At 43.6% G+C, this 243,923-nt stretch overlaps 5 protein-coding genes and 1 long non-coding RNA gene across 14 annotated transcripts; 4 read left to right on the top strand and 2 right to left on the bottom strand.

Moving 5' to 3' along the window:
• The first annotated feature begins 384 nt into the window (after positions 1-384).
• On the top strand, positions 385-86,729 carry DENND4A (DENN domain containing 4A). The gene is made up of 32 exons (XM_044979302.1): positions 385-436; positions 8,287-8,366; positions 19,563-19,892; positions 20,835-21,084; positions 25,480-25,549; positions 27,422-27,591; positions 28,329-28,570; positions 31,709-31,775; positions 34,575-34,633; positions 38,784-38,928; positions 39,529-39,704; positions 42,718-42,818; positions 45,674-45,892; positions 46,277-46,422; positions 50,542-50,675; positions 51,589-51,724; positions 56,212-56,418; positions 56,503-56,631; positions 56,934-57,078; positions 61,775-61,891; positions 65,899-66,063; positions 69,021-70,105; positions 71,539-71,755; positions 74,330-74,424; positions 76,507-76,682; positions 76,781-76,927; positions 77,519-77,729; positions 78,011-78,265; positions 78,875-78,992; positions 79,721-79,883; positions 80,901-80,965; positions 81,589-86,729. The coding sequence occupies exons 3-32, from the start codon at positions 19,585-19,587 to the stop codon at positions 81,723-81,725; spliced, it is 5,655 nt and encodes a 1,884-aa protein (XP_044835237.1). The 5' UTR covers positions 385-436; positions 8,287-8,366; positions 19,563-19,584; the 3' UTR covers positions 81,726-86,729.
• Positions 86,730-86,880: 151 nt separating this feature from the next.
• SLC24A1 (solute carrier family 24 member 1) lies at positions 86,881-112,313 on the bottom strand. 4 transcript variants are annotated; one of them, XM_044979310.1, is made up of 12 exons: positions 112,180-112,313; positions 111,408-111,445; positions 108,323-108,384; positions 105,542-106,634; positions 103,249-103,311; positions 102,381-102,489; positions 98,400-98,486; positions 96,488-96,603; positions 95,394-95,594; positions 94,035-94,124; positions 92,520-92,686; positions 86,881-88,315 (listed from the first exon to the last, which is right to left on the bottom strand). In XM_044979310.1, the coding sequence occupies exons 4-12, from the start codon at positions 106,487-106,489 to the stop codon at positions 88,066-88,068; spliced, it is 2,031 nt and encodes a 676-aa protein (XP_044835245.1). In that variant the 5' UTR covers positions 106,490-106,634; positions 108,323-108,384; positions 111,408-111,445; positions 112,180-112,313; the 3' UTR covers positions 86,881-88,065. The 4 variants fall into 4 exon arrangements, with proteins under 4 accessions (XP_044835245.1, XP_044835244.1, XP_044835246.1 ...); XM_044979309.1 differs by having other exon boundaries at positions 112,151-112,306; XM_044979311.1 differs by lacking the exon at positions 112,180-112,313 and having other exon boundaries at positions 105,542-105,698; positions 106,077-106,634; positions 111,408-111,536.
• INTS14 (integrator complex subunit 14) lies at positions 101,759-129,951 on the top strand. 3 transcript variants are annotated; one of them, XM_044979313.1, is made up of 12 exons: positions 101,759-102,060; positions 114,413-114,672; positions 116,847-116,954; positions 119,015-119,170; positions 120,539-120,657; positions 121,266-121,408; positions 124,707-124,799; positions 126,562-126,706; positions 126,966-127,099; positions 127,197-127,315; positions 127,701-127,766; positions 128,930-129,951. In XM_044979313.1, exons 2-12 carry the CDS (start codon positions 114,451-114,453, stop codon positions 129,179-129,181), a joined length of 1,557 nt encoding a protein of 518 aa, XP_044835248.1. In that variant the 5' UTR covers positions 101,759-102,060; positions 114,413-114,450; the 3' UTR covers positions 129,182-129,951. The 3 variants fall into 3 exon arrangements, with proteins under 3 accessions (XP_044835248.1, XP_044835247.1, XP_044835249.1); XM_044979312.1 differs by lacking the exon at positions 101,759-102,060 and adding an exon at positions 112,181-112,333; XM_044979314.1 differs by lacking the exons at positions 101,759-102,060; positions 114,413-114,672 and adding an exon at positions 116,731-116,749.
• A 143-nt stretch (positions 129,952-130,094) lies between these two features.
• HACD3 (3-hydroxyacyl-CoA dehydratase 3) lies at positions 130,095-149,338 on the bottom strand. 2 transcript variants are annotated; one of them, XM_044979315.1, is made up of 11 exons: positions 149,185-149,338; positions 147,914-147,956; positions 146,542-146,615; positions 140,886-141,050; positions 138,625-138,679; positions 137,986-138,096; positions 136,938-137,065; positions 136,252-136,364; positions 135,417-135,523; positions 133,592-133,723; positions 130,095-132,607 (listed from the first exon to the last, which is right to left on the bottom strand). In XM_044979315.1, exons 1-11 carry the CDS (start codon positions 149,275-149,277, stop codon positions 132,531-132,533), a joined length of 1,098 nt encoding a protein of 365 aa, XP_044835250.1. In that variant the 5' UTR covers positions 149,278-149,338; the 3' UTR covers positions 130,095-132,530. The 2 variants fall into 2 exon arrangements, with proteins under 2 accessions (XP_044835250.1, XP_044835251.1); XM_044979316.1 differs by lacking the exon at positions 137,986-138,096.
• Positions 132,575-136,194, top strand: LOC123343855. Its single transcript, XR_006572385.1, has 3 exons — positions 132,575-132,744; positions 133,557-134,849; positions 135,379-136,194. It is a non-coding gene; the product is annotated as an uncharacterized LOC123343855 (long non-coding RNA).
• On the top strand, positions 143,947-197,851 carry DPP8 (dipeptidyl peptidase 8). Of its 3 annotated transcripts, none has more exons than XM_044979304.1 (21): positions 143,947-144,124; positions 160,109-160,158; positions 161,143-161,412; positions 164,649-164,761; positions 167,539-167,712; positions 168,611-168,779; positions 170,295-170,405; positions 172,049-172,177; positions 173,221-173,282; positions 173,581-173,681; positions 175,654-175,831; positions 177,565-177,724; positions 180,377-180,456; positions 183,433-183,585; positions 184,075-184,210; positions 186,056-186,201; positions 186,893-187,039; positions 187,975-188,127; positions 190,743-190,885; positions 191,602-191,713; positions 192,649-197,851. In XM_044979304.1, exons 1-21 carry the CDS (start codon positions 144,087-144,089, stop codon positions 192,769-192,771), a joined length of 2,748 nt encoding a protein of 915 aa, XP_044835239.1. In that variant the 5' UTR covers positions 143,947-144,086; the 3' UTR covers positions 192,772-197,851. The 3 variants fall into 3 exon arrangements, with proteins under 3 accessions (XP_044835239.1, XP_044835241.1, XP_044835240.1); XM_044979306.1 differs by having other exon boundaries at positions 143,962-144,124; positions 160,096-160,158; XM_044979305.1 differs by lacking the exon at positions 143,947-144,124 and adding an exon at positions 155,730-155,864 and having other exon boundaries at positions 160,096-160,158.
• The last annotated feature ends 46,072 nt before the right edge of the window (positions 197,852-243,923 follow it).

The following is a 243,923-nucleotide window of genomic DNA, read 5'->3' on the forward strand; positions in this document are numbered from 1 at the left end:
GGGAAGGGAAGCGGTGGGGGGCGCTGCTTGCCCCCCCCGACCCCGGCTCTCGCCCCGTGCGGGGGATTGGGAAGGGAAGCGGTTGGGGGGGGCGCTGCTTGCCCCCACCCGACCCCGGCTCTCGCCCCGTGCGGGGGAGGGCAGCCGAGGGCAGCCCCTACAGCGACATCCGGCGGGCCAAGGAGGCCGCCCCCCTCCAGCCAGGCAAGATGGCGGCGGCGGGAGGCGGTGCTGAGGGGAGGGGGGATCCCGCCTGAGACACCCACGCGGGCGGGGGAGGAGGCGGCGGCGGCGGCTCGGGCTCCCGTTAGGATGAGATAAGGGCGCCGGGACTGGCTCGCGACGCGCTCGCTCGCTCGCTCTCTCCATCGCGCAGGGCGGGAGGAGGAGGAGGATCCACCAGCCGCCCCCATGGGGAGCGCGGCCCCGGCCTGAGGTGAGCAGCGCCGGCGGGGGTAACGTGCGGAGCTGTCACCGCCGGGGGGGTTGGGGTGTCTCCGCCACCGTGGGGCGCTAGCCCAGGGCCGGGGCAGCGGGGGCCGTGTCGGTGAGGCGGGCAGGAACCCCTGAGGGAGCCGGCGTGGCGATGACGACGGGGGTGGGCACCCTGGAGTATGGGGGTGGGGGCGACATGACTCGGCTGCAGCCCTAGAGCAGGCGGCGCTACGCGAATGTATCCTGCCCCCCTCCCTGTCGACGGGGGAGGGGGCGATACCCTAGATCCCGCCGCCCCTGCGATCCGGGGGTTCCCGAGCGTGCATGGGGCGGGGGGGGGTATCCCGCGCCCGACCGAAGGGAAGCGGTGCCTGTCCGTTAGCTGCCGGGGATTTGGTGCACCAGCAATTCGTTCCTTCGCGAGTCCTGTCCTTCGGGCCGCGCCGGGCAAGATCGTGCGAACGCGGGGCGGGCGGCTCGGGCTGCTCCGCCCCGGGGAGCAGGGGGGTGTCTGGCTGCACGGCAGCGCTGTCTGATGGGGACAGACGTGTGACTTCCCTACGGGGCCTTAGAATGGCCCTGGTGTACCGCAGCTGTGCGGACGTGAGGGCCTCGCCGTGTGCAGGGGCAGTGATCGATCCCCTGCTGCCAGAGATCGCGGGTGCACGTTGAGTTTGAGAGCCTGCTGACCTGCCATGTTACACACGCAAGCAGGACCATGAGAGCTGGCGTGGGCAGCTGCAGGGGAAGAAACGGGTTGAGACTTCTGTTCACTGAATCTGTACATTCCCATTCACTTTACTAGATAACTAATGGGGATTACAAACACAGATCTATGATTCCCCCCTCCCCCTGTGATTTTCCCTTGGCTACATACAGGTTACAGCAGTTTTGCTGGATTAGTGTAACACTGCCAACATTGTGGTAAAAGAAGTAGTCTCTAGAGCTCTGAGATTTTTGTGCTGTCATAATGTCAGAATTTACTACAGACTCAGTGGGCCATATGCTAATGTTTAGTGGATTGTTAATTATTTTGATGGCTTTGAGCCACTGCTAATCTCAAATTCTATTTAAAGAATGCATTAGGTCTCAGCGCCCCATACATGTCTGTTTACAGTGAAAATAAGAGATGTAGACTTGGCAGTTAGATCTGATGGCTAATGTTTGAATTAAACTACTAGAAGAGTAATGTTTTGGACAGCTTTTTACTTCATTTCACAATTCCTCCTTGAACTGTTGCTCAGACAGTGGTTTTTTGTCAAAAAATAAAATGTACTATACATAATCTTTCACTTTCAGAAAGATTAAATATTTCTGTATTTAATCATTGCTATTAGGTATTCTGATTTAGGGAAACTATTTGAATCAGTCTAGCCAAGAAAGGGGTCAAGGAGTACATGGGTGAACTTTGGTTTGTGTTGGTTGTACAAGCTCAGCCTTGCAAAAATCTTTTAACCTATATATGTTCAGAATCATGCTGCTGAAAATGAATCAACTAGTAAGGATCTTGAGTATAGTCTTATTGTACAATGAATGTGAAAACTGAACTGTTTCTTTGACAGCTTAATCCCTCTAAACACATTCAGGTTTCATTGGGCTGTTCATGATTCCTGGCATTGACTTCCTATTTATTTATAGGAAATAGAGCCTTTAGGCTTTTGTTTTCAGTTCTTGCAATGAATCACATAGTCTGCAAAGAGATACAAAGGCCAAAAAAGGATAATCTGACCTACTGCCTTTGCATGTTTTCTGATTATTAGATTTTTACTATGCACATCTTTTAATCAGAATTGATTTTTAAATAATGTAGTCTGAAATTAAAGGGCCCACTGATGGGAGGAGTCTCCTGCAAAGGTGCTGAGGCGCTTCCACTCCCTTTGGAGCAAATTTTATATAAGAGTCTGATCAGGTCAAGACAGTATCCACTTACTGGAAACTAGTGTGAACAAGGTTTTCCGGCTTACTGTAGGACCAGAACTCTTTGTGGTTTTCTTGTTCAGTATTCATTCAAAAGTAACAATTATCTATTCTTTCTTTTTTTGGAGGGGATGGGGCCCCAGTTCATTCTTCTTGTTACTGTGGTGGATATATTAAAGGTACACCAGGGAAAGTTCTAAATGCTGCCACCCCACATCACTTTTCCACTGGGAACTGTGGCCACCACCATTTTGACACGAGCTGCCACAATTAAATACATTAAACAATTTATTTACCGTAAAATGAATGTGTGCTACAGGGTGAGATGAATAGTTTGTCTGACTGATTTATCTGTATGCACGTTTTCTAGTCTGAATGTTGTCATCTGGTTAATTTGAATAATTGTAATTGGATTAATAGGTTTCTAAAATTGAAATCTGAAGTTATGACAAATATTATACTTAAAATGTAGAAAATCTCTCCTCTTCCATTCTCTTTACATATATTTGTTGAGAATTGGAACTTCTTTTGCAAGTCAGAACAGGTTGTAGTACTTCATAAAACAGTAGCTACAGAAGCCAGTGTAATCGTGGAGAAAGTTAAATTGGTATGTTTCAGAAAGTAGAAAGATTCTGAAAGGACTTCTGCTAACTAGTGAAACTAATACAGAAAATCTTCTGTTTTGTTAGATGCCCATGTATTCACTCTGCTGTGAACATATAAGCACAGTGGCAGCATGCTTTTGAAAAGTTGGAGGTTAAAACAAGTTGCACAACTTAAATCAGGTCTAATAAAAAAGAAAAATATGATGTAATATGTGTTCAGAAACAATGGCTTAGCTCCCAGTAGCAAAATAGCAGTTTCCTAATGTCTTCCTGTTTGACACAGGAGGGAATTTAAGTAGCATAACTTCTACTGCCTTGTGAACAAAGTCTTAAAGGGGAAGCATGCCATTGCTCATACAGATCTAATAAACATGCTCTCTTCTGGTCATATCTACACTTCCACTTTCAGCACTAAAACTTTAGTCGTTCAGGGGTGTGAAACCCCTCCCCCCCTTTCCAAAAAGTGCCAGTTTAAACAGCGGGGTTTTTTTGTTTTTTGTTTTATTATTGCCAGGGAGAGCTCTCCTCCAGTGATAGTGTGTCTACACTGCCCGCTTCACAGCGCTGCTAAAAATAACCCAGCAGTAAGTGTAAGGCATGAAATTAGATTAATTTTTATGCAAATAAAAAAAAATCAGAGGGAAACCCCCTTTTGCTGAAACAAGCTTATACAAGTAAGCAGAAGATGACTGTTGGGTCAGATTCTGATCTTGGTCACGCTTCTGTAACTTCAGAATGAGTTCATTCCCTTCAGTGGGATTATTCTGAAAATACAGTTGTGTGACTGGGCCAGATTCTGAGCTGTCAATTTACAAAAGTAGGTAGCTTTGGCTGTATAATTTCATAAATTTAGTGAAAAAACCCCAACTCTTTTCAAATGCTGCAAGTGCAAAAGTAATTCGATCCCTACTACAGTCATGCTAACCAAACCTATATGTAGAAACAAAGTGTTCTGCTAAATTAGTGTGTAATCCTGTAGTCAGACTGCATGCTGAACTCTTACTCAGGCAGGGAAGGAAGCCTCTACAGAGAGACTATTTCCTTGTGACTTTTTCCACCAATTTCCTACCATTATCACTTTTAAAGAACACACTCAGAAGATCACTATTCTTTGCCAAACATGGAGAATGGTGAAAGGGTACTTAGTTAAATTTTAGGTAGTGTGTTCACATTCATTAGGTGTTTGGAGAGTGAGTTTCTGACTACAGCTTTGGCCGTGGACATTGCGTATTTTTTCCTTGCTGTACATGTTTACTTCTGCTTCTGGCTAGAAGGTGTTGGGTGAATTTAAGTTCTGGGCAATGTACATTTAAAAATACAGAAGATAAAAAACGTGCAACTTTTTGTACGTAACTGAGCTACTAAACTGAAAATAAGAGATGGGCCAAAACAGACGTTGTGTATTAAGCCTCACATTCACCTCTCGATAGAGCTGTGTAGAAAATCGCAGACATTTTCAGTCTTTTTGCAAAAAAAAAAAAGAAAAGTATGTTCTACAGGATTAGAACATTGAAAAAATTGAGAGCTCTTAGTTTTGAAAACTTGGGGCATGGGGGATTTCACCCTCTTCCTTGCTCGCACCTTCTTTTTCTCTTTTATCCATTTTTGCCCATCAAAAAGGGACTAAAAGGAAAACCAAAAAATACAGAGCTTTTCTTTCTTTCTTTCTTTTTTAAAACAAATTTTCATTTGAAAAATGTTAACCAGCTTTAACTTTGAACTTTGGTTTGGATTAAATAGAGCTTGGATCTGAACTCGCCTTCTGTGACATACAAGCATGCAGGCCACCTTTCACACATTCCCACAGCCTGGTCTGTTATGTACTCTGCTGAGGTGCAGAAGTGTCCTACAGAGCTTCACAAAACTTGACATGTAGGCTTGCCAATCTACTCACTGGCTCTTTGTATATTAATGTGTTTCTTAAAACTTCCCGCAGTTGTTCCACCTCCAGTTCAGCATTGGGGAGGAGGGAGCGTAGTCTAGGCTGGCCACCTGCTCAGAGGAAACCTATACAGTATAGTGGTTTTAAAAACAAACAGTGACCATCTGAGCTCTGTCTGTTTTGGTTCTTCTCCCTATTGTTACCACTTGTGGAGCTGCAGCAGTTTAGTCCAACTGTAGGAAATTTTAAGAAAAAAGCAAATGTAGACAGTGCATATTGAAAGGGTGTTAGCTTGTCCCTGAATTCCTTATGTACCTATCTGGTGCATAGGGGTGAAAATAAGGCATTGGGGTAGAGAAGGGTGGCAATGTGAATTCGTTATTAGCCTACCTGATAAGGTGAAAGCCACCTACTCAAGATAATTAAGTCCAAAACAGACTGCGAAGAGTTGTATGTATAACTTCCTCAGCGTTGGGCTTCAGCAGGCATATTTTGCTGTTTGCAACTAGCTGTCATGGGATAAGAGGGAAGGTCCTCTCATGGATCAGTAACTAGTTAAAAGATGGGAATAAATGATCTGTTCTCAGAATGGAGAAAGGTAAATAATGGTGTCCCCCAGGGGTCTGTACTGGCACCAGTACTATTCAACATATTCATAAATGATCTGGAAAAAGGGGTAAACAGTGAGGTGGCAAAATTTGTAGATGATACAAAACTACTCAAGATAGTTCTAAGTCCAAAGCAGATTGCGAAGAGTTACAAAAGGATCTTGCAAAACTGGGTGACTGGGCAACAAAATGGCAGATGAAATTAAGTGTTGATAAATGCAAAGTAATGCACATTGGAAAACCTAATCCCAACTATACATATAAAATGATGGGTTCTAAATTGTTCGTTACCCCTAAAGAAAGAGATTGTGGCGTCATTGTGGATAGTTCTCTGAAAACATCCAATCAATGTGCTGTGGCTGTCAAAAAAGGTAACAGAATGTTGGGCATCATTAAGAAAGGGATAGATAATAAGAGAAAATATCATATTGCCTCTATATAAATTTATGATATGCCCAGATCTTGAATACTGTGTTCAGATGTGGTTGCCCCATCTCAAAAAAGATATATTTTGGAATTGGAAAAGCTTAAGTAAAGGGCAACAAAAATGATTACGAATATGGAACAGCTTTTGTATGAGGAGAGATTGATTAAGACTGGGACTTTTCAGCAGGAAAAGAGATGACTAAGGGGGGGTATGATAGGTCTGTAAAATCATGACGGGTGTGGAGAAAGTAAATAAGGAAGTGTTATTTACTCCTTCTCATAACACAAGAACTAGGGGTCACCAAATGAAATTAATATGCAGCAGGTTTTAAACAAACAAAAGGAAGTATTTCTTCACACAACACAGTCAACCTGTGGAACTCCTTGCCAGAGGATGTTGTGAAGGCCAAGACTATAACAGAGTTCAAAAAAGAATTAGATAAATTCATGGAGGATAGGTCCATTAATGGCTGTTAGCCAGGATGGGCAGGGCTGGTGTCCCTAGTCTCTGTTTTGCCAAAAACTGGGAATGGGTGACGGGATGGATCACTTGATGATTACCTGTACAGTTACTCCCTCTGAAGCACCTGGCATTGGCCACTCTCTGAAGACAGGATACTGGGCTAAATGGACTTTTGGTCTGACCCAGTATGGCTGTTCTTATGTATAGGACACAGCAGCACGTCTTTCTGGTTTTGGTTGTTGTGATCATATTACCCTGGCTTCTCTACACTGCGGTCTCCTGCTGTTTTCAGAGCCTTCAATGGGAAGGTCGAAGGGTTTGAACCATCCAACATATCAAAGCTCCAGGACGCTGTTTGCACTCTGGCACCACACATTTCTAAAGGCTGCTGCCATTGCACCTAAGGTCTGCAGATGATAAAGCTTTTGGTTAATTATTCCCTAAAGTGTGGTTTCTCTCATCTTACTGGACACTTACATCACCACCCTTCCCATTTTTAATAGACATGTGGGGCATAATGGGGTCTGAGAATCTGGCTGTAACATGTATGCTTATTGTGATTGCACATGCAGTTGTGGAAACAGCACAAATGAGCAGTTAAACATATAGTTGGCCATTTGCATATGCAGTTACCAAAACTGCCTGTAGTTACATTTAGTGTGCATACATTCATTCTGAAAAATAGGACCTGTCACTTAAAATGCATCTTGATTACCATTGGCCCCTATGCAGTATTCCATCCACCGTTTTACAATTATGCCACGTTTGTTTATCTTTTAAATACCCAGCTGTTTAAATTGCATTTTAACTGTTCAGTACCTCACATGCCTCAGAATGGGGGACTTGATGCACATAATTGAGCTCTTATTGGCCCTCTGTTACTGGATGCAGAGGTGACCTGGATCAAGTGCACCTCAGTGCAGAATATTGTGACTGCTTTGCATGCTTCTCCTTCCCTCAGTCCTGCAAAGGAGGCTTTTGTAGATTACCCTGGGGTCAGTGCCCTACCAACCAAGATGGAGTGGGCATTACCTTACACTAGTTGTGTGTTAGTGTTAGTCATGAAAATTCCTTTGGGGTGTTGGGGGCAGTGCACTGAGCCTTGTTTGCCACAGGTGAAGTAGTGGTCTGGAAGCTTTGTGTAGTCACTGTTCTTTGCAAGTGTCCTGAAAACTTCATGTCTGGATGGCAGAACTCTTTACTCATTCCTTAGGCAGGGCAAACCTTACTTAATGGAAGGATTGAGTTGAAACGCACAAGAGTTTCTTCCTACAGTTTTCTGCTCTCACTAGACTTGTCTATGTTAGATTTGGGTTTCCTCAATTCTTCCACCTGTGCAGCTCCACCAGTGGCAGCAATGATAGAAATGTTAGTATAGATAAGATGCTGGTCAGTGCCATCTTTTTAACCACAGTGTTGTCTAGACCAATTCTGGTCAAGTACACAGTGGCTAAAATGCTGATAACCAGCTGGATCTTCTGCTGTTACCGCTGAAGGAACTGTACCCTTGATAGCAATAGTAAGATGAGCAGGGAAAATCTAGAGTAAATATAGCCAGTGGTCTTCGTTCATAGGAAGAGGTTGGCCCTCTGTATTATTTATTCTAATGACTGAGTAAAATTGTTGCTTATTTCATCCAGTGTAGAAATAGGAAAATGAAATAGTTGCCTTCTCTAGTAGTAAGATGTTGCAAAGTAATTGGAAGTAATTTCTGTAGTGAGTATTTGGAGAATATATTTAAAATCATAATTTGTTTACCTAGCACTGACAGGCATTACATTTAAACTACAGCTACTTATTTGTTCCTAGCAAGGACATGGTAATGCACATCTTTGAGATGAAGTCAACTGGAAATGAATTGCTAATTGAGGGAATATATTAAAAAATGTAATTACATGGTTTGAGGCGTCTGATTATTTTTTTTTCTAAAGCACTGAACTCTTTTCTTAGGAATGAACACTTAATTTGGAGAAATGGTAATGACAAAAACTGGGCTGAGGTCAGATGATAGACAACATGGAAAATTACTAGTAAGTAGAAGTCTAAATGGATTAGGGCCAAGTAGTTTACATTTCAAAAACTTATTCATATATATGCATTTTTTTTTTAAGTACAGTGAAATCTGTCATTAACTCTGCAAGTGACCCCCTCCAAATAAAATCAGTTTCCTGGCTCAGGCAGGTCTATCACTAGAAATGTCCCAAAAGCTTAGGGATACTTTAGAGTGATATTCTCAATCTTGGATCCATGGAGCATTTCTGTTTGTCCACAGAAAGAAACATTTTGAGAACTAAGCAGTGGAGGATGAAAGCCTCTGAATATGTCTCTTATGAAGTGGTCTTCAGAATAGCAATGCTGTAGAATTACTGCCTTAAGGTATTTACATATAACGGAGGGTTGCTGTAGGAGGTGGCCTTTCATGCATCTTTCATTGTAAAATAAAAGTTAACTCTTATTCAGTGAATGTGTCTAGTCAACTCAATCTTTAAATATATCAGAGGAGATCATTGAGAGGATAGTGAGATAAATAGTCTAGAATAGAAATATGCAGACCAGAAGAAGAGCTCTGTGAGGCTTGGAACCTTGTCTCTCTCACCAACTGAAGTTGGTCCAATAAAAGATATTACCTCACCCACCTTGTCTCTCTAGATTAGAAATAGACTGTTCCACATCTGAAGAACAACTAATCCCATCTGTTATAATAATAATGGCAAATGGGCAGGAAGCATCTAATTATAGTAGGAAAAGTACTAAACTAGGGACAGAGCTGGGGATAGAGAATATGTAGTGCTAACAGGATGGAGGGATGAGATGAATCTGCTGGAGTATCAAGATCTTAAAAGAGAAATGACATTGTAAAGTAAACCTCAAAAGAATATTAACCCAAGCCCAGAACACACTTTAATTTTAAAATAAATGCAAAGAAACACTTCAGAGAGGAAGATAGAAAATTTCTTAATAGGATGAAAGAGTATTTGAGATATCAGGAGATAGTGAAAGAAGTGAAATCAAATTGCGGTTATGTGTACACAGCAGAAGTTGTGCATGGGCTAGCCTGCTCAAGTGAGCTTGAATCCACCAAGCATGGATAACAACAGCAGTGAAGACAGCACAGTGTGTGAGAGCATTGCTAGAAAACAGAATAGGTAGCCAGATGGGAGAGGTTGATGCTGTTTCTTTCACATTGCTATTCTGGTTCCTGGATAACATTGGTCCCTGGGTAACACTGGCTAATAAGTTTGAAGCTCCACTTCTTCTTTGAGGAGAGTCTCTGATACTCGTTTTTTCCAAAAAGAATGAGGAGTACTTGTGGCACCTTAGAGACTAACAAATTTATTTGAGCATAAGCTTTTGTGGGCTAAAACCCACTTCATCGGATGCATGCAGTGGAAAATAAAGTAGGAAGATATATATACACAGAGGAAATGAAAAAATGGGTGTTGCCATACTAACTATAATAAGAGTAATGAATTATCAGCAGGAGAAAAAACCTTTTGTAGTGATAATCAGGATGGCCCATTTCCAACAGTTGACAAGAAGGCGTGAGAATCAGTAGGGGAGAGAGGGGAAAAAAATTAGCATGCGGAAATAGGTTTTTCTTTGTGTAATGACCAATCCACTCCCAGAATTTTATGGCTGCTGCTAAGGGATTACCAGTATGGGGCCTCTAGTACTCTACCTTTCACTCAGTGTCTGTCTTTTTGTGGCAGGAGAGTTGGGGTCCTTTGGAGTTCCTCATAGTTTGACCAAGCTGCAGTGCATAGTGACATGATTCATGAGTGTTACTTCCCACAAATAGTTCTGAATGGCCACAGTGAAACTGACCAGTTCTTGTTAATTTCACTCTCCTGCTGCTTGGCAAAGCTATGAGCAGCAGTAAAGGCCCTGAAGTATTCTGTTTACATGCTTAGGAAGAAAATACTGCATTTGGTTCCTGTTTGGAGGGCTCTAGACCTACTAGAAGCTTGCAGACATATTTCCAAAAGCAGCCACTGCCTGTTTATTTTTTCTCAATTTTTGGGTATCCAAATTGAAGATTTTTTTTTCTTTTTTAAGACTGCAGTATTAGTGAATATGCCTGAGAACTTTGGCCTTAAAATTGTTTGTGTGGTTTGTTTGTTTTTTTGCTAAATGAAAGTGTAAATTATACAGAAACTGATGATGTAGTCTTCCGTGTTTTCCAGAGAAAGTTTCCTACTTGCTAATGGAGATTTTTATTCCCTGTTCTTTGGTAGAGCATCACTCTATAGCTAGGCAAACAAAAAAAATCTCTTCTACTTCAGACATATTTAGCAGAGACAAATACCACTTGGACCCTAACAGGAAAATTAAGTTAATAACAAGCTGTTGAATATTCTCAAAGGAAAATGCAGGCAAGAAGGAGAACCAGGACAGGAAGATTAAAAGATGATCTTGCAAGATCAGTGGAATCACTTGAATTATTAAATATGTCTGTTACGGAAGATCGATTACTTGGTGAACATTTTTCTTAATTTCTTACTTGAGAATGTATATAAACTGGTTTGAGGGCAGCATGCTGTCTAGATACAAACAAAACAGTGAAATTAGTGGGTGATTTTTCTTTTCATTTTGTTTGAATGGAAGCCGCAAAAAGTTCTAAAAAACAACAGAAAACCACATCTTGCTTTATTGGAAGTGTAATGGTGAAACTAGTATGTGTGCAGTACATTGTAATCCCAGTGATATTTCACTTGTCTTAAAAGGGTCAGCTTTTTCTGTATGATAGGTATTGCAGTAGTGTTTTGTTATTTGCCGTTCTTTACTGCTAGCTTCTGAAAATACATGATTTTTTTAAAATTACTTTTTCCAGGTTAGTTAAGTTTCTGGTCATTAAAGCTGAAAAAGTATATGTATTATGCTGTCCTACACCTCTAATCATCTGTTTATAACCTCAGAATGTTTCACACCATACACATGGTAGACTGGTTTCTGTATTCAGCACTAAAATAAGATACATAAATTTAATGAGTCTTAAAATGTATTAATATTTTCAAGACTCTTCCTTTTGCATAATTGCCACCAGGTCCATAATAATATTGCTGGTTTTTGTTTGAGAAATAGTGTTTGCTTTTCAACTATAAAATAAAATTAATGTCTTTGTGTTTAATCTAAAATAGATTAAAAAGTAAAGCAGGGTATTTAGCGCTAGGGAATATCATCTTTTGTTCTCACCTGTCACTGTTAGTGTTTCCTTACCTTAAAAAGAAGCTATATTGGTACATTCTTAGGCATATGTGTAGAACCTCTGATAGGGCTCTATTCTTTCTTTTAAATTTTTTTTAAAAAAGGAAAATATCCCAAATCTTTAAAATTAAGGCCTGTTTTCAAGCTTTAGAGGCTACATGAATGGAGTGGGAACCCATAGTTACCTCCAGAGAGCTCTGTAACAGGTTACATTAAGACCATATGGCTTTCTTCATAAGAATTTTGTCTCAGCGTGCTCATATCCACAAGTGTTGTGCAGTGTGGTGTGCTGTACCTTTTTTTTTTTCTCCTCTCCGTGGGAGCTACTTGCAGAATGGTATTATATGCATGGGTGGCAAGTTTGTAGAAATTTTGGTGGTGCCCAGAACCCGCCCCCCAACTCCGCCCCCCCAAACTCCGCCCCCACCTGCCTAAGGCTCTGGGAGGGGGCTGGGGGGGGAGGTCTGGGGTGCCGATCCTGGGCTGGGGATTAGGGTGCAGGAGGGGTGCAGGGTGCAGGCTTTGGGACGGAGTTTGGGTGCAGGCTCTGGGCTGGGGGTGGGGGCAAAGGAAAGGGTGAGGGGTGCAGGCTCTGGGAGGGAGTTTGGGAGTGGGAAGGGGTGTGTGGGAAGGGGGAGGGGGTGTACGCTCTGGGAGGGAGTTTGGGGATAGGGAATGCAGGGGTGAGGGCTGTGGGGTTGAGGATGAGGGATTCATGATGCAGGAGGGGGCTCAGGGCTAGGGCAGAGAGTTGGGGTGTGGGGTGAGGGCTGTGGGGCTGAGGATGAGGGGTTTGTGCTGTGGGGGGCTCAGGGTTGGGGCTGAGGATCAGGGTGCAGGGGGATGAGGGCTCTGGCTGGGGCAGAGGGGTTTGGGGCATTGGAGAGGCTCAGGGCTAGGGCAGAAGGGCAGGGTAAGGGCAGCCTGCCTTGCCATTAGTGGAGCGTAGGCACTAGGACCCTGGGGCAGCAGACAGCTGTTCTGCCGGGAGCCACTCTACTGGCAGCACGAGCAGGCAGGGGAGAGGCGCGCGCTGCTTTTTGTCAGGCAGAGACACGGCGTGGCGGGGAGGGGACACGCAGAGGGAGGGGTGGCAGGCGGGGGCTGGGACCTGCTCCAGGCAGGAACACGGCGGTGGGGGAGGCCCGCAGGGGCCGGGGCCCGATCCAGGCAGGGCCGGGGGAGAGAACGAGCTCCAAATATTGCTGGAGCAGGGCACCCGGCTCTGAATATTCCTGGTGCTCGAGCACCACAAATGTATATAACCTGCCGCCTGTGATCATCTGTATATAGTTATGAAGTACTTTAGAGTCATTTGGCATGAAAGTTGCTCCAGAAATGTTCATTACTCTGTTAGCTATATTGTTATAGTTGTTCAGATTAATCTGTGTGTGTACCATGATATTTGCATAATGGCTATTTACTCTGGATTACCTGAGTATTACCCTTTTCTCTCCCCTTTTTGAGGACTGAAGTGTACAATTCATGTAATCTCATCACATCAAAAACTGCATTTGAATCCTTCTAACCAATCTATAAATATAAGAATCTGTGTGAATAATCAACCACTGAATTAACTTTTGACCTATTTTTTGTTTTATCATATATTCAGTAGCTGCAAGGCTTTGTATCAAGAAAAATAAAGATCTTACGGGGAGCTGTAGCATCACTTAAACTTATTTTTTTTTAAATTTTCCAGAAGTTGAAATTAAATGACAGAAGTAGCATATAAGAATCGAGACTTGTGCTGAGCTGGGGAAATAAATTCAGGCTATACTAGGCATACAGTATGTGTGGGGGGAGAGTTAAATAAGCCTTGACATGGAAAAGATTTATATAGAAAATGTGTATTATAAATGGGTAGCTGTTTGCCTCTGCCTTTTTAAATCTATCTGTCTGGGATTAAATGTATGCTACTAGTTTGGTTAGGGGATTCTTAGATTTTGGGCAGAGTATCAATAAAATAGAAAGATGTTTAGCTTCACAGATGTGTTAAGATGTAATTTATAATGAACCTAGTGTTCAGTGAGTAGGAACGCAATTAATTTTAATCACATATTTATGTGTAACCTCTCATTGCCAGCACATCTCCTTGGAGCTGATAGTTTTTTGAATATAGCATAGTGCTGAAATGGCTCTACAGAAGGATCTTAAGTGAAATAAATGTGATGCTTAGATGTTAGAAGGGGATATCCACAACACATTACCATCTGTACATGCGTATTCTGTGTATGTGTATGGTTTCTTATTTGTAGTTTTAACAATCATAGTGTGTATGTTGTTTGATATGATAAAGCAACATTTCAATACTTCCACTATAAATGAGCACTACAAATTGCTATTGAAGGTGACAGAAGGCCATAAAATAATGTAAATGTAAAATTTGCGGAACTCAGAAATCTAGCTCTCTAGCAACCATTACATTTCAGTTCAAAATCTAGTTTTATTCAGTCTCCTGAAGTACATTTTCAGCATTCCTTTCTGCTCACCCCAAAAATGGTTGTATGGTGCGGGGTCACTATCCTTCCCAACTTTGTAAAAACAAAATATGAATGAAAAATATCCCTAACATTTACAAAGATCCACAGTTTTCAATTTGGCCACTGGGTTCATTGGTAGCAGCTAAAGTCTCGAAGGTCTCATTTGTGCAGGGAAGTATCCCACCCAATTTAGGGGGCACCCCCACAGCCTTAATTTTCCAAAAGTTGCAGATAAATTACAGAAGTCTCAATGAGTCTTCTGTGCTACTTGTTCTGAATGGGGAAAATAAATTTACCCTATACTAGGTGTAGGTGAGGGGCGGGGAGATGAGCCTTGGCATAGAAAACTGTTGAGAGGAACCAGACAGAGACTCCAGCTGACATGGGCAGAAGAAGCCAAAGCAGGTACTGTTGGGCTAGAGGCAGAGGGGATAAAATGGGGCTCTGCCTGCGCCACCCCTCTGGACCCAGAACTTTGCAGCGGAGACTTTCTGAGTTTGCAGGCACTAGGACCCAGGTGGTGGCCTCCCAAAAATGCGGCTTTGTGGGGGAAAACTGTGGCGAGGAGCCAGGCAGAGACTTCAGCCAGTAGGAGGAGCAGCAGCAGGCAGAGAACACCTTTTGGTCTTAGATGTGGAGAACTTTCTTCAGTTTTGACTGGGCTTTCTCTGCCCTTTGCTGATTGGCTGTCTGCTCCAACACTTCCACTCCTCTCCTCTGAGTCTCTTCACCTCACCTTCACTCCAACCTCCCCTTCATCCTCTTCTCTCCTGCCTTGTTCCTCTCTCTCCCTTCCTTTCAATGTCCTCCCTCTCCCTTCACTTTTCTTTCCATTTAGCTGATCTCTTCTTATCTAACCTCACTTCCCCCCAAAAATTGTTGCACTAACATGCCATTTTCCATCACACATTGTTTACTCTACTTGTGTGTTATAGCCCTCCCCTCCCCCCCGCCACCCTATGTCTCTCTTATCTAGTTGGGTCTCTCTTACTCGGTACAGTGTCTAACAGAATGGGGACCCATTCTTGGTTGGCCTTTAGGCACTACCATAAGAAACATGATTAATAAAATATTCTCTTGGAACAACCTGCATCCCAAGTGACAGTGACCATTGCTGTGATCTTCACAGCATCCTCTTATGAGGCCCAACTTCCCTGACTTGAATCCTTGGTTTGACTCCTGCAAGTACCAACAGCACTCTAGGGGGATGCGCTGGTTGAGAATTTCAATGGCTGTAGAATGCTCAGAGAGCTGCTCTAGGCAAGAACCCCTGCATGCTAAATGGCAATATAAATATAGAGTCAAGCATAGACAGGAGAACATTGATAAATACATGTCTGCTTCTTAAATGTACATTTAAAAAAACAAACAAAAAACCCTTTATATAGGACAGGCTCAGATCCTCAGGTCAGTGCTTTGACCACGCTTATCACCACATTTTCATAAAATCCGTGGGAAATGCTACTTCAATTCTGTTTTGCATTGATAATAGCTTGAGTGACACTTCCCAGCCTATCCAAATGAAAGACCTTTCACAAACTTATATACTACTTTCAAGTAAAAATTGACCTCTTTTATTAAACTGATGATCATAGTAGAAAGTGTCCTCCATTTTTCTGCTTAACTGATTATTCAACACAACAGCTATGCTAATTTTATATTACGTTTAAGAGTTGATTGATCTTAAAGAATAACATTTATTTTTGTATTCTTTATTGAATTTTAAAAAATGCTTTATAATGTATGTTGCAGAAAAACAGTCATTTGTATTATGTAATGAGCATGTGTGAATGTGTGTGGCCTGGATAGCAGCCACTTCCTCCTTCTCTCCTCATGTGCTTTTGCCTGTTTGACAACTGCCTGTTCTCCCATCTTCACACAGCTATCCTGCAATTTTCCTTTCTGGATAGCCACGCTCCTGCACAGTGTAGGAGCCTTGCATCTGGGGAAGCAGCCTGCCAGAATTCTGTGCACACTGGAATATAAATTCAGGGAAATATTCTTTGCTACGTAACCTAAGTCTGTGTCACCTATAAGATGCGATGTAGCTTCATTCTAGTCTAGCCAGCAACACCAATTTACTAGGGCATGCTGATGAGATTTTATTATCTTATTAATAGCCTTGTGTAGCATACATATCATTTAGCACCTTAAATCTCAAAATGCATTACAAACGATTATAATATTACACACACACAAAAACCCCTTATGTTAAAAGGCTGTTAAGTTTGCAAAGTCAAGCACTCGAAAGGTAGAAAATGCCAGAATTAAGTGCTGTGCAACCTTTAATATGGCCCCTTTGTGCGTATGCATTAATTACATGATCACATTACTTACATTAATTCATGTTCACATACTATTTTTTCCACCCACAGGGCCCTTGCCTCATTCAGAGTAACCCCTTTGCTCTTCTTTATTCTTCAAGAAATCCTTTCTATTATTTACCTGGTGGACTGTCTTTGATCACTATTACTTTGTGATCTCCATTATGAAGCATGCATTTTCCTCTTGATACATTTCTCAGTGCACTCTAAAAAATGATTTGATATTTTTAGGCAACTGCAGAAGCTCTTCTGTATGTTTTTAAGCTGGTAAAAGCATGTTTGTGCACTGGATCTTAAAAAATGTTGCGATCATTCATTCATTCATTGGTTCAGAGTGGCTGCTGCTTGGTAAAAGGAGAGAGTTTTCATCTCGGTTAACATTTAATATACAGTAGGTAAGTTTTATAGAGGATGATAGTATCACAGTATATACAGTACTTTATTTGAATTTGCATAACTGCAAAATATTAGTGTTTGGAAATTAAATTAGGTTAGAGAGACTGTGTTAAATCGCCTTATCTCTCTAAGTACTGTAGCTAGCCTGTGCTGGTTTTATTGAGGGCATCAGATACAGCACATATTACATTATTGTTGAACTTGTAAGTCCTCAGATGTATTCCTTCAGCATCAGGTTCTGACTGAGTTTATAGAGTCATTACTTTCATATATATCTTGTTAGCAATACCTTCTCTCTTATTCCCCTGATTCTATTATTTATACTGGAAACTTGATTTATTTTGATCAAATTAGTCCTGAAGGTTGAACTAAAAAAAAAATGTTTATTCTCTGATATAGGTCAATACCTGTGTAGGTACTTTAAGGATTAGTTAGATGTAACTATTGCATTTTACTACAAAGTGCCGTATCTCAAGATTCTTTATTGCAGTTGTGGGCATTAGTTTCTCAGTAACCATACATGACTTTAAACTCTTTTACATCATTTAGTCAGTATGTAGAAAAAATTGCAAGTTACAGCCAACTTTGTTTCACAAAGTTTAAAGTTTTTTTTAAACTATGGAAATTACAACCAAAAGATTAGAGAGAGAGAAAGTGGGTGAAGTAGTATCTTTTGAGCTTATGCAGAGCTCTTCCAACATGGCTACAAGAACATTGCATACAAACAAAATATTCTCAGTTTACATGCAACTTTATAAATAGGTCAAGTCATTTACTCCACCTGAATACGGAAAAGATGAAAGGAGAAGGAAAAAAGAATTTGAATTTCTCTTCTGGTCAGGTGGATGGTGGGGGTGGTTTTCCTGTTATGGTTCTTTCCTCTAGTCATCTGAAGTCAGGTTGGAAAAGCTGGATCAAAGGTACGGTCTCCACTTTGGACAGTCGTCTCACTTCTCTCTCCTCTCTTCCTCTTTTCCAATGCTAGATGACCAAGCAAAACAAATTTAGGACTAGCTAAGGTTTGCGAGTAAGACCCAATAAATACTGTGGCTTGATACCCATAGCCTGGAGCAGAAAATAATGAAAAGCAAAAGAAAAGACAGCCACAAAGCAATCAAAACAAAACTGACAGAAATAAAATGAAGACCAATGCTGTTCCATGGACTACTGCTAGGTTCTTCACAGCAGTCCCTTACAGAGTCTTCCAGTGCCATTTCTGACACAGATAGCTCAAAACCAAGAGGACCTTGAAGCAGCAAAGAATCCTGTGGCACCTTATAGACTAACAGATGTTTTGCAGCATGAGCTTTCGTGGGTGAGTGCCACAGGATTCTTTGCTGCTTCTACAGAACCAGACTAACACAGCTACCCCTCTGATACTTGACACCATGAAAGAGGACCTTGAGTAATTTCAGAACATGCCTCCCCTCACGCCCCAGAACAAAGTGACAGAAGTCTAGTTCTTGAAACAAGCTTTGGCAAGTTTCAGCATGCATTTGGTGGTTTCTAGTGTGACTCTGATAAATGATTTTTAGGCAGTTTCCCAAAGGTTTATGATAATAGTCCATAATGACCCATCACATAGTATTAATATCTTTATTTTGCAGATAGAGACAATGAGATACAGAGAGGTTAGATGACTTGCCCAAGGTCACATAGGAATCTATGGCTTAAAGCTGGGAATAGAACCTAAATCTCCAGACCTCTAGTCCCCGAACTTAATTTCAAGGCTATCCTTTCATCTTGCAGGGATCACTTCATTCTGCACTAAAATTCACCCGCCCTAGGGTAGAAAATGACAGCTATTTAAACACTGCACAATAATACTACGCAAAACAAATTAGGACTGGATGTGAAGATTTCCATATTCAATTGATATAACGGGGTAGTTTAGGTAGATAGACTAATTTCCCAAACTGGGATCTGGCCAGAACAGCAGGATTAGCATCCCCCACTGTTATGAAAAATTCCATGTGATCTTGATTTAATTCTTCTGTCCTGACCATTTGATTGTTGAAGGGGCTAGATGTTCAGGTTCTTGGTTTTACACGTAATCCAAAGGCTCACCTCCCCAGCTGCACAGTAAACCTAGTTGTATTCTGGATACTCTGTGTGAATACAGATCCAAGGGAGCTGTATCGTTTGCTGAATTCGTACCAATTATTAGCACACCAAAATATTCCTTGCAGGTTTGGCCTTAATCCTGGTTATGTTGTAAGATCTGATGGGCTCATGGTACAAGGTGATGTGACTTGAAACATAATATAACCTATTATGTTTGGACGATGGAGGACATTTCATGCCCATGTATATATATATTTAAAACTTAAATTAATTGACGTAGATTATACAAAAATAAATCCACTTTTGTGATACATATTGAAATATGTGAGCACTGACATTTGGCTCCTCAGCAGGATTTAACTAATGAGCTATTCCCAAAACTGTGTACATTCTTGCTTTCGCTGATGATGGTGATACACTAGTATGTAAGTAACAAAAGGAGGCCATATAAGTTCTCCTTTCCTTAGAGAGAGAGAAATCTGTGTCAAATAGTATGAGCTAAAAATCAATACAGACAAAATGTGAGAATTCTTGTGTTGCAAACTGGTAATTAGAAATGAAAAATGTTACAGCAGTTAATTTTAGGTGTGTGTGTGTCTCTTTTTAGTATACTCCATATTGTGGCTTGTAGTTCATATTATGATGCAAACTTTTTGATTTTTTTTAACTATATAGTTATAGTGATGGTATTTATTGCTTAATGTGCTTTTCTTACATATTTGAGAATTTTCTATTTTCTATATTTATAACTTACCAGATACAACTTTCTGTGATGGAAGATGGAAGACAAAGGCGCTCGTGTTGCTGACTACTTTGTTGTAGCAGGATTGACAGATATTTCAAAACCACTAGAAGAAGAAATCCACTTCAATGATGCTTGCCATAAAATAGCTAAACCAAAAGAACCCATCACTGATGTGACAGTAATTATTAAATCTCTGGGGGAGGAAGTGCCTCAGGGATATAAATGCATCGATGTTACTCCATCAGGACTGTCAGCAGATCTCAATAATGGGAGTCTTGTGGGTCCACAGATATTCCTTTGCTACAGGAGAGGAAGGGACAAGCCTCCACTTACAGATCTGGGGTGAGTAATTTTTTTATTAGTGCTATAGATTCTAGTAATTTTAAGTGGTACCAATGATTAACAAACAAATAGTACAAGTTTTACAAAAATACATGCAATACTAAGAACTTGCTGTATTTGCACATGTAGGACCTGATCCAAAGCCATCAAAGGAAGGGGTCCTGTTGACTTCAGTTGGGTTTAGATCTGGCCTATATTGTAGAAAAACATCATACTTAGTAAATGTTGGATCCTAGGCCTTGTCTGTGTGATGAGTTAGTGTGCAGTAAGCTGAGGTGTGAAGCTACAGTGCACCAGCTTGCTCTGTACTAACTCGCTGTGTGACCCTGCTACTGTTCAGTAAAAGTCTGGCGCTGGTGTCAAAAAGCCCTTAGTTAATGACAGCAATAATCCTCTTCACAACACATTCTTTAGATAGGTAAACATCACATCTCATTTTCTACATGAATGAGGAACAAACTAAGTGATTTGCCCTGGATCATACAATAAAGCAGTAATAGAGTTGAAAATAGAACCAAAGAAGTCCTGACACCCGTGTGCAAAACACTGGACGATGGTTCCCTCCCATATGTCATGAATAGTGATCTATTGAATTATGAGCACAGATACAACAGTGAGAGCTCTAGCTACAGCTTAGGAGGCTTTTAGTGGTTGAAAACTGCATGTGAATACACATTAAAGAGTAATTATACACCAAGAAAATGGGAATCTAGCATCAGAATGGAAGTTTCCTGTTAGAACATGTTTTTATATATACTATGAACTGAAGTAGCTTTTCTTTTCAGTGAAAATATATTCTGATCAGAGGCACAACAGGATTTGTTCTTAAACATATAGTCTTAAATTATAGTTCTGGATCAGTCTTCAAAATTATAGTTCTGGATCAGTCTTCACTGTGTTTAAACAATTACTTTTGCCCTTTGATTTTTTTTTTTAATATAGGGTTTTATATGATGGGAAAGAGAGATTAATACAGGGCTGTGAAATCATTCAAGCCACTCCATCTGGTCGTCCTGCAAACATTAGTGGCAGTGCCTCATCACAAAGAGTATACATCACTTACCGAAGAGCCTCCGAAAATATGACCCAAAACACCTTGGCTGTCACAGATATATGTATAATTATACCGAGTAAGGGAGAAAGCCCTCCACATACATTCTGCAAGGTTGACAAGAATCTTAATAACAGCATGGTAAGATTACATGTCTGGATTTGTTCAGTTAACATTTAATGCTTTAATGTTTATGGAGGATTTATACCAAGAATCCTTGGGAGACGCTGGTGAATAATTGAACTGGTTTACTTCTAGCAAGTAATTAAAAGGTGTTTTTGAAAGGGGGTAATATTTCCTTTGTCCCTATGTGGGAATGTCTAAAAATGCTGAATTATATATGTTGATTTCAGTAGGCTTTAGGTCAGGCCTGTACAACTGTACAGCCATGTAATATATGGAGATATACCTATGTCATAGAACTGGAAGGGACCCTGAAAGGTTATTGAGTCCAGCCTCCTGCCTTCACTAGCAGGTACTGATTTTGCCCCAAATCCCTAAGTGGCCTTCTCAAGGATTGAACTCACAACCCTGGGTTTAGCAGGCCAATGCTCAAACCACTGAGCTATTGCCCCTGCCTCCCTGTACAGACATGGTGGTATGTAGTGAGATTCCCAACATAGTTACCTTCAATGTAGAATGGGATTTCTAACTCTTGAGAACTGTGTTTTAACCATATTACAAAACTATGCCATAGATTACATAAGGGATGGGTAGATAGTGGAGGTAGCCTCTCTAGCTGTTTCACTAGCACTATGCTCAGAAGAAAATCTTGTTCCCCATTGTTCCATGTTAGACTACTGCTAGCAATAACCAAGTTGGAAAATTATTAGCAGTTTTGATTCCCATTTGGGTAGAGGTTCTGTTTAATTACCTAAATAAGACAGGCTTCATTAATCAATTCAAGAACTGAACTGAATCTTTATTTCTGCCAGCTTACAAATATTTAAGGGAAAAAAATAAGTCACTAGCTGAATTAAAAAAGGAGATTATATATTCATGGTTCTAGTCATGGATGCCAGCCACCTTTCTCTGTAGGTACTAACTGGTGTCTAAGTCTGGCATAATGTTGATGAGCACACAATATTATGGTTATATTTTATTTCAATATTTAAACTGCAACTTGGCAAAATTAAAAAGGCAAAAATAAATTTTTGCTTTAGTTTTTCAGTAAATCTTATGTTCCTGAGATGAGTGGAAAATTTGACAGTGTCTGCATAAAAGAATGCCAAAGTTTGTGACTGTGTGGATAATGCAAGTGGTGAATGCGGAACGCTTGTAAAAGGATGAAAGCATCCTGCTTCTATATCTATTAATCTCTGTTACGCAACTAAACAGCTGCATACTTTTTTTTTTTAAACTTACAGACTGAATACTGTTTGGTATATGTTACTATTAAGTTCTTATTATTTCTTGTTAGTTTATTGTGCAGAAAGGTACTCAGATACCACAGTGATATGCATGGTGTAAAGATAGCTATTAGTATATTTATTTATAATTATTTTGATTTGGGGGGGGGATGTGGTGTATGTTTTTTCTCTTTACTACTATCCAGAACAATTTCAAAAAAGAAAAATAGGTCATTCTGAGCCTACCAACTTGACAGTGACGCTCTTAAATAAAAGATGAGCTCATTTATTGCTTAATGTTGCAGAGGTACGGTATATATTCTCTCCGAGCAGTGTTTTGATCCTTTTTGGGGCAGCTGCTTTAAAGAATGACACTCTCTTTTAATCCAGAAACTGAGTAACACTGCTGTTATGATAGTTGATAACTTAACACATTTGAAGCTTAAATTAATAATTGTCAGCAGACTGTTAACCTTCTGAGTCTACGTCATTATGCTGCTTTGTCTACTTTTCATGTTCTGGCTTGTGGTCAGGCAATTTTCCTTCTTTTTTTCCCACATGTGAGAACTTTCTAATGGCTTGTCTACATAGCACCAGGCATCTGATTTGTAGATTGTTGCTGTAGTGTGTTGCTCTCTAACTGCCCTGTGTAGACCTTGCTGGTGCCTTCTAAAAGATACCTAGTTCGTGTTCATGTAGTCCCATTTCAAACAGGACTATGTTAACAGAAACTAAGTAGCTTTAGAGCATGCCAGCAGGGTGTACACGAGGCAATTAGAGTGCAGTGCATTAGTGCATTTTACAAATCACAACCCTCTATCACACTTTGCTGTGCCATGTAGACAAGCCCTCAGACTTTATGTAGGTTGATGTTCAGGGCTTGATCCTGCTCCCATCAGTGGACATTTTGTCATTCACTTCAGGCCCTTAAATAGTAGCTAATGGTGCAGAAACAGCTCCTGCAGGTCTGTAAGAGCCAAACATTCGTTGTATGCTGTGTCCACTCTTTACTCTGAAGACAGAGTAAATGCTGTGATCAGATTTTCAAAAATGCAATGTAAAATTATGCCTCCAAATTTTGCATATGTGAAAATCCATGTTTGAGCATGCAGATTGGGTAGGCACATAAAGATGGGCTGAAAGGCTTTTTGTTATTTTTAAATATGACCTTTATTTCACATTGTGATCCTGCTGTTGCCCGGCATGATGTATGTTGGTATGACAGCAAAGAAATACTTAAAAGCAGTTGACTCTGAAAGAGCTGATGGTTACACATCTGTGTAAGACCGGATTTTCCACTCCTATTAGAGGAGGTGAGTTTTAGTTTCTTGATTGAGGAAATACTGGATACTAGTGCCCATACTACAGGTACAATATTAGTCTTAAACATGGACCAATGAATATGTAACAGGAAAGCTGACTGCTAAAATTTGAGTGTAATGTGGCTTTCTTTGTATTGTGAATAATCAGCATGTAGGGTCAAGTAACAGTGGTGGAAAACATGCATACTTGGTGTTAAAGGGACACTGTCAATTTGAAATCTTGTCAGTTTCGAGTTTAAAAGTAGTTTCTCTGAGCCCATTGCCAATTTTTGTGGGTTTACAACTACATTTCCTGTTTCGTTTTTTTTCTTTTTCCCCCCCAGTTTCTCTTCTCTACTGCTGTTTGGGGAAAAAACCCACACAAACATGCAAAAAATGTTGACTCTGTACACTGAATGCTATCATATGCAAAAAAAAAAAAAACCCTGAAAAATCAGACACTTTTTCTGATCTCTGTGCTGAAGTAATTATTGGTATTACTTTTAACAGTAACAGATTTTTAAAAACATTATTTCTGTTTTTTTAAATTGATTGTCCCTTTAATGCTCAATGTTGTCTTATCGACTGAAATTTATCAAAGAACAGATATTTAAAAATTGTTCATTTAGTTCTACCAAAGTCACTCTGTTGACTTTGCGTTGTTGACACTGAAATGTCCAGTGAGCTAACTTGCATGCTTCCTCCCTTTCCTCCCTGAAAGCTTTTCTATGTTTTCCATACATTTATTAGCAGACCTGGCTCTTCTATTTCTAATGCCTTCCCATTCTTCTTATTTTTCATGCCCATTTAGGAGTTAGGGCATGAAAACACTTTCCTTTAAGTGAAAAGTGATAATTATTGTGGCTTAAAAAATCACTACCAACAAGAGAACTAGTGTTGTTTGAAAATTGTAAAATATTATGACATTTGTGCTAAAAACCTGTAATTTCACACTCTGTGAAACATTAAGTGGAGCAAGCCCGTTAAAAGACTATGCATCAGCATGATTAGTGGAAAAGCTAGCAGAGACAAATCTATTACTTTATGGGTGAAATCATGCTATTATACTGACTCATGTGAGTAGTTCCCATTGGGTATGTCTACACTACCCGCCACGGGTAGTGATCGATCTATCGGGGATCGATGTATCGTGTCTTGTCTAGACGTGATACATCGGTCCCCGAACGTGCTCCACGTCGACTCCGGAACTCTACCAGGGTGAGAGGCAGAAGCGGAGTCGACGGGGGAGTGGCGGCCGTCGATCCCGCGCCGCAAGGATGCGAAGTAAGTCAATCTAAGTTGATCTAAGATACGTCGACTTCAGCTACGCTTTCTTGTAGCTTAAGTTGCGTATCTTAGATTGATTTCCCCTCCCCCCCCCAATGTGGACCAGGCCATTGAAATCAGTATGACTGTAAGTGTGAGTAAAGTAGCCTAATTGAAGCCAAGAGTTTAGCAAAAGGGATTAAACATGCATATGTGTAACAAGAATTTCTAGAGTTTTATAGTTAATGCTAAACAAAATTAGGAAGGGGTATTAAACATCATGCTTTGGATCTTAAGCCAATTTCTAACTATAAGAGCTAGGAGGAGACCTAATATGAGGGGCAAATTATCTCACATGTGCTCCTGTGTGGTTCTTACACCTTTCTCTAAATCGTCAACTGCTGGCTGCTGTCAGAATTGGAATACTGGATTAGAAGGACTTTGGGTCTGATCTAATATGGTAATTCCTGTGTTTCTAGGACATGACTCTGTAAAAGATAACGAGTTGTGAGGAATCCTTCCCTAAACTGGTTATTTTCACTGTATTTCATTTCTTTTCTTTTCTTTACACCTTGTCAAGTAAATCAATAAGAATGTGTTGACTTTTGTGTTTTTTACAGTGGGGCTCAGCAGTATACCTATGTTATAAAAAGTCTGTGGCAAAAACCAATACCATATCATATAAAGCTGGTGAGTAATTATTTTATAGCTTTGTTGCTCTCAAGTTACTGATATGTACACTCAGCCATACCTTCATCTTGACAGAGTTTTACATGCATTGTCTTTGGCACTGTAAAAAAATAAAATAAGCCTCTGACCCAAAGAGCTTTCTAATAAATAATAATAATAAAAAAATCCAGACTACTGTCTTGTACCATTATGTCTTTCATTTTTAAAAATCTGTATTAAATATAGGCTTAGTCATCTTGTTGTGTGTTTCTTTAATTCATTGTAGTGCTCTCAGATAGTTTTAATGCAGATTACCATTTCTGTTGCAGAATATGGCAAAGGTACTGTAATTACCTTTTGGGTTGAAAACCTGGCCTCATGGAGATCAGTGGCAAAACTCCCATTGAGTTCAGTGAGGTCAAGATTTCACCCGATGTTTTGTAATAGTCTTGTAATTTTATTTACTAAAACATAGTTGATTTTCCATTTTGTCATGAACCCCTCCTACTGTAATCCTGAGTGCATATACCAAGACTTCTTGACCATATCAGAATAAATGAACTCAGTTCTGAAATATTTCTTTCACATTCACACTGCCTGTGGCAGAAGTTGAAGGGAATAGAAGAGGCTTTCGTAGTGCCCTGAAGGTCAACTGGCTTGATCTGTTTAATTATACCGTATTTTGAATCTTCATTATTTTTCCTGTTTTGGGTAGGAAATATAATTCACTGAGGGACTGATGATGCATGGGGATAAGAATCCTTGATTCCCACTGAAGTCAGCATTAGATGGGAGTGATTTTCACAATGCAGAACTAAGTCTTAAATGCATTTGTGTTTTTACCAAGATGTGGTAAGAATATGCCCCACATATGTTAGTGTAGGTTAGGCCTCTGGCTAATAGGTACTTACTAATGTAAAAAAAAACATGCATTTTTGTGGCTCTAGTAATAAATTTACACAGAGTTTTGTATATACAAAACACAAATGCTTTACTGTTAAATTTGATTGAAGGAAAATATTCTTTGCTAACTTACAGTGCATTATACTTCCTGAGACTAGCCTTGTATCATAGGGTTTCATATTTCTCTGGAACACCAGTTCTCAATTGTTTCCATACTGTGACCCCCAGCGCTCCCAACTGTCGAGTAATAGGGAAAGGGTAGGTGGTTGCAGCTCCCTGACACCTGTTCAGAACCCCCAGGTTGAAAAACCTTTGCTCTAGAACTTGATGTATTTTGAAGTTGTAGCTAGAAATAAAAATGGTTAGTCTCATATATCTTAAAAACTTAGAGTGAGATCCTCAGCTAGTGTAGATCAGCATGACTTTATTGAAGTCAAGGGAGCTATGCCCATTTATATCCTCTGAAGAGCTCTCTGGCTTTTAATATCGTTTTTAAAATGTAATTACCATTAAAACATTTTCCCTATTTTTTTTTTAAACACATAGTTGAATCTTACTAGAAGACTAATTTTTATTCAAAGACTTATTACCTTGGTTCATCACATTCAGTTTTCTTTTTCTTTGTGGATCTGAAATTTAATTTGTTCATTGATATTTGTGATAAAAAATACTATACTATTTATAGATGAAAATGTACTTAAGGCTGTAGGTATGGAAAAAGAAAAATTAATAAGATTGTTTACTGTGTAGTACCTAGAAAATAAAGTAATTCATAATATTGTGCTTAGCCATGTGATTTCTGTTAGTTCTTTGGAATTGTGCTGTTAACCTGACAATCATACACTAGGCCGGACATTTTGAAACTTTTTCTAGACCTCCTGACATGAATTTGTACTTTTATATAATTTAATGTGTTTGTGTGACATCAGGACATACACTTCTAACATAGGATTTGTTCTGTAACTGCCTTTTTAACAATTGCTTTAATAGGTTTAATATGCAGATATCCTGAAGAAGACTATGAGTCATTCCCATTACCAGAATCAGTGCCTCTTTTTTGTCTACCCATGGGTGCAACTATTGAGTGTTGGCCATCTAATAGTAAATACCCCCTTCCAGTTTTTTCTACATTTGTACTAACTGGAGCTTCAGCTGAAAAGGTATTGAAAAAACTTAACAAATATTAAATTTTGTGGGTTTTTTGTTTTTTGTAACCTTGAATAGTAAATGTTCGGAAAAGTAACCAATTATAAGCACAAGAAAACTACATCAGTAACAGTAAAACATTTTGTAACACAATTTGACATTTGTTAGAGTGATAAGACATTCTATGGGTTCTAGATCAGCCCCTAAAACAAAATTCCCTTCCTCTCCCTTTTTCAGTTACATTAGAGTGTGAAAACAGAAATCTTAAAGAGAGTAAAGTAAATTTGCATGGATGCAGCCAGGATTTTCATATTGTAGGCATGGGAACAACCTTGTTCCTATGCATGTATGTGCCACGTACTATAAGATGGATTTCAGGAGGGCTTTGTTGAAGAGTTGTGTCTACTACTTTGAGTTGCTTATAGAGCAGCCCCAAAAGTAGCTTAAATGATAGTTACAGAGACAGCTGTACTCTGTATCATTATTTCCTTGTCTACCCTAAGGACAGTTGTTTTTAACTTTCCTTTTCACGTATGGCTTTATATTTGGGGTTTTTTTTAAATTCATTTAAAAGGGTCTGGTTTATATGTGATCATAAGAATATTTTTAAAGAAATTTCAGAAGATACATATGCCCAACTTATCACACTATAGAATACTCTTGATTTGCTTGCAACTTTAGGATGTGTTGGCTTGCTTTAAAGATTGAGGCAGATGTACGTAGCTGTAATCAACTGTATTATTGTTTGTAGGTATATGGTGCTGCTATTCAGTTCTATGAACCATATCCTGAGGAGAATCTCACAGAAAAACAGAAATCTCAGTTAGGGTTAGCAGCTACTGGAGATGGGAAGTCGGATAACTCGAAAACAGTTCAGACTAACAAATGCATTTGTCTGCTCTCTCACTGGCCTTTTTTTGATGCTTTCAAGAAGTTTCTTACCTTTCTTTATCGTTATTCCATCTCTGGTCCTCATGTCCTACCTATTGAGAAGTAAGTTATTTCACAGAAGAATTCTTGCTGATAATTCAAGTTGTTGTGAATGCTACTTCGATAATTGATTGACTTTTTGAGATATTAAAGTATTTTGTTTATTAATTTTCAATTCTGCTATTATGGTGAATCAAATGCTCATTTTTCCCATGGATAAACTTCTCTTTGATGTACCCTTTCTTTAAAAACCTCTTTTTGTTTTTAAAATGTATTTGATTTGATCTCTCTACGTACTACTTAAGCCATTCATTTCTTTTTAAGATTGTCTAAGTGGCTCCAGGATCTTTAAACATCTTGTTTAGGAGAACAAAGATTATAAACCCTTTGTGCTATTGTCAGATACAGTTGGTCAAAAAGATTAAATGCTTATTCACATGTGCGTGTTTAGGACAATAAAGGAGTTTTATAATATCTTTGTCCCTTTAGAACGAGTAATCTGTCACACTGAATTCTAACACGAGTCAGAATAATCCTTAGCTGTTTAAAGTGTGATATGACTCCCTATAGCTAAAGAGTAATATCTATAATCTGAATGAAGATTAAGCCTTAATCTACACTTAAGTTATGTTACCATAGCTGTGTTGGTAATTGGTGTGAAAAAACCACACCTGACTGACATAACGGTTCTGACAATCTCCAGTGTAGACATGGCTATGTTGATTGCTGGAGGGCTTCTTTTGATGTAGCTAATGCCTTTTGGGAAGGTGGTGTTCCTGCACCTACAGAAAAACTCCTTCTGTCGGTGCAGACAGCATCACAGTAGGGAGCTATGCCAGCATGGCTATGCTGACATAGCCATCATAGGCTAGCATGGGCTCTATAGTGTAGGCATATCTGAAGGAGACACTTTTAGGCTAAGTGAAGTTTACAGCATAACAGAAAATATCGAAGCCGATACTTGCTTTGTTCTGACTATGGCCCAGATTTTTAAATGCAGTGTAGTTGTAGCCACGTCAGTCCTAGGATATTGGAGAAACAAGGTGGGTGAGGTAATATCTTTTATTGGACCAGCTTTATAGGACCAAGCTTTCAAAAACTTGTCTCTCTCACCAAGAGAAGTGGGTCCAGTAAAAGATATTACCTTGCCTAACTTGTCTCTCAGATTTTTAAAGGTATTTAGACACTGTTCCTCTCAGCATTGCAACATCCAACTGACTTAGGTTCTGAAGTTCTATTTTCAAAAGTGACTTAGGCACTCAGAAGTCTCTTCAGCTCCTAACTGCTTAAGTTGGTTTTGAAAATAGAACTTATGAGCCCCTCAGTCAGTTGGATGTTGCAATGCAGAGCAGAGCAGTGCAAATACTTTTAAAATCTGTGCCTGTATATGCACCATTCTTTTTTTTCAATTAAACTTCAATGTAATTTTCTAAAATTCTTAATGTAACTATATTTCTTACAGTTTAGGGTAACTGCACCTGTATTCCCCCTCTGTGGCTCCTTGAGGGCACCCACTTGGGCGGTTTCTGTCTTGGGTGGAGACCTGTGTGTCTCTCCTTCCTGACTGAGGCTTTTAAGGATGCACAGCTCCATGCCTACACTGTGATATATCCCCAGCAAGCCAGTTTACCTATAGGCCAGTACCTGTGCTTTGCTTTCTCTGAGACAGCTATTAACAGTTTTGCCAACTCTTACAAGTTACCACACAGCTCTTTCTAAGCAAATACATTTATTCTAAAGTAAAATAATTACAGAGAAAACATAATAACAAACCGATTTAAATACACACTAAACCTAACAAGAGTCACCCATCAGTTTTTTGGGGCCCTAGTAGCTAAACTATTTCCAACTGTTCTGCAAAGGTCAGGGTCCCTCTTGGACAGAAGGTCCTGTCTGTTTGCTGGGTCAGAGAGAGAGCCCCGTGGCAGTTTAAATGTAGCCTTTTTATGCCAAAATCCATTTCTTTTTGTTAGCCTCTGAGAATAACACTGATGAAACTCTCGCAATGCTGCTAATAATAGGAAATCTCAGTACAATACATATTGCACGTGAAACTAAAGCATAGAGACGAATGAATCTGAAAATTCCAAGTATTTTTGTGAAATACATAAAACTCTTACAAGCTCTCTCAGAATTTTCTATTTCCATTTTGAACAATTTCCAGGATTGCAAAGTTTAAAAAAAAAATTACAGTTTTAGTTTACAGTTTTTAAAAAAATTAATGGATTTCTAGTCATGCATTTGACACGACAATGTGAATGAGCCCTAATGTTCTACTTTTTTTTTTCTTCCTGTCACTGATCTTGAGGTACAGTTTGTGTCTGAAAGCTTGAAAACAAGCAGAAGTTCATTAACCTCATGGTTTTACCTAATGTTACTGTGGAAGGATCATTTACATGTTAGCAAAGTAAACAGACTAAAACTATGACACTGAAATCTAGCTAGTCTCTAGGGTTGCCAGTTTTGGTTGGACGTATTCCTGGAGGTTTCATCACATGACATTTTTAATTAAAGATTAATCTTAATTCCTGGAGATTCCAGGACAGTCCTGGAAGGTTGGCAGCTCTATGGTAGTCTCTGAAAAATGACAGTATACGGTAAATTTCAAGATCAGATATTTTTAGTTTACAAATGGAAAGATTTTGTAACTGCCAGCTTGCAAACTCAACCCTGGAGTCTGAAAGATGCCCCGAGTTGCTGTCATCTTGCACACCAACATCAGCAATATAGGTTCTGAAGGCCAAATTACACCCTCTGTGATGCTTGTGTAATCCCATTGCCTTCAGTGGGCTTGCAAAAGTGTAAGAGAGTGGTTCTTTGGTTGGAATTTTATAACCAGGTGAGTTGATTCACAAGAAGGAATTAATACAAGAGTTTTCATTTCATAAAGGGGTTCAAATACCTCAATGATCAGGATATAATAAGAACCTAAATTGAATCTACTTCACTCTCTCTTGGCAGTTGGCTCTGTAGTACTAACAAGAGTAATAAATATCAACAATTTATGTTCGTCATTCAAATAAGCAAATATGAGTGAATATATTCAGGGAGCCAATGTACTGAGCAAGATTGTGCCATTTTTATATGGCCACTTTTCATGTTGCCCGCAATAAGCGCTTGAAGTGCTGTACAGCATTTCACAAACAGTTTTCAGATAGTGATTTCTATTATGTTTAAAGTCAGTATTTTCTTTTCCTTCAGACATATTTCGCATTTTATGCACAAAGTTCCTTTTCCATCTCCTCAGAGGCCAAGAATTTTAGTTCAGGTAAGTTTAAAATCTTTCTTACCTATCTACAGTATCGGTCATTTTATACGGCTGCTTGTATGTGAAAATATAGTACAGTTTTCTTAAAATATTAATATAAAAAAGAAAAAACATCCACAGCCAAATTCACAAATATTTCACACTTAGAAATAATTGATGTTGCATGTTTCCAGTTTAATTTAGGACTATAATAAAATATTTCCTTAGGCATTATATTTTCATGAGGCATATTTGATTTTGTACTTAAAAAAACAAAACCAAACCTATGTGCTAGTTAAGGGATAAATTGCAGAAAGCCAGGACAGCTGTGAGAGTCCCTCATAGTTCTTGAAGTATTTTCTTCTTTTTATTTTATTCAGCTTAAACAAAAGTGAGATCTGTAGGCTAGACCTCTGGAGTATGTTCTTCATGACTATTTTTTTCAAAAGGCCTAATTCAAAATGTGTGGCATAGGGGGTGGGCACCCCTATGCTTGTTCCCTGGGCTATTTCCTACTCTGGCTTTGGTTCCTCTGCTGGTGCCATTGGTTTACTGCTGAGTTCCCTCCAAGTGTCCTCTCTAGTCATGATCTGGAGGTATTCCTCTCTCAGTTGGGGTTCGTCATTGCCATCCTCCATGGTTGAAGGGCCTGTGGTGGCTTGGCAGTGGGGCCCGGTCCTGACCATGTGGGGCCCCAGCAGCTTCTCAGCAGGAGCCTACACCACACAACTGCTCTCCTTCTCGGTCTGCCTAGACTGAGCTGAGCTGCTCCCCTTTGAGCTCAGTCTCCATTGTGTTCATGCACAGCAGGGGCGGCTGCGTGTGGCTTTCTGGGCCCAGAGCTGCTCCTTAACCCTCCCTCACCAGAATGGGGCTTGTACACCCCATCACAGCAGCTCTGAATGATCTGGATCCAAGTGGAAGCGCTGATATCAAAGATCCTGGATTATGTGCTACTCCTGAAACAAGCAGGCTTGGCATTCAATTATCTCAAGATCCACCTTACAGCAATATCAACATGGTATGGACTCGTGTGTTCTCACTCAGTTTTTTCACACCCAGTGGTTATCAAAATTCCTTAAGGGCTGCCTCCATATTTTAATTTCCAGTCCAAGACTTGGCTCCCTCATGAGACCTTAATATTGTCCTTCTGAAACTGATAGAGCCTCCATTTCGGCTACTATCATATTGTTTCGTATACCACCTTACTATCAAGGTGGTCTTGTGGCCATCACCTTAGCTCAGTCAGTGAGCTCCAGACTTTCATGGCAGAACTGTCTTATACATCCTTCCATAGAGACAGTGGTGTTAAGACCGCACCCCAGTTTTGTCTCCAAAGTGGTCTTGGATTTTCACCTGAACCAGGTGACTTCCTTGCTAGCCTTCTTCTCACACTTGATGCCGGGAATGAAGAAACTGCATAACTTGCATGTATCCAGGTCTTCGATGTATTAGCTTAAATGGACCAAGCCTTTTCATTAGTCAAATGGATCACACAGTACATTTCCACCTGCAACCAGCTGGGTGGCAAGCTTCTCCCTTCGAATATCAAGATACATAGTACCACAGCACAATCTGTATCTACCACCTGCCTCAAAAACATTCAGATCTCTGAGATCTGCAGGGCTGCCATGTGGAGTAAACCACTGGCTTGTGTGAAACCCTGTGCCCTTGACATGGGATGCCAAGTTTGGGAGAGCAGTACTTCAATCATTGTTTGACTGATTCAGCTGATATTCCTCATTCCCATCATCTAGAGGGGATATTGCTTGCCTGTCACCTGCAGTGAGATCCACACTGACATACTCAAAAAAGGACGTAGTTACTTGCCCTACAGTAACTGTGGTTCTTTGATATGTAGTCAGTGTGGATCTTGTGACCTGCCCCTCCTTTCCACTTTAGGAGTCCTTAGATAGTTAGTCTTTGATTTGTGAAGGAACTGGGGCAGGGTTGCAGCCATTCTGCCCTTTATACCCTTGCATGAGAACGTGAGGAGGCATAGAGCACGTGCCTGGCTCCAATGGACTGTGCTACGCAAAACAAATTCTGATTTTGTTTGCATGTGCACCTACAGTGGGATCCACACTGACTACAACATCTCGAAGATCCACAGTTACTGTAGGTAAGTAATTGTTCTTTTCTGGCAGCATAGTTCCTGAGTTTGATTACTGAAAGATACACTTCATGATTTTATATATAGGGTAATGTAATAACAAAAATAATCTTCCTGTCTTCATGTTGAGTACATGTATGGCTTCTCTTGATGCCATTGTTGAAGTCTTTGAAAAGCGGATAAATGTATTAATAAATTCTTGGGCCAGATCCTCAGCTGGTGTAATCTGTCTTAGTTCCAATAAAATAAATGGAGTTGAACTGATTTACAGTAGCTGAGGATCTGGTTCTCTTTTCTTACAGAGAAGATGTTACTTTGAAAAAAAAATCTTGTGGTATCTGAGCTGTGGCTCCTCACTGATCCCAGAATATTAATTAATTGGAGTGTTAAACTTTCGTTGAGTTGTTATGCAATGTTTTAATTCCTTTTTTAAGATAGGTAATGTGATGGATCATCTTTCTGTTTAAGTGCAGGAGGAGCAGAAAAAGTGTCACCTATCACTTATCTATAAGTAAAATATAATGAATGATGATTTTGCATTTTATTGCTTCATTATTTTAAATATGCCTGAGCTACATAATGTTTAATGTAGACTTTTTTTTTTAATGTTCAAATTATAATTGACTGACTGTTGTGCAATTTCTGTTAAATATTTTTAAGGCCCAGAATAAAAAGTATATATGCTTTTTTTTTTTTTTTTTTTACAGCTATCGCCACATGATAACCTGATTCTTAGTCAGCCGGTGTCATCACCACTACCCCTGAGGCAAGTAGAACAACAGTTCTTTAATTGTGAAACATACCTTGAACCATTAGTGACATGAAGCTTTAAAGCTTTGAAATATGAAGTAATTTTAACAGTCTACTATATTTTGTAATTGTATCTGGCAGTGAATTGATTTTTCTTTTTTTTTTTAAACCAATTGGCTGTTTTATAAAGGCATTAATCTTAAATCTTTATATTTTATAACTATATCTGAAGTACTGTAAGTCACTCTTGTAACAATAACAAAAAGGTGTATATATATTTTGGTACTTCATATTTAATCCTTCTCTCAAAATAGTTTGCCTTATTTTTTTAAAATCTCACTTGCTACTGCAGTAACCTCATGAAAATTTTATATATATAAAATAAATAAATTATGGAAATCCTTGGTAGTGACTCCTTAGTCAGGATAAGTTCTTAAATGGGCTTAATATCAGGCATAAGTTCCTGGTTTAGTCAAAAAGTAGGTGGCCAATCAGTCTGAAAAGAATTCGGAAAGTAAACTTTTTTGCCCGTTGAATTTTCTGTGGCATTCTTGTTTGGTTTCTCTTTATAATATTTAATAGGGCCAAAATTCAAAAGTCTTCCTATCTGATGTGTCCATTGCAATCCTAGCATTTCTTTTTTGACCAATAATCTCTTTAAAAACATTTTGCCTACACAAAACTTGGTAGAGAGCTGGATTCTGAGTATTGTCTATGGGCTTTTGGTTTTATTTATTTATTTATTTAATGTTGTATTTAGGATCATTATTTAGCTATTCCCCATGTTGCTGTAACAGAAAGTTTATGTGCTGTGTACTCAAACCTGAATGGTAGGGAGCCATATAAACACAAGCCTGTTTGATAGGGAGTCAGACACACCCAGTACTTTTCTGGCAGATTTTATCCTAAAATGAAGGTTTTGTGCGCAGTTGATGACAAATAAAATATTCTCCATCCGCAGCTGCATTTTGCCTGCCCCCACCTCTTCCCCCCCCCCCCCCCCCACTCCAGCTTTGTATCAAATATCTCCAACTTCTAATGTGGGAGGAATAATCTGGTCAAATTATGTGTACAGAAGGAGCGAAATGAATTAGAGTTCAGGATGCAAAGAGAAATCTGTGTTATAGCTGCAGTAATGGTAAAGGTGTTTGCTTGTGTGTGGAGAAGTAGAGTGTATGTACTCTTTTTAGGTAGCTTAACTTTTCACTTCATTGTTTTTGTGGGTTTATGTCAAGTAAGTGTGTGTATGTGAACCCTAACTGCTTCACAACAAAGTTATATGTATTTACTAATTCATATATTTTATGTAAAATATCATTTTTGCTAAATATTCATTTAAACAAAAATAGTCCATACTTTCTATATGAAGAATAAAGATGTTGTTAATATTGAATGTTAACGCACATGAAGAATTCATTTTTGACTGGGGGAGATAAAGATGTATATTTTTGTATAATCCATGAAGATCAGTTAACAATGTGTTAACTTTCTTTCTAGTATAATAGCATTCATATAAATAGCTATGTGATTGCAGCACAAACCTGAGGAACTGAGCATTTCCCATTATATTGAAGGGAAAATCACTAGACCCTCTGGCATTTGTTAGAGAATTACAGAACTGTTTCATAAATGTCACTGTGTCTGTAATCTGAAGACATTGGTTAGATCTGAATTCAGTTAAATAAGTCTATCTTGTATGTAAAGCAGCTTTTATTGTTTCAGCTTTTTAGTGAAATAATTGTACATCCTTTGAATATGTGTCAGTGTGGATCCCACTGTAGGTGTGCCTGTACCTCATGTGCATGAGATAAGAATCTTTTGAATAGCCCTGTGTGTCAGGGCCCACATTTGCCCTGTGCTTCATCATGTGTCCATGTCTGGGCATAAAAGGCAGTGCAACCTTGACCCTCCCTTTGTTACCTGTTGCTGCCACTGGCAGAGATGGAACTTAGTGAATATTCAACCACTTGTCATTCTTTCTGGCTAAACTCTTCAGAAATCTTCCAAACTCTCATCTATTTGCTCTAGGAAACTATAACAAACAAACATGACCCATCAGGACTCATTCTTGGTAGTTAGACCACCTCTGCCCCATCTGTGTAGGGTAATGGTTCATCCACTTCAACCTCGTGATGAACTGTAAGTCCTCAGTCTTCAAGACCTATCCTTTCTGTGATGGACTAACCCTGTTAACAGATGTACATATCAGATGTCTCTACTGCTTGGGTGAGAGCCATATACCAGACAGATGCTTGGTATGCCAGTACTTTTCTTCTAAGATTCTCAAGTCATGCGAATCTCAACTGAAGTGCTGCTTGCTAGAGCATCTATGAGAGGGTCTTCGGACCTTGAGGAGTCAGGTACCAAATCCAACCATGTACTGGAGAAAATTACATCCACGAGTGCCCCCCTTCGGTAGACATGCAGTGCTCAAAGCCAGCACAGAAAAAACCCTGACACTGAAGCCAGCACCATTGGCACTGATGCCGATACTGCTGGTACTGAAGCTTACCACCGAGAGAAATCATGGCAGAGACTGTAGGCGAAGGTTGGTATCTTCCCGTAGGGAAAGGCCACATAAAGCCTCCCTGGAAAAAACTTGTGAAACCCCACACTGAGCCTAGGGCTAGTGACAAGCTATCACATAATTCACAAAACTCCACTGGTGATGGTATAACCATCAGCATTGCCCCCAGCAGCATTGTCACAGTCCCACCTCAAGTCCTGCAAAAGCTGAGATGGTGGCTAGATCCTGAGAAAGCATGAAAGGAGTTCCATTCTTGTCACCATCCCAAATTTCAGAATTCCACCTGAACCAGTTGATTGATCTGCTTATCTTATTCTGTGTCAGGTGTGGTTACAAGAAGGAACAGAAACTCTACACACTGCATTTCCCCAGGCTCTACTCTATTACACTGACAGGACCAAGCCTTTCAGGCGGTTTCCTCATCTCTTTGTGGCCATTTCCAGCCTTGTTAAGATCAAGTTATCTTGTCACAGAGAATCTCTACGTGGATCACATGATGTATTTTCACTTTCAGCTGGCAAATCCCTTCCTCCAAATGTCTAGGTGCATACCACTGGAACAGGCAGCAGGATCATCCTGCTTCAGGAATGTGCCAGTATCTGAGCCCTGGTCTACACTGGGAGGAGGGCGAGGGGAAATCAATCTAAGTTATGCAACTTCAGCTATGTGAATAACGTAGCTGAAGTCGACGTACTTAGATCGACTTACTGTGGTGTCTTCACCGCAGTGAGTCGACTGCTGCCGCTCCCCCGTTGATTCTGCCTGCGCCTCTCGCGGTGCCAGAGTACAGGAGTCGACGGGAGAGCGCTCAGGGGTCGATTTATCACGTCTAGACACAATAAATCGATCCCCACTGGGATCCGGCAGGTAGTGTAGACATACCCTGAGATCTGCAAGGCAGCAACAGGGAGTAACCCACTAACCTTAGTCAAACATTATGCCCTTGACTTAGCGGGTAGGGCAGATGCCAAGTTTGGGATAGTGGTGCTTCAATCATTATTAGATTCAGCTGAAACTCCTCATTGCCACCACCCAATGAGGATACTGCTTGCTAATCGCCTAGGTTGGGATGCACGCTGACACATTTAAAGAAAGGACAGTTACTAACCCAACAACTGTGATTTTTCAAGATGTTGTAGTCAGTGCAGATCCTCTGACCAGTCCTTCATCCCCACTTTGTGGAGTCCTCAGCAGCAACAGCTTTGAATCATGAGGGAACTGAGAGGGGCATTGTGGATGCCCCACCCTTTATGTGCTTCCATAGGAGCACAAGATGCATGTGTGGCCTTGACTGACACGAGTATTCAAAAGATTCCATTCTCATTTGTTTGAAGTGTATGTACCCTTACAGTGGGATCCACGCTATGACTACAACATCTCAACCACAATTACTGTAGGATAAGTAGGTGGTTTTTTTGTTTGTTTTTTTACTGGATAGTGAAACTAAATGAAATTTCCGAGTTTTTCTTATTAACAAGAATGCAAAAAATGGAATACTAAGTTTGCAATGTGTTTACAATACCCCAGCTTAAATTCAGTTATGAATTCTTTGTATTTGTTCATATTTTCAGTGCAGTTTATTATAATATTTTTCTGCCTAATAGTTTGATATTCACCAGTGTTTTATTTTTTGTAACAGTGGTGGCAAGTTTTCTACACTGCTTCAGAACCTAGGGCCTGAGAATGCAGTAACTCTACTTGTATTTGCTGTAACAGAACATAAAATTCTCATCCATTCCTTACGACCGTCTGTCCTTACTAGTGTGACAGAGGCATTAGTCTCGGTAAGTAGCATTATCTCTTCCTAATCCTATTTTTTTAGTGAAAAAGAACATTGTTCAAATAAACTGTAAAACAAATATATAGTACTACTTCTGGGTTTGAGAAAATAGGGACCAGATTTCCCCTCTGAGATACCACAGAAGTAATTGAGGTTAAATGCGTTGAGGGTAGAATTTAACCCTATCTTTGGCTTTTGCTTATTTGCAATAATGTGCCAGTCACTATCCTATGTAGGCACTAAATGCAGGAACTCTTTAATTTCCTAAATGGCCCCCCAGTAGGCCTATATTCTTTGTTTCTACCCTCAGAGGGCTTGTAGATGTATATTATTTTTATGTCCTCCTTCTCACAGACCAGTGTTAGTGCCTCTGCTGAGAAATGGCTAGTATGCAGAAGTTTTCTGTTTTTACAAATTAAGTAAACTAAAAATTAAGAAAAATTAAATTGCCTTTTTAATTGACAGCAGCTATTTAATATTAGAGTTTACAATTTCAATCATATGCTGTTACTTTTCATGTTAAATGTTTTTATAATGTGGAAAATAGTCTGACATTGTATCCTTCTATAAATGTTAGTTGAATATTATGTTTTGTTTTTTAAAGATGATATTTCCTTTCCACTGGCCATGCCCATACATTCCTCTTTGCCCCTTGGCACTGGCAGATGTGTTAAGCGCACCATGTCCATTCATAGTAGGAATTGATTCAAGATACTTTGATCTGTATGATCCCCCACCAGATGTTAGCTGTGTTGACCTAGATACCAACACCATTTCTCAGTAAGTATTTATTACTGATTTTCTTGTATGGTTGTGATATTTGTTTTATTTCCTATGGCAAAAACCTGAGAGATTCCAGTTGAAGTTTTGTTTTTTACCCATTATGTTTCAATTGTGTAGCAGCATCTTAACACTATTTCTTCTATGATGGATCTGCTTCTCTGGCCAGAAGGAACAGCTGATTGATATTTCTGTCCAATCCAGCAGAAAGGAGGCAGAGTCCTCATTTACCATCATCGCTAGGTGTTATCTGTCTGTCTGTCTATATATAGCATAAGTAGTTAAATTCAGAACTCTGCTACACCCTAAAAATTATGGACTGAACAGATGCTGGATTTATGGCTTATTACAGCAATCTGTAATGCACTAACCCCTTCTTTTTTCTTACAACTGCAAAGGTCTTAATGGACCAGTTTGCCTTGAATGGTCCCTTAGAATATATGCTAACTACATATGCTAAACAATTTGTTCCACCTTCTAAAAACATTAAACTGTATTACTGGCACGCGAAACCTTAAATTAGAATAAATGAAGACTTGGCATACCACTTCTGAAAGGTTGCCGACTCCTGTTCTAGACATTTGAAGGCTAAATGGGGCCCAGACAGGCTAGAGAGATAATTTGGATGTTGCTGAAACAAAAAATAGGTCTGTGTATCTTTTTGTGTATAAATCAAGCGTCCACATAGTGTCCACATATTATCCAGCAGTGAGAACTTTTACACTGAAAAAATTAAACTTGGTACACTGCTCTGGGATAACCCATAAAGATGAGACACTCTATTTGAGCAATATTATCCTAAGGATAGAATTTGAATAAAATGATTCAGAATTAGAATAATAGAATATCAGTGTTGGAAGGGATCTCAGGAGGTCATCTAGTCCAACCCCCTGCTCAAAGCAGGACCAATCCCCAACTAAATCATCATTAAAACAAACTAATACTAAAGTTATTCTAAAAAGACCTTTGGAACTATTGTGTACTTAATAAAATTTTATATAACTTTATATAATATAAAAGTTTTAAGGCAACAAAAATCAGAAGGAAGCAGTATTCGTCAAGATCAGTTAAATATATATGTAGCTAAAGGTAATAGGTAATAATTGGAGATATACCAATCTCCTAGAGCTGGAAGGGACCTTGAAAGGTTATTGAGTCCAGCCCCCTGCCTTCACTAGCAGGACCAATTTTTGCCCCAGATCCTTAAGTGGCCTCCTCAAGGATTGAACTCACAACCCTGGGTTTAGCAGGCCAGTGCTCAAACCACTGAGCTATCCCTCCCCCCGTATCACCCATACGTTTTAAGAATGGTCTTTCTTTTTTTAGACCAAAAGTCTGATTCAAGTTTATTTTAATGTTGTCCGACTGATAGCTTTTCTTGTCTGTATCATTCTCATTTTTTAATTAAAGAAGCTGGTGAGTTCATTAACCTTTCTTTGTTTTTAATTTATGATTAATAATTATGGAATGGTTATCTGTCTAATTTTGTCTAATTTTTGAGTGCACATTTATTGCCACAATTTAAAAAAAAAATCTTTGTGAATAAAGATTGTGTTAAGGCACCTATGCTGATCTCAGATATTTTGTACAACTCTCCTCTACTCTGCATTTTTGGCAGTCAATTGAGAATGGACTGTGATGATCTGTTTTTTGTTGTGGGTTTTTTTCTTTCCTTTTTTGGGGGGAAGGAAGGGTTCCATAGAAAGCAGCATTTCTTTACCACTGCTGTCTTTTTATGTTAATATTTTAAGTTTTCTTTATTTTCAGACTTGTTGATTCACCTTCTTATCTTCTGCTTCCCAGTATTGCTGTCTTCATGCTTCTCCTGGCAATTACTAGTTTCAGATGCATTTTTTTGAGCATGTGAAGTCTGTGGATATCATGTACATAAACTGTTTTTGCAAAAAGCTGATGGACGAATGGTTGAGATTTTTGTGGTTTTGTGTCTTTGATATGGTCTAAAAGACTTGCCACTGCCCTCAGTTGACAGTGAAACAGTGCAACTTTTATATCACCTCAACAGTATGTTATCTGCGGTCACATCTACCTCAACTCTCCAGTAAAGTGGCTTTCCCCTCATGTATTAATTTATCCAGGTCATTGCGTAATTCCAGTCATCGCATAATTCCAGTAATTTCCACCTTCCAAATCTAAGTCACCATAATTTAGAAAATACCATATATAGTTGCTATATTTCATAATATTTAAACCATTCCTGTTCTGTGCAGCAAAACCATTTTTAAACTTTATGAAATAGAAAGTTGATAAATACAGAGCACAATAAATAGTATGCAACCTTTTTACCTCTTTAAACTGCAAAGGTTGTGGCTACCAATGGGGCATGGCAATCAAGGATTTTTCATTCGTTTGTTTTTTTGCCGTGGTTTGTGGGCACAGTCCTTGAGCTAGATCTTTTGAAGTAAAATGTTTAAGCCCTACTGTGCATCATTGGCAGTCTGTACTACAATGACCCAGGAGTAAAATAACAAGAATATTGAGGTGCCCCAGTGGAAATTTCTTTGAAAATATATTTAATCTCTGCCCACACTTATGGTTGGCATTAGGTATTGTTACTAATACTCTGTTTTCATATGCTCTAAATGCATTACTATTTCTATCTTTTTAATTCATAATTTTTCTCATCACTCTTGGGTTTGGCTGCGTAGTCATGATCAGAACGTGTGGATAACCAGTTGGATGACTACGTGATAACATCTCCATACCATAAATTAAATGCTTACTTTTCCCTCCCTTGCTCAAAAGACCGTTCTTCATATAGTGAATTGTGAATGCACATCCATTTTTATTTATACATCTAGGATTATGTCCTTCTGGATATGACCCTGTGTAGAAATATATTTTCTGTTATTATCTTCATTTATTTATTTATTTTATTTATTTGTATTCCCGTAGCACCTAGTCATGGACCAGACCCTATTGAGCTAGTTGCTGTACAAACAGAGAACAAAAAGATGGTCTCTGAACATTAATACTTTTCTTCTTCCCTTTCTAGAACTGGAGATAAGAAAACTACTTCATGGAAGACCTTACCAAAGAAACCTTGCAAAAATCTAATGAACACTTTAAATAACTTATATCAACAACTGGCAGAATGTGAGTGGGGGAAGTATAAAACAAGATTTTCACTAACCGTGGTGCATTGTAGCTAATGTTAACAGATTGGTAGATTTTAGTTACAGTACAGTTTTCTGAAGGCATCCGTCATGATAAATATCACAAAATGTCTTACAAAAAGGAGAAGTTTTGCATAAACTTAAAGATTAGAAATAATCACAGTAAAACCTCAGACTTCCAGACCCCTCGGAATGGAGGTAACTATGAAATGTTCATAACTCTGAACAAAGCACAGTTCAGGCTCTGGATCCAGCAGCTGACGCTCCAAGCCAGGTTTCAGCAGTAGTTGAGCTCCCTATTCAGTGCCGACATGAGTTTGCAAGACTCTTCCCCGGGAAGGGGTGATGGGAGGGAGAGAGAGAGAGAGAGAGAGAGAAAACAGCATGTCCCCCTCCTGGGAGATTTGGGGGGAGGGCTTAAAAACAGCCCATCCCCTTCCTGGCGGGGGATGGGCGGAAGGGGTGAAAGCGGTGCAGACCAGTGCTGTTCCTACTCCTGGCTGGCTCCGGCTGCCTTGGGCTGGCAGTTCCAGCGTCTTGCTGTAAGTGGCTGCCCTGTGCGTGTAGGTGGGGTGGGGACAGGCAGCCCAGATGTGCCTACCTTTAAGATGCAATAGAGGCACAGTACAGTATTTGCTTTTGGGGTGGGGTCTCTGTTGCTATCAAGTTGCTTCCAGTTTCACAAGGTGTCCGGTTGACCATTCAGTCCATAACTCTGGTGTTCGTATCTTTGAGGTTCTACTGTAACTGGCTTTTGGGGTGGGGAAACGTCCATAGAGATGAAGCACTAGGGAAAGGACATCTCTTAAGTGAAGAGTCATGAGGAGCGGGGACAGACGAGCAAAAAGTAGGCCAAGACCTATAAAGCTCTTGACAGATTGCGCATTACAGACCACCCAATTGTCCTCATGCCTTTATCTGACAGTTGAGGTAGTTTGGGGCACACAAGCTCATAGTGCTTACCATCTTGATTCTCCATTGTGCCATTCCTGTGCATAGTTTTACTGCGACATTTAAATGTTTTTGTATTCCTGGGGTAGCTGTCCAGCCCCTGGTGTAGACAGGGCAGCCTGAGCGTTATGCTAGGGCTGCTGTTGTGAGGCTGGTGGTGGTGATGAAACTAGAATAGCTGAAATCCAGTGTACACTGTTGCCACTCTTCTCCCACGCAGCCAGTTCCAAGGGCCATGAGTGGGACTGCATAAAGCTTTGCTGCTGGGATCTGTGGTAGCTATGTTATGTTGATTGAAAACTACCATTTTTAGAGGACTGATGTGCCAAAGCAGGAGATGAGTTTAGAGCAATAATATGGATCAAATCCATAGTTTTGAAAATCAGGAAGGAAATTTTTTTATTGGGACTGTTAGGAAACCAGGTGATGTGATGGAGGTAATATGTCCCTGTTCCATGAAGTGAGAGGGAAATCTTAGCAGCATTTTGAAATTCCTGACAATTAAAACCAGATCCAAATCCCATTAAAGTCAATGGGAGTCTTTCAGTTGACTTTAATGGGCTTTGGATGAGGGCCTTAAAAAGCAGAAGTGGCTGAAAGTCATACAAGACTAAATTGCATTGGCAGAGATAGCAAGTGGTTAAGGCATGGATTAGAATAGGAAGGGGATGGAGTTGGTCCAAAGCGGGCATGTTTAATATGTTGTAGAAGTTAATATACCTTAGCCAAAATCTTTAAAAATGGGCATCTAAAGTTAGGGTGGGTGCTCAGCACTTCTGAAAATCAGGCCACTTACTTTCGGGCCTAAATATAATATTAAGTTCCTAATTTTAGGCACCCATTTTTAACAATCTTGACCATTGAGGATATCAGAAGTTGTTAATGTTTTCTATTGTTCAGAACATACTAAAAACAGCATGCTGCATAAATGGCAGTATGTATTAAACTATTGTGAAGATCATATAGTTTCCTAATAGCTACATATAAACTTACAGTCAGAAAAGGATTTTCTTAGCAATTTCTAAAATATGTATACAGTCTGTATAATATAGAATAAAATGGATTCCTTCTTGAATTGTCACCAAAGTCTAAATTCATATAAGCATGGTTTCTAATGGAGGCTATGGCTGCAACCATAATGTGTTGGAACAGTGGAACACAATAATGAAACCATATTTCTGTTCCAAAAGGACACCATTAGCATGTTACCATTCTGTGTGAGTGGGGGAGAGAAAAGCAGAGAAGCCTTGGGAATCAGGGTCCTAATGGCTTTGTATGGACACTAAAGACCTAAAAGCGCCTTTCATAAGAGTAGGGATTTGTGCTAGTTTCCTTTACCAAAGTGCCCCCATTTCTCCTTACCCTCATTGTGCACTGTACTGTGCTCCTGATGGTTGCCATGTGCATTTTAGTGGTTTTGTGTGTGTGTGTATATATAGTGTCAATAAACCTCTTGCTGGCACTTTGGGAAAGAAGGCATTCTAAAATATATATGCATCCCACATGTGTGATTAACATATTCTTAAAAATTCATTTATTTTGCCAACTAATTGTATACATTTCAACAGATTCCATAAACTACCCTTTTTATTAGCATGTCACTAAACAGTGTCCATACCAATTCTGTCTTTGTTGCCATAGTAACTGTACTGAAAAGGTAAATGTTTGTCTCTCTGCCTCTTGTAAAACCCACAGACTAGTGATTTGTGCGCTGTCATGCTGAATTAATCATCATACTTCACTATTCTATTTATATCCAGTATAGAATATTATAATATTGGATTCACTTATCACCCAATAAGATAAGAAGGAAATCATAACTTTGGTCAACACTGAGAATTTTTTTGATCTAGGGGAGTGTTTTAACACTATTGTTGTTCACAGTGCAGCAAAGACCAAGAGAAGATGCATTAATGGAATTAACAATGAATGACTATGATTTTAATTCGGGGAAGAAGTTGCATTTGTTAGATATGGAGATCCAGGAGGCATTTCTTTGTTTCATGGCTTCATTATTAAAAGGTTACAGGTCGTACCTAAGGCCAATAACACAGGCACCTTCTGAGACAGCAACAGATGCAAGTTCCCTCTTTGAACTACAAGGTAAAGGTTCATATTCTTGATTTTTAATCATAAGCTAATAAAATATGCAAAAACTATTTTTCACTGGAGTGATAACGAAGAAGAAGAAACCATTTTCATGTTACTGTGCTGAATGGAAAAAATGAAAAGACCATGTAATGGTAGTGGGCAAAAATGATATGATGCCACTGGCAAAACAATACTGCAAAGGTTTAAAAAAAAGTATTGAAAAGGTGTCTAGTTGATAGTATTTGTTAACACAATAATAGAGACATTTCATAACAATTGCTAGTTTTTAAAGATAATTTTTGTATAATTCTGTAACCATTATCCTATTCGTTAGTGAAATACGTGCTGTTTCCTTTGGTTCAAAGTGTTCTTACATGCATATACTTTGTTTTGTAGGGTTCTTAAAAAGTCGAGATCGATCACATCAAAAATTCTACACATCAATGACCAAAACGCAAATGTTTATTCGCTTCATTGAAGAATGTTCCTTTGTTAGTGATAAGGATGCAAGCCTTGCATTTTTTGATGATTGTGTAAATAAAGTAAGTGTGGTTTTAGTATGTTTGTAGTACTCGATTTATCTTTTTCCATTGCTCACTTCCACAGGTACTGTAGATAGAGTAATATGTTTGTATATAATTGTAATAAGCTTGATATAGCTTCATTATAAATTATTTCCATTTCTCCTTTTTCTTTTCTGTTCCACTTCTGTTTTCTGGTGCTCTACTGTAACTGTTACTCTAGGGTCACTTTCCACCGATGTTGAAGTGGAAATTCAGGTAAAGTGAATACCTAGGTAGCCCAAGTATTCAAAAGTGCATCTGCAATGCCCTGTGCATGCATGCAGGTTGTGATTTGTACATGCACATACATAGACATCTTGAAAGTTTTGGCCCATATTAAGAAATATGATATTCCTAATAATTTGAGGAGGAGTTGTTCTTCCTACAGTTCACCAGAATACCACATTCCTTAAATAGTAGTTTAGTTTTCATAGGATGTATGATATTTTATATAATTGTTTGGAACTGAATATGAGCACCATAAGAAACTGAATAGTATCAATTCATTACTTTTTATGTTTATACAGTAAACATAAGATCCACTTGATCTTTGCTAACATTGGGTTGATTTCTTTTCATCAATTCTACCTCAGCACTTGCAGCTTTTCTAATTTATTAATTTTTAAAAGTTGTTTTAGTACAGACCCTTTGATGTATAATGAGAAAACATTTATCTGTATCATTACTCTTTACACTCCTAGGCAGCAACAATTATATACGGGTCCCATAAATCATAAGCCTCCTTCCTGTTGTAGCTGTTTTACATCTAATTCTTTTATTAATATTCTACTTTTACCTGTGGATATTTCCTAATAGGCTTGCTATCAAATGTCTTTGGTATCTTGCATGGAATTCTTCAGCTAGCACAATACATGATTATACACTTGGAAAAATCTTTATCAAGTTTTCTTATGACATTTTTGTGGGTAGCATTAATTTAGCATCATGGCTTCAGGCTGCATTTAATGGAATACACTCTGCTGCTGTAGTTTCTTATTGCCAGGCTGTTCCCATATCTGTAACACACACAGAAGAGGAAAGATAATTCTGTCAAGGGCATGTGGGAGTTCTCCAGGATTGGGAGTGGTGTCTTTCAGCAGGTTACTGACTAGTAACTATTGACCATAATAGAGACATTTCATAACAATTGCTACATTTTAAAGATAATTTTTGTATAACTACTGTAACCATTATCCTATTTGTTAGTGAAATATGTTCTGTTTCCTTTGCTTTTCTAATTTCTTTTTTAATCCAAAACAACTCAAATTATTAATTTAAAGTGGATTAGTTAAACCGCATTAAGCCCCTACGTGAACATTCTTATTCAGAATTAAAGTAGCCTTAATTCAGTTTATCTTAATTCATTTCCAAAGTGAATTAAACTAAACTGAATTAAGGGCTACTTTACTTCTGAATAAGAGTGTCCACATAGATATTTAATGTGGTTTAACTAATCCACTTTAAATTCACACTTTTAGTTAATTTAGATACATTTTTCTGAGTTCCCCATGTAGACAAGCCCTAAGGTCAGGTTTTTGGAGAAGGTCTGAATGCTTTGCTGGATTCAGCTCATAGTGGCAGGTCGTTTTACAGCCATAATGCTGAGCTTCCCATGTCAAGGTAGGTTAAAGTTTACTGCATCATTTGCAGAAGTAAATTTGTTTAGCCTAAGTACCCCCCAGACTTTAAGCCCAATCTCTGTTTTAGTGCATACGGTTGATAGTGCCTAAAATCGTGCACATGTACTCAATTGCCATGTTATGGCTTTGGTACAGGCAAAACACTTATAAACCCACTTTTACTGATGAAGTTAGTTCCATGTCCAAAAGTGGGTACGCAAAATTGGCTTGATCCTGACTGAAAAGTCAACCTCTTATTTTCTGCATTATGCTAGAAGAGTGTGTATCTGTTTAGGAAAGATTAAATTGGAACCCACAATTTTTAATATTATTTGGCCTTAGTCTACTGTAACAAAAAGTTCCTGTTAATATTGTTGGAAATATAAGCCCTGCTTGTTGTCTTGCTAGGTACCTGGAACATTCTGTTCTGGGACATTGATGTATAAGCAATGCATGCTGTTGTCTAGGATTTCCTGTAAAGTAGGTCACCTGCTGTTTGTTCCACAGAATTAATGTTGAAGATTATTAAAATAGTTACTTGTTAGGGGGCAAAGCACAGGAAAGTCTGACTGAAGAATCCATACTTTGGGGGGGGGAAAAAACTGAACAGGTCTGACTTATTGTGTGGAAAAATTTGATTTTTATAAAGTGTTGTAATTTTGCATAATTCTCCTTATCTGCTTTTCCAGCTTTAGGTCAGTTTTCATAATTCTCCAAAAACAAATTAATAAAAGAAAGCATAATTGTACATGTTTATAGACCATGGATTGATTTAATTAAACATTTATGTTAAACATTCAAGATATCTTCACAATTTAACAGAAAAAATCTTTAACGGCTTCCTAGTGAAGCATGTGACCCATGTTAAACTTTTTAAGAAAGGAAAATTGCAGACAGACAAGAATGTACTCTAGTGACTAACGCTGCTGAGCAGCATTCAGATATAATTGCAGTGCAGACTAATTGTGTGTCTAATGTTAAACAGGGCTTTTATTCAAAATGAGATTATTATACAAATGCCAAGTTCACTCTGTTACATTTCATTTTATTTTATTGAATGGTTTCAGTGTGCATATAAATCAGTGTCTTAGCTAAAATTATTATTTGTTCTGGGAGTTCAAACAATACTCTGAAGGAGTAACTCTTATGTTGATGCTGCCACTGTACAATCTGCAAATAGTCTATGCAGGTCTTAAGACAAAGCAAGAGGTTCTACTTTTAGAAAAGAAATAAAAAAGCAGTGTGTTTGAGTATAAGGCTGAGAGCCTGGAACTCATTTATTCCTGACCTAGTTCTTTCTCTGCTTCATTCTGTGGACAACCTGTCTACAGTATGCCTGTTTCCAATCTCTAAAATTGGGATAATACTTACTGTCTCACCAGGATGTTGTGAGAATAAAAGTCTTACACAGAGCTTTCTAATCCTTGCATTGTGCTTTTTGTCCATGAATCTCCATGAACTTTACAAAAGCGGGCAGCTGACTGCAAACTATATGAATTTCAGAGGTGCTGCTGAGCATCTGTCGCTCCCATTGACTTTAATGGGAGTTGGGGGTGCTGAGCGCACCTGAAAATGAGGCCATAGTGACTTAATGAAGCTTTTGTCTCTCCTTGAAGTGGGTAGATTTACCATCCTCCTTGTGCAGTATTCATAGAGAAATGCATATTTAAAGGAAAAGAATATATCCTCCTACAGATCCAGTATGTGTAATAAGCTTATTAAAAGCAGCTGAAAGCTTACACAGTTGGAAGCTAAGTTTAGGTATGTGTTCAATAACTGTCTTTCAAGGAGAAAAGACTGAGGGTAAAAATCCAGTACATTGTCTTACAGCCAAGGGAGCCTGCCATATACTTGACATACATGATGAAGGTATATGGCATGACTTTAATTTTAATTCCAGTCCCCTTCTTGTTCTTATCGCAATAGTTTGTTTCACAGCCACACAGCCATTCAAGTAATTTAAACGTTGGTGTGGGGCTAATAAAATGTGTCCCAGGTGAGAAATAGTAATTGAGTAGCTTGTTTGGAGAAGCATCTGAAATTCTACAGTTTCCAACGCAACTGCTGCTGACGCACACAAATGATTCAAACTATAATGCTAAGATGATCTGTTGGTATGTGGTAGAAATTCTTTTTTTTATTCTTCTTCTCTTCTCTCCAATGGAACAACCACACTTCATTGTAAGAATGTTTCTGTGGCTCAAGGAATGGAAAAAAAAACTTTCAGTAATATTGCTAAGCAACCTCTGCTTCCTTTTGGTTCTTGAGGAAGACAGCGATGTTTGTTTTGCCTAATTGAATGTTACAACTGAGTCCAATTCTTCCTGTTTAACAAGGAGCAGAAAGTTTGAGCAACATCCATTACTTTGGATAGATCAGATGCCTTAAATTTGGCATCTCTTTAAATATGTGTACGCTAAGCAAACAGAAAGATTTGACAACTTTGACACACACTGTTCTTGTAATTAAATTTCTGCAGGTAGATATGGACAAGAGTGGTGAAACACGTCTTATAGAACTGGATGAGTCCTACAAGAGTGAACACACAGTTTTCATAACGCCACCTGAGATCCCTCACCTACCTAATGGCGAAGAGCACCCTTTGCAGTACAGGTACTCAAGGGAGCAGCATAAAATACTTGCAAACAACAACAAAGTGCCCTGTTGCCTTTCTACAGCCAATTTATAGAGCTGTGTTGTGATAGCTATTGAATACAACTTTTCCAATCCCACAATTTTTCATTTTGTAAAAAAGCTTACATGTGAAAAGCCTGCTGTGCCAGCTGAATTGAAGCTTTAATGACTTATTTGTGTGAACATCAAATTACTTCATTAAGTATTTTAATCTTAGTCATGCTGTCTGTTAATATTGATATCTAAATTTTAAAACAGAACATTCAGGGTCGCAGTCTGCAATTTACAGAAGACCTTTTGTAAAATAGTATCTGTCAGCTCCCACTGATTTCAGAACAAGCTAAGGATGCTTAGTTCTTTGCAGGAGACACTCTATCTCTCAGAATCAGGCCCTTGGGTGAAAACTGATGTTGTTAATTTAGTAATTACAAGTCAAATTACATTATTTCTACTGGGATCTTTGTTACATTGCTAGATTAAAATGGACTTTTAGTAATCTAATTTTATCTTTCAGATGGGTTTGTAGTGCATATATTGATTTTTATGGGCCTCTGTGTTCTGCTTTGTTCATTAGAGACTAAATCAGCACATACGTTTCTTCTACTAAGTACAGTCAATACTAATACATTTGACTTGTGCTAATTTATTGGAATACTAATAAAGAAAAACTGTTACTTAAGAATCAAAATTGGTTAAGTAAGTGGATGAAACAAGTTAAGAGCTTGTGTGTTTATGCAAGTTATCCAGAACTTTCAGTAAAAAAAAAAACTTTGTTCCTCTTACCTGAGGAAAGTATGACTGCTTTTATCCACTGACATTCTTAGACCTTATGTTCACTGCTGATTGAAACTGTGTTATAAAGGTTAGATTATGGCATATTTTTCTTTTATAGCTATAATGGATTTCCTGTGCTGAAACTAGATTTGTTTGACCAACCTGAGGGGTTCCTGACTACACCAAATAACAAACTGTCTTCAAAAGCCAGTAGTCCCAACAGCCCATCCCCAATGTTCAGGAGAACAAAACAGGTACTTTGAAATATTTAAATTACTAGAGAAGTTTTAAAAGCTTATAAGGACCTTCTGCTTCCAAGCTTAGTCATCAATACGCTTAGTTACCATGGTTGTGTAGATGCAACTAAAAATTATTTTCATCACCAAGAAACTTAACTTGGGCAACATTAATGATTCTTCCTCACGTGTTTGTACACACATATTCTGTTGTCGTGTGAATTTGGATTCTATTGGCCAGCCATGTCCACTGGGAGCCCTGAGTGTCTCTGTGCTCCCAGTTCAGGGCATAAATGGCGAGGTGATGCTAACTGTCTCTCAGGTCCTTCTCATCACCCATGGCTTCAGGTAGAAACTCTGCAGTCTCCAAACCTCTTTGCTCACTGTGTGGCCTTATCAACAGTAGTTAGTGATAAAATTAGTGTAGATTTACCATTTTCCCTCCCCTTTTTTGATTTATTCCATGATCTTGAGAATGTTTGTTTCCCCCAGAGATAGTCCAGTATGTGTTCACCAAAGTCTCCAGGATTCAAAATATGTCCCACCTGCAAGGTAGTAATGCCTCTTAATGATGGATACACCAGATGCCTTTTTGTGTCAGGTACTTAAATTGTTCTCAAAGACAACTTAAAAAGCTAGGAGGCACGCTTGAAAATATTTCCGATGGAGAAATTCATGTGTCCCTCCTCAAAGCCTGTGGTCACTAGGGCTGAAAATCTTCTCTGATGTGGATGTCGTCAGATAATAGCTCTCACAGCAGGGGAAGAAAAGAGCATTCTGATTTTAAATACTTTTTTTTTTAATCTTGCAATTAATTGTGATTATTTTTTTCATCATTTGACAGCCGTACCAGAAACTTTTCTGTTCAATGACATGTCCTCATGATTCTTGAAAGGATGAGTCCCACACTGAAAAGTAAAGAGGATTTCAGCCATCCTGGAGACATGGCACTAGTATAGGAATCCCATATTTCCTTTTTCCCCCATGGTATATACCCGTTGTAGCTCATAATTTCCTGTAGAGACCGCTAGACTTGGAGTTATCTCTAAACGATTCTCTTTTTCTACTTAAGGGCACAAGGACCTTTCTCACCTTCCTCTTTCATAGTTACTTAAGAAGGGGACATTTTTTCTGCCTTCTGTTTTGTGCCACCTGTATCATCAAATCAGATCACCAAGCAAACTTTTTAGGGCAATCTCCATTCTATTAGTATTCATTATTTAGATTGCTATAGCACCAACAGGTGGGTAGATGATTTCCAAGCACACAGAAAGATACAGTTCCTCTCCCAAAGAGTGTACAGTCTACAAATACACAAACTTCAATGAGAGGTTGAGGGAAAGAATTACAAGCAAGGTGATCAGGGTGGTAACAGGTACACGTTTTTTAATTACATGTGTGTGTTCAAACTCACTAAATTTCCCTCCCTTTTTCTCTCTGTGCTACTTATCTTCCCCTTATTGCAGTTCCAGTGATCTTACACACCCCTTTCTTCCATCTGTAAATCTCTTCACTCCACATAAAGGAGAAGTCCAGTGATAAGATAAATAACTGAGATAACTAGATGACTGTCAGCTAGTTTCTTGTAGGCCTGATTGCTATAGATGGCTCAACATTTCTTCTCTGGGCTTGTTCAGATACATCTGAAAAAGAAATGTCTAGGCCGTTTCAAATCGTAATACAAGTTTTTAAAAACAAATCTTGTCTAGTAGGTTTTACAGTTTGACAATATTGATAAATCACCTAATGTCACTTGTTTCTTGCTTTACAAATTGCTGATGAGCACTACATTGGAAGTACAGTGGCATGCACACATTGTGCTTAATTTAATTAATGAAAATTTCTTTTTGAGTATAAGATTACATGATCAATCAACTTTTGCTTAATGAGTCCGCACTTGCAATTGTTACTGCTACAGAGCTCCCTTGATCACTATTCAGTTCACTGTCTTGATTTTTATGATCTGACGTGCCCCTGACTTAAACAAGTATTTTAAGTAGCTTATTTTCTCCTCTAATGGACAAGTGCTGAGAATTACATTTCAGATGAATATTTACATTCTGTATATGTAGTAATGAAATGTCTTTTAAAATCATTAACATTTGGCAGTACAAATACATTACCCTTGGAAATGTAGAATTCTGACTCTACTGTATTTATCCAGTTTCTTTCCCACTTCTGGCTACAATATGCGGTTTCTTGAGGTATAAAACAGTGCCAGGCCCCTTGACTTTTTATTTCCATGTCTTTTTGCCTCTTTTTTGGGGGGGTCCTAAAAATGCCTTGACAGACCAGCCTCCTTCTTAGCTTTGCTATATAATACTGTCCATTTTCTTCTACCTATAGACAGGATCCAAAGATAACCTTGTGTTCCAAATTTTCAGTTTATAGCTGGTTGATGGATAGTCTCCTTTCACAGAGATCTAGTTGATATTATTGGTAACAAAAAACAGTTTGCTGTTTTCACCAATATCATAAGCTATGACATCTTGAAGAACGAAACCTCTGCAATGGTCTGGTCTTAAAATCACAGTAAGTGCTAGATCAGAGTGTAGTAGCATCCAGAGTGTAAAAAAGCTGAAAGTATCTGTGCTTTCACTGGCCTTCATAGTATTCTTCTACAAAGTTTGGTTGTCTTGTCAAATAAAAGGAATTACTGTTTTGTCTCCATGTTTCCTGATCTTAATCATTAAGAAAGTGAGAATTAATCAAACTGGAATATTCAAGAACATTGCTAATAAGAACTCACGTTGTATTAGGAATCTTTCGTTTTTGGAACCCATTTCTGATCTTTCACCTAATTTAGCATGTAGAGATTTTAAAATTATTCCAGGCTGGCTTTTATGAATTTGCCGAGAAACTGTAGGAAAACAGGGTTTCCTTCCCTCTTGTTCCTGGTGACGGAAACCTAAAGGACACAAGAAAATTAAAAAAAACAAAAAAAAAAACCCACCACCAACAAAAAAACATTATGATAAGGTTCTGTACTTCACAGTATCTTCCCTCTGAGTACTTCAAAGCACTTTACTGTGGGAGTATTAGTAATTAAATGTCACACTATACAGATCTCTGGTGCAGAGTATGCTGTTCTAACAATGTAAATAGTATGTGGCAATACTTCATAGTAGTTTGAAAGTAAGTAAAGAATACGGTATACAACTGTGGAAGTGCCTGGGGGTTGTAAGTAGGCAGAATATAATACCTGAGTTGTAATCTGGCAAGAAAGCACCCTAGGATCTATAATAACCACAAGTGGACAAAACTTAAGTTCTGTATTTCCTTTAAAAGAAGTCACCATTCGTTGTATGGTGCTCTTTGACCATGCTGGGTATTTGGCTCAGTGCTGATTCAGAAAAATATCTTATGTCAATTTGATAATGCTATTTCCTAGGATCCAGGTAAACCAGCGAAATGGTCTTTTGAGGCCTCCTTCCAAATTTAGACCTAGTCTAATTATGCTTAGTTTATGAAATCTGACAAGATCATAGCAAAATGCCGTGGCTGCCGGCCATACTCCATCCACCTAACCTTTGAATGTGCAAACATCCACAAAATATAATGGGTGCTTGAAACTTGTTTGGAAAGAAGCATAAGATTTAGGATCTTCTGTTTGGTTGGTTTTTGTTTTCTTTACTTCGAATGTTGTCACCATTTGTCAGTATTATGAATTAGTCTCATAAATGTATATTAATATTTGATTATAAATCAGATGCTTTTGATTAGAATCATGAGACTACCTTTCCATGACACTACACAAATGCTGAAGATAGTTTCTCTTTCCCTCCTCCTCATTTCTATCGTTGTATAGAGCAGTGGTCCCCAACCTTTTCATCTGGCGGGCACCAGGCGATGGCCCGTGGCGGCGTCACCTCTCGATGACGTCACTTGTCAGCAGCAAGCGGCGTCATTGAGAGGCGTCGCCGCCGAAATGCCACAGAAATTCGGCCGCATTTCGGCGGATGCTCCACCGCCGGCCAGGACGCGGGCACCACGTTGGGGATCCCTTGTATAGAGGAGGATATTTTTATTTATTTTGTCTGAATTGAAAACTGAGTTGACTTGGAGGCCTGTGCTGACAACTGAGTAATTTCCAAGACACACACACACCTACCTATCTAACCACCTTGAATCACATTCTCAGTTATTCTCATCGTGTGTGTGAGAGAGATGGAGGAGAGTCTATTTGTTTATGCAAGCAGAAGGCTTCAGTAATTTTAGTATAAAGTCTTTGAGAAGTAAGTAGCTTTTTTTGTGTGCAGCTATTAAGTCTACGAGAGCTGATTCTACAAGACACATCTCTGCTTATCTCAGATAAGAACTGAGCCCCTTGTGTGGTGCTACTTCTCCTGCCTGTCCATCGTCCAGCTTCTGGCTTAAATTTCAGTGTGTCTAGACTTCTGCCCATAAAGAGCACAAAGCACTCACACAAGGTCTCACTTTTATGATTCATTTCTTAAAAAATCAAATATGTATATTAAAGATACTAACTGAATACCTCTTTACAGGAAATAAAGTCAGCCCATAAGATAGCTAAGAGGTACTCCTCCATTCCTCAGATGTGGTCCAGGTGTTTGCTGCGTCACTGCTATGGCCTATGGTTTATCTGCCTTCCTGCGTATGTGAAAGTGTGCCATTCAAAAGTCAGGGCTCTGAGAACTGCATATGACGTGCTGCGAAAAATGCATACCAAAAAGATAGATCCCCCTGATGAGGTAAAAAAGTGAATCCTGGGGGTTTTGTTTTGAATTTTGTGTAAATTCTCTATAAAATGAAACACTAAAAATGTCTGTTTTCAGGTATGCTACCGGGTGCTTATGCAGCTATGTGGGCAGTATGGCCAGCCTGTGCTTGCAGTGAAAGTCCTTTTTGAAATGAAAAAAGCAGGTGTTGACCCTAATGCTATTACATATGGTTACTATAATAAGGTAAGAGTTTTGGGGGAGGACAGGAGGAAGGCTGATATATTCTTATCATTGTACATAATTAAATAGCAAACACAAATTACTGAAGGAATAATTTATATAGAAATAAGTTAGAAAATTGCTTTTTTTATTTTTATTTTTAACATTTGAGATTTACTTTATTAATGCAGTGTATTTCTTACCAGTTTGATTTAAGTCAATGAACCACTTTTTGAACATCCTTGCATTTGAATATCTTAAGCAAATCTGTAACAGAAAGCAAGGACTTCTTACAATCATTTAATCTGACTTTATTCATTGAATAGGCTGTTTTGGAAAGCACCTGGCCTTCAAGTAATAGAAGTGGCTATTTCCTATGGACGAAGATCAGAAATGTTGTATTAGGAATAGCGCAGTTTAAAAAAGCTTTAAAAAAACTACCTGCCAACACACCACAAGCAGCTCTTTCCGGTAGAGTATTCATACATTTTTATATTAGCTTACGTTGGTAAGCAAGTTGTATTTAAAAAAAAAAAAATCTGTCAAAGGATTGAATTACTTCTATATTATTAGTTCTTTAATAAAAATTACATTAGCATTAATATTTTTAAATAAAAAAATTGTTTTCTGTCTTACAATTTAAAATGCCAAATGCTTATCTGTCTACTTCATTCATGTTACTAGGACACTTCTCAATTCAGTATGTATTTTATTATGTGACCTACTTTTTTTTAGTCAAAGTATCACTGCTGATAATTGTGGTATAGATTTGTGTGTATAATAGATATTGTATATAAGGTTATGCTAATACATTCTTTCTTTGTACTTTATTTCATCTGACATGGTGTCTTATTAACTATTGGTTTGCTTTTAACTTTATACATTACCTATTAGAGGGGAATTACATGTTAAATCCAGTCTGAGTATTTGGATTATATAAACATAAAATATGTTATTTTAACTAAGTATTGAAGAGTCATTAAAGCAGTTATATTTTACAGTTCTGTACCTTAACTCTTCAGAATGCATGAATCATTAGTTACTGCCTATAACTCTAGGTAAAAAAGACAATAGCTCTGCAAGTAGCATGTTATGTTAGAAAACCATAGCACTTGGATAATGTTTCCAGGAATCTGTTTTTTTCTTATTAGTTACTGGTCCAGTACCATTGCTTTGAAAAGTCTGTCGCAGAGCTTCTGGCCCTAGAGGGTGATGTACTTGATTTGAGCCCTGATGGTCCGTGAGTCTCCTCATTTTAAACATGTCCTGGGCCCCGCTCTCTACCTTGGACCAGTATTTCAGGGTCTCTATGTTACTGAAACTGTCACATTCATTTCATTTGATGTATGACCTTGACATTTATGGGACTGATTATTGTAATGAAAGAACTGTGGATGAAGGCACACATTGAAATTAAGATTTATTTTTAATAACTAGATTTTCATTGTGTGTTGTTATATTTAGTATACGGCATCTCTTTCCATAAATAAGAGACATAAAATGGGTGCGGTAATATATTTTATTGGACCAACTACTGTTGGTGAAAGACAAGCTTTCTAGGAGTAGAAGAACTGTGTTGAAATGTTATCCCTTGTTTGTTTGTTTTTTTTAACTCATTCAGCCAAAGCTATACTAGTCATCCTCAGGTCAGTGATGCCTGTCAAGAATTGCCAAGTAACTCTGTGGGCTTTCACATGATTTTACTGGGTATTGCTGACTTTTCATGTAAAGAAAATCTCAGTTGATTCTGCATTATTTTAAAAGTGCAGTTTCTATTAAAAAAACAAAACCAGGAGACTTTTACATTTCATCTTTTTAAAAAAAACCTATTATTCCTTGAGTGCTTGCTCATGTCGATTCCATTGTAGGTGTGCGCTCCCACATGCGCAGTTGTCGGAGACTTTTGCCTTAGCGGTATCCGTAGGGATGGCTGTGGCACCCCCTGGAGTGCCGTGCTCATGGCGCGGTATATCAGGCGCCGCCGTCCCTGTGCCCTCTCAGTTCCTTCTTACCACCCGTGGTGATTAGTCAGAGTGCCTCTCTCCCTAACTACGCAAGTGGTTAGCGGATTTTCTTGCTTCGTTAAGAGCTCTTCAGCTTTAGGGTTGTAATTGTTTCTTGTAGTAAGATAGTTGTAGTTAGTTGATAGAGTCCCTAGTGGGACTCTGCCCCAGGAGGGGCATGTCCCGGTCCCTTAGGTTCAAACCTTGCATGGACTGTAGCAGGTCTATTCCTGTTAGTGATCCCCACGGCAGCTGTCTCAAGTGCTTGGGCGAATTGCACGTCAAGGAGAAGTGCCGTAGTTGTAAGCACTTTCAGCCATGAACTCAGAAAGAGCTGGATATTAGACTCTGAGCCCTTCTCGTGGAGTCGGCCCTTTGCCCGGTGTCCGAGCCCTGCCGCCAGGAGTCAGCGAGTACCTCGGCATCCATGCGTAGTGCACCCCAGCAACAGGCTCCAACCAGCACTGTTCGAATTCCCCGGTGCTTAAGAAGGCCCGGAAGCATGGCTCACCGGCACCAGGCAAAAAGGCCCAAGGGCCTTTGGACAAGGGACCTGGCTCGGCCCGCCCAGCCACCCCGGAGCCGCAAGGGCGTGCCTCTCCGGCAGAAATTCTGAGCCCCTCAAAAGATCCGTCACCGACTCAAGAGAGCGGTTTGGGACCCAAGCTCCCATCAGCTCCAGCGCCTGCCCAGGCCTCCCCGGCGCGAAGGGAGCAGAGACCTCCACCGGTCCCATCGGAGCAGCCGGGGTAACAGGAAGTGGCAAAGACTCCCCAGGAGGGCAAGCCAGCTGCTGCGGCCTCGGGAGGAGTAGCAGAGAGCGCCATCGATCCTACGAGGCGAAACAGCGCTCTGTTCCAGCAGTGCCGGTGACACAGGGGATACCAATGGCACCGGGCTCAGTGCGTGACGATCGCTTGGAGGCCGGGGTTGAGGAAGCAGTACCTACCCCGAAACCTTCCTCCCTTGGGTGGGGGGGGGGGAGAAGCCACGGACCTCCCTCCAGTAACCCGGGCATCCTCATCATCCCCAGACGAGGCAGCGATGGGCCCTTCCAGGATTAGCCAGCCCAATGATTTTAAGGAGCACTCAGGCTCTGCTCCGGAGAGTGGCAGACAATCTGGGCTTAGAGATGGAGGAGATGACCGAGCAGATGGACTCATTGTTCAGTGTCCTCTCCGCTTCCACCCCGGCTCGCCTGCCCTTGCCAGTCTTCAAAGGAGTCTGAAAGATTGCCAAGGCCCTATGGCAAACCCCCTTGTCTATCCCTCCCACTTCCAAAAGGGCAGAGAAAAAGTACTTTGTTCCAGCTAAAGGGTTCAAGTATTTATACACCCACCCATCCCCAGGCTTGTTGGTCGTCTCCACGGCCAACGAAAAGGACAAACAGCTCCATACCTCCTCCACTCCTAAGAATAAAGAAGCCAAAAGGCCGCATCTCTTTGGGAGATTTATTCGACTGCCAGCCTACAATTCCGGGTGGAACCACCAAGCTCTCCTGGGAAGTTACAACTTGAATTTGTGGGTTACCCTCCGCAAGTTCCAGGAGTCCCTCACACAGGGGGTTAGCCCAGGAATTCAGCACTCTGGTTGAGGAAGGCACGGCAGCAGCCAGGTGCTCCCTACAAATGGCCTAGGATGCAGCGAACTCTGCGGCTCGGGTAGTTGTGTGGGCAGTGGTGATGAGGCGTGTAGCTCGTGGCTATGAATGGCGGGCCTCGCAGGAGATGCAGACTTCAATCCAAGACCTCTCTTTTGACGGGGTTGGTCTCTTCTCCAGGCAGACGGATGCCAGGCTGTATGGGGTGAAGGATACGAAGGCCACCCTTGGTTGGCATACAAACACCACAACCTGCTCGGAAGCCCTTCCGGCCATCCCCACCACCAAGACCTTGGCAGCCCCGCCAAGGTTCTGTAAGAAGAAGGGACAGTAGCTTCAGTCAGCGTTGCCACTCTTTTTCCTGCTCACCTACACAGCCTGGGCCATCTAAACACCCAGGGGGCCAGAAGGAGGCCAGGCTGCATACCCTGGATGTCAGGTGGGCGCTGGCCTTCTACATTCATAGGACAAAGCCGCTCCGTAAGTCAGTGCAGTTGTTCGTGGCTGTTGCTGGCAGGATGAAAGATTGCGCGATGTCAGCCCAGAGACCCTCATCCTGGATCACGTCCTGCATCCTCTACTGCTACGAGCTGGCAAAGGTGCCCCCGCCAGTGGTTGTGCTGGCTCACTCAACTAAGGCACAAGTTTCCTCAGCAGCCTTCCTCGCTCAGGTGCTGATCCAGGAAATTTGTTGGGCTGTGACTTGGTTGTCTGTCCACACGTTCGCTTCATATTATGCGCTGACCCAGCAAGCTCGAAATAACGCTGGCTTTGGCAGAACAGTGCTCCAATCTGCAAAGCTGTGAACTCCGAACCCACCTCTGAGGATTCTGCTTGAGAGTCACCTACAATGCAATCGACATGAGCAAGCACTTAAAGAAAAAATGGTTACCTACCTTTCGTAACTGTTGTTCTTAGATGTGTTGCTCATGTCCATTCCATTACCCACCCTCCTACCCCACTGTTGGAGTTGTCGGCAAGAAGGAACTGAGAGGGCGCAGGGATGGCGGTGCCTGATATACCAGACCATGAGTACGGCACTCCAGGGGATGCCACGGCTGTCCCTACGGATACTGCTAAGGCAAAAGTCTCCAACGACTGCACACGTGGGCACCCGCACACCTACAATGGAATGGACATGAGCAACCCATCTCGAAGAACAACAGTTACAAAAGATAGGTAACGGTTTTTACTGTACAGTGGAATTTGGATTGGTTGAGCACAAAACAACCTAACACTTGGTCTTCTAAGCAAATGAACTGAAATAGAATGTTGATAAGTTTTTTGTTTAGCTTTTGGCTGGCTTATTTTGAACTTCATTGACATAATTTGAATTTTTATGTACATTTGGTGGCACCAGTGTTGTATTAAATTAATCTATACTTGTCCTGGCATTCTATGGCAATTTTTATGTGGTAAAGTGTTCAATACTTTTAGTTGGAATTTACCTAGCAAATGAAATTATTGTATTATGGATATTTCATTTGTTCTATTACACAGTATTTAATTGTTTGGAAATATAGAGTTAATTTTCTTTATCCTGTCAATTCTCCTGTTACAATAGGGGGACTTTCAGATCTTGGCAGTAACTCTTCTAAAGAAGAATTTAGGCAAGGGGAAACGTCTGTTCAAGATATAAAAAAACAAAAAGAGGACAAGAGAGAGAGTGATTCCAGTTCTTGTATGTATTTTATAAATATTGATGTCCAGTTCATTGTGTATAAATGATGATGCTTTGATATCCAGTAGGGGGATGCATTGTGGAGAGCCTCGTAGTCCCCTCTGTACTAAGTACAGTTTTGCTGTTCCTCTCCATCTGCATACTTTCATCAAACCTAAAGGAACTGGCCTACCATTTTATAAGCCTGGGTAGAACTTGAATGGCAATGTTCACGCAAATTGGGCAAAGGGTTTAGAGAGATGGGGGCCCAAAATACCAAGGTGATCTTACTTGCGTGTTTTCTAATTATTTAGTAATGTCATAACTCAGCTAGGCCTACAGACTCTGGACTTAGTTTAACATGTTGTCCCTACTGAGTACCTTTGACTAATTTTTATAGTGAATTATTATTTTATTAACAGCACTTTTAATGTATGTTCTGTACATCATGTCAGCTTGTACTTGTTTTGGACAATGCATCCTGGTCTGTTACATGCTTCTGTCAGTGCCCTGTGTTGTTTAGCTAGCTCATAAGTAAAGGCTGCATGATTCCTAAGCAGCAAATGTCAAGCCAGAAGTAAGGCCCACAGGATTCCTTGCAGAGCTTGCAAGAGGGCTTGTAAAGAACAGAAATTGCATTCTTTGCAGGAGTCCATGCATACTTCATAATCTCTGCAGGAGTACCTATCCAGTTTGCAAGTCTAGAGACACCTCCCCACCCCTGCTTATCCACACATACATATGAGAACATATTACTCCTTTTTTGTGTGTCCTCCAGACTCAGAGAGGATTCCAAGGAGGGGATTTCTGAAACCTTCCATCATAAGATGCTTTCTCATTGCCATCTTGTATCTCCTAGAAAGCGCTCAAGTGGTGAACTCCGGGACTCTCTTCTACTGATCATTCACAGGATCTAGGGAGGTGAAGGTCCAAATGAAGCAAGACTCTTGTTATAGAGCAATTCCTTGTTTTGTTTTTTTTTAATAATTTAATTTCAGCTTAAATGTTTTTTAAAGGAAAGCTCAGTTACTTAAAGAAAAAATTAAGAGTGTTGTATTTTTAAAAGCCAAAACATTAGACATTCAGGAAATTCTAAGTTAAGATTGAATTTCAGAAAAAACAAAACAGAAATGCCAGCTGTGAAAATGCACAATTAAGATGGGTCACCTGAAGTTCATCACTTACATTAGTTTTAGAAACATAATATCACCACTAGCTTTGCTGAAAATGTTTTGCACTTGTAAGTGCCACCTGTTGAAAATGATCAGTTGCTTACACGTGTACTTTAGCTCCTGGTTAGATGTACAGTTGCCTGCTCTGTGCGTTTAATTATGATACATCTTTTTGGAAAAATCAGTTCTAAAACAAATACAGATTCTGTGCTTGTAAGTACTGCAGCATTACATATTTGCTTAGGCTTTGTGTTCAGTGGAAATGCTGCATGGCACAGCTCTACTGCTTGTAGCACTTCAGTGTAGACACTCACTACAGTAATGAGAGAGGTTCTCATCTCTGTAGTTAGTCCACCTCCCTGAGAAGACATAACTAGGTTGACAGAAGAATTCTTCTGTCAACCTAGCAGTTTCTACACCAGGCAGTAGGTTGGCTTAACTCTATTGCTCAGGGTTGTGGATTTTTCACAAGCCTGCCTGAGTGATGTAGCTGGGTCAACCTAACTGTCTAGCGTAGATCGGGCATTAGTTACCTCTCAAGTGACATTGGGTGTAGCTGGACCTGCGTTGAGGCAGATCCAGCGGCGCAAAGATATGAAAGGGTAGCAGCCTGTATTCTGGCTCCTAAGCCTCTCTTTGGATTGAATGGATGAATTCCATTTTATCCTCCCCAATCACCATTTATTCCATCACACAAAACCTGGTTTCTCTGACTGTGTGTGTGGAGGGGTATGGAACAGAGAGACAACTGTTGTTTAACAGTGTTGTTTCTTTGTCAACCCTTTTTATTTTCACACTAACTGAGATGAAATGTTCAGTGGAGCAAATGTGCACTAGCACAGAAACATCAAAATCTTTTAGCTTCTTCAACTGGTTAATTTCCTAGTCTTTTGAATTTACATTATTTTAAAATCCTTTGTGGATTAATCAGTTTTATGTTATCTAACCCAAAAATGAATAAAAGTAAAACTTGCCATTTTGCTCGAGACTTAAATTGTCTGCACCTGGAAAATTTCCGAGGATTTGTAACTCAACTTTCAGAGCTAATTAAGTAACAAGACAGTTCATTTTTTTCTGATGAATATATCAGAGTAACTTTGTTTATCTTGAAAAGTGAAAATAAGAATACTGATACAGTCTAGCAATCAGAGTAAGTACCCCGGGTCCCAGGTGGGCTTGTATATTACTGGCTTGTCTGTGCTGAAGCCAGTGTCACTGCATTTTCACTACTGTTATTACCCTCATTAGCAAGACTATGCCCACCTACACCACAGTTTCATCTTAATTTGTGGTGTAGACATGCCGTTTTAGTGGTGATTAAACCTCTGTAGCTCCCTTTGACTTAAATTTGGGTTGTAGGTGCTCAGCAATTCTGAAAATAAGGCCCTAATGCTCTTACAACTAGCTATATTTTGGACAAATATATTGTTAACTACTGCTTTTAGTGGAAATGTTCATTGAATTATCAGATGCCTGAGGTTGGGGTCCCCAACGCGGTGCCCGCGGGTGCCATCTTAATGCGCCCATGTCCTGGCCCCCGAGAGAGCACCCGCCTAAATGCCGCCGAATTTCAGCGGGGATGCCTCTCGATGACGCTGCTTGCCGTTGACAAGTGATGTCATCGAGAGGCATCATCCCCGAATTTCGGTGGGGACGCCTCTTGATGATGCCACTTGTCGACAGCAAGCGGCGTCATTGAGAGGCGTCGCCGCCGAAATTCGGCGGCATTTCGGCGGGTGCCCCATCGCCACAGTGGTCCTTCATCTGGCACCTGCCAGACGAAAAGGTTGGGGATCACTGTCCTAGGTTAATAGGTGTTTTCCTGTTTTTGCAGAGTGAGGACGTATTGGAATCTCTTTTGTATTTGTTTTCATTGAAACAAAATACGAGTTAGTTTAAATTAAGCATTACTTAATAGTATATGTAATTTGGTTCCAAATGAGATGAAACATGTAATATTGCAGCATTAAAAAGTAAGTTGTAAGTTCACTAAACCTGACATTAACATTTTATTGCTGTTACGAGATCTAATGTTTGAAAAGTTGTTGTTTTTAAAAAACAGCAACACTCATTTAGAAAATTGTATAAAATTATATTTAGAAAGAGAGACTGTAGTTGGTCACTAGAAAGTCTCATTTCATATTCATAGATCTTAAGACCAAAAGGGACCATTCTGATCTTCTAGTCTGACCTCCTGCCTAACATAAGCCATAGAGTTTCTGCTAGTACCATTATAATGTCATTGCATTTTGGAATCTTGAAGATTACAAATCATATTTGGATGCTGTTTTCTCCACTGAGCTCTTCTAGAAGTGTATCATTTAACAGTTCAGTTAGCCATTCTTTGGTGCAGTAATCTTTGCTAATATTGCCATGGGGGATGTCTCAGACTAGAACATCTCAGCTTACTTTTGGTATACAGGGGTGGGGAGGTGTCTCTAGACTTGCAAACTGGATAGGTACTCCTGCAGAGATTATGAAGTATGCATGGACTCCTGCAAAGAATGCAATTTCTGTTCTTTACAAGCCCTCTTGCAAGCTCTGCAAGAAATCCTGTGGGCCTTACTTCTGGCTTGACATTTGCTGCTTAGGAATCATGCAGCCTTTACTTATGAGCTAGCTAAACAACACAGGGCACTGACAGAAGCATGTAACAGACCAGGATGCATTGTCCAAAACAAGTACAAGCTGACATGATGTACAGAACATACATTAAAAGTATCACCACATGCTGTCATTCAGTTTCTTAACTAATCTTGTAAAAAAAATTGCCTATAGATAATGGGAATTTGAAACTTGTTCTAAGAGTTACCTCAGTCCTAATGAAATTTTGCATATATTCTTTTATGTACACAGTGTCTGAAACAGAGAGTGCAAAAGGAAGTGGTGACTGTCTTCCCAACCTAAATTATCAAAATTCAAGTAGTACTTCAATTCAAGTAGCAAAAGCCACTTCTAACATAGTACGACTCAATGGTACCATTGATAATGCTGACAGTACAGCTGGGGAAGTCAGCACTGGTGAGTTAATAGTTATACTTCATCTTTATTTAACGGTAATCAGGGTTTTTTTTAATCAGAGCATAACTTGCATTATTTGTCATGGAGCTGTGTCTCTGCTAGGTTTCAGTTTTTACGTACACCAATACGGTGATAGGGAGAAAAGTATTGGAGCTTAAACAAATCTCTTTTCTCTGGGCCACTTTTTATGTATACGCTGGTTTTAGTTTTTGTTTCCTTTTCTTCCCCCTTAACCACCAGAGTTGCTGGCTGCTATTACAGCAGCTGACTTGTACATAATTGTATAATGCTCTCCAAGGTCATGATAATGCTGCTTTGGGCTTGGACCATGAGGGTCTTTGTTTCATCTACACATCACCTATGTTACTGTCATGACTCATGTATTCTTCATTAGTCTGAAAAGTAAAAGTACTGGGTTTCTACCTGAACTTTTGTCTTGAATCATGGTAGCAACTCTGCAGCCTCCACTACCTGTATTTAAAAAAAAAAAAATAGGGGCTTCTCCAATGGCAGATGACGTAAATGAAACCATTTTCAGTAATGTCACTATAAGTTAGATTGGGTCTGTTGTCTGTAAGTGCTTGGGCCAAGGGGACAACTTTGTGGCTGGATTTCCAGAATTTTTCTTCATGTTTCTGCATGTGCTCCCAAACACCCAAAACTCTACAAATGGCATTTTCTTCTGTCTCTCACATGTGACCTCCTGCAAGTATCAAATTCCTGCAGGTCAGAGTAGAGGTGTCTAACCAGTATAATTTAATGAAGCTTCCAACTGTTTTTACATGCCCTTTAGTAATGTGAAGTCTAATTATTCTAACACTGTCAGCTATGGTTGAAATAGTGTGATGTGTCATGCTTTCAGGTCTGTGGATTCTAATGTAGTGACACAACTAAGGAGTCTGCTCTGACAGTCAGACTTCTTTCTTTGGCTCTAGTTAATCAGATTAAAAATGTTTTTTTCCCTCAGAAACGGTTCTGTTTGTTGACCCCAGCTATCACACCTCTTCTTAGTGAATGACCATTTCTGTAAAATGGGAACCTAATTTTACGAGTCTGAAATTTCTTGCTGCTTTCAGAATACTCTTGGATGCTGTGACTTAGAGGCCCTCTGACAGATGCTGCTGTTTTTCTAAAAATCATTTTATGGGCATCTCTCTTTCAGTTCAGATTTCAGTCCCTTTTACGGTGTATTGACATCGAGGGGTTAGCGAGTATGAGGGAAGCTGTGTGCGTTCTTCTGGGGAGCATACCTCCTTCCCTTCCTCCTCCTCCTAAAATTAGAGGGAGAGCTCCCCTTTTCTCCCCTTCATAGATTCCAAGGCCAGAAGGGGGGACCATTGTAATCATCTGGTCCGACTTCCATTATAACACAGGCCATAGAATTTCCCCCAAAAAATTCCTAGAGCAATCTTTTAGAAAAACATCCAATCTTGATTTTAAAATTGTGAGTAATGGAGACTCCACCACAATCCTTAATAAATTGTTCCAATGGCTTAATTACTCTCACCCTTAAAAATTCATGCCTTTTTTTTTTCTAGTCTGCATTTGCCAAGTTTCAACTTTGAGCCATTGGATCGTGTTATACATTTTCTCTGCTAGATTGAAGAGCCTGTTTGTTTCCCGTGTAGATACTGTAAGCCCTTAACCTTCTCTTTGTGACGCTAAATAGATTGAGGTCTGTGAGTCTATCACTGAGACATATTTTCTAATCCTTTAATCATTCCCATGACTCTTCTCTGAGCCTTCTCCAATTTATCAACATTCTTCTTGAACTGTGGGCACCAGAACTGGACCCAGCATTCCTGCAGCATTCAGACCATTGCCAAATATAGATGTAAAATACCTCTCTACTTCCCCTCTTAATGCACCCCAGGATCACATTAGGTCTTCTGGGCAAAGGGTCACCCTGTGAGCTCATGTTCAGCTGAATATCCACCATGACCCCCAGATTTTTTTGGCAGTCACCGCTTGCCAGGATAGAGTCCCCCTTCCAGTAAGTACAGCCTACATTCTTTGTTCCCATATGTATCTACGTTTACATTTAGCTGTATTAAAAAGCATATTGTTTGCTTGCACAGTTTACCAAGCAGTCAAGATCACTCTGAATCAGTGACCTGTCTTCATTATTTACCATTTCCCCCAATTTTTGTCATCTGCAAAATTATCAGTGAAGATTTTTGTTTTCATCCAGGTCATTGGTAAAAAATGTTCAATAGTGTAGGGCCCCACTGGACAACACACCCGCTCAGTGACAATTCCCTGTTTACAATGACATTTTTGAGACCTGTCAGCTAGTTTTTAATCCATTTAATGTGTGCATGTCAATTTTATATTATTCTAGCTTTTTAATCAAAATTTTGTATTATACCAAGTGAAAAGCCTTAGAGAAGTCTAAATCGATTATATCAACACTACTACCTTTATCAACCAAAATGGTAATCTCATCCAAAAATATGAGTTTGTTTGACGGGATCTAGTTTCAATAAACCCATGTTGATTTTGCATTAATTACAGTACCCTCCTTTACTTCTTTAATAATCAAGTACCATATTAGCCACTCATGATTTTGCTTCCCTCCCCTCGTTCCCCAATATCCCCTAACTTAGAGGGGAAGGATTGCTGTTAGAAGGGAGGCAATGGCTGCACAACCTGAAGGAACCTTACTGCCAAGTGGGGGAAGCCCAGGCAGTGGCACGAAGAAGCTCACCACCACATGGGTGTACCCAGTGATATGCAGGATGTCCCTGAATATCTCTGGATGTCTGTGCATTTTAAGGGCTGTGCCTGTTCTCTCTGTGCAGTCAAGCCAACCCAGCCCTAGTATCCACAAGCTGATACTATTACCAGTTTGAAAGATTAAGCGGGTTTACATTCTAGTTTTTTGCTAATTTTGACTTTTTTTTTTTTTTATTTCTTGTTGTTTGACAAAAGTAAGGTAACTCATTTCTGTTTTTCAGGAAGCCCAGCAGGGCTGCTGTTCACATCCGGTTTTGAGGGTACCAATGAAGCAGGAGTTATTCAAAGTAAAACCTTAAGGAAGAGACACAAAAGTGCTGTGGAACCTGACCTAAAACAGATGGCATGGAGAAGCAGGAACCGTAATCTGAGTGGAGATGCCCTGATGGGGCTCATGATAAATAGAATTAACCAGAATGCGAGCCCTGAAGACATTGTGGAAAAATTAGGAGCTGATGCAAAAATACTATCTAATGTATTCCAGAAAAGCATAAGGCCGAATAGTCTTGACATCAGGAAGTCATCTTTAGGGTTTAAGAGAGAGAGTATGGAGAAGGAATCTAGTGATGAAGATGCACCTTTCTATGGCAGTTTTGCAGATAAAACAGAGTCTCCTGTTATCTTTGATTTAGAAGACTTAGATGCTGAACCTGACACAGCTAAAACAGTAAAGTTGTCTAATGAAAAGCCTAAGATGTTACAGCGTAATAGTAGCTTTCTAATAAAACCAGTTGAAAAAACAGATGTGGAAACTGGATTTGATCCCCTCTCACTGCTGGTTGCTGAGACAGAGCAACAGAAAGATGATGATGAAGACGATGATGACAAAAGTGTTTCAACGCCATCTGCAAGGCGGGATTTAGCTGAAGAAATAGTGATGTACATGAACAACATGAGCAGCCCTTTGACAAGCCGTGCACCAAGCATTGATTTGCAAAAAACATACGATGACAAAAATGTTAGTAAAAAGAGTCCAACAGTCACCCAGCCATGCAGAAGATCCAGCCTTCCCCCATATTCTCCCAGGCCAATGCGTCTTATCAAATCCAAAAGTTACCACATAAAAAATGAAGAAAGGCCAAGGGACAGGCTTTGGTCCTCTCCATCTTACAGTCCAGCAAGGGAACAGTCACAGGACATGGCTGGTGCATTAACTCTAGTGTCTCCACCTTCATTCAACTTAGATACACTATTAACACCTACATTTGATGTTCTGAAAAGCAGCATGTTTTCTGCTGGGAAAGGCGTTGCAGAGAAGGCTAGCAAGTGGTATTCAAAGTTTACTACGTATGCTGCATCCTCAAAGGTAAACTTTCACAATTACTTTGAGATTTTTCAAAAGATACATTTCTGTGAAGAAAGGACATAATTCTGTAGAGGCTGAAACACTGAACCTTGTGTGTGGAAAAGGCCTAGTTGGCTGACATACATCAAGGCAGAATATATGCACAACATCCATTAGTGATGAAATGGGATTTGCCAGAACCTGATTTACTGTACTGGATCACAGCATTCTTCAATTAAATGCAGTGATTGACATTTTCAAAGCAATTGAAGGTCCTAGAAAGTTTGACAAGAAAGTCAACGGCAACTACAGATTCAGTGTATATTCAAGTAGTTATAGTATTAGCAGTACTAGTTTCTCACTTCCTGCACCAGAATTTTCTGGGGATTCAATATAGACAGCATGTTGTGCCCTGAAGTGGGAGCAGATTGGATAACTCTTGTCAATTAGGAAGCTAACAGCATGGTGTCTTTAAGAGGGTTGCTTGGCATATGAGGGGGAATGTAATGTGAAGAAAAATAGGGGATTCTTTAGCATTTTAATTTAGGCACAAGCACAGAAAAATTTTTGGTGGCTATTGCTCCCAACAGATATTTTTCCGCTGTAGTGTAAATCTTTTTACTAATGATATTTGGGAACTAGATGTGTGTGTTTTCCAGTACTAGACTAGAATACATGCAGCTGTTATTTAACATATGTCTTTATGGAGGATAATGGTTACTCCGACTAGGAAAAGATTCTTTGGACTTTACTTTAGAGAAGTAAATGAAAGCTTGTCCATCATAAGCGAGAAATTCTCAGATAAATGCAACTTAACTTTGAAATGTATATTTCGTGTATGTATGGTATTACAGCTACTAGACCCTTTACTTTTTATATAAACTCTCTTAAAGACTGTGCACCTGGGAAAATGCTTTTTCAAATAGTCTGAATGATGCAGTATTTTTTATGTAGCAAATCTCTTTTTGTATATGTCCATTTAATAGATACTTCTGTGTCTTTAAATGAACAAAAACAATTTGAAGAAAAATTGTTCCAGCGATAATTTGAAAAATGGAAGTGCTTTTATATTCAGTGATTAGCTGATCTAAAGCTGTGTCTGCATCAGAATTGTTTTGTTTGAATTCCCACCAATGCTGCCACTGGTTCAACTTTTATCAATCATAGAAACAGTGGAAATGCTAGTGTAGACAGGCTCCCAGTGCATGTTGGGGATCTAACCCAAGGATTTTTTTAAAAGGAGCCCATAGAGATCTACTGAATAATGACTGACTTATTTTTTTTATACATATACAGATTCTCAATACAAATCTGAGGTGAACTATCTATCAGGGAGAAATACTTGGGTGTCCAACTTCTCAAAATAAAAATGTTATTTTTATCTTTCAGAAATGTTTCCATTTGCCTTTAATTTTCTGAGCATAGAAAATAACAATATCACTGTTTCTTTGTAGGATCAAAATTCAGACCGAGCAAGTGTTTCATCTCTTGGAATTCTGGATTCAGAATCTACCTCTCTAACTGATGAAGATGTCTGCAATGACTTTGAAGGTACTTCTTCTCCTCAAGAGAACAATGACACATCGGTAATTAAGGGAATTGGTCTAAGTAGGACAAGCCTAGAAAGTTCAGCTTCTCATGATGGCTCATCCAAGCAATTCTATCACTGTGGTAAGAGGTTTTTTTATAATTTCATTAAATTTGCAATCCCTTGCTCAAAACTATAGTGTTGAAAGCTGTGGCATCTCTTCATAATTTTAGTTCATAATTTGGGATCACAGTAGATACATTAGCCCTTTTTGTGAGGGGAAGCAAATGTATGCAAACTGCTACCTCACTGCATGCATGTCCCCACCCGTGTGTGTGTTCTTATTGCAGCTCCTTGGGAAAGGGACCATCTTTTTGTTCGATGTTTACACAGCCCCTAGTACAATGGGGTTCTGATCCATGACTAGGGAGTACAAATAGTAATAATAATCATGATATTCTCATGAACCTCTATATTCCACCTCATTGTTCCTGGAGTTGATCTTGTATGGCTCCAATATCTTCAATGGCTAATAGACAACTGCACTTTTCGGCTAAGAGAGGGTTATATAACCTGCAAATGTCTGTAACAAGGCTTGTTGTTTGGTAGCTCATTTTATTGTTCCTGGCTTTTTTGTTTTTCTTCTTAATAGTAATAATAAAAATCCTTAGGACAGTGGTTCCCAAACTTTAACAGCCTGTGAACCCCTTTCACTAAAATGTCAAGTCTCATGAACCCCCTCCTAAAAATGAATATTTCCAGGGATTTTCTCTTTTACCTGAGCATAAATTATAAAAGCAGCAATCTTGGAAATATAAAATTTGTTTTTATGACATGCTTATTACACACTATTTATTATTAAGTATTATTTATCATTACAGAATTTTTATTACATTATGAAAACAGCAACACTCTTCCAAGATCTCACTTTCGTAGCTTGTATATCTTTGAATAAGACAAGGCTCCTATGTTTCATCAAGGAGTATCAGATGTGAAACAGCAGGAAGGTATTTAAGAAGCCAACTCAAAGAGTTCCTCCTACACAAGCATTCAGGTCTTGAGCAGTCCAGGCAAACCACGCACATTACAACAAAGCTTAAATGTATTCTTCATAATAATTTTAAAACAACACTAGCTGCCTATTTAATTTTAAAAACAGCAAAAAAAATCCACCGCCCTTTCCATTTCTTATAAGAAGTCTTGAAGTTTGACTCTCCTCAGTGTGACAGATAGGCTTGCTTTGATCTGCTTAGCTCTTGGAAGTTCAGGGGCTGCGGGCTGCTGGCCCCATGCTGCCCAGGATCCCTAGGGACAGCTCTGTCCGCCATTAGGGAATTTTTACCCGAGAACCCCCTGTAACATTTTGCGAACCCCCAGGGGTTCACGAACCCCAGTTTGGGAACCACTGCCGTAGTAAAAGGAACATTGTGTTTCCATGTAGAGAACAAGACAGGCATTTTACTGAATTGTCTCTAATCTTTAGAGGAGATTAAATGGTTGTTTTTTTGTGTTACATACAGATTTCTGCATAAATGTCATGATAGAGTACCCCATTTTAACCACAGTCAAATTGAGAGGAAGCATGGTTTAGTGAGGAAAGTATGGGACTGGGAGTCAGAGCTAGGTTCTCTTTGGGGCCATGCCACAGACTGATTTTGAGCAAGTCATTTAGTATCACTTTTTTTTTTTCCCCCTGAAAAAAAAATTCCATCATTTAACCTCTTATGGTGAGAAATGTCTGTGTCTCTCTGGACAACAGACAGTAGGAGAACTTCAAATATCTTTCACAGAGCCCTGCTGCTGGTCTCACAGGAATGGACCCAGGGGACAGAATTTCATTTCTGCTGCTGGAGTGGGGAGTGTTTCTGGAGTGGTGGTGTGTGAATATGGGGCAAGTTAGGGGACTGGAGCATGGAAGGGAAATGGGTTTATAGGAAGAATTAATTTCTTGTTTGAGGTAAGGAGTTCAGCAGGTGGTATTATTATTATTATTTTATTATAACTGTTTGTTTGGAGTAGAGTCTGCATGGATGACAGGCATACCAAGGTTGGGGGAGGTGAAAGTTGCATGGCATACTCTGAGGGGTTATTTGGGTTCTATTAGGAGGGACTGTGCTGGGCTTTTTTTAGTAAGAATTGAAAGAAAATGCATTTGGACCAAAACAATTTTAACCTCTTCCCACTCTATCTTCCCTGTATGTGCATGTGAAGGCATGCACACGTACATTGTCATTAGTAATGGTCAAGTTATCCCTTACTGAATTATCAGTGTGTTTTCTGTTTGTTTGGTATGAGAGAGATTTTAATCACCTGTACTTCATTTTTCCCATCTGTAATGGTGGTTCTGTCTAGCTGATTCTGTAGCGGAATCTTTCATCCCTCCTTAGCTTTGATTCATGCAGGAACCATATGAATTGCTTCATCAGAACCTGTTCCTAGCTATTAGCATGTTCCTGTCACAGAATCTACATATACTGGTTTTCCGTGCTTGGCAGGTCACCGCTTTCTCTATTGTTGGCACCAGGCAGCAGCCTCAGGCCCTGTCTTAGCAACTCATTTTGTTCCAGGCCATCTCCAGCATAACTGACCTGCTGTAGCTCCCTAAATATACTTTACTATGTAAAGTCACTTGGTCAAAGACCAGTGTTGATTCTAATGTAAATTTATATTATGTAGTAACAAATACTTCCTTTTATTTGTTTATCATCAATTAATAGGTTCCCTTTCAAAGTTCCCCTTGCCTGACAAATCAGAGTTGATGTCTTCTTGCAGCACAAGTAGCACCAGTGTGTTTCAGAACTATGCTATGGAGGTATAGTATGATATGTCTTGCTATAGCATCTTAATTTGGATAGAAAAGAAACAACTTTTCTTTATGTATTTCTTAGACATATTCCAGATAAAGACAAAAGAACATATTCCAAGTAAAAATGAGATGCCACTTTAAACTCGGTTAAAACTCCAAGTTAAAGACTCAGTATAGTAGAAATCAGTAAATAGGTAAATGCTCCTGCTCTAAAAATGTCTTGATTATTCTTGCAATCCCTTAGTTTAGAATAAGGCTAGAATTTTCAAAGGATCCTGAGGAAATTATTTGCCATGGGAATTGGAAATCTAAAAGAAACAGTAACACATCTTAAACAACTCTGTCAATTTTAAAATTATACTTTTTTTTAATGGTAACTGTGATTAATTTTAGTTTCTTCCTTGGCTCTTTTTCCTCACAGAGCCTGCTGTGGGTGTGTATGCCCCATGCACATAAGCCTGGAACCTTTTAGCCAGCAGTGACTGTTGGGGCTGCACACGCATCCTTCACTCCCTCGCACCTCCTGTAGGGAAGGTATGAAGGCGAAGCAGCCCCAACAGTCAGTCATTCAGTTTTCTTGCTGCCCATGGTAATTTGTCGCCGCCCAAAGTGTCTAAGATTTCCTACTCATTCACACCTCCTCCCTCTTGAGTTAGGACACGCTTTACTGGGGCTCAGTTGACATCTGTAGCTTGCTTTAAGGGAAACCCTATTTCTCAGATCTGTGGGATGACTACTTGGAATTTAATTCATACATTTACCAAACACTGCTCCATTGTGGCAGCTTCTAGAACTATTTGGCAGGGATGTCATAAAGTTGTTATTTAGATAGGACTCCAGTCACCCACTTCTCTGAGAGGTAAGTGCTAATCAGTCACTTACCATGCAATCTTTGTGGACACATGCTCAAAGATGAGTATTTCCCTTACAGTAGCTGGAGTTCTTTGAGAGGCTTTTAGTCTATGCAGATCTCACAACCCACCCACCCTCCTTCCCCACTGATATGGGGCCTTTATTTGGATTCTGTATTAGTGAAGGAACTGAGTGGTAATTAAGGCTGATGCACCATTTATACCTTGGGGCACAAGGATGTGCAGAGAGCATGTGCAGCCCCCACATACACTGCTGGCTAAAATGTTCCAGGTTTGCACAGATGGGTGTACACACTTACAGTAGAATTCACGGGGCCCATAGTCCCTTCAGTAACTGGAGTTCTTTCAGATAAGTAACTTCTCTTTATTGATGTTGAAAGAATATTTAAGATGTGATTTATTTTTACCTCTAATGCTGTTTATGTGCTTTTTGCATTTTACTGAATTTGGACAATGAAAATAGACTTGTTACTTTCCTCTGTTCAATTAGATTTTAGTTCTCATGTACTAGCCATCATTACAGAAGAGTGCTTAAATTCAAGCAGTTATTTATTTTTTTTACTATTAGGGTGTTTGGGTTTCTGGTTTGGTTAACAAATCCTAGATTTTAGGCCTAAACAACTTACAATGTCCCTTTGGCAAACTGATAACAAAGCCCACATTATTATTCTAGATACATCAGTGTTTGTAAGGTTTGAGCTATCCTGGTAGACCGGTAAGAAGGGAAGCCAACCAATTCAGCTACAATGTATTTGTGTACTGCATGAGCAAATTAATTTAGTCCCTAATCTGTTTATATTAGCCCCTGATCTGTTTACATCACAATAGATCTGAGTCTTCACAAACTCATTCTTGCAGGTAATTAATTCCTCTGAGATATATCGTTCATTCCATCATTCACTTCTGTTTCACCCTAAGACACAAATGGATTCTTGGAAGCATCGACTGAACACTAATGTACTTTGGATTGAAGCTTACTATTGATGTATTGAAATACATAAATTCAGGCCAAAAAGTTCAATCATGAGTGCTTAAAGTTAGGCAATTTACTTTATTTTTAGGTGTCTAGATACAGATTTAGGTACTATGCTTTTTGGCACCTAAGCATGAAAATTTTGGCCTTAGTCTGTTCTCGTCTGTGCATTTTCTTTGTAACAAAGAGCAAAGAGGTTCTGAAGCCCCTATAGAACTCCTCTTAATTAAGTACTATATACAGGTACTCATCTCAAGCTGTTCGCGATGTCGAACTTGTGACTGTCTGGTTCATGATGAAGAAATTATGGCAGGATGGACTGCAGATGATTCAAATCTCAATACCACATGTCCCTTCTGTGGCAACCTATTCCTGCCCTTTTTGAATATTGAAATCCGAGATCTGCGGCGACCTGGGCGGTAATTTATTATATGATTTCTCGCTCAAGGTTTTATATGCTCAAATTTTAATTTTTTAAGACTTTCCTACATTACATTAATACTTCATTTCCTCATAGGTACTTTCTGAAGTCCAGTCCATCTACGGAGAATATGCAGCTTCCCTCACCTTTTTCAAATCAGACAGGAAAGTCCTGTATCTCTACTCCCACATCATGTCTTGCTACATCTGTAATGCCTGTTCAAGATGATTTTAATTCAAAATGGTAAATGTGCATTTTCTATTGACTGATACTTTTACCTGAAATAATTCGGGGGCATATGTAAATTCATAACTAATGGAAAGAAATTGTATTACAAAGAGATTAAAATGTGAAAAGATACAAGAAAAGTCTGTTTAACATGAGGACCTCCGTACTATTCCTCGCTGCCCCAGGTGAGCTGGACATTTGGCAGATTAGCTGGGTTAACTGTTTCCATTCCCTCCCTATAGCAGAAAGTCACTGACAACATCCATAATCCTGCATCATTGGCTGTAGTCCCTGACTGGGACCCCTGTCCATCATGGTTTTCTCATACCATGTTACTGTACAAAAAGCATATTTCTTCTTATGGTGTTTCTGTTCTTTGCAAGGAGAGAGTCGCTTCCCTGTGACATGGGCAGTGTGGTTGGCTGGGTGGAGTCTGAGGTGCCACTTTGGGTCTGGGGTTCTCAGTCATAATGAGGGTCAAGATCCAATGAGTAGTGGGCCACTTAAGTTTTTGTTTTACATCTTTGCCTATTTAACTCCCAGTATGTATGAACACTAAAAGAACAATGTGAAAACTGGTCTTGTTTGTAACCATATCTTTTCCAGCAAATCTAAGCAGCAAGACAACTCTTGTGCCAGAAGTATCCAAATCCCTTCGGGAAGAAGACAAAATATTGCTGGGTCAGAGTGTCCCAGTCACGCTGTAGCAAGAAGTGTCAGTACTTACGGCCCACTAGAAGAGGATGAGAAGGGAAGCCGGAAGCTCAGCCATATTGTTCCCACTGGCAGCCTGCCCACCACTTTGCAAGGAACAACAGTGTGTAGTGGTTTGTTTCTAATTTAAGCAACAGTGTTTTAAATATGCAGTGGACTTGAGCATGCAGAGGAGTAGTAGTGTCATCTGATATCACCTTCCCAAGTTAAAAGCAGAAATAGAGCTCATGATTTCAATTTGAACTAAAATTAATTTCAGCGTGTAGACTTTGGTATTCCTGGAATGGAATAGTTAACATTCACAAGATTTTTTATTTATTTTTTTTATGAAGAGAGCTACATTTCATATAATTTATTTTCTTCCTTTTTTTTTTTTTACAATAGGATTCTTTGGGACTAGAATGGCGTTTATGTAGTCCTGACCCCATCACTGTTCCTTACCTAAGTCCTCTAGTGGTATGGAAAGAGCTTGAAAGCTTGCTTGAAAATGAAGGGGATCGTGTGATAACAGTGGCAGATTTTGTAGACCATCATCCTATTGTGTTTTGGAATCTGGTGTGGTATTTCAGACGTCTGGACTTGCCCAGTAACTTACCAGGACTAATACTTTCTTCTGAGCACTGTAATAAAAACTCAAAGGTATGGAAAAAGATAGGGCAGTATTGAATGATGAAGACCTGAATGTTTGTCTTTCAGTGATTGATCTGATTCTACAGTCCTTTTGCGGAAATAGCTCTTGTGCAAGTGCTTACAACTAACTGGGGCCAATCCTCAGCTAGTGTAAATTGTTATAACTCCATTTACTTTAATTGGCCCAGTGTATTTCCATACCTTAACTCTTGAACTTAGACCAAGTGGTGCCTGTGCTGGGTGTAGTACGCTACTGGTGGCAGGCTCAGTGAAGTTTGGTGTGCTGTTCCAGCTACAAGGGACTTCACAACTCACATTTTTTACTTTATTATTTCCTGGCAAACAAACAAAAAAAGGAGCTGAATGGACTAGAGGGTGTAGGTGTTTGATTGTAGAAAGATGAGGAGGAGAAGATCCTTTAGGCCTTGTTTTCAGAGCCCTGGGCTTTCATCATTACCAGGATCCAGACTATAATGGGAAATAGTGGTTTTGTGGCTTAGGTTAAAGCTGTTATCCTCTAATCTACTGGTCTGATGTATATCAGTTAAACTGTGAGAGTCAGCTGTTATAACCGTCATAAACTACCTCTGTATTCAAAGGCTTAATCTTCCTATTCAGATTCCACGAAACTGTATGTCAGAGGACAGTAAATATGTTCTCATTCAGATGCTATGGGACAATATGAAGTTGCATCAGGATCCAGGACAGCCCCTATATATTCTGTGGAATGCACAGAGTAAGTTGTCTATTTAAAAACCAAAGTAGCTTTGATTTTCAGCAACTAAAAAACATATTTTGAAAAGAGATCTTTTTTCATTTTAGTTATCCTATATAGATATACAATTGCTTTTTTGATCAAACTACTTTCTTTGTCTTGCAGGTCAAAATCGTACTCTTTTGTTTGAGAGTGAGTGTTATGTTTGTTGCTATTGCTAACTTTTTTGTGATATTTATTTATTTGGTGTGTGTGTGTGTGTTTGTGTGTGTGTTTTACAAGTAGATTTTAGCTTCCAGCATACTGCTTCAACAAGTTTTGTTTTCCAGTATAAGTAGGCCACCATTTCTTGTCAGTGTTTTCTTTATGGGAGAGAGAGGAATAGAAGGATTGTGCTTGATGGTTCACAAAACTTATTCAGTAGTTTATACAAAACATTTCAATAAATCCATCCATTTAGCCTGTTTTCTTATTTTAGATTTTTTTTTTAAACTAAGTACTTGAATGCTACTAAAAGACCTGCAAAGGTCAGTAGGCCCATTTATTGCTGTTTATTTGTGCTTGTCTCATATATTCCTGTTCTTTCTTTACCCTGGTGCTGTTCTGACTTGATGCTTATTTATTTATTTTTTTTGGTAACGTATTGAGTGTATCCACATTTTTATAGCCTTCCATTGTTTTTGGTTTTCTCATACCATTCTGCTTACAAAAAGCACATTTCTTCTTACGGTGTTTCTGTTCTTTGGCAGCCCAAAAGTATCCAGTGGTCCATTTATTGCAAAAAGATGATGACTCCTTTAACCAGGAGCTCTTGAGAAGCATGGTGAAAAGTATTAAGATGAATGATGTCTATGGACCAATGAGTCAAATCTTAGAGCAATTGAACAAATGGCCACAGATTAAAAGACAGAGGTAGGAATACTCATGTATCAAATTGAAGCAAGCTTTTGCAATGAGCATGGTATCGCAGTATGAATAGTATGTTCAGAGGTTTACAACCTTTTCAAGGTGTTCAGCAATGTTCTCCCAAGAGTATCTTCTAAATATGGTCAATGTTTTTAAAAAAATGATTATTGCAAAAGCTTTATTTTAAAAACCCTTCGTTTTCTTAATTTCATTCCAAATTTTCCAGTAATTTGTTGGCTGGTTGGGTTATGGTTTGTTTGGTTGTTTTTTGTTTGGGGGTTGAGGGTGGTTTGTGGGGGGGGTTGACAAAATTCAAGAATTTTTGTTTTGCTTTGATTTTTATTTTCATTTTGAGGTGGGTTTTTCCTCACTTTCTTTTATTCCCCCTTTATTTAGTTGTTTGTTTGTTTGTTTACTTTCCATTTTTTGTATTCTTAAGGTGTAGAAAATGTTACTTAATTCAACCTTTTAAACTTTTTTCCTTCACTTTTCTAGTGGAAAAAGGGGAAAAAGGTTAAAAAAGTGAGAGAAGAGGAAGCGGGGGGGTAGAGAAATGAGATTTTGTTTTATTTAGAAAAAATGTTGACATTTCTAGAGAATCAAAATGTTTCCATGGAAAATCTTTAATTCTCTCAAAAAATCACTTTTCTTCAGAAAGAAGTTTGTGACAATTTTTTTTTTACCGTCTCCAATATCTTTTATCACTGGTATATTTTGTGTCTGTCCCATATGTGCATGTTCCAGTTAGAGCCTGATCCAGACTCCACTGACTTCATTGGGAGTTGGATCAGGCCCTGGACCTATAAACTCCTAGGTAAAGGGATATTGTCATTTTCCATGTTTGAGCACCAAACACAATATAGGGGCTCAACAAATGATTTTCAAGGTGGCATTTTTTTCAACCATGTGGTAAGATAAGTACTGTTTGTTTACTTATGTTTGGGCTTGATTTTTGAATTGTCTGCAGTATTGATTTCAAATTTCAGAATTAAAATTAATTACTCTTTTTTTTTACATTTTTAGAAGCCTCTATAGAGAAATATTATTTCTTTCACTTGTTGCTCTAGGCAGAGAGAACATTGATATAGGTAAGATATAAACTGTATTTAGGTAAATGTAGATTAATGGTTTATACAAACCATTATTTCAGCTTTCAAGGAGACAATATCTATTTTGGTATATCTGAATGTGTGCAATGTTAATATGCTGTGTGTGTGTGTGTGTACTGTTACAAGGACTCTTCAGCTGTTTCATGAAAATAGGCACAACTATACTATTGGCATAGGGTAGCCACCCGTCCAGGTTTTGGCTTCCGTGTCTGGGTGTGATTTAGGGTTGCAAGGTGCCTGGTTTTCTACCAGAAACTCCAGTCAAAAAGTGGACCTGGCAACGCTAAATAGTACCCAAACCAAAAGTCCGGTTACCACGGGGCATGGGGACGTGCTGGGTGATTAACCCATGCCAGCCCCTGCTCAGCTGGAGCCACCTCCTACCTGCAGGCAGGCTCCTTGAGAGGAAGCAGCAAGTGACAGGGAGTGAGGAGGAAAAGGAGAGAGCGATGGGGCAGGGAGGAGTGAGCGATGGAGCAAGGCCTTGGGGAAAGAGGTAGGGCCTAAGGGATCTGGTTACCAGCAACTAGAAAGGTGGTAACCTTATTTTAGCATCTGTATAAGTATGGTACAATACGTAGACTTTCTTTTTCTTTCTGCAGATGCTTTTGACAGAGAGTACAAAATGGCCTATGATCGTCTCACAGCTAATCAGGTCAAGAGCACTCACAACTGCGATAGACCTCCAAGTACTGGAGTGATGGAGTGCCGAAAGATTTTTGGAGAACCATATCTTTAAAATATATATATAGTAATGAATTGTATACATGTGTAAAGTCACAAAGAACATCTCGGTCTTCAGTGTTTGAAAACATATTTACAAATGTCCTGTGTCAGAAAACTGGAACAAATTGGGCCTATGTACAGTTACAGAAATGGACAATGAACAAAGAAGGGGCCAATACTACTTTCCTCTCCTTGCTTCTCTCTGCAAATCATTTTGTGGAGTCGGGGACCCTAAACGAAATGAGTTCTCTAACGAAGGACAACATTGTACAGTCCTTTATAGAAAACTTGGGAGAGGCAGACAAAAATGATGCACTGAAACTAGCAAGAGTGAAGTAAATTCTGCAAATCTGTTTACATAGACTATTCAAAATGTTACAAAGAGCATACAAAATTGTATTATACATATTTTAAATTGTTTATAGTAAGTTGATATTTTTTTTATTTTTTTTAATTACTCTAGTGAATTTTAATGAACTTATTGCATAAGCAATACAGTGCTCTTTTTTTTCTGCTATTTATAGTAACTGGTCCAATTAGGTTTTGAAAAAATAATTTGTTTTTGAAGTGGTCTATAATTTCAGCACTGTCCTAGGTAACATTCTGGGGCCAGTATTTTTCTTGCACACACAGAATTACGTACTACCACTGCAATCAGATGAAAAGTGTGGCAAACGTGTAAAAATATGGTTATTAACACTCTGACCCTATAGTATCTTTCTTTCTGTAGAAGTCCCCCACAAAATTCTGTAATACATTGACGGATCCCCCAGTTTACTTTAAGGCGATCCAATGCTTTTTAGCTGTTGGCATTCACTAATCTAATATATCTATGGATATATATTACAAGATGTATAGCAAATAGCTTACAAAAATAGTTCCACATAAAATGTATAGTGTACAGTCCTGTATATGGAGGTGTAGGTATGTTTGTAAATGCCCTAAACATGGCACTTAATTCATTGTGGTCCAAAGTTACTCTTTTAAAAAAAATAAAAAAAATAAGAAAATGGATGTGGCAGATATGCTACATGAAATATATAGGGAATTTAATCCATTGGGATATGCTATATGTAATAAGGTATATTTGGAATGGCTGATCTTATATTTCACAGGCAACACAGTAACTTCGGCTCTGTAAAGAAAATAGTGCTACATAACTCTCCACCTTGGAGTCGTGACTTCTGGCTCATGCTTTGAAGTTCTAGAAATTTCAGAAAATGTTACGCACTCATTCACAGCAGCTACACACCAGAAAGCAGGTTTTATGTATAAAGTATCAGAGGTTCTATGTGCAAGTTCTTTTTCCTACCACCCTGCAGTGTTGGAGGTGGAGAAGATACTCTCAATCTTTGAGAGACAGGTTTCGGTTTGCTTGCCTGCAGACTTCTCTCAATCTTTCTAATTTCCAAGAGCAATCCTACCGTGATATTTACCTAGATGGAAAAAGATAAATATACCTTTTTATGGGAGTTTTCTGCATAGCCCAGACACTCGCACCTGCCATCTTCTGAAAGTTAACGAGGGGCAGTGAGGACTCCATCCTCTTTCCACTGAAGTAAATTGAAAAATTCTATTGACATTATTATTATTGAATGGAAATGTGATTAGACCTTTAGAGGGTTATTTCAAAGCACCTACCAATCCCTCTTCAAAAGAGTAAGGGGATGCTGCCCTAAGCAGAATGTTTGTTTTAAAATGTCAAGAGCTGCAGTTTAGTCTTAATATTACATGCAAAATACATCTTGACCCATGTTTGGTCCTTCTGGATATAGCTTTCATTGAATAATACCTCTTTTCTAAGATGCTGCTAATTGTGTAACTATTTTTTTCTTTAGGTGGAGATAGTAACGTTACATTTACCACCAGTGTTCACATTCTTAATTATTTTAAAAATTGGTGAGGCTTTATTTTGTAGTGCCCACATTTTCTGAAAAGTATTCCTCCCTGATGATGTAAAACTACCATATTAATCATCAGTTACCATACGTGATAAATACGCTGCCAACATGCTCAACTCAGTTGTCAAAACCAGCGTGCGGAATACATGGTCATTACTTTTGAACTTACTCATTGTAAGTACCTAGTAACATGTATGGTCTGCATGCTCTGCTGTAGCTACATTGTATTTACCAAGTAAAAGTTACCTGCAATAGTTGCCATGTATGTAAATAACTACCTACATATTTGTGCTGTGTATAATAGTGTTATACCACTTTCTTTAAATCCTATTTCCTACTACAGTTACTACTACTTGATAATCACCATTCTATAGTACCTAATAGCCATGAAGGAGAACAAGCTGTTTCTTCAGAGCTGTCATTGGTGTTACAGAGGTACTTGGAAAGCTATGAGGCAGGCTTCATGTTCTAGATTGAGCAGTTAACCTGTACTGGCACAAGTATGAGAGTCTGGGCTCTAAACCAAGTCTCATTTGATGACATTACATTGCAACTATGCACTTGTGCTAGCACAGAATATCAACATCTTTAATACATAGCCCAATCCTGTAGCCCAGCTTGCTTATGAGTACTTTCTACCACCTTAACTGTAGAAGAGCAAACAAGTTTGCCAGCTTGTGCAGGTATGAAAAGTCCCTTCAGTATTATATTGAAAGCACATAATGTACCATTAAAATATTGTATATTTCTCTTTATTTCAGGCAAGCAATTTTGGTGTGCCCTTGCCCTCTTAAAGGTTGCTGATGTTTAGTTGTGCTTGCTTTACATGAATATATCATGTAGCTTTTATTTATCAAATGAAATCACTGTATACTTAACTTTTAAATACTCCTTTCGCAAAACCTGTTGCAAGTCAGTCAACTGTGGAAACATTATAATATAAGAAGGGGCATATTGGGTTAGACCAGTGATCCGTCTAGCCAAGCAGTGGCCAATGCCAGATGCTTCAAAAGCAATAAACAGAACGGGGCAATTATCAAGTGATCCATCCCCTGTCATCCAGTCCCAGTTTATGGCAGTCAAAGACTTAGGGACATCCAGTGTTTGGGGTTGTGTCCCTGACCACTTTGGCTAATAGGTCCATCAATGGCTATCTTCCATGAACTTACCTGATTCTTTTTTTTTTTTTAGCTCAGTTATAGTTTTAACTTTTGGCCATCACAATATACCATGGCAACATGTTCTACAGGTTGACTGTGTATTGTGTGAAGAAGTACTTCCTTTGGTTGTTTTCAACCTGCTGTCTATTAGTTTTATTAGATGACCTCGGGTTCTTGTGTTTTATGTGAAGGGGTAAATAACACTTCCTTTTTCATTTTCTCCACCCCATTCATGATTTTCTAGCCCTCTATCAGATCCCCCTTAGTCATCTCTTTTTTTCCCAACCTGAAGAGTCCCAGAGTTTTTCATCTCTCCTCCTATGGAAGCTGTTCCGTACGATTAATCATTTTGTTGCCTTTTTTTGTTTGTTTTTTTTCCCATTCCTAATGTATCTTTTTGAGCTGGGATGACCAGACCTGCAGGCAGTATTCAAGGTGTGGGCGTGCCATGGATTTATATAGCGGCATTATGATATTTTTATCTTATTATCTATCCCTTTCCTAATGGTTCCTAATGTTAGTTTTTTCAACTGCTTCTCATGTTGAGTAGATGTTTTTAGAGAATGATCCATAATGGCTCCAAGATCTCTTTCTTGAGTGGTTAACAGCTAATTTAGACCCCATCATTTTATATGTAGAGTTGGGATTATGTTTTCCAATGTGCATTACTTTGCATTTAGCAACATTGACTCTCATCTGCCATTTTGTTCCTAGTCACCCAGTTTTGTGAGATCCTTTTGTAGCTCTTCGCAGTCTGCTTTGGACTTAACTATCTTGAGTAATTTTGTATCCTCTACAAACCTTGCCACCTCATTATTTATCCCTTTTTCCAGATCATTTGTGAAATATAAAATATCTCCGAAACTGATCTATTTTTAGATGAATTAGAAATTCTCATTCCGATTGTTATGTGGTGGTCAGAATGCAGATCCTGAAGGTAGACAGTTTTTAAGCATCATACAATCCAATATTAAAATAATTTTCAGCCTTCACTGTCCTTTGTTTAAAAAGCATTTTGATTATGTTTTCCAGTACTGCTAGGATGAATGTTTTCTAGTACTTCTGGAATATATTTTCAATTTTAAACATTGTAAAATATTGTGTGTACTATATAGTGCTTCTTTCCATTAACTTTAAATAAGTGTTTTTACATTTCAGTGCAATATATACCATGCTTTTCTCTTGTTCCACCATAGCAGCAGAGGGGGAAAAAATACTGTTAGAGATGGAATAATGAGATGCTATTACAGTGGTTCTCAAACTTTTGTACTGGTGACCCCTTTAACATAACAAGGCTCTGAGTGCGACACCCTCCCCCCCATAAATCAAAAACACTTTTTAATATGTTTAATACCACTATAAATGCTGGAGGCAAAGTGATGTTTGGGGTGGAGGCTGACAGCTCATGACCCCCCCAAGTAATAACCTCGTGACCCCATGAGGGGTCCCGACCCCCAGTTTGAGAACCCCTGTGGTATTAGAAGTGGAAATTTTTCTCAGTGACTGTTAAATACTGCCCACTGCCATTAGGTTTGCTCTTGGTACAGTTATGATAAAATGATTTTCTTAAATTTCCACGGACAAATGAAATAATTTCTACCCCCAAAGAGAGACAGGAACAATTTCTGCATGCAAAATCTTTGAATAACAAATGGAAGGTACAAGTTTTAATTTCAGAGAAGGAGTATCTCTAGATATTATAATACTCTCATCTGGATTTTAAAATGGTACTTTGTTTGCAAACAGCACTTTTTAAATGAATGGTTGTAGATTTGTAAATATGTAATGTTTAAATTTTATTTACCAAAAAGAACATCGGTTTGTTGGATGTTTATTTTGTTTTGTAATTCATTTAAAATATATAGGTCACTGTTCACAATGATAAACTTTTTGTCTCATCCAAAAGAATAAAAGTTCAAAGTTTTACAAGTAAATAAAAAGCTAAAGTTCTCAGTATGGTTATGCTCATTTAAATTTTATTAAATGGTTTAAAAATGACAGAAGCATCTATAGTTTCTCATGATTTTGCTGGTTTAATTGAGGCATTGGTAACCTTAAACCATACAGGCTAATCGATAATGGTGGATGACAATTAGCATTTCTTCATGTGACACAATTATGCAAAACACATTAGTGCTAACAGGAGTTGAATACAGTCACTTTCAGGGGATGAAAAGCAATATAAGATCATTTCAGCTTCCTCTTTTTATAACAGTTTCACTTCCTGTTTTCTTTACCTTTTACTGATTTGCAGTGTGCTCTCCTAGGGCTGGTCTACACTGGGGGGGTGGTATCGATCTAAGATACACAACTTCAGCTACGTGAATAGCGTAGCTGAAGTTGAAGTATCTTAGATCGATTTACCTCGGGTTCTCACAGCGCGGGATCGACGTCCGTGGCTCCCCGGTGGAGTTCCGGAGTCGACGGGAGCGTGTTCGGGGATCGATATATCGCGTCTAGATACGGCGGGTAGTCTGGACGTACCCCTAGTCCCCGAATCCTGCAAAGCAAACTACCAATAGACTCTTAGGTCCACATGGAGTCCCTCTGGACTTCACCATGAGTTTAGGGATCACATTGCAGAATTAGATGCCTATTTATAATGGGGCAGAGTGGATATCCTTCAGGATTGCTGTGTAACTGGTAAATGCTTTTCCCACTGAGCACAGAAATCAGTTTATTGTTCTTTCTCCAGACTTTAGGGTGAAATTCCCCTCTGTTTAGAGGGACCAACTCAAGGCCTGTTCAACACGTACATCCCACTTAAGCCCTATTTTGGGGGTGTAAGAAAATCAACATTGGCTCTCCACAGGGCTGAATTTCACCATCAGGGTCTGATCCCACGCCCACTGACAAAGCTCCATTGACTTCAGTGGGTTTAGGATCAGGCCCTTTCATTAATAATTTAGACCCTGATTCTGCAAAAGACTAATAATACTCTTGACTCCTGCAAAAATTGCCTGGGATCTTTAATGACTACAAGTGGGCAGGGACTCGGTCTTTCATCTTATTACTTCAATAGGACTATTTGCAGTGCATAACATTTTAAACACCTGTGTGGGTCTTTGCAGGATTGGGGCCTAAATATATATTAATGCATATAAATATATGAATAGCAATCTTTATTTGAATAAGTTTCACTAAGCTTAGTTTTCACAATTTTCAGTAAGCTTACAATTGGTTTAAGTAAAACATAACTACCTCCAACCCATTTTCAAGTTCATTTACACATACTGTCTATGGCGATCACCACCTCATCGTGTGCTGCCCAAATGGTAGTTACACCCAAGCCTTATACAGATATTGGGCAGGATATGATTCTATCTTCTAGCATCACACTGATAATCAAAAATACAAAGTAAAGAGCAAACATGGTGAGCCCCAATAGTTTGTTCATTTTCCATTTAGACAGAGCAATTGAGATGATCACAAACAAGAGCATGAGAAAAAGCAGAACAATTGCACAAAACAAACCATTACTACTGACAGCAACTGGGCTGAGTCCATTGAAGACCGAATAAAGGAACCAAGGAACTGGCAAACTGTAAGTAAGGGAAAAGCAGTTTAAAGGAATGCTTAGAGAAGTTCATGCACAATTGAATTTTATACATAGATATAAAGCAATTGGTATCAAGATCCATGCAGAAAAACTTAATGTGCAATCTTCATTATGTTGTTTTATCTAAAACTGACTTATCTTGCTTTCTACCCTAGGAATTGAGTTTTGGGATAGTCCTCTGGACTGCTTTCATTCCTTTCATCCAAGAATCTCAAAGCACCCTACTAATATTCATGAATTAAACCTTTTTGTACCACAAAGTCAGGTACATAAGTCTTATCTCTGTTTTACAGATGGAGAAAACAGGCTTGGAGCTTGTCTTGAGTAAAGTCACACAGGAAGCCTGTGATAGATGGGAAAAAACTTGGGACTCCTACCTCCAAATCCTGAGATTTGGCCAAGAGATCTTTGTTTCTCTCCTGAAAAAGTGCTACTGGGTGATCCCAGTGTAGCCTAGGGAGGGGCATGCTCAAACTTTTTCAGAGCATGGGCTGCATCTTAATAACCTCTTTCACAGACCATGTTTCTTCCTATGAATTGGACCACTTTCCCTCCCATGTCTATCACAAAACATCCCCGCTGCACCACACCAGCTGCTAACATAAAACTGAAATGCAATACATGTGATCTGCCCTGCTGGGGCGGGGGTGAAACCTAATCCCACTATCTCCTCTTGCCACGCATCTCTGCTCTCTCTGCTGCCCATCTCTGACTCCTGCTCCCATACATGTGCTTCTCTAGTGCAGGGGTTCTCCAACTTCATTGCACCGCGACCCCCTTTGGACAATAAAAATTGTGACCCAAGTGGGGGAAGGGGGGCAAAGCTGAAGCCCCAAAGCCCAAGGACTTTAGCCCCAGGCTGGAGGCCTGTAACCTGAGTCCCGATGCCCAGGGCTCCTGGGCCCCAGCAAGTCTAAGCTAGCCCTGGCAACCCCATTAAAATGGGGTCGTGACCCACTTTGGGGTCCCCGACCCACAGTTTGAGAACTGCTGCTCTGGTGCTTAGGCTCAGGCTTCTCTTCCTCTCCATATTCTTTCCTGCTGACTTGTGCTCTTCTATCCTTGCATGTGCTGCCAGCCACCTAGTTTCCAATACGTCTGCTCTTAATGACAGGTCAGGGCCCACTGACAACTGGTGTTTCCTGTCCTGCTGCTGGCTTTGCTCCTGTTTCTGCAGCCCAGCAGCCCCCACATTTCTGCTACATATGGGCCGTTCCCTTCCTGTCAGCAGTTTCCGGAGGCAGTTCAAAGCTGTAGCACAGCCTGTGTTAGCTATGCTCCCTTATCTGGCCTGCTGCCAGTTCTTCTGTCTCCCGGGGCAGTCGGAGGTGGGCTCTGGGCTCCCGACCTTTTCTTTGCCTTTTGGGGGGTTTGTCTTCGGGCAGTAGGTAGCAGGCTGCTTTGTTCTCTCTTCCTCTTGGACCAGGTATTTAGCAGCATGTGGCTCAAGCGCCTCTGTCAGCTTTCAGGGATGGCAGAGCAGCCACGCAAGCTCCCGGCGAACCCCTAAGGGGCTCCATCTTGTGAGGCAGTTTTAAGGGGCTCTACAGAGGGCAAATTATGCCCTGCCTGTTGTCAGCCAGATGACCCTAGTGCTGCTAGGGCGCGGAGCTTGGGACCTGTATTCCCTGGGAAGCTGCGACTCCACCACAGAAAAGCATGACCAGGAGACATGGAACCAGAACAGGGAGCGGCTCTAAGGACTTCATTCAGCCAGCCTGGGGGACAGAGAGTCCTGGGGCAATTCAGGACCTTAAGGATAAGACTGAAGGACAAGGCTTCTGGCCCCACCCCACATCCTGGGGCTCACAATCAGCACCCCTTCCTCACAGCTTGAGGCAGGCAACTCTGGCAGTGAATCCCCATCCCCTGGCCTGCGGCAGTGTGAGCCTACAAGAGACGAATCAAAGGGAGAAATGTCTAGGGGCTGAAAGCAAGGCTAGCCACAAAAGGGCCTGTCATAGACGGTATCTGTCCTTTGACTCAGGCACCTCCTCCTCTGCTGCAGAAGGAGAGCTAGCAGACTGATTCTGAGCAGGACAGGGACAAAATGCAACACGGGTCTTTTCCCACTGAGAAGTTTGTAACCGCATTTATCTCCACTCTTGAGTTCCAGCCTGAGCAGGCCCTTGAGCACAAGCCTCAGAGCAAATACCTCACTGCCAAATCTTCCCTCGAGGCAGTGATTTCCCTGCACCCATCCTTTTCAGGAGGTACTCCGGGAGGTGTGTGAATCTCCTGAAAACGATAAAAGCGTTGAGAGGCATGTTCTCAGATTCTATGAACTGCAAGAGTCAAAGAATGCTCTCACAGATATGCCCCAATCAATGCTGCCATAGCATCTCTAGCAAGGATCAAATAGATAGGAAGGTGGAAGCTAACCTTTGATGAGCATCTCTAGCAGCCACATGCTCTGTTTGAGCCACAGTGTTGTGGCTGGAGGACCTTAAAGCCCTTAAGGGCGGAGACCAACCCGACTTTAAATCTATACTTAAGACAAATCTCTCTAGCAGCAGCATTCATGGCAGAAGCTCCAATAAATGCTATAAGGTTTTCTGCCAGAGCCATGGCATCTAGCTCAGTGGCCAGGAGACACATGGCTTCGCTCCTTGGACAGTAGATACTCCAAACAAGTCCCAGGTTAAATTTACAGGATTTCTCCTCTTTAGAAAGAAATTGGACAAGATAGTGGCTGAAAACACCGCCAAACCTAAACAGTCCCTCCCCTCTCTCCTTTCTGCTCTCAGAAGGAACTACAAACCCACTATCAGAGAGAGATCCTCCTTTCATTCATCTTCCTCACAGAGGTTCCAGAGGAAAGAGAACTGATATGTCAAGGGACCCAAGGACAGAGTAGAAAACCTTAAGGGGCTCCTGCAGCCTCGGACTCATTATGACAATAAGCAAATGTACTTCTGCCCAAACCTGAGCTCAGGACACAGGATTTCCCACTTTTCAGATGAATGGGTTGCTTCTACCACAGACGAATGTGAGAGAGAGCTTGAAGGAGTATCCCTGGTGCACTAAAGGCTTCATTCCATCCCTTCTTCTTCCAGTCTTCCATCACCAGCAAACCCACCAGGTGCAAGCTGGTCCAGAATGAGTTCTCCCATCTCCTGGATATAGGAATAATAGAAAGTGTTCCTCTAGAAGAACGCTTCTCAGCATTTTACTCCAGCATCGTCTTTGTTCAGAAGTGCCCTGGAGATATCAGTGTCATCTTCAAACTCAAAAGACTCAACAAATGGATGAAGAAAACAAAGTTCTGGATGGAGACCTTACTTTGATAGTGAAATACCTGTTTCAAGGGAGGAGGGTGCTGCAGGTGGTGGTCCAGTAACAACCTTGCCATCTGAGCAATCCTAAAGAGAAAAAAGGGGGAGTTGGGGAGGGGTTCCTTTTCCTTCTGTTTGTTCTCTTCTCTCCCTGCTCCTATCCACTGCCCGCTACTCCCCGTGAGTAGCAGAATTGTGGGAGAGGCTGGGCTGCAGAATGGAAATTTTCTTCCCCAATAATTTCCTTTCTGCTAGCAGCATCTCCCACAATTCTGCTACACTGAATGGCTCTGCAGCCGAGAGTCAACATTTCATTTGAACACCTACCATATAAGCAGGGACTTACTGTACAGTCTTACTTGCTTGGCGTTGGAATTAGTTACTCCTTATTCTCCCCAAGTTTCCACACAGCTTTGGAATGAATTGCCTGGCAGCAGGCCCGAGAAGGGCGCGTGGCTAGCACAGGCTATTCTATGGCCTTGAACTGCCTCCAGAAACTGCAGACGGGAGGGGAGTACGCTGCCCACCCGCAGCAGGACTGTGGGAGGAGATGCTAGCAGAAAGAAAATTACTGAGTTGGGAAATTTCCACTCCTTTACCACCTCTTCTTTTATCGATCTGAGATCTCGAACACAGCAATCTAGAGAGATGGCAGCTCTGTTCCGGCCACTCTGAGCAGACTCCAGGGATGAAGAGCCTGAGCACCCGTAGAAGCAGCCCCAGAGCAGGAGGCGGAAGCAGGATCAGGTAACTTGGCAGCAATCCAGGCCATCGGCAAGGGTTCTGTGCACCACAGTCTGGTCAGTCAGGAATTGCCCCACCACATGGTCAATGTCCAATTAGACTGGAATAGAAATGCAGCATTTTCTAGTTCAAACCAAACGTGACTCTTAACATGTGGCTAGTACTTACCCAATAGTAATGTCAAAGATGTTGCTGCCCACAGAGCTGGAGACAGCCATGTCACCCAGGCCTTTACGTGCAACAATAACACTTGTGATGAGATCAGGGATTGAAGTCCCTGCTGCCAGGATTGTTAAACCCATAATTTCTTCCGAAATCCCAATTGTTTCTCCAACCTAGTAAACAGCAACAATGGTCCTTAGTTTTGAAACAAAGAATTTAATTAACCCTTTTCGTTCCTGAAGGCTTGGTGCTGTAATTGGGTTATGATTTTATTTGAAATCCCCTTAAAGGCTGCAGCCTATTTCTGCTTTTCAAGATACAGGATGGCCTAATTCTATAGCTTGTTTTGATATGAAATCCTTTCTTTAATGGGAATCTATTTCCTTTATCCTCTTCTAACTGCAAAGTTGTGCCTCAGAGGCAAGACCAAGTGGGAGCGTGTTCAGTTGCAGCACAGCACACCTCTGTCTTGGAACATCTCCAGAAGATGTGGAGTTATCTCTACTCTCCAAATTTAAAACTGGCCCAAATCATGATAAATTCTTTCTCTGAGTGGTCTTCCTAGTTGGACACACAGTCCCACTTGCTGATTGATATCTGTACTGTGGTTCGGTGTCCACAATTTCTGTTGATTCGTGGTTTGATTAACTATAAGATAGATGTACAATATATCACCAAATACAAATGGTAAGCCCCAATCCTGCAAGGGGCTGAGTACCTTTCACCTCTCCTTGAATAGCAAATTGATATTAAGGCAAGGGGCATTAAGGGCACTCAGCACCACACTATATCAGACCCTATATTCTTAAAAATGTAATTAGATAAGCTTAAAACACTTATGTCCCCCACCGAAACATGCATTGATAAAAAGACGACGAAGATAATTGTCAACTTGACGACATTTCTTCCACTGATGCACAAACTCCCTTAGAAACTGGGGGTGGGGGCAAGAATTAATCTTTGTCAAATGAAAAAGGATGAAATTGAACATTCTCACTTGGGTTCTCCCAGAAGAAAAGGTCTAGTGTTAATTGGATGGTAGTATCTGTAAAGTCATTGAAAACAAAGGGTAATATCTATGCTACAACAGCAGATATGTGCTGTTGCCACTGTAGTATAGACGCTTCCTACATCAACAGAAAGAGTTCTTCCGTCAGTGTAACCCACCTCTCCAAGAGGTGGAGGGTAGGTCAGTGGAACAATTCTTAGGCTGACCTAATTATGTCACACGGGGTTAGGGTGACCAGATGTCCCAATTTTATAGGGACAGTCCCGATTTTGGAGTCTTTTTCTTATATAGGCTCCTATAACCCCCCACCCCTTGTCCTGATTTTTCACACTTGCTGTCTGGTCACCCTACACAGGGTGCAAAATGTTTCACAGCCCTGAGCCATGTAGCTAGGTCTATTTAATTTGTAGGTGTAGTCCAGGCCAAAGGTGTCTGCCACAGTGGGGCATTTTCCCCCCTCTACTTGTTTTTTGAACCACTCTTTGTTTCTAGATAGAAAAAGAACCTCTTACCTGATGTGCCCACCACACCATGAGGTAGGAGAATGCTGCAATCCAGACGATGGCTCCTAGAAATGTGATGGCAAAGAAGTTTCTAGACCTCTGTTCAAAGCAAGTTTGAAAAGAAAACGATTAGGGGTCTGATCTTCCCAACAGCCTGATCCACCCTCCATCACTTCACCTCAGGCAATTATTTGAACATGGCCCCATAGTCTCTGGTATCATTTTGTTTGATTTTTCACATCTTTACTAGGTGCCCAGTTTTTGCTGATACCTTGGGTGGTTGCTTAAAACAAGCTGCACCGTGCTTAGTTTTCAGTCCATGCTATTTTACTGCGTTTCATCCCACTGCCAGTATTTTTTGCAGAGGCTCTTGCATCCTGTCACGTGACTGTTCAGTGGGCAGACTTCACCCTCATTGCTAACAGCCTACAGCCATGTAGTAGAGCAGTGGTTCTCAAACTGGGGGTCGCCAAGGCTGGTGGCTCAGGTTACAGGCCTGGGGTTGAAGCCCTTGGGCTTCAGCTTTGCCCCCACCCTGCTAGGGGCGACGGGGCTTGGGTTTTGGCTTTGCGTCCCCCCACGCGGCGTGGTGGGGTTCGAGCGGGCTCCTGGGGTCGTGTGGTAATTTTTGTTGTCAGAAGGGGGTTGCGGTGCAGTGAAGTTTGAGAACCGCTGCAGTAGAGAAATGTCTGACGTAACCAATGCCACTAGGTGCTGTGACTCCACGCTGCTAGTGAAATGCCCTGGATCTAGACAGCAGTCGTGTGTAGTAATGCAGTCTCCTATCGCTTAATGTACTCTATGGCCAGTGCTACGCAGGCACAGACACAATTTTTGTTTTTCTTCTTTACATTTTTCAGTGTTTGCTTAAAAAAAAAAAAGGTGCTGATGTGGGGAGTGACATTTTCTGGCTCCGAACAGGTATAATGAACGCAGCGGCAGTGCAAAGCAGCCCACGCTTCCCTGCCACTCTGCCTCCCACGCAATATGGACCGACTCCTTGGTGAGGACAGAAGGTAGCTCAGGCTCTGGGCTCGTCCTGTTAGCCTCTCTTCTGCCTCTGCTACCCGAGAGTGCCAGCTGCAGCGGTGGTTTCTGGGACTGACACAGAGGAGTCTCTGCTACTCGGCATTAGCCATTGCCTGCTGGTTTGCCTTGTACCATTCAGGGGAAGAATACCTGCTTTCAGTTACTTCTCGCCTTTGAAAACAACCCCAGTCTCAGAACTGGGGCTCCAGCTCCCACCCCCATCAGTGGGAAATAGGTACATAGAGGCCCGAGCTATCGATGGGGAAAATAGGGACCCCGTGTCTCTGTTGCTAATAAAGCTTTATCCATCGCAGTGGCATAAAGAAAGTAAAATCTTACTGGGTTCCTAACATCGGGCACTGTGAGCCAGAGAGGGAACACAACGGGCAGGAGGAAAAGGTAAATAGCTTGTTTTCTCCGGGTCTCTGGCCATTTGAGGGATAACGGCTCATCATTTTCTTCCTCCTCATCTTCATCCTCACTCTCATCATCACAATCTTCCTCCTCCTCAGAGCTGCTGCCTTCTATATCCGGAGAGAGCTGTGAACCAGAAAAACAACCCACCCCACCCCCCAAACACATTTTGAAACAACTAGAAGTCTACATTGACAGCTCCACAGGTGTGTGCGCATTCTCACACACACACACACACAGCTGTGAATGATTCAGTGTGGTCCTGTCCCCCAGGGCACAGATCTAGTTTTTGATTATCCCATTTGCAAATATTTGCAGAACAGTCCATCCCCCAGGTCACCATTACGTGACCACATTGTGAACGATCCTATCTCAATGCAGGCGCCCAGAGAGGATGCAGTCAGATTCCTGAATATCTTTAGTATGTGTATTGCAGTAGTGTCTAGAGGCCCTGGTCATGGATCAGGACCCCATTGTGTTGGGCACTGGACGCACACAGACAATACATATTATCTGGCTTTAAAACCACCAGGTGGTCAACACAGCAAAATAGCCTCATCTCTTTAAAGGGGCCACTGTCCCTTCCCTGGGTTAGGACACATCATTAAAACAAAAAGAACTGCCATAGAGGACGACAGTCTTTGCTCTAACTAGTTTACACAGGTTGTGATAGCCTCATTTCCGCTGCGGAGTCACTCCTTGAGCAGTCTCACCGAAATCCATGGGACAGCTTGAGGAGAAGGGCAGTATACGACGTAAGGCTACCACAGTCCACTGCTGTAGTACCGCTGAGCCTGGATTTGACTAGAAGGAGCATTTTGGGGTCTTAGCTGACTGGGTCTAACTAGTTACTTGTGCTAGTGCTCTCTGTTGGCACTCAAGATAACTTGTTACTACAAGGACGGTCTATTTAGGGTGGCTATTGACTTGAGTTGGGTTGTGCCTTCTTTCACCGGACATGGCTCTGAGGTTTTGGCCTGGGCTGAGCTCTTGTTCCATGTGGCTCCAGTTCACAATACCTGCCCGCCAGGTGGTGTGTCCACACTGTGTTCATCCTCCTCCACGCTGAGGTTGGAGTCGCTGGCAGGCGTTACTTGAACAGTGGTTGCTAATTCTGCTTCCGCTTTGTTCTCTGCTTGAAAAGATAAGAGAGAGAGCTGGGCCCAGCAGTAAGAGATGACCTCCCCGCATCAGCAGGGAGTGCCAGCAAAAGCAGGGCACAATCAGGCTTGCTAACCGTAGACATAAGGTTGTTGCAGCAGCTTTGCCTCACGTCTTTGTGCCGGGGCATCACTTATGTAATACCCATGTGGCTAAAGGCAGATACAGCGAGGAGAGGGAGTGCTGATTGGCTGATCGCTAACGGACACAGAGTTTGAAAATTCTATTAAAGCCAGCCTCAGCAACCGGGCAGGATGCAGGGCTCTGCTTCCTTCTTTCCACCATGACAGGGGCATTCTCTAGGGGTTGGTGTTGTTCAAGGTTTCTCAGAAGCGACTGTTCTGGCGGCCAGGCTTTAATCTCTAATCACTGGGCACACGTCCAAAGAGAAAAGTGCTGACACCCGATAACACAAAGGAAAAAAATCCCCAGACTCCTCTGTGCTGGTCCCTCCAGGAATGTAATTAACCCATGTAACCGAAAGCAAGAGAAACCTAAAAACAGCCACTCAGAACAGTGCTGGAACATGGATATTGCATAGTGGTGGGAAGAGGGGCACTGAGAGAGAATGGGATCTTGACATGCTGCTGTAATGTGGCTTAGTGAATACGTTCTGGGCCCATCTATATAGCCAAATCTGCCAGGTCAGGGGATCATACCTAGACTAGTATTGTAGGATGGTTTGGCTTGAGCTGTGCGGGCTGAACCTAATTCCCTTATAATGGTCTTAGTGATCCTGTTTTTACAACCTTGTACAAATGTGAGGTCAGGTTTTCAGAAGCTGTCCTTGGCATGTGTCACTTGGGGGTTGCATAATGAGATGCACAGAAGTGGGACTTCAAAAACATCTGGCTTGAGGATATAGCACAGTTTGGTAACATGGACAGGATGTAGCCTAGGCCCATCTATACAGGGAAAGATCCTCTAGCGGGCAGATCCTCACCTGGGGTAAATAGTTGTGGCTCTACTGAATTCAGTGGAACTATGACAATTTGCTGAGGATATGCTCACAGATCTTTATTTAGGGCTTAACCACAGCTTGGTCCTCATCTACACAGGCAAAACCAAACTATGTGGTCAGGGCACTCCAGTGGTATAGCACTGTGCCTGCGGAGATGGGCACTTCAGTGTGAATTTTACCCATCCACTTTCAGATGGCTCCAGCCCCACGAATAGCACAGATCCATGTTGCAGCGCTGGACAGCTACCACCTCTATAAATACTAGCTCAAGCAGCCTATGAATTGCTACTGAAATAGATAAAGCCAACAACTATTCAGAAGACAATTGCACAGGACATTTCGTACTATGTGTCCCCTCAGAGTCACCCTGCCACGTTCCAGTTGAGGAGACAGACCCAGTTCCCAGGCTAAGCCTCTTTTGTTTGTTTTAAAGAACAAATCCCATTTGCAGCCCCCTGGTGTCTTAGTGATGCATCAGCATCCAGCTGCTGAGCGTAATGGCACAATCTTCCCTTCTGATTGAATAGCCCGGCTCATCCCAGTCATTTCCATTTGGATGCTTATTTAACTAACGCGCTCCCAGGGATGAACTTGACTGCCAGCTCTTGGTGCCAGTGTATCTATCCTGACCATTTGCGGCTGCTTTTGCATAGACAGCTGCATGTGATCAGTGTTCACGGAGTGGAAGTGTGTGCTGCACAGCTACATTTCATGGGCAGCCCTGGATCTGCAGCGCTGGTGGGGTGAGCAAGTACAGTGCAAAGCAAAAGGACTCTACAGGCAAATGGCGCAGGTTGCCTTGAGCTCACCTTCTGGTTTCACTCCTTGTCTGACCTGAGAGCCTAGTTTGCCCGTGGCCAAGTTGCTCATGATGTCAAGCTTGTCTTTAAACTTTGCTGGGAATGAAAAGAGGGACAGGCCTGTCATCAGGTGTAAGGAATTAACTCCCACTCAGTGAGCCTTGTGGTATGGGCTGCAGTCAACCGTCAGCCCCAAGGAGTTTTCAGCTCTAGTGTTGCTAGCTGACCAGGATTGTTATAGTCTCCAGGCAGTTAGCACTTCAATAATCATCCCTGAGCTCTTAAAGGGTGGTTTGCCTGAAATCTAAAATAACCATCTTTGAAAGAAAGTCTGGAGAAGATGTGTGGGGAGCGGGAGCACGGCGTTCCTTCCGGTGCATCAGCAGGGCCGATAGTCCATGCTGCAGAGCGAGCGGATGCGGAAGGAAGCCATTTTGAGGTAAGATGTTGCTGTTACCTGATTAGTGCTGACTTTGCTCAGTTTTTGATTACATGAAAACTAAAGCAGCCCCTCCTCTGTCACGTGACTGGAGAAGAGGTTTGGCCAGTGTGCCTGCAGCCTGGCCAACCCAGGGCCTGGGATGAGAAATGCTCTTTACATTTCATTGACCACGAAAACGACAAACTCCTCTGAGTCGCTGTTAGGCCCCTCTTCACTGCAGTGTTAACTCGTGTCATTGGCTTGTGGATTAGCCTGGCCCAGTTGTGAGCAGCCACACCACAAAGCCGCCTCCTTGAGTTACTATGTGCTCCTGGGCACTGCGCTCCCTCTTGTGTGGTGCTAGGACATCTGAGGAGTACAGCCCCTGGTTCTTCGCAGTAAGCTGAGCTGCGCTATAATTCTTTCCCCGTGAATTGTGGAAGAACCTGGCTGTCCTTGTGGGAAAGCATTGGAGTACTATCAGCATTTGAGTGGTTCACCGAAGTGGGGAGGTTACTAGCCCCAGTGAGAGCAGCACTTGGGAGATCCCAGGATGGGCCAGCTAGCCTGGGTTGAAAGCACCACTAAGTTGCGGTGAGAGGTTTTGAGGGTGGAGGGGATAGATTAACATTTCAGGTTGTTCTGCAGGGGATGGTGTGAGGACAGCTGCTCACGTGCTCGTCCGGTATTATCTCTAGCTACCAATCACAAATACAGAAGGGTTTCCTAAGTGTGAGTGTTGTGCACATCGGGGCTCCAGGCTGAACAGTAATTTTAATAATACTGGACCTGATCTTGGGACAAGAACCTATCTGAGTGTTAACTGGGAATTCTTAAGTAATCAGTATAATTAATACATAATCCATAAATCAGGCAACACTAGTGTCTCAGGCCACTATCTCCTAGCACCTGACAAAGGTAGCTTGGTGTCAGAGTTGGTGGGGGCATTTTTAGCCAAATGATATTTCAGTGAGAAATGGGATGGAGGGGGGGAGTTGGGAAAATTGAAGCCCTGTGTTTTTAGTTTTCCAGCCCACTCTAGCTCTCATCCCCCTGGTACAGATGGGAAAGGATGAGTCAGAGCTCAGAGCCAGACTCCCTGCGGCCTTACCCCTTGTATTGTCATTTAACCATGTGCAGAGTGGGTATGGAATGCACCAAGACTGAGCTCCCCCATTGCTGTGCACAGATGCAAACAGCTAGGTGCTGTGGCAAATGCCCAGTCTCGCTCTCTAACCACTAGACCTCCCTGTCTCCCTGATACTCTCCCGGCTGCTAGTGGGAGATAAAGCACTCGCATTGCAGAGGGGTTGGCTCAGGGCAGCCAGGCCCCAGCACCGAACGGGACTAAGCTGTTGGCTCCCTGCCCTTGCCTGAGCTAAGACTATGGAGTCCTCTAGGAGTGGAGTGTGAGGGCATCTCTCGATCAAGATAAACTCATTAGCTTCAGGCCTGCCTGGCCACTGGCCAGTTTGCATGCGATCAGCCTCAGTGATTTGAAAGTGGGACATTAATTCTCCTGACATGTGCTCTAAGGGGGGGCTGTCATTGGCCAAGGAGCCTGCATCTCCTGAAGGCTGGTGCAGGTAGAAAGGGTATTTGTAGGTTAAGTCCCTGTCAGTGCTCCGGCTTATTCAGCAGCCTCGCTCCACCATTGCCTTGCCCCCATTTATCCTAGCGGTGCTGTTTACGCTGCCCATGTTCAGGACTCCTCACGGAGTTAAGGCTTTGGCAGTATTTTGCGGGGGAGGGAGGAGAGGACGACACTAATCCAGGTGGGCTATCAAGATACCTCACTAGGCCCTGAATAATCCAAAGTAACTGAACAGTGGGGGCCGGTTAAATTCAGTAAGTCCTCCATAAACCCATGGTCCAATCCAGGAGCCATACTTGTGAGAAAAAGACTGTTGGAAAAATACTGTGATCTTCACCCATGTTATTAATCCTCCCCAGACTGACTCGTCTCTGCTGATGGCTAATGGTATGGTTTCCTATAGCAAAGCAATAAACAAACCCGCTGCAGAATGGTTTGTTTTCTCCATTCCAGGTGGCAGCTTCTTTCTTCCCTTCAGCACATGTGGCACTATTGTTTGCAAATTACCCATGAAGCTGAGCTTTATCTCTCAGGGAGAAGCTATCAGGTAACTTGTGTCAGCCTGCGCATTTCAGCAGCCTACCAGCTACTAGAAGATCAGTGTCAGATATCCTGCCCTCCTGGTTTGTTTGTTAATTTCTTGTATGTTCCTCTTTTGGAATTGGCTTCAAGCATTCCACGCCAGGAGATCAGCATGGCCTCCTGAAAAGAACTGGTAGCCCCGATTCTGTTGTTCTGCATCCTCCTCCTGCCTAGCTGTAATGCTCAGAGGGCTGAATGCAGCTGCAGTGTAACGAGGAAAAACCCCTAAAGTCACTGTTGATCTGTTTCTCTTCAATTGCTAGTTTAATCTGTTTAGATGCATTCTTTTTTCTATAGTGCCTGTGACTCTGACAGACCTGTTCAGGTCAGAGCAACAGGCCAGTTAACTTATGTGTGAATATCCAAGGAATGTTAAGTGTACTAATTCACTGGAGTGTTCATATGGGTCAAAGGAAATGCGAATGATATTGTCTGCACTTATCTATAACCTGTTGATTGCCATCAATGTACATGATGTATATCCCTGTACTTAATTAACCCTAGATCAAAAGTGGGTGTTAGTATCATTTCTGATACTGTTTCATCAAGTTCACACACCAAGTAAATTCTCATCTTAATACTTTGTTATACATGCCAGAGAGCTGCAATTATATATTAGCAGCAAAATTAGCTAGCGATTTAATTAACATTTTGAAACCATGCCTACAGCCACTGGAAATCCTGGGGCACTATGGTGCCACCTCCATAACATAAGGGGAGAGGCTGGCATCATATGGAAAACACCAGATGCTGCATGCTGGTTGGAAGCAAGTTGACCTCAGTAAGAACCAAAGGCCTCGGGTTAGGGTTGTAATTTTAGGAGAGTTGTGTGTTACCGAAGTAAGAGCGCTCAGCCTTCCCAAAGCACATCGATGTCAGATTTACCCTCAGCAATCTCTACATTGCTTATTTTATAGCCTGGTGAAAAGAAAACATCTGGCTAAAATTCACGGCGCCATTAAACATCAGCTTGGAAAGGTGCGCATTTTTATGTGACCAGTCATCCTTCATCTGCTGGGGAAACTGTTCAGCGCCACGGCAACAACAGATCTGCTGAATTTGTCCTTGCCCAGGTATGTTGAATGGGTCTGGGTGGTTTTTGTTGTAATAACAGCTCCCATAGCACATCAGAAATGGAGTGCCATTTCCTCCCTTGATCAGAGAGAGGCCTGAGCTTTGGAAAGGACTCCCATTCTGAAATAATTATATGCACACACTGCTGTGGATCAGCTCCTCCTCTGCTGCAAACTGGAATAGCCGAACCGATTTGAATGGAGCGAGGCTGATTTTCACCAGCCAAGGACCTGATCCTGTGTATATCGCGGTGAGCTTTGCCTGCATCCAGGCTACAGAACTGAGTGTCGAATCACACAGAGGTGGGGCGTTAGCTCACCTTCGGCCAGGGGGTCCAGGGTGTGGATCATGAGCTGGAAGATGGTGGTGCGCATGTGACTGTTGTGCAGAGAGGCGGAGCTGCCTCCTCGCTGTAGGGACGGCATGAGCTGTAGAACAGGGTGAATGTATAACACAGCCATTAATCCCAGGCCCCTTCATTATTTCCCCCCAGTCAGACTATTCCTGTCGTTCAGTACTGTCTTTTAGCGCTGGTGAAAGCGGGATTGACAGCCTGGGAGACTGATGTCCCCAAGCCAATCAGCAGGGCCAGGACAGGCAGCAGCAATGCAGGTTTCCCATCCCTGCCTCACTAATGTATCTCAGCCAGCTCGAGGGAAGAGAGAGGAGTCCAGTCTCCATAGCCTATCCACGGCCTCTCTGCAGAGACCACCAACAAGGAGGCTCCTAAGTTAGGCCCTGATCCAGCAAAGCATATGCTTCAAGTTGAGCACGTGCTTAAGCTGTTGGCTGGCTTGGGGCTTTAGTTATGCTGGTTTATCTATTGTGGGCTTTTGTCTGCTGGGAAGTGGACTGAGAATCATCAGCATAACTCTGACTAAGCCTCCCTCTCTGATCAAGCTCACAGTATCCCTGAGAGTAGCATCCGATTACAGCACTGGGTTATCCTGAGACAACAAGCCAGTTTCTGCCTCAGTTTCCATGGCTGCTCCTGTTCTCAAAGGCAGAATTTGGTCCATATTTCCTTACACCGAGAAGAGGACACATTCTGAAAGGAGTCTGTGTCCTTTCCTTTCCTGACCAACATAACGGTTTCTGCTTGGTGCATCTATTTAAATTCAGGGCTGGTTCCATTTGCAATACATCCAGATCCAAATAGTGTTACACAGACTATTATATCCACCTACCTCCAGTCTCTTGCTGTCATCTGAGTGCTTTGCTCCATCCCTTGCAACTGACCCATTGCCTTGCTACATGGAAACAAGAATATAAAATTGTGGGAATGCCATTAGTTCTTCATCAACCTGCACGGACGCTGCCCTTGCATGGAAGTGTCTTCAAATCTCTGCCTATGAGGTTTGCTCACAGAACTGGAGTCACACACTTGCCTCAGTGGGGAGGAGCTCGTGGCCACATAGAGGGGTAGGGTGAGTGGCCTGGAAACCCTATAGATCCCCAGGGTCTGTGAGCAAGACAAAACACAGTCGTATGGATCTTGTGCCAGACCCAGGATGGCCTCTCCTTCTGCTGTGCTTCCTGAGGAGCTGGATAAGAAGATGCCTTACCCATCTTCTGAGAGGGAGAGCAGGTGCAGAGGGGGTTAATCCTGCACTGTGCTATGTGCCTGCCACACATGGAGTCTGGGATCACATTTCTTGCTCATGGCTGGTTCCAGCACCTACACAGTCATCTGCTGTCTCACAGCTAGAATTCTCCCTTCGTTCAAAGTGCAGGGGCTTGTGCCTTAGGTGCAGAAGGCCCCATGTTTGATTCTTGCTGTTGACTATGATGTGTGTATCGATGTATGCACGCAGCTGAGGTTACATACGGGTTTCCTATGGGAAATCTGCCATGTTCAGAGGGGAGCATAATTCATGGACTGGCAGCTCCTGGGCCCCACACTGACCCACCCTCCAACCATGGATCTCCAGCCCAATCTTGCTGCCTTTGTTCAGCTTCTTTTAGGAGAGCAAGAGGGGGCTGGAAAATGTTCAAGAAAATGGCAAAACTCTTAGAAAAACAGTTTCCCATTAGATCAGGTTGTCTTGCAGTATTTGTGCATGTCTCCTGATTTACGTTGCGTGCTCTCTGCGTCTCTCATCCCTTTCGGTATCATTCTTTGGTCTCTGCTCCTTTTCAAATTCTGTACAGAAAAGGTGCGATGATACCACAATTACACATTGTTTTCATATACCACAGGAGTCAGTAGGCTAGACTGCTCAGCATCTGGTGCATCTATTTAAATTCAGGGCTGGTTCCATTTGCAATACATCCAGATCCAAATAGTGTTACACAGACTATTATATCCACCTACCTCCAGTCTCTTGCTGTCATCTGAGTGCTTTGCTCCATCCCTTGCAACTGATGGGGGATTGCCAGCCCTGTGGCACAGCAGGAGCTAAGGCAGGCTCCCTGCCTTCCCTGGCCCTGCGCCGCTCCCGGAAGTGGCTGGCACCACATTCCTGTGGCCCCTTGGGGAGGCAGAGGGCTCCAGGCACTGCCCTCGCCTGCAGGCACCACCCCACGCAGCTCCCATTGTCCGGGAACGGGGAACCATGGCCAATGGGAGCTTTGGGGGTAGTACCCGCAGGCAAGGGCAGCGCATGGCAAAGCCGCCTGCCCACCCCACCCCCAGGAGCCACTGACGGACATGCTGGACACTTCCGGGAGTGGCACAGGGCCAGGGCAGGCAGAAAGCCTGCCTTAGCTCCACTGCACGCCATTGCCACCCTGGAGCCAGTTGAGGTAAGCAGCACCAGGCTGGAGCCTGTGCCCCTCCTGCACCCCAACCCCTGCCCTGAGGCCCCTGCTGCACCCCACATCCCTTCTTCACCCCAACCCCCTGCTCTGAGGCCCCTCCCGCACCCCACACTCCCTCCCGCACCCCAACCCTCTGCCCCAGCCCTACATTAATGACCCTGCATACAATTTCCCCACCCAGATGTGGCCCACCCCTGATCTAGCCTGCTAGGTGAAAGGGAAGGGTTGTGATCCTTATATTGTTTAGATTCAAACAACCAAAGAAATGCTCCTGTTAGCTCCTAGAATGCACATTTCAAGCTAATGTGTCTTCTATGGTTCCCGACTGCTAATATAGGCCCTGAATCTCCACCACTGAATGGGACTGAATCATCTAGTTCCCACTAATGACAGCTGAGTGGAAAATCCCATACATCTCTCTGAAAATGCAGAGCTGCACCTAAGGGATACAGTCGGAGTTGTTCTACACTTGAGCCCCCTTTGAATGGATTATGGACTTTTCCTTGATTTCCCCCTCACTTCCTAATATTTAGATTACGTTCCCTCACCTTTTAACAATCATCAGTAAGTAAAGCAATTGTCTTAACCAACAATTGTAGTTCTGAAGGGACTGATTAGGTTGGTCCAATGCACCCTTTGTCAAGGAGACTCAACCTTTCCTTGTGCTTTAAGTGAGAACAAATACTCCCAACTAGGCAACAAAACAACGAGGACACTAACCTTCTTTGTGTCTTCAGAAGCGGCCGCCTTCACGGTATTTCTAGTCTTGTTCACCTGTTCCTTTACCCATTGTTCTAAGTGAACGTTCCATTTCATGGTGAGCACATAGAGGGCGTAGGAACTCAACAAAAGGATGCTTTCCCACCAAACAATGAAGCTGTCTAAGAAAAACAGGATGAGCATCAGTAAGTCTAGAATGTAGAACGAGACGTCTCTAAACAAGGGCCACCAGGTCAGGTGGAGTATCTCCCTCGAGAAAAGGGCACAGGTGCCAATGACAAAAAGAATATTAAACACCGCTGAGCCTACAATGGTGCCAATGCCCACGTTGCTGTGTGAGATAAAGACACCTATGAGAGAGGTGAAGAGTTCTGGTGCCGATCCGCCTGCTGCCATGAAGGTGGCCCCTGCCACATCATCGGAGATCTGCAACTTCTCCGTGATTACATCCAAGGCGGGGACAAAATATTCATCACACACTATGGCCAAGGCCACAAACACATACATCATGCCAAAGATGTGAAGTATGACCCACCCTTTCCTGCGCTGCTCCAAGCTAAAAAGGTCTTGAGGGTATTCTCCATGGGAGGGGGGTGTTGGGTAACTTCCCTCTTCATCCAGGTGGGTCAGATTGACACTTTCTAAGGGTGGGGTTGCATTCACGGATGATGTGATGGGCATGGTTGACGTAGGGTCCACATATACACAATGCCTTATCTTGGATGCTGTTGTTCCATTGCCCGATGCAGTGGCTTTGTTGCTGGAAAGGTCCCTGGTGGTCACTTTCACTTGGTCCTCAGGCTGAGATGCTGTCCAAGGTGCTGAATGAATTTTAGGGCCACAGAGAAGCTGATAGATGGAAAAAGCCAACACCATAGCCAGTAGAAAAAGAACCCAGTTCCTCTGAAGCCTTCTCCTCAGTGGTAAATGCATTTCCCGAAAGCTCATGAATCTGATCAATGTTCCTGGAGCCAATGGAGACTTCTCCTGGTCACCAAACTACATTTATACCTATCATTGAGAGTCTCTTGCTGCTCCTAGATGTGGGGATCTCAACAGGACCGGAACTACATGCTACAAAAAGTGTAGAATCCTACAAAAGAAGTAGTGTTAGTGTGAAACACGCAGTGCAAGGATCTACTGTCACCTACCTGAACTCAACGCATTATTAACTAGCATTATGTTTGCATTATACAAGATGGGCCCAAACTGGCAAATTCAGATCTGGATCCAGCTTTCAACCCCCTCGTTTCCCAAAGTTTGGGCTGTAAAGATCTGGCATTTTGGTTTGGCTCATAATGGAGATGAGCCAGCCACAACATTCAGCTCTGTATCTGGATTCTTCTCTCTCCCATCACTACGCCCCACAAAGCTCAGGGTTCTTCAGATCTGGGTTTTGATTTGGGTCCAACAGATAGTTCGTAGCACTCTGCTCAGTGCTTTATAAGCATATAAGTCAACATGGTCCCTGCCCCAAGGAGCTTGCTTACAGTCTAAATCACTATAGAAGATTAAGTACTAAGAACGACCCCATCGTGTTAAATCCACTCTTCACACAGGCCAGTTACTTACCTATATAAGCTTGACATGTTGCTGGAAATGTACCTGGCAATTGCTCTAATATCTCCCAGCTAGTGCCACTCTGCAGCTCCCCAACGTTTGTACTCTCACGAGATACAAACCAAGCAAAAGGAGATTTCTCTATTTGCTTCAGTTTGAGAAAAGCAGAAGGCAAGGCCTGGCTATAGTAAAAACAAAGATGCTGAGCATTGTTTGTTACTGTGGCTACACCTCTTAAACCTACTGTCCAAATTAGGACTGGCAAAATGGACTAGTTATCACACTGTCTGTCTGGGGATAATTAGCATATCTTCCATACTTACAGAGGGAGCCAAATTGTAAATACCAAAGCAACAGAGGCCTGGGCTCTGATTGGGGTGAAACATTGATGTGGGGGTGAATAGCATTCACCTTGCAGTTTGGAGTTGGTGTATTGTATCGTAAACTATTATTTTGAACACCGTTTTTTTCAGAATGGGATTATTACATTAAATGAGCAGAGGATGTAAATGGAACACAACTCTAAGCCATTCACTAAGTTGTTCTTCAAGCACATGTACTCACATATTTAAAATGCCATAAGCTAATCAATTTAGATTTCTAACTAGGGGAAAGGAAGAGACAGGTGCAGATGTTGCTATCTCTGTTTTAAATACTTGGGAGGTGCTCAGAGACTCCAGTGATGGGGGGCTATAGAAGTACCTACAGAGAGAGAGAACGATCATATAAATCCTACTCCTGCTGTCTAAAAAGTACCTGTGCATGTGCATACATTAACTATAAGCATGTAATAATACAGTCAGCTGTATTCTTCAATAACGTGTATAGAAGTAAAGGAAATTGTCACCCTTTATAACGCAACAAAAAAAGGAAAATAAAAGAGAAGAAAAATAGAGAACAGAAAAAGATACCTGAACTAACCCCTTATTTAAACACAACAATTTACTTCTCCTCTCCAAAACGAGCTACCTAAACAACTTTTGCATGTAAAAGGCAGATCATCGGCTGATGGAAATTGTTATAGCTCAATGACTTTAATAACTTCTGAGGATCTAGCCCTTGTTTTTCCAGTCTCATTGACTGAACACCATTTTAATATTATTTTGTAAGCAGAGTATTTTCTCTTACAAGTATGATTCAAATCCATTCCTTTCCCTTGTGATCAGACTGTCTTATCTAATAGAGATCTCTCGGGCAATCATATGAAGCTCCATAGCTTACCTTAAAAAACGATGTTCCATTGCTAACATTTAGTGCTGGAGGCTTCTTTGACATGTAGCACCCTGAAAGGAGATGAGTTATGGGTAGAAGCAGCAGAAAATTATCCCATTTTTGTTAGGTCTCTCCCAGCTGAATTCTGATAAGAGACAGGGTCAGGTGTGAAGGGCATATTGCTGGAGGAATAGACAATCCAGTTTAATACCTGCAGCCCGTAAGAAGATTAAATAGTATTTTATAGGTTTGGGACTATCTCTGAAGCAAATATCTTTGTCTTAGACTATGGGATGTTCTCAGTTTCAGAGCAGGAGATAATCCCTGCAATGAAACACACAATAACAGTAACAACCCTGAGACAGTAAGATGCTACAGATCTTCCCAGTGGCAGACTTCTGGAGACAGAGCCTTGGTTGCCATAAACTGTCATAGTTCCATTGGCTTCAAGGAAGCTATGATAATTTACACCAAATTGTGGATCTCCCCCTGAGGTACTTGCCACTAGCAGGTGGCTTTGTGCACAGTTTCATTTGAATGAAGCATCGCCCATTGCTAGCAATTATTTCCCAAATCAGAATTTCTGTCAGCAAAAACACTGCTAGAAGCTAAAGTTCAATAACTAGCAGAGGAAAATGGGCCAGACCCTCCACCCCTTCTTTGCTACAAATTAAATCTGCTTTGCACCTGAAATGGCTAGTTGAGAATTCTGTCTGCTGTAGTGGCTCCTACAGCCCCACCTCCAGCACGGGCGTCATGGACAGACAGAAGGGGGCATGAATGGACAGAATGGGGCAGGAATTGCTCTGGCAATTCCTGGCTGCTGGAACAACCCTTGGGTGGGGGGCAGCATAATGTATTTCACGTGGGGGTGTCACTGGCACAGAATGGCTCCAGGATCGACGGAGCATGAAAGCTCTGGTCAGATATTTCCTTGTTCTCCATTAGGGTGAAATGCTAAATGTATTGCAATCCATCAGCAGTGTTGCTAAATGGAAATAAGTAAAAGGTGATTGGGGGGGGCATAAACTGTTTTTGTTTAAGGGGTGCATTGTTCTGTGCTAAATCTCTTCTCTGTATCCCCTTTGTATGTGTGGGCAGAACCCAGGACATGCATGGAGCCCCAATGAGGCACCATGCAAGCAGGTCAGCTTGCATGAGTTGGGCCAAAGATTGTAAGATTTTTAGGGCAGATGCTGGTCTTCTTGCATGTCCGGATGGCACTTGGTACAATTTTGGCTGCTTTAGAAATAAGAATTGCTTTGCCATGGTCATCTCTCCTAGCACTAGGTCTTTACTGGTTGTTAAGTTCAGTTTTGGGATTTCTTACTTCATTCTCAAATCTGGATTTCTAAACTGTTGCCATAAATATGGCATGTTGCATTTTAACTGGGGTTTATATGGTGATGTGGCCTGCAGGGTGGCACTATGGGCATACTATACATCTCCATGTTTATTAGGGAAGTGAGAACTTCTTTCTGCCTTCCCAGATGAATTTTTAGGGGTAGGGTCATCTTCAGACCACATTCCTTCTCTTTGCCTATGCGTGAGTCCAGTTCTTTAGTTCACAGCTCCTTTTAGAAGATTTCTCCAACTGCCTGTCCATGGCACAATATCAGGAGGCTAAGGTAATCCCTTGAATATTAATTGCCAAGAACATGATTGAAATATATGAAGCGGATGCTGGGGGAAGTCACGGACTGCCTTGGGGAAGGAGAGACTGCCCAGTGCCGTTTTCTGTGGCTGCTGGAAAGGAGATGCTTATGTGATGATCACCATCTTGTCTGATACTGAGAACTGAACTGGGCCCTCCAGCCCTAAAAGCATAAATTGCTACAGCTTGAGCTATCCAGCTTGGTTTTATGATGGTGCTATAACAGACTCTCACTCTTTTCGGCTCCGGCACAATGAGGGATTCATAACATGCACTGACCAGTGGGTTACATTTACCCATCAGATAGTGTATAGTCCCCGTGATCTGTGACTCTTTGTGGTTCAGTAATAATAATACTCAGCTCTTATCTAGTGCTTTTCACTGGTAAATCTCCAAGCATTTTACAAAGGAGGTCATTAGCAATATACCTATTTTATAGATAGGGAAACTAAGGCACATGGAGAGTGAAGCCAAGACTAGAACTGTTTTTTTTTGAGGTCCAGTCCAGTCCTCCAGTGTTGGGTCCTTTTGTATGCACCAAACCCAAGAGTTTGATCCTAGCCTCCATTATCTGGGTGTAAATCATGATGTGGCTTGGCAAATCATGCATTGTACACGTATGTACAAGCCCTGTAACCTCCTGGCTTGATCTGCAAAAGTGTTAAGCACCTACACCGCCCATTGACTTCAGTGAGCTCTGTTTGTGTTCTGCAGATCTGAAAAATCATGGCATGTTTCCAAGATGTACAAAGTTGTTCAGTATTAAATTGTAGAGCAGAAGGCATGTTGAGCTCCCTCTGCTGTGCGACAAGAGTTCTGCGGGAGTGGCATAGTTAAGGATAATGAAGAATTCACATATTACATCAACCACCAGCACAATCCATACCAGACAGTAAAGCACACATCTAGGGTTCCCCTAAAGTCAAAATACACGTTTTGCCAGTGGCTTCAACCGGAGCAGAGTAGGAGCCAGACCATAATATAAGTATGTAATGTAGCCAACCTCATGTGTTCAAAATTTAAGTCAGGCTCCAAAAGATCATGAAATTTAAAAAACCTATAGACACAGTTGGGGGCTTTCTATTTGCCTTCTGATTTCTGAGCCAGCAGGATGCACTTGGGTCACATTTTCATGCTTTTCTCTGCTACCACGAGGGCTAGAAACTTGCTTTTTCAACTGAAAGCTGAGATTCTCATGTAATCACAAGACCCCAGGAGCTGGGTGTGATAGATTTGGCAATTTCCTGCAGTTTCTAAGGCCAACCGTACTGAATGAAGTGTAAAGACCTTTGGAGTTCATTGTATTAGAAATGCAAAGGTGTGAATATTATTGGGGGATTGTATGTAACATCTCTGGGGGGAGACATAACCATTGTGAAAACTGGGAAGTGTTATGAGCTTCAAAGGACTATTTGAAACAATGCACCCCCAGCAGCCTACCTGTTGTCAAGCTTTTTGTAGGCATCGTAGAAAGGACACTTTTAGGGAGGGAGTTGAAGGAGGATAATGAGTTAAGTTTTGCAGATGTTTACATGGAGCTTCTCCACACGTCACCCTCCACCTCTCCCCACTGAGCTACCCCCACAGCAACCTCACCTCTCCCCACAGAGCCCCCCCCAGCACCTCCCATCTCCCCCAACAGCAACCCCACCTCTCCCCACTGAGCTCCCCCCATAGCACCTCCCAGCTCCCCACTGAGTTCCCCTACACAGCACCTCCCAGCTCCCCCCACAGCAACCCCCCTCTTCCCAATGAGCTCCCCCCATAGCACCTCCCAGCTCCCCACTGAGCTCCCCTACACAGCACCTCCCAGCTCCCCCCACAGCAACCCCCCCACTGAACTCCACCACACAGCACCTCCCAGTCCCCCCACCTCTCCACAATGAGCTCCCCCCACAGCAAACCCCCTCTCCCCCCAGTAACCCCCCCTTCCCAATGAGCTCCCCCCATAGCACCTCCCAGCTCCTCCCACAGCAACCCCCCCACTGAACTCCACCACACAGCACCTCCCAGTCCCCCCACCTCTCCACAATGAGCTCCCCCCACAGCAAACCCCCTCTCCTCCCCCAGTAACTCCCCCTTCCCAATGAGCTCCCCCCATAGCACCTCCCAGCTCCTCACTGAGCTCCCCCACACAGCACCTCCCAGCACCTCTCCCCACTGAGCTCCCCCCCCCCCAGTACCTCCATGCCCCCCGCCCGCTCGCCCCTACCGGGCCCCTTCCCCGGGGCAGCAGGAGGCTGCGGCGGGACCGGGCCGCTCTGTGCCCGGCCCCTGAGTTCCGGCAGCCGCAGCGGGGGAAGGTTTCTGGGGCCGGACTCATGGAAGCGGCGGCGGGGCTGGGAGTGCAGAGGCCGCGGGCCGGGGTGAGCGGGCCGGGCTCGGCCGGGGGGAGGAGCGGGCGGCGGAACCCCGAACTGCAGCGGTGGGGCGGAGAGCCCCGGGACCCGGCCCCCCCCCAGCGCCCCGGCCCCTGGCGCGTGCGGGCCTCCGCCTGCCCCTACAGACCGGGCCCCGGGTCCTGCCCTCTGCTGCCCAGGGACTGGGGATCCTGCCCCCTCAGTGCCCCACCGCCCCGACCCCTTACCCCTGCGGGCCCCTGGGGCTCCCTGTCCCCTCCAGTCCTGCCCCCCCCCGTGCCACCTGCCCCTAATCCCGCCCTGCACCCGTACTGAGACCCCTAAACTTCCCACAGCACCTCCCACTAACCAAGACCCCCAAACCTGCCCCTCCCCCGTGCTCCCTGATTCCTGAACCTGCCCCTCAGTGACCCCTGCCACCAAACTCAGTTTCCCCCACCTACTGGAAGACCTTCTCCAAACCTGTGCCCCCTACCACCAAACTGCCACTGAACCCTGCTCTCCCACACCAGCTCCCTAGGACCCCGAACCTTGTTTTCCCCTGCCCCCAAACTGCTCCTCCCACCAGCTCCAGGATTCCCCCAAACCTGCCCCTTCAGCCACCAGCTCCTGTGAGCTCCCCGGGATGCAAAATCCTGCCCCCCACTAGCCCTGAGATTCTCCCAAACTTGCCCCATCACCATCTCTCAGCTCTCACAGCCCGTGGGACCCTCAGTCATTCCCCTCACAGCCCTGGGACACCTCCAGAATCTGCCTGTCTTAGTCCCTGATCCCCTGCTGCTTCAGGATTCCTGAATCTTGTCCTCCTGTCCTGGGCTACTGCTAAAATCTACCTTCCCTAGGTTCCCTCAAATCCTGACTCCTCACCAAACCTGTCCTCTTCAGCCCTCCTTGCTCCACCAACCCCCTGAATCCTGTTTTGCCTCAGCCATCTCTACTATCCCAGCTCTGGGACTCCTTGAATCCTACCCCACACCTCAGTCCCAGAACCCTGAAATTCTGCCCTTCCTGCTGTCTCTGTCCTGCCTTCCCAAAGCTGTATCTCCCTTTCTAGCTAACCACCTTCCTCCTTGCGCGCACACATTTATCTCCTTCAGAAAAGTCCAGATCCTTTCTTGCTATCCCAGTTCTAGGACCCTTTAAACACACAGCTCCAGGACATCACAAATCCTTACCCCACCAGCACCACCCATTATCCCATTCCTGTTCTCAGCCTCAGCCCTATGCAACCCCCTGCCCCTTGTCTACGCTGGAGTTATCTTGTCTGGAATAACTATTGCTAAATAACTCCGTGTGTGAACACTGTTATTCTGGAATAGGAGTATCTTGTTCCAGTTTAGCTAAATCCTGTTTGACGCATGCTGATTTTGGGGTATAGCTGGTTGTTTCCTTTGGAAGGAGAAATTGTTAATGTAGTCAGGTGCGTCTTTGATGCAATCCTGCTTACTTACAAGAATGTACACAATGTCCTGTTTCCCTGTACACAGAAGGACTCAAACAGCAGGAGACAGTTTCTTTGCTCACAGTTCCAAGCCTCTTACCAGCCATCGCTCTTCCCAAAAGCTCACAACAAGTGCATTTCTCTGGGATATCCTTGCTGCCTTCTCTGGGTGCTTCTGTGGTGTTTCTGCTGCTGCTTTGCCTCCTCCTCCTCTCTCAGCTCTATCCAACAGTACTCAGCAGCCTGCTTTTATAAACCCCTTGGACCACATAGCCCCAGTTTGAATTAAAGCTAAATTGGTGAAGGCACTCTCGTTCCAGAATAAGTGTGTCCACACATGGAGTTATTCACAAATAGCCAATGCACTTTAAATTCACACCTTTAATCCAAATTAATTTTAAAATATGGGCAAGCCCTTATTCCTGACCTCTAGCTACCCCTCTTATCCCAGTTCTAACCCTCTGCATCCCCTCATATCCCAGTCTTGGGGCACTTTACAGTTTTAAGCATGTAAAAGTCCTAAGGTGTTGTCAGTGCTACAGCGTGACATGGCCGCACATGGCCATTCTGTAGGATTGGTTAGGGCATGTTTCTCTTTCAGTGCTCTGGGATAATCACTCTGTAGAGCTTTTTCCCCTTTGCAGTGAATCCCTCCTCTTGGTAACATAGAGAAAGGATCATCATGCCGACTGTGGTGGTGATGGATGTGTCGCTCTCCATGACCCGGCCTGTTTCTGTGGAGGGCTCTGAAGAATATCAACGGAAACATCTGGCTGTCCATGGATTGACCATGTTGTTTGAGCACATGGCCACCAATTACAAACTTGAGTTTACAGCCTTGGTGGTCTTCTCATCGCTTTGGGAACTGATGGTTCCCTTTACAAGAGATTACAACACGCTTCAGGTACACCTTATAAAGAACATACTGGGCTCAGCAAGTCAATTCTTCAAAACATTCTGTGTGTTTCGTAGCTGTAGTGAAACCTTAGGCTTCCTATCCGAGGATCTCATATCACTTTATGCACTGTTAATTAAGCCTCACAACAACCCTATGAAGTGAGTGTTATCCCTATTTTACAAATATGGAAACTGAGACGGGAAAATTGTGTTTTATGATCAGACTAGTCAGTGATAGCGCTGCCTGTAATGCCGTCTGAGCATCCAAACGTGTGCTGGGTAGTTTACAAAAACAAGTAAAGAGACACTTCCTGTCCTGAAGAGCTTACAGTCTAAATTCAGATGTCACCCAACAAGGCAGGGCTAATGAAGGCAAAGGAGGGGATGAAGAGAAGTTGTTCGGAGGGTTCCAGTAATGAACTCAGTGGGATGCTTGAGGAGGCATGTCCATACACTGATGGTTTTGTGACTTCCCTGTTTTGTGTGAGTTTTGACGTGCTCTCCAGAGGTGACACAGCATAAGGGAGCTCCAGGAAGGGTTTTGAATAAAGTGAACAGGTTTAGAGAAGGCGTTTTGTGCGGAAGCAGGAAGAGAGTGGGAAAAGTGACTAAGGATGCTTCAGGCCTGACATGATTGGCAGAGTGGAGGGAGGTGGGGAAAATATGGAAAGGAGATAAGATCTGAGAAGCAGCTTGGGGCTGAATGGTATGTGATATTGAAAGCCTTTGACCCTAATTGGGAGTTGGTGGACTTATCTGAGGGTGGAATTTGGCTCCAAGTTTGAAAATTACAGAAGCTTCTCAGTGCTTTAAAAGAGACTGGACAAGGCACTCCAAGTTTCATGTTGTTTGATTATGCTACAGATGTGTTTTTTGGCACCTATTGGGAATCTGGGATTGCTCCCGCCTACATCGGAAGGCCCCTTCCCCCAACCTAAGGGGAGGAGCTATCAGACCCAGCTCTCATGTAAATACAGAGGACAACTAATGACAAACAGGGACAGGAGTGTGAGGGTCACAGGGTCATAAGCAGGGAGCCGGGAGTGCAGGGATGTTACATATATTGCTGAGAACAAATTCCCTTTGCTGTTTTCATTTTACCATATGAATTCTCCCACATTCTCATTGCTGCTGTTTATTTTTTGAGGGGTGGCCTTGGGGAAATCTATCCAGGCCAAATGTCCAACCAAGTTGCTCTAGCTTGTACTTCTGTCTGTGTTTTGGAGCATCAGATACTTTATGTGGTGCTTTTCTGATCGTGTATAAAATTTTCCTTTTAGGGAGGAAGGATAGTTTTATGTTAAAGACTGGATATGAATGTAAGAGTCTTGGATTCTGTTACTTCCCCTGCCACTGACTTCCAGTATCGCAGGCTCTTAGGCAAGTGCTCTGTGGCTCAGTTTCCACATCTATAAACTGGGTAGAAAATTACTGACCCACTTCACAGGCATATTATGAGGCTATATTACTTAAGGTCATATTGTGATACCAACAAATTGTACCTTTTAAAGCAGCAACCGTGTTCCCATTGACTTCACTGGGTGTATTTGTGTAATAAAGTACTACTCACTGTGAGTAAAGGAGCCTTTAATGGTTGTAAAGCATTTAGAGGTATTTTGATGGAAGGTGCTATAGAAAGGCAAATGATTATTATTTCACATGTATTCCAGGGCGGGGGGAGGGGGGTTGAAATATCAGAACAATGGGAGTAGATATTTTGTTTTACTTGAGGGAATAGCATAGTTTCAGGTTTTGACTGTACTGTTCTTAGTAGACCTGCAAAGGATTATTTTAAAAACAAGTTTGTACCCTTTGTGGACCAGAATTCCTTCCCTCTCAGCTTTTGCTTGCAGTTCGTGAGGTCAGAATTTCACTTGTTCCCCAGTCAATATGTGGTTTTTCAGGCTTTAATTTCTAATATAAAGGAAATCAGAAAAATACTTAACAAAACTAATCAAACCTAAGTTTTTTCAGGCCTGCTTTCTATATCCTACAAAAGGGCATAAGCCCAATTTTTAAAAATCTTTGCAGATCATCCTTTGGAATATAATACTTCCCTAATAAAGACACAGTGGGAAGGGAAGGTATTTATGAATTACTTCCTGTTTTTTAATAAGCTGCATGTGCTCCCTGATAACAATTGTCCACTCAGGCAGGATAATGTGTAATTTTTCTTTCCAGGAAGCCCTAAGTAACATGGATGATTATGACAAAACGTGCTTAGAATCGGCACTGGTTGGGGTTTGTAATGTTGTGCAACAGGAATGGGGTGCTGCGATTCCCTGCCAGGTAATGATTGGTTGCCGCCTTTAACTGTTCTCAGAATCCAGCTTGCAGTATTTGCAGATTATCAGTTGACCGTATTTGGTTGGCCACTATGGCAACAAAATGCTTCAACCCTTCCATAAAATAATCAGCAGCAACATTTGGGCTAATTTCTGCCATCTCTGGCCTAGCTGCAGTGTTGTGGTAGAGAGAAAAATGTTTGAGGACCCCTTTCAACACTGATCCCCTCCCCCTCCTGATGCACCTACATGTTACAGAATAGAACAGTTCCTTAGAACTCTTTGAGCACTTCTGGAAGGCTTGGTTTATGCTCCTGCCTGCATTCCCCAGTCCCAGGGAGCCATAGTCAGCAGGTAAGGGTCATGGCCAAACACAGAGCACCTTCCCCCACCATGCACCTGCCAGTGTCTGGGCTCAGCAGCATCCCTTACTCTGAAGCAGTAGTAAGGACTGCTCTGAATGTGTTCTGTCTTTGATCCCCAAGCCCTGCTGAGCCACTGTCGTGCTTAACTAGAAGGACTCAGAACTTCCACTGGGCTGTTACAGCTTTGGGTCTGGTTTCCCCTCCCGTGCAGTGCTCCTTCGTGGGGAAAAACCCCTACATTTGCCCTCATTGTTGGTTGGGGTACAATTTGCATTTGCTGATTTTGCAGCTAGTTAATTAATAATATATGGAGATATACCTATCTCCTAGAACTGGAAGGGACTCCAAAAGGTCACTGAGTCCAGCCCTCTGCTTTCACTAGCAGGATCAAGTACTGATTTTGCCTCAGATCCCTAAGGATTGAACTCTCAACCCTGAGTTTAGCAGGCCAGTGCTCAAACCACTGAGCATTGGATTGGGACCACCTGTCATAAAAGGAAAAACAGACATCAGAACCAAATAGTTAGAAACATGTAAAAATCAAGCATATATCAGATCTTCAGTAGGGTGATCTCTTATTTCCACCATAGGCCATTTGTGCTAGCACATCAGGTTACTGGAGGATGAAAGGCCATGGGAAATGTGCAAACTCTTGTTACAGTAAGGCAGGTTATTTTCAAGCATGAGAGCAAACACAAGCACTAATGAGACTATGAAAGTGACAGGTGTGTTAAGGAAAAGGGAGGAATAAAAAGTGCATTCTCTCACCTGTTAAAACCTGGATTTTAAATCTGGATGAAAAGAATAAATGCTTAATTTCAGCTGGATTTGGTGTTTCTCACTTGCTAGCCAAAACTGGTGTTTTTTGGTGCACAGCAACACCACACAGCTGCAATGTTCCATCCCAGAAATGGCTGCATTTCAGTGGAGGGCAAACATGCAATGATTTTATTTAACCTCAGAGTGCAGTTTTTTTGTAAATAACTTTTGGGATTCATTTGGATGAAAAATATCACATTAGTGCCTTAGTGCTGCTGCTGAAAAACCAGAAAGGGTTGAGACATGCTGTAGTAGTTAGCAAAGTACTGAGGGACTGACATTCCTGACCAGTATTTTCTGGTTTATGGCCCATATTGGCTTCAGTGGGAATTGGGTTGGCCCCTGAGTTCTGTAGAGTGATTATAATAACTTGCACTCTTCTAGTATCTTTCCTCTGAGGCTCTTGAGTTGCCCAGGCAGTTGAATGTCCTTGTGACAGCGTAGTTTCTACACTGAAAGGGTGTGTGGCTTTTTAAAACTGAAAAACGTACTTTTAATTGTTACTCTGTGTTCATTAGTAGTAGGGTCTGATTATAGCTTATAAAAATAAATCCTAGTCATTATTTTCTTCATTCAGTTTTAAAATATAGATATGTCTGTTTATTATGTAGCGCATCAAATTTGTAACGGTTAATTGCTTAAATATACAATTTGCATGCAAACTTTACATGAGTAATCCTTATGTAATTAATTCATTGCGAGTCAGGACTGCTCATGTGAGTAGGGATTTTCAGGACTAAGCCCGGTGGTCCCAGTGGGACTATTGACAGAAGTAAAGCTAAGCACAGTTGTAAGTGTTTGCAGGATTGGGGCAGATGAAGAAATGTGTTTAGGTGAAAATGCTAATGTATCCTTTTGTGTGTGTTTGTGTGTGCACTAGGTTGTTCTAGTAACTGACGGCTGTTTAGGGATTGGCAGAGGCTCTCTGCGGCACTCCTTAGCTACTTGCAACCAACGAAATGAAAGCAGCCGATTTCCACTGCCTTTCCCCTTCCCGTCCAAGTTATACATCATGTGCATGGCTAATCTAGACGAGGTGACTCCTTTAACAAATTCTTGCTGGTTTTGTTATACTGAGTGGTTATTGCATTTACAGAATCACATATTCTCCCCAAGATTTATTCTAACAATCTGGTGGTAAAGTGTTTGCTTTTAGTGATAATTGGGTCACATTCACCTGCAGTATGTGTAAGTTAATTGAGAGATGTAGACAAACTAACCTAAGCCCTGGTATAGCCCGGCTAGGTCAATGGAAGACTTCTACCATCGACCTCGCTGCCACCTTTGGAGGGGTGGCTTAACTACAGTGACAGGAAAACCCCTTTCATTGATGTAGCATGTGTCTATGCAATGTCACTAGAGCGGCACAGCTATGCTGCTGTAGTATCTGTAGTGTAGACATAGCCTAAGTTATCCTCTGAGGAAAGGCACTATAGAACTAGAAAGTATTATGTTATCAAAGGCACTCATGCACTCTTGAAGACTGAGAACCTGTGAATTTATTTAGTTTAACAAAGAAAAGGTAAAGGGGTGATTTGATCACAGTTTATAAGAACCACGGGGGGGGAAACAAATATTTGATAATGGGCTCTTAAATCTAGCAGACAAAGGTCTAACATGATCCAATGACTGGAAGTTGAGGCTAGACAAATTCAGACTGGAAATAAGGTGTACATTTTTAATAGCGTAATGAACCACTGGAACGATTTACCAAGGATTGTGGTGGATTTTCCATCAAGGGCAATTTTTACATCAAAATTTGATGTTTTTCTAAAAGATCTGCTCTAGAAATTATTTTGGAAAGTCCTATAGCTTGCTTTATACAGGAGGTCAGACTAGATGATCCCTTTTGGCTTTGGAATCTATTAATATAAGAGCTGAAAGCTAGGTCTGACTTGGTGAAACAATGTATTATGAACCCTAGTATGGGGACAAGCTTCTGGGCTAATAATAAATATTACATTAGGAGTAAACCTCTTTTGGGGAAGAAACATTGGCTTCCTTAAAAATTAGCAAGATAAGGTTGTCCTAATTTTTTTAAATTAACTTAGAGCTTGTCTACACTTGAACCACGACAGTGGTGCTGCTGCAGTGTAGACACTATCTGTGCTAATGGGAGAGGTTCTCCCATCAGCGTAGGTAATCCACCTCTCTTGAGAGGCAATAGTTAGGTTGACCAAACACTGCCTACATGGGGACTTAATTGATTTAATGCCGCTCAGGGATGTGGATTTTTCATACCCCTGACCAAGTAGTTAAACCAACCTAATTTTTTAGTGTAGGTCAGGCTTCAGACTTTTACTCTCATTTGCATATATTTCCTTAAAAATAATCTTCTGCGTCTTCTGTTCTTATGCTGTTTTTTTTCCCCAAAGGTATAATTTCTTTTTTTGTGTGTGTGCAGCTCCAGAGCTCAGATTCTTTAGATTGTCTGGAAAGACTTGTAGATTTAAATAACGGGGAAGGACAGATTTTTACCATCGATGGACCCCTTTGCTTGAAGAATGTACAGTCCATGTTTGGGTTAGTATTTTTGTAACTAACATGACTGTGAAATTAACGTATGTAAAGAAAACAAAGAAGCATAAAGCAAGAAATTTGATTTGTTTTGTTTTGATTCATAGGTTTCTTTTTCTTTCCTAGTCCAATATGTTAACTACTATTGATTAATCTTGGCCTTCATTGGTTAACGCTATTTGTTTTGTTCACACTTTATAGATATTGATGCTACTGTTTTTAATTAGATATTCTCCTTTTGTCAGTGATTGGGCAACTTGAAATGTTGATTAGGTCATAGGCTTTTCAGGAACTGCTATTAATTTGCCATAAATGTCATAATGTATCACATATGCAGTATGTTGTAGCCATGTTGGTCCCGGGATATTAGAGAGACAAGGTGGGGGAGGTACTATCTAATATCTAATAAAAGATATTACCTCCCCCACCGTGTCTCTGTAATGTATTGTAGCATTTCGTAATTTGACAACGCTAGAACTACTGAGTTAACTCAAGTTTTTTTTTTAAAAATCCATTTTGGGAGCTCAGTATAATGCACTTAAACAAGCTTGCAAAACTTATTTTCAACTGATTTTGTATTACTTTTTCCCTAATAATAAATGATCATGTTCTAGAAAACTAATAGACCTGGCTTATACACCATTCCATGCTGTTCTCAAATGTGGTCACTTAACATCTGATGTGCAAGTATTTCCCAGACCAGAACCTTTCATTATAGATGAGGAAATAGATCCCATCCCTAAAGCAATTAATACAGGTAACAAATGTTTGTTTGTTTTTTAAACCTGAGTTGTGTTAATTTTTTCTTTTTCTGTTGACATCCTCTACCCTGCATAGTGACTGTTCCCTCCTCTTTCTCTCTGGTGTGAAGAAAGTGGAATACCATCTCCAATAACATTGCAATGGCCAGCGACAGCTGCCATCAGCGGGTCAGAGTCTCACCCTGTTTTGGCCCCTGTACACCTGGCAGATGGGCCAGAGTGGCGTAGAAGGGTTTTAAAAACCCCAGCTGTGGCCAGCTGAGAATCTCCACAGTGCAGGAAGTGTGGAGGACAGCTGTGGGCTGTCTTCCACGGACTCCCTTGCAAGCCTGCTGTAGAGGGCAGGAGGGGCAGGTTGGGAGTAGGGCAGCAGTACATAATCCTGCTGAGATTCTGGCCCATATACAGCCTGATGTAATCTAGGCACCACTCAGAGCTATCTAAGTGTGGACTGGGAGGGTCCACAGGTGTCTTAAAGCCACCACAGCACCCTGGGCTGTGGGCTCTGGCTGTATCTCTTAGAGGTAGGCTGGCTGCTTCAGGATATGGAGACTTTCACTTCTAGGAGACTAATCTGAAATCAGTCCAGCTTGGAGGCGAGCAGAAGTCATTATCCTCTAATGCAGAGGTGGGCAAACTACGGCCCACGGGACTCTCCTGCCCGGCCCCTGAATTCCTACCCAGGGAGGCTAGTCCCCGGCTCCTCCCTTGCTGTTCCCCCTCCCCCGCAGCCTCAGCCCACCCCGCCGCTGGCACAGTGCTCTGGGTGGCGGGGCTGTGAGCTCTTGCCAGGCAGCACAGCTGCAAAGCTGCTGCCTGACCCGGTGGTCTGTGTTGCGTGGTGGCGTGGCTGGCTCCAGCTGGGCGGTGTGGTAAGGGGGCAGGGAGCGAGGGGGTTGGATAGAGGGCAGGGGAGTTCAGGGTGGTGGTCAAGGGGCAAGGGTGTGGATAGGGGTCAGGGTGGTCAGAGGGCGGGGAACGGGGGGATGAATGGGGGCAGAGGTCCCCAGGGGGCAGTCAGGAATGAGAGGAGAGGTTGGGTGGGGTGGCGGGGGGCAGTCAGGGGCAGGAGTTCCAGGGGCTGTCAGGGGTCAAGGAACAAAGGGGCTGGATGGGACAGGAGTCCCAGGGGGCTGTCAGGGAGCGAGAAGCAGGGGGTTCGGGTAGGGGGCTGGGGCCAGGCCACGCCTGACTGTTTGGGGAGGCACAGCCTCCCCTAACCGGCCCTCCATATAATTTCGGAAACCTGATGTGGCCTTCAGGCCGAAAAGTTTGCCCACCCCTGCTTTAATGGCTGCTCAGTGGCAAATGAGCTGGTGATGTCAGGGCAGTTCTTACTAGACTTGCCTGCATCACAAACCCTCCCGCCTCCATCTCAGTTGGAACCAATTGGCACCTTTGTTGGCAGCCTCAGCAGAGAAACCAAGGGTTGAATTCTGTAGAGTCTGAACTACCCTCCAAAGGCTGATATTGAGACATTGGAACATGGAGGAAGCTTGCATTGCCCTTACTTATGTCTTCATTTGCCAAGAGTTGTTAATTTGCCCCTCTCACCACCACTAAATTCATTGTAAAAACAATTGTGCAGAGTGCAACCTTCCTCATTCATCCCAGAGACCAAAGTTTCACCTGGGAAGAGGGGGTGCATTCTGTCGTGGAGGCATGCACACAATGCATAGAATACGCTCTGCAATATTTGTAAATATGACCTACCGAATGAAGGTTTACTTGTTATTAGTGCCTGATCTAAAGAATGTTGGAGTGCTATGCACTATGGAAATTGCAGGGCCCCCCACCTTCACTTAAATTTGCCCGACTGCCCCCCCCCATGACAGAATTGCAACCCCACATGCCAGCTTGCAATGCACTCACTTAAATCCAGTGGGCAGGGGCCCCCTGTGCAAGTGCACAGAGTGTACATTGATTAATCCAGGCCTGCTTATTATGCCAAAGTAAATTTCCCTCCTCAGCAGTGCACTTAGCCTTGTGTGCTTTTGTTTTTATGTTATTCTTTACAATTTGGCAATAGAGTGCTATGGTAGGTTACTCTGTGAGGTAACTTGCCTTCCCGAACCTGCTCTGTGACATGTCTTAAACAATATGGATTCTTCATCAAAAAGTGTGTGGTTCTTTCCAAAAACTGATGGGTGCACCATTAAGGTTAAATTGTTCTAATAAATGAAGTAGGAACTCTGAAATTAATGCCATTCAAGTTTCCTTGATTTTTCAGCGGCAAGAGAAATCCATCTGGAGTGGGGAACACAGTAATAACACTTTTTATTTGGATCTATACTGAATTTGGATTAGTATACATCAAATTTTTAATTGAGTTAACTGCCAGAAAACCGTGCAACTGAATGAAATCGGGGGCATGAAACTTATCCAAACAAGAGGACTTTTAACTGTATTTAACATATGTTGGTGGATCTCCGGTCATTTGAGATAAGGGCATTTGGTATAAATAAGATTCCATTCTACATCCATTAAAATACACCTTACAACATATTCAGTCAACCACTGAATGCCTTTGTGAGTTTAATTAAGCAGTATATTACTTAGCTATGGAAAACATCAATGTTATTAGCCTTTGGGACAGATTCTTTGCAACAGACCAGAGGGCTGTCAGGTTCTCTGGTTCTTGGCCTTAGCACAAGATAGAATAGCCTAAGAGCTCCTCTAACTTGTGCCAGCTGGATATGGTCTCTGAAGGACCATGTGCAAGCTGGGCATAATCAGAGAGCATCATGATTTGGCCACTCCCCTTCCTTGCCCTCTGCACAGGAGCTCTGCCAACAGAGGTGTAGAAGGTGGCCGTCCTGGCTTTATATCTGCTAGGGACTCTCCACACTGGGGCTATCCTGGGGTGGGGCATTTGTGCCACCTGAGCAGTGCAAAGGAGTGGATCAGGGCAGATACTCTGCCCTTTTGTTCTTAAAGATGACTGGTTATTTCTCTCCTATGGGCAAAGTGTTAGGTACCAATGAACAAAAGCATGTTGTGTAGCAGCATATTTCATAGATAACTTCCATTAGACACACCAGGTTCTGTCTGTTATAGCTGCTTTTCAACTGCCCATATTAAAGTTACTCAGAAATATTTACTATACTACGGTGGCATCTGGAGGTCCCAATCAAGATTGGGGCACCATTGTGTGAAGTGCTGCAGTTATATATGGTCCATGCTTCAAAAAGCTCACAGTCTAACGAAGAGTATTCCTATTTTGATGTTAAACTTAACATGAATGAATCCTCAGCTGTTTCCAGGGCTGACTTGCGACTGTTTGTTTCTTTGCAGATCTAGAAATAGTTGGTTTTATAGATATAGCTGATATTTCTAGCCCTCCTGTATTATCTAGACACTTGGTACTGCCCATTGCACTCAACAAAGGTGAGCCATTTTTGTTTCGAATAGTGAACATTGCACTGTTTGGCACTGACAAGGTTTTCCAAGGTTGCTGGTGGTAGATTAGAGCCAGACATGCCAAAGATCTCTTAAAGGACAAGTGCCATGCCACTTGGAGAACACTTTTTGATGAGCCCATTAAAATTAAAATCTTAAACACAAGCTCTGTGCCTTTTCTTAAAAAAAGGATTCTTAGAAGTGCATCAGTACATAAAACAGCACCGTTAATAAAAAGGACAGTGTCTCTTTAGTGACATCATAAATAGAACTTTCTGAACTTAGAGATAAAAATAATTCTAGCTCAGCAATCAAGCTGAATGTTTAATGCATCTTTTTATCTGCTTGTAATGATTGGGGGTTTTTTTTAATGGTCTTCAGAACAGAGCTTGTCTGCAGTGTAGTTGTAACCATGTTGGTCCCAGGATACTAGAGAGACAAGGTAGTGAGGTAATGTTTTATTGAACCAACTTCTGTTGGTGAGAGAGACAAGCTTGTGTCCAATAAAAGGTATTCCCTCACCCACCTTGTGGGTGGGGTAATACAGAGGTTGGTATTTGTGCTTTGATTTATCCATTGTTATTCAGGAACACTAGCTACTGCTCCTCTCTGTTAACATTTGTATCTGTGCCTAGGAGGCTGGTGTAAGTAGTAAGGAAGGTTGGGTAAATCTCAGGCTTTGCTTTGTCTGCACTTGCTGTGTGCTCGTGGTTGCATTCAGAAGGGCCTCTACTGCCCTTTCAGTGTGGTTCCTAGTTATGCTTCCTTAAGTGGAGCAAAGAGGAAATATGATGAGGTTTCTCTTGGGAAAATTTGAAAGGACCAAATATGCAGTTAGTGGGTTTTGGCTCTGTGTATTCGCACTCTTTTGTGCCAAACCTTTCTTCCCTGTGGGAACCTCATGCTGATGGCTAAAGCACAGCTGTTTTTCAGCTCCTAAAACTCAGTAAGTTGCTCATGACAAAAAAGAATCATATGAAGAGAGAGGTTAAGGGTTCCCTTAAAAGGGGTCACTAGCAACCAGCAGTGTTGGAACCTTGTATGTTAGTCTGGTTTCCCAAAGGTGAAGATTCACTTGAACTGAGGCCGGGGCAACACTTTGGAAACTGAGTTTCGTGAGTAGGGCAGACATGGGGGGGTTCTCAAACTGAGGGGGTCGCAAGGTGGTTACATGAGGGTCGCGAGCTATCAGCTCTGTGGGGCTGACAGCCCCAAACCCCTGTTAAATTAAAATAAAATGCCCGTTTTTAATGTATAAGGGGGAGGGTGGTCACACTCAGAGGCTCGCGGTGTGAAAGAGGTCACTGATACAAAAAGTTTGAAAACCACTGCAGTAGAACTATATGCCATGCTGTGCCTCGTTAGCCATACCACCCACACGCCCAGGCATCTCACATGGCAGCTGTTCGCGCCACTGCTATGCTGGAGACTTAATGCAAAGGATCAAGCTTGTCAGATAGGAGGCTGACATCCAGTAACCATAGCATTGAAATACCTCATGTTTTCAAAGTGCCAATGGCCTGGGAAGCTTTGGAGAATTGTAGCTTTCCTAAAGAGAGAAGGTGCTGCGTGTAAGGAAGGTTGCTCTGTTGAACTGCACTGTAGGGTGGTTTGCTTTGGGTTGACGAGGGGGCTGTTGCTGGGTGACTTGCCTGGTAGAGGTTGTAAGGTGTCAAGCATGATAGAAAACAAAGCAGCGCTAGTGAGTGTGAATCTCTCTCATTTTGTTTTGTTTTGTTTTTTTGCACAGAAGGTGATGAGGTGGGTCCGGGGATCACTGATGACACTGAGGATGAGAATTCAGCTAATCAGATTGCTGGCAAAATACCCAACTTCTGTGTACTGCTGCATGGGAGCCTGAAAGTGGAAGGCATGGTGGCCATTGTTCAGTTAGGGTATGGAGGTGCATTTCTCTTGGAAAAGTCCCTTTTCATGGTGATGCTTTGGGACCAGTCATCTATGAAATACTTCATGCCAAGCTGTGAGCCCCAGGTGGCTTGACAAGAATGTTTAGTGTTACTGTGATTCTGCACTGGCAGTGTAAATAATTTGCAGATAATGAAAGCCAGAGCCCCAAGGTAGCAAGGGTCGGAGGTGAATTTTAGAGGTGTGGAATGGATGGTTTTGACCTTAGGAGTCTGCTCTTTTCTGTAGGCCTGAATGGCATGGAATGTTGTACTCTCAAGCTGATAGTAAGAAGAAATCAAACCTCATGATGTCTCTCTTTGAACCTGGTCCTGAGCCCCTGCCTTGGCTAGGGAAAATGGCACAACTTGGGCCTATTTCAGGTAGTAACCAAGATTTTAAAGTCTCTCGTGCATTTGATGTTTTCTGTGTTAATGCCCTTGCCACATCTTATTCTTAAAAAGCTTTATTTTCTTTCAGATGCTAAAGAAAATCCTTATGGTGAAGATGACAATAAAAGTCCTTTCCCCTTACAGCCCAAAAACAAGCGCAGTTATGCGCAGAATGTCACTGTGTGGATCAAACCAAGCGGCCTCCAGGTAGCAACTCAGTACTTACTGAACTGTGCAAGAGCACCAAAGCTATCAGTGCTTTGAAAGGGTCGTCTTACTCGGGCAGTAGAACGGTCTCTATATCTGTCACTTCCATCTAGTGTAATTTTTTTTCTTTAATTCATATTAAAGCTTCCTGTTTGAAGTGTCATAATTAAAACACCTTGGCACATGCAATTTGTTTAATGAAAGCTTTGCCTGGTATCTGGTTTAGTGTAATAACCATTTGTATGTTAGTTTGTATGAGCTGCATAATCAGTGACTGATCACTGAGCCTGCGGGAATGATCAAGTGATTATTTATCAGTATACTTGGGGGTTCTTTCCTGCAACCTCCCCCAAAAGTTATGGGTTGTTTTTTTTATTTTCTCCAGACAGATGTACAGAAGATCTTGAGAAATGCAAGAAAACTCCCTGAAAAAACTCAGACATTCTACAAAGTGAGTAGCATGTTATGGGTTTGCATGTAACGTGTGACTGTACTGATACAAGTTTGATCTGTAGAGCGCGTTGACTGATGAGGTTAATAATTCTCTGCATGTTCTATCCAAAGAGCTTGTAGTGCTTTGCAAACGGTAATTCTCAACAGCCCTTGTGAGGGAGGTAGATACTTGACCGATTGTACAGATTGGTAAAGCTGTAACCTGGAATCCCCTGATCTAAGCTCCTCTGACAGGACAGCATATTGGGTTCAGTTGAGGGAGACCTAGGTCTGAGAGTGATCCCCTGTATCCCAGAGGTGATTGATTGTGATTCTACACTGGTGGTGCAAATAATGAAAGCCAGAGCCCCAAGGAAGCAAGGGTGGGAGGTGAATTTTAGTGGAGAGGAATGGGTGGTTTTGACCTTAGCATCTGCTACGGTCTTTGTGATCCCATGTATCCCAGAGGTGGTGTACACATCTCCATGGGGAAGGGCAGATTGCCAGCTGGACTCTTGAATGAATTGGACAGCGGCAGGTACTAGTACTGAGGGATCAAAGGGCATCACAGAAGGAAATGAGAGCTCAGGCAGAGAGCAGCCTATACTTGGGTAACAGTCAGCTATCAGTGTGTGTTCCACCCATGGTGCAGAGGACAAGAAATCCAATAAGCCAGATACAGTTAGCTACATGATACCACTGTAAAACCAGACTATAACCATAATTCTTCCCTCAAGCCTAGCAGTGACGCAACCCCCCAGAGACCCCAGCCAGGGTTCTGGTACGTGCTCCATAAACACATACAAGGCTATGGGCCCTGCCCTAAGAGTTTACAATCTAAGAAATCACATTCTATACATTCTGCTGGACAAATTGGCTGAAAGCGAGCGGATAACAAAGCGCACCCTTCTGCTAAGTGCAGGGCTGTCCACCAGAGCCCTGGAGCCAGGGGCGAGAGCTGCTGAGGCACGTGGGGAGGGTGTTGTGAGAAAGCTAACATGGTAGTGTGCTATATCTGCTGTCTCCAATCTGGCACCAGCGCTAGAATTCACTCTTATGCTGAGCACTTGGGAAGCTTGCCAGAACTGTGGCCTGAGGGCCCCTTCCCCCAAATTTGCAATGAATAAAATATCCTTTCAGAAGAATCAAGATTACTTTAAATGGGGCTTTTCTCCCTTCCAGGAACTCAACCGTTTACGCAAGGCAGCTTTGGCTTTTGGGTTTTTGGACCTTTTGAAAGGAGTGGCGGATATGCTGGAAAGGGAGTGTACGTTGCTGCCTGATACAGCTCATCCCGATGCAGCATTTCAGCTTACTCATGCTGCTCAGCAACTCAAAGCAGCAAGTAATGGGACCTCTGAATATGCCGCCTATGACCATAACATCACTCCACTGCAGACAGACTTCTCCAGTAGCAGCACTGAAAGAATATGAGATGCACTTTTTAGAACCTTCTCTACATTACTTTTAAGTCTCAAGTGGTCCAAATTTTCTTGTCATATTTGTTTTCTAGGACTGACTCAGATATTGTTTGAAGAACTTTATCAATGCAAACCGGTGCTCTAAAACAATCTAGTTTCTTAATCTGGGATTAATTCGTATAGCTCTTAGTGGATTTAGAGTTTTACCTGGAAATTGTATTTTTAAATGCCTCATGAAATCTCACAACAAGAATGGAGGTTATATAGTATGATTATTAAGGTGTGTGAGAGGAGAGAGGAAAATGCTGGCATATGCAATGGACTGGTGCCAGTGGCTTAGAACTGTCCCTCTCCCCCACTCCCGAGAACCAGTCATCAGGTAACCCCACACATAACCCGTAACTATTAGATTGGTGCACAAAAGCACTGTGTAAAACTTTTCTCAAGAGAAAGGCAGGTGTTATCTATTAGGGCCTGGCTTTCAAAAATGTCAGCTATGCAGCTGCATGCCCTTGACTTCCCTGTCAAAGACTGGGCGTATGAATACTGCATGTGGTTAGATGTATAGTTGGCAATTTTTGGATGCTGTCAGTAATTGCATTCCTGACTTTAAAGATTTAAGCCCTGCCTTTCAAAATGTAAATAAGTTACTGAATTTTCAGGTATCTCATTTGCCTCAAGACATTCATATTTGAGATAGTAACTTACATTCTAGCAAGAGAAAAGTTCATTTTTTAACAAAATTGTAAGCTATCACATTAACAAATAAAGAGTAACTTTTTATGGAAGCTTTCAGTGGTTTTGGTTCCAGTTTCAAAAGAACAGACATGCGTGTTTAGCATTACGGAGGCTTTCCATCATGAAGGTCAGGTAACAAATTGCTCTTGTTCACTTGCATAAGAGGCTGTACAAATAGCAAAATGAAAGACTTTGCTTGTAAATCTTTATTAATAGAAATACACATTCAGCTGCCTTCGAAAGGACAAGCAAACTCAGTAGTTGAAGATCCATGGCAAATCACACCAAATACGGGTTGCAGTGCCTGCCCCGTACCCTCACAACCATGTATTTCATAAATGTTTAAATGCCCTTTAAAGGAATTAAAAGAATGAATGCTGTGTTAAATTCTCAGTGTCGGCACCAAGATATTCAATCCCTTGATTCACTGTCAAATAGATGTGTATGGAGAAGTGACACAGTGTATAAATTATGGTGTAACTACCCTGAGGAAGCTGGCCATGCCCTTTTTTAGCTTTTCATACAGAAAGGCTCCTTTTAACACATTTAGGCCAGGTCTATGCTACAGACCTATACTGGTATAATCATGTCACTCAGGGGTGAAATCACACCCCTGAGTGACACGCAGTTATACTGACCTAACCCCATGTGTAGACAGAGCATCTCCCGTCAACACAGCTACCACCTCCTGGGGAGGTGGATTAACTAACTACACCAACAGGAGACACTCACCCGTTGGGGTAGGTATGTCTTCACTTAAGTGCTGCAGCTGCGCTGATGCAGTATTTTAAGAGTAGCCCTGCCCTTCGATAGTGGTGAAAGTTCCTTAGGATGGTGTCTTTTTGCAGAATGCCTTCAGTGGCGGTTGGACCATGTCTCTGCAAAAACCCCACCTAAATGTTCTAGTGTTAACCTCACAATAACAATCATTGGAGAAAAGGGGGAGGGATAGCTCAGTGGTTTGAGCATTGGCCTGCTAAACCCAGGGTTGTGAGTTCAATCCTTGAGGAGGCCACTTAGGGATCTGTGGCAAAAATTGGTCCTGCTAGTGAAGGCAGGGGGCTGGACTTAATGACCTTTCAAGGTCCTTTCCAGTTCTAGGAGATTGGTATATCTCCAATTATTACATTGAAAATATAGCAACCTTATTTTTTTTCTGGTGTTATGCTTTTTTAAAACAAAGCCATACAAACAGTGGAATGGAAATACATTGATCGCTCTGGAATTAACTTGCACAAGGGTTACAGTGGGTGCTGGGGGAAAGACTACTAGACTCAGCTGGGTCAACAGTGCAACTAACTGCTCTGTAGTCAAGGTTACAATTAATTTAAATCAGACTTTAGTTAATTTCAGGGAAAATGCAAAGGGTCAGAGGGGGCTAAATCCTGGCAGATCAGGTTGGGGGTGTAGGAGTCACTTTGTCATGGCACCCTTTATTCAAAACAGCTCATTTTTAAGCAATGGGGCTTTCTTTGTTTTCAACAAATAAAATTACTTTTACAATTCATCTAAGGCATAAACCTGAAACATCACTTGCCTCCCATTTGCTGAGATCTGGTACACAAAACAAAATGGTCCCTAACTTCTTAGACTCCCAACACTGCACCCCAAAAGCAAGTGGCCAGCCTGGCATGCAGACTCCTTAGCTGCAGTCTTCTGCATGGAGGGAATCGGAAAACAGGTGCTTCCTTCCTTCCTTCTCAACAGGGTTTGAACCAAGCACTTACACCACCATTCCCAAAGATCAGACAAGGGGCTGGCCTCCCTATGGTAGTAGGAAGGTTGTGGGATCACCTCAAGGGAGGCCTGCTTTACCTCTGCATTTTCTGGTGGAATTCTAATTTTTGTGGGCTACTGGGGGAAGAATAGCAGGGAATGGAACCTCACCCCTACACTGCCTGGTGACCACAAGGCTGTGTGAAGTAGCAGCTATGTCAGCTGGTGAGGAAAATTTGAAGGAGTAGGTAGCTCCCACTAATGACTGGCTAGGATGTATGTAGCCGGGCTGCTGGACACCACTATGTATTTCTATTCCATGGGGGAGCGAGATGAAGCCTTCCTATCATACATGTGTTAAGAACAAGCTGGTGGTGTCCAATGCTGACACTAGTTGCTCCCAGGTTTAAATGCATCAGCAAAAGCCTGCTGAAAAAAAGGAGACCTAGCACTGACCATTAATAAATACATTTCTCAGCTCCTCGGGCCACTCCTAGTCAGTTTCACATAGCATGGAGTGGATGGTATGAAATATTATACCCCAGCATCACAAGCCTTATCTGTATTCAATAGCTGAAAGAGAGCAAATATCCAATTAAAAATAACTCTTCTATTCCCAGTTAGAGCTGCTCAGTTTTTTGCGACTAGGATTTCTTTTTATAATATGGTAACTGATAGGAAACACGTTTAAATATTGCCATTGTTCAACATTAAGTGCTATGCGTATATGACTGAAGAGGAACTCAATACAATGTATGGGAATGCTATCTGAAGAGTCACTATGAAATCTAACATGATCATTTAGCTGTAGAAAATCCTTTCCATTATTATAATAGGTAAAATTGTAAGAATCAGAGGCTCCTGTCATTAAGATAAGTTAGGTCTAGGAAAGCATTGTAGTCCCTGTTTTACTTCATCTTTCTCTTTTTTGATCCAAGATGCTGCCTCCTTTGCTTGTAGAGGTGACGCAAGTTTATAAACAAACCTGAAAAGAGAAATAATTGTTTAGGAAGAACTGAAAAATCACTGCAGAGTACTTATGACAGATAACTGCACTGAGTTAATAATCATTTCGGATTTTCTTCTCACATATGGACATAAAACGATGAAAGCTAAAGACAAGTGAGTCCTTGCTGGGGTAGGGTTGAGACTGCAACAACCCACACTGTTTGTTATTGTAGGGTTGCTTAGGAGTTCTGGTTGTCACCCTTTAGGGGTAGCGTATTGAAGATGGAGGGAGGGAGAAATAATTCTAGAATCTTGTGATAACCTGCGAGAAAAAGTGTCACAAACCTAAACAGCCCACATCAGACTAAACAACAGAAACAGGGTTGGTGTCATTTAAGTCTTTTTTTTTAATCAGATGGAATGAAGTTTGGAGTTCAACATTTTCATTTTAAAATCATGGGCTAGATTCTGTATTCCTCTGACTTCAATGAGACTTTTGGATCCACAGAGCTGTAGGCTCAACCTGCACACAGAACACTTTTATCATTGCTCCAATAATTATAGAGAACAAACAATTGTAGCCGATCAGTTAAACACTAAACTACCATTAAAAAAACCCAAACCTCCTGTGAAGCTCTTCAGGGAACTGCTTCTTCATACTCCACTAGTATCAGTGTATTTTGGTTAACATCTGTGTAGTTTTGAACTACACAAAGAATCCAGCAAAATTCTGCAGAAGTCCCACTTTTACTCAACGATACTGATACAATAATTGTAATATTTTGGCCTCTGATGTATCTGCATGTGCTTCGAGGTGATCTGTTATTGAGGTCTCCTTTTGGGTTAACCTGTGCTATTCACTACAAGTATGACGACAGTTTAAGCTCAGTCAAATCGGTACAACAATGACCTATCAGATATGATAATTTAAAGTTGCAATCTATTACTCCTTTTTTGTACATAACTGACTTTTGGTATTTCAACAGGAGAGAAACACAATGAAACAACAACAAAAACTTACCTAAAAATAACAATATAAGGTAGATTTGAAGAAAGAATGAAAATTTGATTGTAACGCTCATCGGATACGGCAGTGTGAAACTAAACTTCCCTGTTTCACTGAAGATCGGAATGGCCTGAATCAGAGACACGGCTGAAAGCAGAAGGCCAAGAAGATTATAGGCAAAATACAAAGGACAAGGTAAACTTGAGAGCTGGTCAAAAAACGAAGCTTCTCAAAGTTGTTCCCTTTTAATGGTAAAATATTTTGATCCATTCTGACCAGCTCTTGTAATCTAGAGAGACTTCAGCACAAACTAGTTTTAAGTGGCATCTTTAAACACAGCTGCACCTAAGTCATGATATTTTCCTACTTTTGTTTGTTGGCGTTGGTGGGCGATGCTATGAGTGTCCCAAGATCCAGGGTCTTGGAGCCAAGATTACTCATGGGTCCCCTGTGCAATTCAAGAGCCAGGTCCGTGCCCTTTCTAAGGGGTGCGGCCATCACGTCCTCCACCCCCGGGGGACTGAGCCAGACTCCCTGAGTGACAAAGCACCCAGACACAGCTCTACTTCCCTGCGGCAGGAGGAGGGGATAGGGACCATACAGTGTTTTCACACACAAACAGTGAAAAACGGCTTCTCCCAAATCTCACTATGAAGAAAGTCAACCCAGAGAACCGAAGAAAAGCAACAACCCAAACCAGCCAAAAAAAGTACATAAATTGTGCATCTGTTTTCCTGTGCAACCATGTGTGGGGTGATTGCTTGTGCCAATGCCTCACGTCGTCTTCTCCTGCTCTTCCTGTTTATTAAGAGGCCTGTGCTTCCTACCTCACTTTAAATAGTCTCTCTCTTTTGGGAAGGGAGACAGCCTGATGGGACCATTCTCCTCTCTTCCCCCTTAGCCTAGAAGGATTATTTCAAGCGCAGACCACTAGCATCGACTCTTGCTCCAGCTGCTCCAATCACTTTGTAACTAGTTTTTGAGCAGCTCAGGCCATGTAACTTTTCCCAAAGCTTCTAGCAATGCCTTCATTTGTGCCTTCAGCTGGGAGGAGACCTGGCTCACGCCAGTGTAGCTCCAAGATGCACCAGCCTGGCAATCCAAACATTTCTTCTTGAGGTGTTACGGGAGGTGTTAGGGTGGCTGAAGAAAGTGACAGAGCTGGAGACTGAAGTCCTCTACGTATCCAAAGGGCGAAGTACAGAAAGGCCAGTGAAAGTGTAAGCTTCCCTGCTGCAGACGTGCCTCACTCCTGCACCTCTACAGGTCAGAGGTAAATTCAGTTTCTGCACCAATCCAACCTTAGGTCTCTCTGACACTCCCAGCAAGGCTGCCAATTATTGCGATGGCTTTTGTTATGCAAACACTGGGAACTGGGGCCCATTACCCTTAGCTTTCACCCTTCAGACGTGACCAAGGCACAGTACAGTGCATTTGACTTAACAAGAGCTGGGTGAACATTTTCAGTTGACTAACAAATTTGCCAAAAATGCAATTGTGAGGCAACCAAAACTATTAAAATTCAGGTCAAATTCAGCAAATGGTTTTGGCCAAATAACAAACAAGGGGGGAAAATGTAGAAGTCAAAACAAATCTATTCAGCATTTTATTTTGAAACTAACCATCAAAATGTTGCTTCAAAACTAGCAGTTTCGTTTTGAAACTTTGCGTTTGATCAGAATGAAATTATTTTGGTTTTGTCAAAAAAAATTAATTTTGGTTCAAAATAAACTAATTGTTTTCAGGTTTTTCAATTCCACCATTGAAACCAAAGTATGAATTACTCTCTCATCTCTATACAGAGCAGCATGATCTACAAGGCTGTGTTTTTGAAGCTTACCTTCTGCCAAGCCGCCTAGAGGATAGAGAGGAATCCAGATGGTATATCGGATCCAAGTTAGTAATTTCCATTCTATATCAATGCAGGAAAGCATGTAGAATGGATACCTAGAATAAAATTCAAAGTTTGAAAGCCAGACATTACTTAAAAGTTTAACTTTCCTCTTAAGTTACAATATTGGGCATAATCACTGTATGATGTCGTGAATGTCAAATATTCATGATAAACATGATAAATTCGTTTAACTATTATCTTCATTGTAAATAATGATTACGAATATTAAAAAGGGACTGTTTCATACGGAGCTGCGGCAGGTATGTTTTTCCTCTCACAACTTACAGTACTAGACCTGTTATCCTGGCAACCTGGATAGGGTTAACTACCTGCTTTCTTCAACAAATATTTCAATTTAGATCCCAAAAAATGAATAGAATACAATGTAGTTTTTCCTGACGAACACCAGAAATTCCAGAATCCATCAAATTCTTTAGCCAAAGGTCTGAATTTCTTGTGGAAAGTGACATGAAAATGAGATTTCCCTACCAAGGGCTGGAAATGGGTAGAGGAACATAACAGCAAGTTTTCCCAGACACGGAGCAACATAGGCTCTCGCATCTCACATTGGAATCAGTCCCAGACTCTGCCAGATACAGGAAGCTAGCAAGACAGTTATGCTGTGGCAAATCTGAGTCCAAGGAATGTTTTACCAGCAGGGGCTATAATGCAAATGCCACAGGGTGTTTCTTAATGGCAAAATCAAAATTATTTGAAAGCAATGGCTGTTTTTCAGTAGAGCCCTGGCATTCCATGCATGTCAAAGGAAAATCCTACAAACCTGAATAGCTCAATAATACTCCAGCAGTAAAATACAAAAAACACCACCGCTTTGCTTTGCATTTCCTCCACATTTCCAAGGACAATAAACAAGACAAAATTTCTTCCAAGTACCTGTTTAACAAAACCCCAACACATACATGTAAGTATACTGGACAGATACCAATGCGGCACAGTCAGAGGGCAACAGTGAGCCCCTACCACTCGAAATACACAGCACAGGCTCCTTTTGAGCCCTGGGCGCATGCAGTTCAGAGCCAGGGCATATTAGTGGTGCTGGAAGACCAGGGCACATGCCCCTGGAGCTGAGCTGTGGGCTGGGGAAGTGCTTCCTAAGCCTGTAGTCCTTGTACACACTGACCAGCTGTATTAGGGGCCAACCCAGACGCAGAGAGAGAAGGTGGCCACACCTTTCGCAGCACAGTGTGTTTGCTGTGGGAAGTTGAGCTGGTCCAAGTGCATGAGGATCCCTGCCCCAACTCCTTGTCTCATCACACAACCCAAGAAGGTAGCCTACCAACCCAGGCTAGGAAGCATGGATTCCTACCTACGGGGCAAAAGATATCCCAGGGGTAAGTCCAAATTGATGCCATTTCCTCCTCACCTCCCTCCCCCCCGCAGTCATGTCTAAGACTATCACAATATAAACTGTAATAACCTGGGGTGCGAGGAATCTTAAAATATTACCTGGAGCAAAGAAGGTATAAGTGGTGACCGGACGATTCCTACTAGTGAGTTCAGGATCTCTATAAATGCGAGCGTCTGACAGAAATACATCATGTCAGCAATGGTGTGAAATGTATCGTAGAAGGAATCTATCAGAAACAAAAGACCGCTTTAAGGCATCTGAATTTGCCTGCTGGGGGAAGCCAGCTTAACCACACAGCCCCCAACATATACTAACTCACTCATGATTTTAGAACTAGATTTGGGTTGGGAAAATGTAGTGTTCAGCCTATCTGCAGGCTAGTGGAAGTCAGAGTAAAAGCCTTAAAAACTTTACCCGATCAAAGTAAAAGTCCTATGCTGAAAGTATCCCAGAATCGTAGGGTTAGAAGGGACCGCAAGGGTCATCATGTCTAACCCTCAATGCAAGGACAATTAGAGCTATTTCAGTAAATAATATGGAAAAGAAAGAGGGTTGTGCTGTGGATTAACCGAATGGACAACTGGATCTTTTAGTAAAATAACATTCAAGCCAATCCGTTTTTAGTAATACTGGCTCTCTAAAGGTAAGAAATGTCTGTCTCGAATGTGAGGTAGTGGAGTTGTAGCCATGTCGGTTCCAGGACAGTAGACACAAGGTGGGTGAGATAATATATTTTACTGGACCACCTTCTGCTGATGACCGAGACAAGCTTTCAAGCCACACCGACCTTGTTTCTCTCACCAACAGAAGTTGGTCCAATAAAAGATATTACCTCACCCACCTTGCCTCGAGTGAGACAGTTTTCATCCCCCCACCCCACCCCGCAGCACACTTCCTTTTTTAAAATTAAAATTTAGCTTTTACAGATTACAGCAAATATTACTGATGCCCGTACATCACAGGATATGTGATTATCTACAGGTCCTGTCCTTAATGTTATGACAACTTCTGGGAGGGTTTTGCTGTGCATTTCAATTAAGTATTTACAGTTTCATGTGGCTTAATTTAGATGTCATTGTTTAGAAATTACTGCAAAGGGTGAAAGGAGGAAGAAACAGCATGGATAAAATAGTGCTTATTACTTGCCTTTTCCTAAGATAAACAGGCGAACTGTCATATTCACAAAAATCCAGGAGAACCCCAAAAACTGCACAAGATTATACATGAACAAATATCCTCTCTTCAGCTGTCTGAAAGCTACAATCAATGTTAAACAATCATGTTAGCAAAAGGCAAAAGCATTCCTATTTTGTGCAACTGGCTCTCAGTAGTGAGGTGGGTTAGTGAGTTAGCCTTTCAAATCTGAAGATGGGTTACAAGAGAAAACAAGGTTTCACTCTATTCCGGATAATACAGGACCACCAAACAATTTGCCATGTGGACTCAAGGGAAACTCAGCACTGGAATAACAGGAGTGCTGCACCTATCTCAGCTTGGGCTGGGCTTTCACATCACCTGTTTGCACTATTGATGACAAAAATTATCAAATCCCCTGTGAAACAGTAGTGTGGTTTTACTAAGCTTGTAAGTAGTTATATACATAATAAAGTGCTGTATGCTAGTTTTAGAGAGACAACACGTCTATCAACACTACTGTGATAGCATCGGAAGTACTAAGTGCATGCTTACAGAGGTAATATTTTGCCTATGGTGTGCATAAGCAAACTATTGCCACTATCTTATCCACCAAATCAACCCTACTAATTTAAAGATACAGTCACTTACGGTCTTTAGGGACTCTGGATTCAATTCGGATTTTGTTAATCCTTTCTTCTTCTTCCTAAAAATTAGGGGTAAAATTTTAAAGGGTGTTAATGTAGTATTTCAATACAGTAATTAGCAGCTACTATTTAGTTAACTGTTCTGCTGCAAAGCTAGTGGGGTTTTAGACTCAGCTAATATCCTCTTACTAGTCTAATGTGTTAAATTTTTCACCTAGGCAAAACTGTGCAAATTCTTCATTGTCAGAAAAGAGTGTTACTGCAATAGCTAATGGTTGTCTAACCAGCTATGCAACCTCCGTTATATATTTTCATCTAATGAATATGTTTTTTGCTGTGAAAACTGCCATTTTCCATGTTAATTCTTGATCATTACTACCACTCAAAACTGTTCCTTTTTTTATGAAAGTGTGAAATCGTCCTCTCGCTCTCTTCAGACCATTTAACACAAACAATTGTTACCTCCTGGATTACCATATAAATCAAAATAGCCCTTTGCAATATCCTGCATAATTTACGTGGTCATTAGGATGGAAGAAATAGACTTGTTCTTCTGACCACGGGGCAGTGTTTCTTGTAGAACTGACACCACTCACGCTTTGCATGGGTGCTTGCGTCGTTTCCAAAACAGATTGTTATTTCTTTGCTAACCATTCTGAATGCAGTAGAGAGCATTTGAATTACCACGTAGCTGGATGTAAACACAGGGCCAACCTGGTGGCTCAGGAGGCTACTTCTGGACACTCCACCTAGAAATCCTTATTTTAGAAACAACCTTGGGACTCCTGGTTTTCACACAAGCGAGGCTGGGATGTTTTAGAAAGGGAGTCATAGAATAATAGGGTTGGAAGAGACCTCAGAAAGTCATCTAGTCCAACCCCCTGCTCAAAGCAGGACCAACCCCAACTAAATCATCCCAGCCAGGGCTTTGTCAAGCTGGGCCTTAAAAACCTCTAAGGATGGAGTCTCTCTTGGTCTTTGACTGGAGGAAACAGCACACACTATCTAGGGCAGAGGTTCTCAAACTGTGGTCTGCGAGTTCCATTCAGATGGTCCGTGGATAGTTCCCTCTAAGGTGCGTGCCTGGGCGGCCGCACACAAAAGAACAAAGGGCCACCCACCTAATTAGTGGAGCTGCGCAGGCATAGCTCCACTAATTAGGTGAGTGGACCCTGGAGAAGACGTGTATGTAAGGTGAGGTGGAGGCCTTGGGGAGGACTAGAAGGTAGGTGGGAGGGGCAGTGGGGAGAGAAGGGCGGGGGGGAATTTGGGATGTGCAGGGCTGCAGAGGCCAGAGAAAGAGATGACTTTCCCCAGTTCCAGAGCTGTGGCTGCCAGGGAGAGACGGCCTTCCTTCCCAGCCTCAGCTCTGTGGCAGAGGAGAGACCCCCCCTCCTTCCCAGCCCCAGCTTGGGGGCTGCTGCAGTGGGGGAGTGAGGGCGCATCCATCGCACTAGAAGGCAAGACTATTGATATTAAAATGTGAGTAGTGGTGCTTTTATTTGTAGAACAAAAAAAGTTAATTTTTTTTTATATAGCGCTTTTATCCAAAGCGCTTTACAATAGTTAGCTAACGGTACAAACAACATTTGGAAAGATCATTGAATGCTCCGCTGAGACCCTCAGCAATTTTCAAGTGGTCCGTGGGAAAAAAAAGTTTGAGAACCACTGGCCTAGGGGCTATAACCTGCCAGGTTCAGAGCCAGATCCATTTGGGAGCATTCTGATTTGGGGCCAACTCTAATAACAGCACAAGCAAAAGGCGAGCCCGTGCTTGAGACAGTCTCGTCTAAGGAGAGCAGAGGCAGGCTGTCTCTCAGGGCGAGGCACCTCACCTTTTGGAGACCTTGGTTTGTAGGTAGGCCAGATAGCTTGAGCCCTCTGCCAACATCAGCTACCCCATGGATTTCAGCTTATTTACACTGTGAGCTCTTCAGGGCAAGGACCATCCATTTATGTTTTTATAACAGCTAGCACAATGGGACTCTGATCCAGCCTGGGGCCTCTGTGCATAACTTACAGATATTGCTCATTTGAAACCAAACCCCTCACCTCGTAGTGCCTCCCCCTTTTAGTTACAGGTCATTAGACTGAATCCGTTTATTATTGTTTCATTTGGATCTTGCAACCAGCACACTAGACAGCACTCCAAATACATAGAAATATAAATACGTTAACTCGGTGGCAAAAGTCTATGTGTTTCTTCGGACATGTATTTCTTAGTCTGCTTATTTAGACTGCTCCGAAAGCGCGCGGAGTACTGACCTTTGCTTTGAGTTCCATTTCAGCATCCGACTCATCTTGCCAGCGATCAAAATCAGGGGCTAGGAACAACGGGCGCCTCTCCTGTTTGGTGAGTCTTTCCCACCAGTTGCTTTCTTTTTTCTGCACGGTGATGTTCAGCTGCCTTTGAGTCACCTTGTACACCAGCTGCGAAACACACAATGCGGGGCAGACTCAAGCACGGGCCTCTTTAGAACTGGAGCCCTCATGACAAGAATGTTTTTGATTCAATCAGGGCTGGTGAAAGGTTCTGTGTTGACAGCTCTGGAGAGCTAAGTCGTCTATCATCCACATACATATAACACAGGCAGCAGCAGTGCGGCTTCTTCGTGCTGCCCCAGCCCTGACGTAGAGGGGTTGTGTCTAAGGATTTGTCTACATGCCAGTCACGGGGAGTGAGCAGCTTGCGCAGACAAACCTGAGCTAGTTTTCCTCCAGCTAGCAGCCAGCCCCCACGGAAGCCCAGGCTGCTGCAGCTTCACAGCTCTGGGGCTGGAGCTAGCTAGATTAAACCGAGCTCGGCTGTGTGAGCGGCGATCATGCCCCAACTGCAGGATTGATATACTGTAAGGGAGAGAAGGCAGTTCAGTATCCACAGCCACAGGCTCTAGAGGGAGTTCAGGTGTGGGGGGCTCAAGGCTGGGGCAGGGGATTGGGATGCGGGATGCAGGCTCCGGGAGGGGGCTCAGGGAGCAGGTTGGGGTGCAGAAGGGATACGGGGTGCAGGAGGGGGCTCAGACCTGGGGCTTGGGGTGCAGAAGGGTGCAGGCTCTAGAGGGAGTTCAGGTGCGGGGGGCTCAAGGCTGGGGGTGCAGGATGCAGGCTCTGGGAGGGCAGGCTGGGGGAAGGGGTTGGTGTGCAGGAGGGGTTTGGGGTGTGGGCTCTGGCCAGGCGCTGCTTACCTCAGACAGCTCCCGGGCAGTGGTGCAGCAGGGCGAAGGCAGGCTCCCTGCCTACCCTAGCCCCACGCCGCTCCCGGACGCAGCGCCATGTCCGGCAGCAGCTCCTGGGGGGGGGGGAGATGGCTTCACACACGGCCCTGTCCGCAGGCACTGCCCCCGCAGCTCCCATTGGCTGGGAACAGGAACCGCCCCCTTCCCCTCCAGGAGCCGCTGCCAGACATGGGGCTCGGGCAGGCAGGGAGCCTGCCTTAGCCCCACTGCGCCGCCACACGGTTAGTGGCCAAATTCCCGGTTTGGCAACCTGATCGCGATCGACCGGTTGACCATGGAGCCTCTGACAATCTCAGTCTCAGTGGCTGAGATTCACTGCCAGATGCTCCGCGACCGACTGGCTGGTGACACTGCATTAGAGGGTAATTATCAATTTCAGGCTGGAGTTGAACCAGTTACCTGAATGCAAAAAGTGCTGGGGCCTGTTAGCCATCCCCTGAACCACCCAATCCTCCTTAATAAATACACTTCAGGCCAAGTGTGACGATACTGCTAGAACTGGCTGCGGTGAGTTCTCACTAACAAAACGTACAGTGGTAACAACTGAAAGAAAGGGGTCTCTCTTTCCCAAGAGGCAACTGCCCCAATTTTAAAAGGTCCTAAAATAACCTAGAAATATGGAAGTGCCGAGAGGCCGCTTGTGTAGCTGCAAGTCAAAGTGAAAGCTTCTCAGCTCTTTTGCGCTTTTCTTATTTTATCAGCTCCTGTGACAGAGAAAAACCCAGATTGGTGACCACACGTTTGCACATGAAGGTCATGGACCAGGCACCTAGAAAGTACCAAAGAACCAGGCCAAATGGCGGGAAAGCCACTTCTCCATGTTTCTACTGGGGCTAGTTCATACAGGACGGTAACTCCATCTCCTAACTATAACACCTGCCCCCCCTCAGAGAGAACAGTCAGTTGCCTGAGTTTAACCAGCAAGTTAGTGGTACGGAAACCTGCCACAAAGGACCAGATAGGTGCCTTGTGGAATTTTCACCCTCAGTATTTTTGAACACCACACAAAACAACTACTGTATCCTTGATTGTCTAAATATATTTACAAAACTGCCTCTCTGTGTCCTATTCCAGCTATTAGCTAGATACCCTCTGTCCAGGACTCTCCAACTGTTAAGGACCAAGGCTTCTGCCAATTGAACTTCTCAATATAGGAGATTAAAATGCACACAAGACTAAAATAACCCACTGTTTGATAGCGAGGGACAGTACGTATTGAGAAGCGCATGTGCGGAGTTCGGGTTAAAAATGGGGCTGAAATAAAATAACAATTAAACTTCCAAGTTTTAGGTCCAAAATCTCATTTCTGGAACTGAAGTGTTCATGTTTTTGAGGTCTTATGGAGGAGCTGGAGTTTTAATCAAACCTTAATTTCTTCAAGCGGGCAAGTTAAATTGTTTCTAACTCAACCACCCTGAGACACATGATCAGGTGCATCTTCAGTGAATGGTCCTTCATTCCAGGTCTATCCTAGTGTAGCCAGGGGGGCGTGGCCTACCTCCATGCACTCCTACACCTACTTTAATGATATTTACATACATCACAGAGTGGGGAAGGAGCTCTGATTACTTCCCTCTGGCAGCAGAGCTGTGTGGCTCTCCTTGGATGTGGTGGAGACAATGGATAATTAATGGACAGTTAAAGACTTTTGTTTACTTGCAAGCTGGCTAGCAGCCATCTCTGAAAATATGAGCTACCAGTATGGAGCCACCTGCAAACATCCCAGATTTAACCCTGTGACAGTAGGATATCATGTCAATAAGGCTGATGCTGTGGTTAGAGAACTAGACTGACTGGACCTACAGATATTTCTAGGGAAGATGTAAAACAGCTGAGCTGCACAACATGAGGCTCTTAATCTATTCAACAACCTAGTCACATGCCGTCCCCACCCTTGATTAAATTTATTGAAAAAACTGGTGAGGTGATTTGGGACGGAAGGGATGAAGGTCATGTGTCCAGGGCAGGATCATTAGCTCCATCAGCTAATAGGAAATGGTTTGTTACCACTGATTGCAAGGTGGTGCTCACCCACCTGCAGATCACCGCAGCGTTTGAGGAGGATTCTGTTGCTCTTGCTGAGTCATCTAAAAAGATGGTGGCATTTGTTCCTCCTGTCTGAGGGTGCTGGTGATGCCCTGCTCTCTCCCCTCCAAGCCAGCCAGTACTGCTGATCACCTTACTCCACGTCTAGCTCAAATGAGGGCCAACTGGCTGAGCTCAGTCTGATATGACAGATGCTAGAAGACTGGAGAAGGCAACTAGAAGGTAAGATCTGCCACTCAATAAGGGTGTTTCCATGTTTTGTTGTTTGAGTTTGCAATCTTGGGATGGCTTAATTCCCACCTACTAGCTGACTGGAGAGCAACAGCTTTTCTCCATCCTATGTGGCACCAGCACAGTACAGTGGTTTCCTCTACGCACATTCACCCCCTGGTACCATCCTCCACTCCTTTGTCAGTGCACTCTGCATGGGGCTGCATCTCCGATCCATCCAGAAACTCATGCTGGTGCAAAACCCAGCAGCCCTTTAATTAGCATGTTCTATCAGTGCTGTGACCTGCCCCGGGTGTCTAATGGCTTCCAAGGGATTTGAAGATGTTGGTTTTGATCTATAGCATTACAAGTGAGCTGGGACCTGCTTGCCTAAGGCCAGGTCTATGCTAGGGACTTTTGCCAGCACGGCTGTGTGGGCCAGGGCTGTGAAGAGGTGCATAGGGGTGCAGCAAAAGTCCCTAGTGTAGATTCAATGATATCTGCAAAACTGTGCTTTTACTGGCATAGCTTGTTTCACCCATGTGGGGTGGTTTTACTATACCATAACTTTGCCAGAAATAGCTGAGTCCACACTGGGAGTGCTTCACTGGTATAGGACTACAGGTACACTATATGAGCAAAGCGCTCCTCCTATACCAGTCAAAGTATTGTTTTGTAACTGTAACTGAATCTACGCTATGGACTTTGACTGGCACAGCTGTGCTGGTACAGCGGGTTCCAGCACCTCGGTGACCTCATCTGCAGCAATACGGCCTCAGAGGCCACCTCTCCCCATGTGCTGTACCACTGCAGATGAGGTCACTGGAGCTCCCTTGGATAGGAGTGTGTGTGTGGGGGGGGGGGCGTTGTTTTTGTAATACAGAAACTAATGGAACAATCATCCCTTAAAGCAGGAGCAGTGCTGGAGTACTTCCCAGTCAGCCAATTCTCCCTCCTGACCACCTCTGGTTAGATTTCCATGCTGTCTAGTAATATGACACTCAAGATGCCACTTCCGTTGGGAGCCATATCTCGCTCTCCAGTCCTGGCCTCAGATTACCCGCTCAGCCTGCCAGCATGTTGTTTGGTCTCTATCAGAGATTTTAAACACATGTCAAGTCTCTTAGAGAAAAGACACTGTTATGCATTGGCAAGGAGGCTGTGCAGGTGCACAAATACAGCAGGACGTGCTCAGAGCGATTTGGGGTTAGATTAATGGCTGGTCCCCACATAGGCCTGTGCCAATTTAACTAAATCAGTTTGCTAAAGCCAATGTCGTCATTTCGATGCAGTTCTGTGAGTGGACACTTATCTTGGAATAGGAGCGACTAGAGTCTAGTAGCCAGCTGACTTTAGTTAAATAGATCAACACTTTTTTATTCTGCTCTAAGAGTACCCAGGCACCACAATAGATCAATTTTAATTCTCACCTTTTGTTATTTTGTTGCAAATCAATGGGTAGACAAGGCCTGGAACTCTGATTATAGGGGAGTGTAAGTCAAAGAACTTTTGCTTTTTTTACTGCAAAGCTTCACTTCTATATTGATGAGTTGGCAATTCCCTTGGAATTCAGCAATTTACCTCTCCAGATCAGAGCTAAATTCTGCATTTCAAGGGAAGTGCCTCCTCCCCTTTCTTCTCTGCTCAGCGAGATGGGAAGGGAAGTTCTATCTGCCCCAAGGAAGGAATTTCCCAGATTTACTGCAGCTATTCCGAGTGGGCAAAAAAAAAAAAAGTCAGGACAAGTCTTGCTACAGCTGCTCCCCACTGGGAGTGAAGATCAGTTCTGCAGGACCCCCTGTGACTAAAAGGACAGGCAGATCTTGGTGTGCCGGGAAGGGTCAATCTTACCAGTTACAAGACAGGAAATAAAACAGTGCTTCACAGTAAGAGAGTTGCAACATGTTCGTGCTGGGATTCTGAGTAATTTGTACAAGCCATGAGAGCACATGTCAAGATTTTTAGCAAGGTCACAGAATATCTAAGAGGTGTTATTGATTTATTGCAGAGAGGCTGCGCTTCACATATGCTAACTTAACAGCGGATGGTATTTTCCCCCAACCTGGGATGTTTAGTTCAGAAAAACTGCTAGATTCTCTGCTATTTTACTGCTCCAGTAAATTTTTTTAAGCTACCCACCACTCGCTTCTGTAATTAATTTAAAGCCATGTTCCTGTAAACCCATATTTGAGAGCAGCGTGAGATCTGTGTGAATAAAGGTTGCGGAATCGGGCTCAAAGACAGGGTGTTGAACATGTACAGTATTTAGAACGTCAAACATTAGTAAAATCATCTGTTATAGCATCAGGAAGCAAAGCAACAATTCTAAATAGCATCCCAGGAGATTTAAAGCATAGCCATTTCCTTTTGGGTTTTTTTTAACAGTAATACTTTTTCTTTTGTAAAACATAGAAGAAAAAAATACATACTTGGGGCATGACCGATTCTAGAAATGCAAGCTGAAATTCATATACGTTGTCCCCCTTGGCACCATGACCCTGGGCTAAAAGAAAACAAGCAACAAACAGTTTAAAGATACTAAAGAGTTCTCTCCCTCCCCCCCACCCCCGTACACAGTCTGCAAAATGTACTTTAAACAAACACTGAATCATATTTACAAAGTGCCCTCTCCTACTCCAATGTGCTGCATGATCAAACTATTTAATAATGGACATGCAAAGACAGCGTTACAGATTTTTAGAATTTCATTCGCTTTTAACGAAGTGACATTTAAAAATGCGCTGGGTGCCTTATGGGGAGTCGACATTCGTTATGACAGAGAAGAGTGCTGGAAAAGGACCTTCCTGTGAGGCAGGAATGGATGAGGCTCCAGGAGGAGCAAGTTCCACCCAGTGGGAGCAATCTCAGCAAAGGATCAGCTGCCCAACTTAAGATGCAATGGTGAAATCCCTAAAACATCAGTGATGACAGAGTGCAAATACGCACCAGGATTCATCAGTCTCCTACAAAGCCAGGTCCTTCCCCATAAAATCCTCTGAAAGCCAGCAGGCTCATCAAAAAATATACCATTTTATTGTCATTGTAAAATAATCCTGTCCACATAAAGCTCGATACAATCTAAGCCACCACATTACTTTTTTACCATAGGCTTCAGGGCCACAAGAGTGGTAAACAGGCTCAAGGATGCAGTATGAAAGATACAGAGTAGATTCCTAATGCAAAAAAAGCAAGTGTGTTCCTAGCACTAACCTGACAAGCAAAACAGCAAACTCGGTCCTTTAAGGTTGAACTGCTCACTCAAAACAAAACAAAAAAAACCTCTACAAAGGAATCTATTTACCTTTCAAATTGAATTTTAGTTCCTGGTCCAAAACCTGATAGTATTTGCACACAAGGTCTTTGTGACAGCAGTACTGCTTTCAATGTGAAGTTTAGGGAAAGATGCATGGAAAATCAGCTGACATATTTAAATGTGGTGCACAGTTGGTTTGTTTTTGTAGAAGGTCATATTTAATTTAAAAAAAAAAAAAGTGGTGATCCTATCAACTACTACACCTATACCTAGGACATTTATCTGAAACCCCCAAACCACCTGCTCCAGCTGTACTGTGTTACACTTCCGCCTAGAGGCTCTGATGTTCAAGCTCCTCTGGGCGAGTGTAGGGGTCCGGGATCGGGGCCTAAATCATTATGACCAAGAAAAGAAATTAGAAAAGTTGTGGCCAGTAATCCCTTGGCAATCCTACCCTCTGTCCAGCTAGGCCGCATGTCGCTAGGGGTCCACCCCTGCGCAGAGGGGTCAGGAATGCTATTAACTTTAAAACAAATTTAGTCACCTACCTTTGAAATGAAGCACGTTATCCGTAATGGTGATCTCGGGGCTCTGAGGAAAGAGAGGATGTTTTATGTGGCAGGCGTGTATCGGTTTCAAACAAACTGTTTAATGCCAGGATTGTAGTAACTGAGCGGGATTCAGAATATGACCCAGAAAAGCCTGGGAGCGTCAAGCAGCAAAGTGCACAGGTTCCAGTTACACCTGTGGTGCTCGAGCCTTTTTCTTGGAGCCAAATGCCTAATGCACCTGGCATGAGATGGGGGGAAGTGTAGTTAGTCTCCCTGGGCTGTATACACCATGCACGGGATGGGTCAACCCTGTACAAGGAGAGGAGGGTCTCCCTGGGTTGTATGCAGTCCATGGGAGAGGGGTGCTGTAGAGCAGGAGGGATGGGGTGTCTCCCTGGGCTGTACACACCATGCCTGGGACAGGGGCATTGTACAGAAGTGAAGGAGTGTCTCCCTGGGCTGCATTTCCCATGCATGGGGAGGGGGAGGCTCGCTGGGTTGCATGCCCTGCTGTGCACGGGATCGGAGTCTCCCTGGGCTGCATTTCCCATGCATGGGGAGGGGGAGGCTCGCTGGGTTGCATGCCCTGCTGTGCACGGGATCGGAGTCTCCCTGGGCTGCATTTCCCATGCATGGGGAGGGGGAGGCTCGCTGGGTTGCATGCCCTGCTGTGCACGGGATCGGAGTCTCCCTGGGCTGCATTTCCCATGCATGGGGAGGGGGAGGCTCGCTGGGTTGCATGCCCTGCTGTGCACGGGATCGGAGTCTCCCTGGGCTGCATTTCCCATGCATGGGAGGGGGAGGCTCGCTGGGTTGCATGCCCTGCTGTGCACGGGATCGGAGTCTCCCTGGGCTGCATTTCCCATGCATGGGAGGGGGAGGCTCGCTGGGTTGCATGCCCTGCTGTGCACGGGATCGGAGTCTCCCAGGGCTGCATTTCCCATGCATGGGGAGGGGGAGGCTCGCTGGGTTGCATGCCCTGCTGTGCACGGGATCGGAGTCTCCCTGGGCTGCATTTCCCATGCATGGGAGGGGGAGGCTCGCTGGGTTGCATGCCCTGCTGTGCACGGGATCGGAGTCTCCCTGGGGTGCATTTCCCATGCATGGGAGGGGAGCTCGCTGGGTTGCATGCCCTGCTGTGCACGGGATCGGAGTCTCCCTGGGCTGCGCACACACTGCATGCAAGCGGAGCGTTGTACAGCGGGGTGGGGGCGGCTCCCCGGGCTGCCTGCCCCGTGCACGGGGCGGGACACGGGGCCCGGCGGTACCTGCACGTCGCTCAGCTCCACCCGCAGGTAGAGCTCGCTGTGCCGCTGCGCCCAGTGCACGTGCGGGGTCAGGCTCTGGCTCTGGCTCTGCATGATGGCGGCGGCCGGGACGGGACGGGCCGGGCTCCCACAGCTCCGCGCGGCGCCTGGCGAGGCCGGGGTGGCTGCCCGGAACGCGGGGCGGAGCGAGCTCGCGGGCCGGTGCGCACGCGCCCTGCCGCTGCCTCTTCCTGCCCATCTGCGGGAGTCAGGTGCCCTGCGGGCCTGGGCCCAGGCGAGGGCTTGGTACGTCCTAGACTGTGTCTGGTGCGGCTGGACCACGGGTGGCACCGGGGCACGGAGCCGCCTGGCCATGGGTGGCGCTGGTGCAGGTGGGCTATGGGTGGCGCTGGTGCAGGTGGGCCATGGGTAGCGCTGGTGCAGGTGGGCTATGGGTGGCGCTGGTGCAGGTGGGCTATGGGTAGCGCTGGTGCAGGTGGGCTATGGGTGGCGCTGGTGCAGGTGGGCTATGGGTGGCGCTGGTGCAGGTAGGCCAGGCAGTGTCTGGTGCGGCTGGACCACGGGTAGCACCGGGGCACGGTACTGCATGGTGGGCTAGGCAGTGCACGGTGCAGCCGGGCCATGGGTGGCTCTGGTGCAGGTGGGCTAGGCTGTGCATGGTGCAGCCGGGCCATGGGTTGGCACTGGTGCCATTAGGCTAGGCAGTACAAGGTGCAGCCGGGGCATGGGTAGCGCTGGTGCAGGTAGGCCAGGCAGTGTCTGGTGCTGCTGGACCACGGGTAGCACCGGGGCATGGTACTGCATGGTGGGCTAGGCAGTGCATGGTGCAGCCGGGCCATGGGTTGGCACTGGTGCCGTTAGGCTAGGCAGTGCATGGTGCAGCGAGGCCAGATACTGCACTAGGGCTTGGTGCAGCCAGGCGACAGGTCACCTGTTCAGGAAGGCTAGGGGTTGCAGCATCGATGTGTGGAACAGTGGGGCTATGGACAGCACCGGTGCTTGGTGCAGCAGGGACAAGGGGTTGTACCACACCTGTTGCGTTGATGGGACTGATGCCCCCAGGAGGAGGCTAATTGGATTGATGAGGTTTCTGGCTGCTCTGGCTCTGGAGTTGCTGAGGCAAGTTGTACTGGGTGTCTGTGCAGAGCGCCATTCTGGCCCAGCTCAGGACTATGTGGCTATCGGGATTATCCCAGGTGATTTTTGGTTCCCCTGTCTGGCTCTGGTGATAGCTTTTGACAGTAAAGCTTTTAATACTGTCTCACATGACCTTCTCATAAACAAACTAGGGAAATGCAACCTAGATGGAGCTACTACAAGGTGGGTGCATAATAACTGTTTGGAAAACCGTTCCCCGAGAGTAGTTATCAGTGGTTCACAGTCAGGCTGGAAGGGCACATTGAGTATGGTCCACAGGGATCAGGTCTGGTTCTGGTTCTGTTCGATATCTTCATTAACAATTTAGATTAATGGCACAGAGAGTACACTTATAAAGTTTGTGGACAATACCAAGCTGGGAGGGGTTGCAAATGCTTAGGAGGATAGGATTAAAATTCAAAATGATCTGGAGAAATGGTCTGAAGTAAATAGGATGAAATTCAAAGTACTTCACTTAGGAAGGAACAATCAGTTGCACACGTACAAAATGGAAATGACTGCCTAGGAAGGAGCACTGCGGAAAGGGATCTGGGGGTCATAGTGGACCACAAGCTAAATATGAATCAACAGTGTAACACAGTTACCAAAAAAGTGAACATCATTCTGAGATGTATTAGCAGGAGTGTTGTAAGCAAGACACAGAAGTAATTCTTTCGCTCTACTCTGCTCTGATTAGGCCTGAGCTGCAGTAGTGTGTCCAATTCTGGGCACCACATTTCAGGAAGGATGTGGATAAATTGGAGAGAGTCCAGAGAAGATCAATAAAAATTATTAAAGGTCTAGAAAACATGACCTATGAAGGAAGATTGAAAAAATAGGGTTTGTTTAGTCTGGAAAAGAGAAGACATTACAGGGGACATAACAGTTTTCAAGTATGTAAAAGATTGTTACAAGGAGGAAGAAAATTTGTTTTTTTTAACCTCTGAGGATAGGACAAGAAGCAATAAGCTTAAATTGCAGCAAGGGCGGTTTAGGTTGGGCATTAGGAAAAACTTCCTGTCAGGGTGGTTAAGCACTGGAATAAATTGCCTAGGGAGGTTGTGGAATCTCCGTCATTGGAGATTTTTAAGAGCAGGTTAGACAAACACCTGTCAGGAATGGTCTAGATAACTAGTCCTGCCATGACTGTTGGGACTGAACTAGATGACCTCTTGAGGTCCCTTCCGTTTCTATGACTCCATGACAGTGCTGGAACAGGGTGGTAGAGATGTCCCTGTTCATCTTGGATCAATACGCTGCTCCATTAAAGGCCACATGGGACTCTTCATTGTGATCTTTATGGCCTTGCCCATCAGTACAATGGTTCCTGCCTGACCTCTCCCCTTGCTTCACCCATATAGGTCACCTCTGTTTAGGGATGTGCCGTGGTGAATGAAGGGAAAGGGATGCAGTTTGAGTGCTGTCACTTGAGACCGAGTAGCCATATGTGGCCTTTCTGAAGCTGTGGCTATGCTGGAAGTGGAAGGAGTCTTCTCCATCTCCCCTGCAGCAGCCCTTAGAGGCGCCACCCCAGGGAGTTGATAGCCTGGTTAAACCTGGCAGCAGCCACTTAGCTGCAGAGTTGGTTTCTCTCTCGGTGAAGTACTTTAGTGCCACTTTGTGGATAAAATTGTGCAGATCCTGACTGAGCAGTCTGATTCCTCTGAGGCACAGCAGTGTCTTGAGGGCACAAACACCAAGTCCTCCTGAGTTTCAGACAGTGCTGTGGGTTGGATCTATGTCCTTCCTAGCTGGAGAAGGCCATCCACTGTTAGCTAAGATGATCGGTGTTTCCCCGTGGGACATAGCGTGTCCACTGGCCTGAAGACAGCTGAGGCTAGCATCCCTGAATGCTGACAGTTGCTTCCTAATGATAAATCATTGAAAAGACTGTCAGGACAATGAGGACCCTCAGATTTCCTTGATCCCAGAGACAGAGATCTGCATCTTAGCAAAGAAACAGCATGAGGTCTCCTTTCTCCACCAGACCCTCTGTCTTTTGCTTCTCAGCTGGAAATGCTTTTCAGACTGGGACTGAATCCATAAAAAGGAGGGGCAAACAGCCCAAGACCCCTTTTTCTCCCCCTGCCCATATCACTCTCCACACCTGAGAAGACAAAATAATCTGCTGTTGGACTCTGGGGAAGGGGTCCAGACCTGAAAGTTTGGTCAGTAATGCTGTTGTAAGCATGTGGTGAGAAACTGCTTTGAATAAAATATAGTTTTGTTAAGCTAGGTGCTGGAAAACATTTTAATCTTTATTGTAACCATTTCTGACTTTTCTGCTTCATTACTTGTACTGAAAATCTTTGTAGTTAAAACAATAAAACAAGTTTATTATCTGATCCAGTGTGTTTTATGTTAAAGTGTCTGAGTAACTCCATTAGGGTGTCAAGTATCAGAGGAGTAGCCGTGTTAGTCTGACATGCATTCGATGAAGTGGGTATTCACCACGAAAGCTCATGCTCCAATACGTCTGTTCGTCTATAAGGTGCCAGAGGACTCTTTGCTCCATTAGGGTGGTAAGCTGGTGCATATTATTCCCTTAAAGGAATAACAGATGTCATATATTTCAACTGTCCATAAAAGGGCTGGACATACGAAGACATACATTTCTGGGGGGGAAATCCAGGACTGGGAGTGTATTGGGTTCTCCCTCCCTCCAGTGTAACCAAGGATGGTGAGACCCAGAGTGTAAGTCAAGTGTGGCTGTCAGACACTCAGCATGGGGCTTGCATGCTGGCAGGCTGTTTGTGAGTGGCCCAGGTGGGAGCTATTTCTGTAAGGTATTGTAAGGCACCCAAGTTTGCAGGACAGGGGTGACCCTGCCCCTCACTGGTTTCAGTTGCACCCTGGTATGTCACAAGTACCCATTGAAGTCAATGGAAAGACTCCACAAGCATTGGACTGGGCTCACAATGCATACATTTGTTACTATTTCTACAGAGCTGTCATGGTGAATAGTGATTCTGGTTTCCACCCAGTGGACAATCTCCTTGTGTTTGAAAACAGACATATGTGTTTAACCCTGAAGTTAGCTTTTTATTTTATGAGACTAATTCTCCGTCCGTTGAATTTCTCTTGGGCCCTTTCCAGATCTATCCATCATACAAATGAAGGCTCCACTCCTGTAGTGAGATCCACAGAGGTGTATACCTGTGCCTGTATAAAGCCCAATTGACATGACATGAATCCTTGCAGGTGTGTGTGTGGTGCACCAGCACAGATCCACTTGCAAGACAGGGACCTAATGGACTGCAGAGCATTTTAATTCTGGGATGTCCTGAAAGCAAACTGGCTGGTAACAGCTAGATAAGATTTCTAGGTTCCCGTGTTTGCTTTACAATCCCATCAGCTATTCAAAGAAACACGGGCATGAAAGGAAACACACAAACACATCTCAATTTAAAATTAAACACAGTGAGGCAAGTGCCTTGTTTGACTTTCTCCAAACACTGCCAGTATATACAACATTATGTCGACCCCCTTTATATGTGACATGATCAGCCTCCCGCTGTGCTTAGAGATGGGACAGTGCATGGAAGTCATGGAATAATAGGACAATTTGGGTTCACTTTACTCCTTTCTCTGTTTGCTCTTGTTAAAAGAAAAACAGTTACATTGTAGTAGGGTCAAGTGTAACATTATTATTTCCTACTGACAATGCACAAGGTGCAAAAATCAACAGCAGATGGGACCAAGGCACTTGAGTTGAGGTGGCATTCATTTCTACCACGTGTAATGTTGTCTTTGACCTTGGCTTAGGGATTTAGCATATCTGATTTCATTAAATAGAAAGGTATTGGTAGCAGCTCCACAGTTCAGGTTGGGTTGAGATTTGTAGTTTTATTTGGCATCAAATCCTATGGTTAGCAATGGACTTTTTTTTTTAAACACCTGCCAAATATGCACCATTTAATTCCTAGGGTACAGGTTTAGTAGTACTAAAAATATTTGATGTTTGCATGGGACAGCTGAGAGGGATGGAAACTAAGCTGATTCTTAAAGGCATTGTTGATTAAGCAGTGATATTCCCCAAAATTCTGAAAGCTGTGGAGCAAAGTAGATTGTGAGTGTCACAGTTTCAGGGTAACTGCACCTCTGTCTCCTCCCCATGGGCCACTCCAGGAATACCCCATCAGGTCTCCAGCTGTCACCTGTCTCTGAGCTGGGACCTTTTGCCTCACTCCCTTCTGAATGGGGGCTTGAAGTCTGCTCAGATCCCTATCCTACACTGAGTATCCCCCAGCAAGACGGTCTGCTGAAAGAACAGCACCTGGCTCTGTTCTTTTTATGGGTGCCTCCACAAGCTCTTTCTCAGCAAAGTATATTTATTTTAAAGATAATAATAGTTCCTATATGCCTGCTAAAAGCTCACCAGAGGTAACCTATCCGTCTTATGGGGCCCTACTAAGCCAAAGACTTTTCAACCCTTCTGCAAGATCTGCGGACCCTCTGGGACAATCCTGCTGTTTGCTGGATGAAAATGAACGCCCTGTGTCAGCTCAAGCTCAGCTTTTTATACCAAAAGTTTGTTCTTTGGCGTAGTTTCTGGAAAACCCAGTTTGATTAACTATCCTAGGGGCTCCGGTACAAGCCTCAGGGTACTACACCCCTTCCTTAACCAATGCCCCTCTTTGTAGTAAAAAGAACAAGAATACTTGTGGCAACTTAGAGACTAACACATTTATTTGAGCAAAAGCTTTCAGTAACCTGGGGCTTGTAAACAACTCTTATCCTCAGAAATTAAGTCGTTTTTTTTTTTTCAAGCTAAAAAGTCCCAATCTGGAATGGCTTCCATCTGAGGGGAGATTAATTATACACGTAATCATTTTCGTTGCCCTTTTCCAAGTCCAATATATCTTTTTTGCAATGGGGCGAAAACATCTGCAGGCAGTATTCAAGATGTGGGCGTGCCATGGATTTATATAGCGGCAATATGATATTGTCTTGTACTGTATTCGCTTAATGATTGCCAACCTTCTGGTTGCTTTTTTGCACAGAGGGGATGTTTTCAGAGGACTCTCCACAATGACTCCCTATCTTGAGCAGCTAATCTGGACCGGGCACTGGGGTGGTAGCGTTGGGGTTCTGTTTTATTTATGTTGATCATTATTATTTTTTAATAATTTTCTCTGGTGTCTGGACCTTGAGCAGGACACTTGGCCCTGGCCAAAAGAGCCGGGGCTGCCCCTGCTTTGGGGGCGTCCCACTGCCTGCCCCCAGCCGAGGCTCACGGAGCCCCCGCTGAGGGGCGGGAGTGGCCTCGTCCCCGCACTGGGCGGGAGGCCCGGGCAGGGCCCGGCGCGGCGCCGCCTGAGGGGAGCAGGAGGCGGGCGCGCTGCGCACCGGCAGCGCCTCCTCCCTCCCTGCCGGGGGCAGTGTCCCGGCTCGGCCGCGCGGGGCGGCTCCGGAGCGAAGGGACTCGAGGAAACGGAAGCGCCGGCCGCGATCGCCGCCCCCAGTCCGGGCCATCCGCGGCGGCCGGGCCCGCGGGCAGCGCCACCCCGCCGGGAGCCGCCAGCCGCCACCGCCGCCGCGCTGTGAGTAACGGGCCGGGGGAGCCGCGTCCCGGGCCCGAGCGCCGGGCCCGCCGCGCCTGTCACCGCGGCGACAGGGCCGGTACCCCCCCATGCTCCCCCCGCGGGGCGGCAACTGCCCCCGCCCCCCTGGGGCTCCCTCTCCCCCCGGGGCTGCAGCTGCCCCCCTGCAGGGCCGCCCCCCCGCCCCCCGAGAAGAGCTTCAGCCTCGGGGCTGTACATAGAGCCCGCGCCCCGACCCCCCCCCGCCGGGCCACATGCCGAGTCAAGCGCTGCTTCCCCATAGGGCTGCAGCCCGCCCCCCACGTTCCCCCCCGCAGGGCCCCCCCCACACAGCCAGTGCCGCCGCCCCCCCCCCGCAGGGCCACACACACACAGCCAGGGCCCCCCCCCCACACACAGAGCCAGTGCCCCCCCCGCAGAACCCCCCACACACAGCCAGTGACCCCCCCGCAGGGCCACACACACACACAGAGCCAGTGCCCCCCCACACACAGCCAGGGCCCCCCCCACAGAGCCAGTGCCCCCCGCAGGCCCCCCCACACAGCCAGTGCCCCCCCAAACACACAGCCAGTGCCCCCCCGCAGGGCCCCCCCAAACACACAGCCAGTGCCCCCCCTCAGGGCCCCCCCAAACACACAGCCAGTGCCCCCCCCACAGGGCCACACACACAGCCAGTGCCGCCCCCCTCCCCCCGCAGGGCCGCACACACACACACACACAGCCAGTGCCACCGTGCCCCCTCCCCCCGCAGGGTCACACACACACAGCCAGTGCCACTGCCCCCCCTCCCCCCGCAGGGCCACACACACACAGCCAGTGCCACCGCCCCCCCTCCCCCCGCAGGGCCACACACGCACAGCCAGTGTGCCTCCCCTCCCCCCCCCTGCAGGGCCACACACGCACAGCCAGTGTGCCCCCCCTCCCCCCCCTGCAGGGCCACACACGCACAGCCAGTGTGCCCCCCCTCCCCCCGCAGGGTCACACACACACAGCCAGTGCCACCGCCCCCCTCCCCCCGCAGGGCCACACACACACAGCCAGTGCCACCGCGCCCCCTCCCCCGCCGGGCCACACACACACAGCCAGTGCCACCGCCCCCTCCCCCCCCCGCAGGGCCACACACGCACAGCCAGTGTGCCCCCCCTCCCCCCCCTGCAGGGCCACACACGCACAGCCAGTGTGCCTCCCCCTCCCCCCCTGCAGGGCCACACACGCACAGCCAGTGTGCCCCCCCTCCCCCCCTGCAGGGCCACACACGCACAGCCAGTGTCCCCCCCCCCCCTTGCAGGGCCACACACGCACAGCCAGTGTCTCTCCCCCCCCCCCCCTTGCAGGGCCACACACGCACAGCCAGTGTGCCCCCCCTACAGGGTCACGCACACACACAGCCAGTGCTTTGGTCCCCTCTGTAGGGCTACACACAGCCAGCGCTCCCCCCACCACCCCCTCTGTAGGGCTACACACAGCCAGCGCTCCCCCCCACCGCCCCCTCTGTAGGGCTACTCACAGCCAGTGCTTTGGCCCCCTCTGTAGGGCTACTCACAGCCAGTGCTCCCTCTTTCCCCTCTTCCACAACACATGCTTCTCTTTACCTTGAGAATGCTCCCACTCCCATAGCCCCCCTCCCCGTCTCATCCCTCCTCAGGGCTACACAATCCTTGGGCTCCCCACATACGCAACCTTGCAAATGTACACACACACCGAGCTCCTGTGCCCCTTCCCCAGTGGGGCTACGCACCCATGGCTGGGCTTCCTCACCTCTGGACTCCCCCTGGGCTTCCTCCCCCTGTTACCTGTGTACATGCATCCCTGCTGTGCCTTCCCACCTGCCAGACCTCACAACCCCCACACTTTGTCCCCCCAACCCTGCAGGGCTCCATACACCCCCCCACACATATGTGCCCACCTGCTCCCCACTGCTGGTCCCACACTAGCCCCCATGCTCTCCCTCCCCCTCTGCCTACATAAAGTCCTTTGTAATAACTTCTCCTCCCCCCTTTCCCTCTAAAGGGCTCTTCCCGTAAGGGCCTTATCTGCTGGACTCTCATACCCTCTATAGCGCCAAGGGACTTATCTGCAGGAATGGTCTCCCTGCCCCCACGCACCTGTGCCCCACACGGGGGGATGTTTCCCTTTCCACGTGCATGCACCTACTTCGTCCCTCCCCGGACATACCACTCACATGCAGGACCCTTCCCCAGATGAGTCATGCCAATAGGGGCATTCTGGCAGGGTATGTTTGAACAGGGAGCTGCTGTGCAGACAGCACTGCCAGGTGGGGAAGGCTGTTTGGAAGACCGAGCTCAAAGCATGAGAGTAAAATGCAATGGGGCTTGGACAGAGCCTCCTTCTATCTGGGTCAATACCCTCCAGAGAGACCAGTCAGGCCTGAGTGGTTTTTTTCCTCACCCCACTCACACTCCAGTTAACACTGGGGATATTTAAAGTATGGTTGGGGGGGGGGGAAATCTCAGGCCTTCCATTTAGGTATCTCATATTCTTCCCAACCCCCAAAGCAGTTATCGTAGCCTTTCTCTATGCTCCCCTTAATATAAAGAGAGATTGGGGGTGGGGAGGGTATTAATTAAGAATCAGCAAAGTAATATTAATAAGAAGTTCTTATACAGCCCTTCTCATCCATGTGTCTCAAAGTGCTGTACAAAGGAGGTCAGTATGATTAGACTTTACAGGTGGGAAAACTGAGGCACAAGGAGGGGAAAGTGACTTGCCAAAGTCCACCTAACCGGTCAGCATCAAGTCAGGAATAGAGCCCATATCTTCTGCCTCCCAGCCCAGTGCTCTGTCTTCTAAGCCACGCTGCCTCCCTTTCCAAAAGAGGAAGTGATCCCCTTTGCCACCCTTTGCTAGGCAGCTTTCAGGGCCAGGCATGCCACAGATGCCTGACTCTTACAGACTGAAAGCTGTTTGTTTTCGGCTGGTCATACTCCAGCTTCCTCTCCTATTGCAACATCCTTTCTTGACTTCTAATGCATTTGAATAGCGTAGAAGTTGTAGCTGTAACAAGAAAATGTGTCTTCCTAATTGGCTGTGTGGGCAGATGTATGGGTGTTCAGCAAGCTCTAAAACCTGACCTGCCTGACACTTGCACAGCTAAGCCACTCCAAAGGATGTTATTCATAAGATATTGTTCTGTGGTGGTTAACAAGGAGACACAAATGTGGGCATCTAATCCCTCGCTGCGTCTCCATCCTCTGTGTACGATGCAGTTATGCCATAAAGTGGGCTTAAGCAAGTGTTATTTTGATGTCCTAAATATATTTGGGAGGGGAGTGAAGAGGATTTGGAGGGGCGGTTGTGAGTGTCAACTAAGTGAAAGGGGTTGATGACATTTGTAATTCAAATTTAGCTGTGCGTGGGCAGACCCCTGCACCTATGTAAAATCCCACTGACTTCAATTTTTTATGTGGGTAGATATTTTTCATGCTTATCTGCCTGTTAAAAGCTGTTGAAAACACTCCAGAATTTTGAAAACCTACCTAGGTAAGTGGGTGGAAATAACGAGAAATAATTTTGTTGGACTCTACAAAATATACAAGAGGCTTCTGATGCAAGTGTGAGGCCTGACCTCTTAAGTTCTGTTAGGTTATGAGCAAAGCATTGTTTTAACCCAGTTAAGATTTTGGACACTCATCCAAATGTGCTTTGATTGTGATGGATGAGGCATTTAATTTCTGCTACCTGTTTTGTGCTTTGGTAATGGCCTGGACAAAGGAAAAACAGGGCAGAGATTTATTTGGAGAGGCCTAGTGGCTGGAAACTGAGACTCAGGACACTTGGGTTTTAGTCCCAGCAAGTCGTTTCCTCTCCCTATGCCTCAGCTTCCCCATCTGTAAATTGGGGATAGTGATGCTAACCTCCTTTTGTAAAGCACTTTGAGATCTACGGATGATAAGCTCCAGGTAATACTATTTTGCAAAGATGGAACCAAACTGGAACTTTTTCCAAACATGTCCTCCCCAGGCCCCTGAGTTTTAGCTGTTTGTATTATAATGGGCTGGGGTCCAGGTCACACCCAGCTGCTTTGGCTGGTCTTCAGTTGTTGTTCAGCTCACCCGTTGTATGTTGTTGCTGTGTATATCAGGCACACTAATGTGTCTGTGTGCATTATAGTTGCCTGGGAGCTTGGACTTGTGTGACTATGTGGTATAACTGGGACTTGTAGCAACATGGCACTCATTTTATAAAATAAAGTATTTTATTTTTGTTTTAGTGCCTGTGTAAAGTGCTGGACTGACACTCCTGGATGCTGGAGCCCTCTCTGTCCCTAGAACAGGTACGTTACACTTCATAGCAACGCCATCTTCCCTATGGTTCTCCCCACCTCCCGCACCTTCCTCTGCACTGAAGGGATCTCCTCTAGGAGCAAACAAGCAATTCAGTTTCCATGCTGATGGCTTTCCATCCTGACAAACTGAACATTAGCTCAGTTTGTTAATTTCTGAAATGGGTCTCTAGGAGAACACAAAACAAGAGTTGGGCTTCGTGCTGGATGTTCACATTGCTCGACTGGAAATTAATGACACAATGGCATTGCACTATCTTGTGTCTAGGGAATGTTGAACCTGAGTGTCAATAGTTATGGTAATATTTGCATCATTATTTAGCAGTAGCAGCATTGCAGTGCACAAAGGCCCCAGTTACCATCAGGTTGTGCTACACACAAGTAGACTTGATCTCTGCCCTGAAGAGCTTACGATCTAACTTGAAAGAAGACTTATCAAGTGACTGCAAAGAGGAGAAAAACGTTAATAAGGTCATGTGGTTGCATCGGTCAACTGTGCACAGTTGGATGGCTCCATATAGAATATCTGGAACCTTCCCCCCGACTGCTGCACAACCTTATTCTTCGTTGGTTGTAATATAGGCTTATACTATAAAGGTTGGTAACATATGCAGGATAATGACAGAGAAAAGTAACCATGCAAGATTTAACAAAGAAGAACCAAGGAATCATTGTTGTACCTCCTCTGTAAAATGAGAGTAAGCAGCTATTTAACAAAAGTAGGAAACTTTTTATAAAATATACATTGATCTACATAGTGCTTAATCCCATTCCCACATCTCATGCTTAAAGGTTTGGGCCTGAATGACAACAAGGTATTTTCAAAAATAAAAATCTTTGTTTAAAACTTGTATTGAAATAGCAGTTTGCATGTATTGTTTTCACTGGGCTATTTCTTTTTTTTTTTTTGGAGTATATTTGCCAGCACACTAAAAGGCAGCTGTCTGAAGCGTTCCCTGTGTCTCATTCTTCCAGAAACATGCAACATGGCAGCAGCCATGGAAACTGAACAGCTGGGTCTCGAAATCTTTGGAACGGCTGAGAGCGAGGAGCATGCTGAGGCCGAGGAGCAGCCAAAGCTGGAACCCTTCTATGTAGAGAGATATTCCTGGAGTCAGCTTAAAAAACTGCTCACAGACACTAGGAAATACCATGGCTACATGGTGGCCAAGGCTCCTCATGATTTCATGTTTGTGAAGAAAAATGACCCTGAAGGACCCCATTCAGATAGGATCTACTATCTGGGTAAGTTGCTAGCGTGTCCCATGTCTTGATTCAAACCCAAACAATCTCAGTGGTGGTTTTAGTGTTCTTCCTGTGAATAAAAATGTATTGGACAGAAATACCAGAACGGCTCGTTATGGGCTTGATGCTAGAATTGCTGGTCAGACTAACCAATCGTCCTGGTCCTTTCAGGCCTTAACATTTGTGGGGAAAAAAATCTCCCAAAGGAAAGCAGTGGAAACGTCATCACTTGGGACTCTTAGAACTGGACAAAGATTTAGAAAGTGTTCTTTAGGGAACAACCCTGCACTACCTGGGGAGATGGAGTAGCTGCCCGTGGAGGTCTTTCTGGGCTGATGTCTCTCATTGTTATGCACTTGATTCTACTGAAAATAAGTTTGATTCCTCCCCCACCCCCCAACACTGGTAGAACTTGATGTGTTTTACCTATTTGCTTGCATCCTGGTGGAGGGGGAAAGAGCATATCTGCATATTGGCCTTCTAAAAAGAGAAATTGTAAGCGTAATTTTATACACCTCAACGCCACTGTTACAGATGGAGCATATTTTCAGGGGCACTGCAGATAGCTGGGAGGATATGCAGAAATGGGGGCATATATACTTACGCAAATGAAATGCTTTGTTTTTCCTGTAGTTTCTTTGGCGTCTCTAGTGAATGGATGTATTCAAATGGTTATTCTTGGCCTCTTCTCCTCACTTCTTGCCCATTTTTACTAATTGTGGTTCACTTAACCTGGGCAAATCTGGGGTTCTAAGTCAATGCTGTGCCAATTTTAGTACTTCCATGTGATTTTTATAGTGTCAAAGGTACTGCAGGTGATGATGAGGGGCTTAGCGTAGGGGGCGGGGCTTTTGTGGTATCTGAATGTTTCCGTCCAAAAGCCACAGTAATAAACATGAAAAATCCAGTCTGCGGGGAGAGGTGAAGCCCTGGTCAGGGAACAGGGAGCCGGAGCTGAATTCTAACTCCAGTGCTTGCTTCTTGGGAAAGTCTACATGGGGATAAAAACCTGTGGCTGACCCGGATCAGCTGGCTCAGGCTCCAGGGCTGAAAAACTGCTGTGTAAACACTTGGGCTCCAACCCAATGCCAAAAGTCCAAACAGCAATTTTGAGCCCACATCAGCTGATTTGAGCCAGCTGCGACCCTGCTGTGTGTTTCTTATTCCTGTGTAAATGTACCCTTAGAGTCTGATTAGCAATTCAGAATGCATGTGTGGAACCTTGTTGAAATCCATGGAGTGCCACATGGGGGCACAGTCTGCCCACACGCTGATCCAAGACCTGAAACTGATGATCTGTCCCCCTCAGTTTCCCCACTCATAAAAAGGGGGTTAGTAATATTTTAACTGGCCTTCACAGCACCCCTGTGAGGCAGTTTAATGGACACGGTCAACTTGAAACTTCATCCATTTATAGCAATACTTTTAAAGGAATTGTTAGAGATTGAGCAGGAGGACCCAGAGGCGGATTGAGTAAACGGGCTTCTTTATTGTGGTACTTGTTCCCCTCGACCCAAGCACTGAGTTCATCACATCACACTCTTTTATCTACGTTAATTTGTAAATACCCACATTTACTACAATGCCCCCCAAGCCCTTATTTAATAATATGAACGCCCATATAATGAATATTAATAGCTATATACTGAATATAATTATACCTGCCCCTGTTTACAGCATTAAGCATATTATACAGACATTTTTACCTTGAAGACGCATTTCTTTGCAGTAATTGTAGCCACAAGTTCCCTTAATCAGGGAAGGGAGGAAGGGGCCATGACCCTGAGCTCATCTATGTAGCTGGGAAAGGAAGGGAGGGGGAGATAACACTTCTTTACTCCAAGGGTATTCTTTACGCACCCACATTCCTTATGCAGGTGCAATGCTTATCAGTCTTAACAAGCAGAAGGGAAGGGAGAGGGATGTCAACTTTATCTATCAAGCAAAGAAATAGTGCCTGCCCGTGCCTACTCCCTATTACCATGATAGCAGTTTTCCAGGTCTTTCCTTAACCCTTACATATCCCAACAGGAATGTCAGGAACTGCACTTACCCTGATGCTCCTTGTAGTTTTACTATCACATTCTTTTATATATTTAAAAGGTGTATATACCTTCCTCCATTGTTGCTGTGTGAAAAACCCACGCAAATAATGGGAAAGCGTCTGTCTGAAACAGAGGAAGGCAAAACTGACTAGATACAAAGTAAACAATGAGAAATAGAGAGAAATTGGTCTTTCATGTTGGAAAAATCTCATGGGCTCCTTTTAACAAAAGGAGGTAAAAAATGTTCAGGCAGAAGAGTGACTGTTATGTTGAAAGTGATTCGTAAATAGGTCCAATCCTTCTGCTAATCAAGTCAGTGGCAAAACTCCCATTAACTTGAGTAGGAGCAGGAGTTGGCCCTAAAGGTTATAAAATATAGAATCATAAAATATTAGGGTTGGAAGAGACCTTAGGAGGTCATCTAGTCCAATGCCCATGCTGCAGATTAAAAACGTGCTGATTTGTTTTGTCTAACAAGTGTACTTTTTGGGGTGAGGGAGAAACCCTGTCAAAAGGTAGCTGGAAACCCTCTCATTTGAGGTATGTCTACATTGCAGTCAGGAGCTGGGATTGCACCACACATAGGCATAGCCAAGCTAACTTGCTAAAAATAACAGTGTAGCCACAGGCTAGCCACCTGAGTAGAGGAGTCCTGCTTCAGACCCTAGGTATGTACTCAGGCAGTTAGCCCATGCCACCACCTGTGCAGCCACTGCTAGACTCCTGTTTTTAATGAGCAAGCTTGAGCAAAGCTAGCCTGGTTATGCCTACGCTTGCTGTCCCAACTGCAGGGTAGACATACCATTTGAGGCAAGGGGCATGACTCTGTAATCCAGCATAGAGCGTTCAATAATTACGAAGCCCTGCTGCTGGAGCTTGATTTTTGAAATGTAACAGGTCCTGATATCCACTTTCCAGAGAATGTCCATGTTCTAGTGGCAGCATGCCTTTGTGCTTGGTATGGTGCCTTGTTCCAAAACTTCACCTACAGTCCCCTCCTCCTCTTCTGCTTGCAGCACCTCCCCCCGCCATCCCATGCTGAGAGTGAGGCTGCAGTGTGTTTCAGTGGTTCCCCCTTAGGAAGGCAATTGCTTATGCTGCTGTTGTGTCTTTTGGCTTATCTTTATCAGCTCCTGGGAGAGCATTTGTCATACTTTAATAACAGGGAATGAATCCTTTTTTCCTTTATAGCCATGTCTGGCGAGAACAGGGAGAACACGCTGTTCTATTCAGAAATTCCCAAAACCATAAACAAAGCTGAAGTCCTAATGCTTTCCTGGAAACCCCTTTTGGATCTCTTTCAGGTATGTGAATACGACAACACCTTCTTTCCCTCATGGCAGACATTCATGCTGCTCAGACATGTTCGAGTTATTGCAGTTGTGAGCCACCAACAGGCTGTGCAGTGAATGTCTTAAGGTCTTAAATGTTTTTACTTTCCCTCATGCTTAGCTAAGGCTCTTTACTGTTAAATTTTAAAAAGATCTTGTCTTGTCAACTTTAGGAATTTTGTAGCCTTTTGTAAATCATAAAAAAAAAAAAAAGAATCCTATTCTGGATGGGATACATATAGCTTCCAGCAGATCTGCTGCAGTAATTTTTCTGAAGGGAGAGCAAGGGACTTATTGTAGAAGCCTCACTTCTAGTGAGTCCAGGTGACTTCTGATTATACCGTCGGTTTAAAGGTGTTACAGCTTTTGCCTTCCCCAGAATCCGCCTCTACCAGTCTACTGTATGGCTGCTGTGTCAGCTGCAAGACTACAGTAGCCCACCGTGAATACCATGCAGTGGAGGGGGTTATTGATCAATTGATCCATATACTTGAGGACCAGAAGCAGCTGGGGGATCACATTGGAGCTCCGAGCTATACTCAGTAGTGCACAGGTGGTCTCCCTGCCCCTCAGCAAACTTGCAGCAGACTGCTGGTGTGGAAGGGTGGCAGGACGTGCCCCTGTGGCATTAGCTATGATGTGAGCACCCTGGATGTTACTGGTCTGTCCCCTCATGAGGTTGTAGGTCCTACTAAAAATTCTTCTGGTGCTCTCATCCCTCCCAACTAATCACTGTGGATCTTAGCTCGAGTTAGTTAAACTCTGTGTTGTTACTTTTCCTCTCTAGTCACTGCAGACATTTTTAATTCTTTTACAGCAAGTTCTGTTTGCCTCATAACCATCGAGCTGCCAGCGGACATGCCTGATGTCTGGACCTTGTCTGTATAGCAGTAAAGCACCCGCTAGGGATTTGCTGCAAACAGAAACCTACTCTCACTAGGTTTTTGGGGTCTGGAAGTGAAAATGTACAAAATGTGCAGCTTTCTGAGCGCCATTCCTGCCCAAGTTGCATCTTTCTCCTTAGGCAGAATCTTGTAAACCTAGAGCTCCCTCAGCATTTCCAAACACTTGCTCATTCTAGCGCCTGGTCCATGCACACAGTTGCCTAATTTTAACTAAAAGGGGGTGAGTTTTAAACTGATTTAGTTAAATTGGTGCAATCTTGTCTGGATACTCTTTAAATTCATTGAAATTTGGCTTATATTGGTTTAGCTTGCAGCTGTAAGGGCAAGTAAAACCAGTGTAACCAGTTTGTGTGTCCACATTGAAGCTTGCAACAATTTAACTAAATCTCCACAAGAAAGTTGCACTGGTGTCACTTAGTGTGAATTTAAACTGATGTCGTTAACAGGCTCTATGGATGCTTTTATTTTGGTGAAGGAGCAGCTTATTTTGGTTTTGCTTAAATCAGGGGTGGCCAACCTGTGGCTCTGGAGCCACACGCGGCTCTTCAGAAGTTAATATGCGGCTCCTTGTATAGGCACCGACTCTGGGGCTGGAGCTACGGGCGCCAATTTTCCAGTGTGCCGGGGGGTGTGTGTGCTCACTGCTCAACCCCTGGCTCTGCCACAGGCCCTGCCCCCACTCCACCCCTTCCCACCCCCTCCCCTGACATGCCCTCGCTCCTCCCCACTCTCCCCCAGAGCCTCCTGCACGCCATGAAACAGCTGATTGGGAGGTGCGGGGAGGGAGGGGGAGGCGCTGATCAGGGAGGCTGCCGGTGGGTGGGAGGCGCTGGGAGTGGGGTGGGGGAGCTGATGGGGGGAGGGCGGCTGACATATTACTGTGGCTCATTGGTAAATTCTGGCTCCTTCTTAGGCTCAGGTTGGCCACCCCTGGCTCAAATTGATTAGAAGCAGGTTTTAAAAAAAAAACCAAAAACGAGCTATTCTTGTACTGAACTGAGTGTCCAGACAGCCTTTCTGCACCAGTTTAACTGTGTTTAGAACAATTCAAGTTATATAAGTGCAACTTTCTCATGTAGGCAAGCCCCAAGTCAAACCAGTGCAACTTGTGTGTAGGCCAACCCAAGGTTACTTTTGGCTTCCATCCTTCCTTTGAGAAATCAGATCTGAAACCAGCAGGGAGGAACATTCTCCTCTCTTTTCCTGTCCATTGGCTCAAAGGGTGTATGTAAAACTCCCGGGACAAAATAGGCCTATGTCTGCCCATGCACCGACACCGGAAAAAGGTAGTGCAGATCCTACAAAGAAAACCGCTGCATCTGCGAGGGACTTCATGAACATTTGTTACCCTGGTTCAAATAAGATCCCCAAAGACTGTTGCAGGGAGACTTCCCAAACTGCTAGACATAAAAGCCAGAGGGGCACTCTCTGCGCCTACCCTCCTTTCCACCCAAAGGGGCACTATTAAACAGACTCTTACCTCTACCTCGTATCAGCAGGACTTCTGCTCAGACAGGGCCTTATTCTGCTCTTGTTCTCCCTGGTGTAAATTGGGAATAACTCCATTTAAATTGATAGCAGAATTACAACCGGGTTTACAATGATGTGAGATCTGAACCTGACCCAGCGTTACTGGTACGAGGACAGAGACTCAAGCATGAACAGACTGCTTGCAGCCAGTGGGATTCTCATTGGATTAACACGTTTCTTTGTTTACCAGAGATGCTACTCAAGCAGCCAGCCATCTTTGGCTCTTTGGTGCCAGAGGAGATGCTTTCTGTACATGAGGATACCAAGTAAAAAGTAGAGCAAGCCAGATGATTTCTCCTCTCTCTTCCTATTCAGGCTTCTCTAGACTACGGGATGTATTCTCGCGAAGAAGAATTACTGCGAGAGAGAAAGCGCATTGGGACAGTCGGGATTGCCTCTTATGATTATCACAGAGAAAGTGGCACCTTTCTGTTTCAGGCTGGCAGTGGAATTTACCACATAAAAGACGGTGGCCCTCATGGATTTACTGTGAGTTCATGCACATTGCTAATCCACATGTTAATGTACTGTCAGGAATTTGTTTGCAGAAGAGTCAAGGCAATGAGATTTGTAGATCAAGCAGCCACCTATGTATGCGCTAATAATGCTGAGGGTCACTGAAATGCGTTCTAGAGATCGAGGGGGGAAATTACGTGATGTCGACTGCTAGTAACGTTGAGCAGAAGGGAGAAGAGAAGGGAATGTGCATAGTAGCAGTCTCCGGATTTATGATTTAGTGTAAGTGGCTTTCCGTGAAATTACTTGTTACAAGGTTGCTACTCATTAGATTGGGCTGCAGAATTGAGAAGAGAACTTTGTGAAAGAGCAGCTGGGGTCACTGCTGCCTAAGTGCTGAAGCTGGACTCCGACTTCCAAGCCAGAGTAATTTCTTTTTAATATAACATATGCCTGATGTCAGTCTAATCATATCATCTGATGGATGCTGCTGCATTCTCAGTGGGTTTAGCGAATGAGGCAATTGTGTGCTTCAGCCAGTTCATCCATCAGGGTGCAATTTTTTTTAAGTGCACTGAGCCTTTGTAAACAAGCTGACTTTCTGCTAGCGCTGATGAAAGATGTCTGTCTTAGGGGCGTTAGTGTGGCATCTGTGGAACCACTCAATAGGCACTGTGGCAGCAGAAGCTTCCCTACTGACAGTGTGTGGGTATTTTATGTTTTTCTTGGTCAAAAAAGATTGGATTCCTCTCACACTAAGCTCCAGCATTTGAATGCAAGTAGAAGTTGGCTACTGTACCTGCCAGTAACACTTGTATCTATACTTAATGGAAACCATCCGTCTTTTTGGAGATGAACAGAATAACACAATTCAGCTCCTGCTGTCATGTTTTATATTGCTGTCTAATTCATCTTTTCTTCTTTTAAACAGCAACAGCCCTTAAGGCCCAATTTAGTGGAGACCAGTTGTCCAAACATACGGATGGATCCAAAACTGTGCCCAGCTGATCCAAACTGGATTGCATTTATCCATAGCAATGACATCTGGATATCTAATATACTAACCAGAGAAGAAAGGAGGCTAACCTTTGTTCATAACGGTAATGCATGTTCAATTTACAATCCAGATCTTTAATCTCTTCTGCCGTGTGTGTGTGTGGGGGGGGGGGGAGATATTCTTTAGACCAGTGTTTCCCAAACTTGGGATGCCGCTTGTGCAGGAAAAGCCCCTGATGGGCCGGGCCGGTTTGTTTACCTGCCACGTCCACAGGTCCAGCCGATCACGGCTCCCACTGGCCGCGGTTCACTGCTCCAGGCCAATGGGAGCTGCTGAAAGCAGCAGCCAGTATGTCCCTCAGCCCGCGCTGCTTCCAGAAGCCCCCATTGGCCTGGAGCTGCAAACCACAGCCAGTGGGAGCTGCGATTGGCCGGACCTGCGGACGCGGCAGGTAAACAACCGGCCCAGCCCACCAGGGGCTTTCCCTACACAAGCAGCGTCCCAAGTTTGGGAAACACTGCTATAGACTAAATTTGGCATTGGCATTAATGGCTTCTATTGAAATTCATGTGAGTTGGCCCAGTTATTCCAGGGCTGAATTTGGCCATCTGTATATCACGTTCTCTGCGTTTCTTCTGCCGGCATTGTGGAGCAATTCACTTCCATGTCCATGAAGTCTGGCAAGGTGGCTCATTCGCTGAATGCATCAGGGTAGCTTTTGTTGTTGAACCCAAAGTTTTCCCTTTTCCCTGTGACTGCTTCCTTCAGAATGGAGGCGCTGTGAGCTGGGCAGAACTGGAGGAGAATTCCCACCAGTGACCAGACATGCTGCAAAGCTCTTGGAAGTTATCTAAAGTGCTTCTGATTTGCACACTGGCTTCTGCCTCATGTTCAGATAATAATTTATTTCTCTTCCTTCGCTTCTGCCCTCAACTGTAATTTACAGATATACCGGCGTGTGACTTGGATGAAGGAACAGGGGAAATACCCACTTCCAGGGTGGTTAAAAGTCAATTCAAAATAAATTGTTTAAGTGTTAAATACATTCTTCTTTTTAAACGTAAGCCCATTAAATGTGAAACTGACAACCCGTGTTAAAGTCTTAACTTCCTAAAATCCATATAAATAAATAATGCCCTCCTCAAATTTTAAATAGTTTAAGGGTGCTGCTTTTTCAATGATATATGGAAGCAGAGGGAAAACATCTTTAACTTTTGAGGTCAACTCAAGCTTTATAAGTAAGTCACAATGTCATGCACTGCATTAAGTATCTATATTATTTTCAGGAATGAATGCTGGTACCGTTTTGACATGTTTCCCAGTGTAAGTGCTTCCAGTTTCTGTTGTGCAGAAAAGCTTTTGCCATAATTACTTTTGGTTTTAGTTAAGCTAGCAGGTGCAAAGAGAATATTTTCTTCATTAGTACTAGTTCATTCAAAGTTGAGAAACTGGTTGGAAGTTGAGAAAGCAGGAAGACTTGTTTTCCTCTTCCAGTCAATTTATCCTGGGGGTGAGTTTGGCCAACGGTTGGGAAAACACAACTTGGGAGTGTTTTTAGGTGCTGTGGCAGCAGAAAAGCTCACATCTTAGCTAACTCTTTCTCATGTTGCCTGTTCAGAATTGGCCAACCTAGAAGAGGATCCCAGGTCTGCTGGGGTAGCTACTTTTGTGCTTCAGGAAGAATTTGATAGATACACTGGCTACTGGTGGTGTCCAAATACTGAGCCAAGTAAGTGTGCTAAATGTAGTCTGTCTGACACGCATGAAACATTGTCACTTTGGAGGGGCTCACGGCCAGGAGTGCCTACCTCAGGGCAGACTCCCCAAACTGGTGGTATGTTCTATAATTAGATTTCACCAACCGAGTACGAAATGTGATCTCCCTAAGTACTACAGTAGTCTTACAGTGGAGTCACAGACTGTCCCCTTAGACACTCCAGTCTAGCTTGCCATGCAGGTAAGCTGAACTATATGATAAATGGTCACTTACCCCAAAAATCAGAAAATATTTAGGTTACACCCAGTCCCAAGAGACCAGTCACTCACCCAGGTTGATTTGCATCCTAGATATCACATCAAAGACAACATTTGTAGCTAATTCTATAGTAAACTAACTAAAGGTTTATTAGCTAGGAAAAAGAAATGAGTTATTGAGAGGTTTAAAGGAGGTAAAATATATAGACACAGGTGAGTCACAGTTTGTAATTCCAAATGGTAACAGATGGAATAATCTGCCAGTTTCCCAAAAGTCTCTCAGGGCTGCCCAGAATAACTCTGGGATCTCCATTTTCTTGTTCAGCTATTCTGCCCTTGTAGAATCCCAACTGTCCAGAGATGAAGCATTTTTCCTTGGGTCCATATTTATAGTTTCTTCTCACAGAAAACAAGTTGACAGTTTGGCTACCCACATGAGCTCTTCCTTTCATGATGGGAGAGTGAGGAATGTGTTTACAGTTATTGATCTCCCATCATCACACACAATGACTGCTTGCTTTGAAATGCACTGGAATTAGCACCTTCCCACTACAGTCCTTCATTTACATTATTGAGGCTTCTTTCTGTTTGATGGGTTACTTGTTGCAGGGGTATATACAGTGCAAATGTTTGCTGTTATATTATAACGTGGGGTGTAGTTGAGGTGAGAACAATACATGAGGCATCCTACAAGCATTTTATAGGACACTAAACACATTCTTATCAACTTAACATCTAATCCTTATTTTGATAATGCGAACACACAGATAGGCAAGACTGGTTTCTGGCTATACGTTTGTCAGTGCTCGATCAGGCCTGGGGCCTGGGCATGAGCTGGCATGTGGTCTGCCAGTGTCAGACATTCTCTAGAAATTGTGTGGAAATGACTCCAGTGCCACTGCCTAATTTCACTTCCTGCTTCTCAGCCCACTTTCCGGTATGATCCTCTGTTTGTAACCTTGCAGCAGTTTGCTTTTTAATGCATGATGCCCCAGACAAAACCATGATTTCAGAGTGGGAGATAAGCTCTTAAGGAATGAAGATTTGCTTGTAGACAAGTGTCCCTATAGTAATATTGGAGAAAAGAACAAAGGGAGGGAAGTACATACAATATATAGCCGAGAGGCTAATCTCTCTCTTTTTCATGAGAGGTCAGCTCATGCTCTGGACACGTAGCCTGGAAAGAAGAGATTTTTACTAACCCACCTGATAACAGCATTTGTAAGAGATTCAAGATTGTGTGGTGTAGTGAAAGGTCAAATACAGTTTACTGGATAGTTGGAGCATGTGGTATATGATATAGCTTCCCCACTAGTATCCAAAGGAACAGTATTGCTGTGTATGATACATATACTATTACAGCTCTGCTGAATGTGAAATGTACTTGTTCCTTTCTAGCTGTCACTGGAGGCAAAATTCTTAGGATTCTTTATGAAGAAAATGATGAGTCAGAGGTGGAAATTATTCACGTCACATCCCCCATGCTGGAGACCAGGAGGACGGATTCCTTTAGATATCCCAAAACAGGTGAGACCATTGCTGTCTTCTCTCCTCTTTCCCTCGTCTCATCGCCTGGGACGCTCTCGTATTCCTCTTGTTTTATGGTAATCCCCACCCTAGCCTCCAAAGACAAGGTTGTATGAATGATGCTGCCTGTGTGGCTCCTTAATTGACTGCTGTGCTTGTGGACTGAATATGTCTCAGGAAGCAGCCTCCACGGAGGTCAGACTACTCACTTGCAGCCATGCTAGCTTTCCAGCCACAATGTGGTGTAGGTCCTAAGTTCACTGCTGAACCTAGGCCTCTTGTGAGTTGGCAACACACTGCTATGTCTTCCCTCTTTTGGAGCTGCTCTCATATGTTTATCTGACTGTGTGGCATTGTTTCTCTTGGCAGTATCTCAGTGCGAACTCTGCAGAGTGATCACACGTGTTTCACTGAGGGTTTTGTATTTAGCTGCTGGCAGTGCATTAGTGATGTGGCATGGAGGTTAGGAGCGTTAGGTGCTCCTGGGCACTCTCCAGGACCAGACACTTTCTGCTTAGAGTCTGGGCCACAGACTTTGTGTGCTCCTGACCCAATATTACAGCCAGTGGGCCTGTCACTGCCCTTGGAATAGTAAGAGTATCCAGAGTCGGAATATCCAGCAGCCAGGCTTGGGTTTTTACAGATGGTGTATTGCAGCAGGAGGGTGGGAAAGGAGCACTGTGATCTTTGGAAGTGGGTAGGCAGAACTGACACAGAAGCATGCCGAGAGCTAACTTACAACTGCATGTGAAGATCATGCTGCAAGTCTAAACAGGTCAACACCTGTTCTGGAGAGCTGCTGCCTCCTCCTCTCTCTAAATCTCAGATGTGTCTGTTACTTTCCTTGACCCGAATTCATGCCCTCCACAGACAGCACATTTAAGATAATCAGCTGAAGAGCATTCTGTTCTTCTTTTTTTTTCAGTTCTATATGAGCTGAATTTCGGAATTATTCGGAACATTATGGGTATGTCCTCCTGGAGGCAAACACATTGTCTGTTGCACAGTTTGTGTGTGACTGCTAATGCCTGTCTGTTTTACAGGTACAGCAAATCCAAAGGTCACTTTCAAGATGTCTGAAATAACAGTTGATGCTGAAGGAAGAGTAAGTTTTAAGGTTCATTTATTTCCATTCATTAATTTGACATTTATGACTTTTTATTTAATTAGTATCTCATGTTAAAGCAAACAGACTTCTTTGATGTGCGATTGTCAAAATTGTTTATCTGTGGATCAGTGTTTCAAACGGGATAGGTCCACTCTAGTGTCAGATACCTGGTGTGTGTGTGTGTGTGTGTGTGTGTGTGTGTATGTACGTACGTACGTACGTACACACTTACATTCACACACTGTAACTTGGTGAGGTTATTTCAGTATCACTGAATTGCTGTCTTCTTCAACAGATTGCAGCTGTCGTGGATAAAGAACTCGTGCAGCCATTTGAGATCCTGTTTGAAGGAGTCGAGTATATTGCGAGAGCTGGGTGGACTCCAGAAGGAAAATAGTGCGTATGTTAAACCTGTCTCTGCTTACAGGGGTTGGGGTGAGATGGTTAGAAATGGACTCTTCTGGGCTCTGTCTTTCCCTCTGGCCTAAGCCTACTCTTGTTTATGCATCGCTCCACCTTGGTTTGAGAGAAGGGGATGGGAGCACATCTTCAAAATCAAAGAGAGTCAAATCAATCTCTGGTACTTATCTGACTCCATCACCATAGTAGCTGAGCATTGCACAGTCTTTTCCATGTATTTATCCTCCCAAGCAATGTTCTCTCGGATTCTTTTTCAATCCATGTGCGGAATGAATTTTGTTACGTGCACCAATATGGATATCATGTGCAGATGTGCACTGCCAGTAGAAACAAAAACCCTAAATATAATATGTATTTTTTAATAAGTTACCATAGGGATAATTGCTCCAGCCAAGTTACCATAGGGATAATTGCTCCAGCCAGGACAGGTTAGGCATTTTAGAACTCACTACTCAATTAAATTTAAGCAGAAGAGAGAAATAAACTGATGAAACACACAGACCAGTAAAAAACTAAAATAATAGCACTTTGAAAGAATACAGTGACTGAGAATATATGTGCCTTGCAGGAAGTACCAAAAAGTAACAACAGTAACACAAATATGTGTTGAGAGGACAGTGTGTGTGTATATGTGTGAGAGACACAGAGACCGTGTGTGTGCTGGCTGCTGGGGAAGTCTGAGAGACCATACGCTGTCTCTTTAAGCACAGCAGCACTCACCAGAAGGCTTGTTCAGACCGCAGCAGCTGCCAGAAGCACCGTCCTGCTCCTGAGCCCTGTCTCCCCACCCCCGCTCTGTGGAGATGGGGTACCTGGGTGGCAGGAGGGTGACACCCTGACATCAGCAGCCCCCTCTTCTCTGTACAGCAAGCAGGAGGGTCCTGGGAGCAGCTGGCCAGGGGCTTCAAGGCAGGAGCAATGTGGCTGCAGAGCAGTGGGGGGCGGGGCACCTGAACACATGTCGCTGAATGTGTGCTGCTTTGCTAATCAAATGTGTGCACTTGATTGACTCTTGGGCGGCCATGTGGCTTAGAGGGAACCCAGCTCCCAATCCCTCTGGGAGGCAGGGCAGCGATGATATCCCCATTTACAGATGGGGAATTGAGTGTTAGAGAGACTGAGTGACTTGCCCAGGGTCACAGAGGCAGTCTGTGGAAGTGGAGAGAATCAAACACAGGGCTCCCAAGTTCTAGGTTAGCACCTTAACCACTGGGCCATGGTTGCTGACCAAACGCATTGGCCAGAAACCCCACTGTAAGTGCTAACTACATTTGCATGAAACCCTAAAGACAAGATGGTGCAGTGTTTCTAACTCACAAGAATTGTACTTATCCTACCTCTTGGATCAAAAGCTGACATTCTCCTTTTAACATTTTTTTAACATGGAAGAAATACAGGAGCCTGCTTCCTGTGTTGGTTGGCTTTCTGCAGAAATGTTAACAAGGCTACATGGGTAACTATCAACAGGCTGATTGGATCTGCTGGAGAGGACACTGTTGAGCCATTTCAGCTTCAGAATAATTTTTTTAAGCATCCAAGAAGACTAGAAATATCTTTACAAGTGGCTTTTAAATTTCAGTTTACAAACTGCAGCTTCCACCTTCCCTTTAGATTTTTCTTTTCTTTGCTCCTATTTCCACATTTTGCCCTAAGCAGAATCCAAATCTGGTAACATTTGAGCCAGTTGAGCTTTTGAAACCACAGGGTTTGAGTGGGCAAAACTAGTTCTTTTACCCCTACTTCAGAGCTGACGTGATTCTTTGAAATGCTAGAGGGAAAATTTGTTTTACCTGGCCAAAGTTAAAAGCATCTTCTAACTGGATCTGAAATTGACCATTCTTGATGCCACCAAAATGCTTGGTGTTATTGAGTCAAATACAATTCTCTCAGCTGTCTAATACTTAGGAAAAAATACACTCATAATTATTAATATTTTTTTCTGCAATAGTGCCTGGTCCATCTTGCTGGATCGCTCCCAAACACGGCTACAGATAGTGTTGGTCTCTCCTGCATTATTTATCGCAGTAGAAGATGATGCTATGGAAAGACAGAAACTAATAGACGCTGTGCCTGACTCTGTCACGCCACTTATTATTTATGAAGAAACAACAGACATCTGGATAAATGTAAGAATTTTATTTTTAGACTCTTCAACAGTATGTAGTTATGGGCATTATTTGTCGCACTCTTAATGGCATTGATATTATTTGCGCTACTGTAGTGCCTAGAGGGTGCAATCTGGATAAAGGTCTCCATTGTGGTAGGTGCTTTACAGACACACAGGAAGACAGTCCCTGCCTTGAAGAGCTTGCAGTGTATACCAAATGTAGAGCAACCAGGAAAAGGTTAGGAAAGCAGAGAGGGCAAATGATGTCCAAATTCATGTGGCAGAGTTTAGATTAGAACCCATCCAGCACCCAGTCTATTAGACTACATTAGCTGTCAGCTTTGCATTAGATTAGACTCAGGCTCCTTAAGATCTCCTTAGATCTGTCACTGACAGCAGATTCCGACAGACTGATGCTTGCTATTGGAGCACAGAATATTTTCTAGAATTAAGCACAAAACCAAAGAGCCCACATGATTATCCTAATCACAACTATCTAAAACCGTCCTTTTACCTAAAACAGAGTTATGTCCCTCAGTATCTATTAATCACATTGAAAAATTCTCTATTCACAGTGCTTCACCCTCTTACCTCTGTAAGGTTTGCTAATTGGGGCTGTCCTATATAATATGCTTACACTTGTACTACAATCTGTAGAACCTCGCAGTGTGAAATGTATGAGAGTTTCTGGAGCATTAGTGCAACACCATAAAAAGGGAGCTGCTTACAGCATTGCAGCAGTATGGCACAGATGTAAAACTGATCTCCCTAAATGCCATCTTCTTGGAACGATCTACTCACAGTAGGACTTGGAAACATCACACACTGCTTACAATTAGATCATTCAGCAGTGATCATGCTCTCTAACAGGGCATTTTAATGAACACTTTGTATATAGCTGTATTCTCTTTGTGGTCATAAAATGAGACTTGCAATGTATCAAGATGTGTTTCTCTCGCTCGCTCAGGGGCTGAGAGCTGTACCAGTGGCCGTATAGTCTCTTTTTTTTTCCCCCCAGCGTGCTAATTGTTTTCCCACTGTGGTTCATACAGTTCAGCTGAAACCATGTGAATGCTCCTTCTCTCCATGTACCTAAAATTACCATCCCCCAGAGGGCAAGCAAAAGGTGACTAACACCAGATCACCATTCTTTTCTGAAATAACCTTTCCCTTCCAGGGTCTGCCTTGCAGACTTCAAAATAAGAGGCCATTGAATATGGAACTTCTCTGCAGCTAGCGTTCTGTCAGAGGCTGCCCATCTTCCTCTGCAGAACCCTCCAACTGCCTCCTGATCTGAGCAAGGGACTGCAGGGAAGAAAGAACTTGGTAGAGTTTTTTCTGTGGGCTGGCACTAAAGGAGTGGGATGGTGACAAGGACAGGGGAAAGCAAGACAGCGAGTGAAGACACTGGCTGGGCTTGCACGGCCCATGTGGCTAATGTACACGGCAATCTGCAAGGTAATCCATTGCAGGAGTGGTTCTCAAATTATGGGTTGTAGGTGGTTTTTGGAGCCCTTCCATCTGCTCTCCAGAATGAGACCCCTTGAATGAGTGTGTGGGGATAGGCCCCAGAGAGGATCTTTCTGCCCAGAGTGGTCCATAGAATGAAGTTGAGAGAACCCCTACACTACAGTATAACATGCATCTCCTGCACCTGTCTGTGCCGGATCAGAGAGAAGTAATATTGCACAGGGACTCCATTGTGGTCCAAGTCCTATCGATAGCCATGAACAAACTGCTTTGTTTCTGCAGATCCATGATATCTTCCACGTTTTCCCTCAAATCCGCCAAGACGAGATAGAGTTTATTTTCGCCTCTGAATGTCAAACGGGGTTCCGGCACTTGTACAAAATCACCTCGGTTTTGAAGGAGAGCAGATACAAGCGATCATGTGGAGGTCTCCCTGCTCCAAGTAAGCAATACCACGATCTCTCTTTAATTGGGCACTTGCCATCGAATATTGGTGAAGTAACTGCAGCCTCTTCAGAGGGCGGGACAGATCTCTTCCTCCCTCCCTAGTGTAGCCTGGCCCCCATATAGCAAAGTTTTGAAGCATGTACATCATAATCATAATAATCCCTAGCTTTTATATAGCACTAGTCTCATTGACATCACTGGGACTGCTCACTGGCTCAGCATTGCCTGTATGCTTGTAGCAGGAGGAAGGATGGATGGCACAGATAATTCTATATTCTGTACGTAACGGGCTTCATTTTAATCATGGTTCTTCTTAATTAACAAAGGGGGAGATTTTTCAGAGGCACAGATGGGAATTAAGTGCCCACATCCCAGCCCGAAGTGAGAAATGTGCTCTGTTGGCTTTTTTTTGGTCAAGATAAATGATGGGCTTATTGACATGCTGTCCTGGTCTTGCAGATTAACCAGTCTAGTAGTGATGTGGGTCATGTCCAATGAGAAATAAACTGCGTGAAATCTGGGGTCTCCAAGTAGTAAAGCTCTTTGGTGTACAGAACTGTGTATGGACTGTTGGCATGTAACGTGTAAAAATAACAGTCTCCTCTCTGCCTCTAGGCATAGATTGCAATATAGAGATTTAAAGTAAAGAGCACACACTTACCGCACTGTAGAAAGATGTGCCTTGGGTTTCATGCCTAGAAGTATTCGATATCTGATTGGGGCCAAAAATTGGCCTGTTTTTAGGGTGGGGAAGGGAATAAAGACCACACCACTATACCCAGTGTGCTGGCCCTAACAAAGACTTAGTGCTGTTCATAGTGCTGTGTCTATTATAGCTGCTGCTTGGACAGATGCTAACTGAACGTCAGGAACCATTAAGAAAGGGATAGATAATAAGATAGAAAATACCATAATGCCCCTATATAAATCCATGGTATGCCCACACCTGTAATACTGGTGTGCAGTTCTGGTCACCCCATCTCAAAAAAGCTATATTAGAATTGGAAAAAGTTCAGAGAAGGGCAACAGAAACGATTAGGGGTTTGGAATGGTTTCCATGTGAGGAGAGATTACTAAGACTGAGACTGTTCAGCTTGGAAAAGCGACGACTAAGAGAGGATATGGTAGAGGTCTATAAAATCATGAGTGGTGTGGAGAAAGTGATTAGAGAAATGCTATTTATCCCATTAGATAACACAAGAACCAGTGGTCACCCAGTGAAATTAACAGGCAGCAGGTGTAAAACAAACAAAAGGAAGTATTTCTTCATGCAACGCACAGTCAACCTGTGGTGCTCGTTGCCAGGGGATGTTGTGAAGGCCTAACATATAACTGGGTTGAAAAAAGAATTAGATGCGTTCATGGAGGATAGGTCCCCACATGGCTATTAGCCAAGATACTCTGGGTGTCCCTGAGCTCCGGACTGCTAGAAGCTGGGGCTGGACAACAGGAGACGGATCACTCAATAATTGCCTGTTCTGCTCATTCCCTCTGAGGCACCTGGCATTGGCTACTGTCAGTAGACAGGATCCTGGGCTAGATGGGCCATTGGTCTGACCCAGTGTGGCCATTCTTAAGTTCTTATGGCAGAGAAATTAACAGAAGAAGAATACTGGCAGCTGCTTCAAATGGAAACACAGGAACACTCAGTTTAAATAAAATAAAGTTGCTTGCAAGGTTAGGTCAAACTTTGGCCCTAGTCAGGTGTACAATACAGTTCTGTACAGAACCCTTGCACATCTTGCTACACGGTGTATTCTTTCAGTTAAACTCCTATATTGCAATCTCTGCCTGGAGGCAATTAGGATATTATTGATCTATTTGCTATGTGAGGACAGCATGCTCAGTCCTGCATACTAAAGAAAGATGCATCTAATTTTACTAATAGCATCCCAGTGTCAGGCAGTTGATTTTTTTTCAGAAGGTAAAATCCCCTTTTGAAATAAAACTCATTATTCCTATAGTGGTTAAAAACCTAGTGCTGTTCTTTCTGGTACTAAACCTAGTACTGTTCTGTCTATTGGTCTGTCTAGCCTGACTTCCTACCTCTGACAATGGTGAATAGCTGATGTTTCTGAGGAAGGCAAGATTTCCATTTAACATAAAGCTGTGTGTAATGTTCTTGGGGAAATTAGAAAACCTTGACATTTCAGAGTTTTACTCTTCCATTTGATTTTTGCAAAATCCTTCGACTTTGCAGCTTCACTCAAAATAGAACTTATTTTTGAATGAAAGTGAACTGACCTGTTAAAAAATGGTGCTATTTTTTTCCAACAAAATCCCTCATTTTCAACACCTTACCCTTACCAATTCCATAGATCAGGTTTCACATATTTCAGCGCAAAACCTGCCTTTTTGTGCAAGTGTGGTGGGAAAGGGAAACATCCAAGGTTGCAGAACGAGATAGGGAGAAACTGTTGAATTGAGAATTCTTTGCTATTTTTTCCATATGTCAGTGATCTCTTCCTGGAACACTCCAGCCAGCTGTGTAATGCTGCGCTCGAGAGTGGCAGGGGTGTGATTCTTTCCCAACCCCCGTTTGTGACTAGGTTAAAGCAAGCAAAGCCTGAAAGGTGAAATTCTATTTGTAAGGCTTTGTTGTGATGGAAAAGTATAAAATCTCTAATTGTATGTGTCTTGTTTATAGGTGACTTCAAGTGTCCCATCAAAGAGGAATTAGCAGTTACCAGTGGAGAATGGGAAGTACTTGGTAGACATGGTTCCAATGTACGTCCCTTTATTTTACTTGAATGAAGATCTGTATCTGTAGGATACGTCGTCAGGCCTATGTGATAGCCTGGGTTAAACTCTGGGTTATATAACAAACAAAATTAGTTGGGTCCTAAAGTCCCTCGTGGTTATCTTGCCAGACTATACAGCTACCCTCTTCTGACTAGAGAGGGAGCCAGTCAGGGCTAAGGAACAGCCAGGGCACGTAGTGGTGAGGATCTAGATAGAATGGTAGAGCTGTATGGAGGACGCCTCAGTTTGTCTGGGGTTACGCAGGGCTATAGGATCATGATGATCCCTTCTGGCCTTAAAACCTGTGAATTCGATCTTGGCGTTGTGCCTGCCAGAGCATCTCACTAAATGGGAACTGGCTCTGGGCACAATCTGGGGACTTTCTTCTTAGGGGAATGACCTCTCTCGTGCTGAAGGTTACACACTTGGTTCTGGAGGCTGGGGAGAAGGCGCAGGCTGGACACTCCTCATGTAGCTCTGCTCCTGGTGTCTTGGCCATGCATCCCACCCTTTGTGAGAGAAGAGAAGTGCCCATATTGTAGTTTCTGTGAAGGGCAGGATTGCTGAGAAAAGGAAAAGCTGCCTGGAATGGCTTGAAGTCTTTCAGCTGTCTAGGCTCATGCTGTGACCTTGCTGTTTGCTGAATAAAAAGTGCTATTCACAAACTCAATAATTTCACCCCCATAATCAGACCTTTCACATCAGAAAACTAACATGGAAATCCATATATATGATGCAGTAGAGATGCAAGAGATTGTAGGTAATCTGGAAACTGAGTCACCCTTCTCTCATGCATGGGATGCCTCTTGAGGTCAGGTTTGGGGCAATATCGAGAAACCTGCCCAAGCTGTATTCATTCTGGGTTAAACTCACCCCTGTGCAAAGAGCCAGCGCGAGGGCTGTGCTCCACATCTGTCCACCTTTCAGGACTAGGCACCACTCTTGGGCTACTAAAGCCCAATGGAAGGCTGTGGGTGGAGGGTAGGCCTTGTGTGGACAGTCTGCCTAGGGAGAATAGTACCCTGGTGAATTAATAGAGGAACTGGGTCTCCAGTCAAGCCACTGCTTTAAGTACAAAAGTGGGGGTGATTGATTGGTTCAACTGGTGAGCAGAACATAAGAATGGGCCATACTGGGTCAGACCAAAGATCCATTTAGCCCAGTATCCTGTCTACTGACAGTGGCCAATGCCAGGTGCCCCAGAGGGAGTGAACCTAACAGGTAATGATCAAGTGATCTCTCTCCTTCTGTCCATCTCCACCCTCTGACAAACAGAGGCTAGGGACACCATTCCTTACCCATCCTGGCCAATAGCTATTAATGGACTTAACCTCCATGAATTTATCCAGTTCTCTTTTAAAAGAAGTAGCCAGTGCTGCTTTGCTTTTAATGTTAGCAAAGGTGCTGCTTGTCCTCTTAGCTCATTATTTAACTTGCCATTCCAGCCCTGAGTCTCTGGTTCGATAATGGAGATGAGCAGCACAGAGAGGCATCTTTAGCTGATGATTTCCTTTGCTTTGTGCTCTTTGTTTCTCAAGAGTTTTCCACTGTCTAGTAAAGAGGTTCATAATGAAGTATGGACCTGCAGGGAGGTGGAAGGGGGAGAGAAATAGCACTGCAAGTAGATGGAAGGAAAATTTCCAAGCATCTCAGGAGCAGTAGGATGGAAGGGCTGAAGCCCCAGCATCCAGCTGCTGTCCTGTATCGGAGGACTCTTTTTTTTTTTTTTTTTTTTTCAAAGGGATTAACACACACCTGGGCAGCACTGCTCCCTTTTCAGCTTTCGCCTCTTCTTTCTCCTTTTTATGCAGGCCCAATATTCGTGTTTCCAGGTCCATTTTTGAGGTTTTGCATTGAATTCCTCCTGCTGGGATAAAATACACACTACTTTTATAATCCCTTCTTTTTTTTAAATGTTAAAGAACTCGAGTGAGCAATGTCTGTGGTTACTCAGCTCTGACCACGTTTCTCTGTTATCTAAAAAAAATAAACCATGCGAGTGAGAACACTGAAATGAGTTGAGTAGAGCTGCAATGCCTGCAGTTTACGTAAGGGATGGCAATCTTGGTACCGCAACAATTTCTGTTTGGAGACCATTTTTGCTGCAATTGGTGGCTGGGCCTCTAAGAAAAAATATAAAACCACTCATTAAAATCAGTAGCTGTACGCTAGGGTTGGGGGGTAGCAAATGTCGTGCCTGTTTTTGAAAAAGGTATATGGGGTGATCATGGGTATTATAGGTCAATCAGCTTTACTTGAGCACCAGGGAAATTGGTTGAAATAATTACTAAAAATAGTTACAGTACACCTGGATTAGCATGAGTCGTGGTCTAACCAGCTTGGCTTCTGTAAAAGAAAACAGTTCTCTGAATTACTAGAATTCTTTGAGTGTCAATAAAATAGTGGATCTGAGAGAATCCATTGCTTGGACCTTCAAAAGGCCTTTGATAGAGGCCCTTCTAAGAGATTATTAAGGAAGCCAAGTAGTCGTGGGGTGAGAGATGAACTGTCATGGATCAGAAGCTCTTACTGTTACATAGTCAAAGAGTAGGAAAAAATGGTCAATTTGTACCATGGCAAAAAGTTGAGACAGGTGCCCCCATGGTTTCATGCTGGGGCTGCTGTTTGTAACATATATTTATTAATAATCTGGGAAAGGGAGTGAACAGTGAATTGGGGAAACTTACAGGTGACACAGAATTATTTAGGATAATCAAGACCAGAGAAAACAAGGAAAATCAGAGGGACCTGGGAGACCAGGTAGCAAATGAAATTTAGTGTTGACATATGCAAAGTTGTGTGTATTGGAAGGGCTAATTTGAACTAGCTCTGTCCATTGCTGGGCTCTAAATTAACTGTAACCACCTGGGGAGGTGGGGGCAGAGTCCTGGGCATCATTGTGCGGGTAGCTCAGTGATTTGGCTGGTACAAACTGAGGTTGTGTTTGGGTTCTTTTGGCAGATCCGTGTGGATGAAGCAAAGAAACTGGTGTATTTTGAAGGCACAAAGGATTCCCCTTTAGAGCATCACCTGTACGTCGTTAGCTACGAGAATCCCGGAGAGGTGAAGCGGCTGACGGACCGTAGTTACTCTCATGCCTGCTCCGTTAGTCAGGTATCTGTATTCTGTGGGACTCTCTTTTAGGAAAGAGCTGGGCCTGGTGGTTTTTGGCATGCCTTGCACTAGCTGTGTTCAAATATATAGAAGTTGGCTTCAGCTTTTTTTAAATCTGTTATAAAACCGTGGGTGCAGGGATGGGCATATATTAGCAACTACAGAAACCTGACCTCTCGGTGTGCAAACTGGCGAATGGCATGAATCTGTGCCAACTTGCAGACATGGACTAATGCCACCGCTAATTTTGCAGGTGCATTTTTCAGTGTCTGGCAGAACATTTGGAATATTAACACCATTGTGGCTACTATGCTGCCTGTAACTAAGTAAAACTACAGCCCCTAAGACTATCTCCTCTCTCACAAGAGCTGGAACTCCCAATTTTTATTTGATCTGAGCTTCTTCAGAGAGCTCTAAGTGCAAAAGTAAAGGAGCTTTGGGCTCGTGTTTCTTCACTGTGTTCAAGAAAATATTGTCATCTCTGTGTAGGACTGTGACATGTTCATCAGTAAATTCAGTAACCAGAAGAACCCGCACTGTGTGTCACTGTACAGGCTGACTGGTTCTGAAGATGATGTTGCTCACAGAACGAAGGAATTCTGGGCCACCATTCTAGATTCGGCAGGTAATAACTTCAGCTCTCCTTTACGGTTCTGCCTCAGAGATTCCCAATCAAGACTTCTACATGTTTGTTGTAGTATCAGTACTCTGTGGTCCTCTTCATGAACTAGATCATGCTGCTCTTACTCGTGTGGGAATATGTGACGAGTAAGGATTGCTGGATTGGCCTTTGGTTTTGTGTTGACGTCTGGAGGGGGTAGCTGGCCACAGTATTCGAGTCTGTTATAAGCTTGAATGTATTGCTGGGCCTTATCAACAAAACACTGGTCTTTTTGTAAGTGATGTTCCAAACCATTTGAAAGGTACAGGGCTAATAGGACATGTACTTGGAAAACTCTTAGATTTGAAGGGGGTGTCCCCACCAGTTTTGTACCTTTGTGGTGGCCAAAGGCTGCTTTTTATTTTGGAGCTTGTTGCAGATAATGATGTGCAGAGTTAGCTCCTGGGCTGGTTAACAGTGTCCATGGCCAAGTGTCATTTAGGCGTTGAGTTAAAATCTGCTGTACATCCGGAGCCACGCTGAGGGACTAATGGAGTGATTCGTAACATACACTGATGTGACAGAGCTGAATTTGGCTCGATGTGCTGTACTTTGGTCAGAAGATGATTTTTCATCAAGTTGCTGCTTCTCTACCAGCTGCCTGCGTGCAGGAGGGGGAGTCTCAGTTCTGATTCAGAAGCACAGATCATGCTTCCGACATGCCTCACCCAGAGTTCCTTAGCCACTGTAACTGTAGGAAACTACCCGAGGCAGAACAACATCTACACTGTGCCATAGGGATCTGAATTAAAATGTCTCATTCATAGAGAACATGGGCTGATTGCATACTACTTTTTTTTTTTTTTTTTTTTTTTTTGGTGACACACGAAGTTTTCTCTTTCATAATCATCTTAAATGTATTTTAGAAGCAGGTGATTCCAATAGTGCCCCACTCTCCCCTGCAGAAAAATCAGCTCAGTTAAGGGAGTCTTGTCCAGCTGTAGCTTCTGTTCTGGGACCAGAGCTAGCTAGCTCAAGTGGCGAGCACATTCTGTGAGTGCAGTGTAGACCTCCACAAAGGGTGGAAGAGTTCACCTTTGGCCCTGCTGGGGTTGCTGAAACCTTCCTAGAATGCATCTAGCATGGGATCCCTGCCTCAGAACTTGTTTGTGAATGAGACCCTTACTAGCCAGTAATGGGCTTAATGAAAACCCACAGATCCAAACATCCCTGAACTCTGGGAGGGTTTGGATCTGTGCTGGACCTACGTGGTGCAGACACTCCAGTGCTAAGTGTGCTGTAGACAAAATTAAACCCCTTCCCCTCCCTCCTGTAGTGCCAGCTTCCTCTCAGTGACTTTTTAACACAGTTCTTGGGAGATGGGGGATCTGGAAGAAACTGCATTAGAACTATGCCAGAAACACGTATGTACATGAGGAACAAAACTTTAATGGTGGACTCTTCAATCTAGCGGACAAAGGTGTACATGATCAAATGGCAGGGAATTGACGCTAGACAAATTCATACTAGAAATAAGGGGCCAATCTTTAACATTGAGGGTAATTAACCACCAGAACGACTTATCAAGGGTTGTGGTGAAGTCTTCATAACTGACAGCTTTTAAATCAAGATTAAATCTTTCTCTGAAAGATGTGCTGTAGTTCAAAAAAGAATTAATCCAGGGAAGTCCTATGGCCAGTGCTATACAGGAGGTCAGATTAGATGATCATAGTGGTCCCTTCTGGCCGTAAAACACATAACAATCCTGCCTCATGCTGGCATCATCTCTAGTTGTAGGCAGGGCTGTGAGCTCCCACTGTCCATCAGATCCTTGTTAAAATGGGCCCATTTCTTCTTGCCTGCCTGCAGGTCCTCTTCCGGACTACATTCCCCCAGAAATCTTCTCCTTTGAGAGTTCCTCAGGCTTTACACTGTATGGCATGATGTACAAACCTCACCACCTGCAACCTGGGAAGAAATACCCCACTGTCCTCTTCATATACGGAGGGCCTCAGGTGAGTGCAGTGTAAAGAGGCTAATAGAAATACCTGCTAATTTTTGTCTCTTGTACTTACTATTCCTGAGATGGGATTGTGGTGGGGATTAACCCTGACTGACCATGAAACAGACTTAAAGCATTTTCTGTAACTTAATTTTACTGGTGTGGGAGAAATGCACAGCATCTTCAAGGTAGTAAGGCTGGAGGAATAAATCTAATGTGGGACCGCAGTCCTGCAAAATCACCATGAGGATTTACCATCCCCCGTACAAAATGATTCACCTGGGTCCTGGAAAACCCAATATTTCATATACCTGGGAGCAGGGAAAAACTCTCCTCAGATGAGGGGGATGAGTAGAATTTTGGAAGGCTGCCGTGTAGCACTGAACCTGATCTGTGATTCTCAAGGGGAAGATGTTGGGGAGAACCGCTTGGCTCTTACCCCTGCAAAGGAGAACTCGGTACCTCTACACATGTTCCTAAAGAGAGGTGCGAAGCCAAGGGGCCTGGATTTGTTACAGCCCCCACAGTGAGGGGGTAAATTTTGTGTGTGCGTGACTTGAGCTGAGACACTGGGGACGGCACCAAACAATCCTGAATCGGATTAAGAGATGAGCAGTCAATTTGGTAGCTTGTAGCCCCTTGTACTTATTTCCAGTGGTCTATCTGGTGTCGCTCTGTTAATATTTCCAGTTGTCTTTTTCCAGGTGCAGCTGGTGAACAATCGGTTTAAAGGAGTCAAGTATTTTCGCTTGAACACACTGGCCTCGCTGGGTTACGTAGTTGTTGTAATTGACAACAGGGGGTCCTGCCACCGAGGGCTTAAGTTTGAAGGTGCCTTTAAATACAAAATGGTAAGTGGTGGGGATGTATGCCAGTGTCCCAACGTGGTTCTGAGCAATGCAGCCTGCTCCTTGGCCTTTAGATGGGGAGCGAGTCTTGGTGAGTCATCCTACGGAAGAAGGCTAACGAGCTAGCTTGCCTTAGTGCTCTGGCAGTGATTCCAGTGCTTCTTACGCAAAACTGTAGAGTGTTCTACTCCCTGGGCTTGTGAGGGGGATGGACACATCCAACCGGTATGGACCTGGGGAGGAAAACTGATAGCGAGAGAGGATATAAAATATAAGGCGTATAACCGCATCTGCTTCAGGGTATAAGCCAACCTCTGACATGGGTGAGTTAGTCCCTAACTTTCCATTGTGGTCTTTCTGAACCTGCTCCCGCTGGCCATGCAAAGGTGGGATACCTTCAGACAGATGATGGATCGCTCCACTATGGGGCCTGGCAATTCCTAGGGTCCTGTTTGTAGAGGAAACCAGCTCAGCCCCGAGCTCTGGAGGGGAAGGAAGTGCCAAATTTGTGTTGCTTTGCAGGGATGATGAGCACGTGTTTTGAGGGGGGCAGTTGTGCCAGTTTGATGCACAGAGCCAGAATCTGGCCCTAGATATTGTAGAGGAATTTGTCTCTGAGGTTAAGTCAGTCCCCTTTCCCCAAACAAGAACAGCACAGACCAGAACACCACACGTACGAATGTTTCCCATGAGGAAGCTGAGTGGGGTGGTGGGAAGGTGTCCTTACATATACTTACCTACATGTCCTCTGGGGAAGGGACAATACTTTGGTTCCATGTTTGTACGTGCCCAATGGGGGCCCAGTCCTGGAATGGGGCTCCTAGGTGGTACTGCAATAGAAATCATTAATCATCATGTGCAAAGCTGATTGTTGTTTGGAAACTCTGAGAATCCTTTTGTCAAGAACTAACCAAAAAAAAAAAATCTTTATCCAACAGGGTCAAATAGAAATTGACGACCAAGTGGAAGGGCTGCAGTATTTAGCATCCCAGTATGACTTCATTGATTTAGACCGCGTTGGCATTCATGGCTGGTCCTATGGAGGATACCTGTCTCTGATGGCATTAATGCAGAGGTCAGACCTCTTCAGGGTACGTTAATGTATCGTGGGCTTATCTCTGTGGCACAGGAAGGATGTTTCTTAATCAGATTATATCTCCATGTCCCATGTGTTTGTAGATACAAAGACTTTTGAACTGTAAACAGTGAGTGCTATGCTTGTGCAAAATAGTCTGGTTTTTATTTCACCCCAAGATACAAACAGTGGAGGGGCATTGGACATAACAGAGTTACCGCAGAGTAAATTTCCATTTCCAAAGTACATTTCTACCTGGTGTGGACCTGAAAATATTTCAATTCAAACTTTTGTACTTAGATATTTTTTTGAACATAGACAATATTCACTATGTTACAAAATTATTGCTTTCAAATTCAAGATACCGTATATTTTTAATCTGAGTTTCAGGATATATTACAGTAAACAGATATGACTCTGTGTGACCTTGAATAAGTCATTTTGTTTTACCGTCTGTAATACAGGAATGGTATGTTCCTATACCATAGCATATTGTGAATGTCAGTTAGCGATTGCAAAGCAGTTAGGCTTTGTTTGCTCAGAGATTTTGTCTCTGTATAACTGTTGGTTGCAGCATGAGAATTTTTTTTTTTAAACAGTTATAGTTATACCAATGCATCTCCTAGTGTGGACTCAGTTATACTGGTATAGCCAATTATTCCCCTTCCAATACAGGATTAGCTATGCTAGTGTAAAGCACCTTTATACTGGTATAACTGTGTCCACACTAGCGATGTTATATACTTTAGACTGGTATTGTTAAAGTGATGCTTCTTTGTCTAGACAAGGCATTAGAGCAGGGGCGGGCAAACTTTTTGGCCTGAGGGCCGCATCGGGTTTTGTAAATTGTATGGAGGGCCGGTTGGGGAGGGGGTCGTGGCCTGGCCTCCACCTCCTCCCTCCCCGTTCCCTGACGGCCCCCTTGGGACCCTGGCCCCATCCACACACCCCATTCCCTGTTCCCTGACCCCTGCCACCACATCCAACCCCTCCTCTCATTCCTGACAGCCCAGCCCCATCCAACCACCCCTTCTCCCTGTCCCCTGACTGCCCCCGACACCCCGCTGCTCCATCCAACTTCCCCCTCCTTCCTGACTGCCCCCCCGGGATCCCTGCCCCCATTCAACCCCCGTGTTGTCCCCCCCGACTGCGCCGACCCTTATCCACACCCCTGTCCCCTGACCACCACCTCAAACACCCATGCCCTCTATCCAAACCTCCTTGCCCCCTTACTGCGCTGCCTGGAGCACCGGTGGCTGGCAGCACTACAGCCGCGCCGCCCAGCTGGAGCCAGGCCATGCCACCCCCACTACGCAGCACAGAGCACCGGGTCAGGCCGGGCTCTGCAGCTGCGCTGCCCCAGGATCTCCCAGCGCTGCCGCCCAGAGCATTGTGCCGGAGGCGGAGCAAGCTGAGGCTGCGGGGGAGGGAGGACAGCAGGGGAGGGGCCGGGGGCTAGCCTCCTGGGCCAGGAGCTCGGGGGCCGAGCAGGATGGTCCCGCGGACAAGATGTAGCCTACGGGGCCATAGTTTGCCCACCTCTGCGTTAGAGGTTCTTAGATGAAAGGTGCTAAAGAAGTGCAAAATACAATTATAATTGTTGATTTTTGTGTCATACTAATAGTATGCATTTTGTTCTTTGTGGCTCTTCTTGCTTCATTGCAATGTGTAAAGCAGGCCTGAAAGACCTTTAAAATATTTTTTAAGGTAAAATAAATATTTTAATGTCAAGTCTCTTTCCTGGCTTTGTTGGCGGTCTTCCCAGGAGCATACTGACATGTGGCGTGGTAGCTATCTAAGCCCTTAACTGAAGAGACTGGGGTTGTCAAATCCTGGAGAGCTTTTTCTTCCAGGTATCTGTCAGGCATTTGGTGGATGGAGGTATTGCAGACAAAAACCAGACCTTTCACTGGTCTCAATGACAACCGCTTCCCCTCTCCCTCGGGTTTCACTTCTTCAATGTAGTTCCTTGTTCATCCAAAGGGCCTTCAAGGACGAACAGGGTTTGAATTTCTAATGCAAGTCCTTTTCTATGCTGGTATGGTCATTCCAGTATAGCTAATGCGGATGCAATTATATACGTCTAAAAGTGCTTATCCTGGTACAGCTTATGCTGGTTTGGGGAGCTGGTATAATGTCAGTGAAAGATCAGTTCCCCTCTTCCCGCAACCAACGTAGCTATGGTGGTAAAACTTGTATGTGTAGACCAAGCCAAAGAGAGGCTTTTGGTGCCAGAGCCTGTGCTGGTGTAAATGGTTGTAGAGCCATGGATTTCAATGGAGCCATGGTGAGTTATACAAGCGGAGTCTCTGGCCCTGTGTGTGTGAGAGGGAGGATGAGAGATGCTCCCCGCTCCCCTCCGGTGCCTTTTCCAGGTCACTTAGGTTGGAAAAGGTGCTTTGTTGCTTTGTGTTGGGTCATTAAATTACCATTGCTTTTTATTTTTGATTGGTTACCTTATTGCCAATGCCTTTCAGAGCAGGCTTTATCATTGCATTGGTTTCTTTTCGGAGTTCACATAAATATCCGTGGGCGTTATGTGCCTCCTTTGGGCGATCACAGTTGGACGTTGTTAGTAGCTGTGCTGCCTGTATCCCTTTTTTATGCCGATGATCCTGTTGGAACTTCCAGGTTGCCATTGCTGGAGCGCCAGTCACACTGTGGATATTCTATGACACGGGCTACACAGAGCGTTACATGGGACATCCTGATCACAACGAGCAGGGATATTATCTAGGATCAGTGGCCATGCAAGCGGAGAAGTTTCCTTCAGAGTAAGTTCAGTGCCTTCTCTCCCCTGCCCCCTGCCAGTGACATTCAAACCTACACCCACATTTTTATTTCCTAGTTCTTGGCAATTAAATGCTGAAACCATAAATGCCAGTATTAAAACACCATGTAATAAACTTGAATGAACATTTGCATAATTACAGCCCTTCCAAGTAATCCCTTTTATACTGGGTGTAATTAAAGAATATCTCTTATGCATAAAGAAATGGCAGACATAACTTCAATTATGTAATTAGCTCCTCAGTCTGAGCTGCATTGAACTAGGCAAAAAGTTGTATTTGATAAAAATGCTTTATCCTAGTGGTAAGGGCATATCTGTATGTGTGTGTTTAGAATGCAAAGATATTGCTATGTCCTGCTAAGGAATTAGTGTCCAGTGGCGATTTGAGCGCATATAAACCAATTTTAGTATCCCCGCTCAAAAATGTTTCTGGGGAGGTTAAAGTAGATATGCAAATATAAGGCCCAGTCCTGATTTGTATATGCAAAAAACTCCCAGGGAAGGAAAGCCTGGCATTGGAAGCCAGTGGTATTCCTGCCTGAGAGCAGTCTGCAGAATTGGGCCATTTGTTTTGCAATGCTTAAACCAAAAGGAGTGTTTCTATAATTAATATTTTTGTAAGGGACTCGCACGGTTTGCAGAATGACTGACTGGAAAATTCCAGGAAGCACCTAAACGTTTTTCTCCTGCCTTTCTCAGACCACACCGTCTGTTGCTGCTGCATGGCTTCTTGGACGAGAATGTTCACTTTGCACACACAAGTATATTGCTGAGTTTTTTAGTGAGGGCTGGAAAACCATATGATTTACAGGTAAGTGGTTTCTAAACTGTGAGAACCTGAATATGAAGATGATACAGCTCTGCTTTGGTTTGTGGTAGGGCTGAGGAAACCCAGGCTGGAACACATGAAGTGTATTTGATCTGTTGTGGATCATAAACATCTAATGACGAGACTGGGGGATTAAGAGCCTACTCTAAAAACTGAATGTTTTTTCCACATCCAGCTCAAAATTAATATCAGGATGGACAGTGAAGTGTGTTAACATTTGGTTTAGCCATTTGGACTCATTTGTGTTTACACTTGCTGTGGATTTGGAAGAGGAAGGAAGTAGTTGTAGGTTTTTTCCCCATCAAGTTCTGTTCTATAGATAAATAAGAATATTGTAAAAGGGAAAGTTCTCCTTTGAGTGCTGGGATTTTGGGGTTTCAATCCCTGCACCAAGAAGAAAACGTAGATGTTCCCTAACCATGCTGCTCGACCGTCCAGCCTGCTGCCCTGCTCTTGGGGGTGGCAGGCCAGACACATACTCAGCATCGACCTGGTTCTAGCTCTTCCCTCTCTCCCCTTCACCCTTCCATCAAAGAGACGGGGACAGTTTTATTTGGTATTTTTTATTGCAACAAAAAATGTTCAAGTCGCATATTGATCCAGTATTTTACTATAGAGACTAATGGTTTCCCTGCAAATGGGTTTCTCTAGATCCTGGGTTGCCTCCACCCTCCCTTTTTTTATTGCTACTTGGGAGAGGGGTGCTGAATCTCTCTCTCCTCCCCCTCATTCCCCCCCCCCATTGTAACATGGAGGTCAGGATGTGGAAAGGGCCGAGAACCCCTGCTCCATATCAAACATGCTTCTCTAATCTCTCACACAGGTCCTTGCACATCATTAACCCGTGTCAGGGAGCTGGTATCAGAGCTGCTGTTAGCCAGTTGTGTGTGTTCATGACTCTTTATTTTCTATTTTAGATTTACCCTCAGGAAAGACACAGCATAAGGGTCCCCGAGTCTGGAGAGCATTATGAACTCCATCTGCTGCATTATCTGCAAGAGAATCTTGGCTCTCACATTGCTGCCCTGAAGGCAATGTAATTGTGACCTCTGTGGAACTCTGATACACTGGCTGCTTAACCAAATGAGGAAACTGATCTTTAGAGAAAATAGAATAGAATGTTGCATTTTGGTGCCTGCCACATCTGCACACACGCGCACACACAGACACTTTTTTTTAAAGTAAACTAGGTGCCATACAAGGAAACTACAGTACAATGGCCTAATAATTTTTAAAATGGAAATAAAATCAAATGTCTGTGGCATGCAGCAGTACCATGCAAATTCTTTTGGAAGAAGCTGAAAATTCAGTAACACATTTCCACCACACCATATCTTCACCATCTGAAAACACTGAGCTGTGCGAGTCTAATTGGTGTATTTTTTTACAGTGTGTTTCTCAGTTTCTTACAAGGTGGTAATGGATGATTCACTCACTCATGGCAAAAATCTGTCTGGTTACAACTTGGATAGCATTTAAAAATGTAATGTGTAATAGTTTATGCATCATGCAAGGGATTAGGATGCTCATTAGGAATTAGCTGCACATTAGACACATTATATAACCAGACATTGGGGATAATTTATTTTGAAAAAGAAACACTTTTTTTAGCTGCCTCCTGAAGAAGATTATAATTTGGTTTTAACTAAGATCAGGCCAGTTTTTTCAGTGAGCTCATCTCTGTGTAGTACAAATCTTGCTGCTTTTTTCTTTTGTAGTGTGATAAACAGCTTGTACCTGATTTCACACAGGGAGGTGAAAAATGTATTTTACAATAACATGGGCAGAAAAGTTAGCCTTGTATGCTGAGACACAAACTAGTTTTAAGCCAAACAGCTGAAACTCGGTATATTTCTCATATTTTAAAAATACAGCCTATTCCCAGGGACTTTCTCCCAATGTGTATTTTGGAGCTGTTTTCAAAATACTTTCCTATCTCAGCAGGTGGGTGTATAAATATTCCCCCACTAAGATTTTAAAATTCCAACACCTAAGTGCAAGTGTCCACTGGGGAGTTGGTAAGATGGGGGTCTATCAACACTACGTTGAAGCAGTGCAAATGGTGTTTTATTACATTTTTTGTTGTCATTATTCTAGCATTATTCTCAGATCAGTGTTGAGAAAGTTTATTGTCCTTGTCACCTTGCTCCCATGTATATATACACACATACACAGACTCCATCACCCTTGAGCCATCTCTAGCACTGCGGTGTAGCATAATCATATGCTGTCCTCCGAGAGAAACCCTTGTCTGTGTTGCTTAAGGTAATGCTGCTAGAACCTAGCACCCTGCAATGTAAAATCACATTAAAGCACGATTTTCTTTGCTAGTGTGGTTTTAACTGTGATATGGACTTGGCTGAAAAACGTGAAGTGTTTGAAAATACTTTTAACTTTCAAAATGTTGCTTAAAATAGAACTCCATGGTCAAATTATTACTTTTAAACCAGAAAACTGTGCCTGGGGTTTCTGTGTTAGCTTCCCATCATTTTTAGGTACTTTCTTTTAAAAAACCAAGAACTTTTTCCCTTCTATTTTGATGCTACAGAGAGAGAATCAGAGCAAGATTCTTTTAATCTTTTGAAATCTGGATGCCCTGTGGCTTGTGTTCCTACTTGAAATACCCCAAATATTGTAGCAATGTGCTTTAATAACTTGTGTAGGTGTATAAATGATCAGCGGACCCTAGAACTCTAACATTTAAAACAATAGGCCCTGACTTTGGTGTTCGTGACACTGGTATTAATTGGGAATAACTCCACTGGAATCAGTGGAATCACCTGGATATAGGAGCTGTGTAAGAGACAGCAGAATCAGGTCCATTGGCTTATGCTAAAGGTAGTCAAAGCAAACACACTTCCTGTAAGCATATATGGTGTTTTTTTGGTTTGTTTTTTCCCCAGATCTCACACAATTATTCTGAATTGGACTGATGATATTTAAAGTCCTGTAATTTACACCAATAGCATATGGAAAATAGGTTTATAGGTTTTTATTTTGGGGAACTGGGGGAATGTAAGGGGCCCAATGCCTACACAGTCTTCTCTGTACCAACAATAGCGAATTATTGTAACTGAAGTGAATTCCCTTCAGAAAAAGCCGGCGTTTTCAGCCATCCTATGGCATGTGCTGTAGTTAGTATTTACAGACAAGCTGGTACATTGATAAGCTTGAAGAATAACAGTGTGCCAGTTAGTATAAAAACTACAAATTTGTTACTATGGTATCCCACCTGGTTCTTTACGTATTTATGCTGAGGTGTATATATGCATATATCTATGGGCATATCTACGCAGCAAAAGAAAACCCAGGGTAGCAAGTCTTAACAGCCCAGGTGAACTGACTCAAGCTTGCACCGCAGGCTAACAATAGCAGTGCGGACATTCAGGCTTTGGACTCTGGGACTCACACCGCAGGTTCTTTTGTTGCTGTGTAGACGTCCCCTGCGTCAGTCCATATATATGTATATGTATAAAATAACACATGGATGGTATCACATTTTCCAAGGTTGTTTATATTTTGTTCAATGTTAAATTAACTGGCGTTTGGGGGTGTATTTTTGTTCCTCCTCCAGAGATTCTCTTGAATATAAATGTGTATGATTCTGAAGTAAAAATCAGTTCTTTTGTACAGAACGGCCTCTATGGAACAGTGCTTACAGCAAAGGCGGAATTAAATGCGATTCTGGTAATCAGATCTAGATTTTGGATTAGCACTGAACATAACATTGCTTACATGTAACTTTTTAATAATGCATTCTCTTTATTTTAATATATATCAGAAAACTATTAAAGTACCAAGTATGTCCTCTGTTTTGCAACATAAATTATGTTTTCCTTTTCTACAAAAATAATTTCCTTTACAGCTATCAGGCACTTTAAAACTCCATGTTTTCTTTCATTGTGAAAATGCTGGAAGGATTTACTATCAGTATTTCAGATTTCTGTACAAAGGATGCTTGCCACATGTAACGGTAATGAAAGGTATATCCCATAGGGTCTGATCCAGCTCCCATTGACGATAATGACTGAATTCCTGTTTTATTTAAAGGGGCACAATCAAGTCCACAGGGAATGAGCACTGCCTTGTGAAATACTAAGTGAGAGTCCATCAAAACTGGAGATGCTGCTCACTAGATAAGAATACTATATCCTGCTTGGTCTTGGAGGGACGAGCCACAGCTAAGATCAGCAGTTCTGCACCTATTGCCAACTGTAAGCCAGTCTTCCTATGCTACAGTTCAATATCAGTCCGGAGTACTGTGTATGATGGCAGTGTCACTGCGGTATCAGTCCGGAGTTTGATGGCAGTGTCACTGCAGTATCAGTCTGGAGTACTGTGAATGATGGCAGTGTTACTGCAGCATTTTGGATGCTTGGAATTGCCTAAATCCAAGTCCAAAATCTCTGGACTGGTGAGATGGCATTTTCACCCAAGAGGAGTTGAGTTGCCCGTGATATTTTATGTTTGGATTTATTTTAAATTGTTTTTGTTTGTGGACTTACTTTCAAAATGGCCAAGTTGTAATGTTACTTTAAATGTTAAGCAGCGCTTGTGAACTCCCTAGGCAGGAAGTATGAGAACAGACTATTCCATGGAGGAGAGATCACCACCTTGCCCCACGAAATAAATCCCTAGCTGGGGATGTCTACATGGGGATAAGAAAACGCCTGGATGGCCCAGGTCAGCTGACTCAGGCTCATGCGGCTTGGGCTCCGTGGCTGAAAAATTGCTGTGTACATGTCAAGGGTCCCAGAGCTTGAGCTCCAGCTTGAGCCCAAACGTCTACACAGATTTTTAGCACTGCAAGCTTGAGCCAAATGAGCCCACAGGGTTTTTTTATCCCTGTGTAGACATACCTCTTGAGTTCAGCGGGGTTACTCCCAGCAATAACCACTACACCGAGCGGTATATGATAGCAAGAGTGGGCCCTAAATGTTGAATGTAAATCTCTTTTCTATGGCTGCAGGTATCTTTGCATCTTACCACCCAATCCTGTGATTAATAAAATTAAACATTTAACTTTTGCTGAAAAACAATAGAGCATTTATTAAAGGCTGGGTTTTGACGACTGAGGGACTAGTGGTGTTGAATAGGGATGCCAGTATACATATCTTTTCTGACTGTTTTCATTGTTTGGAATAGTGTTCGGTTGGCTTCAGTGGGGACAGATTCTATGGTGTAATGTTTTGAAGTGCTTTCCATTACTTAAGGCAATCTTCCTTTTAATAAAGAATAGGAGGGAAGGCAGGGAACATTTTAGATTGGGGCAAATAATCTGCATTTTTTCCACATTTCTAAATATATCGTTTGTATTCATATATATATTACTCATTACCTAAAACAACTTCATTTTTATAAACTCCGTTTACTGTCCAATATTAATGAAACAATTAATTCTGATCAGCATGTGAAGCTTTGAAAATAAATTACCTTAATTATACTAAAATGGAAAATGTATTCCCTGCTAATAGGGGCATTTGGGAATAGTGTTAGCAAAGACTTTCCGGATGGGCTTGACGCGTTGAAGATTTAACTCTTTAGAACTGTGTATGTGTGGTGTGTTGCATCTAGCAAAGAATCCAGCTGTGACATTAACCGACAAAATAGGGTCCTGAGACAACCTGTCAGAGTAAAATAATTGATTGTGTTTCTTGCTGAGCATTGTGTTCCATGTGGAGAGCAGTATGTTTTGCTGCTAGCATGACACTGAATATTGAGAAGGCAATGACAAGGTGGGGGAAAATCAGCCAGATTAGAATATGCCTTGAATTGCCTGTTTACTTGAGTTACCAGACCCCTGTCAATACAAGTCCTGTATCCGCTGGGGTGCTTTGGGCTGCCCTTCTGAAAGGACAGGTCTTTCTGTGGTTTTTACTTTGATGTTCTGCACAGTAGAAGTTCAGGTGTTTAATTGAGAACATGAAGTGCCTGCTGTTTAAGCGTTGACTTGTATTAACAAAATTGCATGTCTCACACCCAGTGGGTTTCCCTCCATTTCTAGCTACATGGCTTTTAATCATGTCAAGTGGAAACATTAGTTTTGCTGCGTTTTATTACAAATCCTTTTTGTTGCAATAAAGATGCTGCTAAATAAATTGAACTAAATGTTTTTCTATTTTTAACTGTCTCTTTTCTTGATTTAGTGGCGTTTGTTTAAGAGTATAATTAAGTCCCCACACTCCGATTCCACCCTGGAGAGTGGCAGTGATGTAAAGTGTGTGAGCGTATTAAATTCTAGTGATTTTCTTATCTTCATCTGTGACTAGGTAAATCAATGTAAATAGGAGGATTGGCACGTGCTTGGATTAACTACAAAGTGTTTTCTGTCGGGACAAAAAGCGAATGAATTCAGTTCTCCTGTGCCAATAGATTCTGTTAACTGTGCAGTTAACAGCCCTGGCTAGCCACCAGTTGGTGCTGCAGCACAGGGTATGGTGCGTCATTAGTCATGTTAAACACAATGGGCCAGATCCACAGCTGTTGTCAACTGGCACAGTTCCATTGCTAATTTACATCAGTTCAAGATCTGGCCCAATATGGGAACTGAAAGCCAACAGAAAGACTTGCTGGAGCCTGATTCTGGTCTTGCATGCATAACTGTGTATGACTGCATCCTGCCGAATCTGATCTGCAGGCGTGACAGCCAGTGATTGTAACTTGGATGCCTAGTACACTGAGCATCTGCATGTCAAGGGTTTGAATTTGGCGACAGATCTTGTAGGGCATAGAAGGTAGCAATGGGGAAAGACATGCTGCACTTTGCAAGTGGATGACTTGAGGGGACGCCTCTGCTTTTACGCTGACACTACACTTGGGCTTAGCCAAAATAGTTCAAGCTCTCTGGGGTCTTCCCTTGATGTCTGGGGATTTTGGTAGTTTCTTATTAAGGCTAAAGAGTGAAATGTGTAATTACCTGTGCAGCAAGAGGAGAACATTCCCTTCCTTCGGGAAGGCTTCCTCCCCTTTAGCTTTTTGGAGTCTCAGCCACCAAAAAATGCACTGCCCCACAGAACCCACTATAGCATTTGTGGGCTGCCTGGTCTCAGGGGCTAACTTTTTCCCTGGCCTCTGCACAGTAATGGTGTATATCTGTAGGGGAAGGCAAGGAAATGCATTGACTAAGCTTGGAACCCTCCCCAACATGTCAATACGATCGCTGGCTGGGGATCAGAGAGAGAGAGAGGAGCAAATATAGGCCCTCTTCAGAACTCATTTAAACACTTGAAAACCTGGAAACAACTGTGCAGAATCTTTCAGTGCTCTGGCTGGTCAGGGGAGGTCTACTTGCACCAATCTCAGGCTTTCGGGGTGGGGGGGACACTAGGACACATGAGCCAAATAACCCTCCCCACATTTCTGCTTTACAGCTCTATAGGGAAGGGAGCCCTGCACCTAAAGTAGTGCCGCACCTACAGGTTTAAACATTTTCCATGGGTTCCCCTGCCCTCTTAAAGGATGCCACAAAAATGGATTGAGGGGGCAGGAGGCGCGTCGTCTCTGAATATAGACACTCTGGTTTTATTTACCCCTTCATTCCAGAGTTCTGTTACCCACATTTTAAAAAAAAATCCTTCCACTGTGGTGGTTTTTAGGAATTAAGGGGTTAATTAATGAGTGTGTCACCCTGTAAAAAAGTGTGTTACAATTCTCCTTGTAATCATCACTTTGTTCCCTGTTTGTACAATCTATAGCATAATAGGGCCCTGATCCCTGACCGTGGCCCACAGATGCTACTGCAATATAGCTAACAAGAATTGTAACAGTGACACCCAGCTCTTAGAATCCTGTAGCCTGTGGCACCTGCTAATATATTAGCTGCTGCTTTAAAGCTGAGCTGTTTAGATTTTTTTTTTAAATTACTACAGCTCAGGGAGAAGGTGGCTTCACCAAGTGCTGCTATATTGTAGGCTGTTATAGCAAAAAAGCAAAAAAAAAAAAGTACCTTTTATGAGAGTATTTATGGCCTCGTTACATGTTTAGCCATTCAGAACTGGGCAGCTGCAAAGATTTATGCTCTGTGTTTACAGCTGGCTACAAAACTGCTATTGAATAACCAGACTGAGTTCTCAGCCCAACCGATTCCATACCACAGTTTAACATAAGGATCGTATTTTCCTATCAGTGCTGCAGTAGAAACTGCAATAGCAATTAATCAGGTGTTTAGCCAAATGCTGTCACTGTAAACTCACCTTCCACTTGTCTTGTTCTGCTGATTTATAAAATGTTCCTTCTGTGAGAGAGCCATCCTCCACTCATGTGGGGGATTCAGAGCAGCACCTGACCTCATATTGCCTGGAATGGCAATCTCTCCACTGATTTACTCGAGCTTGCTTTTGCTTTCACTCTCACCTGTTCTGTGCTTTAAAAGTATCGAAGTTTTGATTCTTTGGCTGAGCAAGCTTTCCCCCCACCCCCATGAAGAAATCTACAATCTCTCAAGAACATCTGGCCAAGTTCATAGGTAACGAAAGCCCACTTCTAGTCCTGTTGAAAAGAAAAGGAAATATCCTCTTGATTTTTTTCAACTGGAACAGGAACAGGCTTGGAAGTTACATGGTCCTTATTTGCTGATAGATGATTGTGGAGTAACTTTCAGCAGGGGGAATAAGGCTACTCTGATCAGTATAATGCATCCAGTTTGCTGAACTCAAACACTTTTATACATTTGTTTCATTCTGTTTAGAAATCTTAGTTTATAGCCAAATGAGGGACTGTTGATAATTACATGGTACAAATGTTAAAAATGAGGTGCAGTGTATGTATACAAAGTGGGTTTTAATCAAGTCCTATTCTGGCTTTCTGAATAGTCGCAAACGAGTTATTAAATGACTCCTGTAATTAACCAACGGAGTTTGGATACTGCAACTGGGTGTGCAATTTGAAATGCATTAGTTACAAATATTTGTGGCTAAAATTTGCTTTCTGCAACTATTTGTGTTAGTAAAGCTTGACCAAGGTGAATGCACAGGATCTAACTGAAATTAATTTCTGAACTTAAATGAACGTTTTCAGAAACCTTCCCCCCCTTTTTGTTTAGTGCGAATGCTAAGCCCTTCTCCTACCACTAGCTGTCTTGTGCTGATGATGCTTATGTTCCAGACCGTGACAATTATACTGCCATAGTGGGCAGTAGCTGTCAGTGACAGGAGCCCCTTTGACAGTTCACAACAGAGCATGTAGCTGTAACCTCAGACCTTCAAGTGAAGGGACATGGGGGGGAGTCTATCACCATTCTTAAGATGGTCACACCACGACAACCATGGTTGTCATCTGATTTTTTTAAGGGCAGCCATGCCCAAATGCCTAGTTTCTGAAGTGCACTAGCTTTCTGATGCAAATGCTTATTGTAGACCAGAAGTTCTTAACAGCCTGGTATACTGCTCACTTTTTCTGTCCTAGCAGCATAATTGTGGTCTTGCTGGAATTCAGTCTGGGCTCTGATACATGATGCCGCATGATCTCCTTTAGAGTCGGGAAGAGGCCTGGGCCTTCGCAGCATTGCCATATCATCACAGGGCAGTCATGCCCCCAACATATGGTTCGTAGAACAGTCAGATTCCAACCTCACTCAGCAAGCGATTTCCTGGTTTGGTTTTGGCTCCATTTATAGGAAAAATTAAAAAGAGTCTTATAGACTGTCTTCTCACACAACTTCCCACAAGGACATACTGTTTTTTTGTGCACTCAGTAATTATTTTTGGACCACATCCTTTCTCCCTATTGTAAACTACTTGAGTGTGACTGGGGTCAAAGTACCAGTAATTACCAAAAAAAGGTAAATAAAGACACAATCTGTTCCTCCTTTAATGAAACAAACTAGACTGAATTGTATAGAAGATGCTGGCTATTTTCCGTGTTGTGAGAGCGCATAGGAAGGTTTTTTAGTTAGGTGCACAGGCGTCTTTCTTACACACTCACATATCCAATGGGTGCATGTAGGAGGGGTTTGTGTATGTACACACTCGCTTATGTGCCTAACTGGCCGGGCACCTTGAATGGGCAGATCGTGTCTTGCTCACTTAAGTGAGGTGTGCAGAAACATACGCATGCGTGACTGTGCACAAGTTTGAAAATGTAGCTCATATGTAATTGGGTGAGTGCCTTATTATGCATCCTATAATAGATAAAGCGGCTCCATGGTCTGCTAGCTAGGGCCCCGAGCTAGGAGGCAGGAGACCTGGAGTCTATTCCCAGCTCTGCTACTGACCTGTTGTGTGATCCCAGGTCACTCACATCACCTTTCTGTTCCTCAGTTTCCCCATGCCTGTTTTGTCCATTTAGACTGCAAGCTCTGCAGGGCAGGGGCTGTGTCTCTGTGTTTGTAAATGCTTAGCAAGGGGGGACCTGATCTTGGCTGGGGCCTCTGTAATTATAAATAATAAACACGAGTGGCAGTTGCAAAGCCATTTACATATTTACAAACTGCTCCCCTAGAGAACACTTCTGAGTGTCTGCCTAAGGAAACCCAAGTTAGCCCTTGCTGTACAGAGTGAGTATTGCAGCATGTGGGGAATTGATTAGATACAGACTGGTATTCTCTCAATGTGCTGCTTAGCTGTGGTTTGGGAATGATGAATTGCCAGGCTGCCAGGCTTCTGAAGCACACTAACAAATGAGCATTTATGCAATCCCTCTAATTGTAAACGACTTTCGAAAACAAGTTGTGGTCTCTCAAGTAACCATTTATCAAAGTATTTGTGAAGGAAAGAGGGAAACCATTCCATTAGGCAGTTAGGATTAATTTTTAAAGCGACGGTTGATATCTTATGTCTTTGCTCTCCAGTCTAGGCTTTAAATCGGGTAAAGCAATTGAAGGATTCTGCTACTGAATATTATTCCGACTTGGTGGGAATTATTTTCCTTTTAAGCTAGGTAGGGCAAATCCGCTCTTGGTTACACATGTGGGGATGTGGTGGGCAGGTAGCTGAGAGCTTATCTGGCCCGGGATGTCCCCTTCTGCCCTGGGTACAAGGAGAAGGAAGCTGATCAGTTTGTGGAGCAGTGAGACATACAAACTGGAGGCCTCCTGCTGTCCTCTATGGTGAGGAAGAGCGAGCGAGGCTGAGTAGTAAAATTGGCGGGAAAGCTCCTAGGAAGCGGCGGCAGTAAGGGGGGGGGGGAACCAATGCTCTGCCTTTCTTCAAGCTTCTGGAAGCCCCTTTTCTCTGAGTCCGCATGGTGTCGAGTCTGGAGGGGGAAGGGGGCGCTGGGGAGTTGTTCTAGGCAGCCTCCTTTCTGAAAGAGGCCGATACCGTCAGGGCTGGCTCCAGGCACCAGCCGAGCAAGCTTGTGCTAGGGGCGGCATTCCCTCGAATCCTTTTTTGCTTCGCCGCTTTGGCCGCCGCGCAGGTTTGCGCTTTTTTTTTTTTTTTTTGCTTGGGGCGGCAAAAAAAGCCAGAGCCAGCCCTGGATACTGTTGCCTTCAGTCTGCCAATGTCTAGTCATCCTGCGCTCCCTCAGAGAGCGTTAGTGACGTGTGCACGCTGCTGGTGCTCAGAGGCCCCCGTCGGGATTGGTGACCCATCGTGCTCTGTGCAGCACAGACGCATAGGAAGACACAGTCCCCACCTCGGAACTTCACGATGTAATTGTAAGATAAGATGCAACAAGGCCGCGTATGGAACTGCAGGAGGAAACAAGGCAGGGGCAGTGCAACGGAAAAGGCACCAAGGTCACGTGGTTCCATAGGTGAGATGCTTTATCCAGGTCCTTATATCTCACTTATCACCATGGTATCTGAGCACCAGAATGGAATATCGCCGTGAGTCATCGCACAAAGCTGGCAGTTGAAGCTGTGTGAGCCGATGAGATCTCCTGAGGAGGAGGGATGAGGATGGAGCACTGGGGGACCCCACGGAGAGTGGAAGAGTAAGAAGAAGACGCTGAGTGTGCCCTCAGAGCGAGGAGGACAACCAAGAGAAGACAGTACCAAAAGCCAAGGAAGGGTGAAATTTCTAGGAGCAGGGAGTGTTTGACAGTAAGAGAGCAACAGAGTGACCAAGGAGGGTGCAGATGGAGCAAAGACCTTGAAACTTGATTAGGAAACTTCCTTATAGAACATGGTGACAGAGCTTCAGTGGGTGAGTAGGGCAGAAACTAGACGGGATAAGGTCCAAGATCAAGTCAAAGGAGAGGACCTTAAGGCAACCGCTGTAGACAATGGTTTTGGAGGTAAAGCTGACAAGGGCTGGAACTCAGAAAGGCAGGTCAGGTCAAGGGTGGGCTCTTGAGGATGCGGGAGTCCATTAGCAATGTGAGGGGGGGGGAAAGGAAGTGGGGGAGAAGTCAGTCAAAGGAGGAGAGGTCATAAGGGGGGAGCCCCAGTTTGAGACCCATACATGGCTTCCTGCTTGAGTTCTATTCCGTGCTCGTCAAGAGCACCTTCCAGAAGAGCATTAAGCAATGTGACTGATATCTGCCACGTGCTTTGTTCTTTCTTCCTTTCCCCGTGAAGCTGAATGTTGTTTATACCTGCAGTATAAGAAACCGTGAATTAGCACAGCTTGTCCTTCCTTTTTGCTATGCATTGGCCCTGATAGCCAAAGGGAGGGCGACCGTTCTCCTCCGCTAGCCTAGCAAGCAAAGCTCAGAACATTTTACATATTTTACATCAAAATTAGAACCTGGCTATAAATGTGATGCCCAGGCCTGACTGAATTTAATCCATCTGTGTATCTTTCAACAGGTAGCACGGTAAGCAGTTGGTGGTTAAATTGCACTCTGCATTTGCTATGGTTATGAACAAGTCCTGTTCCGGTAACAGATATGTTTGCACCGCTATCCGTGATTGCCATAATGCTTTGATTACAGAACACAGCGACGGTGCAAGGATCGACTGAACCGCAGCCAGCGAGGAAGGTATGTCCCCCAGCGCATTTCAAATTCAGCATCAGCAGCCGTAGACATACAATCCAGTGGTTCCTTTGCCCTCTCCAATGCTGAGTCATGATCCCCTGCAGCCAGACTGGATACAAACAAAAGCTTTCATTATGCCCAGTCATGTGCTACCCAAAGTCAGGGAGTGAAAGAAGAAACCTGAAACTGCCTTCTGCACAGAGCCTTGCAAGTCGGGAGCCCATGTCCCCTCACCCTAGGGTGACCAGACAGCAAGTGTGAAAAATCGGGATGGGGGTGGAGGGTAATAGGAGCCTATATAAGAAAAAGACCCAAAAATCAGGACTGTCCCTATAAAATCGGGACATCTGGTCACCCTACCTCACCCCAAAGGGGTGGATTTTTCCCCCCCCCCATCAAGTTTTCAATGAAAACCCTCTGCTGCTCTGGGAAAGGGGGAAACAGTTAAATAGCTCCACCGGGCCTCCTTCCCATTTCCTCTGTCTCTGTTCTAGCCTCAAATGGCACGTATCTCCCTGCTCTCCATCAACCGCCGTGATGAGAATCGTTGTGCAATCATAACTCATTACCTAAGCCTCCTCTCGTTGCCTCGGAAGCTCTGCAGATCTATGATTGTCCTAGTTACATAGACAGGACCTACCTACTCCAAAGTTCCCAGCACAGTTGCTGAGAGCAAGGACTTTTTCCTAGCTTCCCTACATAAGGCGCTGCATGGTGGGCTGAAATTAGGAAAGGTGGCTGCGCTGGTGCAGCTGCGACACTTGCGGCTTCCTGTCCATGCTGGGAATTGCACTTGTTAGACTGGACTCTCGCTAAAGAGGTGCTCCAAGAGGCTGCAAGCAGCCGTTGCAGCCAGCACTCGTAAGATGGCCGTTGAATTGGGGGTGCAAGGGACTGCCCAAGAGTTGTTTGGAGCATCTTGAGCTTGCAGTTGTGCCTTCCCAATGTAGATGTGGCCTGGGAACCTTGAATCAACCATTCAAAATGGTCTTGCATTCTCAGGTCTTGCATTAATACAGAGGCGGGAAATAGATGCTGCCACCACTACTGGCTGCACTACCAACATATTATGGTGACTAAAATGCTTGTGAACTCGCACAGATCCTCCAATGTTACACGTGTCTTTGTCCCCATGTAGTGGCTGGACCATATAAAGAGGTTTGTGTCTGCTACACTGCCAAACTAATAGACCTAGGCTAGGAATGTCAAATGGGCTTATGGGACTTCTGCTCTGAAGTCCCGCCGATGCTTTTAGAAATCATGGCCTGGGCCTATTCGCTCCAGCTCTAGCCTAGAGGCTCATGCTTTTAAATCCAGAGGTTGAGGATTCAGTCCTCACAGGTGATCTCCCCAGGGCGTTGTACACATATACCAGAGGTGCTGCTGTCACCACTGACACTGCTGCTCCTCTGGGAACGCCAGGATGCTGTTAGGACCGTGCACTTCCCTTCATCTGTGCTGTGATTTTTTTTTTCCTTTTCTTTTATTTTTAAAGAGTCAAAGGAAATAAACTAGATAGAAAAAATATCCCACCTGAATAGCACGGATGCTAACTAGAAAAGATCAGGAAATTCATCTCTTCTCCTCTCATCCTTAACACCTGCCTTTGTTGCTTTTCCCTCCAACAATGGCACAAATTACAGGACAATGTATCACAACTCTTTCCCTTTGTGCAGGTAGAGCGGCAATTGCTAGTCTTCAATCCGCTTTCTTTGCTTAGTCCCGTCTCATTAGAAGGAGAACTCCATGGAAAGATGATTAGGGAGGGTGGTGGAGTCCTGTCAGCTCTATCAGTGGTTAGTGAGCTATTCAGTGCCTTTCAGAAGCACTCGGTGGGTGGGCGTTTTTAAAAATGATTGCCAATAGCAGAAATATTCAACATAAGCATTTCTCTCTCTTTTCTTTCTCTCGATTCAGGCTGGATTTGAGTTTTGCAGTGTGTGTGGAGTCAGCTGATGCTTCGCCATTGGAATCACCTTCACTTTCCATGCATCAGACAACTCTAGAGTAAGTCTGGCCTCCACAAGCAGTTAAAGAGTGAATGTTAGGCCCCAAATCAAAGTGTTTATAAAAGTGCTAACATCTGCCACCATGACGTTAAAGCCAGCTCAGGCACAAGGCCTTTATTATTATTCATATTGAGATCAGGGCCTCATTGTGCTGGACATACACATGATATGTGACAGTCCCTGCTCCAAAGCGTTTTCATGAAGCAATTTGGCCGTGGTCACACATCAGGTTAGGGTCACAGCTGGGAACGGACCCTGTGTCTGCAGACTTGCAGGGCAGAACCCTAGCCACTAGGCCTCGCTGCTGGAAGCCCATGTTCTATGGTTGAAACCTCAATCATTTATTGCAGCAGCCATGTCTTTAAAAAGTGAGAACGTTGTAGCAGCGTCTGTTGCTGCTCTGCCCTGAGGTGCCGCATCTGGGGGTATTTCCCCGCAAATTCCCCTTTGTGCAAAACCTGTTTTAAAGATGTATTCAAATGCAATTTGATTATATCGAGATCTGTTCTTATCACCACATTCTCTTGCATAACCCTGATTTTTCTGGTTTGGTTTTGCATTATTTATCCAAAAAATAAGGCCAGGTCTGTTACTCTCCCTGAAATAATTAGAAGCAGCAAACTAGGAGAAAGATGCATTTCATAAAGGTAGAAAAACTCATTGTAATTTCCAGCCTCTGCTTACAAAGTAAAGTTTTTAAGCACTCAACTAATCATCTCTCCAACTTTGTTCCAAAATGCTTTTACCCGGGCTCACACTCCTCGAGAGGCCACATGTAGAATGGGTGTTGCAATGAATGTGCCGTCAAGAGGTCTGTGTAAGTTCAAAAGCTCGTCCCTCTCACCAACAGATGTTGGTCCAATAAAAGATTTCACCTCATCCACCTTGTCTGGCTAATATCCTCTCTTCCAGATAGAACTGCACCAGCCCAGCTGTGTGTAATAGATCCTATTATGCCAAAGGATGATATCCTTTTATCCTAAGTACTAGGAACCTCTCTTCTCTTGGAGCAGGAAGATCTGGGTTCTATCCCTGCTGTTTCTATGACATTCCCAGTAACAATGAGCTGGTTATGGCGTTGGGAGGGAGCAGACCCCTGACTGACTATTTTGTATGAGTCAATTACTGTACATCTAGCTGGTTGTATCTATAGGTGGAAGCACAACTGCATGAGTCACTTAAATCTGAACCAGATGCCACACTGAAATGAGGGAAGGGGAAGACAGTTCTGCACTGATAGGGGAGGGCCAGAGTGGCCTACAAGGTCCCTTCCATCTCTGACTTCTATGAGCTGTTGCTTCGTTCTGTCACATGACTGATGCTAATCAATGCCTAGATATGAAGAGAGGGAAGCAGTGTTACCTTGTGGCTATCTGCACAGGGAGGAGACCTGAATTCTAATCCTAGCTCTGCCACTGACCTATGGTGTGACCTTGAGCAAGTCTCTTCGCCTTTCTGTGCTTCCTTCCCACCCTTTTTGTTTATACAGTAAACTCTTCCGGGCGGGGTCGTCTCTTACACAGTGTGAGGGCAGAGCTTAGTACAACAGGGCCCCAGTCTCGGTCGGGATTTTCGGGCAGTAGTAATAATATGGATACACCAGCGGAGCTGAGTTGCAGGTCTGGAAACTTGATGGCTTTCGACTGTGCTTTCCTGTTAAAAGGATGCGCTGGACAACTTTAGCGAAAAGAAAGAAATCACATGAGCACGTGGAAGCAAAAGAGGAGAAAAGACACATCTGTCCCCGCTTGGGCTTTAGTTTGTGTCCTAAAACCTTGAATCACCCTGCAAGTTAAAGAGCACCCTTCACCCATCCTGACACACATGCTCAGCGAGTTGGCGCCAGCTTCCTTTAATGGCTCATGGACACAGAGACTTCTCTTCCCGGCCCTGGCAAAATGTCAAACGTGGCAAGTTCCTAGTCCATTTGCTCTGCTTTTCAAAGTAAATAAATGCTTGGTTCCCATGGAAATGTGTGCCTCTTGTGGTATCAGTGCAGCCAGATCCTCAGCACTTAACAGCCTTTTCAGGCTGCAGCAAAACATGTTTTCCCCTGATGTTTAAAAAGGGCTTTTTATTGGCGTTTCAATGAACTGCCCTAGTCTGTGTGTGTTCTGTTGCCCTCTGTGGATTGATGTCAGAAAAACGCCTCTGTGTTTCATGTGCCCTGTACTGCTTATAGTAATCTGCCATTCCTCCTTTAGCACAAGTGGCAGGAAGCTGTGCTTGAGAAGCTGGCATATCTGAGGTCTAGCCCTGTTGTTGCAATTAAGTTTCCAGTGGCCATGGTATAGCGGCAACTGTGAGGTTGTGCTTTTGGTGGCTGCAGGTTTGCTATAATCTAGTGTATGCCTTGCAGACCCACGTCAGGGTCATCCCCGATCTTGGCTTGTTTTCAGGACAAAACTGGCTTCTGCATCATTAATGCCAGTTACGTTGGACTGAGGCTATCTGTCTCTAGAAACAGCTTGAGCGGCATGCGTCGTTAAACCTTTCTCAAGTGACCACCCAAACCAGCAGAAACAGGATGCCTGTTCAAGGTGAGTTTTAACTAAAGTTTGCATTGTATTTGGAGCTTTGGGGATACTTCAGCCTGGTTGCCTCAGAGGAAAGGGTTGCTTGTGGGAGTGGAGGATAGAAAGGATGGCAGTGTGGTTAGAGCATAGGCCTGGGTGTTGGGATTTGCTTCCTGTGTGACTTTGACCAGCCCTTTCTGCCCCAGCTTCCCCATCTGTAAAATGGGGATAACGACACTCCCTTGTCTCCTGGGGTCTTGTGAAGCTAAAGCCATTAATATTTGCAAAGCACTTTGGGATCCTCTGGAGGAAGGTCCCATGGGAGGGCAAAGAACTGTTAATCTTCCAGGTGGTACTTTGTACAACAGAGAGTCAGCCCCACGTCTAATCCTAAATGTATGCTCGGAAACTGTCGCATAGGTGTGTATTCATAAAACTGCTCTAAGCCATACGGGGCCTGAGTCTGTCATCCGTGCTGCTCTGGGAAATGGTTAGATCCTCTATGGCACGAAGAATGTTTATGCTCTATGCTGTTCGTACCTAATGAAAAGTCTATTATATTGTGATTTAATTATGCAGTGCCAGGAATGATTATGATTACTCCTTACAGACAAACATACCCAGCTCAGCATGGAAAAAGAACCACCGAGGCCAGGTTTGGTCCAGAAGAATCAACTTTCTTTCCTTTACATTTCTCCCCCCTTGGCCTCTCCTTTATTAGTTGTATGATGGTAGCAACTTTGTGCCACCAGCGCTCAAGGTTTTATCATGAATCTCATGTTATTTAGCTGTAAGAGTCTAGTTAATACATGAGGAGAACCATTTTCATTTAAAAGAAAAAAGTAAATTTTTAAGGGTGGCGGAATAGCTCAGTGGTTTGAGCACTGGCCTGGTAAACCCAGGGTTGTGAGCCCAATCCTTGAGGGGGCCATTTAAGGATTTGGGGCAAAAATCTGTCTGGGGATTAGTCCTGCTCTGAGTAGGGGGATGGACTAGATACCTCCTGAGGTCCCTCCCAAGCCTGATATTCTATGAAATTTCTATCCCTTGTGGTTGCAAGAAAAGCTTGAAAATGTGACTTAGCTACACCCTTGAGTCTCTAAAACCAGGGGACAAACATGACCCCAAACTTCATGTTTAAAAAAAAATCTCATGTTTTGTAGGATGGGGTAGGACTAACTCGTTGTTTTAGAATGCTTGTGGTTGGCAATATTGGAGCCTAAAAGCCCTGGTTGGCATCAGGGTCCTGTGTGCCAGATGCTGTTGCCACATAAAGAAAAGTCTCTGCCCCAAAGAGTTTACGGTCTGGGCAAAAGAAACCTTACAACTGACTTGGTGTTACCAAAAGAGAAACTCAAGTGATAGTCAAGATTGAAGGGTTGTAGTTATTTTCTTCTCCTGGCTTGAGTCCTTCTCAAGATGAGCGACACTTTTAAGCCTGCCTCTGCCAGCTGACAGGGCCTCTAAAGCCAACAGATGCATTAACAGGAATTGTTTCTTTTATGGCTCCATGGACCTTATGGGGAAAAAAGTTCTGTTGGCTTTTTCCTGATCTTTCCCCACTTCCTTCCAATGCAATGTAACTAGACCTGCATGGGAACTGGATTTTCCAGTTTGTGGGGAATTCTGTGATTTCGTGTTTCTTTTTTTCTGTTCTGAAATGGAACAATAACCCCTCCCCCCAAAAAATTGACATTTCCCATGAAATGAAATTATGGAATTTTTTTAAACTGGATTGATTGAAATATTCCATTTCTATAAAATTGAAATGTTTTGTTTCAGTTTAGACTTTATATATAAATCGTATATGACATAAAAGCACAAAATTGAAAGGAAAAGAAATTGTGAAACAGAACATCAAAAGGTCAAATGGACTATTTTAACCTTACTGAAACATTTTTATTTTCAAATATTCTTTTGCAACAAAGTTTCATCAAAATTGCTATGTTTCCACAAAACCGTAACCTAGACGAGCAAGGAACCCACCTGGGCAAAGCAAGAATAGCTATTCAAGGTGCTGCTGTTCTTAAATCACACAGTCCATCAGGCTCAGCCAGTTTTGGTGTTGTACAGCCAGGTAAGTTTTAGTCTACGATGAATCAACATTTTCTAATGGGAAAAACTTTCTGCCAGAAAACTTCCCATCAGCTGTAACCATAACTTGCCTGTACCGAGTTCCCTTATTCAGCCAGGATAGCACTTTCCCTGTTGGCAGGTGACCTCAGAGATGAGGTCAGGATTGTTATAGCCATATCCTTTCAGCTTTCAGTCTTGCATACCAGAAATATTTTGAAAAATTGACAACCCCGGCACACAAGACCAGGTATTTATTGCCACCAATTACCTTGCTTTTGGGCCTGTTGTTACAGTGGGTTCTCCAATACGTAAGATGAATTTCTAAAACTCATGACCACTGGCATCTGATTGACTGATGTAACTGTAATAAGAAAGGCATCTCTAATTTAGAGAACACGCCCCAGCTCAATAACCCTTAAAGCTTCCAACATGCTTTCCAGGCCTGGAATTAAATCCCCTTGGAATGCAAGTAATAAACACACTAAATTCCACACAGTGCATATGATAAACTGAAAGGTCACCTATAAGATGGTTTGCATTGAAGCTTTGTTAAGGGAAATCAGTCTTCTCTCATTCCGACATCAGGCCATATTGATGTTTGTTTATAAAAGAGATGCTAGAATTATTTCATAGCTAGTTAGATGCTACAGAGAACATTGTTACATCCCTGAACAGGCTAAGGACGCTGAGTGAATACAGTGGGAGGCTACCACCCATTGAATTCAACGGTAACAGGTACAGTGCTAAATACGTCAGACTTACATACTGCATGTCATCTTCATAGAGTTTTACAAGTATTAACAAATTAATTGAATCACAATCCTGTTTAACTGCAACTCTCCATAACCCACAAAGGAAAGGCATGAGAATGAAGTGGAGCTGGCTCTCTGCATGTACATGTACCCGAGAGGAATTTTCTAATAGTAGCTGATGTTGTTTTCCAGGGGTTTCCTAGGTTTCCTACGTTTTCTAGCTGCCAAGTGCTTGTGGCATACTCCAGAGGACAGTGCACTTCCTGGCATGGAAGGAAGGAGACCTGGAGTCCAGTCCCAATTCTGTTGGTGACCTTGGGCAAGTCACTTTGCTTCTGTGCTTCAGTTTCCCCACCTGTAAAATGGGGTTAATGATCCTGACTTCCTTTGTAAAGCACTTTAAGATTTACTATAGAAAAGCCAAGTGTCACTGTCTACAGCTATACTGTAGCTCAGTTAGTTACAATTGAAGATTAGATTTGTTGCATGCTTTTCTAACTACTGAGCAGGACTTGAGAGCTGTTTGTAGCAAAACTAAAATATTGTCTTTCCAGAGGTGTAGCTCTGGCATCATCAGCAATTGTGACTGAGTGAAAATAAAGTACAAATAGTATTGACTAGCCAAAGGTCACATGTGGAATCACAGGGGATCAGAACCCTGGAATCCTGACTCTCTGTCCCTGCTCTTGTATTAGCCAATGTTCCTCGTGAACCCAAGCACCTCCGAAAGAAAGGAGTCTGTGGCTTGGTGCTATCACCACCAGCAGGGCTGGCTCTAGGCACCAGCGAAGGAAGCAGGTGCCTGGGGCGGCCAATAGAAAGGGGTGGCACGTCTGGGTCTTCATCGGCGGGTCCTTCACTCCCTCTCTTCACTCGTTGGCGGCACTTTGGCGGCAGCTCAATCAGGTTTTAAATTTTTTTTTTCCTTCGCCGCTTGGGGCGGCAAAAAAGCTGGAGCCGGCCCTGACCACCACACACACGTATACGACTGGTTTTTAAAAGCAACCTTTATATCAGGACTATTTCCTGTCTGCAGCTGGAAGGACACTGCTTGCAGGTTTCTTTTTTCCCCCAGTGATGGAAGCCCCTGGAGGCTTAGGAACCTAGCTGTCTGTCTTCCAAATGATATATATGAACTAAGACGTTTTTTAAAGCAAGCAGCTGGAAAATGCCTTTGCACAATCTAAGTGCATGCAGCACTCACCAGACCAGGCTGCGTCTGATGGACCTGCCTGCCACGTGACATTAGTACAGCAGCATCTTGGCAAGCTATTTTTGGTTTGTCATGTGGGCTCTCTGCTAAGCTAGGTTACAGTTTAATTCCTGTGTGGAGACACGAATGAAATGCTCAATTATCAATGAGGTCCAGCCTCGACCGACCTGCTGCTGCCGCTAGCCTGAACAAGTGCAGAATAAGCAGGCTCTCTGCTACCAGTGGCAGGCAGCCAGCATGTTCACCATCCCTGTACAGAGTCTGCATCCTCTCCGTTCTGTGGGCCTCTCTCATGGCACGCTGGGCTATGCAGGCTCTTGGTTATAGCATCACTTTTAACATGCTGTGTGTTATCACTCATTTCAACAGCAGCAGCAAGGGGGCTTTCCAAGGTTTTTGTTTGGTCTTTTATTCCCCGTGCTAAACTGGGCTGCATCCCTCCAGCAAAGGGAGCGGCCTTGAGAGGAAGGCGGGTACAGCTAGTTGAGTGGTTAGGGTACTAGCCAGGGACTCAGGAGTACAGCTGTGTGGATTTTGCTTTGCTGGCAGTCCTGAAATATATACATCCAGTCAAACCGAAACCAACATTATTCAGAATTTTTGGAGAATTGAAACTTTTGTTTTGGGGGTGAACTAATGGTTTTGGTCTATACAAAATGTTTCATGCTGGGGGGTGCTGCCCTCTCACACTCACTCCCCAGGTGGGTACGGGTACCCGCCTGGGAGGTGGGAGATCCAGGTTCCAATCCTGACTTGGGAGGTGCTGGAGAGTGCCCTGCCCACCAGGCTGCAAGGAATTCTGGGATGGGTTTCTCCATATCTGCTGTTGGAGATTTTCCAGCTGGCGTAAATAATTACATATTTGTAATAGCAGGGACGGGGCACCCGCCCCAGGGGAGTGCTCTAACAACTGGATTCTTTCTCTCTGGCCCGGTGACTATTCAAAGTGGAACAGCTTCAATGAGAGATTGAGAGCCCCTAGTCCAATGGCTTGGGCACTTACTTGGGAACAGCTACCTCCAGCCCCTACGCCGACTGAATATTTAATTTACCTCACCCGACCAGAGAGTAGGATTTAGGCGTTCCTCGCTCTTGGCTGCAAGCTGTAATGTGCTAGGCTGTGCTACCTTGAAAATGGAGCTCATCCTCCTTTTCCCACCCTGCTTGCAAAGGCCTGATGATGTAGGTCAGGATCGTTTTGACGCAGAGCTACGAAGCGGGAAATAGGCTGACGGTGGCGCATGCTAGTGATGGCGATTAATACTGATGCAGCCGTTTGAGCAGATCACTCTTGTTTTCCCACGAGGGAGAGGGGTGGAAGGCGACCGTCTGGCACACGGATAAAGGCCTGTTGTGGAAGAACCACTTTAAGGCGGGCTGAGAAGACCAGCATATGGCAGCCTGAGGCAGGAAGGAGCTCTTTTTACATTCAGATGCAATTTCTGTTAGGGCCAAACTTGCCGCTACAGCCTTTGATTTTTTAGAAGAAGAAAAAGAAGTGGGGTGCGGGGAGGGGAGCAAATGCCAATATTTTATTCCTGCAAAATGGCATGGACTGGCAGCAATCTGCGCAGGCGGCTCAAACCGCTGGTAACTGATCTTTCCCTTTGGTGAGGCTGATTTGCCTATAGTCCAACAGCAGTTCTGTAACCACCAGTCATGGACCCTAGGTCCATGTCAGAACCCCATCAGGCTAATGTAGTCATTAGCCTGCTCTATTCCCCTTCCCCACTCACCCATATTTATATGCTGGGTTAATATACACTAACAATGCATGTTCGGAAAGACTGGGAGGAGAGGAAACATGACCAGGTGTGAGGTAGCACTGATGTGCAGGATGCAGCTGTTCGGCGGAGTTAGCTATGGGGCAATGATGAGAACCACAAGGATTTTGACTGAATTATTTTCATAGACACTGAGGAAATCTGGAAATCAGGCCCCTTTAACTTGTCTCAAGTCAGGCACCCAGAATCTCCCATCAGTTATAAAAATCTTGGCCTGAGCGTCTGGTGCGTGCGTCTGACTCCTGCTGGTGGTGGTTATTATACAGGTAGCTGCTGCCAATCCTTCCCCTTCGCTGCCCAACAAATGTAACGGCAAGGTGGCTGCTGCTCTGTTTCCACCTCTAGAGGTTTGTTTTCTTAAGAAACAAATTCTGCCTCCAGGCCCAACATTGTTTTCCCCCAGTGTTGGTAGAAATAGGTCTTCATTTGTATGAGACGGCAGAAATCAAATTCAGATGGGGTGTAAACACAAGAAATCTAAATCCGGTTTAGAATCTACCTAAAGGCCTAGTGATTAATTTTCCTCAGCATTTCCCCTGCTCTTGCAGAACCACAAACCATTTGTGTGATGACATGAGAAGACATGAGACCTCTGTCTTCTCTCTCCATGTATCGATTTCCTGTGCAGTTTCCATTTCGAGTGATGCATTTCTGCATGAGCAGGAGGATTGTTTTCCCTCAGACTCCATTTGTGTGGAGAAACCCCTTTTGGAAAGGGCTGTGAAAAGAGCGGGAAGGAAGAGGGGAAACGGGGCAGCAATTGGAGTGGATCAGAGGAGGGGGAGGTAGGCTTACGGGCTTGGAGCGTTTGTGAGAAGGGTTTCTATGGTTCAGGTAATGCAGCTGTACACCGCAGAGGTATGTTGTGTGGGGATGTTCCCCAGACCAGGGCAAAGTGGGGTTTACATGTTGAGAGAGAGAGAGAGAACGGGTGCATCTGAGGCTGTGCATGGGGCTGGGCGCTAACCCTACCTCTAAAAGTGACCCACTGTGCCTCATTCTACACATCCAGGGGTGCTCCAACCCCATGGAAAAAACTAGTGGGTGCTTAGCACCCACCAGCCACAGCTGTTTGGTGGCGCCCCGATCAGCTAATCAGGGCTACCATGAAACAGCTGCCAGGTGGTGCTGCCAAGCAGCTGTTTAGCAGCTCGGGGAGAGGTGCGGGGGAGAGCGGAGGCCAGCGAGGGGCGGGCGGGGGCCTCGGGGAGCAGGCAGAATGAGGGTGGGAAGAGACAGAGCAAGGGCGGTACCATGGGGGAAGGAGCAGCACGGGGGTGAAGCACCCCCGGAAAAATGTCGGCGCCTATGTACACATCTTTAAACACCAGCCACTTTGTCCCCATCCAAGTAGGTCGTTCACTGGATCGTACAGGGAGTGTGGCTCTAGCAAGCTAGCGAATCATCAGGACCCAGCCTGCTATGGTAGGCGTCATGGTGGTGAGGGGCCACTGCAACCTGCCATGGATAGAGCCGTGAGAAAGTTGTAGCTTGAGCATGTTAAGATAATGCAGCAATTGTATGTTTAACCATCATATGATTTCTAGCCTTACACCCCGAGGAGGGCAGCCATTAAACTATTCGTCTTCCTCTAAACCGCTGCTCTTCAGAGAGAGAGGCCTCAGTGGGGATCTGTAAAGCCCAGACTTCTTTTTGCTTGGTGGGTGCGTCCAGCTGGCAGAAAGAATGCAGTGCCCTGCGAGTCGTCTCTCTGCTTCAAGTGACTCACTTAAAGTGTCATGAGCATGAAAATGCTGCTTAACATACTAGAATGAGACCACGTAGCTGAGAACACTGTCTCACCACCCAGCTCCAGAGGAGCGATGTTGTGATCCAGGGTTGTTTTCCATCTGGGCCACTTACAGTAGCTACAAGAACCCATTTTTCAACCACATGCTATTTTTGCCCAAATGTGACTATTGTTTTAACATGATACAAATGTGAAATTCTAAAAGGCCTTTGATGAAGTCCCTCCACGTGTGGCTATTAAGGAAACCACACAGTGAGCGGTGAAGGTCTAGTTTGGGTTAGAAATTAATTTAGAAAACAAAGAGCAGGAATGAGTTTAGGATAATGTAAAACTAGCCAGAAGAGGGTTTAATCAGATCATCTATTTTAGGGTTTTATAGTGCTGCCCATTTCCAGATCTAGCTGAGCGCCAGCCATTCACGGCAATAGCAATAGCCAAGTCCCTGGTGGATTTTATGGAGTTCGCCTCTGCTTGCGGTATGTGTGTTGATTTTGCTGGTGGTGGGGAAGGTGTTATTTGGAGTTAGTGGGGTTGCGAGCACCATTTTTGCTAGGATGAGGCGATATCCCTGGATGGGCTGTCGCTATGAGGGACTGAAACCAGGACCTGTGGATCCAAAACTACGAGCTCCTTTAAAATGGCCTCGGTCTAAGTACATATGTGGCCCCCATCACTGCAGTATCCGGGCACCTCACAATCTTCAAGGTATTTCTCCTCACACACCCCAGGGCAGTTATGGGGAATTGGTCCCCAGGGACACTAAGTGACCTGCCCAAGGTCACCCAGGCAGCCTGTGGCAGGACAGGGAGCTGAATCTGGGTCTCTGGAGTCTCCAGCTAGCACCCTAACCACTGCCCCATTCTTCCCCTCTCTCTTGGCTCATCATCCCTGGTATGTCCCAGCTGCTAGAGAGGGACAGAGAGTCAGACTGGTGTGGATTACATTAGCCCTTGTATCATTGTTACCATCTACAGCTACACCACTGTTGGCTGGTGCTGGAATACAGGTACTAATTTTGTTAGTGTAGACAAGGCCGAAGAGAGAGGATGGTGGAGCACTGGTCTGATCTGGCTGGACTAATTCCCATCTCCCTACAATCCAACCTCACAAAGAGCTAGCTGGGAGGGAGAGACATGCACACACAGAGCTTTCTGTAAAAGTGACTCTTTCCAACTTAGTTCCTTTCAGGACATTTCTTCCCCCTAAGCAAGTTGTGCTTCCAGTGATTCTTAATGCACTGCATTGTTTCCATTTTCCTGAGAGTTTAAAGCACTTTGCATAAAGGCCACTTACCAATGTGCAGGTGCCAACTCCAAGCACTTAGAGGTTTTGTCTCTCTTTAATTTCTTACTGTGATGCAGAGGCATTAACTCTAACCGAAGATTTATGACCCTCAGCTACATCCTCTCAAGTATTAGCAGCACTCACACGTAAACAGCACCCTCTCTGCACCCCCGCAAGCGGACAGAGCCCTTTGGAAGCTGTGTCACTGAAGTAGGAAAGCAGATGGGGAACTGAAGAGTCCTGCTGGTTAGAATAGGGGGCCGGGAGCTGGAATTCTTGGGACCCAGTTCTGGTTCTGCCAGGGAATTGCAAGTAATTAATTCTGTTTCCCAGCTGTGAAATGGGGATAATGCTACTCGTTCGCCTCACAGGAGCGATAGGAAACTTAACAAACAAGAATGAGAAAAAAGGGACAGATTTTCAGATACTGGCGTCCAGTTTTGTCTGCATAAATCAGAGGCGCAATTTTTTTTATATCAGCTGAATGGTCAACTCTGTCTCGCCATGGTAGCCCGCTCTGCTGGTGGCGGAGTAGAGCTGCTGCTGCTGTGTGCATGCCCTGGGGAATTTTAGATGATCTTGGCGTGAATATCTCAGTTCTCGAGGTCTCTAAAGGATGCGGTTCAGCTAAGCGGCTAGCATCCATTCCAGCCCCCATCCCTCCACTCTTTTGATGCTGTGAGGATGCCCATTTGTCCTGCAGTTTCCTTCCCACCACCACCAGTCCTGGCACCTTCAGGCCATCTGGCCCATTCCCCCCGCTGCCCCATAGCATTTCAGGGAAAGCTCTCTTATGCTACCTGACCACTGGAAAACTGAGACTGGGGGGGGAAGGGAAAAGCGCATCTCCTCCTGCTCCTGGGGCCTCTGGGTTTCTCTCTCTTGCTTGTGAGTTGAGGTGGTTTGGGGTTCTCCATCCCTTAGGCCCACCCTCTCCCGTGGTCTCCACAACTGACTAATCAATCCCCCTGCAAAGTAATTCTACCTACCTCTCCCCAGCCCCACTGGACGACTGGTGTAATAACTGGTCTGTTGCCAACAGGCAGCATGAGCGGCAGCTAAAGCTTATGCCCTACAGGCAAATCCCCAGATCTCAAGCCCAGTGTGGGGTCTGGCCCCAGGACATCAGCTTTTATCCTGAGCTAGCAAATGCCCCTGATTTGTTTTGGAAGACTGACACAGCTAATAGTTTTGTAACAATTCCATGCCCATCCAGAAGCTTCCTGGCTGTTTCTGTGCTGCACATTTTGGCTCTTCAGAGCTTAAAGACACCAGTGACAACAGAACTTGGATCTCCCCACTCCAAAAACACACCAACCACTTCAACTAGAGGTGAGTCTCCAGTTAGCAGTATAGGGCCGATGACATCCACTTAAGCAGCTTTGATTCCATCCTGTAGAGGGCAGTGGTGCACAGGCACCATTGCCAGCTCATTTCAATGTTGGCCTATTGCTGAAGCCAGTTTTGTTTTTATTTTAAAATAAAGAATGAAGAGCTTCAGAGGAAACGGAATCCCCTAAAATCACCTTCCAAATTTCTCCTTTGATCAATTTCCCTTCCTCCAAGTTTCTCTCTGGCCTTCAACCATCAAGCCCTGTTCTCTCTGCCATTCTTTGGTTGAGCTTCCTCTGGTACTCTCTGTGGAAACTTAGCAAACCTCTGTTCACAAGCCTCTCCTGGGATTGGGGATCTGCCTTCCTTCTGGTGGTAGAGATGGGCCTGAGCGGCAAATCCAGATGCCCCAAAGGCTGGGGGGTTTTGACTGGACCCAGGGGTTCATTTCAAGCTGTTGTGGAAAGAGGAGCCAGTTAGAAACCTGGGGAATAGATCTGGACAGGGTGACACGATGGTGTTCAGATGTAAAATCTGGATTAAGGCCTCATTTCATACCAACTTTCTCCCTTGTTCTTCCATTGATTCTTTATTCAAAAATACCGTAGGTGTCTTTAGAACACCTCTAATTTCTAGCTCAGCAGCAAACGCGTTTACCTACATGTGCTCCATTATTGTCAACGCCGTTCTTTGGTCCCTAGAGTAAGCAAAATGTAAAATTCTATCTGCTCTTTCCAGGAAACGTCCTTAAAAGATTCCCCAGCGATATCATATCGAATGCTCTAGATGAGAACATTTTTGCAAGGGTTCCCGTGAATTTCCCCCAGCAAAGTCCATGAGCCTTTTTAAAAACCCTTTCAGCATGTTGTTTGATCAGCACTTTTCACATCGATAAAGCTATTAGCGTCACAGAGGTTGTTTAAGGAAGAAAAACAACAACAAACCAAAAAAAGAAGAAAAAAAAAGGCAGTGAATTAGTAATGTACTCGGGTCTCAACGGAGGAAAAAAGCCCCATTCAGCAGCAAGGCAGGCTGCCTCAGAGTGCATTGTCTCATTGTATGGGAGTAGTGAAGTGAGTTGAGCTTCACAATAATACTGCTGTCAGCTGGGACTTTGTTCTGTGCTGCTTTGCATTCTGTGTTTAGTTTTCTCACTAGAAAAGGCCCTTTGCTTTTCTAACGAGGTTGTTTTTGATGATTAGCTTTCACAGTCCTCTTTTTTCCCTTTCTACTTTAAATTTCATTAGAAATAGATGAGTAAATACCAAGCAGTGCCCTTTGGGAGCTGCGCGGTTTTGGTCGTCCCCCTCCCTCCTTACCCCAGCTGTGATTCATTGCTTTTTAATTTTCATAATCTGTTTCTCCTTTACAGCCCAGCAGCTGCCATTATCAATGAAATGACTTGACATTATTTGCCTCACTTTTCTATTCATTGATTTGTTGAGGGAAAACTATTTATCTGCAAGTGACATGGGAGGTTGGAATCTTTTTGAGAGGAGGCAAACTGGAGGGATGATTTTTACTCTGAAATCAAAGGAGTTGGATATTTACATTAAGATTCCTTGTGCTGTGCTCTCTTCTGAGCCTTGGTTACGATAGCTACAGGAATGTCTTGCAAATGGTAAGCTGCCCTGCCCCTGTTCAAAGTAGTCCTCTGTTTCTGGCCCTATAAAACATGAACAACCCTCATGTCTGGTTTCTTGCCCAAGGTAAATTAGGCCGTTATCCAGTGGTCTGGTTGTTGTAAGCTATTAGTCTAGAGACAGCTGATGTGCAGGGATTTAGTGTACATTTTCTGTTCTCATTTGCATGGAGAACCACAGCACCACAAAGGGAACACCTGGACAGTTTCCTTTAACAGCTTTTGCTTGTCCCATTCCATAAAGACAATTTCCCACTTAAAATCTGTGTGTCCAATAGTTGACTGCACACAGTAAGGGTTTAGGACCTGCCAGGCTGGATCAGACATCTAGTCCAGTATCCTGTCTATTATAGTGGTCAGCACCAGATGATCCTGTGGAAGGTATAATGATCCCACAATAGGGCAGATGGGGGGGAGCAGATTATCCCACATTAGGTCTCATCCTAGTCTCTTGTAGTTAGAGATTGGCCTAAACCCTGAAACGTGAGGTTAATCTCCCTTCCAAAATGTTTGTCGCTATTAATTATGATAGTTCTAGATATTCTTGGTAGGATGTATACGCTGGAACTTTCAGCTGGGTTTCAACACCTCTTAAAGAACTCTTCAGTTCCGACAGCTGAAAATTCCAGCGTGGGCAGGACCCAACTTGGGCATCGTTGTGTATCAATCTTGCAAAATAAAACTGTGTTTTGTGTTTATGTTGCACTAGCTCCTGGGGATCAGGGCCCCCATTGTGCGAGGTCTGTACCTGCACATGGGGAGGCACAGACCTTGCCACAAAGAACTTACCATTTGAATAAGGAAGACGGACAAAGGGAAGGGACGTATTATCCCCGTTTTTACAGATGGGGAACTGAGAGACGGAGAGCAAGTGACTTGCCCAAGGTTTGCAGGGAGTCAGGCAAAACCAGGAATTGAATCCCGATCTCCTGGATCCCAGTTGAGTGCATTAGTCAGAAGATCTTCCTTTCTCCTTTTATAGCAGAGCTCCCCAAACAATGGGGTGTGCCCCCCTATGGGGGCACCAAGGAACATTTGGGGGGGCATGTCTGGAACCTGGGCCAGCCCCCATGGGGGGCAGAGAGGAAGCACCACCCAGCTCTGCTCCTGGCTGCCTAGGCCTCCTTACCCCTGTCCGCACCATCCCCCCCCCTCGCAGCCACGGCCCCGCTTCCGGCCCTGGCTCTGGGGAGGGGCGGACAGGGATAAGATGGGACACAAGGTAAAAAGTTTGGGGATCGCTGTTTTATAGGCCCTAAAGTTTAGATAAAATAGGTTTTACCATATTCACACTCATAGTTTTTGCTTTTTTAAAATTAGAATCACAAACGTCAAGTGGGCAAATGCCGAATCTGTTTCACTGCCAATGATTCTCTAGGCTGTCTGTGTTACTCAGAAAAATTCTACATCTTTAGTTTAATAAGTAACGTTAGCCCAGGATGATAGACAAGCTTCACCCAAGGAATATACTGTTGTTGTTTCAGTGATTCAGGATTTCTTTTTCTCACAGAGCAACAGGTTCTTATCTTTCTCTTTCTTTTGTTCTGAACAAATACACTGTCCTGCTTCCTTTCTTTTCTCTTCTGCTTTCCCACATTCTGTTCACACCTTCATGAATATTCAGCGGCAGACTGGCCATATGAGGCTATTGAGAGCTCTTGTTAACACTCCTTCTAATGACATGCACCTTCAATAGGAAACAAAAACACAGATAAGAGCCTGTTAGTAGGGATCCTTGTTCTCCACCTAACAAGGTTTCCATTGACTTGGACACTTGTGGTGACACATTGCTTGCTCTGAGAGGTGCCTCTTTTGATTGGTGACTGGCTTTTACTGAGGATTTTTTTTATAGTGCAGTTTTAAGCTAATAAAGGAGGTCAGGTCTCCACTAACAATGAGTTATGGAGCTACAATGAGCCTTGAAAGCAGTGTGCAGTCCTGAAATACACAGGAGAGCACCGACCCAGTTTGATGGAATACGTACTGTACAATCGTGCTCTGGAACACTTGTGAAAGCTGTGCTGAAGGCTGCTTGCTATAGGCTTGGTGCAGGAACAGCGAGGGAGCTCAGTGAGAAGGAAAAAGAGCAGCAGCTAGGACAAGAGGTGAATGGAGCATGCGGGCAATGGAAGGACCTGCTATGAACATTGCTGACACTGAGACCACCAGCCTCTTTTCCCAGGGCCCACCAACCAGCCAGATAATTGTACTAAGTTCTAGTTGCTATGGATCTGTGCTGTGCTTGGTTACTGCGGAGCTGTGCTGGATGTGAACTAGCAAACCCCAGGCCTGCCCATCGTGTCTGATCTGACACTTAGGGTGAGATTATTGTGCTGGGCTTCGAAGGGCATGTCCACACTGCAAAGGAAAAAAACAACCTCACCCTGCAGCAGCAAGTCTCAGAGCCTCTGTCTACTACAGCCTCAGGCTTGTGGGCTCATGCTATGGTGCTAAAAATAGCAGTGTAGATATTCCCACTTGGGCTGGAGCTGGGGCCTGGGCTGAGACCTTCCTCACTTGCTGGGGTTTAGAGACCAGTGGAAATGTCTGCATGGCTATTTTGACCCCCATTGTGTCGGTCCTGCGAGCTCGAATCAGTTGACCTCGGCTCTGAGACGTGCTGCTGTCAGTTTTTGCACATCCAGTGACCAATAGATTTTGGAAAGGCCTAATCACCTATTCAGAAGCCTGCTCCCCAGTGGGACCTAAACCTTGTTTTCTCAGGACTCACAAGGCCCCTCTTTGAGCCGTTAACTACTTGCTTCGTGTCCCACCTTTCCATGAAGGTCACATCTCAGTGAGAAGGTTGGCAAACTCAGAGCGATGATGGCAGATCCTCCATACGCTATATTCCATAAGGATAAGGTTTATTTATGTCTACACCCAAAGTCTCCCTTAAGGTCATTTCAGAATTTCACCTTAACAAATCCATTCACATACCTCTGTTCTTCCCAAAACCGCACACTTCCGCAGAGGAATGAAGACGCCACTCCCTTTACCTTTGGCAAGCCTTGGCTATTCTACAGAGAACAGACCCAATCAGGAAATCCTCGAGACTGTTCATTGCTATAGCAGAAAGAGTCGGAGGGCATGCCATCTCCACCCAGAGAATCTCCAAATGCATCTCTGTCTTCATTCTACTCCATCAGCTCTTGAACCTCTCCTCCCCACCTTGCTAGGGGTAAGAGCTCATTCCACCAGAGCACGAGCAACAGTGATGGCATCTCTTCAGGTGTAAAGTGGCCAGGTGGGGCTCCGTTCACACATTTGCAAGGCATCATGCCCTGGTGCAGGACTCTTCTGCTAATGCCTCCTTTGGGACAATGATTATCTGCTCAGCCCTACCGTCTACATCCTTGCACCCTTTCCTAATTAGGGAATGCTTGTCAGTCACCCACAGTGCAATACGATATGGATCATCACTCGAAGAAGAAGAAGAGGAGGTTCCTTACCTGTAACTGGACATTTTTTGAGTTGTGTGGTCCTTATCTGTATTCCACTATCTGCCCATTCTCTGGCTCCGGGCACATGGTGCACATGTCTAACCCACAGTGGAATACAGATAGGGACCACACATCTCGAAGAACCTCCAATGACACGTAAGTAACCTCCTCTTCTAAAACACAGAAGAGCCACCGATCTCACAGCCTTCCAGCCAAAGACAGATTCTCGGAGCTGGATTTTCCCCTCACAGACACCAGTTTGACACTACTGATGTCCATGATGTAACTCCGGATTTACAGCGGTGTAAGTGAGTGGAAATCAGGCCCGTCTATTTCTAACATAGTGTGATGCAGCAATATCTGCAATGATGACTTTATTTAAAAAAAAAATTATAAATCATTCTGACACACACTGCCCCTTAGTTGTTGTCCTATCTTACTTCAATTTCTACCAATATTTTCTCCTGTTATCTAGGAAAGCTTCATGCTCATCCATTCAGGTCCACAAGACTCCTGCTTATTTTTAGGCTACACCTCATTATCCCTGTCCTGCTATTATTATTGCAGGGTTGTTTGTCATCTTGTCAAGGCGCCTTAGTTTCTATGGATACTGCTGAATTACATTCAGGCTTCACTGAGTGACCACATGGGCAATGAAGACAGCTCAGTATCTGAACTCTTCCAGAGGATCTTATGAAGTTCTGTAGGTAAGTTCACCCTAACCAAGGCTGACTGTAGTCCATTACATGGCTTTGTCTTTTTGTTATAATTATTCTGTTACCAGCAAAACATTTTCCTCTTACCAGACTTGAAACACTGTCTCAACGGTGGAGGAAATACCCATAACATTCAAATGCCCCTGCCCCAACATTTTCAAAAGTGTCTAGTGATTTTGGGGAGCCTAATATATTTTTCTTGGTGCCCAGTTTTAGACAACCAAAAAGCACCTGATTTTGACAGAGTGGTGAGCTCCTGCCTTCTCAAAATTAGGCTCCTTAAAAGTGTCCCAAGAGAGACACCCCAAACCAACTCATTACTTTTGACAATCTTGGCTCATGATGTTAGCAAACTAAAATGCATGTGTCCTGTTTTCCTAGAAATGACTCCTACAAATCAGGCAAATGAGACACATCAGATTAAATGGGTCTGTTTCTTTTACTTTTAGATTGTGTTGCAAATCAACCTGAGCAGAAAAGGGCTTTCCCAGCCTGTGAAAACATTTGAGTTGTTTAGATGAAACTGAGACCTTTTGAAATTTTTGAGATCGAGAGACGCCTCCACCCCGGAGTAGCCTGGGCTTTCCCCTGGGATGAGGAAGAGCCAGGTTCCGTTTCCTACCTGCTGGCGTTAGTCATGTCCCAGATAACTGCCAGGCTGTTGGCCATTTTGGGGTGGGCTGCTCATTCGAATTCTATTTTGGACCTCAGAAAGTTTCATCAAAAAGTTTCAGTTTCAACTAATGGATATTTTCTGATGGGGGGGGAAAACATTGAAAAAACTCCCAACCAGCTCCAGTAGCAAAGCTCCTTTGCTCTAGCAACCTAGGCACAACTGCTGCTGGATTGCTTCTCCATGCTTTGTCCACCGCCCCAAATGTTTTACTGTCCCCTTGATGTCTCCCTCTACCCGTTTTAGAACTAATGCGTTGTCACAGCTGGTCTTACCCTCGCTTCCAGCCTTTTTTGTGTGGCTGAACCATTATCTAGCAAGAATGGTAGAAATCATCCTGTGAGAACAAGCTTTTCTTCTAAGCCATCTGCTAGTTCTTCTCCACTCCACACCACCTGCTCTCCTTCCCCCACCCCAGTTGGTTGAAAATATCAGAAGGCAGCTTTTCTCAAGGTATTTGAGAGAGACTTCTCAGAGTGATGGACAGAGGGTGACCTAGTGGTTGACCCACAGGACTGAGAATTTGGACATCCGAGTTCTAGGCCTCTCTCTGCTACTGCCTCACTGCGTGACTCTGGGCAAGTCACTTAACTGTGTTGTGTCTCTGTTTCCCCACCTGTAAAATGGGGATATTTAATGACCTCTCAGAGCCGTTTGGAGGTGTAAAGCCTGCAAAGCGGGTTGGGAACCTCAGAACTATTTACATTGGTTCCTGGAGGGAATACAGAACACTGGAGAGAGAAGAAAAGGAGCTTGGTTTGTGTTTTGGCTCATTTTTGTATGATCTAAACCAGATCACCTATCCCTAGGTGGACCCATGCTGCCTGCAATGCTAGAATAGCCATTGAGGGCCTCCCAGGGATACAAGGAATAAACTTGTAAGTTATTAACTAATACAGGAAAGTGATTTGCTATAGGCATCAGAAGCTGGAGCAGATAAATGGGATGATAAATGTTGGCATTAGTGGACATAACTGACTCCTCTCTCCATGTGATTGACTAGTTTGAGTCTAATGTATTTTAAACTAGAGAGACAACCTGCAAATCATGGAGACTATGCTTTTCCCCTGCTGTGAGGATTCCAGCCACGGAGAGTCTGAGACCAGTCTCTCTGGAACCCATCCTTGTTACTCCAGAGCCAGCTGGGTAATCAATAGACAGACTGCAGGCAAAATCCAGACCACCAGCTGCTTTTGAATGGACCCTGAAATCTTTTAATTACTTATTATTATATTATTATATTTTATTTTATTTATTATCATCATTATTATGATTGTTTTATTATTTTCTCTGGAGTCTGGACCTTGGCTATACCTTGACCAAGAAATCTGGATCTTGACAAAAAACAATTGACTACCCCTGGGAACGGGAGCCCAATAGCTGGGGAGTAAGAGTCGAAGCTGCCCTGGCAGAGCTGTGTGTGTGGGAGGCACTTGCACTGTTTGTTAGACTTGCACTTTTCTGAGCATTGAATTCCATCACATTTAAAAAAAAAAAAAGGTGGGGAGACATCCTTGTGGACTTAATTGCCAAAAATACTAAGCTCTGTATTTATGAAGGCCTTGTGCTTTCTGGGTGCTCCCGCCTCTTCCAGAGGATGTTGGAATGCAGGCCCAGGTTCTGCAAACACCTTTGCACGCACCTCATAGTCCCGTTAATTTCATTAGGAGCACTCACATGGGCAAAGATCAGAGCCTTGGGATGGAAAGAGCTGTGGGTTCAGCCATTCCTTCCCCTGGTTTCAGTCTGGAGCTCCAGCTCACCTTCTGGTAGAGACGGACCTCAACCAAACTTTGGATCTGGTTATGCCTAAACTTTGGGGTAGTTCAGATCTGAACTTTGCAGGTTAGGTCATAAGAACATAAGAATGGCCGCACTGGGTCAGACCAAAGGTCCACCCAGCCCAGTATCCTGTCTACCAACAGTGGCCAATGCCAAGTGCCCCATAGGGAGTGAACCTAATGGGTAATGATCAAGTGATCTCTCGCCTGCCGTCCATCTCCACCCTCTGACAAACAGAGGCTAGGGACACCCTTCCTTACCCATCCTGGCTAATAGCCATTAATAGACTTAACCTCCATGAATTTATCTAGTTCTCTTTTAAACCCTGTTATAGTCCTAGCCTTCACAACCTCCTCAGGCAAGGAGTTCCACGAGTTGACTGTGTGCTGTGTAAAGAAGAACTTCCTTTTATTTGTTTTAAACCTGCTGCCCATTAATTTCATTTGGTGACCCTAGTTCTTGTATTATGGGAATAAGTAAATAACTTTTCCTTATCCACTTTCTCCACACCACTCATGATTTTATATACCTCTATCATATCCCCCCTTAGTCTCCTCTTTTCCAAGCTGAAAAGTCCTAGCCTCTTTAACCTCTCCTCATATGGGACCCATTCCAAACCCGTCTTTAATTTGGCAGATACACCCAGGAATGCATCATTATCAACCCACTTTTGGAGTTCAGCAATCCTTGTGTTTGTTCCATGTTGAGCCCAAAATCTAGCTGGTAGAACAACAAAGTAAAGTGAAATCAGTAGACGCATGTTTTGAAAATCTCTGGTTTATTTTTCTCTGCATCTTCCCTGATACCTCACACTATAAAAATAATAAAAGTTCTGTTTTGCTCTATATTCCTGTACTGGATGTAGTAGGTAACTCAGTTATTTCCAGTGTGGTTTGAAACAAAACAAAACTACACTTATTTTTATAAGAAACGATTAATGTTTAGGCTTTGAATCCTTTTATTGGCCAGACCTGATTCTTTTGATAGGTGTTGTTTGTAAGTACGCCGTGTATCACCATTAACCTTTCACGAAGGACAGATTTAAACATTTCCGTAGTACTGGGAATTCAGCCATTTTGCTTCTCTTAATAAAATGTCCCTTGATGTGTTCTGGCTTTCATTTGAAAAGAATTTCACCGTGGTAACTAGTCACAGACTTAGCAGACAACTTTTTACAAGAGATCGGCTTTAATGACATTAACCACATCCAGACATGTTGCCCAAAACCGCAGACTGTGGTAAAACTTACACTGATGTTTCCTGGACTCAATTATTCTCAATTAAATTCTAGTCATGCTTCAAACCTCAATAAGCTCATGGATTTTTAAATAAAACACCTACCTCTGCTATATTGTTACAAATTGTGACCGTCTAGGACTTCCCACCATTCTGCACATGAGGATCATTAGAAACTTTATGGTGGCACCAGGGACAGAACATGGATCCCCCTACTACCACAGCACGCTTTAGCTAATGCCAAATAGCCTCTGCTTGTTATCAGCATAGGCTCTATGACACACAATGGGGTGGTTCTGAGACCATTCAGCAGAGGGACTAGTTGAGAGAGGCACATTAGCCAGTATTTTGGGTGCTTAAAGGGCTGATTAAAGCAGGCTTGCTGACTTGGGGGGGTTAGTGAGAGTAATACAGACACTGGTGCTCTGAAAATGACTCTGCCCCCCTTACTTATGCTAGTAACCAATAGAAGTCAGTGGAACTACTCCTGTGAGTAAGGGTTACGGGATTGCCCTAAATGTTGTAAGTGTAAATTACTCCAGCTAATTTAGATGAGACAATCTTGCAGAATGTATTCTGGCTCTGACCTGCCCTTCATCCAATTGGTTTCCATTTCCTCTGAGCAGCTGTCCCCATACTTATTTTTTACAATGTTCATTCGCTTTTAAATTATTCCTCTGTTTATTTCTTCTTCCCTGTTGCTTAGCACTGCCCCTGCTTTGCTGATGGTCATTTTTAGTCTGAGTGTAGGTGCTTCTATGACCCCAGCACCAACATTAATTAATTTATCCATGCAACACCTTTCTGAGGTAAGGAAGTGTTATTCCCATGTGGCGGGTGGGGCATTGAGGCACAGAGAGATTAAGTGACTCACCCATGGTTACCTAGGAATGTCTGTGGCAAAGCCAGGAACTGTACTCATGTTTCCTGAGCCCCACGCTAGTGCCTTAACCACTATCTTCTCTCTGTGCGGCTCTTTGAGTTGCAGCATCGGCTCCTAGATGTTCTATGGATTGCGGTACACACTGGATGATGATGCTGGGGAATCTGAGGTGGCTCAACCTTACTCGAATCAAACCTTGAAGTTTGTACTGGAAAGACCAAAGCTGCGGCATTGTGACTCAGAGTGGAGATTAGCTGTCAAACTGCAGAGGCTGTTTCAGTGAAGAATTCTTATTGAGAGTGAACGTTGGGTAGCCAGAGAGGTGGAGTAAAGAAATGGCAGATTTGCTAAATGCTTGTTGTGCAGATAACCATGGGGCTGACTGTGCAATAACTGAATGCTCCTGGGATGAATGAATCACTTGGTCTAGGGAACATGTAGACCTACATTTCAGGGAGGTGGGCAGGTACCTAAGAGCGGTGCAGTCCCTCTCAAGTTGTCTGTATGCTCATTCATTCTTCTGCCTGGTCCTCCCTCTAGCCACCCTCTCCAAAGCTCTCTTTGCTTTCCAAGAGCAACCTGGATTGATCCTGGATGTAAATGGCGAGTGGAAAACATTAGAAGCCACCTGATCAGCTTCAAAGGGGACTTGGATGTTTTAGGTGAGTGGGCCAGTAAATGGAAAATGCAGCAGACAAATGCAAAATAATACCTGGACCAAACCAGATGATATATTCTGCGGTGCACTTATGGAATGTAATAATCACAAAGGGGCGCTGGGGGTTGTGATGCTTTGGGGGTTCACCCAGACCAGTAAGGGGGTGTGTGCTGGAGCCCTGGGTGCTTTTGTGCTGTGCAGCTTTGGCTCCGAGCCCTGCCACCAGCATCCTGCTCCCGGCACAATGGCCTCACCCTGGCCTCCACCAGCCTGGTTCCTCCTTACAGGGCGACACCAACAGCCCTTTCAGTCCTGAGTCCCCCCCAAACCATCTCTGCTGGACCCTCACAGCAATTACCGTGTCCCGCTGCCTCCAAAGTCCAGAGCACACGCCAGCCTGCTAGATAACCTAAAGAGAGACACTTCAGTTTAAAAAAAAATGAGGAGTCCTGCCGTTTCCTGTGTTACACAATAATATTAGTGGCCAGCGTGTTGCTAGTTTGATATGGCACCTTCCATAACACCTTTTAGTTATAGATTATGCCAGGGGTGGCCAAACTTACTGCCCCTCCGAGCCGCATACGATAATCTTCAGAAGTTTGAGAGCCGGACGCGCCTGCGGAGGCTCGGGCTTCAGCCCCACAGGGAGGGGCGTCTCGGGCCTTCAGCTCTGCACGAGGCGCCCCATGGGGCTGAAGCCCCAAACTCCCGTCGCTCCTCCAGCCTGGCAGGTGGAGAATGGGGAGAGGGTCATGGGGGGCTCCGTGAGCCGCACTTTAATGTAAAAGAGCCCCGGTTTGGCCACCCCTGGGTTATGACAACAGCAAGTTGGGGCAATGAGTGTGTCAGGTCTGATGAGAGTTATGGTATGTTGGCATTGAGGGGCTGGCTGGGTCAGAAGGGTTTTGCAGAGGAAGTCTGGAAGCTCTCCGCCTAGCGTGCAATAACACACAAGCCAGACATTGGCGTATCAGCAGGGACAGCGCACAGTTTCCAAGGGGTATTTTCTTGTGTATCCTATCAGTTTGGCTTTGGAGCGGGGGACACCTTGAACTCTTAATGAAGAAACTTATCTCCTCGTATTTCTCTCTTCTGCAGCACTTTCAGTCTGGCACTAGATGCTGGTGCATTAGAAATGTCCAAGTCAGATAATTGTTCAGTGCATGTTACAAAATTACCGAATTAACACGTTTAAGTGTGTGTGTGGCATTAAACTGGCTTTGCTGGTCTGATTAGTTAATTTTCTGGACTGGCTCTATATAACTGTGTCTCTGATTCTGGGATAGCATTGTTGTTATACCATTATTCTGCAGATCCCAGCGTTCTCTCCCCATGATGTTGTGCAGATTTCTTTCTCTTTCTTTACTGGAAGAACAAAACAGGACAGCCAGGAAGATTACAAGATTTAAGAATACATTTTATAAGCAAAGAGTAAAGAGGCTGAGCATGTGTCTGTTTAAAAAAAATGTTAAATAAGCTGTTCACTCTACAGAAGGTTTTAAAAAACTGGGGAAACAATCTTACGGCTCAGGAAATTTAGCATGAACTGTGAATTTAGGCAAAATATCTAACCCTCAGACACTTTTGAAGACTTCCCCCTTCAGAAAAAGTTTCTGGGGTTGGAGAGAAAAAGCAGAAAATACAGAAAATAAAGTAGGAAAGTCTGTAATTTTGATTGAGATAGCTAAGAACATAAGGACGGCTGTACTGGGTCAGACCAGTGATCTATCTAGCCCAGTATCCTGTCTTCCATATCCACAAAGCCTTTAATTTTCCTCCTATTCTTTTCCATAATCTCACAAAGCCATTTGCTGGCTAATAAGTGGTACAGGCTGCCTGATATTAAATACACGGACCAGTGTACATTCTGACTGGAGAAACCTGGACAGACTGTACTCCTGTGGGTCCTTGCAATTCTAGAAACCATAGAAGGTGTGTGAAGCAACCCTTCTGCGACCCCTTGGCTTGTGGAGTGATTTGCTAGCTAGATATTTTCCCGCCTTCTGCAATTAAAATATACATTTTAAATGGTGAAAACGGAGAGAAAAAAAGACCCTTTGCCAGCAGGGCTGTAAAACCTCCCTCAAATTGGCCAGGTCACAAGAGACCCAAAGCTAATAAATTGATCTTACATTCATATAATAAACCAATTTATTAGGTTTTTATTTTAAGAGATGGTGGTATTAATTAGACTGATGTGGGCTATAAATCACTTGGTTTGGATAAGCCCTCAGATACTTGTAATTTAAATTAATACAACTGCAGCTTAATTAATCTGATTAAATCCCAGGCCCAGTCATGTACAGCTAGCACCATGCAGGAGGTAAGTGTCAGAGGGAAAGAGTACATTAATGAAATGCAGATTTCTCATTGGGTGTTGGATCTGCTCAGCTGGTGGGGGAGGGCAGGTGGGAGTTGAAAATGGCCCGCAAAGGAGGTGCCCCAATAAAAATGAAATGGTACGAAACCATAACTAAAGCCTTGTGTATAATGGCCCATGCACTGGTTACGGCCACCAGCTCAGACAGGCAACGCTGCTATTTGTACTGGGCCAGAAAACAAAGTAAGCCATGCCAGTGCAAATGGTGGCTCATAGCAATTTACCCTGTCTACACTATGGATTTGCTCTGGGACAGCTACCCTGGTGGCCGGGCACTGGTGGCTAAGATCTGGCCAAGGCCTTGTGTAGCTGCGTTAGGAGGCAGTGAGCGAGGCAGATCCTGAACTTAGCAATGTTATAGCAACATTTCCATAGGGATTTGATGTTCTTACACCATTTTCCCCAATGAATTAATGGCTTTTGTCAGAATCACTCACTGCCTGATGTCCCCCAGTGTTTAGATTTTTCTCCCCTTGGTAGGATAACTTACTGCTGTGTAGGTGAGGTGGAGTGACATCCCTTTCCGGGAGCTAATGCTTACGCTTCTTGTCGTGTTATGACTCCTGAATACTCCCTCACTCCTCAGCTCACGCTGGCACCACTACAAAGTACGTGGTGGTTCTTACTGGTTCTTTTAGACATAGGAAATGACCAGAACAGGGCTTTATGCCAGTACTGCTGGGGCAGTTTGATGCACTAGGCCAGCGGTAGGCAACCTATGGCACGCGAGCTGATTTTCAGTGGCACTCACACTGCCTGGGTCCTGGCCACTGGTCTGTGGGGCTCTGCATTTTAATTTAATTTTAAATGAAGCTTCATAAACATTTTAAAAACCTTATTTACTTTACATACAACAATAGTTTAGTTATATATTATAGACTTATAGAAAGAGACCTTCTAAAAACGTTAAAATGTATTACTGGCACGTGAAACCTTAAATTAGAATGAATAACGAAGACTCGGCACACCACATCTGAAAAGTTGCCGACCCCTGCACTAGGCTGTAGGCTAGGGAGGTTTTGAGTTTTGGGATGAACAAGACCACTGATTAAAACACGTCCCAGGCAGAATATGTATTTGCCCGAGGTGTTTGCTGATATTGTTCTTTCTTCCCATTTGTTTCATTTCATTTCATTTGTGTATGTGTGTATTGTGCATGAGGATTTCCATGCTTTCTTGTTGATATTTCCTTTATGAGCCATACAAATTAGAGGCTGGACTAGTGTCTATAGAACAATTCTCTTTTGATTAGAGGCTCCGGGTGGACAGCAGTGGAGATGGATGCTGTCTCTGTGTCCGCAGAACATAGACAGCTGTAGTTCCAGCTTCTCCACACACTCCCACTAATCTGTTGTCCAAATCCTGAGCTCTATGACTAGGAATGGAATTCATTTTCTGTTGACCATTCTAACCTTGGTGCTTCCTCTGAGTCTGCAAGCAAGAGTTCTGAGTTCTAGGTTTGATGTGGGCTCCTGTACACTAGTAACTAGGTGACGTCCCCTACAAAGAGGCCACCAAATAATCATGACTTTTGGTCACGAATGACTTAGTCCACAATCCAAGCGCTTCTGCATATATAACTAGGTTCCCTGAGCCAACTAATTCCTCTGTGGTACGTGTGCTATGAAACAGACTTTCTTTACAGGTGAGAGGTTATTGTACTGATTAGCTCTCTACGCAATACCCAGTCGAAGAGGGCAGGGGAATCTTATTAATCCAAAGAGAAACCGGCTTTGTGGTTCAGTATTTTGGGCTATCCATAATTGTCTCCAAGAAAACCTCATGAGGCATTGTTAGAAGAGACCCCTTTAAGCTCAATAGATAGAAAGTAAATTCCCCATAGACTTCACTTTTAGCATGAAACAGTCTCCCAGTATTACAGCTGTAGATATTTGCCTTACAAACATTTTGGATATTCTTATTCCCACCTCGGTCTGGAAATGAAGAAGAAGAACTGTGTTGAAAACCCTAAGCAAATCTAACATAGGAGGAATAATGGACCAGTCAGAGGCAATGGTCTTTTAATGATCTCTGGCCAGCAGAGGAAGCCGATGTAAAACAATAGCTTTATTTGTGGACATTTTAATTGGACAGTTCAAAGGGAAGCTGTTGAGACGTTTCTGATTTCTCAGATCTAGCGGAACTTTTAGATCTGTTTCAAAAGCGTTTCTTAATGCTGCGCTGGAGTCCTGCCTGCTGGTCATAGTTATGACCTCTAGTGTGAACTAGTGTTTATATGAAATCAAATTGGCTCGCAAAAGAGAGATGAAAAAGGAAAATGGTAGGGTAATTATAGATTTGTGTGTTTCTAAACTAAAGGGATAAACAGGTCTCTGGATGAAGAGATTTACATGAAAATAATCCTGGAGATGTTTTAGTTTTTTGCTACATTTCGCTAGCGGTCTTCATCAAATGATATTATTTCTCTTATTAATACTCGTTGCCTTCATCTTTGCTGAGTCTGCTGGCCCATGATGCTCATTGGAACTTAAACCATAAACCAACACTGAACAATGATGCATTATTTGTAGCAGACCTAATGTTGTAGGGCTGACAATAGGGCAAAGCTTTTCTTGCTTGTGGTCAGTAATCCATAAATAAATACATAATCTATTTAGGTTTGTAGAGCAATCAGATAGGTGAGACTAGCCTTCATCATACAAGGAGGGCACAGAAGATGTGGTGAAAGGCTTTCAATGTAAAATTGTCATTTTAAGGTGACAATTAGGAAATAGGGTGACCAGACAGCAAGTGTGAAAAATCAGGACAGGGGTGGGGTGGGGGAGTAATAGGAGCCTATATAAGAAAAAGACCAAAAAATCAGGACTGTCCCTATAAAACTGGGACACCTGGTCACCCTACTGTGAAAAGCTGTGTACTTAGAAGGGGACTAAAACCTATAGAACCCTAGTGTCCTTCCTAGCGCCAATCTGTGGAACTGTATCAAAGAGACAGGGCTATAAGAAAGACTGGGATGAAGTCTCTGCTGTTTTCATGGCAGGAATAGACCCAAACTGGCTAGAATTCTTTGTGAAATATGCCGCAAGTGAGGAAATTTTGTATCTAAACTAAATGCATCTCAGGAGAGGCAGGCAGAAAATTCAGATCACTCTCCAAATCTAAATTCTTGCAGAGTTTTGGGAGCTGGGATTGTAGCTAGGTCCAGTATATATATAGAGATCAGATCCAAACTTTTCCAAAGTTCAGGAATGTTTTCATTCAGGCCCAAACTTTGCTTCTGAGGTATCATCATAGAATATCAGGGTTGGAAGGGACCTCAGGAGGTCATCTAGTCCAACCCCCTGCTCAAAGCAGGACCAATTCCCAACTAAATCATCCCAGTATATATACACCAAACTAAGGTCTGACTATAGCAGCACCGTCTATTAGCAGGCACCCCGTCTATTAGCAGGGTCAAACCCAAGACCATAAGCACTGAAAGCACAAAGTTCTGCCCTTTGAGCTACAGGAGTTAGTTACTCCAGTGATAGCTAGTTGTTATATTTTCTGAGGCCAGCCACCAGAGGGCGACATGATCACATACTCTAAACCTCTTTAGTGGTTTAACCATATTTTCCCAAGCATGTCATTTTACCATCAGCTTTGTACACCTAATGAAACACTGGAACAGTTCTTAATTTTTGGCACATGAACACATTTCCTAGCACAAAGGAGCATGATTGTTATTTTTGAAGGCAGCCCCCATGGTGCAGAACTCCTTGATGTCATGTGTTGTTTACACTGAAGACCAGTCCTGGTCAGTAAGTTTCTTAGCAAGGTATGAAATTTGAACAACTTAACAGATCGAGACATCAGTGGGACCAAGGGGAAGCACACAGATTTTTTTTAACATTGAGCAAATATTATTTTTCATAATCATGCCTGTTTACAAGATTCTATCCAACTGCCGCATCATATACTGATGTGTCCAGTAAAAAGGTATTTTGTTATATTGGCAGTGAACCTGTTGTTTAGAAAAAGGCAGTGAACTAATATGACAGTACAGGAGACTGATTGAAATGAAACAGATAAGGTTGATCTAAAAGCTACCCGGTACATGCTGTTCCTATAAATCTTGCATCATTTTTGTGAATTTAATTTTCCCTAATCCAGCCAGCCCACTCCAGTAGTCTTGTCAGATCTTAAATAATGAATCAGTTGGGGTGTCTCTTTGTATAGAAAATAAGGCAAGTTAGCAGTAGGGTGACCAGATGTCCTGATTTTATAGGGACAGTCCCGATTTTGGGTTTTTTTTCATATATAAGCATCTATTACCCCCCACCCCATCCTGATTTTTTACACTTGCTGACTGGTCACCCTAGTTAGGAGCTGCAGAACCAAATCCTAACTCATGTCGTTAGCCCCACTGAGTAACTCATGAGAGTAAAGTATCAGAGGGGTAGCCGTGTTAGTCTGGTTCTGTAAAAGCAGCAAAGAATCCTGTGGCACCTTATAGACTAACAGACGTTTTGCAGCATAAGCTTTCGTGGGTAAATACCCACTTCGTCGGATGGTGGATATTCACCCACGAAAGCTCATGCTGCAAAACGTCTGTTAGTCTATAAGGTGCCACAGGATTCTTTGCTGCTTCATGAGAGTAAGGATTCATTGCATTTAGAAAATACCAGGTAGCAGAACAAATGCTGCAGTTATAAGTCAAATCAAAGGACATGTATTTTATGTGCATAGAGTTTTAAATCCTATTTGTTTTGGTGTAACTTTAGAAATAAATCCCCTTATCTTTAGAATGGAATGTGAATGGTTTCACCTTTTTAATATAAAAATAGCTCAGTGTGACGTTGGTATTTAAAATCCTCTTTGGCCATACTTTGCCCTGTGTCAAGGTCTGACACTTGCTCATGCCAAAAGCCATGGCCTCAGCTCAGTGCTACGGCTGGATCTGCTGCAGGGGTATAAGATTCGGGGCTCTAGTTTGCAGAAAGAAAGGTCCCATGCAGCGAGCAGATTGTAAAGACAGGACTTCTATATTTGCAGTATTTTCCTCCTCCGCCTCCCAGTCCCTCTAAAAATGCGGCTGCAATTGTCCAGTCATAAAGTCCACTGTTAGGTGGCATTTCATACTGTTATGTCACTCCCATTTATCCTCTCTTCATGACTTACAGCTGCAGAAGGGGACAGCCCGTAGCAGGAGGCTGAGGACCAGGAGAGCAGGGAAAGCCTTCTCTGTATATAATAATAATAATGCAACACCCATTCAAGGAAGAATGATGAGGTATTATGTGTAATAAATATTTATGAGGGCAAGCATAATGAAATGAATGTGTATTATACAGAGACTCCCTTAGGGTCTGGCTATCAAATGGCTTTTTCCCCCCTCTCTCTTTCTTTTTCTGTTATACAGAATTGTCCTGATGTCCCTGGGTTGTTGAGCAAATTGCTTACTGTGTTGCTCACTTACACAATGCATGTTATTAAATGTAAGCAGCTGCTCCCCGTTTGGCATTGTTCACACATACAGAACAGGAGGGCACAGACACTTTTCATTCTGAGAGTGTTTCCTGTAGCCCACGAGTCACCACCAGCTTGGAATAACTTTGGCAAGGATGATCTCCCTTGTCCCCCACTCTCCATGGGGTAACGTTCCCAGGTGGACTCATTCTCCCAGAAGACTGAGCATCGGGGATCTGTCTTGGGTTGAAGAAATGTAGCAAAGCTGGTGAGAAGTTGTCATGCTTGGGAAAGAACAGCTTTGTAGGTAAGGTGCTAGACTCATGCCGTGCCTACACACGCACTGCGTCAAACACAGTAGGTTGACCATGGCTCAGTACCATTCGGGGAGGCAGTTTTACTGTGTTGCCTTAACGGGGCACTGACGTCAGCTGGAGACAAATGTGAGCGTAGACACATGCATAAATAGGTCAATGCGCAGTGACTTAGAGACCTAATTCTGTAGTGCAGACCAGGCCGACGACTCCAGAGACCTGCGTTCACGTCTTGTCTTGGCCACCTGTCGTCTTGGTGACCTTGGGGAGTCATTAAGGACTTGCGTACACAGGGATATTTGGGAAAGCTAAGGGATGGTTTACACGACCACTTAAGTTGATGTAAGTTACGTCACTCAGGGGTGTGAAACAACCACCCACCTGAGCAACGTAAGTTATATTGACTTAAAGTGGTGTCTACACCATGATATGCCAGCGGGAGACACGCTCCTGCCAACACAGCTGCCGCATCTTGTGGAGGTGGAGTAATTACGCCGGCAGGAGAGCGCTCTCCCGTCAGCATGGCTACATTACCGCGGCACAGGTGCATTGGTGTAACGCGGTAAGGTAGACTAGCCCTGAGACAAAGTAACAAAAGGTGTGACATTAAACCACATTAAACTCCTATGCGGATGCCCTCATTCAGAAGTAAAGTGTCTTAATCCTCCTTCAAAAGGGCTCAAGATAAAGCAAATGAAAGCCACTTTGTTTCTGGATGAGAGCGTTCACACAGGGGTTTGATGTGCTTTAACTGTACTTCTTTAGTTAATTCACCTTAACTTTACTGGGGGCGTCTACACTTAAAACACTGCAGCGGTGCCATTCTAGCGTTTCAGTGAAGATGCTACCTACGCCAACAGGAGAGGTTCTGCCATTGGCGGAGGTACTGCACCTCCCCAAGAGGCGATAGCTTGACAGGAGAATTCTCCCATCCATAGGCTCTGACTCAGTGAGTGCTCTGGGGCTGGAGCACCCACATTAAAAAAAAAAAACCAACAGTGGGTGCCTCCATCAGTGCCTCTTCCAGCCCCTTAACCCCCAGCGCCTCCTGCCCACCGGCGGCCCCACCAATCAGCTCCTCCCCCTCCCTCCCAATGCTTTCCGCCCACTGTGATCAGCTGTTCCACCGCGTGCAAGAGGTGCTGGGGGGGAGGAGGTGGAGTGAGGGCGGGGTGCACTGGGGTGTGTGGAATGGGTCAGGAAGAGGCAGGAAGGGGTGGAGTGGGGATGGAGCCTGGGGCAGAGTGGGGGTCGAGCACCCTCCAGCAATTAAAAAAGACGGTGCCTATGTGCCTGTTGACTTAACACCATCTACATCGGGGTGAGGTCAGTTTACCTGTGTTGCTTGGGGATGTGGGGATTTTTCACACCCCTGAGCGATGAAGTTGTATTGACCTCATTTCCCAGTGTAGATCATTTCCCAGTGTAGTGTCCATCTAGACAAGCCATAAGTTGCTCTGTGCCTCGGTTCCTCATCTGTGAAATGGGGGTAGTCGTTTTGCCTTGTCTGTCTTTTCTCTTCAAATTATTAGCTCTTTGGGACTGTTTCCTGCTGTGCATTTGTTCGGTGCATAGCACAGCCGGTTCCTGATTTCAGTTAGGGCCTCTACTGCCACCGCTAATAACTGTTCATAGGTTGGAAATAGACTAGACCTACTAAGTGCAGATCAGTATTAAAGGCTTAGAAATTTTTTGGGTCTGACCCATCTCGGGGGTGTTTGGATCCAGGGCTTGGGTTCCAACCCCTCTCGAACACAGGCTGTCGCTCTGCGTCCATTTCTTGCGTCTTCAGCAACACAAAATTGGAGACAACACTTTAAAAGGGACAGAACCCCAAATGCTGCTTTCTAGCTGCCTCTGCGAGAGCCGTGCTGAGCTTGGTAAATTTACAGAAGCTTTTATGATTCCATCAGGCTTGTGGCAGGATTTCCCTTCTGCTCTTTCCATAGCCAGGATCTTATGCAAACCAGGAGGCTTGTATGAGATTTATTGCTCTGATACTTGAATTATTGCAGATTTTTTGGAGTGCTGCAATAATGTCTCCCACGTGGGGAACAAAAGGCTGAACTACAAACACCTGCCACTGCTGTTGTTGCTCTGTTATCATCCAGAGCGTGTCTCTGCTCAAAACACCTGAGGCTCTGCAGATATTGAAAGGTTGAACGAAGCTGCCTGCTGAAGGGAACAGAAAGTTGCTGCTGGAAACATCTGAGATGCTCTGCCGTAAATTAACGTGGCTTCTTGCTTCTAATAAGTGTTGGAGCAGAAATATCAGCACCTGGGAAGGTGGAGCTCCTTTTATTGGCACAGTTGCGTTCCTGGAGTTTGCTGTTAGCTGCTTCTTGTGGGGAGGAGAACATCTGATGCTTGAGAAGCGCAGCAGGAATGGTTCTTCCTTCCGGCTTCCTCTGTCTGGAAATACCATAACAATGTGTGTTTTAAAAAGGAGTAAGGCACCCCTGGGCTTGTTGAGCTAGCTACATCCCACCTGTGAGAGGTTAACTTCTCACCTGGAGTCAGTAAGGGCCAGCTCCTCTTGGTCGTACCTCAGTGGGTGTTTTGCCTGAAGAAATCCTACAGGAGCTGGGTCCAAGTTAATGTGACTCCTTCTGAGATCACCTGGTCCATGCTGACACCAGAGGGGCCTTGGTGTTATGCTTAGCAAATGGCCAGTTGTGGGTGAAGATGCTCCAGGTCAGAAACACCACTGGAATTCTGCTTCCCTACACCCAGGCGGTATTTATGTGTATACCACTAGTGTGTAGGGTCCCCACAATGCGAGGCACTGTACAGAGATAGAGTAGGTGACAGACCCTGCCTCAGATTGTTTACAATTGAATAGACAGGGGAGACAAAGGGAAGGAAAAAGAAATATTATTATTTTATTAAAGCTGGTTGGAAAATGGAGGGTTTTTTTTTTTCATGGAAAATTTATTTTTAGTTGAAACAACAAACACCGAAATATCTTTTTAATGAAAAGTCAAAATGTTCTGCAAATAACAGACCCTTTCTGTGGAAAACGTAGTTGAATCGACAATGTAGCCTTAATTCTGATTTCCGTTTTACAAAATGGGAAACGGAGGCACAGAGAGATGAAATGATTCACCTAGGGTCACACAGGAAGCAGAGTCAGGAACCAAACCAATCTTCAGAGTCTTCAGCCAAAGCCATCCTTTCAGCTTAGTCCTGGTGACCTCAGGGAGTGGATTTTCCTCCGTGATCTTGATGACCGATATGGATGAGGTGTCATTAGCCAGGTCTTGTGTGGACTCTTCTCTGGTATCACTTTTCTGTTATTAGCTTCACTTAGATGCAGACCATGGTGCTACGCTGGGCCCTGGCACACCCGCCTGTAGTTCGGTGGGTTTGGAGTAGAGCCCAAATACACCAGCTAACTCCCTGCTCCTGCTGCTGGGTGCGGATTATCGGCTAGGTGCACAGATTGATGCACCTGCCTGAATCAGCCACAGCATCTGGCCCATCATTCCTCTGAATAGTCCTGAATCATTGCACATCTTACACAAACAGCGTGCCGTTAATCTCAGCACGTAAAGCCTATCCCATCTGTACCATTTCAGTTCTTGGTGCTGTTTTGAAGATGGGGGTTTTCAAAAAGAGCCTAATGGAGTTAGGCCCTCAATTCCCATGTATTGTCAGTGGGATTTAGGGATCCAACTCTCAAGGCTATTTAGAAAATCTTAGCCTAACCAAAACTGTGCTGTCAAACAGACAAAGGAATGTGGGCTCATTATAATCTGTTGTCCAGCAAGATATACTGTAGCTCTAGATACACAACAGAGAATTGGTGAGTATTGGAGCAGAACCTTACAGCCCACCTCTGATGCATGCCTGCGAACCACGGTCACCTCTCCAGCCATTGCTCTGCACTGTTGGCTCAGGCAGTCTGTCGGTAACTAAGTGCCAAGTGCAAAGTTAAAATTGCATAACTAGTAAACATGGGAAACTTGCTTCCCACATGCAACCTTTCTCTTTTCATAGTTCACTGAACAAGCTAATAAATAGAAAGCTCTGGATTAAAAAGGTTTCTTTGGTAAATGAAGGGGTTTTATTTCCACCGTGGTCAGAGCTCTGTGCTTTCCACACTGCAGTGATAAAACCTCTCTCTGCCCTAGCCAACCTATTCCCTAGTTCCTAGCCCACAGCACTCCGTCTCCTACCCGTCTTGGAGATGAATGCCGTCTGGTTTACATAGAGACCTCGTTCAGCCTGCTGGAGGGCAAAGGAGTCATTGGGATGCTATCCCTCTCTTGGGCCAGAAATGCACCTGTACGGCTTTGTACTAGCGCGCGCTGAAATAACGTTTTGTTATTTGCCAAGCTACTGAGGCAGGGGTGTTTTTGCAGCCTCTCTCAGCGCTCCCGGAGCCCTTTATAATTTCCACTGCTGCGCAGTGTTGGAGAAACAGCCAAATGAGCTCTGCCCCTGTTTTCATAGCCAGTGGCTGAGGATGGTTACACGATATGTTTTATTTAAAAAGCAAAGGAAGCTATAACTTGGGGGCTGCACATCACCAATATTTAAAGACCTGGAGACAAATGACTCAGAACCCAAAGCTGCACCCAGACATGGGGAGCTCATGGTTAACGACTGGCCCAGTTGGATGTGGATTTGCTCTAGGTGGGGGGGTGATTTGAGGCTCCAGTTCAGGCCAGCAGCTCCAATTTTGATCAAACTATAATCCCTAGATTTTTTTTTTTTTTACACCAGGTATATTCAGTGCTTCTCGCATTTGCGTGATCTTTGGGTCCAAATCTAGCCAGAGCTCGGCGGGGGGAATCCTGGCCTGTGGAGCAGCAGAGCTACTCTGTGACTGCTGCTGGCCCCTGCCCCACACTGCTATGTGTGTGTGGGTGTGTGTGTGTGTGTGTGGGGGGATGTAAATGGATCTGTGCTGTCATGGATCCACCAGCTCTGCACCTCTCCCAGCCCACCCTCAAAACCCTTTTGCAAGTTAAAGAAAAAGCTGTCCCCATGGAGCTCAGCCCTATGGCTCCACAGGGGGCCGATCTTCCTCTTCTCACAGCTCCAGCCACCCTGTGCGCTTCTTCGGCTGCCTAGCAAGCCTTCCGCTCCCACAGGGACCCTTAAGAAGAAAATAGGGTGAATACACCCACTGGCAAATACGACTGGATGTGGCATCTAGCTTGTAACTGGAGCACTGATCTTACCTGCCACACAGCTGTGCTTAGGGGGTGACAGGAGGAGAAACGCTGGGTTCAAAATCTTGTTTAACAAAATTATCTACCATAGAATTTACTTGATTACACTGTTTATGTCCAACATGCCCAAGGCCGGGGTCCTTGCTCAATTACTCCTCTGTCCTTACTGCCCTAAGTTCCCATTCAAGTCAGTGGGCACGTGCTTAATGAATGAAATGAAGGCCCTTATCCTGCAATCAGATCCATCTGGGTCAATTTGGCGGCGGCTCAACCCCTCAGTTTGTTTCTAATCTCTGAGATTC

The sequence above is a fragment of the Mauremys mutica genome, chromosome 11 (genome assembly GCF_020497125.1).
Source record: "Mauremys mutica isolate MM-2020 ecotype Southern chromosome 11, ASM2049712v1, whole genome shotgun sequence".
Classification (NCBI taxonomy): Eukaryota; Metazoa; Chordata; order Testudines; family Geoemydidae; genus Mauremys; species Mauremys mutica.

Bases quoted from the DNA above. Each gene is read 5' to 3' on its own strand.
- DENND4A (XM_044979302.1), top strand. From the start codon at position 19,585: ATGGAAGACAAAGGCGCTCGTGTTGCTGACTACTTTGTTGTAGCAGGA. The intron at 51,725-56,211 runs GTACTTTGAAAT...ACCTCTTTACAG, and splicing joins TGTTCAGGAGAACAAAACAG to GAAATAAAGTCAGCCCATAA. The intron at 77,730-78,010 runs GTGTGTAGTGGT...TTTTTACAATAG, and splicing joins CCACTTTGCAAGGAACAACA to GATTCTTTGGGACTAGAATG.
- SLC24A1 (XM_044979310.1), bottom strand. From the start codon at position 106,489: ATGAGCTTTCGGGAAATGCATTTACCACTGAGGAGAAGGCTTCAGAGG. The intron at 98,487-102,380 runs GTGAGCTAACGC...TTTCATTCCCAG, and splicing joins CCTGGACCCCCTGGCCGAAG to CAAAGTTTAAAGACAAGCTT. The intron at 94,125-95,393 runs GTAAGATTTTAC...TGCTTTGAACAG, and splicing joins TGCCCGATGTTAGGAACCCA to AGGTCTAGAAACTTCTTTGC.
- INTS14 (XM_044979313.1), top strand. From the start codon at position 114,451: ATGCCGACTGTGGTGGTGATGGATGTGTCGCTCTCCATGACCCGGCCT. The intron at 126,707-126,965 runs GTATGGAGGTGC...TCTTTTCTGTAG, and splicing joins GTGGCCATTGTTCAGTTAGG to GCCTGAATGGCATGGAATGT. The intron at 127,767-128,929 runs GTGAGTAGCATG...TCTCCCTTCCAG, and splicing joins AAACTCAGACATTCTACAAA to GAACTCAACCGTTTACGCAA.
- DPP8 (XM_044979304.1), top strand. From the start codon at position 144,087: ATGACAGATGCTAGAAGACTGGAGAAGGCAACTAGAAG. The intron at 173,283-173,580 runs GTAAGTTTTAAG...CTTCTTCAACAG, and splicing joins CAGTTGATGCTGAAGGAAGA to ATTGCAGCTGTCGTGGATAA. The intron at 190,886-191,601 runs GTAAGTTCAGTG...TGCCTTTCTCAG, and splicing joins GCGGAGAAGTTTCCTTCAGA to ACCACACCGTCTGTTGCTGC.
- HACD3 (XM_044979315.1), bottom strand. From the start codon at position 149,277: ATGCAGAGCCAGAGCCAGAGCCTGACCCCGCACGTGCACTGGGCGCAG. The intron at 135,524-136,251 runs GTTTGTAGGATT...ATTTTATTCTAG, and splicing joins AGTATTATTGAGCTATTCAG to GTATCCATTCTACATGCTTT. The intron at 132,608-133,591 runs GTAAGTTTTTGT...TTCTCTTTTCAG, and splicing joins CCTTATATTGTTATTTTTAG to GTTTGTTTATAAACTTGCGT.